At 36.0% G+C, this 243,793-nt stretch overlaps 1 protein-coding gene across 2 annotated transcripts; it reads right to left on the reverse strand.

Moving 5' to 3' along the window:
* Positions 1 to 63,194: 63,194 nt before the first annotated feature.
* On the reverse strand, positions 63,195 to 234,551 carry KCNJ3 (potassium inwardly rectifying channel subfamily J member 3). 2 transcript variants are annotated; one of them, XM_068543983.1, is made up of 4 exons: positions 233,850 to 234,551; positions 223,200 to 223,416; positions 66,059 to 66,111; positions 63,721 to 63,882 (listed from the first exon to the last, which is right to left on the reverse strand). In XM_068543983.1, the coding sequence occupies exons 1-3, from the start codon at positions 234,549 to 234,551 to the stop codon at positions 66,083 to 66,085; spliced, it is 948 nt and encodes a 315-aa protein (XP_068400084.1). In that variant the 3' UTR covers positions 63,721 to 63,882; positions 66,059 to 66,082. The 2 variants fall into 2 exon arrangements, with proteins under 2 accessions (XP_068400083.1, XP_068400084.1); XM_068543982.1 differs by lacking the exon at positions 66,059 to 66,111 and having other exon boundaries at positions 63,195 to 63,882.
* Between the last annotated feature and the right edge of the window lie 9,242 nt (positions 234,552 to 243,793).

A 243,793-nucleotide genomic window follows, 5' to 3' on the forward strand; every position in this document is an offset into this window, starting at 1 on the left:
TGGAGTAAGAAAATCCTAGGCTTGCCTCCTCCCACAGACACACCAAAATTACAACTACATGTAAAGCAACTATTTGTGAGAATAAGCTGAAGACTAGCAGCAAAGATATTCTGAAACCGAGGGTAAAAAGAAAAAGCCACATTGAGATGTTTAGGAGCAGTGGAAACATGGTCTCACTGGGACCCACACCGCTGGCGCTATGAACCACAGGCAGGAAGGATGCATAGCCTCAAAGGTCCTCCCTGAACAGTGAGGGCTCTGAATCCGACATCAGGCTCCCCAGTTTGGGGACCTGCACTGGGAAGGTGAACCCCCACGTGTCTGACTTTGAAAACCAGCAGGGCTTACATCTGGGAGACCTGGAGGGCTGTAGGAAATGATGAATTTGCTCTTGAAGTTCGCATGCAAAAACTTACTTGCTCCAAGCCCCAGTACAGAAGCAGCAGGTAACAAGGTACCTGGGTCATACGTGAAGGTGCACACATATAATGGAAAATTTTCAGCCTGAAAATGGAAGGAAATTCTGATACATGCTACAACATGAATGAATCCTGTTGACATTAAATACTAAGACACTATACTAAGTGATATAAGTCATTCAGAAAAGGACAAATATCATATGATTCCACTTTATAAGGTGCTTAGAATAGCCAAATTCACATAGATGATTCAAGTAGAACAATGGTGGCTGGGGACTGGGGAAAGGAGAGTGACACTTTATTGTTTAATGATTATGAAGTTTCAGTTTGGGAAGATGAAACGTTCTGAAGATGGATGGTGGTGATAGTTGCAAAACAATGTGAATGTGCTTAATGTCACTGAATTATACTCTTAGATTTTTAAAATGGTATATTGTACGTTATGTATAGTTATGCATAATTAATTTACCATAATTTTAAAACTTAAATGAAAAATTGAAAAACCTGTTTAGAGGGTATCTAAACATGTATCAAATCAAAGGAATTTTTCTGAGAGGATTATTTCTTAAAATATGACATTTTAATTATGGAGAGGGATTTGCTATTGGTCAAAACAATCATCAATATTGTAGTTAACACAAAATGGAAAATATGTTGCAGGACATACAAAAAGGAGTTGAAATTGACTTTCTCAGAAGCTATTCTTATTTTAAAATGTTTTGCATTTATTGGCATATAAGTCATTAAAGCTGTGGAAGAAACACTCCAAATGCAGAGTCCAAAAAATAAATTTTAGACAGAAAGACATAGCAAATGCATAATCTAGTACAGACATTTATAACTCTCAGAACTCCAAATTTCTAGAATGAATGTTTGTATCTTTTCTCTCTGCTGGGATTCAGCCTGAGGCCCTGAAGGACATTAAAACTTGTTTTCTTTTCTGAACGCTCCTCTGTTTCATAATCAAAAAATATTTATTCTGCTATATAGCATTTATTTTAAAACTTTTCTAACATATATCTGGATAAAACAAAGCTACCTTTCTTTTCTAGTACATTATGACATCTCCTAAAACAAATGATCAAACTTATAAACTTGCTCATCTAAACAACAGTGAACCATGTTTTTGTGAGGCGAACGTGATAACCACTACACTACGGAAACACCCCATGTTTTTGTGAAATCGACTTTATTGAGGTATAAATTGCATTATACAAATTGAATCCATTTTGAGTTGACAGTTCAAGAGTTTTGTCAAATGCATACACCTTTTAATCACTAACATAAGCAAGATATAGGAGATTTCTATCCCGCAAAATCTTTCCCCAACCCTGTCCAATTAATTCTAACCCCCTCCTGTGGCCCTGGCAACCACTGATCTTTTTATAACCATATATGAAATTGTACATGTTTTGTTTGGTGTTGAGCTCCTAAAAGTACAGAACTTTCTGGAAGAAGAAGAGGATGTGGCAGAAGGGGAAGTCAGGGATATTTGAAGCACCAGAAGGACTTGACTTGCTGTTCTGAGGTTGGAGGGACTCAACATGACATCAGTGCAGATGGCTTTAAAGAGTTGAGAGAGGCCCCTAGCTGTCAGAGGGCAAGGGAACGAGTACGTCAGCCCTACAGCCACAAGAAACTGAACTGTGCCCATGACATGAATGAGCTTAGAAGAAGATTCTCCCTCAGACAAGAAGAGCCCAGGGAGCCAACACTTTGATTTTCGCCTTGTGTGGCCAAGAGAGGAGGAATCAGGAACGCTCACCTGGGCTTCTAACCTACATATCTATAAGCTAACATGAGTGTTTAAGCCACAGAGTTTGCAGTAATTTGTTACAGCAACAGTAGAAAACAAGTACAACATGTAAAGCAAAAAGAAGAGAAATAATGATAATTGTAGGAATAATTAAAATAGGAAAGGACAAAAAAAAGAAATAACGAAAAACAGAAAAACAAGCTTCTTTGAAAACACTCATGAAAGAGAAAAAATTAAAGTGAGACTGACTTAGAAAACAAGAAACCTACATAATTTTAGAAACCTGAAAATAAAATGCTAAAAACTTAGACTAATAGATATCTAGATTTATTCAAAATTATTTTATTTAAGAAGGTGGTTTGGGCATAAGTTTAGAAAAACAAATAATTAGAACACACTAGAGTCAAAAATAGACACAAACATATACAGTGGCATGTTTTATGACCAAAGAAATACAACAATTTAGTGGAGAAACAATAGTCTCTATCAAAAAATGGTGCTCAGTCAATTATATATCTATTAAAAAAAAGAAAACAGAGCAAAACTTTGACCATTATCTCAAACCATGCATAAAAGTTAATTAGAGATGGATCTTAGGCCTAAATGTTGATAATAAAACAGTAGCTTGCTAGAAGAAAACCTAGGGCAATAAATTCATAACCTTGGGATAGTAATGATTTTTTAAACAAGACACAGGAAGTAGTAACCATAAAAGAAAAAAATTTTAAATAGCCTCTGTTCATCAAATGATAATAATAAGAGAATAAGAAGGAAAATCAGACTTGCAATAATATATTTGAATAAAATATATCCATAAAATTATGCAGCATGCATGGAAAAATATGTGCAACATCATTAGTCATCAAGGAAGTTCAAAGTAAAACCAGGAGATCATTATACCCCATCACAAAAGCTATAATTAAAAGGGCTAATGATACCAGGTGTATGCCAAGGAAGAACATCTAGAACTCTTGTACATTTCTGGCAGGAGTTTAAATTGATATAAACACTTAGAAAATTGGGTGCATATATATATATAAAAATTTATCATCATACACTTATGACTAGTGTATATGTCATTCTTCAATAAAAAGTTAAAAAGTAATGCTAGAGATAGACATAGTTATACGTAGTTATAAGAAAGTATTATAAACTACATTACAAAAACAAATTTGCAAAATAAAGAATTACTTCCTTAATCTAAATTGTGCATTTTAAAAACTGAACCAAGAGGATATTTTTGTCAATGCAATTAATTAGCAAAAGAAATGAGGTTTAAGGATTGAAAGAAAAAAAACTGTAATTATTCATAGATGTTAGATTTTTAAACACAGAAGAATTCAAAAACAAAAAAAATCATGAAAATTCATGAGAAATTCAGCAGTATCATCAGTTATAAAATTTATATAAAATTAATATATTTCATATACCAGGAACAAGTTAACATAATTTTTAAAATCCTACTCTAAATACCTAAATTACTATAACGTATCTATAAATAAGGAAATCAAATGTCCAACATCTAAATGTATAAATTAATAAAGCTTTATTTAAAGGCATGAAAGACAGTAAAGAATGAGAAATACAACATTTTATGGAAAAATTCAACAGTTTGGAGGTAATAATTCTCCCCAAATTACTCATAAATTTAACATAGCTCCAAAAAAAATATCAGCAGGGTTTTTCATAAAACTTACCAAGCTATCTAAAAGGCATATAAAGAAATGCAAGAGTGGCCAAGACAATTTTAAAAAGTAATAAGTAACAGGAACTTGTCCATCATATTTCAAAATTTATCAACTAATTAAAACAATGTGGTTTCAGAGTAGTGTTAGCCAAGTATATAGTTGTTCTACAAAATAGAGAGACTAGTAAAAGACACACAAAAAATACATGACAATGCGGCATAAACACACCTCTGAATATTTTGGAAGGTGATTTTGGCATAAGTGCTATGCATCAGCAAGGAAAGGACACACTCTTCCTATAAATGATGCTAGGACAACTGGTTCTCCATATGGAGAATGATAAATTAGATACCTACCTCATACCATACTCAAAAATAAGTTCCAGATGGGTTAAATACCTATACATAAAAAGCAAAACATTGCAACATTTACAAGAAAATAAGTGAAAGCATCTTTGTGACATCAATGCAGAAAGATTTTTTTTTTTAAAAAAGGACAGAAAAAAAAAAAAAAAGGACAAAATTATCCCTATAAAGTTAAAGGAAATCTACAGACTGAGAAAAATATTTGCAATGCATATAACTAATGTAAGTTTGGTAGTCATTCTACTTTTGGAAACACAACATGTACACAAGGAGAGCTGTAAAGAACGTTAGGTGCAGCATTGTTTGAAATAGTGAAAAGAAGTGAAACTTGGAAATAATATAAACACATATATTGATACATATATGTGTATATACACGTATGTACACATATGTATATACATCTTCATGGTGCCAAGTTTAAATACAGTTTTATTTAAGACATTGCATTTTCCACTTAGAATAGAATGCTTAAGATGCAATGTTATTTGTTACAAATTTGGGTCCTTCAGTGTTTTATTGTGTGGAACAGTGTTAAATCTATGCTAAGGTTGACTTAACTCTTCAGTGGTGGGCCCAGAGGAGGCCACACCAGATGGAAGAACTCCACCACCGGGGAAGTCCGCTGGCCTGCCTCCTGTCCTATGGAGTTTGGTAATGATGGAATTGCAGACTTTCCAGCTCTTTCTGCAACTGTTCAGATTCTTCCTTCTCTGGAGTCTGATTCTTTTCAAGCCAGTTGATGATTTCATTACACTTATCAAGAATTTTTGTTTGTCCTCATTGTTGATCTTGTCTTGAAGTTTTTCATCTTCAACAGCTGCTTTCATGCATAAGATTCAAGCAAATTCTTGGAAAACAATTTTTCCTGCTGCTTTTAATCTTTAGCTTTGTACTTCTCAGCTTCCTGGACCATATCCTTGGTATCTTTCTTGCTCTTATATGTATACATGTATATATATATGTATATGTATTCTACTTGTTGAAGTACATATAGGATAAACACATACACACATATATATGCATATATATATATTAATTGATATATATATATTTATGATAAAGCCATAAACTGTAAGACTATATGAATTAACTAATCTGATTTTTATAATACTCATGATCTAAAAGAATACTTACAAAATACATAGCAAAAGGGCAACAGAACTGTGGAGAAAAAAATAGATTTAAAATTTATGCATAATGTTCTACTTTCATGAAAAAATTGAAGCAAAATTATATATTAACATTTGACAAATATTAGTGGGGCATACATGGATTCAGTTATATTTTATTACTATTGTTATATTAATTTTCAAAGTATCAAAATACGAATACTTTGTGTCAGGCTGCATCTCATAATTGATGTCCCTTTACCTATTTAATTTGATAGTTTCTATTTGAATCAACAACTACATATAAAGGGTCTATTCTGTGCAACTTTATTTGCAAAGAGTAAGCATTACATATAAAATATTATCTTCATTCTCAAGCAATACTACATCATTATAAGTGATAAATGTCATGAACTATGAAATATAAATGTATGACATGAAATGCAATGATATATGAATATGAAATATGAAATATAGATGTAATAGGGCAGAAGAAGCTGACACAAGTGAAGGCAATATAAATGTGCACAAATTTGTAATCTCAAATAAGCCTCAAAAATCAAAGAATTTGAAAAGAGCAAGCAAGTGCATTACAAGAAAAGGAAACTAGGTAAGTCAGCAAAGTGAACATTATTAGGGTCTATTTAACGAGCAGCTTCATTTAAAAGGAACAGATTTTGTATTCTGGAGCAAAGTGACAGGTTACCAGGGATTTAAAAGATGGTATTAGACGTTCATGGGCCTTGAAACTTGTCAGAGAGATTAGTAGTTGATGTGTATATACTTCCTAGTTTCAACAAATTTAATCTCTCTTTATAATTAGACTTTATTTGATTGGTCCCACAATGGGGGTGGCTCCAGAGAGGTTGAATTCTGGTATCAACTTACTGTTGTCCAGCAGCTTCATCATCAGATACAGGCTAGTTCAGAATGAGAACAAGGATGATGCTTTTACCCTTTTAATAATATAAATCCTGCCTAACTTTCTACTCCCCAAATCTGTTTCCCATTAGAAATACAGATCTGTATCCCAGTGGAAGTTTAATAATTTCCTGATTAAAGGAGCCAGAGATTATTCCAAAACAGTACTGCGTGGTTGAGTTGGTCAGAGTGTGTTTTATCTCCTGATCTTTCCTTTTTCCTGGACATTTATGAGTTTATATCTGATTTGGACCTTCCCCAGGCCTTCAGAAGTTCTCCCACATAGTCTTCCCTAATGCCCTCACTCCCCACCCTCTTGCTGGTTTATACTAGGAATGATTTTTTTTTTCTTTTCATATAACTATGACTCTATATCTTCCAAGGACAGTTATAGATGCTTTTACTCTGAAACCAGACTGCTTGGGTTGGAATATGAGTTCTGTTATTATCCAGACAACCTCTGGCAATTTATTACATTCTTAGATTCTCGGTTTCCTCGTTATAATAAAAGATCTATCTCATAGGGTTTTTTTCTGAATATTAAGTAAATTAATACCTGTTAAGCACTTATAATAGACCCTGGCACATGGTAAGTGCTCAGAATAATTAACTGTTTACTGTTTTTCTATCTGATATTTCTTTTACATTTCTTCCGGTAACCTCCTCTTATTTGTTTGCTCAACCTGATCTGAATATTCATGTATAGTATGCCTGCAGATTAATGCAAAATGGAAAGGTAATTTTAAATTAAATTTGGTTTCTGAATATCCATTTCTTAAATAAGCATTTTGTTACTTAAATTTTAGAGTAAGAGTTGTTAGAAAGCTCTCTACTTCTTCTGCTGCACTAACTGAAAAGGGATCCTAAAATTAGAAAGCACTGCATAATTAACTGTAAGAATTCTAATAATGAAATAATGCAAATATTGACTTACAAATTTAAATAACAAAAATATAGAGCATTGGACTTTCCTGGTGGCGCAGTGGTTGAGAGTCTGCCTGCCGATGCAGGGGACACGGGTTCGAGCCCTGGTCTGGGAAGATCCCACATGCCGCGGAGCAACTAGGCCCGTGAGCCACAACTACTGAGCCTGCACGTCTGGAGCCTGTGCTCCGCAACGAGAGGCCGCGACAGTGAGAGGCCCGTACACCGCGATGAAGAGTGGCCCCCGCTCGCCGCAACTGGAGAAAGCCCTCGCACAGAAATGAAGACCCAACACAGCCAAAAATAAATAAATTAATTAATTAATTTAAAAAACTAGAGAAAGAGCATTACCACCCCCAAAGCATTTATTATACCACTGATTTTTCATGATAGTATTTTAAGCCTTGACAATAATCAAATGTCTCAGTTACAATGATATCTGTCATATTGCAAGTTCCCAAAGGATGGAAAGTACACTATCTCATTTTAGAATTCTCTGCCCTCTGAAATGCTATTGGGGATTGGCCATAATCATAAGAAACAAAGAAGGCTATACGAAATGTAGTAATCAGAAACACCTATCCAAATTTTATAAGAACTACGGTTATTTTAATTTAATGCATCTTAAGTCATGTTTCTTGGAGTATAATTTACATAAAGTAAATATCACCTTTTTTTAAGCATGTGGTTCAATGAGTTTTGCCAAATGAATATAGTATTGAAACCACATCATAGTCAAGATACATTTTCATCACCTCAAACTTCCATCATGAACTTTGTACTCATTCCCTCCACCTATCCCAAATCCCTGGAAATCACTGATCTAATTTCTGTCTTTATAGTTCTGTCTTTTCCACAATGTCTTATAAATGCCATCATAAAGTATGTAGCCTTATAAATGATTTCTTTCACTTAGCCTAATGCTTTAGTGATTCATCCATATTGTTGCATATATCAGTAATTCATTCCTTTTGATTACTGAGAAGTATTCCATTGTATAGAAAAACCACATTTGTTTATCCATTGCATGTTGGTAGTCATTTGGATTGTTGCCAGTTTTGGCAATTATGAATGAAACTGCTATAGCTATTTGTGTACAGGTCTTAATGTAGATATATGTTTTCATTTCTCTTGGGTAAATACCTAGAAGTGGCATTGTTGGTGCATATGTTCAGTGTATAGTTAAATTTATAAGAAACTGCCAAACTGTTTTTCAAAGTGCTGTACCATACTGTTTTCCCAAAACAATGTAGGAGAGTTCCAGTTGCTCTGCATCTTCACCGGGATTTGGAATTATCAGTTTTTCTAAATTTAAACATTACAGCAGATGTGTAGAAGTATCTCATCATGAATTTAATTTGCATTTCCTTCATGACTAATTATGCTGATCATCTTTTCATGAGTTTATTTCCTATTCATATATGCTCTTTTGTTCACATCTTTAGCCCTGTAATTTGTTGGGGTGTTTTCATTTTTATTATTGAGTTGTAAGAGCTCTTCATATAGTTTGGATAAAAGTCCTTTATCAGATATGTGTTTTGCAAGTATTTTCTGCCATTCCACTGGCAGAAAATATTTTAATTTTTTACAGTGTTTTCTGAAGAGCAGACTTTTTAAATTTTGGTAAAGTTTAATTTATTAGCTTTTTCTTTATGGTTCATGTTCTTTTTGTTCTAAGAAATATTTTCCTAACCTAAGGTACAAAAACTGTTACAGTTTTATGTTTTACCTTTAGATCTATGTCTTCAAGTTAATTTTGTATATAATGTGATGTAAAAGTAAAAATTTACTTCTTTTTGCATATGGAAGTTCATTTATTATAGCAACCTTTGTTCAAAAGACTATTCTTTTTCCCTTTGAGTTAATTTGACCTCATTGTCAAAAATCAATAAACTTATATATGTGGGTATATTTCTGGACTCCATTATGTTTCACTGATATATATGTCTTTCCTTTTCTAAAACAACACTGCCTTGAATTCTCTTAGCTTTTGTTTTTCTGAAATGTTTTCATTTACAGCAAGTCTTGGGATTTAATATTCTGTGTTCTCCAATTTATTTGTTAGTTTTTAAATTTGCTATGGCCGTTCTGGTGTTTTCCATATAAATTTTATAATTGAGTGGTCAATTTCTACAAAAAAACTTCAGGAAATTGGTTGAGATTGCACTGATTCATTTTGGAAAGAATTCGATATCTAAACACTATTTTCTTCCAGTCCCCAATCATGGTACATATTTGCATTTACTTAGGTCTTCTTTAATTTATCTCCACAATGTTTTGTAGCTTTTAGTGTAGAAATCTCTAAATCTTCCACCTTCTCTATATTATTATAAGAGGTATTGTTTAATTTCAATTCCAATGTCTCATTGTAGTCTTCAAATAAAAAATCTTATATCTTCCTGTACAAGTGTGATGTCCCTGAGTAGGTGGGGGATGGAGGTTAATGCACAATAGGAGGGACTATAGCTAACTTCATAGAAAAGTTATTTATAAAGGTAAAATTAAAAAATAATAATATATGAAGCCCATTATAATTTTCTATGATCTTTTATAAGTCTACTTTAACAATGAACTCAAGATGGAAACTATAACAGTTTATATACTGGTCTTAGTTATCCTTCTGTGACAAAAGGTCATAAATGGTCAGCAGTGGTAGGTTATTATATCAAAATTTTTTTAAACGTCTACATTATCTCTCATTCAAATAAAAGGCTTTAACATGTGAATAATATCACATTTGTATTCTGGCATTTTAACAAGTAATAACATGTTTTTGAAGAATCCTCTTCCATATTTAGAAATTGATAATGAAACACCCTAAAAAATAAAAGTAATGCAAAAATTATGCAATAATCTGCCAGTACTTTGAGATAAAATTCTCAACAATCTAGGTGTGAAATAAAGTTAACTGAATAAACATCATTTAAGAGTTATAAAAATAGCTGTCCAATATTCCCAGCACCACTTATTGAAGAGGCTGTTTTTTCTCCATTGCATATTCTTGCCTCTTTTATCAAAACTAAGGTGACCATATGTGAGTGGGTTTATCCCTGGGCTTTCTATCCTGTTCCATTGATCTATATTTCTGTTTTTGTGCCAGTACCATACTATCTTGATTACTGTAGCTTTGTATTATAGTCTGAAGTCAGGGAGCCTGATTCCTCCAGCTCCGTTTTTCTTTCTCAAGATTGCTTTGGCTATTTGGGGTCTTTTGTGTTTCCATACAAATTGTGAAATTTTTTGTTCTAGTTCTGTGAAAAATGCCATTGGTAGTTTGATAGGGATTGTACTGAATCTGTAGATTGCTTTGGGTAGTATAGTCATTTTCACAATGTTGATTCTTCCAATCCAAGAACATGGTATATCTTTCCATCTGTTTGTATCATCTTTAATTTCTTTCATCAGTGTCTTATACTTTTCTGCAACCAGACACTATAAAACTCTTAGAGGATAATATAGGCAGAACACTCTGTGACATAAATCACAGCAAGATCCTTTTTGACCCACCTCCTAGAGAAATGGAAATAAAAACAAAAATAAACAAATGGGACCTAATGAAACTTAAAAGCTTTTGCACAGCCAAGGAAACCATAAATAAGACGAAAAGACAACCGTCAGAATGGGAGAAAATATTTGCAAATGAAGCAACTGACAAAGGATTAATCTCCAAAATTTACAAGCGGCTCATGCAGCTCAACATCAAAAAAACAAACAACCCCATACAAAAATGGGCAGAAGATCTAAATAGACATTTCTCCAAAGAAGATATACAGATTGCCAACAAACAAATGAAAGAATGCTGAACATCACTAATCATTAGAGAAATGCAAATCAAAACTACAATGAGGTATCACCTCACACCGGTCAGAATGACCATCATCAAAAAATCTACAAACTATAAATGCTGGAGAGGGTGTGGATAAAAGGGAAGCCTCTTGCACTGTTGGTGGGAATGTAAATTGATACAGGCACTATGGAGAACAGTATGGAGGTTCCTTAAAAAACTGAATTAGAACTACCATATGACTCAGCAATCCCACTACTGGGCATATATCCTGAGAAAACCATAATTCCAAAAGAGTAATGTACCACAATGTTCATTGTAGCTCTATTTACAATAGCCAGGACATGGAAGCAACCTAAGTGTCCATCGACAGATGAATGGTTAAAGAAGATGTGGCACATATATATAATGGAATATTACTCAGCCATAAAAAGAAATGAAATTGAGTTATTTGCAGTGAGGTGGATGGACCTAGAGTCTGTCATACAGAGTGAAGTAAGTCAGAAAGAGAAAAACAAATAGCATAAGCTAACACATATATATGGAATCTAAAAAAAAAAAAAATGTTTCTGAAGAAACTAGGGGCAGGACAGGAATAAAGATGCTGACGTAAAGAAAGGACTTGATGACATGGGGAGGGGGAAGGGTTAGCTGAGACGAAGTGAGAGCATGACATGGACATATATACATTACCAAATGTAAAATAGATAGTTAGTGGGTAGCAGCCACATAGCACAGGGAGATCAGCTTGGTGCTTTGTGACCACCTAGCGGGGTGGGATAGGGAGGGTGGGAGGGAGGGAGACGCAAGAGGGAAGAGATATGAGGATATATGTATATGTATAGCTGACTGATTTTGTTATAAAGCAGAAACTAACACACCATTGTATAGCAATTATACTCCAATAAAGATTAAAAAAAAAAAAGAGATAAAAATAATGCCTCATAAAATAAAGATTGAGTTCAGTGGAAATATCCTACTATATATTAGTGTCAATAATTACATATTTGATCCTTCACAATATACATTTTTTGTCCATCTAAATATAAACATTTGGCTAATCTATATTTCTGAGGTCTGGGGGTATTATAATTTTATTTTCTGGCCCATATGACTCTACACTATTTTCAACTAAATGAGAAAATTACCTAAACTGTTCTGAAAACTAAGATATGATTATGTTTTTATTAATACTTTTGTCTTGATTGAGGATGCTAGAGTTGTAAATCTAAATGTCATAAAGAAAATAGGACAAAATTATGAAAGAAATATGAACAGATATTTCACTGAAGGGACTATAAGTTGGCAAAAAGAACATAAAAACGTTTGACATCATTAGCCATTAGGGAATGAAACCCTCAATGAGATATCACTACACACCTATCAGGATGACTAAAATTTTAAAAATAATGAGAAAAACAAATGTTGGCAAGGATAAATAGTGACAAAAACAAATGCTGGCGGGAAATTCTAGATAACTCATACACTACTGGTAGAAATGTAAAAGAATACAGATAGTCTGGAACACAGTTTAGCAGTTTCTTAAAAACTAAACATGCAACTACTGTAACTGTGTCACATTCACACATGGAATATCATTTAACAATAAAAAATAACAAACTTTTGATACATGCAGTGAGTTGAATAAATTTCCAAACAACTCTGGATGAGAAACCCAATCCCCAAAGGTTACATATTCTATATTTCTATTGCTATAACATTTTTGTGATAACAAAATTATAGAACTGGAGAACAGATTAGTAGTCACCAAGAGTCAGGGACAGAGTGGACAAATAAGTATGTGGTGTAGCTCTAGAAGGTCAGCATGAGGGATCCTTGTGGTGATGGAAATGTTCTGCATCTCATCTATGCCAATGAAATCTATCTTATGCACTTGAAAATACAGTAGTAACATCCATTTATTGAAAAAATATATGTATATTTCAAGTATAAATTGAACAAGTGTAAATCTTATTGATCTGCAAAGACATTTGACACGTGGATTCTTTACAATGTTTTTATAAAGAGAGATGTTACTATTATATCATGCTTAAAGTGTTAATTTGTATGTGGCATTATTAATGTTATTAATAGTATCATTTATATTAACAATAACCATTCAGTTTTTGCATTTATTTTTCCCAACTACTGTTACTAATATCAATGTTTCTTTGATGAATATTCCTATCCATATTTATTCATGCTTTCTTCCATATTTTTTGTGAGATATATTCCCACAGGAAAATTGCTTAGGGGCTAAGTATGTTCTAATTTTTGAAATATATTGCAAAATTGCCATCCAGTAAAGTTTGTCATAGAACCTTCCCATCAAAAGTATGTGAATGTTTCCATGTATCCAGTATTAGTAGACCTTGAGGAATGGCCACTAGCCAGGAAACTCACTTTGGCAAACCCAGTGCAAAATTGCTAGCCATTATTGTGATAGAGACTAAGGGTATTCAAGTGGTGAGAACTTTTTCAAGTTCGAATAACACAGAGAGAAGCAGAAAGATGGAAAGAGGGAATTTGCACTGCTTAAACACCTAAGAAATAATTCAAGCCAAAATGGTGTAAAGTTAATGTAGTTTATGGATGGGTTGTTTTCTGCAAACAACAAATGATTACATTGCTTCAGATAAGTTAACATAACAAAAAAATCTTCTGTGTGTTATTGTCTCAAATTAGCAATGTGTTACATGTTTTCAGCCTATAGTTTTGGGGAACATAATTCTGATGAGTTTAATTTTAGTGCCAAATGATTCAGCCACCAGGTTACATTGACCATGTCCCAATTCGTTCCTCCTAGAGCTGTCTACATGTAGCCGTGGGGCTTATGTCCTGCTTTGCTCCACATTAGATCGGAGGTATTTTCTGAAAGCAAAGAGATTTTGAAAGGGACAGACTTGCTGTAGCTCAGCAATTCCCGGTGAAGACAGAAAGACACCAAAAGAAGCTCACTAGCTTCAAAAAATATCATCAAGAAAAAGGCTTTAATTCTTCAAATGTAGTAGACAACTTATTGATAAACAATCTAGAGTTTGTTATTCTTTATTTTGGATGGATATAGCAGTTTTAGTGGATCAATCACATACAAATTATTTAGGTAATCCTAGAAAATAAATTTTAAATATAGAAGTTGCCTTTATATCATTATGCTTCAAAAAATAGTTTCATGGAATAGAGGGTGACATGTAGCCCACAAAGTTGTAAACACAGTCAGGTAGCCCTGGAATGTGATCCTGACTGAAACCATCCTTTTGCAGCTATGACATTAACAATCTATCACCTCTTTAATCTTTCTTTTCCTTATCTATAAAAGTCAAAAGAAAACCTGCCCTGCAGGGTTTTTGTGATAATTATAGATAATGTTATATATAGTGCCTGACACAAAAAAGCTAATCAATAACGATTATTTACAGTGTCTATCATAAAGTTGGCCCTTACAGGTGATATCACCTAACAAGCTGAATTATTATTATGTACTGCATTATCTATGTCTGCCCCCTAAATTGTAAGTTCCCTGAGTACAGAAACCATGTCTTATCTCTGTGCCCTATTATCTAACACATGCTTGTTACTCCGTAAATGTTTCCTGGGATCAAGGGGAAAATGCCTCAAATTCCTAAAACCACCTTATGTCAGGTGCAGGGATTACCATAATCAATTTAAGGATATGAATAAAATGTTTCTATGAGTAAGGTAGCCCATGTAGATTTTATGTAATTTGATTTACTACTAGTATAATATTTTTATAAAGCAATGTATCAAAAAAAAAAACCAAAGTTCAATTTTTATCACCCATTCTTATGTGTAATTATTAATATCTTGGAGCCTTACAGCCAGGGCTTGATAAATGTTTCCGAATTTAATTGCATATGTGTAGCCAAATCTACCCCAACACTTTAATAATTTCCTGAACTACTTTTAATTTATCACGAAGAAGCTAAACTGTATATTAAAAATCATAAAAGGAGCGTATTTTAAAACTCTATATATTACAAGATAATGGAGAAAAATGATTGAGTATTGAGATGCACAGGTGAGAAATCAACCTTGACCTCCTTATATTTCTCTCTGATGATGACCTAATGTAGATGCAATACTGTTGGCTAGCGAGCTGATGCCAATTGTAGTTAGTTCATATGAACATGCCTAAATGCTATGAGTCTCTTTGCTTACTATTTTTTATTATGTATTTATTATATTATATATGGTATATGTTATAACATAATACACTATTTGTTGCATTAATATTATATAATATTAAACTATTTTATATAATGCCAATTAAGTATACATTTTTCTCATTACTATTGTATACTGTCTACTATTCACTTGCCTAAATAATCAGCACAGATCCACAAAGTATGAAAGTTTTGAGAATTTTCTGACCCTCATTTACTTTTTTATGAGTTTTAATTTACTCATCGCTTCTTCTATCACTTTATTCCTAACTTTTCACAGTATATGTGTGTGTCTATTTGTATAGTCTCTAGCCTATCTGACCCCGCTCCCCACCTCCAGTAAAGTCGCTGCTCGTCATGAAGCAGGGCTCTCACAGTACTGTCTTCCAGACCTAAATCCTAAATGTGCCATATGGTTTATACTTCCAAGGTTCTGCTATAAAGATATATTTCAATGCGATGATTAATGTGATCAACTGTATTAATACGTTCTTAGGTAGAAATGGCAGGTGACAGTCCTCCTTGTATAGGTCATTCCTATGCAGTTTTAAAGTGACCTCGTAGAGTAAAGGTCATCCACATTGCCAAGCGTTTCAGGCTAGAAGGCAAGTGAAGTTAGAACCTCATGTCAGTTTCACCATCTATTCAGCAGCATTTAGCTAGAAACACAGAAGCGGTTCTTGCCTCATATTTCCACATTCACAGCATTCAGGCAATCATGAAGTTGAGACCATTCTCCCACTTACGTATTTCTTAAATCCCTTGTCTTCTATCCCACTAGCTTCCCTCTAACCAAGGAACTCATCATCATACTTTGCCTGAACACCCAATAGCTGCCTCACTTGTTCCTGGTACCTGAGTCCTTCTGTCATCACGTCTGCCAGGGAGACATCATGTAAATCACATCATTTTCAATAGCTGCCTCACTGGTTCCTGGTACCTGAGTCCTTCTGTCATCACGTCTGTCAGGGAGACATCATGTGAATCACATCATTTTCACGCCCTTGTTCAAAACTCTTCAATGGTTCTCTTCACCTGAAAGAAATTTTCATGTTTACTACATGGCATGCAGGGCCTTTGTCATTTGGCCCCCTTGCCCACCACTACCACCCCCAAGCTTTATGCTACAGGAATTCATAATTATTTGCAGTCTCCAAAGCACAATTCCCATTTGCAGCACCATCTTTGCATTTGCTGTTCTTTTCTCAGAAATCCTCAACCTGACTTATTTATGGAAAAAAATCTTACTCTTCTTTCAAGTCTTAGGTTACTGTTGCCTGTTCTGTGACACTCTATGTTGCTCTTACAAATCAACCTAATATCTTCTTTGATTATTTTCCCACCTCTTCTCATACATTATTCTCATTATTATTAGTGTCTTTATAATTTTTAATTTTCATACCTATCTAATAAACTGCATACTTTTTTGAGGACGGGGATTAATTATCGTCATCACTGTGTTCCTAGACACTAGCATAGTCATAGTACATATTAAGAGCTCAATAAATATTTGTTGAGTATATGAGTGCATGAAGGCCCTGAACTACCACTCACATCCTAATTGCATGTACTAATGGCTAGCTCATTGCCTAATCAACCCATATGTTATTTTTCAAGACCCAGGGATCCGAGGGAAAAGTTAAAGTAGAAAAAGAGAAACATGGTCACTGTTAGTGACTAAATCATATTGCTGTGCTATAGAAACAATATTATCTAATATTTATCATTCAACATTTTCTAATATATAATATTTCTAATATTTAATATTGTCTAATGCTTTCTAATCTGGGAAAGTTTCTAAAATATTTACATTCACATAGGTTAACTCAATTAATCTATAAGTGCTATAATTAGCTCCATTTTATAGATGAGGACTTGAGGGAATATTTTGTAGATTGCCCGAGATCTTCCAGAAGGTAAATGAAGAAGCAAGGATTCAAATCCAGGCAATGTAGCTTTAGAGATCTATCCCAACCACGTCACTGTATCACTTTATAATTGGATGTAGTGTCACAAGATTTTGAGTCAGCTTGTTTCTAGGCCTGTCTGATGAACATTTGGTGAGTCCACTAGGAGTTATTTGCAAGACAGATTTTTTTTTTTTAACCTAAAAAAAGAATTAGAGAAAAGATTTCTGTGCTGAACATAGCATGGTGCTGTCTTGGATAATAATTCCCTGGCGGGGGCAATGAACCTGTGCCTGAGGGCTTAAGGAGAGACAAACTCTAGGCTGAAAATAAAAAAGACTGTTTTTACACCAGGCACAAGGCATAAAGAGCTCTCAGATCTCCAGATGAGAAATCATGTGGGATTAACATTTATCTCACTTCTGCATAGAGCACAGCATGGATTTGGCCTGTAGTGCTATAGGACTGGGCTTCTAAAACTTTAATGCACTTGGATACACCTGTGGCATTGTTAACATACAGGGAAGGTTATTCACAAAATAACATGCAAAACAACATACAAACCCCTAATTATCTGCTTGAGTCTTTGAGTTGATTTTGACTTCTAGTGTTATTCAGAAACAACTGTGGGAAGTGGAAAGTTTTCCTTAAATCGTAAGTAAAATTTTGACAGTTTATATTTTCATGGCAATTTTGAACTACCAGTAGTGACCTCTGATAAACGAATTCTGACTTGAACCCCTCTCTCCATGAGCACTTGCTTTCTGCTTTACAACACTAACCTAGACAGGCAGCTAAATCACTTTTGCTCATTTTTTCCCCAACTGTTGCATCCAAAGTTTTTAATGCATGGGAAATTTTAGTGAAGATTTTGAGTGGTGAAAAACTTTTATAGGTCAGAAAAGCTTGCATGTCCTGTTACCCTTAAAAGTTCTTTGGCCTCATCATAAGTGGGCATTTTTCTCTGGCCACCCTTCCCCAGAAACCCAGCCTTATGTGTCTTGTTGCCTGACTACTTCCCTTCCCACACTCCAATTTCTCCCTGCTTACAGCAAATTCCAAATTCCTTATTTGTGTTTTATGAATAACAGTATGGTTATTACTTTGTTTTGTACAGAACAAGGCATCAAAGGCCTAGACTTCCCCTCCCAGGGCAGTCAATCAAAGTACCCTTCCCAAATTAGAAACAGTAAGTAAATTTTTTAAAATTCCTTCTTCATGGATTCTCTTGCGGCAATAGTTAAAATAAATTTTTTACCCAAATAATAAAGAATATGCATTCTTTATTAATTGTCAAATGTATGAATAGTACAAATCCATGTGTGTCACTAAGGTTTGCAAAGAAGAATTCCGCTGGCTCTCATTATTTACAAAGAAATTGTCTCTCACCAAGGGTTTAAAATCAGTTTGATTAATTTGCTTTTTAACTGATTGATCTTAGCATTTTAAATAAAAAATATAATTATGATATTTTTATATATATTATCAAGTATATTTAATTTACTTGAATAAAAAACTGTAACCACATACCAAATTGTCTTTATTTTCAGACAATATTTTTCTTTTCTTCTTCAGTTTTGTTTTATTCCTCTTTATTCTTCTTCTTCACCCTATATTTGTGCCCTTATTTCCACCCTACTTGTTAATGAATGTCTTCCGGTACTATTCGTTGGAATGGAATGGAAACATAACTATAATAGAACCATATACTCGTATACATATGCAGAAGAAGGGAGACCAGTCATCTTCTCATTCAGATACATCCAGGGAATGCCTCTGTATAATCTCATATAGCTATAATTAAATCTTTTTAGTGACTTTTATATTCGACATTAAAGTTTATAAATGAGCAGAAAAGTGAAAATCTATCAAATGATCCTTTTCCAAAAGCAATGAATTCATTCCCAAGTAATCAACAAGAGCAATCAGTAAAACCATACCTTTTAAAAACTTAAAACTATTTCATAAAAGCCAACATGCAAATCATTAAGGTAACTACAGAATTGTGTCTTAAAGGATCTCACCATACTTTGTGGTCTAACAACCAAAAATTAAAATTGTTGGCAACTGCTAAATTTACTAGTAGAAGGCAATTATGTTTTCTCTTGGACAGAAGCATTGATTTAGAGATCAAAGTGTTTACAACTATGTTGTGAACTATATATTTGGAAGACTCATTATGCTTTTGTCTTCTTTTTTATTGACATTACAAGGTGAAGCTAATCTTTCTTTTGCCAATCAAAAATCATAAATACTCTTCTTACAGTTACAAAGTCATCATGAGTCACAAGCATCATAAATTGAATGCAGAATGGTTTAATAAAAAAAGTTCTCTGCATGCTAGCCATTATTAATAAGTCAGTAGGCACAGTGCCAATTAACCTCCATGACCTAAATGGAAAAAGAATACAGGTTACTTTTGGCTGTTAGAACAATGGAAAAGACTATGCTAACATGTCAGTCCATAGGATGATTATAGGAGGGAAAAAGGAAGATTTTTTAAAAAAGCACATCAAATTTGCCAGAGTCAAATCACAATTAATACAAAATGTGTTTGTATGAAACTGTTTAAATAATGGCCATCTCATGAGCAGGAAAAAATGTTTCTGTTCCCTCTTTCACAGCAGTAATTCAATATTAGGAGAATAATACAGAAATTCACCATGGTTAGGAAAAAACTGTCTGATTTTATATCTCAGTGCCTATTTCTGAAATCTCCTGATATCAAATTTTTGCACAGAGCATGTCAGTGTTCTGTGTATTGGGACGCTGGAAAGTAAACTGCACTGCAACAGAGGTCTTTACCAGAATCGCTTGTTCTAAATCTCAGCTTGGTCCTTGCCCTTTCTTTTCACGGTAGGAAAAAACACTAATAGCGCTATCTTTGCCTCAGAGGACAGATGAGACACACTAATCATTTGCTATTTATCCCTTGGGTTTCTTGCTAATAGATGCTCTGTAGTGCTGAGACCCTAACCTATGGTAACATCTTTCATTTCAAAGATGGAGTCTACAATAATAGTCTGGAGTTAATAAGAGATATGAGGACAGGAGAAATGTAGAATAGGTGTAGTGAATGTGAGGTATAAGTGAGAGTAAATTGAATGGCAAGAAATGAAGTGACACAAAGTGCAAGGAATGGAAGATTAATAAATAATGAAACCATTAAAAATGTAAGGACTACTGCTGAGAAAAAATTCTCTAGGACCCTGTGGCTGTTGATTTGTCTTCCTGACTCAACAAATCTGATCTTTCACCTGAAATCCATCCTCCTTTCCCAAAACTCTTGCTCCACAAATGCTGAAGTCTGTTAAGTCTGTTCTCCAATAAGATTACGAAATATTCTCTTTGTTGTTTCCATTGCTCACACATTCCTTTTAGTTGCCTCACACACACACACACACGTGCACACGTGCACACATACATACACACATAGAGAAAAGGAGGAGAATTTTTTTATGAAGTTATGTTACTATTTTACAATATGTATTTGTATGTAATAATTATGACCCTGGGCAATTATACAGAAGAAGTACATCCGATGAAAGTTAGGTAAATTTACAAGGCAAACAAACATGATGTTAATAAAGCTATTTAATCACACCAAATTTAGGTGTGATTAAAGGTCATCTGACCTTTGTCATTTATCCAAAGCAATATAGTAAAATGCTCTAATCACTATTTCTGTTTTATTTTCAGTTCTGGTTATGCAATTTAATATATTTCTTATACTGTATTTTCATGTCTGACAGAGTGCACATTTTTCTCAGTTTATTGACACTGTGGTATTCCATATGGTTTATCCTCATTTTTTTTGGTTGCTTGGGACAGCCTTTTTGTTTGTTTGTTTTTTTACTTTCATGCAGTACACTGTATTGTGTTCCTTGCTAAAAGACTTTTTAGAAAGCTTTTTTTTCTTCATATATATTTCCAGGGTGTAGACTCAAACGTAAAAATGCACAGTCTAAGTTGATTTTTGGTTTTATAAGTCATTAATTCGTTGTTATAGTTTAATAAGAATTTATTTGAATTTTAAAATTGTTTTAATTTGCATTTCTTCCAATAGTAGAAAGATTATCTGTGTTCATGTGATGATTTAGTTAGTAAATTCATCACATGAACATAGATACATAACACTGTATGCCTGTGTTAAATTATTCATCTACTTTGAAAACTTGCTAATTTTAAGTTACAATAATCTAGACAGTCTGGTCATACCATAAGAATAGAGAAGTAGATCAATAGAACAGGTTTGATAATACAAAAGTAAACCCTTACATTTGTGGTACATTGATTTTTCACAAAGGTGTCAAAGCATTTTGGAAGGGAAAAGATGAACTTTTCAAAAAAACATCCTGGGACAATAAGATATACACATGGAGATATTTATATGTATCTCACACCATACACAAACATTAGCTTAAAATGCGTGACAGATTTAATTGCAAGAGCTAAAACTATAAATATTTCATAAGAAAACAGAAGAAACTGTTCATGACTTTGATTAGTCAAAGATTTCTAAGATGTGATGCTAAAAGCATGATCCATAAAAAAAAAATACGATAAATTGGACTTCATAAAAATTAAAAACTTTATTTCTAAGGACACCATTAAGAAAATGAAAAACAAGAGGGAAAATAATTATAATTCAGATATGGTAAAAGTATTTGTATGTTACATATACAATTATAATTTTGGCCCAATAAAAATTAATAAAATCTTGAAATTGATATTTCATCTAAGAAAATATATACTTAGCCACTAAGCACTATGACAAAATGCTCAATGTCATTAGTTATTAGGGAAATGTAAGTTAAACCACAATAAAATATCACTTTACGCCCTCTAGGATAATATACTCAAACAGACAGTAGTAAGTGTGGTAAGGATATGGAGAAATGGGAACCCTCATACCTTGCAGTGGAACTGTCAAATGGTGGACCCAATTTGAAAAACTGGTAATTCTCAAAATATTGAGCATAAATTTACACAAACCGGCAAATTCACTTCTGGGATTCTGCCCAAAAGAAATGAAAACACAGGACCAAAAAAGATTTGTATGAGAATGTTTATTGCAGTATTATTCATAATACAGTAGCCAAAAACTGGAAGCAGCCTAAATGTTCATCAACAGAGTAATGGATAAACGCAAGGTGATATAGCTGTACAATGGAATATTATTAATCAGCAATAGAAAAGAAGAAACTACTGATGTACCATGCAACAACATGGATGACCCTCTAAAATATTATGCTAAGTGGGTGAATTCAGACACAAAAGACCATATTTTTTATGATTCTATATATATGAAATCTTCAGAAAAAGACAAATCTGTAAGAGACAGAAAGGAGATTAGTGACCTCCTGCAGGTGAGGTTTGGAAAAAATAGTGACTGCAAAGGGGAGATCTTTGAGGATAATGGAAAGATTCTAAAATTGGATTAAGTGACTCTTGCACAGCTTTGTGGATTTACTAAAAGTCATTGTTTAGAATGAGTGAATTTCATGTGTGTAAAATGCACTTAAACCAAAAGGGTTAAAAACCAAATTTCATGTGAACCCCAAAGCATTATCATTGAATTCAGTGCAGAAACACAAAGTGTTTTGTGTGATATCATGAGTTAGTGATTGTAGCATAATCATGACTATGCATGACTTAAATGAATCATGCATGTCTCTGTACTTTTTAGAGCTTAATACCTGTATATGACTTTGCTTTCCAAAAATTCTGTACCTATTAAAACTTTGTTTTCTATCTATGTTTACTAATACTCGTTTGAGGCTTATTTCAAGAAATATATTTTGGTGGCCTGCCAAGTTGGATTCAGAAGTGGGAGAAGAAACTGAAAATTTGGAGATCGGCCAGAGTCAGTTCACTGAGGACTGTGTTACCATGGAAAGGAATTTGAATTAATATATTAATTTGTCTATAAAGAATTTTAACTGCTAGAGCTACTCTTTCATTGAACATCAGTTTTATATATCCTTTTCTTCCTATCATATATCTCTAAGGTAATAATTTAAAAGGACATAGAAAAAGAAATTACAATTATTGGAATTTACCAAGAAAGATCTGCTTATACTATGTATATCTGGGAAATACCACATAAAATACATTTGTATTTCTGTACGACATTGGACAGACTTCTTTAGAATACCCATTAGTGCATTCAGAGTGATGCATCTTCTCAAGAGATGTATTGTTATCTATTTGGTGATTTAGACTTTGGCTTTGAAAAATCAGATAAAGGTCTAATGAAATATACTGGAAAAAATTGATGCAAATTAAACTGAGTTATCAAAATATAGAGAGAATTGTCCATTATGGGTAGTATTATTTATAGCCCCCTTTCTTTTATCTTCTGTGTATTTTTTTAAGGGGGCAGTTCTTAGATGTCTTATCTTCCAGGTATCATCTTTCCAACTTGGTATATTACATATAAATGGTAGTTATCTATAAACCCTATCTATCTATCTATCTATCTATCTATCTATCTATCTATCTACCTACCTATCTACCTATATACTGTGCTTTTAGGAACAACAAGAGGCCTACCCACATATACTTGTGTGTGTTTTTTTTAAATTATTGTGATTGCTTTGGCTTAAGATCTTGGTGTTGACAGAAAATGTCCTACTAAAAATGAAATGTGTTAGGTAAAGTATTTGGTCTCTGGCAACCAATAACTCTTTACCACTGAGTAGTGTATTTGTTTATCAGGAGGCCATAGTTAAAGATACAGAGAGACAGTAAACTTAAAGGACAGCATCAGCTCGAAGAGACCACAATTTGATAGCCCCCACCTTCCTTTTATGATGTCCAAAGTTGAAATACACTTATAAACCCAATCTGTTTCTAAGTTGCAACAAAGACCATAAAGATTGTAGCTTGGATCAATGGAAGGGTCAATTAAAACAAAATGCAAGATTTTTGCCTGTCCCCTCCTAATCACAAGGACATCACTTCTGGGGAAAGACAGGGAAAATTTCTTTTATTAAAATAGTGGCAGAGTTAAAAATGTTGTTTTAGATGTAGTATTAAGATTATGCTGATCAATTAAAACAATCTGGAGCGTCTCATTCTCTATTCTCTGAAATTGTTTAACATTTAAATAAATTATTTCTAGACTGTTTGATAGAGTTTATTAGAGAAACCATCCATCCATGGAGTTTTCTTTGTCTTAAGACTTTAATTTACTGGGACTTCCCTGGTGGTCCAGTTGGTAAGACTCTGCACTCCCAATGCAGGGGGCCTGGGAACTAGATCTCACATGCATGCTGCAACTATGAGTTCACACACCACAGTTAGGAGTCCACATGCCACAACGAAGAGTCCACATGCTGAAACTAAGAAGTCCACATGCTGCAACTAAGAGTCTGCAGGCCACAACTAAAGATTCCACTTGCTGCAAAGAAGATCCCTCATGCCACAACTAAGACCCAGTACAGCCAAAACAAATAAATATTTAAAAGACTTTAATTTACTGATTCATTTTCTATACTGATTATAGATTTATAATTTCTCTACATTCCTATGTCAATTTTGGCAACTGAAATATTTTCTAGAAAAAAATTTCCATTTCATCTAAATCTTCAAAGGCATCAAAATAATGGTTCATAATTTCCTTTTCTTATCCTTTTATTAACTGCAGCATCTGTAGTGATACTCACCTCTTTATTCCTGATATTGTTTTGGTACCTACTTTTTCTTCTTGGTCAATTTTGTGAGAGGTTGTCAAATTTTTAAGTTTGCTAATAATCACTAATTTTTATTTGCTTTATGATTCATTAATTCTTGTTATTGTCTCAATTATTTTATTCATCTTATTTTCTTTGCTTTTATTTTGCTCTTTTTAAATAGCTAACTTCTTGAGAGATATTCTTAGATCATTAATTTTAATTACTTTCCTCTTCTAATATTTGCATGCACTTAAGGTATTAAATTCTCTTTGCTTTAACGGCATTCTTAAATATAATCTAATCCCCATTACAATTTCTTCTTTGAACCATGGACAATTTGAAGTGCTTTCTTATTTTTTAAACATATAAAACTTCTGGTTTACATATGATAATCTCAATATGCAGAAAAAGCCTTCAACAAAATTCAACACCCATTTATGATAAAAACTCTCCAGAAAGTAGGCAGAGGGAACTTACCTCAACATAATAAAGGCCAGATATGACAAACCCACAGCCAACATCGTTCTCAATGGTGAAAAACTGAAAGCATTTCCACTAAGATCAGGAACAAGACAAGTTTGCCCACTCTCACCACTATTATTCAACATAGTTTTGGAAGTTTTAGCCACAGCAATCAGAGATGAAAAAAAATAAAAGCATTCCAAATAGGAAAAGAAGAAGTAATACTGTCGTTGTTTGCAGATGACATGATACTACTATACATAGAGAATCCTAAGATGCCACCAGAAAACTACTAGAGGTAATCAATGAATTTGGTAAAGTAGCAGGATACAAAATTGATGCACAGAAATCTCTTGCATTCCTATACACTAATGATGACAAATCTGAAAGAGAAGTTAAGGAAACATTCCCATTTACCATTGTAACATAAAGAATAAAATACCTAGGAATAAATCTACTTAAGGAGACAAAAAACCGTATGCAGAAAACTATAAGACACTGATGAAAGAAATTAAAGATGATACAAACAGATGGAGAAATATACCATGTTCTTGGATTGGAAGAATCAACAATGTGAAAATGACTATACTACACAAAGCAATCTACAGATTCAATGCACTCCCTATCCAACTACCAACGACATATTTCACAGAACTAGAACAAAAAATTACAAAATTTGTATGGAAACAAAAAAGACCCCAAATAGCCAAAGCAATCTAGAGAAAGAAAAATGGAGCTGGAGGAATCAGGCTCCTTAACTTCAGACTATACTACAAAACTACGGTCATCAAGACAGTATGGTACTGGCACAAAAACAGAAATACAGATGAATGGAACAGGACAGAAAATCCAGAGATAAACTCATGCACATATGGTCACCTTATCTTTGATAAAGGAGGCAAGAATATACCATGGAGAAAAGACAGCATCTTCAATAAGTGGTGCTGGGAAAACTGGACAGCTACATGTAAAAGAATGAAATTAGAACACTCCCAAACACCATACAAAAAAATAAACTCAAAATGGATTAAAGACCTAAATGTAAAGTCAGACACTGTAAAACTCTTAAAGGAAAACATAGGCAGAACACTCTATGACATAAATCACAGCAAGATCCTTTTTGACCCACCTCCTAGAGAAATGGAAATAAAAACAAAAATAAACAAATGGGACCCAATGAAACTTCAAAGCTTTTACACAGCAAAGGAAACAATAAGCAAGATGAAAAGACAACCCTCAGAATGGGAGAAAATATTTGCAAACAAAGCAACTGACAAAGGATTAATCTCTAAAATATACAAGCAGCTCATGAAGCTCAATATCAAAAAAACAAACAACCCAATCCAAAAATGGGCAGAAGACCTAAATAGATATTTCTCCAAAGAAGATATACAGATTGGCAGCAAACACATGAAAGGATGCTCAACATCACTAATCATTAGAGAAATGCAAATCAAAACTACAATGAGACATCACCTCATACCAGTCAGAATGGCTGTCATCAAAAAATCTACAAACAATAAATGCTGGAGAGGGTGTAGAGAAAAGGGGACCCTCTTGCACTGTTGGTGGGAACATAAATTCATACAACCACTATGGAGAACAAAATGGAGGTTCCTTAAAAAACTGAAAATAGAATTACCATATGACCCAGCAATCCCACTACTGGGCATATACCCTGAGGAAATCATAATTCAAAGAGAGTCATGTACCACAATATTCATTGCAGCTCTATTTACAATAGACAGGACATGGAAGAAACCTAAGTGTCCATTGACAGATGAATGGATAAAGACGATGTGGCACATATATACAATGGAATATTACTCAGCCATAAAAGGAAGCGAAATTATTTGTAGTGAGGTGGATGCACCTAGAGACTGTCATACAGAGTGAAGTAAGTCAGAAAGAGAAAAACAAATACCGTATGCTAACACATATATATGCAATCTAAAAAAAAAAAAAGGTTCTGAAGAACCTAGGGGCAGGACAGGAATAGAGATGCAGACTTGAGGACACGGGGAAGGGAAGGGTAAGCTGGGATGAAGTGAGAGAGTGGCAGTGACATATACACACTACCAAATGTAAAATAGCTAGCTAGTGGGAAGCAGCTGCATAGCACAGGGCGATCAGCTCGGTGCTTTGTGACCACCTGGAGGGGTGGGATAGGGAGGGTGGGAGGGAGATGCAAGAGGGAGGGGATATGGGGATATATGTATATGTATAGCTGATTCACTTTGTTATACAGCAGAAACTGACACAACAATGTAAAGCAATTATACTCCAATAAAGATGTTAAAAAAACCCCAAAAAACTGCTGGTTTTGTCTTACTGATTAACAGCTAAATTGTCCTATGATCAGAGAGCAGATTCTTTGATCTCAATAATCTGAAATTTGTTGACTTGTGTCATGACTCAGTATCCAATCAGTTTTTGTGAATAATGAAGGTGTACTTAAACAGCATGAATATCATACTATCTTTTCTTTCTTTCTTTTTATTTTTTCTTCAGTGCAAGGTCCCATATAAAGTCATTACATTTGTTACAAATCTTACTTTTCAATATCCTTAATAATTTTTGTCTATTTTTTCAATTGATTACTGAAAGAGGTGTGTCAGACTATCCCATTATAATTGTGAATTTGTCAATATATTCTTTTAATTTATTAATTTTTGTTTATATAACTTAGTTTATGGTTTTTGGTCATTGTGGCTGAAAAGTGTTATATCTTCTCATAATTGTTGCCTTTCATCATCTTTGGAAAAGCGACTTTCCTTAAAGTCTGTTTTGCCTGTTATGAATACAGCTACCCCAGGTTTACCTGGGGCAGCATTTTTATTGGTATATCTACTTGCATCCTTGACTTGCATTTCTTAGAAAAAGCATAGAGTTAAATTTTGTCCACTATCCAATCACGTAATGGAATTGATTGACATATTCCATTACTTTAAGGTTTGCAGTTTTAACCACAATGAAGTTAGGAGACCTGCCAAGCAATTCCTGAGCTATGGAGGTATTAATTATGTCAAAATGTGTTTAAATTGCCCTTGGTAACAAAATGTAATACATTATTTACCAAAGCTATTTTTAAGGCCTAACTTCAGAATTTAATTAATCGATCTTACAATCTTGTTCCGTCTTAGCTATGATATTCCATTGCATTTTTTATTTGCAGTGTATGAAATATTGATGGGTGAGAATAATCAAATTTTGATTTAATTAATTGAAGGGAAAAAATGACAGTCCAAAACGGATGCATATAGAAATACTTTTGAAACCAAGTTTCACTTTTTTGTACTTTCTAACCAATCATATATCTTTTTAGAATAAAATTATTCTTGTTTTCACTCTGTATCCTAAACACTAATCCTTTTCACTGACTACATATTGTGCTAATTCTAGAAATTGCTAACTCCTTCCTATTAGTTAGTTGGTTCAGACTCCCATCCATTTTACGGGCAATTTTTGCTAAACTACATTCAAATATATTTTATTGCAATACATATACAAATAAGTGTATCTAAAATACAGTCAGGTGTCTAATCATCCTGTGCAAAAGTGGATTACACATTCTTTTTCTAAATCTATTGGCAATATTGTTCAGAAACTGGAAGCCTACATTGCCCTCACAAGACTAGGAAGTCATCATGTTTAGCTTGGATATAATACAGGTACAAGTGGCTTCTGAATTCAGCTCCTTATAGTATTTAACATCATTAGCAAGTCTGAGACATTTTGCTAGTAAAAGTTGTCATTTAAATAATCTAAATTATATCATTTTAAAATAATGATACAATCAATATGATATACTATCTTGGTAAACTTTAAAAATGGTGAACTATTTAAAACTAAAATACTTTAAAAACAAAATTATATATTCCTGTATACACTAAAGTAAAATAAAAATGTTTTTATTTTGATTAGCTTATAATTTTAAAATAATATAAGTAGAATTCTTAGTATATAGTCACATATTTTAATCAGTTTCTCAGCCATATCTGTTTCTAGGACTGTGTCTTTGGTTTTCTTCTCAAGTCCTTATTGTTAACTTTTTTTAAAATTTATGCACTCATTCAAACTTGTGGAATAACTTTAATATTTTGACACATTCAAATATTTTTCAGTGGGGAAAAATCCCTACCCACTGGTCTGAGACAACTGGTAAATACTGATAAATATCTGCTAAATGAAGCCTATCTTCAATGCAAATGTACAAACTAAACAGAACAACTTCTTAATCTTGTGATAACAATGAAGAATTCTGGCTTCTTAACAATATCGCTAATATATTTAGAAAAAAGAATTAAGGACTCCCTTAAAGAATCAAATTAAGCCCCATTGAAATGCCTAAAAACAATGTATACATGTGATTCAAATGTTATTCAATGCCAAGCACCAAATACATGCACTTCAAAAGAGAATTAGTGAGAGAGACAATCCCATATTCAGGTTTTCATCAAGGCTCTGTCCCGATTAGTTGTGGATTCTGTGATGTGCATGCATCCAATCCCCCTTCAGTGAAGGACTTGTGACCCTTGTTATGGGGACACTATGGGCAGCAGCCTTCAGTTCTCAGTCTATACAAGGGTCGCCTCAGTTCCTAAGCGTCAAAATAATTTTCTTTTTCAGGTGACTACAACCAGTGTTTGATCAATGAAGATACAACAGACCTGGCATCTCGGGCCATTTTAGTCTCAGAGCTCTTTATACAGTCAGCGGAACTGTCACAGAACCTACATCATAGTTTGGGTTTTCCTCCTGCTGCTTCCATAAATTCTGATGCTTGATGTGCTTCTTAATAAACATCTCATACGAAATGAGAATCTAATCTGTGACACCAGACAAAGTTGTGTGTTTGTGTAAAACAGGGTAAGCTCAAATTGAACTTTTACAGAACTCAAAGAAAAGTGGGAGAATTTACCATCCACACAATCAGACCTGTTTTCACAGGAGGATGTAAAACTGAGAGATATGAAAAAAACAACTCAGCAGAACAATGCCAGAGGTATAAACTGTACATTCACAGAAAAAGCAAAATGGACCTTAAAGTGTGAAAATATACCTAATTTCTCTCAAAATGAAAGAAATGCAACCTAAAACTGCACTGCACTTTTATTTCATCTGACAGACTGAAAAATGTAAACTGAAATTAATAACCAATTGTGTAGGTGGGTGAGGGTGGGCAGACAATAGGCTGGTTGATAACAGTGAAGGTGAGAGTGTAAATGGTGCCAACTCTATGCAGTCCAATATGGCAACGCCTATAAAATATAAAATTCACATACTATTTTTAACCCAGCAAATCCAGTTCCAGGCCTTTATCTATCAGTTATATTCCAAGACACATTAAGTGAAAAAAAAAAAAAAAGGTTTAGATGACTGAATGTACGTTTGTAGTATGTTACCATGTTAGGAGAAAACACAATTTTAAAATATAATTATATACATATATAGTTATAAACAATTATGTAAAAACAAATATGAGTACACATAATTTTCTATGATTTCTAGGTTTAGAACTGCATAAAATGTCTGGAATACACTGTGGTTATTATACATATAATTACATAGAATATTTCTGGATACCTACAAAATGAACTGGCAATAGTCTTTGCCTCTGGGGATGGGAACAAAGCAGGTTAGTGAGAAAAGTATAGGAGTCACACTTTTCACTACACAGCCTATTGTAAATTCTGAATTTTATACCATGTGGCTATATTAATTATTTGAAAAATAACATTAAGAACCAAAAATATTGAGACTCAAAGTCATATCTATCATGTTGTATTGGACAACCCTTTAGGTTGTCACTGGAGATGGACATTTCATTTCCCTTTAAATCCAAAATGAAATTTTTGAGTGCTCAGACCTTCTGGAGTTTTTTGAACAGTTTTAGCTATCCTGGCAATAATCATAAGCTAATAACAATGGTCTCTGCTAACAGCTAAGACATCATTTTTCAGTTTCTTTATTCTGTTCATCACTTTATCTCTACTGAACAGCAGTTCATTAATAAAAATTGACATTTATTTTATTGAAAAAAATCACATTTCTCTCTATTTCAGAAGACTTTAGCCATCATTTCCTAAACTTTTTCTCCAACCACAAGTCTCTATCTACCTGTGATTAATCAATAGGAACTGGGACTTCCCTGGCGGTCCAGTGGCTAAGACTCCACACTCCCAGTGCAGGGTCCCCAGGTCCGATCCCTGGTCAGGGAACTAGATCCCATATGCTACAACTAAGAGTTTGCATGCCACAAGTAAAGATCCCGCGTGCCACAACTAAAAGATCCTGTGTGTCACAATTAAGACCTGGCACAGCCAAATAAATAAATAAATATTTTTAAAAATAATGAATAGGAATCTTTTGAGGAGGAGATAACGTTGTTAGTATCTGAGTTTGTCATCTGGGAGTCCTCTGATTATCCATTACTTACCTGTTTTTAGTTAAATTCATAAACTATATAATTGTGTTAACATGAACTAATATGTATTAGGAAAGCTTATATTTCTGCCTCTCTTAATTATTTTTTAGAGTATCACAAGTATAGCACTTGAACCTGACAACAAGAGTATTGTTCTCTTATCTAGGATTGGTCATACTGATATGATACTACTTTAAAAAACTCAGCAAATCAGCACTTTTGTGAAAATTAGAAAAAGGAACTCTGTACAAAGACACATTAGAGAAAAATTTCCTCTCTGGACTGAGCAATTAGGTAAAAAGGATCCCCATCTGGTGAGGAGCTCAGGGTACAGCTTGGTGAGTGTCCAGAGGCTGGATGTCAGCCCCTCGGCCAAAGCCCAAGCCAGCTAGCTCAGTGCAGCTGGGCTGCCTCGGCCAGCCTGGGGATGGAGGCAAAGCTCAGGTACAGTCCACTTAACATCACTAACGTAGGTTATGTCAGAGAAAACTGACAACCTGCCCCACCTTTATTTACAGTGAGCAGAGCAACAGAACCCATGGCAGAGAAAAAGAAAAAAAGGAATTTTGGTTTCTCAGATAAATCAATATAAATAAATAATCTTCCTCCTAAAACAGAGTAACCCTATCTCCACTTCGTTCCTGTCTGCTAAATAGTGTCTTGAGCTATTCCTGAAACTTCCTTCAAGAAAAACCATTTTCCCGTCGATTTTAGAGGGCTGATCTCTGAAAATCTCTGACAAGCCTTGCAAATACGATAATTATGTGGGGAAATAGCAGCTTCCCTCAACAACTGGTTTCCATCAATAATCTTGCTATTCTAGTGGATTATTTTTTCCTTTAAACACCTGAGGTATTTTTATTTGGTGAACCGGTACCTGTTTTGTAGACTTCTTTGCAAGCAAATTTTTTCTTTTATATCTGAGTATTATTTGACAGTTATCATTTAGACGATGCTTTGGTGGAAGAGCAAGGGTTCCAAAATAGGTACGGACAGTTTGATTTGCCATGTGTTATGTTACAAGGGCAGTTACATTCTACCATGTCAGCAAATCCTGTCAGCTAGCTTCAAAAACACAGAATACAACCACTTCTCACTAAATCCACAGCTGCTTCCCGGCTTGTCTGGTCAACATCTCCTGTCTGGATTATTGCAAACACCTCTTCAATGGTCTCCCTGGGTTGTCCGTGCCCCTTATCAATCTATTTTCAACACAGCAGCTGGTGTGATCATATAAAATGTAAATGACATCAATGTCACTCCTTTGCTCAATATTGTCTCAATAACTTCTCATTCATGTCAGTAAAATTCAAAATCATTAAAATATTACACACAACTTTATGTCTTCACCCTTCACCACCTCCCATTACCTCACTGTCTTTACTTCACCCTTTGCAGTCATCCCTAGCTAAATTGTCCTTGCTATTTCTTTTTTTAAATTTTTTAATTGAGGTGTAGTGAATGTACAATATTATATGTTTCAAGTGTGCAACATACTGATTCACAATTTTTAAAGGTTATACTCCATTTGTAGTTATTATAAAACATGGGCTATATTCCCTGTGCTGTACAATGTACCCTTCGGTCTTATTTATTTTACACATAATAGTTTGTATCTCTTAATCCCCTACTTCTGTCTTGCCTCTCCCCCCTTTCTTCTCCCACTGGTAACCACTGGTTTGTTCTCTCTAATAAGTCTGTTTCTTTTTTATTATATTCACTAGTTTTAATGTTTAGATTCCACACATAAGTGATATACAGCATTTGTCTATCTCTGTCTGACTTATTTCATTTAGCATAATGCCTTCCAAATCCATCCATGTTGTTGCAAATGGCAAAATTTCATTCTTTTTTATGGCTCAGTAGTATTCCATACCTTCTTTATCCATTCATCTGTTGATGGACACTTAGGTTACTTCCATATCTTGGCAACTGTAAATAATGTGCTATGAACATTGGGGCATAATATCTTTTGAATTCGTGTTTTTCTTTTTGTTTTTATATTTTTGGATATACACCCAGGAGTGAAATTGCTGGCTCATATGGTAGTTCTGTTTTTAGCTTTTTGAGAAACCTTCATACTGTTTTCCACAGTGGCTGCACCAATTTACATCCCCACCAAAAGTGTACCAGGGTTCCCTTTTCTCCACATCCTCACCAACATTTCTTGTTTGTGTTCTTTTTGATGCTAGCCATTCTGACAAGAGTGAGGTGATATCTCATTTTGGTTTCAATTTGCATTTCTCTGATGATTAATAATGTTGAGCATCTTTTCACATGCCTGCTGATCATCTGTACGCCTTCTTTGGAAAAATGTCTCTTTAGGTCCTCTGCCCATTTTTTAATTGGGTTTTTTTTTTTTATATTGAGTTGTATGAGCTGTTTATACATTTTGGATATTAACCTCTTATCAGTCATATCATTTGCAAATATTTTCTCCCATTCAGTAGGTGTTTTCATTTTGTCAGTGGTTTTCTTTGCTGTGCAAAAGCCTTTGAGTTTAATTAGGTCCCATCTGTTTATTTTTGCTTTTGTTTACTAGCTAAATTGTCCTTGCTATTTCTTAAAATTAAATCACTAACCATGTTCCTGCCTTGAGAATATGCCCACTTTCTGGATGCTTTCTTTTCACAGAGCTTCTGAGACCTCCTTCAGGTCTTTATTCAAATGTCACTATCTTAGTAAGTGCTTTTTGTGTCCCCCTCTCTAGCACTTCCTACCATCCCTCCTACATTTTTCTGTCTAGCAATTATCACTATCTACAGATCTTGTATTTTACCTATTTTTAAAAATTATGCTTATATATACAACAATACAATATAGACTCCATAAAAATATTTTTGTTTTGGTTGTTCTGTCTTCCAAAATATGTATTTGTTTAAGAAATATAGTTATTTCATTCATTGAACATGTACTTTCCTGCATTAGAAGAACTACTTAATGCTTCTGTGTGTCAATATTATCATTTTTAATATGAGGGTAATGATTACTTTTATCCCATTGAATGCTTGTGAAGGTTAAAAAGAATAAAATCCCCATTAAAGAGTTGTCACTATGCCAAGCACATAGTAAGGACTCCATAAATACGACTCCAGAATTACTGTAATGATGGCGAATGATAAGGATTTGTTACATGATTCAAGGAATACTTGGCTGGATTTGGTTTCTTGAAACACAAAAACCAAAATAAAAAGCTTACTGCCTACTCCTTAAAGAGCTTGGACAACTAGAAGCTGAGGGGCTAAAGACTAACAATCAGGAGTTTATTAGCATTTGCCGGCCATCCTACATTCACCAGTGCAGTACATTTCAAATGTATAATTTGTCTCCTTCTCTATCTTGTTGCTTCATTTTATTATAATTCTCCTTCCTACATAATACTGTCAAATTAAACAAATCATCTTTTGAAACAAACAATTCTCCTTTCACCTGTTTCATTAGTCAAGCTGTGCAATCCAAATCATACAGGCAAACATTTGATCTTCCCAAGGCTTTAATTCTCAGAGACAATTGCAGCCTGTGGCCCCTGTTAGAAATCACCTCACTTCTTAATATAACTTCTTTTCACAAATTTTCCATTTCAGCTGAATAAAAAACCACTTCCCCTTCCACATTATTGGAATGTTACTTATATATACTCATATATACGCACTCATTCTTGCTGCCATCTTCAATTGTATGCATTTACTCTGCTGCATTGCTTAAAACTTCATTCTCTATAGAACTGGATACAATTGTTTTTGCAATTTAGTGATACTATTATTACTTCATCAAATGGGTTTACAGATGCAAACGTCAACATTTTTAAGTATTATCACCATTCTGCAATCAACTTTATCTAAAGATCTTACTGATTTTGAGGTGCACTATAAAAGATGCTGTCTTAAATATACTCCATATGAATTTTTTAAATTGAAATTTGCAAATTAACTTTTCAATATTTGATTTAAAAAACTGATCTCAGAAGCTGAAATGTGTATATGGCCTATCTTTTCAAAAATTTTAATCAACAAAGTTTTAATATGCACAACAAAAAAATAAGTTACCATGTTTTTAACCCAGAGAAATGAAGATTTTTAAAGTTATAATCAAAGATTGTTTTGCTTTTTTAAAAAATTCCAGTGAAATAATCTTTGCTCTTATTTGTACTTTTAAAATTTAGTTGTACTTTGACCTTACCACAAAGAAATATATTTGTAGTTAAGTCAGTTTTAAAAGTGCTTGCTCTTTGAAAATAGATGGTGAATTCAATGATTGAGTGCATTTGTATGCTTTTGCTTATACTCGTACTGAAGTTACTTTTGTAGGAAAAGATTTTAAGGGGAAAAAGAAAGCCCAAGTTATCAAAGAACTAACTCTTTGATAAATTGCTCCCTTTTAACAAAGGCATTATTATAGTCTAAATACTCACATAGAAAAATACCAAAAAACTTCAAAACATAGGAGCTAAGTGACATTTTGTTTTTTGGAAACAGAATAATATTTAGACTATGAATGTGTACAAAAATGGCCATTTTCTTATTGACCATTTTCATGAGAAATGCAATATCACATTTCTTGCTGAGTTTTATAAGTGGTTACCCAAATAAGTGTGTTCAAACTTTCAAATTTTAGCTTGTGTGGTTTTGTTGTAATGATGGTGGTGGTTGTTATGTTTTATTACTTACACAGGGAGGCTACAGGATAAAGCTACACAAGCCTGGTTATTACAGAACCTGGTTGCAGATGCAATTTGATTGATGACATCATTTAAGATATCTGTTAAGTTTTCCTTTGCAAAAAAATGCATATGAGAAGTTAATTTTTTAATTTTTCCTTTTTTATATATTATCCTTGCAAGATTAATCCACACTGTTATCTGTAGTCTAGTTCCTTTATTTTCATTGTTTTGTAGGATTTGATTGTATAGATTTACAACAATTTATTTTTCCTTTCTACTGTTGAAGGATATTTGGCTCTTTTTATTTTTCAACATCATGGACAATGCGATTGTAAGTATCCTTTTGCATGTATCCTGGTATAAATGTGCCTGAGTTTCTCTAGTGCATGTACAAAGGAGTGGAAATACTGACTCTAGACATAGATAACTTCAACTTTAATACAGACAGCCATATTTTCCAATGAGTTTTTCTGTATAAAAATGAAATAAATGTTCTTCATATTACTTTGCCTGCAAACTCAACCCAAATTCTCAGCCCAATTAAAATCCAATGTGACCTTTTAAGTCACATATTTCTGTTTAATTTTTTTGTCCCTTTTGTTTGGGCATACTTTTATGTTTGAATTTTTAAAAAATAATTTTACAGTTTTATTGTATTTTAAAAGTTAGATTCTTAGATCCTTTGTGGATAAGGATTCTAAAAACAGAAAAAAAGAGTAAAATAAAAAATGATTAAATAAGCAAGTAAACAGAAGAGTTACCTATTTATAATTAATATTAGGAAGAAAAATATTAATATAAAGATAAATAGAAAATTACCTCTTCTAGATACTGCTACACAGATTTTTTTTTTTTTCCTATAGAAGTCTCACTTAACATCATGGGTAAGATCTGATGCAGAGATAGACATCTTTTCTTCAGGTCATTTTAGAAATCTTGAAACTTTTGTAGGACTATATAAAAGTGAGCTACTAAAGAAAAAAAAAGTGAGCTACTTAGAGTTTTGTGTGGAGTCCTACATATTTGATCATTTTTTTTAGGATGGAAAGAGCAGCAGAGGACATATTCTAACAATTTCCTGCTGACCTGTAATTTTGGAAATGTATCTATCATTTCAGATTGTTAAATTCTAATCAAAATTGTCATAGTCTTCAAGGCAGACAGAAAAGAAATCCCTTATATGAACCCCATCTCCTGGTATTAATGCTTTTATGTAATCCCTACCCTTGAGTGTGGGCAGGACCTGTGGCTTGCTTACATAGAAGAATGTGGGAAAGATGATGTGATTTGGATAGTTACATATACGTGATACATAAAAGTGTAGCACCTGGCTCTCTTTCCATTGTTGGCTTTGAAGAAGCAAGCTTCCATGAATCCTACAGACACAGGAAAGGAATATTTCTTACTTATCTTCTTCACATTACTTCTGAGTAGTAGGGTTATTATAATGCATAACTTAATTATTATTCAAAGATAGGCAGGCCCATATATGTCTCACTCAAGGGTGGGAGATCAAAAGAGTTGGTTTAATTAGACTTTATCAGGAAAATAGCACTTAGCAACTATATCATATATTTTATGTTAGAAGCTACCTTTGTGCTGGACGTGAAAAGAACACAGATTAAGTAAGAGTTCAGTGGGCGTGCACTGCCATGGTCCCGTGATGCAGGGACAACTTTCCCGGGAGAACACACTGTGTGCCTCAGGCTGTTGCAATGTCATGCCGGCCTCTGCCACCGCAGGCTCGCCCCACATTCCAGTAATAACTACCGTACCCCTCCCTCCCCCTGGCATGAGTGAGCCAGAGCCCCCTAATCGGCCACTGCTTTAACCCCCTCCTGTCTGGGCGAGAACAGAAGCCTGAGGGCAAACTACGCGCAGAGGCGGGGCCAAAACCAAAGCTGAACCCCAAGAGCTGTGCGAACAAACAAGAGAAAGGGAAATTTCTCCATGCAACCTCAGAAGCAGCAGATAAAATCCCCACAATCAACTTGATGTACCCTGCATCTGTGGAATACCTGAATAGACAATGAATCAACCCAGAATTGGGGTGGTGGACTTTGGGAGCAACTGTAGACTTGGGGTTTGCTGCCTGCGACTGACTTGTTTCTGATTTTTATGTTTATCTTAGTATAATTTTTAGCACTTGTTATCATTGGTGGATTTGTTTATTAGTTTGGCTGCTCTCTCCTTTCTTTTTTATTATAACTTTAAAATTTTTTTTATTTTAATAATTTTTTTATTTTAATAATTTATTTTATTTATTTATTTATTTATTTATTTTTTCTCCCTTTTCTTCTGAGCCATGTGGCTGACAGAGTGATGGAGCTCCAGCCTGGTGTCAGGCCTGAGCCTCTCAGGTGTGAAGGCTGAACTCAGGACATTGGACCACCAGAGACCTCCCGGCCCCACGTAATATCAATCAGTGAGAGCTCTCCTAGAGATCTCCATCTCAACAGTAAGACCCAGCTCCACCCAACAGCCAGCAAGCTCCAGTGCTAGACACCCCATGCCAAACAACTGGCAAGAGAGTAACACAAGCCCACCCATTAGCAGAGAGGATGCCTAAAATCACAGTAAGGTCACAGACACCTCAAAAAACACCACCGGATGCAGCCCTGCCCACCAGAAAGACAAGATCCAGCCCCACCCACCAGAACACAGGCACAAGTCCCCTCCACAAGGAAGCTTACACAACTCACTGAACCAACCTTACCCACTGGGAGCAGACAGCAAAAACAACAGGAACTACGAACCTGAAGCCTGAGAAAATGAGACCCCAAACACAGAAAGTTAAGAAAAATGAGAAGAAAGAGATATATGCAGCAGGTGAGGAAGCAAGGTAAAAACCCACCAGACCAAACAAATGAAGAAGAAATAGGTAGTCTACCTGAAGGAGAATTCAGAGTAATGATAGTAAAGATATCCAAAATCTTGGAAATAGAATGGAGAAAATACAAGAAACGTTTAACAAGGACCTAGAAGAACTAAAGAGCAAACAAACAGTGATGAACAACACAATAAATGAAATTAAAAATTCTCTAGAAGGAATCAATAGCAGAATACCTGAGGCAGAAGAATGGATAAGTGACCTGGAAGATAAAATAGAGGAAATAACTACCGCAGAGCAGAAAAAAGAAAAAAGAATGAAAAAAATTGAGGACAGTCTCAGAGACCTCTGGGACAACATTAAATGCACCAACATTAGAATTATATGGGTCCCAGAAGAAGAAGAGAAAAAGAAAGGGTCTGAGAAATTATTTCAGGAGGTTATAGTTGAAAATATCCCTAACATGGGAAAGGAAATAGTCAGTCAAGCCCAGGAAGCGCAGAGAGTCCAATACAGGATAAATCCAAGGAGAAACATGTCAAGACACATATTAATCAAATTACCAAACATTAAATAAAAAGAAAAAATATTAAAAGCAGCAAGGGAAAAGCAACAAATAACATACAAGGGAATCCCCATAAGGTTAACAGCTGATCTTTCAGCAGAAACTCTGCAAGCCAGAAGGGAGTAACAGAACATATTAAAAGTGATGAAAGGGAAAAAACTACAATCAAGATTACTCTACCCAGCAATGATCTCATTCAGATTTGACAGAAAATTAAAACGTTTACAGACAAGCAAAAGCTAAGAGAATTCAGAACCACCAAACCAGCTTTACAACAAATGCTAAAGGAACTTCTCTAGGCAGGAAACACAAGAGAAAGAAAAGACCTACAAAAGCAAACCCAAAACAATTTAGAAAATGGTAACAGGAACATACATATTGATAATCACGTTAAATGTAAATGGATTAAATGCTCCAACCAAAAGACATAGACTCGCTGAATGGATACAAAAACAAGACCCATATATATGCTGTCTACAAGAGACCCACTTCAGACCTAGGGACACATACAGACTGAAAGTGAGGGGATGGAAAAAGATATTCCATGCAAATGGAAATCAAAAGAAAGCTGAAGTAGCAATTATCAGAGCAGACAAAATAGACTTTAAAATAAAGACTATTACAAGATACAGAGAAGGACACTACGTAATGATCTAGGGATTAATCCAAGAAGAAGATATAACAATTTTAAATATTTATGCACCCAACATAGGAGCACCTCAATAAAGAAGGCAAATGCAAACAGCCATAAAAGGGGAAATCACCAATAACATAATAATAGTAGGGGACTTTAACACCCCACTTTCACCAGTGGAGAGATCATCCAAAATGAAAATGAATAAGGAAACGAGCTTTAAATGAGACATTAAACAAGATGGACTTAACTGATATTTATAGGACATTCCACCTAAAAACAGAAGAATACACTTTCTTCTCAAGTGCTCATGGAACATTCTCCAGGATAGATCATGTCTTGGGTTATAAATCAAGCCTTGGTAAATTTAAGAAAATTAAAATCATAAAAGGCATATTTTCCGACCACAATGCTATGAGTTTAGATATCAATTTCAGGAAAAAACTGTAAAAAATACAAACACATGGAGGCTAAACAAAACACTACTAAATAACCAAGAGATCACTGAAGAAATCAAAGAGAAAACCAAAAAATACCTAGAAACAAATGACAACGAAAACACGATGACCCAAAACCTATGGGATGCAGCAAAAGCAGTTCTAAGAGGGAAGTTTATAGCAATACAATCCTACCTCAAGAAACAAGAAACATCTCAAATAAACAACCTAATCTTACACCTAAAGCAATTAGAGAAAGAAGAACAAAAAAACCCTAAAGTAAGCAGAAGGAAAGAAATCATGAAGATCAGATCACAAATAAATGAAACAGAAATAAAAGAAACAATAGCAAAGATGAATAAAACTAAAAGGTGGTCCTTTGAGAAGATAAAATTGATAAACCAACATCCAGACTCATCAAGAGAAAAAGGGAGAAGACTCAAATGAGCAGAATTATAAAGGAAAAAGGAGAAGTAACAACTAGCACTGCAGAAATACAAAGGATCATGAGAGATTACTACAAGCAACAATATGCTAATAAAATGGGCAACCTGGAAGAAGTGTACAAATTCTTAGAAAAGCACAACCCCCTGAGACTGAACCAGGAAGAAATAGAAAATATAAACAGACCAATAACAAACCCTGAAATTGACACTGTGATTAAAGTCTTCCAACAAACAAAAGCCCAGGACCAGATGGCTTCACAGGTGAATTCTATCAAACATTTAGAAAAGAGCTAACACCTCTCCGTCTCAAACTCTTCCAAAACATAGCAGAGGGAGCAACACTCCCAAACTCTTTCTATGAGGCCACCATCACCTGATACCAAAACCAGACAAAGATGTCACAAAGAAAGAAAACTACAGTCCAATATCACTGATGAACATAGATGCAAAAATCCTCAACAAAATACTAGCACACAGAATCCAACAGCACATTAAAAGGATCATGCACCATGATCAAGAGGGGTTTATCCCAGGAATGCAAGGATTCTTCGACCTATGCAAAACAATCAATGTGATAAACCGTATTAAAAAATTAAAAGAGAAAAACCATATGATCATCTCAATAGATGCAGAAAAAGCTTACGACAAAATTCAACACCCATTTATGATAAAAACCCTCCAGAAAGTAGGCATAGAGGGAACTTACCTCCACATAATAAAGGCCATATATGGCAAACCCGCAGCCAACATTGTCCTCAATGGTGAAAAACTGAAACCTTTTCCTCTAAGATCAGGAATGAGACAAGGATGCGCACTCTCACCACTATTATTCAACATAGTTTTGGACGTTTTAGCCAAGCAATCAAAGAAGAAAAAGAAATAAAAGGAATCCAAATCAGAAAAGAATTAAAACTGTCATTGTTTGCAGATGACATGATACTATACATAGAGAATCCTAAAGATGCTACCAGAAAACTCCTAGAGCTAATCAATGAATTTGGTAAAGTAGCAGGAAACAAAATTAATGCACAGAAATCTCTTGCATTCCTATACACTAATGATGAAAAATCTGAAAGTGAAATTAAGAAAACACTCCCATTTACCACTGCAACAAAAAGAATAAAATATCTAGGAATAAACCTACCTAAGGAGACAGAAGACCTGTATGCAGAAAACTATAAGACACTGATGAAAGAAATTAAAAATGACACAAACAGATGGAGAGATATACCATGTTCTTGCATTGGAAGAATCAACATTGTGAAAATGACTACACTACCCAAAGCAATCTACAGATTCAATGCAATCCTTATCACACTACCAATGGCATTTTCACAGAACTAGAACAAAAATTTCACAATTTGTATGGAAACACAAAAGACCCCAAATAGCCAAAGCAATCTTGAGAAAGAAAAACAGAGCTGGAGGAATCAGGCTCCCTGACTTCAGACTATACTACAAAACTACAGTAATCAAGACAGTATGGTACTGGAACAAAAATAGAAATGTAGATCAATGGAACAGGATAGAAAGCCCAGAGATAAAGCCACGCACACATGGTCACCTTATCTTTGATAAAGGAGGCAAGAATATACAATGGAGAAAAGACAGCCTCTTCAATAAATGGTGCTGGGAAAACTGGACAGCTACTGTAAAAGAATGAAATTTGAACACTCCCTAACTCCATGCACAAAAATAAACTCAAAATGTATTAAAGACCTAAATGTAAGGTCAGACACTATAAAACTCTTAGAGGAAAACGTAGGCAGAACACTCTATGACATAAATCACAGCAAGATCCTTTTTGACCCACCTCCCAGAGAAATGGAAATAAAAACAAAAATAAACACATGGGACCTAATGAAACTTAAAAGCTTTTGCACACCAAAAGAAACCATAAACAAGACGAAAAGACAACCCTCAGAATGGGAGAAAATATTTGCAAATGAAGCAACTGACAAAGGATTAATCTCCATGTTATACAAGCAGCTCAAACAGCTCAATATCAAAAAAACAAACAACCCAATGCAAAAATGCGTGGAATACCTAAATAAACATGTCTCCAAGGAAGATATACAGATTGACAACAAACACATGAAAGGATGCTCAATGTCACTAATCATTGGAGAAATGCAAATCAAAACTATAAAGAGGTATCACCTCTCACTGGTCAGCATGACCATCATCAAAAAATCTACAAACAACAAATGCTGGAGAAGTTGTGGAGAAAAAGGGAATCCTCCTACTCTGTTAGTGGGAATGTTAATTGATACAGCCACTATGGAGAACAGTATGGAGGTTCCTTAAAAATCTAAAAATAGAACTACCATACAACACAGCAATCCCACTACTGGGCATATACCCTGAGAAAACCATAACTCAAAAAGAGTCATGTACCACAGTGTTCATTGCAGTACTATCTACAATAGCCAGGACATGGAAGCAACCTAAGTGTCCATTGACAGATGAATGGATAAAGAAGATGTGGCACATATATACAATGTAACGTTACTCAGCCATAAAAAGTAACAAAGTTGAGTTATTTGTAGTGAGGTGGATGGACCTAGAATCTGTCATACAGAGTGAAGTAAGTCAGAAAGAGAAAAACAAATACCGTATGCTAATGCATATATATGGAATCTAAAAAAAAAAAGTTCTGATGAACCTAGGGGCAGGACAGGAATAAAGGCACAGACGTAGAGAATGGAGTTGAGGATATGGGGAGGGGGAAGGGTAAGCTGGGACGAAGTGAGAGAGTGGCATGGACATATACACTACCAAATGTAAAATAGATAGCTAGTAGGAAGCAGCTGCATAGCATAAGGAGATCAGCTCTGTGCTTTGTGACTACCTAGAAGGAGGGTGGGAGGGAGACACAAGTAGGAGAAGATATGGGGATATAAGTATACATATAGCTGATTCACTTTGTTATACAGCAGAAACTAACACAACAATGTAAAGCAATTATATTCCAATAAAGATGTTAAAAAAAAATATTCAGTGGGCATGTATCTAAAACTTTCTGAGGATGGTTGGAACAGTAATTGCACACCCAGTACCATAGTTCTGGAAGAGAATGTGTTGTAATTCAATACCAATATGTCCTCACTGGCATAGAAGTAACTTCTATCTGGAAGATGAATATGGAAAGAAAAATGGTTCTACACTTTGGCAAATAAGGGGTCACCTGTTTCCTGAAAAGAATTAATGACAATCAAGTCACAATATGGAGCAATCTATTCAAACCTTTCAGTTTGTTTACATGGAGGCCTGTTGCAGACTAGAGCCACTGAATTTTCTGCATTAGAACTAGTTTCCTCTTCTAGACTCAACTAAAATTATTCTATGATCTGAGTGTCTCATTCACAGATAAATACAAAAATAGTTCACCTAATGTCTTAAAAAATTATGAGTATTTTATAATTCTCCTACAACTTGCGTATTTATTTTGAAATCATTCATATATGTGAATGCAAACAGCTAAAATAATTATTGTAGTCTCTTTCCTCTCTCCCAAACAAAGAGTATTATTTCTACATTTCAAACTTTCTGAGAATGTGTATAAATATATGTACACCAAAATATATCAGGTCATTTATTATTTTGAAACTACGATCTAGTTATTTTTAATGCACTGAATAGGTATGAATTCTAACACTAATTAAAGCAAGTACTTGGAATAGTGATCAGAGATTCAGATTTTTTTAAACTACTTTGAGATGGAGTTTGGCTGACCTGCTTTCTTATCTTCAGGCTTCTCAGTATTGTTTCGCTTTTGGTTTATGCCAAGTCAGCTGCCAGTAAACATACTGCATACTCAGATAGTTCAGGAATGAATTTCTTCCAAGAAAGCACACTAAGTTGAGGAATTATTCTGAAAGAAAATTAAAGTTAAACCTTTAATTAAAATTAAATCTATCTTAGAATGGCAAAAAAATGTCTGCCATGCTTATTTCACTTTTCACAAGATATAAATTAAACCAGGGTTATATGGTGAAACCAAGTGGAGGTTTGCATTTGTCTAACCCAACCAAGATACTTAGAGAATACACTGTATCTGTGCCCATCATTCCAGATATTGATTAGGGTGGTCAATTCAATTCAATTTTATTGAAATTTCAAATGATCTATATGACTTGGGGGACACCAAGATATGTACCATCGATTGGCTTTGTTTTTATTTCTCTTTACCTAGATGTGGTGAAAGCTATAAATTAAAATTGTAAAGCAGCAACTGTGTTTTGTATCTCATCAAAGCTCACACCATTCCAGGGATGTGGTCTACATTGGTGGGTCACTATGCTGAATCCCAAAGTTGAATGAAAGGGTCAATGCACGAACATTTATCTCTTTGAGTGATGTCTAATAACAATCACGATTTTATTTCTCTGCAAATAATTATCGGAAAAAGACATTTTGTTGCATAAATTTTAAATTCTAGTGATTTAACCAGTGAATCTTTAATTATTAAATTTTAAATAATAGAAAGTCTATAATATTATTCCAGATGACTCAAACTTATGTGCCAACACTAGATATTGCTTTTTTTTTAATTCCATCATGGATTAGAGATGAAAGGAGTTCTTCCTCTAAAACACATATCTGATACCAAAATGACCTCTTGATTAGCAAGCTGCCAATATTAAAACTGTTATATTGTTTTATATTTGCTTCTTCAGAGTTTGCATTTTACCATCTTTCTTTAAATCAAGTTAATGCTCTTAAATGTATCAAGTGAAGGAAAGAGAGGAAATAAACTTTCAGACAACACTTTCCTTTGGGGACCAGTTCAGGTAATTTGGAGTGCTTGATTGCAATGGTTGAGGAAAGAGACAATGTTGTGAAAGTATAATGAGAGCTAAAAAGATCTGAAATTGTTGGTTGTTCTTTGGGGAATTTTTAACGTTTTCCTTTTCAGATAAGGGGAACCACATAAAATGATTTTCTTTCTCTCCCCCTACTTGCCAGGAGTGAAATATTACATTCAGTTATAGTATTTAAATTAACTTTACAGTAAGAATATGTTTTTTGTTTTTTCTCATCTCTCTGTGTATTCAGTCTTACTTATATTGTCCTATAACATTTTGTAAGCCTCATAAATTCTGAGGGATGCAAGCTGTAAATAAAGTATAATGAAAAATATATTGGTTCCAATGAAATAAAAATTGTGGAGTTTATTTATCCCTTGTGTATACTGGAAGAATGAACTTTCTAAAATACATATCTGATTCCACAGTCCTTTTAACATCTTTAAAAGTTGTCTTCCACATAAAAACCCAACTATTTTTTGAGGGCTATAATATCCTTTATGAATGGGTCCCTACTTACTTTCTGATTATCACCTATATTAATGTACCCCATGATCATACCCCATGATCTAGTCTTTCTGATCTACTTATATTTGCAATACATGTTTTCCAAACTCTATGAATCTGTAACACTGCTTCCTTTACTTCTCCTTGTCATTATCTACGTAATTTCTCCAAATCTCTGAAAACACAATCCCAGTAACCCTTACTGCAAAATGCTTTTCAAGATCCTTCCACCCTCTTTAACCCCACCCCAATCCCACACCTGATATGATTTGGATCACTTTCTTCCTCAGTGTGCCCATAGTATCCTTTGCAGTTATGCTTCAAAACATTCAGAACACTGTATTTTCATTAACAGTCATTTCTAACAAGTTTGAAAAGCTTTTATTACCTTCTATAACTCTAGTGTATATCATAACACCTACAACATAGTAGGCACACAAAATTGACCAAACAAGTGTTTATTGATTTGACGCTTTTAAGATGATGGGTCTCCGTGGACGTGACAACCCTGCAGTTAATTTCAAACTGGATGAGTGCCCAGAAAGTTCATGTCAATGGACAACAGGTGGTACAGATTCTGCATATGGTAAAATTGATTCCAGCATCCTCAAGTAAGAGCTCCCTTACATAAAAGGCAGGCTTGACAATTTGGAAAATATTAATATAGGGTACTGGGAAAAGAAACAAAATAAAATATATAACCAGTGACTGAAAAATAACTTATGGATTCAGAATACGTTATTGGTATAAATACTGGTCATTCGCAGTTAGTGCTCCATTCCAACTGTACCAACATTTGATTCTCATCCAAGAGGGAGACTAACTGTAATGTATACTTCTCCATGCAGTTTTTTTTGTCCTCCAACTTAATCATCAATAATTATTTTATCCACTAACTAGCCTAAGATTTATCATTAATCTTACTTTCTTTAAGAAACTGTATATTTGATCACAGAATAGATCTCAATTTACCAAATATCTGCCACTTAATGTTTTCTTTACTGTTAAATATCAGCTCTGTAAGTCATCAAGAATGGAAAGTGTCTGACATTAAACGTGAGTCAACTTAGTCAAAAAACCACAGGTGGATGAGAGAGTTCATTCACATGTCCAAATCTAGATATTTTAAGTAAAATTCTGAATAATGTGAAATACAAATCTCAGAATGTAATGTAATATAGTTTCATACTATACATTTTATATACAGGGAAAGTGAGAGCCAGTGAAGTCAAACCTATACAAAAATACAAGTCTATAATATAATTAATTGTCTTATTCTGTTAGGGGAAACACTGACTGAAACTGCCTGCCCTGGCCAGGCAAAGACAGTAACAATTTGCATGAGTTATCTTACGAAAGAGATCAGACTAACAAGGACTGACAAGCCACCACCAACCAGAGGAATACGGGAAAGGTCAAAAGGAGAAAGGAGACGCTAGTCTACATGTCCTACCAACATCCCAGAATCCTCCTCGCTGGACTCCATCTTGGCTGAGTGATTGCATGCACCACCAGAAGGTACCCTGAGTCAGAATGATTGGCCAGAGACAACCCAGAAACTAATCCCATCACCATTAAACCCGAGACTGCAAGCCACACAGCAGAGCAGTTCTCCTGAGTTCCCTTACCCTGCTGCTCTCCGCCTGGGTGCTCCTTCCCAATAACGTCTCTTGCTTTGTCAGCACGTGTGTCTCCTTGGACAATTCATTTCTGAGTGTTAGACAAGAGCTCACTCTCGGGCCCTGGAAGGGGTCCCCCTTCCTGCAACAATTCTGTGCACAATTTTCCTTTTAATACAAATAGCTTATGAAACCAAAAAGTCACTTCATCAGTGTAAGAGGGAGAAGAGATAAAAGTTGATTATAAAAACCAATCATTTATTTAGGAAGCTTTAATAAAAAAGGAAGCCATATATCTCATAGACTTTACAAGTCTTTATCACTGTAAGTCCATATCATTATAATAATGGAATACTGGGTAGAAGACATGTTATCAACTTTGATTTACAAAAATAAAACTTCATCTAAGTGACATTTTCTGATTTCCCCTTTTCATTCAGTCAGCCACTGAAACGTAAACCTTGATCAAAATACCAACTCCCTTGGGCCCATGCAATGTCTCTGCATACAGTTCATTGTTCTTTTGGTTAAAATACAATGGAATTTATTTTCTAAAATTAATTTCTAGGTCACAAGCTTTCGTACATTTTAAGTGTCTATGTGGCACATATTTTTCTGCCAACAAATACTGACACTAGCTTTTAGGTTATGTATTGAAATTTAAATCCACCTTTGATATTTTTTAAGACCAAAGTATAGGACACTAACCAAGAAAAGTAGACTTGATGTACAAGGTTAGATTCAGGACATCAAAATTATGGACGTTATTTTCAATCTATTTAATGAAACATTGTTTTGTTTTGTTTTGTTTTGTTTGTTTTTTCCTCCTCTGTGAAGAACTGGAAAATAAAGCCTGGTCAGACATTTGCTCACAACTAGGACAAAAATAGATTCCTAAGAGAATAATTAAATAATGTCTTGTTAAATACGTTTCTTCACAAGGAAGGATGTCATTAATGAAAATAAACGCTGCCCCTCTTTTTAAATATACTTAGATATGGGGAAAAAATATTTTGTTGAAACTACATTCTTTTTATATAAAAGGGGGTAAGTAAGAAAGATTAGTGAGATAGAATAACAGTCCCCAATGAAATCCACATCATAATCTCCAGAACCTGTGAATATGTTACCTTGCTTGGCAAAAGGGACTGGCATATGTGATTACGTTAAGGACAGATATGGGAAGATTATTTTAGATTATTTACATGAGCCCAGTGTAATCACAATCGTTCTTAAAAGTGGAGGCAGAAGGTAGAAGAGTCAGAAGAAGATATGACTATGAAAGAAAGGCACAGAGAGATGCAACTTTCTCAGCTTTGATGATGCAAGGAGAGGGCAATGAGGCAAAGAATATGGATGACCTCTAGAAACTGAAAATATCAAGAAAATGAATTCTCTTCTAGATCCTCCAGATAGAATTGCAGCCCTGGTAACGTACTGATTTTTAGCCCAGTGAGACCCATGTCAAACTTCTAGCTACAGGCTGTGGGATTATACATTCGTGTTATTTATGCTGCAAATTTGTGGTAATTGATTATAACAGTGATAGAAAACTAATACACTTAAGCTGGCCTGTCTTCTCAAAATGGTAGATTAAATATAAGTATTTACTACTGCTACTTCCTGAAACTATTGAAACAATAGTAGAGGAATTTTAAAGGCATAGCAGAGCAAAAAGGTCAGGAAAGGAGACAGTAGCAAGAAGAACTCTTGAAAGTCTGTTTAAAAAGCACTTTCTTTTGTTTTAATCAACTCAACTGGTTCTCAGAACAATGGCGGCCAGGTACCTCCTCTGTAGGAAGGTGATTAAAAGAGTCTTATCTGGGCAATGTCATTGACCTTAAAGAAGAAGCCTAAAGATACTATCAATAACTTCCATAAATAGTCCAACCATGTCACTGAAAAGTGAAGACTACGTATGCTTGGACATACTGCATACAATTGCACAGAGCCTCAATAATCTTTTTAGTTGCCTCCGTAGAAAATAAATTCAAAATCATATGTATTAAAAGATATTAGAAACAGAATGAAGGTAGAAGAAACGTTTAAAACACACTATCAAAAATTTGAGAGAGCTAAATTCCTTCACTTATGATACAAGAAAAAGAACCTTTAAAAAAGGAAACATTTAGAGAACAACAACAACAAAAAGTTCTTGAAAATTAAGACTACTTTATAAGAAATGAACATCTTGGAACATAAATGAAATCAAATAGATGGATATAAGTGAAAGTCATAGGTGATAAAATTAAGAAAATCTCCAAGAAAATAGAGAAAAAATACAAAGAGATAAATAAAAGAGGAAATATGAGAATATTAGAAAATCATCCCAAGAGTTCTGACATCCAAATAATGAAAATTCCAGAAAGAAGCACAGAGGAAGATGGAAGGGAGTAAATAAAGGAAAAAAACTTAAGAAAAATTTCCTGATGGGCATGAGTTTCCAGATTGAAAGCACATGACAAAAGATTAAAATGGTTGCACACTTACGCAGAAATTTTGAAATTTTAGAACACCAGGGAAGATTAGAATATCCTATAAGCTTTAAGGGGAGAAATCAGTTTTATACAAGGGATTAAAACTTAATGGCGAGAGAAGATGGTGGAAGAGTAAGACGCGGAGATCACCTTCCTTCCCACAGATACATTAGAAATACATCTACACGTGGAACTTCTCCTACAGAACACCCACTGAACGCTGGCAGAAAACGTCAGACCTCCCAAAAGGCAAGAAACTCCCCCCGTACTTGGGTAGGGCAAAAGAAAAAAGAAATAACAGAGACAAAAGAATAGGGATGGGACCTGCACCAGTGGGAGGGAGCCGTGAAGGAGGAAAGGTTTCCACGCACTAGGAAGCCCCTTCGTGGGCGGAGACTGCGGGTAGCAGAGGGGGGAAGCTTCGGAGACACGGAGAAGAGCACAGCCACAGGGGTGCGGAGGTCAAAGCAGAGAGATTCCCGCACGGAGGCTCGGCGCCGAGCAGCACTCACCAGCCCGAGAGGCTTGTCTGCTCACCTGCCGGGGCGGGCGGGGCTGGGAACTGAGGCTCGGGCTTCAGTCGGATCGCAGGGAGAGGACTGGGGTTGGCGGCGTGAACACAGCCTGAAGGGGTTGGCGCACCACAGCTAGCCGGGAGGGAGTCCGGGAAAAAGTCTGCAGCTGCCGAAGAGGCAAGAGACTTTTTCTTGCCTCTTTGTTTCACGGCGCGCAAGGAGAGGGGATTCAGAGCGCCGCCTAAACGAGCTCCAGAGACGGGTGCGAGCCACGGCGATCAGCGCGGACCCCAGAGACGGGCGTGAGACGCTAAGGCTGCTGCTGCCACCACCAAAAAGCCTGTGTGCGAGCACAGGTCACTTCCCACACCGCCTCTCCCAGGAGCCGGTGCAGCCGGCCACTGCCAGGGTCCCGTGATCCGGGGACAACTTTCTCAGGAGAACGCACTGCGCGCCTCAGGCTGGTGCAACGTCACGCCCGCCTCTGCCGCCGCAGGCTCGCCCCGCCTCCTCCATACCCCTCCCTCCCCCCGGCCTGAGTGAGCCAGAGCCCGCAAAGCTGCTGCTCCTTTAATCCCGTTCTGTCTGGGCTGGGAACAGACGCCCTCAGGCGACCTACACGCAGAGGCGGGTCCAAATCCAAAGCTGAACCCCGGGAGCTGTGCGAACAAAGAAGAGAAAGGGAAATCTCTCCCAGCAGCCTCAGAAGCAGCAGATTAAAACTCCACAAACAACTTGATGTGCCTGCATCTGTTGAATACCTGAATAGACAAAGAATCACCCCAAATTCAGGAGGGGGACTTTGGGAGCAGGATATATTAATTTTTCCCCTTTTCCTTTTTTTGTGAGTGTATATGTATATGCTTCTGGGTGAGATTTTGTCTGTATAGCTTTGCTTTATAATAGCTTTATTTTACTTCACTATATTATAGCCTCTTTCTTTCTTTCTTTCTTTCTATTTTTTCTCCCTTTTACTCTGAGCCGTGTGGACGAAAGGCTCTTGGTGCTCCAGCCAGGCATCAGGGCCGTGCCTCTGAGGTGGGAGAGCCAAATTCAGGACACTGGTCCACAAGAGACCTCCCAGCTCCACGTAATACCAAACGGCGAAAATCTCTCAGAGATCTCCATCTCAATATCAAGACCCAGCTTCACTCAACGACCAGCAAGCTACAGTGCTGGACACCCTATGCCAAGCAACTAGCAAGACAGGAACACAGCCCCATCCATTAGCAGAGAGGCTGCCTAAAATCATAATAAGGCCACAGACACCCCAAAACACACCACCAGACGTGGACGTGCCCACCAGAAAGACAAGATCCAGCCTCATCCACCACAACACAGGCACTAGTTCCCTCTACCAGGAAGCCTACACAACCCACTGAACCAACCTTAGCCACTGGGGACAGATACCAAAAACAACGGGAACTACGAACCTGCAGCCTGTGAAAAGGAGACCCCAAACACAGTAAGATAAGCAAAATGAGATGACAGAAAAACACCCAGCAGATGAAGGAGCAGGGTCAAAACACACCAGACCTAACAAATGAAGAGGAAATAGGTAGTCTACCTGAAAAAGAATTCAGAATAATGATAGTAAGGATGATCCAAAATCTTGGAAATAGAATAGACAAAATGCAAGAAACATTTAACAAGGACGTAGAAGAACTAAAGAGGAACCAAGCAACGATGAAAAACACAATAAATGAAATTAAAAATACTCTAGATGGGATCAATAGCAGAATAACTGAGGCAGAAGAAAGGATAAGTGACCTGGAAGATAAAATGGTGGAAATAACTACCGCAGAGCAGGATAAAGAAAAAAGAATGAAAAGAACTGAGGACAGTCTCAGAGACCTCTGGGACAACATTAAACGTGCCAACATTCGAATTATAGGGATCCCAGAAGAAGAAGAGAAAAAGAAAGGGACTGAGAAAATATTTGAAGAGTTTATAGTTGAAAACTTCCCTAATATGGGAAAGGAAATAGTTAATCAAGTCCTGGAAGCACAGAGAGTCCCATACAGGATAAATCCAAGGAGAAACACGCCAAGACACATATTAATAAAACTGTCAAAAATTAAATATAAAGAAAACATATTAAAAGCAGCAAGGGAAAAACAACATATAACACATAAGGGAATCCCCATAAGGTTAACAGCTGATCTTTCAGCAGAAACTCTGCAAGCCAGAAGGGAGTGGCAGGATATACTTAAAATGATGAAGGAGAAAAACCTACAACCAAGACTAATCTACCCAGCAAGGATCTCATTCAGATTTGATGGAGAAATTAAAACCTTTACAGACAAGCAAAAGCTGAGAGAGTTCAGCACCACCAAACCAGCTTTACAACAAATGCTAAAGGAACTTCTCTAGGCAAGAAACACAAGAGAAGGAAAACACCTACAATAACAAACCCAAAACATTTAAGAAAATGGGAATAGGAACATACATATCAATAATTACCTTAAATATAAATGGATTAAATGCTCCCACCAAAAGACACAGGCTGGCTGAATGGATACAAAAACAAGACCCATATATATGCTGTCTACAAGAGACCCACTTCAGACCTAGAGACACATACAGACTGAAAGTGAGGGGATGGAAAAAGGTATTCCATGCAAATGGAAATCAAAAGAAAGCTGGAGTAGCAATTCTCATATCAGACAAAATAGACTTTAAAATAAAGACTATTACAAGAGACAAAGAAGGACACTATATAATGATCAAGGGATCGATCCAAGAGGAAGCTATAACAATTGTAAATATTTATGCACCCAACATAGGAGCACCTCAATACATAAGGCAAATACTAACAGCCATTAAAGGGGAAATCGACAGCAACACAATCAGAGTAGGGGACTTTATAACACCCCACCTTCACCAATGGACAGATCATCCAAAATGAAAATAAATAAGGAAACACAAGCTTTAAATGATACATTAAACAAGATGGACTTAATTGATATTTATAGGACATTCCACCCAAAAACAAGAGAATACACATTTTTCTCAAGTGCTCATGGAACATTCTCCAGGATAGATCATATCTTGGGTCACAAATCAAGCCTTGGTAAATGTAAGAAAATTGAAACCATATCAAGTATCTTTTCCGACCACAACGCTATGAGACTAGATATCAATTACAGGAAAAGATCTGTAAAAAATACAAACACATGGAGGCTACACAATACACTACTTAATAACGAAGTGATTACTGAAGAAATCAAAGGGGAAATCAAAAAATACCTAGAAACAAATGACAATGGAGACACGACGACCCAAAACCTATGGGACGCAGCAAAAGCAGTGCTAAGAGGGAAGTTTATAGCAATACAAGCCTACCTCAAGAAACAGGAAACATCTCGAATAAACAACCTAACCTTGCACCTGAAGCAATTAGAGAAAGAAGAACCAAAAAACCCCAAAGCCAGCAGAAGGAAAGAAATCATAAAGATCAGGTCAGAAATAAATGAAAAAGAAATGAAGGAAACAATAGCAAAAATCAATGAAACTAAAAGCTGGTTCTTTGAGAAGATAAACAAAATTGATAAACCATTAGCCAGACTCATCAAGAGAAAAAGGGAGAAGACTCAGATCAATAGAATTAGAAATGAAAAAGGAGAAGTAACCACTGACACTGCAGAAATACAAAAGATCATGAGAGATTACTACAAGCAACTCTATGCCAATAAAATGGACAACCTGGAAGAAATGGACAGATTCTTAGAAATGCACAACCTGCCGAGACTGAACCAGGAAGAAATAGAAAGTATGAAGAGACCAATCACAAGCACTGAAATTGAAACTGTGATTAAAAACCTTCCAACAAACAAAAGCCCAGGACCAGATGGCTTCACAGGTGAATTCTATCAAACATTTAGAGAAGAGCTAACACCTATCCTTCTCAAACTCTTCCAAAATATTGCAGAGGGAGGAACACTCCCAAACTCATTCTACGAGGCCACCATCACCCTGATACCAAAACCAGACAAAGATGTCACAAAGAAACAAAACTAGAGGCCAATATCACTGACGAACATAAATGCAAAAATCCTCAACAAAATACTAGCACACAGAATCCAACAGCACATTAGAAGGATCATACACCATGATCAAGTGGGGTTTATCCCAGGAATGCAAGGATTCTTCAATATACGCAAATCAATCAACGTGATACAGCATATTAACAAATTGAAGGAGAAAAACCATATGATCATCTCAATAGATGCAGAGAAAGCTTTCGACAAAATTCAACACCCATTTATGATAAAAACCCTGCAGAAAGTAGGCATAGAGGGAACTTTCCTCAACATAATAAAGGCCATATATGACAAACCCACAGCCAACATTGTCCTCAATGGTGAAAAACTGAAACCATTTCCACTAAGATCAGGAACAAGACAAGGTTGCCCACTCTCACCACTATTATTCAACATAGTTTTGGAAGTGTTAGCCACAGCAATCAGAGAAGAAAAAGAAATAAAAGGAATCCAAATTGGAAAAGAAGAAGTAAAGCTGTCACTGTTTGCAGATGACATGATACTATACATAGAGAATCCTAAAGATGCTACCAGAAAACTACTAGGGCTAATCAATGAATCTGGTAAAGTAGCAGGATACAAAATAAATGCACAGAAATCTCTTGCATTTCTATACACTAATGACGAAAAATCTGAAAGTGAAATTAAGAAAACACTCCCGTTTACCATTGCAACAAAAAGAATAAAATATCTAGGAATAAACCTACCTAAGGAGACAAAAGACCTGTATGCAGAAAATTATAAGACACTGATGAAAGAAATTAAAGAAGATACAAATAGATGGAGAGATATACCATGTTCCTGGATTGGAAGAATCAACATTGTGAAAATGACTACACTACCCAAAGCAATCTACAGATTCAATGCAATCCCTATCAAACTAGCACTGGCATTTTTCACAGAACTAGAACAAAAAATTTCACAATTTGTATGGAGACACAAAAGACCCCGAATAGCCAAAGCAATCTTGAGAACGAAAAATGGAGCTGGAGGAATCAGGCTCCCTGACTTCAGACTATATTACAAAGCTACAGTAATCAAGACAGTTTGGTACTGGCACAAAAACAGAAATATAGATCAATGGAACAGGATAGAAAGCCCAGAGATAAACCCACGCACATATGGTCACCTTATCTTCGATAAAGGAGGCAAGCATATACAGTGGAGAAAAGACAGCCTCTTCAATAAGTGGTGCTGGGAAAATTGGACAGGTACATGTAAAAGTATGAAATTAGAACACTCCTTGTCACCATACACAAAAATAAACTCAAAATGGATTAAAGACCTAAGTGTAAGGGCAGACACTATCAAACTCTTAGAGGAAAACATAGGCAGAACACTCTATGACATAAATCACAGCAAGATCCTTTTTGACCCACCTCCTAGAGAAATGGAAATAAAAACACAAATAAACAAATGGGACCTAATGAAACGTAAAAGCTTTTGCACAGCAAAGGAAACCATCAACAAGACCAAAAGACAACCCACAGAATGGGAGAAAATATTTGCAAATGAAGCAACTGACAAAGGATTAATCTCCAAGATTTACAAGCAGCTCATGCAGCTCAATAACAAAAAAACAAACAACCCAATCCAAAAATGGGCAGAAGACCTAAATAGACATTTCTCCAAAAAAGATATACAGATGGCCAACAGACACATGAAAGAATGCTCAACATCATTAATCATTAGAGAAATGCAAATCAAAACTACAATGAGATATCATCTCACACCGGTCAGAATGGCCATCATCAAAAAATCTAGAAACAATAAATGCTGGAGAGGGTGTGGAGGAAAGGGAACACACTTGCACCGTTGGTGGGAATGTAAATTGATGCAGCCACTATGGAGAACAGTATGGAGGTTCCTTAAAAAACTAAAAGTAGAACTACCATACGATCCAGCAATCCCACTACTGGGCATATACCCTGGGAAAACCATAACTCAAAAAGAGTCATGTACCACAGTGTTCATTGCAGTACTATCTACAATAGCCAGGACATGGAAGCAACCTAAGTGTCCATCGACAGATGAATGGATTAAGAAGATATGGCACATATATACAATGGAATATTACTCAGCCATAAAAAGAAATGAAATGGAGGTATTTGTAATGAGGTGGATGGAGTTAGAGTCTGTCATACAGAGTGAAGTAAGTCAGAAAGAGAAAAACAAATACAGTATGCTAACACATATATATGGAATCTAAGGAAAAAAAAAAAAAAAGCCATGAAGAACCTAGTGGCAAGACGGGAATAAAGACACAGACCTACTAGAGAATGGACTTGAGGATATGGGGAGGGGGAGAGGTGAGATGTGACAGGGTGAGAGAGTGTCATGGACATATATACACTACCAAATGTAAAATAGATAACTAGTGGGAAGCAGCCGCATAGCACAGGGAGATCAGCTCGGTGCTTTGTGACCACCTAGAGGGGTGGGATGGGAAGGGTGGGAGGGAGGGAGATGCAAGAGGGAAGAGATAAGGGAACATATGTATATGTATAACTGATTCACTTTGTTATAAAGCAGAAACTAACACACCATTGTAAAGCAATTATACTTCAATAAAGACGTTTAAAAAAAAAAAAACTTAATGGCATCAGGCATCTCAATAGCAACACTGGAAACTAGGAGAAAAAGGAACAATGTTGCTGAAATTCAGAAGGAATGCCATTTCTACACTAGACAAGACTCTTAAAATCAATTATTAGGGAATAATTAATTTACTTAAAGAAATCAAGATTTCAAAAAGTTTACTACCAGGTTTTTTTTTTTTCCCCTGAGAAACTCCTGGAAAATGTGCTTTATCAAAACCAAGGATTAGGGACTTCCCTGGTGGTCCAGTGGTTAAGACTCTGCGCTACCACTGCAGAGGGCACGGGTTCGATCCCTGGTAGTGAACTAAGATCCCACATGCCGTGCAGCATGGCCAAAAAAAAAGAAAAAGAAAAACCAAGAAAACTGCGTATTTTCCATGAAACATGTTTTTATACCACGAAAGAGGTGAATGGAATCCCCATGATGATGATAAAGGGAGATCCCAAGACAACAGCTATAAATTGAGAGAAATTTACAAAATTGAGCAGATCAGGATGCTTTGGTAGGGATTTCGTCAAGAACAGAAAGCTGTTCCAATATTTTATGTGTTTGAAGAATTAACAGGAAAGTATTTATAATTGGAAAGGACACTGTGGCTAAATTAGTGATAAGTACATGTATAAATAAGCAAAGAAAAAATGACTCTATCACCTCTAGGGAGGAAAAGGCTGTGAGGGTGAGTAAAATGATCAAAACATATGGGCTCAAATGCAGCAGAACTTAAAACACTGATAATTAATCTAATTAAAAATATGAAAACAATATAACAATATTGGGAATTTAGGGTAGGGTGTATGTAGTAGAGGTGTGGTGGACAGCAAGTTTTAGAAATAGAACTAGACCTTCATCTACCACCGTGTAAAGTAAACAGAAAATGCCCCCAAACGGAAAATCCAGAAGAAGCAATTGCATATCAATAGAACCACCAAAGAGGGCAGAGACTACTCAGGTTTGTGGATTCTCTAAACAGCCTGTCTGAGAATCAGTTTCTTCAAGTGTAAAATGGAGATACTCTCTACCATGTAGAGCTGTTGTGAAGATCCAAATACTATGTGCAAATCAGCACACAAGTGATTGACTCGTGGAGCTGGGAAAGGATAAGCAAGAGTTAAATTGGATGCCGATCTTAGTAAGCAATGAGAAGAGATAATGGGCCCTACCATATCTTTTGTTCATTGATCCTACACAGCCTGAATATTCAGAAACAGCCATGATTTCAAGAAAATTTTTCAGGTAAAAAAAATCATGATTTGGAAAAAAATTCTACTGGATGAGGAGGATCACCCTTTCTGAACTCCTCTAGGTCAGAAGCTACAGGAACTTGGCTTTGCAGATTAATTCTGTGAGGTGTCAGAGTTGGACATATGACATATCGAACTCATCTGATCTAAAATTAGGAAAACACTTTTTCTTTGAAACACTGTCAGAAAAAGTAACTGAGCGCTTTTCTAAAAGGTGATTTGATATTTAAACAAAATCAGGAAAACTGTGTATTTGTCTGCTTTACTTACTGTGGCTTTTGAGACTCAGGTTCAGCAAAGGGTAAGATGGTCATGAAGCTTCCTCCAAGAAATGCAGGTCTCAAATAATCTGTATTATTAAATTCAGGTTCCATATTGCTGAAGCATCTCACCAGTAAGGAGCCAAAATAAAAGTAACCCTCAAGGAATGACTTATAATGATTGAATTATAAGTTTTCAATCATTGAATCATTGATTTTTAGGAGTTAAAAGTCTTATGATAAACCAAATCAAGTAATGTGAGTAATTAACTCTTGGGAAGTAGAAAAATGATGAGCACGCTATAGAAATTTAACCCAATCATATTTTGAAAGTTTAATACAGTTTTTATAAAACTGAACTTGCAGTATTGATTACATAAGTTTCTGTTTTTGTAACCTAAATGACCTTGTACATTTAAATAATAATAAACTGCATACTAGACAATGCAATTAGTTTGATGCTAATCTGAATGTGTACAACATAACTCAAGCACATGCTCGGAACAGAGCTCACAGATGTGCTGTGCAGTCACGCTGAACTCTCTTCATGGTATGAAATGGTAGAAACTTGCATTCAGATAGAACGTAAGCCACCTTCCTCAGAATCTCACTTTTCCTCCCAGAGAAATCATCCATTATGGTTCCATTCTATTTCCACAAAGTGGCTCTTGAGTACTGAGACAACTAAATACTTTTCAGAATATTTAATGCCACATATGGATGAATTTAAAACAGCATAAGAATTTTTTCAGAAATAATTAATGATAAAATATCCTTATTTTTAGTTTAATATATATTTACAAAAGCATATTCACATATTGGTGAGAAGGATATTTAAATTGAAAATAGGCATTATCAAAATAATTGTGTTTTTTTAAATTTACATCATTTTGATAAATAGAATGAAATATTTTACCATGACAGGAGCTATATCATGAAAATCCCATTAAAAGGGACTAGTTTCTAGTTAAGTTGAATTATTCAGTTCAATGAACACATTAGATTTTGCTCCTATTTTTTTTTTTCAGTCACCATACTGGTGGGCTGAAAATTATCTTGACTTAAGTTGACTTTTACTCCCTTTGATTTGAGCTCTTACAAATTCCTGAAATGGAAATACCAGAGGTTTATTTTTTATTCAGTCAATAATATGCATAACTTTTCACTGCTAGGAAAACATGTCATGTACAGATTGAACAAGCGTTACAGGAAATCACTTTGATGAGAAGTCCTACAGGCTAAAATATATGAAACTGAGATGACTTTGCTTGCAGTGACCAGTGTCAAAAAAATCAGCAAAATGAGAAGAAAAAGCAATTCTTTATTTTTATCCAAATATATCAGACTTCATAATTTAGTTTCAACAAAAACGTAGAGTCACCATATATCATCCAAACCAGGACATTATAAGAGTGAAAGGGAGTATTAGTAATAATTACACAGGTACAACAGGTATAAACTGGAACTCTCCTGGGTAAACCGGGACCTATGATCAACTTAGCAATAGGGGTTAAACTGCAATTACATGCAGAAATCATACCTTTCCCATACATATGTGGGAAAGATAAAGGAATAGCATTCACTAAGAAAAATTAATTTGACAACAGTGGTTCTTTCTCATCATTCAGGTCTTTGTTCAAATATCACCCCCTCCCTAAGCCAGTCACCTCTTCTAAAATAATCACTTCTTATTTCACCCATTTTCCATCATGTTACCCTGTTTTCTTTCCCTTAACTGATATTTTGACTGTGAAATTGTGTCATTTGTTTTTTGTCTCCTCCTCCCCCGCTCCTACTGATATGCAGTGTTTGAATGGGCAGTGACCTCCTCTGACTTAGTCATATCCAAATCTACAGGAGCTAAAAATGCCTAGAACATTAAAGACATGCAAAAATTTTGTTGAATGAATGAATGAATATATTTGGAGAGTTTATTTTTGGTCTCATATTCCTCTTGGTGCCAAAAACAAATTAAAATGACTCTCCAAATTAAATTATGGCTCTGTTTAGTTTTAAGTAGTTGGACTAAATGATCTGTGCAGTCTTTTCCACTGATAATAAATATACTGTGGCCCCTGGGTCCCCTTCTCTCTCTGCTACTATTTCATTTCCTATATCCAGCAAATAAGAAAGTTTGGGGGTAAGGGTTAGGGCAACCAGATCTATTCACAGTGGTTGGATGCTCAAGGTTGATCATTTTGCCAGTAACAATTCCCTGGTATATGTTTGCATCTGCAGAATTTGATTGATACAGAGGTAGCCAGAAGGTATTATTGTAGTCAATGATAGAATTGTTGATGTAATAATTTTCCAATACAAAAATCATCACAGGATTGCTGAAAACAATGGTAAATGGTGGGAGCCCAAACCAGCTATTAAGGATTTACAATTTATAAGGAGAAATAGATTAATTCTGGACAGACTTAGATTGCAATGCCCCAAAAAGTTTTATAGGAAAATCCATGATATTCTGATAAGGAGCACTTGTAAATTTTCATTAAAATCTCTGCATTCCAAATCTTTATTTTTCATGTGTTCTTCTGAGGAATAGTTTTGATTCCTACTAATGAGTCATAAATATCAAACCTTTGGGTTCAAAAAATAGTACTGCTAAAATTATTTTGGTGGGCCAGAGACCCAAGACACCAATAAATTGAGTGTTTACCGAAACAAAACAAAACAAAAAACTCACATGGGTAAAATATCTTCAGGTTATCTGATTTTAAATTCTCTCAGGTATATACAAAACATTCCTTCTGAATTGAGTGACAGGCAAGGGATGAAATAGGTTTCCCAGGTGAGGAAAAGAGTCTGTCCTGCTATAACAAATGCCACAAACAGGAGAATGGCATAAAAAGAGACTCAATGAGACATACATATTTTACACATAAATACGTATCATCTGTTTCATTGTATTGTTTTATCTCCTCAAAGATAAATTACTGGTTTTTAAAATGACAAAAGTTTGAGAAAAAGAGTGAAAATGTTACCAATTGACTCAGTTTGAAACAGGGACCATTAATTATGTAATTTCACACAGATTCCAATATATTCAATATAACTTCGCTACTGACTATTACAGTGATTCAACATTTGTTCAGAGCTCATATTTGTATTAGATCGTATATAAAAGAGATTTCCAGACTTTAATCAGTCCAGGAAAGGACCAGCTCTCAAAATGGCAATATTTATTTTTCCCTAGTACTAGCAACTTTTAAAAATCATAACAAATTGTCAGCGTATTAGTATGCTTCAAAATTTACAAGTTAAATATATAATGGTTATATTTTTGCAGGGCCATAAGTAGCACAGACTTGTGTGACTCCCTCGTATAAAGAACAATTGAAAACCTTCCAGGACCTTAAACAGCAGAAAACATTAAATCAGATTTTAAAATGACAAATAATTTAAGGCTAAAATATTTGGTATTAATAATTAATGCCAGAAGCCTTCCTAGCCTAATAAAGTAAACATGCACAAGAACTACAACTTTGAACAAAACATCACAATTTTATCAGATATATGTATGTACGTGTGTGTGTATGTGTATGTATATATATGTACATATGTGTGTGTATATATAAAACTATGTGTACACACACACACATATATATATATAGTTTTATCACCCTGAAAGCTATCAATTCATGTTTGGCTTAATACGTATGTTAGAAATGTTGTGCAGGGTACCACCCCTTTAAATATATATATATACATTTTCCAGAATATACAATATAAATATACCATATATAAATCATGCCATAAAACTAAATGTAAAATTTGCACATTATTGCATGCTTGATGTGATAATACATGCCCGTTAATAAGAACTTCCTTCTGATGTCCTCCCTTTACAACTTTTTCTTTTGCACATTAGCAATACTTGAAAAGGAAGGGTTCTCAAATATGTATATATGACTGGGGGAAAAAATGTACCTTTCAGATCCCTTAGAGAGGATTACCTCATCAGCCAAATATTGGACTATTACCAAATCAAACAGTAAATAATGCCTGAAGGGGTGTTTTGTTATGTGAATCTATCAGAGTTCATTTTTCTTAGTTTTGCCGGAAGATTCCCTTCCATCCTGGCTGCTCCTCCGGCCATCTTTTGAAGCTTTGGTGGCAAATCAGCCACCGACTGGCTCATGGGATCAGACAACATTTTGGTGGTTTTAGATACCAGTTTTTCTTCTGAGTTGCCAGGTACTGAACTTATTCGTTGAAGTTTCATGGGCAAATCGCCCAAGCTGTAGGCTTTTTCAGAAGTTGTAGAACTCATTCTCAAGAGTTTTTTGGGAAAGTCTTCTCTTCCAGTGATTTTCTGCAGCTTAGATGGAAGTTTGGTACTAATGTCATCTAGTCCATCTAAGCATTCCACAGAATTATGTCTTTCTTTGCTGTTAGTTATGGCTGGTGCTATTAAAGGGGATGACATAAGAAGCATTTCCTCCTGTTCTTTCACACTGTAAGGTGGCGTGGGGACTTCAAATGTTGCATGGAACTGGGAGTAATCAACTTTAAAGAATCCTTCTTCTAAGGAAATTACAGGGAAAAAACGGTGGCCCCAAAGAACTTCATCTTCAGTGTATGATGTTCGAGCTTGACAAGTCATCCCTGAAAGCAAAAAGGAAGTCCTTGATAAATTACGCATAGTAGAAGCACATGTTAAGGCATTTTGAACTAAGGGATTCATTTTGCTTGTTAACTTAAGAAGGATACTTAACTGCGTATCACTTTCCTCTTCTGTAGAGTAAAATATAAAAAGCAACACCTGTCTTACAGGACTGCTGTGAGCATGAAATAAAATTACACGTACAGAAATGTAAAACGAGCCATATAATGTCTAAAAATAGTTGGCTTTTATAAATGAAAGCAAAGATAACCATCCCAAGTATTTGTTAAATGAATAAAAGTTGAAAATATTTCTATGTTGTATAATGTGAAGTCAAAGTAGACATTCCCTTCTTCTGGACCTTTAGGGCCAGAATGAACTTTTGTTCAAGTTTCAGAAATCCTTATGCTAAAATCAGTAATCTGGGCCACTGTGATGTTACAAGTTCTATTCCCGCTACACAAATTTCTGAAACTGGATGCTGGATATAAGATGTGAAATGCTGCTATTTATATATTATGTTGCTTGGATATCATTTACCTTACGCTACTCTGATTAACTCAATTCTGTTCTTATTAATCATATGTTACGACTGAGTTACTGTTAAATAAGTCAACCTCTGAATATTCCTTTGTGAAAACTGGAAATATATGAATAAATTAAAGCCGTATATTACATTTCAGTTTTATATTAGTCAAAAGGTACAATTTTCTATAAGTTGCAAAAGTCATTACTGTCCTCTACCTTTACTATCAGACCTCTATTAAAGGCTATTAAAGTGTAAAATAATAGATGAATTTTAAAAATGCATCTTTCCAATAGTTAAGTATAATTTAAACAAGTAATGACAGTCTTTCTACTTTCATTTCTATTCTCCCTTTGTCACTTTATAAATAATTTCTACTGTGTTTAAGCCTGGTATAGTTTGGATAAAGAGATATTCTGTATTTTTTCCTCTGACTAGCAATCACACATGCAATACTTAGAATTAGAAATAAACTGCATAATTCAAAAACCATATTGAAGATAAATTAAATCCTTCACTGAATCCTTCCAAAATCTTACCTTATAATTATTATCAGTTCTATATTACCAGGGAATCAGCTGTTATGACATATATATTGTCTTTTTCCAGACAGCTTTTAAAGAAATTTATGTAGAAAATAAATGCCCATCTCAGGCACTATGTTAGGTGCTCTCTCTCCATATTATTTCTAATCATCAATATCATCTTGATAAGAAAATATTTTTATGTCTATTTTAAAGATGAAGAATATAATGCTCAGAGAGTTTAAATCTCTTGCCCTTCCTGGCACACAGATCTAGGAAGTTGTAGAGAAAAGTTGGTATTATTCTAACTTCTGTTTTTGTTGTTGTTTTTACTTTGCCATGATGTCTCTATTATTTTAGTTGGGAACCTGATTCTAAACAACTTATCAATCTCACTGTCATGGTGGAAATCTGACAGCGACCCAATTCTAGTCTTCATAATCATTATCATATCAGGAGTAGCACCCAGAAATACTTATATGTGAAGATAACAAAATTAAACTAAAAAGTGATTTGTACATTTTATAGACATGCACACAGTAAGTATCATTCTGTATTTTCAAACAGATTTCTAGTTTCTGACTAAATATTTCATGAGAAAAAATTATAGAACATCACTTATTTAGAGAAGATAAAAAGTATATTTCCCAATATATTTACTTGGTTTTATTTCGAGATGTTTAAATATTAAGCAAACTACCTGGAATAAAGAACACATATTGATGTTTTTATCCATTAGTATATGAAACAATAAAATGAGTAAGTACCCTTTATTGTTTAATTGAAGAAGTACCCTTTAATTTCTCTCCAAGAGCAATCACTCTCACAAATTCTTTGTGTATACTTGCCAGTTTGGGGTATTAATTTATATAAATTTATGAAAAAGGATCACTATAAATGCATGTATATATTAAGAGCTGAAGTAAATTAAGATCACGAACTTTGTTCAATTATTTCTAACAACAATAGATTACATATTGAAACAAAATTTGATTCCTATCACATTCTGAGCCCATATTTAGTAACTTTTTTCTTTACATTAGGAAAGGACTATGAAATTAAAAATAAAAATTCTGTCCCCATTATTTATCATTATAAAGTACTATGTTGCTGATCCCCGATGCCTACCCTGAGTTGCTTCCTATGTAGTTATCAGAAGTCATAGAGAAGAACTAGAGAACCTTAAATGGAAGAAAAAAAATAGGGGAAATAAAATCTTGTAAAATTTTCACATTGAGGAAACAGGATATTGATAATTAAGGTACTATGACATCTACAATGGAAACAGGTATTTCAAATGTTTGTTCATGTAAAAATACCTGTAAGTGTTATTACTAAAATGCCAGTGGATAATTCTGACTGAAAAGGAAGGTAAGGATTTTATTCTACTATATGAAATTGACTTTACTTCCTTTCATAGCAAACTAATACTGGTGAGGCAACATTTTTATATAATTGAAAAATATATAAATTAGGCTTCCTATTACACTACTAAACAGCTTGTAAAAATCACTTAAAGCTCTCTGAGCCTCAGTTTACTTTTCTACATAGTAGGGATAACAATATCCTCTTATAAAGCTGTTGAGAGTTTGAGATAAGTGAAGTGTACAGAACAGTGTTTGGTATCAGGCAAGGCTCCATCATAACTGCTTTTCTTTTTATCATTCTGTGGGTGAGCATTTGCATTTCCTGTTTTTCCTGGAAATTAGTGATAATGCATTCATATAAGTGGAGAATTTTGACATATTAGTAATTTGTCCCATATTAGTAATATAGAATATTAAACTTAAAAATTGCTAGGTATCACATAGAAATTTTCTTTTGAAATGGTCAATTAAACATTTAAAATATTTCAGAACTACAGAAGAAGATACATTACTCATCTTCTCAATTTTTTAGGGTTTCTCAACATTTTCCACCTAATTATCTAGAATAGCTGGGAAGACTAAGTATGGAAACTTGGGGTATATTAAAAAGGTCTTGGCAAGGTGAGTGGCTACAGTCTACTATAATACTTTGGAAATGAAGAACATTTGCCAGCACTTTAACCTTTGTTTGTTCTTCTGCTGTTCCTTTTACACTTTCATTAAAAGTAGGTACACAAATATGAGACATTTCCAATTCAACAACATCATCGTTTTAAAATCTGGTTTCACCTCAAAATGTTAATGTGCAATCAACATATGGATAATGATTTGGAAGCATTATTAATTGGATAACAGGAAAATCTCTATGATGGTCAATCTGCAGTTTAGACAATGTGCTAAAATAAGATGTAATTGAGAAACTACTTCTTTTTACAAGTTATCCCAAAAAAGTAACACCCAAAATGGTGTTGAAAATATAGAATACGGATTTCAATTGAGAAGATTTAAAGTAAATATAATTGTTTTCTAAGGACATGAATATATCACAGTATTCTTCCTTCTAGAATGCTTTATCTTATGATATTACTTACTCTAAGCCAAATTAGTTTAAAATAATCCATGCTTAGATTCATAATTACAAAAGCCATTTGAATCAAAATAAATTCAGGTAAAAAGATACTATATGATTGCATCTCTTAACTGGCAATGAGACTGTTTGCATGTTTTAGCCAGACTCCAGGCTTGAACAAATGTGATGAAAATCAACAGGAGCTCATCTCTGTGGAAACTGGCAAAGCAACAGATGCTGCTTTAACTGGAAATAGCTGGGACTTTTGAATCCTTAGATAAAAAACATTTTGTGAAAAAATGACTTATCCTGTGCCTTGATTCGTGGACAAAGAAACTATATGTTGTTGTTTAATTTATTCCAAAGTAGTGTTTCAATTTAAAATGATAGAGGCAATGGAGTCTAATCTCTTTATTTTTGACTTTTCTCTTTACTGATTCTGCCTTTACATCGTTAAGTTCATCTCCCTAACTAAATTGAACGTTCATTCAAATGAGAAGTCTGAAAGCTTTTTGAGTGAAAATGGCAAACTGAGTTGTTATTTTGACAGGTCCTTAATTAAACTTTCAGAATACCTCTAACTCAGTTGTTTTCTATTGTTTCTTCTGATCAGAGATGGTGCATATGTCACCTACATGAGATGAATACAAGATGGTTAAATGCAGTATAACCACAGACCAAGGGGAATGTCTGGATGCTGTGACATAGAAAATACCAAGCAATCGATAACTTCTGCACAGCAGAGGCTTTATCTAGACCTTACTCAGTATGGAAGTTGCTGAGGGGGTGGGGGGGGGTGAGGGGAAGTTCTCCAATAACATGGTGGCTGTGGCTGCACTTTATCATGTGTGCACTAAACAAAAAGGAAAATAAAAGCAAATCTCCTTCAAACGAGCCGTGTCGTAATAATAATAATAGGTAACATCGCTATAGGGCTTACTATGTGCCCACTATCTTTCTAAGCACTTTTTGGAATCTTCACAACCGTTTGAGGAAGGCATGTGAACCCCAGCTCCACCACTAATTAATACATGATCTTTAAAAAAACTGCCAAATCTCTTAATCCTCAATTTCATCATCTGTAAAATTAAGCCCCCCCCCTACTGATTTCACCTGAATATTCTGAGAATTAAGTGAAATTATTTAATAGATATATATATAATTAAGTTATATATGTAACTTACATATGTAATTTATATATATATACATATATATATATATATACATTGCTTGTACAATAAAAATTGGTCATTTTCATCCATAAGTCCCTAAATACAGGCTACATAACTCTACAAATTTCATTTATACACATACGTACACACAACTGAAATATTTAGCCAAGTAATAATATCTTAAATCTGTCCCCTTTGTCTATTTTTTTCTTTACATTGGCAGTGGTTTTTATAACTGAATTGACTAGTAGCTTAACATGCATAGCATGTGCTATATCACAAAGGAATTTCCTAGTTCACCCTATGCACTGCTCTGAGGATTATTGAATAAGGTCTGTAGCTGTGTCTTCCCTAAAGCACTTCCAAAATTTCACCCATCCCCCTAGATGTAATGGCTGTAAGGCTCACTTGGCATTCTCTGCATGGTCTCTATTGTGTTGCACTGAGCTGAACCCAAATTTAAACTATAAACTTTCTGAGGAAGCACATGATGTTTGGGACTTTTTTATCTTGTTTACAAAATACAAAGACCCCATGTACACTGTTGTTCAATAATACTAAGGTCATGGCATCAGGCTCTTCTGGGATATTGGTTGCAAAGCTAACTAAGAATACATAAATGGCTACCAGAAACTGCAGTTTTCAAAGAAATGGAATCTCTTTACTTTTAAAGTTCAACATATTTTGCTCAGACAGACTTTTAGTGAGGAGTAGAAGTTTCTGGCATACATTCAACCCAATATTATCCTCTATTATTTACAAGCATTTGGTCTTACAATGTGTTCTCAGACATCAGTTTGCTATTATTCCCTAGGCTAGGTCAAAGAAATCTAAAAAAATAAAAATAAAAATAAAAACAAGAAGAAAAAGCCAATTATATTTGTTAGAAAATAAAGTGTCAATAAGAAATTTAGCAATAAATGTTTCAAATGTACTACTTTAGGTTTCTAAGTTCCCAGAAGAGCAAAAGAAAAGAAAATAGACTTTTAACCATGACCAACAGAACAAAATGTTAGATTCCCAGAAAGGAATATAAGTGCAGGTGCTAAGGGTCAATGGCAGATGGACAGTATGACAGGGAATTCATTATCATACTGCTGAAAATATATTTAAGAGAATCAAGGTAATATTAAGCAAAAGAACATGGGTTTTGAATATAAATGAGATTGTTGCTGTTTTAACCATACATTATTAGTAAGACCTTAGTATTTCAATGATCTGAACTTTGTTTACTAAAAAATATCAATAGTAATAAGGGATAATAACATATTTATAAGGCTATCATGATTATAAATAATACCTACTTAATGGGTCTACCATATATCTGAAAATAATAAAGGTTCAATAATTGGTAGCTATTATCAATTATTATTATTATTGGGGTTCCAACTAGTTAAAAGGTCATTTTAGATATATTTCAATTCTTTAGTGATCACTTTCTTTCTTAGAATCAACTCAAGGCAAATGAAATAATTTTCATCTTGTTAGTTTCTATTAACTTGATATAGACCATGTTGTCTATATTTACCTGGAGTATGAGGAAAGGCCTATATTACACACATAATGAACTGAGTCAAGTCTAGCACTGTCAACCTGGCCTGCCCTGCACAAGTGTGACTAACTTTACAGTAGCAACTATTTCCCTCAAAATACAATTAACTTCTCTACTTTGTTGACAAGGCACTATCTTCAGCTCTCCACTCTCACTTCATACAGAAGCATTGCAGAATTTACCCAGTACACTTTCAAATGATTATAACTCCCTTACCCTAACTGTAGAAGTGTTCCATTCTTGCTTATCTTTTCCTCTCTTCCTTCATGGTACCTATTAAAACATACTCTCTTGCATTGACAATTACAGAAACAAAACAAAGCTACTGAAATCCATTCATGCTATTGTTTTCTCCTGTTAAGATATGATTTTTAGCTTCCAAAGCATCTTAATGATATAGGTATAATGTAACCTAATTACTGTTGGGAAATACCCTATATTATGAGACTGACATCATAAAAGATATTTTTCAAAGGGAAAATGTAATAAATTTCTAGCTTAAAAGAAAACAGAACATCTTTCAGATAATGCTGGAATTTAATCATTTTGGTGAACATTATCCCTAGTCATTGGGAAGAAAAACTTTTAATATATTATCTGAAGCAATACCACTTGTCAACTTTTAAAAGATATTGCACACAAATTACAGCAATTAAATGCTTAGATTAATCCATTTTAAAAGATATTCCTAAAACTTTGCTTTAAAATGTCACTCAGAACCACTTTGTATAATGTATGGGACTGAATTGTTTGTGTTCCCTTAAAATTCATAGGTTGAATTTTCACCCTAAACCCTAATGTGATGATATTAGGCGCTGGGGCTTAGTAACTTTTGAATATGTGATATTTAAACTAACTAAATAAAATTTAATCAAGAAATAAAAAACAAACCCCATAGTTACTAGCATGTCTTCCTAGTTCCTTCAAAATCTAGCTCTAAGTTACCACTATAGTTTTAGCTCTTTAAAAACCTTAACAACAGTAACTACAACACATAGTAAAATATATATGCCAGATCCTAAGTGTTTTCTATATGTATTATCGTATAATTCTCCCCACCACTCTATGAAGTGTGTACTATTCTTTTTTCATATGACAGACAACGATACTGAGGTATCAGGAGGGGGAAGTAGCTTCTCCAATGTCACATGACAAAGGATGGTAAATCCAGAGCCAGTTTTTTTAACCTCTATGCTATTCTGCTCCAATTTTCTTAAATGGATGACTTTCCTATTAGTAAGTACTGTTTTCCATACATATTACTTGGTTTATGCTATTTCAACTGCTTAAAATGTCCTCTTCCATCTCTCTACCTGTTGACATAATTCCTCATATTCAAAGCTCAGATCAAGTGTCATTAATTCTATGAAGTCTTTCCCGATTTTTCTATTTTAATTTATTGTCTTTTAATTGTGTCTTATTGTCATGCACGTATGCACAGGCACACACAACAATATTCCCTGACCACTAGGTGTTGTAAATATCTCAATGACATACATAATTGACTTCAATCAGTGATAATACTTAACATTAATTAACATGTTAAACATATCCTTTCTGCCAGGCACTCTTCTAGGTGCTGAATTACCAGGTGCTACGGCAATGGACTGAAGGATCAACCAAACCTCTCGACCTCCATGTTTAAACCTAGTCTTGAAAAATGAGTAGTAGTTTACCACATAGGCCACATCCACCATGTGAGAAAAACACATTCTGGGGTGGGGGAAAAAACTTGTGCACACATCCGGTTGTGTAAGGGCACAACCAGTTGTACTTGAATTTAGGATACAGTTCCTGTTTGTTCATTCATTATGGTTACAGACAAATATCACATTAGAATAAGCTTCTTAGGAGAACTCTTATCCACCTTGGCATCACTAGTATCCAACATTGTGCCAGGTATTAGATGCTCAATGCTTTCTTGGGGAGAGATAGTAGAAGGAATGGAGGAAGAGGAAAAATGGGAAGGTTAAAATGGCAGTGCAGGAAAAGTCAACTTTTTGAATGAATCAGAGCTTCCATACCCATTAGCAATTTATTCACCACCAGTAGAGATTGTCACCAACAAAAAAAGAAGGGATATAATTATTAATGAAATAGATATATGTAATATGTCAATCTTGATTATTTTCTTTGCTTTTCAGGTGATAATCTATTAATTAGTTCAAAACATGAACTCAAAAATTGACTTTGAAACATCTATACTAAGAGCTTCTTATTTTGATTAGTAAAGTAGGGAGGGAAGAATATTAAAATATATATAATCACTATATAGAATATGAATGATTCTTGCACAAAGAAGCAAGACACGCTTGCTAATAATAAATCACACTCAGTGATAATCAGTCTGTTATCCACTGAAACCACTGTTTTCCCCTTACACTTTTGTGAAATTATACACTGGCAGATGTACAACCAGATATATTTACTAGAAGTTACATTTATCCTCATTTAACCGTTAAACCATACGATAATTAAATTACTTGAATATTTTGACACACTTGAATACCTGACCTCTAGTTAAATCTAAAGTTTTGAGGAAACTATCCCTTATGCAACTATAACTGATCACCTTAGAAAATGGAGTAAATCCATTTTTACCTGACAATTGAAAACTTATTTTCCCCTTAATTGATGAGACTGACTTTTTATATAGGTTGCTATAGCTTTCTCAATCACAAACTATAGCTATTTTTTTAACATCTTCTTTGGCAGAAATTCAAATACATTTTGTCTGCTTGCAGGCTTAGAACAGAGCCTGAATAAATATTTGCAATTCAGCAGTTGTTCTGGTTCTATGCTTTGCAGTAAAAGGTCAGAGAATTTTGCCTGTAATTTTGCTGTTACGTTATTTACAAAGACTAAATGAAAAATAAAGTCCTTATAATTTTATGGGAACTATTACTGAGTGGCTTTTATTTTAGGTATGAAAAATGCCACATCACAGTAATAATCACAAAATATATGATATTTTAACACATGTATTTTAAAGGAAAATGATTGGTTTGAACACGTATGTACAAGTATTCTGAAAGAATTAATTTTTCTGCCATGACATAAACAGGTATTTCAAAGTCAAAACATTAAAAGTTTCAAAACAATGAGCTATCACCTCACACAGGTCAGAATGGTCATCATCACAAAATCTACAAACAATAAATGCTGGAGAGGGTGTGGAGAAAAGGGGACCCTCTTGCACGGTTGTTGGGAATGTAAATTGGTACAGCCACTATGGAGAAGAGTATGGAGGTTCCTTAAAAAACTAAAAATAGAGCTATCATATGACCCAGCAATCCCACTCCTAGGCATATATCTGGAGAAAACCATAATTCAAAAAGATTCATGGACCCCGATGTTCGCTGCAGCACTGTTTACAACAGCTAGAACATGGAAGCAACTTAAATGTCCATCAACAGAGGAATGGATAAAGAAGATGTAGTACATATATACAATGGCATATTACTCAGCCATAGAAAGGAACAAAATAGTTTCGCATTTGCGAGACATGGATGGACCTAGAGACTGTCATACGGCATGAAGTAAGTCAGAAAGAGGAAAACAAATATCATATAACATCGCTTATAAGTGGAATCTAGAAAAATGGTATAGATGAACTTACTGGCAAAGCAGAAATAGAGTCACAGATGTAGAGAACAAACATATGGATACTAGTGGGGGAAGTAGCAGGGGAGGATGAATTGGGAGATTAGGATTGACATATATACACTACTATGTATAAAATAGATAACTAATGAGAACCTACTGTTTAGCACAGGGAAGCCTATTCAGTGCTCTGTTGTGACCTAAATGGGAAGGAAATCTAAAAAAGAGTGGATATATGTATACATATAACTGATTCACTTTACTGTATGGTAGAAACTAACACAACATTGTAAAGCAACTATACTCCAATAAAAATGAAAACAAACAAAAAAAGTTTCCCTAAACTACATAGTTTCTCATCTCCTTGGATAGTACTTTAAATTATTTGAATTAAACAAAATAAAATCACTTAAAGTAAAAAGTCAAAGATATAAAAATGCAGAGGAAAATAGCATATGAGATGCAAATCGTAACTTCCTTAAAATTGACATTTCAGAAAGGAAGTGATAACAAAACTCTGTAAGTTTATGCTAACATATAGTTCAACTCCTAAGACAGCCTAGATTTTTTTCCCCAGGTTTTAAGTAAAAAATGATCTGTCTACAGCATTCTGTTAAGGTATCCAAGATCTGGAGGCAAAATTCTCAACTGGCCTGGTGACCTTGTGGGGAAATTTTATCGTATATATGTTTGCAGAAAGTTTTGACATTTATGAACGGAATTATTTATATCATATAAAAGATGCTAAGATATATAATACATAAAACTGTCTAATATTCAAAGGCTTGTTAATGTTACAACGGTCTAAATTAGGATGTAATAACCAAGGTCTAAATAAGGAAGGGAAAGAGAAAGGAGAGAAGGCAAGTGAATTAATCCGCTTGGAATATTAAGACTCAAGCTCTCTGGCCAGAGGCCCACTTAGGAATCATAAGATAGAATTAATAATTGGTAAAGAAGAGGTTCATTTTGTGACCGTATGTACCCACAGGTATCAATTTTTGTATCAGTCATAATTAGAAACTACTGTCTTATATGTTCTACCTATTTTAATAGACTTGCTGCTACTGATGTTCATCCTTAGATACATCACTTTTTGAACAGCAAAAACAAGGATTAGAAAATAACGTCATGCAGTTATTTTATTTCAAGTAATATTTTATTCTTCCTGATAAACATTCTAGAAGTTAAACAAGGTTATATTTCATTCGATTGACCTGAAAAATACATGAAATGTGTATGATATTGACATAAAGGTACCCAAAATTATTCTAAGACTTTTATTCACTAATTTATGTCTTTATTTAACAAAACTTCCATAGGAAAAATGATATAAATTTGTCTGCATTTAGAGGATGAGTCAAGAATAATAGAAATCTTTTAAACAAAATCAAAAGGAAGAATATTGGAGCTATTGATTTTAAAAAATGGGAAAGGAAGCTGATTGGTGGGATGAGGTGTGGGCAGTAAGTTTTGTTTCAGACATGTTATTATGATGTAATGTAGATGGTCTATAACAATATCCTCTAAAATTTATGTACATATATTCTAGAGTCTATACTAAAATATTTAAATGAATTATTTTATTTTCAAAATCCCTGTGAAGTAGTTACTATCTCATTTTCAGCTAATAAACCTGCACCTAAAAAAAGGGGGTTGGCAAAAGATCTGAATAAACACTTCATCAAAGAAAATATACAGATGGCAATTAATCATATGAAAAGATACTCCACATTGTATGCTGTTAGGGAACTGAAAAGTAAAATAACAAAGAGATACCACTACACACCTATTAGAATGGCCAAAATCTGGAACACTGACAACAGCAAATGCTGGTGAGGATGTGGAACAACCGGAAGTCTCAGTCACTGCTGGTGGCAATGCAAAATGGTACAGCCACTTTGGAAGTCAGTTTGGTAGCTTCTTACAAAACTAAACACACTCTTACCATATGATCCAGCAATCAGGTTCTTTGGTATTTACCCAAATGAGTTGAAAATTTATGTCCACAAAAAATCTGCACAAAAATGTTTATAGCAACTTTATTCATAATTGCCAAGGCTTGGAAGCAACCTAAATGTCCTTCAGTAGGTAAATGGATAAACAAACTGGTGCGTACCTACACAAAGGAATACTATTCAGTGATAAAAAATAAATGAGCTATCAAGCCACAAAAAGACATGGAGTAACCTTAAATGCATATTACTAAGTGAAAATAAGCAAATCTGAAAAGGCTACATACTGTATGATTCCAACTATATGACATTATGGAAAAGGCAATGATGGAGAGAGTGAAAAGATTAATCAATACAGCGTTTTGGGATGAACAGCTGATACACCAGGGATTTTTAGGGCAATAGTAAAACTATTTTAGTAAAACTATTCTGTATGATGTCTTTATATATTTGTCAAAACTTAGAATGCACAACACAAAAGGTGAACCCTAATGTAAACTATGGACGTAGGCTGACAAGGATGTGTCAATGTCGGTACATTGATTGTAAGTGATGAAGCCAGATTACTTCTGTTTTTGGAATTAACTTTTTCACACCTCAGGAGCCCTTATCTATTCTTATATGCTGCATTTCAACCATTTCAGTATGCCTTAAAGATGAACCTAGGTACCATGATGTATATGGTGGGAAAAAAAAAAACTATTGACAGAGATGTACTACCAAATCTGTTTTCTTTAACAATTTCTAAATTTTGATTATTAGAATCCATAAAGGGGTCTTAAACACTTAAAAAATGTTTAAAACATTACTTTTAAGGGTGGAATGAAAAATCACATAATTAAACACTCTATTTTGTTGTTCTTAAGTTTGTATATTCTAAACACCCTGCTCACCACATTAGGCAATACCTAGCCTATTCACATAAGTGTAAGTGGGCACATCTCTCTTACTGTGCCTGTATTTTATCTCCACAAAATGAATGGATGTAAGAAATAGGTATGTCTTCTATGTAGCCTAAGCTAATTTTCAAAACCTAAGTTTAATGTCAAAGTTTCCTCAAACAAAGATATAGTTATGTAATCATTCTTTTAAAAATATAAACAAAATTTCTCCTCTGTAATTTTAAACCATCATTATTGCTTATACCATCTACAGGGGCTCCATTCCCTCTGATACTGACAGCTCCTAGTTATTTTAGGCTGTTCTCATGCTCTTTTTAATCTACTTCTTCCCTTAATCAATACATACTCTTTTCTTAATCCTCCTTCAGACATGAATTCTTTAAGTGCATATAATATATAATAAACAGTGGAAGAAGTAGAGCTTATTATAAAGTATTTATCATATACATTCTAAGTCTAGGACTGTTATGAAAATACTCTAGGATCTTAATGAAGAAATGTTCCTATCACCATAAGAGAGAGGAAAATGTACATAGACTATTTTTCAAGAGAAACAGAAAGTAAACATTCAAAACCTCAATCTGCCAGAGGTGGATTTAAGATGATACTTATGAAGCTTAGGCATCAAGGACTTTCACTAGCACATGTCCTTTTCACTTTCATATACTTGGTTTCATAACTTTGTATTCTTTTTTCTTTAAAAAGACCCCCCCCCAAATTATGCAAGCATCCATCCCTGCCTAGATTTGCACCCACAAAGCGCTATAACATGCAATCAAAGCAAGGCTTGGTGACATAGACTGCATGCACAATTAAAAAGATTTGCCATTACTTTGGTGCAATTGTTTTATAATTTATCTGTTCTTAATATTTATTAACTTTGGAAGGAAATTACACATGCATACCTTTTATAGGCATTCCCTATTTCACCTCAAGTACACATCTTATCCGTACAAATTGCCCACTGAACACTGTTCTTCATCTGACATCATGTTTCCCCAGCCCAAAGCTAGTGCAGAAAACAACCTTCCACAGCACCTGGCAATTAGCCTGAGGTCTCTTCCTCACAATTTCCATTCTTCGATTTCATGGAGAACTCAATAAATGTTTGTTATTAGTACTACTATTATTATCAAGATTTTAATATTAATTTTCAAGAACCAAGATCTTATTATACAAAACTATTTTTATAGTGAAAGGTTAAACTCTTTCATTTCCTTGGAATGCTGAAAAACCTCTATCTGATAAGAAGTATCTGGTGTTTTATATTGAGGGAAATTTGTACATATCACCTGAAAAAAATGCGTTGCTCCACTCAGTGGGGGGTAATTGATGTGTTTTATCAGAGGTTGTGACATTGTCTGACAGCGTTTTGTAGAAATCACCTTGACTGCTCCATGGAGAAAATATCTGATCAGGGCAAGACTAAAACAAGTAGACCAGTTGGGAAGCTGTGTTAAAAGACAATGGCCGTGGAGATAGACTGAAAAGATATTTAGGAGGCAAATTTAACAAGACTTGAAAACTGATTGGATTTAGAAGGTGAGAAAGACTAGAGACCAACAATTTCATATTGTTAGAATGACGAAGATGGATGGACATACCATGAAATTTTACTTGTACTTCTCATAGGAAAGCGAAGATAAAAATAGTAAATTAAATCATACCCTTTTATTTTCTGAACTTTCTGATTAAATTTGTCTGACAGTTTTGTACCATCATGCCTGCCAACTTAGAGTCCTAGCAGCCAGTAGCACGAGAAAAATAATCATCTTCATCTAACCATGTGCCATTAAACTAAGAACAATTACTTCCAACTAAACTGTCTCTCCATTCTGCTAAGCTCAAAGGAAATGTTATGACCGAAATGTCTCCTCAAATCTCAAGTTTCTATATCTAGCATTAATTTCATTAATCATAGCTTCTTTGTTTTACTCCTGATCTGCTGACAAAGCACCAGCTGGGTCTCAGCCAACTAATCAGATTAAATACATTGAGTTTAAAATACATGAAGTGCATCTTAATGCAATTGTTTTTCCAAGGTTCCTTTCTGAACAAACAGGTATCAATAATCTTACAGTGATTTGGTGATGTTAAAGTATAGTTTTGATGGAAGCCATTAACTTTCCTGTAATCAATAGAAATTTGTTGGAACACAGCCATGATTCACTGTTTCTCTTCCAGGAATACGAGAGCAAAATAGGCAAAGAAAAAATGTACTCTATTAAGAACTCTGACAAAGAATTATGTCTACAGTAAGCTGAACAATCTTATTAGCCTGAATAGCACAATTAAAGAAACTCAGAATAATTTAAGTTAGACAGGCCTTAGGAAACATAATCTAAAACACTAACTTATGTCAAAGAGGAAAACTGAGGTACAGGAGCAACTTCCTATACAGGTGCCAGCCTCACCTATTTTCATTTATAACATGATTCAATTTATAGATGATTTCAACACTGGAAAAGTGAAATGGGAATGTGAGTTCAATGACCAACTAATTTGAATACAGTCTAAAGCCTTGCTTTAAAATGAAGAGAGCTGTGATCTTGTCTGCATCATCCAGATTAATTTCATTCTCAGTATAGGTTTAATTACATTCTGAGTTACCTCTTATTTTAATTAACAGTTCTGGTTGTTATTAGAATATGTGAAGGGAACAGCCATCTGTCTCTCTCTTTACTGCCATCTTAAAATAATGTTTGTGTTTTAAACCTTGGTATACCTCTTCCGAGGTCCTGTCAGCTACTTTCAACTAGGGCAAGGAGGCAAATAACAGAACCAGGATGGTATGGTGGGTGGTATAGAGGGTTTTTAAAAGTTTGTTACTTTAGACCTAAATATTACATAAAATCTATTATATCTAAGACAGCATATTTGGCATAACACATTTTTTAATACCGTGAATTGGCTAAGTAAATTCTACTTTCCACTGTCTTTTGTTTGAAAAATTCAAACTAAATATTTTATCCCTAAATCTATCTATCTAGCAATATAGAGCAAAAGTTCTTGATCTTGAAAGGATATAAGATTTTACATATCCAAAGACATGGACAGAAAGAGAGAGTAATAAGAGATTTCCCACCTCTGCTAGAGGCAGCACCATTCAAGGGAACAGCTTGGGAGTGAAGCCTATGTCCTAACCTTGTGCTTCAAGCCAGAATAGAATAGCTCTGTTTTAACTGAACCAAGAGTCCATCTGAACTGCTGTTCTCATTGTCATTCCATGTTGACATTACTCAACCCTGATAGCACTAAAACTACCGATTACTTCAAATTCTCCAATCTGTCTTCCCAAATCAATACCCAGAAATGCCAGCACTCCTCCCTCATCCAGCAAACGGATGATCTTAAACATACTGGAAACTTTTAACTCAACCTTTCTTTCTTTCAGCATTTGAGAATCTACCCTACTCTACCTTGGTTGTTCTTGCATGTGGGAAGTGGGCAGGGCTGAAGTCACTGGGAGTTCTACTAGGCTACCTAAAGATTTTGATATCTATTAAAACATTTGGGTAGGTTTTCCAAGGTTCAGGTGCATGAGGTTTTCAGAGGGTGGCTCTTGTCAGTGAAACCTACACACCCAGTGATCATGTGAAAAGCATGCTTTCAAATTTTTAAATGTATATGCTAACAGATAAGTAGTAGAAATTTTGAAAATGGAGTCATTCTGTTCTGGCCATTTATTTAATCTTCTAGGACTTAATTTCAACACAACTAGAATGCAAATGTCAAACTCATGTCATCTATTTCATATGAAGGTTAACAGAGTATAGAAATGCACTCAAAACTGTGTTCTTGAATCTAACATATTGTTAGACTGTACTAACATATTACATGTTAGTGTGTGTGTGTGTATATATATATACACATATGTTTTGTTATATAAACAACAGAATATTATATATATAATATGGATATGGTATATATAACATACTAACATACTATTAGTCTTCCGACAGTCTGCTTATATTTTCTAAAATCTGAATTACAGAAAAAATATTGTCCTCTCCAGAATCTGATTATTAGAATCATTAATAGTGACATCAGAGAACAAAACTGCTTATTATGTTTATCATGATATGTATGCCTTATAAAATGCATTTATATTTATAAATGTCTATTAACATCTACTAGATTGGAATATATTACACTGGATATAGCATCTATCTTAAAAACCTAATTACGCATGAAATCTTTTAAATGTACCTGTTTAAATAAAATTGTAATTTTCTGAACATATGAAAGCAGCTATACATTTCCGTCTTCAATTTGTTTACTCCTCCGTGTTGATCCTCTGTCCTCCAAATACCATTATCTTGTGAGACTCCTAGAGGTTTAGCGCCTGCTATAAATTGTATTTCAAGTAGGGGTCATCACTGGAAAGAGGCAATGGTCTCTTCATACTTGACAAGCAGAGAGAGTCATCAACATGAGCAACCTATTTAGTAGAATATCTGTTAAGCTGACTTAGGAAAAATATCACCTTTCAAAAGTCTTAAGGGAAATTTCTCAGTTAGAGCACTGAGCCACAGAAAAGTGATAGATTTTATCAACACACAAGTCAACAGGAATGAGGGGCTCTTTTGAGAACTTCTTTAATTGAAGTATAAAAGAAATGTACATTGTTAGCCAAAAAAACTAAGCCAAAAAGCAGCTCATGTCTAGAACACTTTGCTTGGAGGAGTTAGGTTTTCTCAGTAAATCAAGGAGGATATAAATTAGTTAAAAGATATGCTTACATTACACGATCAGAATGTGGAATAAAGGCAGATTTATTAAGTTGGAAGGAGTGAAGGATTTGATTTGGCAAAAGGTTGTCATCTTAGAGAACAGAACGTACCAGTAATAAAGGGAAATGGGGATCTTGGAGGCTCAGATACACACACATAAAAGGAATGGAGATTTACACATTCTTGAAAATGAAACTGTACAAGATGACCAGGGGACCCTAAACCATGTATGCTGTTTTTGAGCAGTAATTACAAATGTACACAAATTTAGTAAGTTATTCTGTTGCATGAAGTGTATGTACTTTACATTAAAATGAAATTGCAGAAAATATCCCCCTAAACAAACACCCACTTACACATATACAAATACATGTACAGGTAGGATTATCTGCAAAATAAAATGTCCAGTCAAAATATGCATAACAGGGGCTTCCCTGGTGGCGCAGTGGTTGAGAATCTGCCTGCCAATGCAGGGGACACGGGTTTGAGCCCTGGTCTGGGAAGATCCCACATGCCGCGGAGCAGCTGGGCCCGTGAGCCACAACTACTGAGCCTGTGCGTCTGGAGCCTGTGCTCTGCAACAAGAGAGGCCGCGATAGTGAGAGGCCCGCGCACCGCGATGAAGAGTGGCCCCCACTTGCCGCAACTAGAGAAAGCCCTCACACAGAAACGAAGACCCAACACAGCCATAAATAAATAAATAAATAAATAAATAAATAAATAAATAAGTTTATTTTTAAAAAAATATATGCATAACAGAATTGGTACTCTCTGGACTCATTGTGTAGCATTTTCAGAGCAAGTCATGTTGCCGGAACCCATAATATCTAATCTAAATACCTTGATTATTGAAGTGCTCTTGCCAAAGAGAAAAAACTGTTCAAAATTATCTACATGTATCTATTTCTAGTTCAATACAAAATTAACTTTAACACCTCTTGTCTCTGAAAAACAAAGGTTAGTGACAATCCTTAAATTATATGTGTGGAAACAGTTTTTTATCTGTGTGGGAAAGTTGTATCCACATTAAGTTAAATTAGCAAAACTCCATGAACTGACATTGTAAATGAATATCTTCATCAAATTCCCTTTTATATAAATAAAAAGAAAATAACATAGGGTTAAAAACTCTATAAATATTTTATAAGTATCAGAAAATTTTCAGATGTTAATAACACTTTAGGAAAAAAATCTGTTGTTCAAATGCTATGTCCTTTGAACTACTCTTTAGGGACATTTTCACATACCTCATTGGGCAAAGACTATTCCTTATTCGTCTGTGCCCTTTCTAAAGATCAGGTGAGTCTAGTTGCATTTTTGGCCCTCAAAAAACAATTCATGGATCTTGAGTACCCAAGTGACCGAGGATGATATGGGGAAGTGAGTCAGACCCTCAATCAGTCTCTCTTTCTCTCTTACTCTCCCCTCTAATTTAAATATGTACCATGCCTCCCCTATAAGGCCAAAAAATAAGAGAGAAGTATTACTGAGAACATTTTCAACAAAACAAATGGTGAGTGAGTTCATGTTAGGTAATTTTACCACTGATCTTTAACTATTAAAATTTCTGTCCCAGCCCTGTATTCTTGGTTGAGTGTGAATGTACAATTATGCTCGTTTGTAATAGATGATGGCTAATGAAAAATCTTGCAGGGTCCTTGGGGCCCCGAGTCTTCGTTCCCATGGCTAACTCCTCAAAATTGCAACTTGCTACTTAACATTTCTCTAGATATTTTAGTTATGTCATTAATACACTCATTCAAGAATTTAGCTATTGACCATTGTACTAGGCACTGAATACAAATAGATCAATAAAAGAGGTTTGATTCCCCACTCTAGTTGACATAAGGGTATAGCAAAGAATATATTTCTAAATACAACATTTCAATAAAATGTGATAATTTCCCTCTAGGAAATTCTGGAACACAAAGCTGAGGCACCCACCCAGGTCAGGGAAAGTAAGAAGGTCTCCAATGGTAGAGAGTACACAGAGGGATGATAATGAAAGGGTAAATTGGGAGGAAGATTATTCCAAGCCAAGTGATAGGAAAACTAGAATGCCCAAAGGGGAAGCCAGAAAACACATCGAATATATTGAAGAAAACCAGTTACGGACAAACACAGACTATTAAAAATAAGGAAGCGATGATGACATACCAAATAAGTAGGTAGTAACCAGGTCATAGCCATGAAGCCATACTAAGCAGATTGAACTTTAAGGGAAACACATAAGCACTGAAGAATTTTACATGTGTCACATACCTAGCAGGTGATCACTTCCCTTTCAGAATTGTTTGATTTCCCTTTCAAAAGTCTCCCTTAAGTAGATTGCACAGGACTGCTAGCACCAAATAATCCACATGACTATTTTCCCTTAAAGGGGTTTCACATGTGGTTTACTACAGCCCTTTCAAGACGACTCTATTACAGTCATTAGTTTACAGTAGTTGTTTTGGCCTGCATCCCCTGGAAGGTTAACTATAAACATGTTTTTGATATAAGCCATTTTCTAGTTCACAATTCCTCATCTGGTTTTCTTGTGGCTGGATTCTGCTTTCTGATTTCTATACATGAAAATGCATATTTATGATCTGTGTCATAAAATTTAAAAATATACAGTTTCCCTGTATTTTAAAATGCATTTAAATATTTCTAAATAGAAGGAATACCACTGCAAGCAAGAGGTATATCTTAAGTTCCTTATAGATTGTTCACTGGTTTTATTTCAGTGATAGACCCACAATGAACCTTGACTTTTAAATAGTTTTGAAAGGACTAAAATCTGGTGCAGTGTGACTTTGATATCTATTACATTAGGCATTCAAATCTTTGTTAAAAATGAAGGGCTGATAGTTAATATTTTAGGAGACTGGCATGAGTATTTCAAGGAATAAATATTAATTTTATTAATTAATATATTCAACCTTTATATTTAATTAATTAATATATTAATAATTAATATAAGATAACTTAAGGCCAAATAAACTTTTCTCAAATTCACATTCCTTTAAAACCAAAGCAAAGAGGCCAAATACTGCACACCAAAAATCCACTCATTCATTCTACAATTATGTGAGTGCTTTCTTTGTGCCAAATACTAAAAGGTCATCAGACCAGAGATAAATAAATAACACAAAACCCCTAATTCAATGGACATCACAGCCTTATATAGAAGCAAAATTATAAACAAATAGCTCACAAAAAAGCAATATGAATAAAGTAAGAAATATATGTACATATATTGAGATAACAAAAAAGAAAGTAATTAATATTGGTCTCTGTGGGTGAGATCAGAAACACCATTCAAGAAGAGAGACATATAGGAATTCCCTGGTGGTCCAGTGGTTAGGACTCCATGCTTTCACTGATGAGGGGGTGGGCTTGATCCCTGGTCAAGGAACTAAGATCCCTCATGCCATGCAACGTGGCCAAAAAAAAAAAAAAAAAAAAAGGAGAGCGAGAGACATATGAACTGAGCTTAAAATATATGGAAAACTTACATGATTGAGAGGGGCAATATAAGACAAGGAAGGAATATGATATATTCAAAGTTTAATGAAGGCAGTAAAATTAGAGACAGGCGATTACATGCGAGAGACAGAGGCATTAGGATCTATGAGATTACCATACCTTAGGTCCTTGAAAAATATTTGTTGATTGAGGGAAAAAAGAAAAGATTGAATAAATATAATCATGAATTATCACTGGACTTCATTCACTGACTAGATATGGGAAGTCTCTATGGTATCTCCATCCTCTTTACTTCACCCTGGCCTTTGTTTTTTATTCCCCTTCAATGTTCTAATTCTATATCAACATTAACTGTTCCTCGTTGTATCACTGTCTTTTTATCTTTCAATCATTATTCTTAAAATTACATTAGTGTACAGTAGTAAATGGATAAAAGAAAACTTAATGTTGCATATGCATGATTTATATGGCATACTTTCTATTAGTGCTGTATCAATATTATTTTGCAATATGAATTGTGAAGAATCATCTGTTAAAGTTCCAAGCTATCCAAAAAATGGATATAAGTGTATCATGTACTTCATTAAAATAATATCCTTCATGTTAGAAAAAATCCCAAACTTCAATATTTTCACAAAATATTCAATGCTAAATTTAACTTGTAGACTCAGCTACTGCTTAGTCAAGCTAAAAGCATTGATAATAAAGTACTATGAACTGTTTTTCTACTACACCAGATTTTTTTATCCTACTCTTTATTGGTATGCTGCACACTCAAATGCTGATGTTTTTAGCAAAGATATTTTTGCTATACTAATTTGAGCAATTAAAATATAGTTTTAACAATATCTTATGAGCACATTAATTAAAATAATGATTCATTTACTTGTGGCAATTAGAACCTTACTTTTGTAATCTAATAGGTATATTCTGTTCCCATGGAAACATAGTATCCATCATTACAATACAATGTTCAGAAACTGTGCTACATGGAGTTTCAACTACAGTGGCTAAACTGGTTACAGTTCATCTTGTCAATGAAGCAAAGGCAAATGGAAAGAGACTGGTTTTCTGGATAACAATAAATGGACAGATTGTCTTGGGTCCAATTCTTCTAGTATATGTCACACTCACTATTTCATTTTGTCAATGACAGAAATTGAATAAAACATATTTAAATGTTGTCCTAGGTCACTTATAGCTGCTGAAATGTCCCAGTGGTTCAAGATAATTATAAGGCATAGAGATTGGAGATGAAAGTAGTATGGATACCTTCTTTAGTATTGTAGTGTTAATTTCACATAGTAAAAAACAGTAACAGATTTACTCCACCTCAGATATTTAGAAACCTGCTCAACTTCATTTGTAAACATCTGCAGAGCTCATGCTCCAAACCTAAATACTGGAGTCAGAAAAATATTACACTGCACCTGCTTTTTAATGTTCTTGTGGAGAACAACATCATTAACTTTGACAACTGGACTGTAGGTAGTGAGCAGTAACAGTGGCATGCTGAGGTGTTCTAAGTCCATAAACTAAAAAGTAGCATGACGGCAGTCTTTGGTGTAGTTCTGCCAGACAGATGCACATTTATTTGGAAAAATTAGTGCATTCTTGTTTTCTTTCTTGGAAAGGTTTTGGTGCAAGCATTTGCATCCAGTGACTGTAACATTCTCAGGCTGGTTTTCCTTTCTTGAAATCAGAAAGCCATCCCTAGAAAGGAGGAATATGAAACTAATGGAATTTTGTTTAAAGTACTCTGAAGACAATGATTTGTAGATAACTTGATTTTGAAAGGATACAGGAAAATATTTCTTGTAAATAAGTTCAACATTTAAACCATTACAGTAGATTACTTTCTATTAGTCAATTGCCCAGTAATTGTACAATAGTCAACTGCCCATGAAAATAATGCACTTCAAGGAGATAGTGTCTATGTTTTTGACTCATGTATCCAGCCTATGATTCTCAATATTATTTTAATACACAAAAATATTGGGTATTTTGAAGAATTTTCACATTCTAGGTTTTGGAAAAGAAATGCACAAGATGAGACCCTGACTTCTTGTGCTGAAAAACAAGAAAACTGTCAAACTCTAATGGAAGGAGGACCATCAAGATGGCAGAGGAGTAAGACATGGAGATCACCTTCCTACCAACAAATACATCAAAAATACATCTAAATGTAGAACAACTCCTACAGAACACCTACTGAACGCTGGAAGAAGACCTCAGACTTCCCAAAAGGCAAGAAACTCCCCATGTACTTGGAGTCCTAGTGCTCCGGCCAGGTGTCAGGCCTAAGACTCTGAGGTGGGAGAGCAGAGTTCAGGACACTGGACCACCAGAGACCTTCCAGCCCCACATAATATCAATCAGCGAGAGCTCTCCCAGAGATCTCCGTCTCAACACTAAGACCTAGCTCCATTCAATGACCAGCAAGCTCCAGTGCTGTACACCCCATGCCAAGCAACTAGCAAGACAGGAACACAACCCCACCCATCAGCAGAGAGGCTGCCTAAAATCATAGTAAGTTCACAGACACCCCAAAACACAACACTGGACGTGGTCCTGCCCCCCAGAAAGAAAATATCCAGCCTCATCCACCAGAACACAGGCACCAGTCCCCTCCACCAGGAAGCCTACACAACCCACTGAACCAACTTTACCCACTGGAGGCAGACACCAAAAACAATGGGAACTACAAACTTGCAGCCTGTGAAAAGGAGACCCCAAACACAGTAAGTTAAGCAAAATGAGAAGAGAGAGAAATACCCAGTACATGAAGGATCAAAGAAAAACCCACCAGACCAAACAAATGAAGAAGAAATAGTCAGTCTACTTGAAAAAGAATTCAGAGTAATGATAGTAAAGATGATCCAAAATCTTCGAAATAGAACGGAGAAAATACAAGAAATATTTAATAAGGACCTAGAAGAACTAAAGAGAAAACAAACAATGATGAACAACACAATACATGAAATTAAAAATCCTCTAGAAGCAATCAAAAGCAGAATAATTGAGTCAGAAGACCAGATAAGTGACCTGGAAAATAAAATAGTGGAAATAACTACCAGAGCAGAATAACGAAAAAAAGAGTGAAAAGAATTGAGGACAGTCTCCGAGACCACTGGGCCAGTATAAAATTCACCAACATTCGAATTACAGGGGTCCCAGAAGAAGAGGAGAAAAAGAAAGGTACTGAGGAAATATTTGAAGAGATTATAGTTGAAAACTTCCGTATTATGGGAAAGGAAATAGTCAATCAAGTCCAGGAAGTGCAGAGAGTCACATACAGAATAAATCCAAGGAGAAACATGCCAAGACATATATTAATCAAACTAACAAAAATTAAATACAAAGAAAAAATACTGATAGAAGAAAGGGAAAAGCAAAAAATAACATACAAGGGAATCCCCATAAGGTTAACAGCTGATTGTTCAGCAGAAACTCTGCAAGCCAGAAAGGAGTGGCAGGACATATTTAACATGATGAAAGGGAAAAACCTGCAACCAAGATTGCTCTACCCAACAAGGATCTCATTCAGATTCAACAGAGAAATTAAAAACTTTACAGACAAGCAACAGCTAACAGAATTCAACACCACCAAAACAGCTTTACAACAAATGCTAAAGGAACTTCTCTAGGCAAGAAACACAAGAGAAGGAAAACACCTACAATAACAAACCGAAAACAATTAAGAAAATGGTAATAGGAACATACATATCGATAATTATCTTAAAAGTAAATGGATTAAATGCTCCAACCAAAAGACATAGATTGGCTGAATGGATACAAAAACAAGACCCATATATATGCTGTCTACAAGAGACACACTTCAGACCTAGGAAAACATACAGACTGAAAGTGAGGGGATGGAAAAAGATATTCCACGTAAATGGAAATCAAAAGAAAGCTGGAGTAGCAATCCTCATATCAGACAAAATAGACATTAAAACAAAAACTACTACTACAGACAAATAAGGACACTACATAATGATCAAGGGATCAACCCAAGAAGGTATAACAATTGTAAATATTTCTGCACCCAACATAGGAGCACCTCAATACATAAGGCAAATGCTAACAGCCAAAAAGGGGAAATCGACAGTAACACAATAATAGTAGGGGACTTCAACACCCCACTTTCACCAATGGACAGATCAACCAAAATAAAAATAAATAAGGAAACAAAAGCTCTAAATGATACATTAAACAAGATGGATTTAATTGATATTTATAGGACATTCCATCCAAAAACAATAGAATACACTTTCTTCTCAAGTGCTCATGGAACATTCTCCAGGATAGATCATATCTTGGGTCAAAATAAAGCCTTGGTAAATTTAAGAAAATTGAAATTGCATCAAGTATCTTTTCCAACCACAACGTTATGAGACTAGATATCAATTACAGGAAAAGAATCTGTAAAAAATACAAACACATGGAGGCTAAACAATACACTACTAAATAACCAAGAGATCACTGAAGAAATCAAAGGGGAAATCAAAAAATACCTAGAAACAAATGACAATGAAAACACGACAACCCAGAACCTATGGGATGCAGCAAAGGCAGTTCTAAGAGGGAAGTTTATACCAATACAATCCTACCTCAAGAAACAAGAAACATCTCAAGTAAACAACCTAACCTTACACCTAAAGAAATTAGAGAAAGAAGAACAAAAAAACCCCAAAGTTAGCAGAAGGAAAGAAATCATAAAGATCAGATTAGAAATAATGAAAAAGAAATGAAGGAAACAATAGCAAAGATCAATAAAACTAAAAGCTGGTTCTTTGAGAAGATAAACAAAATTGATAAACCATTAGCAAGACTCATCACGAAAAAAAGGGAGAAGACTCAAATCAACAGAAATAGAAATGAAAAAGGAGAAGTAACAACTGACACTGCAGAAATACAAAGGATCATGAGGGATTACTACAAGCAACTATATGCCAATAAAATGGACAACCTGGAAGAAATGGACAGATTCTTAGAAAAGTACAACCTTACAAGACTGAACCAGGAAGAAATAGAAAATAAAAACACACAAATTTCAGACAAGCACTGAAATTGAAACTGTGATTAAAAATATTCCAACAAACAAAAGCCCAGGACCAGATGGCTTCACAAGTGAATTATATCCAACATATAGAGAAGAGCTAACACCTATCCTTCTCAAACTCTTGCAAGATATAGCACAGGGAGGAACACTCCCAAAGTCACTCTACGAGGCCACCATCACCCTGATACCAAAACCAGACAGAGATGTCACAAAAAAAGAAAACTACAGTCCAATGTCACTGATGAACATAGATGCAAAAATCCTCAACAAAATACTAGCAAGCAGAATCCAACAGCACATTAAAAGGATCATACACCATGATCAAGTGGGGTTTATCCCCAGAATGAAAGGATTCTTCAATCTATGCAAATAAACCAATGTGATACACCATATTAACAAATTGAAGGAGAAAAATCATACGATCATCTCAATAGATGCAGAAAAAGCTTTTGACAAAATTCAACACCGATTTATGATAAAAACTCTCCAGAAAGTAGGCATAGAGGGAACCTACCTCAACATAATAAAGGCCATATATGACAAACCCACAGCCAACATCACTCTCAATGGTGAAAAACTGAAACCATTTCCACTAAGATCAGAAACAAGACAAGTTTGCCCACTCTCACCACTAATATTCAACATAGTTTTGGAAGCTTTAGCCATAGCAATCAGAGAAGAAAAAGAAATAAAAGGAATCCAAATCGGAAAAGAAGAAGTAAAACTGTCACTGTTTGTAGATGTCATGATACTATACAGAGAGAATCCTAAAGATGCTCCCAGAAAACTACTAGAGCTAATCAATGAATTTGGTAAAGTAGCAGGATACAAAATTAATGCCCAGAAATCTCTTGCATTCCTATACACTAATGATGAAAAATCTGAAAGAAAAATTAAGGAAGCACTCCGATTTACCTCTGCAACAAAAAGAACAAAATACCTAGGAATAAGCCTACCTAAGGAGACAAAAGACCTGTATGCAGAAAACTATAAGACACTGATGAAAGAAATTAAACATGATACAAACAGATGGAGAGATATACCATGTTCTTGGATTGGAAGAATCAACATTGTGAAAATGACTATACTACCCAAAGCAATCTACAGATTCAGTGCAATCCCTAACAAACTACCAATGGCATTTTTTACGGAACTAGAACAAAAAAATTTCACAATTTGTATGGAAACACAAAAGGCCCCGAATAGCCAAAGCAATCTTGAGAAAGGAAAACGGAGCTGGAGGAATCATGCTTCCTGACTTCAGACTATACTACAAAGTTACAGTAATCAAGACAGTATGGTACTGGCACAAAAACAGAAATATAGATCAATGGAACAGCATAGAAAGCCCAGAGATAAAGCTACGCACATATGGTCACCTTATCTTTGATAAAGGAGGCAAGAATATACAATGGAGAAATGACAGCCTCTTCAATAAGCGGTGCTGGGATAACTGGACAGCTACATGTAAAAGAATGAAATTAGAACACTCCCTAATACCATACACAAAAATATACTCAAGATGGATTAAAGACCTAAATGTAAGGCCAGACACTATAAAACTCTTAGAGGAAAACATAGGCAGAACACTCTATGACATAAATCACAGCAAGATCCTTTTTGGCCCACCTTCTAGAGAAATGGAAATAAAAACAAAAATAAACAAATGGGACCTAATGAAACTTAAAAGCTTTTGCACAGCAAGGGAAACCATAAACAAGATGAAAAGACAACCCTCAGAATGGGAGAAAATATTTGCAAATGAAGCAACTGACAAAGGATTAATCTTCAAATTATACAAGCAGCTCATGCAGCTCAATATCAAAAAAACAAACAACCTAATCCAAAAATGGGCTGAATTCTAAATAGACATTTCTCCAAAGAAGATATACAGATTGCCAACAAACACATGAAAGAATGCTCAACATCACTAATCATTAGAGAATTGCAAATCAAAACTACAATGAGGTATCACCTCACACCAGTCAGAATGGCCATCATCAGAAAACCTACAAACACTAAATGCTGGAGAGGGTATGGTGAAAAGGGAACCCTCCTACACTGTTGGTGGGAATGTAAATTGATACAGCCACTATGGAGAACAGTATGGACGTTCCTTAAAAAACTAAAAATAGAACTACCATATTATCTAGCAATCCCACTACTGGGCCTATACCCTAAGAAAACCATAACTCAAAAAGAGTCATGCACCACAATGTTCATTGCAGCACTATTTACAATAGCCAGGACATGGAAGCAACCTAAGTGTCCATCGACAGATGAATGGATAAAGAAGATGTGGCACATATATACAATGGGATATTACTCAGCCATAAAAAGAAACAAAATTGAGTTATTTGTAGTGAGGTGGATGGACCTACAATCTGTCATACACAGTGAAGTAAGTCAGAATGAGAAAAACAAATACTGTATGCTAACACATATATGTGGAATCTAAAAAAAAACTGGTTCTGAAGAACACTGGGGCAGGACAGGAATAAAGATGCAGACGTAGAGAATGGACTTGAGGACACAGGGAGGAGGAAGGGTAAGCTGGGACAAAGTGAGAGAGTGGCATTGACATACACACACTACAAATGTAAAATAGATAGCTAGTGGGAAGCACCCGCATAGCACAGGGAGATCAGCTCGGTGATTTGTGATCACCAAGAGGGAGGGTGGAAGGGAGATACAAGAGGGAGGCGATATGAGGATATAAGTATATGTATAGCTGATTCACTTTGTTCTACAGCAGAAACTAACAGAACAATGTAAAGCAATTATACTTCAATAAAGATATTTTTTTAAAAAATCTAATGGAAGTGTGTAAAAAGACCACTGGAACCAGGTTGATAGGGTTAGTACTGATAAGAGATGGGTAATTTCAGCATGAAAAAGAATAATTAGTACAATTAATAGAAACACTGAATGTACAAAAATCCATGAGCTCATAATAATACTTAAAAACATATCTACCTATATAAATAGATATAGACAGACACAGATATAAAGAGAGACAAAGTGTTCAAACAAACAAAATAAAAGAGAAAAAATAAAATTTCTCATTTTCATTGGAGGTAGCTGAAGCACCAACCCTTTACTATAAAACATTGGTAATTAAATGGAAAAATTAAAATTCAGGGTGTTTTGGAATGAATTGTGTCCCCTCAAAATTGATAAATTGAAGGCCTTAGCCCCCATACCTTAGAATGTGACTGTATTACAAGACAGGACTTTTAAAGAGGTAAAAAAGGTTAAATGAGGTCATCAGCGTGGGGCTCTAAGCCAATAGGACTAGTGTTCTTATAAGAAGAGAAAGAGAAACCAGATGTGCAAGGGCACAAAGAAAAGGCCATGTGAGGACATGGTGAGAAGACTGCCATTTGCAAGCCAGGGAGACAGTGCTCAGGAGAAATCAAACCTGCTGACATCCAGGTCTTGGACTTGCAGCCTCCAGAGCTGCGACAAAAAAAAAATTTAAGAGTGTTTTTAAGCCACTGAGTGCGTGGTAATAATTTGTTACGGCAGCTCTGGCCAACTAATACACAAGGTAACTAAAAAACTCTAGTCATTAAGGGCAAATTTGTCTTTACAGTATCATTCCAGATAGCAAATTATTAAAGAAACTACAAAATTAGAAAATTACCATGATTTTGCAACCCCAGATGAAATAATGATTCAGGAAATGATCATCAGTGGATACTAAAATCATGAGAAAAGTTGATGGGGAAATTTACAGTAGAATAACCTGGTTGGGACCACCTGCATCCCTCAACATATCTCCATCACTAAAGTGGAACAAGCAGACATTATGTGTGCCCTGATGTGATACAACATTAAGTACACAGCAGTAGCTTTGAAATATTTTTGTCAAAAAGATAAACCTAAATTGAATTATGTTTTTGGCTTTCATTTCCAGTTCTCAGAAAATACACTAGATGCAGGTCTATATTCAGTAAGACCATGAGGGAGCATTCAGACAAGCTCAGAATGTAGGACATTCTGCCCATCAATTGTTTTGGTTTTTTTACTTAGTTGACTGGGGGTAAGGGAGTGGGAGATTGGGCTGTATATATAAGGGACCCTTTGGATTCTGGGGTGGGGGGGAAAGACATCAGTGAAAAACTGGTAAAATTCAAATGAAGTGTATAGTTTGTTCCAATACTAACTTCTTCCCTTGGATCATTAAACTATGGTTATGTAAGATGGTAACATTAGAGGAAGGTGAGTGAAGGCTATTCTGTAACTTGCTGTAATATTTTGCAATGTTTCAATAACTAAAATTATTTCAAATTTGAAAGTGAAAAAAAAAAAAGAGAGAGACACAATAAATGCAAAGTGCACAGTGTATTTGGCTCCTGATTTGAACATATCACCTGCAAAGGGACATTTTTAAAGACAATCTGGGAAATTCAAATATGAATTCAGTATTAGATATACTTAATTTTTTAGGTATGATAATGGTATTATGAATGTAGAAGAACAAATTATTTTGGGGAAAAAAAACAAATACAAGGGACTTCCCTGGTGGTCCAGTGGTTAAGACTCCACGCTTCCACTGCAGGGTGCACGGGTCTGATCCCTAGTCGGGGAAGTTCCACATGCCACATGGTGTGCCCAAAAAACAAATAAATAAATAAAATAAATAAAATAAAAATAATATAAAGGGGACTTCCCTGGTGGCTCAGTGGTTAAGAATCCGCCTGCCAATGCAGGGGACATGGGTTTGATCCCTGGTTCAGGAAGATCCCACATGCCACAGAGCAACTAAGCCCATGTGCCACAACTACTGAAACCTGAGCGCTCTAGGGCCTGTGTGCTGCAATTACTGAAGCTCGTGCACCTAGAGCCCGTGTTCTGCAACAAGAGAAGCCACCACAATGAGAAGTCCTCGCACCGCAACGAAGAGTAGCCCCTGCTCGCCACAACTAGAGAAAGCCTGCGCTCAGTAAAGAACACCCAACGCAGCTAAAAATAAATTAAAAAACAAACAAACAAAAAATACAGAAGTATTTAGAGATAAATGTTATGATGTCAAGGATTTGACTTTAAAATTCTACAGGAAGGAAAATTAAGCACTGATTATGTTTCTCTGATATTGGTTGAATCTGGGGATGGGTATATGGGAGTTCATTATAACATCCTTTCTACATCTGTGTTTGTTTTTAAAAAGTTTATATTCTTTAACTTTTGCTTGGTCATACAACCAGAACAGATTTCTGGGCTCATTCTCAGCCCCGTTCCACATCGTTCCCTGGTTGTATGTTGTTGACTGCCCCAACTGCTTCATGACCAGTGAGGGCTGCCTGGCAGTCTCTGTGCCCACTATGAGGACTGCAGGAGAATCTCACAAGGTAATAAAGAAAAGCTTTTGCAACTAAAATGCAAGTGCTATGGGATTTTTATTATCTTAGCACACTACTGACAAACAAAATGTCAGATGCATCCATCATGTCGGTTGGGCTGACACAACAAAATACCTCATACTGGGTGACTTAAACAACAGACATTTATTTTCTCAAAATTCTGGAGACTGGAAGTCCTAGATCAAGGCACCAGGCAATTCAGTTCCTGGGGAGAGCTCTCTTCCTGGCTTGCAAACAGCCACCTTCTCAATAAGGGCTCTTGTGGCCTTTCCTCTGAGTGTACGTGGGGGGGTGGTGGAGAGAGAGAGAGAGAGATGGGGGGAGGGAGGGAGAAAGGTGTCTCTCTTCCTCTTCTTATGAAGCCACCAGTCCTACTGGATTAGGGTCCATCCCTCATGACTTCATTTAAACTTAATTACCTCTTAAAGGTCCTATCTCCAAATATAGTCACCTTGGGGTTTAGGGCTTCAACAAATGAATTTAGTGGTCACAATTCAGTCCACAGCACATGTCAATGGAATATTTGTTCTAACTCTCCCTCCACCACCAAGGGTAAGGGGACGAACATCTCTGAATGACCAAGCATGGCTCAGTATTTTAATATACGAACATGGAGGAAGAGACAATTACATAAAAATGATTATTTCAGTATCTAACAGACATATTAATTAATAGAACTGCTTAGTTGATGAATAAGTATGACTTTGGTTGACCGACTTTTACCTTTCATAAGTTTTCTTGTTGCCCCTGTTCTGAATCCCAATTGGATAAATGTAACACTTATTTGAGATGTGGTCTGTATATATAGAAACAACCAGACAATAAAACAAAGGTTAAAATAAGACAATAGCATGAAATTAAAGGGGAAAGATTTAGCAATTAAGAAACACTTCTAACAATGAAATCTATTAGAGCAGGGAAAGTTCTCCTGGGGGAAGTATAGAAGTCTTATGGACCAAGTCATTTCAAATAGACTAGACAAAATAATCAAAAATGGCATTAAGAGAACAGTCCCTCAATAGAAAGATAGGGGTGGGAGGTTGATTAGATAATGTAATAGAGCTGTCACATCTTTAAATGTCCATGATTCTAAAATTCTATACAATTTTTAGACAGTTTGATCACCCAGTAGAGACTTTAATTTCATTTTTTATGGCATATTTAATAGGTGAACTACAGTGATCACACAAGCTTGGCCTGGCTTGCTCTCTGGGGCTTGGACTTCTGGCACTGCACTAACTACAGCTCTAACATAAACCTCAATGAAGCCAATAATTACTAAGTAATCCCTGTGCAGAATTTCCATCAGCCATCTAAGGCTCATATCAGCACTGTTAATGTAGAATGATTGAAATTTAAATCAGAAGTGTTTATCCAACACTGTGATGAGATAAAGTGACTTGAGACTGCTTATCATGATTAAGGCTGCAGATTGCAGGTTATTATTAGGATGAAAAAGGAATATGAAATCAATGGGAAGAAAAAAACAAACGTGGGTTCTCATTATCTGGGGGAAGAAAAAGATTGTATGTTGAATGCAATTAATGCACTAAAATGATTGTGGCATCCTCTTGTTTTCTCACATTAGTCACTTTTATAACTGAGGACCTGCATGGATATGACATAATGCCTCAGGGCCAAATGACTTTGACCAGGAGAACAAAAACAAAGTCCTGAGCTGTTTAAAACCTCTCGCAAGGCTTTGTCTTTTAGATATGAAACTATTATTAGTGACGAAAGTAAAAGTCAATGAGAAATTGCAATAAGGATAAAGGACTAACTCTGAACTACACTTTAAATCCGTATTTCAGAATGTATCTACAGAATAATTATCCACACTTATATGAAAACGTCATCCCATGGAAATTTGTTTTTCCAAGACTTCCATAAACTGAAAGTTTAATGGTAAGTTATTTACTATAACATTTGCTGATGTATTCATAATTTTCTATTACTTTATAACCCAAAGTTATAAAGAATACTGCTGATGGTCAATCAATACGTACCTATTTACATTTATTAAATAGCACACATATAACTTATTACAGTCAATTTTTAGTTCTTTTATATTCTCAACAGTTCACATATCTTTAATAATATTTGTGGATGTGCTTTTTTTCCCCAACTCGAATATGACTTCCTTTGGCTTAGGAATCTCATTTATCCAAACACCACCTTGTGTGATTAGATAGATAGATAGATAGATAGGTAGACAGACAGATGGATATAGAGGTATAGAGGCATAGATATATGTATATGTAAGTATGTATCTATAGTTGTATCTATATAGATACATACACATATAGATAGCAGGCTCCAAAATGTAACACACATGAAAAGTTAAAAACGAGTCAAAACCAAAAACAATTACGATTTCTTTTCTTTTGAGTCAGTGATAATCATACTGTAGTGTGAAAATTTTTTTAAATGTACAACTTTTTAAAACCTTTGATTAAGTCCCACAATCAAGCGTCCCTTTTGCATTGCATTATGTACAGCAATTTTTTCTCACTTACTGTAGCTTTTATATCTTTTTGTTTGATTATGTTAACTAATTTACTCCCTTACATTAAAAATATTCTGAATTTCTCCTAAAGGATTCCTTAATTATTTCAATTATAAACAATTTCGAAAATCTACTATGTGCCAGGCAAAGGAAGACCCTCATGAAATACATATTCTAATGGGAGGAGAGACAAAAGATAAATAATTGAATAACATCATACTAGGCAATGATAAGCTCTTTGAGGAATAATAAAGCAGTGTGACAGAGTATGCATCCATATGTCGGGTGTCAAGAAACACCTCCCTGACGGGCAGATGTATAAATAAAGTGAGCAAAGGAAACCAGGAAAATATCTGGCAGAACAGGGGTTCAACAAAAGGACAGTAAATGCAAAGGCCCTGGGTGGGTGTAAAGTTGGCAAGTATAAACAACAGTAAGGGGTCCCGTATGACTGAAGGGCAGAGTGTGAGGCTGTGAATGTGAAGACTGAAGTCAGGAAGTCTGCTCATGTGGACCTTGTAGAATGAAGGGAGGAGACCAGGATATGAGGAAGACAGGAAGGGGATCTGTCCCCAGTCAAATCACATGAGTGCTTCAAATATGTCTATGCATAAGTACACATAAGGTCAAAACTGGGTTGACTCATACATTTTCCACCTATTCAGCATTGACTCTTTCTGGTGAACAAGGGCATGTGTAATAAACCTATAAATCAATTACAAAGAAGGACACTGTTGAAAGCTGACTCTACAATCAATATTAATGAATAATGCAGTTTTAGAAAGCAAAAAGAGGAGGTAAAGAACTGAATAAAATGCAGGAGAACCTATTTGCTATTACTAATTATTAATACAGATCTTTGGAACAGAATTAGCTGTTGATATTTTTTAAATTCCTGAGTACTCTCTATAGCAGAATTAATAACCATATATGTTTACCTTTTTAGGACTGAGTTTAATTCAAAACATATATTGAAGTAGCTAAGAAGAACTTCTTCCTTAAGGAGAAAAAAAAAGGATACAGAAAACTAATTATATTGAAATATAGCTTTAAAGGAAATGTTTATATTGAATACAAGTCAAACAAATTAGGCAACTCTACTCTCCTATCTGCCTAACTCCTGGGGGCCACAGCAGCTATTCCTGAACTTTCAACATGCCATAAATACACCAGCCTTGCTTCTGTGGAAGTCATGGTGCCTACTTTAACTGTCTTACCTATTTATGGCTGTGATCTTTTCCAGAATTGCTTTCTGGCTCTAAAAGTCTTTTGTTAAATTGCCAGCTTACAATAAATCCTTTTGTTACCACTGTATTCCTAGGATTTACAAAGATCTTAAAATGGTCCTGGGTGGTCACCTTTCACAATAATGCACCTAACATCACTGATTGTATATTTTCACCCGAAGGCCCTGCAAGGCATTTCTACTGAGATAATTATAAAAGAGAAAGACCGAAAAGTGAGCAAAAATAATTTTATCAGCTTACTATATTGATTTCCTCCTTTAACATACTTTATTTTTATATTCTACAAATCACCATGACTTATACTATTATTACCCCTGTACATTATATTAAGCATGATATATTCGAAAGCTTTGTGAGTAATTCATAAAATGACATTTGTCCCCTAGGAATGGAGCTATGTCATCTATGTTAAAAGTCACACAATTAAGTAAAAACCAAGAGAAATCACTCAATTTAGTTAATAAAGAAAAGCTACCTCTTTAAAAAATGTGTGCATCAGGTCATAATCTTGGCAGATGTTTCGATGAAGTAATGACAGGATAGAAGAGAGTGTGTGAAGACTGGAATTGGTGACACCATTTAGTTAAAGAGAAATGTAGTAACCGCACAGTGAGTGGCAACTGTGTAGACAGCACAACCAGTTGATCAGTATACACATTTTTAAAGCTACAGGTTGTGACTATTTATCTGGGGCATGTAAACCCAATTTTGAAACACACTATTATAAGGATAATGCATTTATCTCTGACGCAGTCGGGATATAATGCGTAGTTCTTTATATGTGAGGAAGATGCCAGTTGACACCATCAGAGTTTGTAACTCAAAATCTCCTCCACTCTTAACATTTTGTCCTTAGGGCAAAAAGGTTGCATTTATAAGATCAATCACAAGAGTTACGCATTTCAGTTTCTATAGTGAAATTTGTTTCAACTTAGTGGATGATGTCAACATCTAATACATGTTATTTCACATTTTTCTGAGAAAATTATAAAACTGACCCCAAACAATAACAAATGTATCTTGAACAGTGGCATATTACCATATCTATCTAAAGTTATGCTTTATCAGAATTCACCGAAGTAAGCAAAAACACGTAAGAGAAAGGGAAAAAAATGACTTAAATTCAGATCCTAATAGAAGTAAATTCTGCCAAATAGAATGTGGAAAGAATCAGACAATGGAAAGTTGACTCTGATTCATAATTCCAGAAACAGGTGGAGCAGCTCTTTGAGGACCATGAATATCATGCTCTCCAAGAAGAGACTTCATGGGCAGTGGGTTCCTGTCAGTTACTCTTCAAGTAAGGCTTGTGGTTTGCACTTGGAAAAGACCACTGTGCCAGGCAGAGAGAAACTGGGACATGGCTGAAAGCTGGTTACTAATGAGGGCACATAGGCTAGGGAAAAAACAAAACAAAAAACATGGGACAGCAGGCCCTGCTGATGACTAAGTATATGAAAGAAACTCCAGCCATCTGAAACGATGCTTAGGGGTGTGAAATCCAGCTACGTACTCTCTGTGTAACCTGGGTTAATAAGTTAACTTCAGTTCCTTACTAACATCAATTCCTGCATCTGAAAAACAGGAATGACAATAATAATACTTAGCTTGTGGATACTGCCTGGATTAACGGAGACGTTGAGTGAAAAGCAGTAACATATATGAGATACACAGGAAGTGCTCAATAAATGTTAGTTTTGATCATTATTATTGATAATATCCATAATATGTGTAATGAAGCTTTTATTGCCCCTTTTCCAGCTTCATTCACTGACTATGTCATATGTTAGGCAATCTGACATATGACATAGCAAAATAAAGTGTAGACAAACTAATGTCTCTTCACCTGGGTTTGGGAGAACCAAATTAATCAAAACAAACTTTTGTAGAGCCCACATCAACTCCCAGAATTGTACTGTGCCTTTAAGAACGAGAAAAGAGAAAGATCTGTCAATGTTTAAAAAGATTCTTGAGTTTGAAAAAACGGGGTTACCCTGGAGACTCAGAATCACTGTCTTACCATGAAACCAATATCCTACAAGAAATATGAAACAACTTTAGAAAGTTTCTAATTTGCCTTAACAGAACTCAAAATATTCTGCAGCTTTCACAATAGAATGGTCATAATACACTAGGAAAGCTTGGATCAAGATTTTTTTTTAAGATTTCTTTAAAATTAAAAAAAAATACATATGCATATATATATGCATATATATATTAATTTTTATATATATACATATATAATATATATAATATATATAACATATAATGTATATAATATTAATATATGTATATATATATTAATTTTTGTCCTTATGCTTCTTTTTCAACTAACAAATAGGATACTTTCATTATCCTCCACACTGTGACAAGGCAGTCTGTCAAAATTTCCTTGATTATATAAGTGCCTGTTTGGTTCTACTGAGCTTTTGATTACAATTGCACTCATTTTAGAGATCAATTTAAGTAAAGTTTTACTTAAATTCTAATATTGATTCTTCTCATCGAGGGTGATGACATTCAAATTTTCTTTCGTATAATAATCAGTCTAAGGAATAAATAAGTGCCACTCAATTATTTTTGTAATGCTCTTAGAATAGGTCCTAAAATTTCTTTTCAAGTTGTTTCAAGGTATTTTGTATTTTCCGTAAAGTAAATCGTTTTCCTCTTACAGAATTTTCTATCTAGTTGTCACCTCCAGGAAATGCTGCTAAGTGAGACTTTTTCCTTTGCCCATCAATTGACACCTAGGGAACAATCTAAAACCCAAGGAGGTTTTTAGTATTTTTTTAATTTTTATTTTAAAGAGAACTTCAAGCAACAGGGACCAAACCCTTCCTCCAGGCTTATTAGGTGTGGCAGAATTGGATGAAATACCACCAGTTTCTGTTGCACACCTGCAATTCTCCTTCTCCTATCCTTTTTCACTGACAGCTCAAAGCACTCTGAAAATTGCTTCTTTCCTGGACATTTCTGAAACCTGAAGGCTTGCTGGAGCAACTCATGGTGATGGGACAAGAAGGGACAAAATGTGTGTGGGGGGGGTGCCATGGTTAGCTGATAGGGGCCAAAGGGACACCAAGTTACTGCTCTCCAAGGAAGTGATGCTGGGGCTTGAAACAAAGTTGAAAACTATTCCCAAACACTCCTCTCTTTCCTGAGGAACTACTTCATTAGCAGAGGCTCCCAAAGCATAAAAGCATAAGGAACCACTTTAGAGGCATCACTTTCTCATTCCTATCACATTTCATACAACCTGTCTTTTTTTTTTTTTTTCAGATTCAGTTGATATTTTCTTGTTTTAATTTAATTTATTTTTAATAGAAGTATAGTTGATTTACAATGTTGTATTAGGGACCTAATTAAATTTAAAAGCTTTTGCACAGTAAAGGAAGCTGTAAACAAAACAAAAAGACAACCTACAGAATGGGAGAAAATATTTGCAAACAATGCGACTGACAAGGGATTAATCTCCAAAATATATGTACAAATATATACAAATAGCTCATACAGCTCAATATCAAGCAAACAAACAAAAAAAAAAAGAAAAAAGCCAGCCCAATCAAAAAACTGGGCAGAAGATCTAAATAGACATTTCTCCAAAGACATACAGATGGCCAAAAGGCACATGAAAAGATGCTCAACATCGCTAATTATAAGAGAAATTCAAATCAAAACTACAACGAGGTATCACCTCACACCGGTCAGAATGGCCATCATCAAAAAGTCCACAACCTATCATTTAACACTTGCCATGTCTCCTATCTTTCTTTTGACCATGCGTTTCAGATTTAGGTGTCCCCAAAAGACTCTTAATGGCCTTTCCCCACTCAGGTCCCTCACCTGAATCCAGGTGTCAATCAGAGTATACCTGGGTTTAAGTGAGTCTTTTACACTGTGCTTAGAGTACTGCTTGGAACATAGTAAATATACAGTTAAATTAATAAATACATAAAGGTTGAAAGATAGTTATCCAGGCTTTATCCCACACAGGAAAAAACCTAGTCATCCTATTTCTGCTCTGGACAAGAGAATGCAAGAGACATCATAATAATAAGCTCTAAAATAAGCTTTAACGTGGAATAGCGGAAGGACCACACATGACGACTGGCAAATAAAATGCCTTTATTCTGATAAAACTTTATAAGAGAGTGAGAACCAGAGCACTTGCCAGGAAAGTAAGTTTTATGTATTTATCTATTATAGTTTCTTTTTACAGATCTAATTAATAGCTTACTCACAACTGAGCTCAAATTAATATTTAAATTACATTTCCATCTAGTTAATTTTGGTTTGATTTTTATTTTTTTCTTCACGTGAACTATATATTTTTGAACATTTTTCAAATAGTAAACCAACTGTTACAGTACCATTTAATGATTTTTTAAAAATAAATATTGATTTGAAATGCCAAATTTAAGATATGCTGAATCTATTTCTGGGTCTTCTGCTCTGATTAACTTTTCTTTCTGTTCCTATGATAGTATTATTTTAAGAACATAATCTCTTAATTTCATAAATTGCATTAATAATTAGCCCTTAATTTAGCCTATCCAGTAGGACATGTTTTTAAATGTGCCCTTGTCTTGCCAGTTTTTCTTACTCTTTAACCTTAATGTAGAGAACAAGTCTTAATCACCTTTAACCATATTTAGTGCCCTGCACATATATATGTGGTACGGAACTAAATTTTGGAAAAATGTAAGTAAATAACATAAAAATGTAAGTTAAATAAATATGTATCTATATAATACACATTTTTTCAATGATGTGAAATTTCATATTCATTATGTGAAATAGGTAATGTTATTTCTTTATGAAGATTCATACAAAGGTATAAAAACTTGTATAAACTAGGTATGTAATACTAGTTCTTTGAATATCAGGTAAAGATAAAATATTTTATTCTAGGAAGTATGTTTATTATTGATGTATATTAGCACACAGTCAAGAAGGCTTTGGGTTTCAGTTTAAAGTTAATTTTAAAAAAAGACACAGTGTGGGACGTTCAAGATGGCAGAGGAGTAAGACGTGGAGATCACCTTCCTCCCAACAAATACATCAAAACTACATCTACATGTGGAACACTCCTACAGTACACCTACTGAACGCTGGCAGAAGACCTCAGACTTCCCCAAGGGCAAGAAACTCCCCACGTACCTGGGTAGGGCAAAAGAAAAAAGAAAAAACAGAGACAAAAGAATAGGGACGGGGGCTTCCCTGGTGGTGCAGTGGTTGAGAATCTGCCTGCTAATGCAGGGGACACGGGTTCGAGCCCTGGTCTGGGAAGATCCCACATGCCACGGAGCAATTGGGCCCGTGAGCCACAACTACTGAGCCTGCGCATCTGGAGCCTGTGCTCCGCAACAAGGGAGGCCACGATAGTGAGAGGCCCGTGCACCACGATGAAGAGTGGCCCCCGCTTGCCACAACTAGAGAAAGCCCTCACACAGAAACGAAGACCCAACACAACCAAAAAAAAAAAAAAAATTAATTAATTAAAAAAAAAAAAAAAGAATAGGGACAGGACCTGCACCGGTGGGAGGGTGCTGTGAAGGAGGAAAGGTTTCCACACACTAAGAAGCACCTTCACTGGCGGAGACGGGGGTTGTGCAGGGGTGAAGCTTCAGAGCCACAGAGGAGAGCGCAGCCACAGGGGTGCGGAGGGCAAAGCGGAGAGACTCCCGCACAGAGGATCAGTGCCAACCAGCAATCACCAGCCCAAGAGGCTTGTCTGCTCACCTGCCAGGGCGGGTGGGGCTGGGAGCTGAGGCTTGGGCTTCGGTCGGATCCCAGGGAGAGGACTGGGGTTGGCTGTGTGAACACAGCCTGAAGGGGGGTAGTGCACCACAGCTAGCCGGGAGGGAGCCCGGGAAATAGTCTCGAACTGCCTAAGAGGCAAGAGACCATTGTTTCACGAGGAGAGGGGATTCAGAGCACCACCTAAATGAGCTCCAGAGACGTGCAGAGCCACGGCTATCAGTGCAGGACCCCAGAGACGGGCATGAAACACTAAGGCTGCTGCTGCAGCCACCAAGAGGCCTGTGTGCAAGTACAGGTCACTATCCACACCTCCCCACCCAGGAGTCTGTGCAGCCCGCCACTGCCAGGGTCCCATGATCCAGGGACAACTTCCCTGGAAGAACACATGGCACACCTCAGGCTGTTGCAACGTCACGCCGGCTTCTGCCTCCGCAGGCTTGCCCCGCATTCTGTACCCATCACTCCCCCCCCACCTGGGTGAGCCAGAGCCCCCTAATCAGCCGCTTTTTAAACTCCTCCTGTCTGGGCAAACTACAGATGCCAGAGGGCGATCTACGTGCAGAGGCAGGGCCAACACCAAAGCGGAACCCCAGGAGCTGTGCAAACAAAGAAAGGGAAATTTCTCCCAGCAGCCTCAGGAGCCACAGATTAAATCTCCACGATCAACTTGATGTACTCTGCATCTGTGGAATACCTGAATATACAACAAATCATCCCAAAAATGAGGTGGCGGACTTTGGGAGCAACTGTAGAATTGAGGTTTTCTTTCTGCATCTAATTTGTTTCTGTATCATGTTTATCATAGTTTAGTATTTAGAGCTTATTGTCATTGGTTGATTTGTTTATTGATTTCGTTGCTCTCTTCCTTTATTTTTAATATATATATATATAATTTTTTCCCTTTTTCTCTTTTTGTGAGTGTGTATGTGTATGCTTCTTTGTGTGATTTTGTCTGTATAGGTTTGCTTTTACCACTTGTCCTAGGTTTCTGTCTGTCCGTTTTTATTTTATTTTATTTTATTTATTTTCTTAGTATAGTTTTTAGCACTTGATATTATTGCTGGATTTGTTTATTGGTTTCCTTGCTCTCTTATTTCCTTTCTTTTTTTATTACTTTTTTAAATTTTAATAAATTTTTTAATTTTTCATTTAAAAACTTTATTTATTTTATTTTATTTTTTCTTCCTTTCTTTTTCTCCCTTTTCTTCTGAGCCATGTGGCTGACAGGGTCTTGGTGCTCCGGCCGGGTGTGAGGCCTGAGCCTCTGAGGTGGGAGAGCTGAGTTCAGGACACTGGACCACCAGAGACCTCCCGACCCCACATAATATCAATCGGTGAGAGTTCTCCCAGAGATCTCTGTCTCAACACTAAGACCCAGCTCCATTCAATGACCAGTGGGCTCAAGTGCTGGACAACCCATGCCAAACAACTAGCAAGACAGGAACACAACCACACCAATTAGCAGAGGGGCTGCCTAAAATCATAATAAGTTCACAGACACCACAAAACACACCACCAGACATGGTCCTGCAACCAGAAAGACAAGATCCAGCCTCATCCACCGGAACACAGGCACCAATCCCCTCCACCAGGAAGCCTACGCAACCCACTGAACCAACCTTACCCACTGGGAGCAGACAGCAAAAACAATGGGAATACGAACCTGCAGCCTGCGAAAAGGAAATTCCAAACACAGTTAAGTTAAGCAAAATGAGAAGACAGAGAAATACCCTGCAAATGAAGGAGCAAGGTAAAAACCCACCAGACCAAACAAATGAAGAGGAAACAGGCAGTCTACCTGAAAAAGAATTCAGAGTAAGGATAGAAAAGATGATCCAAAATCTTGTAAATAGAATGGAGAAAATACAAGAAACGTTTAATAAGGACCTGGAAGAACTAGAGAGCAAACAAACAATGATGAAACACAAAATAAATGAAATTTAAATTTCTCTACAAGGAATCAATAGCAGAATAACTGAGTCAGAAGCACAGATAAGTGACCTGGAAGATAAAGTAGTGGAAATAACTACCACAGAGCAGAATAAAGAAAAAAGAATGAAAAGACTTGAGGACAGTCTCAGAGAGCTCTGGGAAAACATTAAACACACCAACATTCGAATTATAGGGGTCCTAGAAGAAGAAGAGAAAAAGAAAGGGTCTGAGAAGATATTTGAAGAGATTATAGTTGAAAACATCCTTATTATGGGAAAGGAAATAGTCAAGTCCAGGAAGCGCAGAGAGTCCAATACAGGATAAATCCAAAGAGAAACATGCCAAGACATATATTAATCAAACTATCAAAAAATAAATACAAAGAAACATATTAAAAGCAGCAAGGGAAAAGCAACAAATAACACGCAGGGGAATCCCCATAAGGATAAGAGCTGATCTTTCAGCAGAAACTCTGCAAGCCAGAAGGGAGTGGCAGGACATATTTAGAGTGATGAAAGGGAAAAAATTATAACCAAGATTACTCTACCCAACAAGGATCTCATTCAGACTCGATGGAGAAATTAAAACCTTTACAGACAAGCAAAAGCTAAGAGAATTCAGCACCACCAAACCAGCTTTACAACCAATGCTAAAGGAAGTTCTCTAGGTAGCAAACATAAGAGAAGGAAAACACCTATAATAACAAATCCAAAACAATTAAGAAAATGATAATAGGAACATACATATCAATAATTACCTTAAATGTAAATGGATTAAATGCTCCAAACAAAAGACATAGACTGGCTGAATGGATACAAAAACAAGACCCATATATATGCTGTCTACAAGAGACACACTTCAGACTTAGGGACACATACAGACTGAAAGTGAGGGGATGGAAAAAGATATTCCATGCAAATGGAAATCAAAAGAAGGCTGGAGTAGCAATTCTCATATCAGACAAAATAGACTTTAAAATACACTATTACAAGAGACAAAGAAGGACACTACATAATGATCAACGGATCAATTCAAGAAGAAGATATAACAACTGTAAATATTTATGCACCCAACACAGGAGCACCTCAGTACATAAGGCAAATGCTAACAGCCATAAAAGGGGAAATTGACAGTAACACAATAATAGTAGGGGACTTTAACACCCCACTTTCACCAATGGATAGATCATCCAAAATGAAAATAAATAAGGAAACACGAGCTTTAAATCACATATTAAACAAGATAAACTTAATTGATTTTTATAGGACATTCCATCCAAAAACAACAGAATACACTTTCTTCTCAAGTGCTCGTGGAACATTCTCCAGGATAGAACATATCTTGGGTCATGAATCAAGCCTTGGTAAATTTAAGAAAATTGAAATCATATCAAGTGTCTTTTCCAACCACAACATTATGAGACTAGATATCAATTTCTGGAGGAAAAAAATCTGTAAAAAACACAAACACATGGAGGCTAAACAATATGTTACTAAATAACCAAGAGATGACTGAAGAAATCAAAAAGAAAATCAAAAAATACCTAGAAGCAAATGACAATGAAAACACGATCACCCAAAACATATGGGATGCAGCAAAAGCTGGTCTAAGAGGGAAGTTTATAGAAATACAATCCTACCCCAAGAAACAAGAAACACCTCAAATAAGCAACCTAATCTTACACCTAAAGCAATTAGAGAAAGAAGAAAAAAAAAAAAACAAACCCAAGTTAACAGAAGGAAAGAAATCATAAAGATCAGATCAGGAATAAATGACAAAGACATGAAGAAAATCATAGGAAATATTAATAAAACTAAAAGCTGGTTCTTTGAGAAGGTAAACAAAATTGATAAACCATAATCCAGACTCATCATGAAAAAAAGGGAGAAGACTCAAATCGATAGAATTAGAAATGAAAAAGAAGTAACAACTGACACTGCAGAAATACAAAGGATCATGAGAGATTAGCACAAGCAACTATATGCCAATAATATGGAAAAGCTGGAAGAAATGGAGAAGTTCTTAGAAAAGCATAAACTTCCAAGACTGAACCAGGAAGAAATAGAAAATTTGAAAAGACCAATCACAAGCACTGAAATTGAAACTGTGATTAAAAATCTTCCAACAAACAAAAGTCTAGGACCAGATGGTTTCACAGGCAAATTCTATCAAACATTTAGAGAAGAGCTAACACCTATCCTTCTCAAACTCTTCAAAATATAGCAGAGGGAGGAACACTCCCAAACTCATTCTACGAGGCCACCATCACCCTGATACCAAAACCAGACAGAGATGTCACAAAGAAAGAAAACTACAGGCCAATGTCACTGATGAACATAGATGCAAAAATCCTCAACAAAATACTAGCAAGCAGAATCCAACAGCACATTAAAAGGATCATACACCATGATGAAGTGGGGTTTATCCCTGGAATGCAAGGATTCTTCAATCTATCCAAATTAATCAATGTGATACACCATATTAACAAAATGGAGAAAAACCACATGATCATCTCAATAGATGCAGAAAAAGCTTTCGACAAAATTCAACCCCCATTTATGATAAAAACTCTCCAGGAAGTAGGCATAGAGGGAACCTACCTCAACATAATAAAGGCCATATATGACAAACACACAGCCAACGTCGTTCTCAATGGTGAAAAACTGAAACCATTTCCACTAAGATCAAAAACAAGACAAGGTTGCCCACTCTCACCACTATTATTCAACATAGTTTTGGAAGTTTTAGCCATAGCAATCAGAGAAGAAAAAGAAATAAAAGGAATCCAAATCGGAAAAGAAGAAGTAAAACTGTCAGTGTCTGTAGATGACATGATACTATACATAGAGAATCCTAAAGATACTACCAGAAAACTACTAGGACTAATCGATGAATTTGATAAAGTAGCAGGATACAAAGTTAATACACAGAAATCTCTTGCATTCCTATACACTTATTGTGAAAAATCTGTAAGAGAAATTAAGGAAGCACTCCCATTTACCATTGCAACAAAAATAATAAAATGCCTAGGAATAAACCTACCTAAGGAGACAAAAGACCTGTATGCAGAAAACTATAAGACACTGATGAAAGAAATTAAAGATGACACAAACAGATGGAGAGATATACCATGTTCTTGGATTGGAAGAATCAACATTGTGAAAATGACTATACTACCCAAAGCAATCTACAGATTCAATTCAATCCCTATCAAACTACCACAGGCATTTTTCACAGAACTAGAACAAAAAAATTTCACAATTTGTATGGAAACACAAAAGACCCCAAATAGCCAAAACCATCATGAGAAAGAAAAACAGAGCTGGAGGAATCAGGCTCCGTGATTTCAGACTATACTACAAAGCTACAGTAATCAAGTCAGTATGGTACTGGCACAAAAACAGAAATGTAGATCAATGGAACAGGATAGAAAGCCCACAGATAAACCCACACACATCTGGTCACCTTATCTTTGATAAAGGAGGCAAGAATATACAATGGAGTAAAGACAGCCTCTTCAATAAGTGGTCCTGGGAAAACTGGACAGCTACTGTAAAAGAATGAAATTTGAACACTCCCTAACAGCATGCAAAAAAATAAACTCAAAATGGATTAAAGACCTAAATGTAAGGCCAGGCACTATATTACTCTTAGAGGAAAACATAGGTGGAACACTCTATGACATAAATCACAACAAGATCCTTTTTGACCCAACTCCTAGAGAAATGGAAATAAAAACAAAAATAAACAAATGGAACCTAACGAAACTTAAAAGTTTTGCACAGCAAAAGAAACCATAAACAAGACGAAAAGCCAACCCTCAGAATGGGAGAAAATATTTGCAAACGAAGCAACTGACAAAGAATTAATCTACAAAATATACAAGCAGCTCATGCAGCTCAATATCAAAAAAACAAACAACCCAAACCAAAAATGGGCAGAAGACCTAAATAGACATTTCTCCAAAGAAGATATACAGATTGCCAACAAACACATGAAAGGATGCTCAACATCACTAATATTAGGGAAATGCAAATCAAAACTGCAATGAGGTATCACCTCACACAGGTCAGAATGGCCATCATCAAACAATCTACAAACAGTAAATGCTGGAGAGGGTGTGGAGTAAAGGGAACCTTCTTGCACTGTTGGTGGGAATATAAATTGATACAGACACTATGGAGAACAGTACGGAGGTTCCTTAAAAAACTAAAAATAGAACTACCATATGACCCAGCAATTCCACTACTGGGCATATACCCTGAGAAAACCATAACTCAAAAAGAGTCATGTACCACAATATTCATTGCAGCTCTATTTACAATAGCCAGGACATGGAAGCAACCTAAGTGTCCATCGACAGATGAATGGATAAAGAAGATGTGGCACATATATACAATGGAATATTACTCAGCCATAAAAGGAAACAATATTGAGTTATTTGTAGTGAGGTGGATGGACCTAGAATCTGTCATACAGAGTGAAGTAAGTCAGACAGGGAAAAACAAATACTGTATGCTAACACATATATATGGAATCTAAAAAAAAAAAAAAATGGTTCTGAAGAACCTGGGGGCAGGACAGGAATAAAGACACAGAGGTAGTGAGTGGATTTGAAGACACGGGAGGGGGAAGGTTAAGCTGGGACAAAGTGAGAGAGTGGCATGGACATATATACACTACCAAATGTAAAACAGATAGCTAGTGGGAAGCAGCCGCATAGCACAGGGAGACCAGCTCGGTGCTCTGTGTCCACGTAGAGGGTTGGGATAGGGAGGGTGGGAGGGAGACGCAAGAGGGAGGAGATATGGAGATGGTGTATACACAACGTTGATTCACTTTGTTATACAGCAGAAATTAACACACTATTGTAAAGCAATTATACTCCAATAAAGATGTTTAAAAAAAAAAAGAAAGACACCATTGACCTTCTGCTTCTGATAGAAAAGTGGTGAATAAAAGAAAAACCCCAAGCCAAAGCTTTCTATTGTAGATGTTGCTGAAACAAAAACCTGACTACTCTGTCGATCCAATGTTACTTATTCTCAGCCTTGTATGCGTGTTTCTGATAATTGCTTTTGTAAAGAATTCACTTTGCCTCTCAATTTGGCAATTAACCTGATTATCTTATGTAATTAGCTTACTGTGTAGTCTAGCACTCTTTAGGCGATATCATTCCCTCCTCTTCCCAGTTTTCTGCCTATTGAAATGAAGTTCTAATCGAGCTGAGATATTGGGGAAATCCCTCTCACCCGGTCTTACTTATCTGACTGGGGAGATCAGTAGAAAGAACCGGATGACTTATCAGGAGTTGAAGGTTTTCGTCCTGCTGCCCTTCCTCTGCTATGTGGTAAGATGCCCACTCTGGGCAGGGTTGCCTGCAGTGCCTAGAGCTGGTGAAATAAGCTGATGGGGCAGCATGAAGCAGCTGCTATTCCAATCTGCTTAGCCAACCCCAGCTACACCACTGTGACCTATGAAACTAAATTGTGTCATGTTTTTAGCTTTCCAGACCACTTATCTACCTACTTCTGACAATGATACAACATTTGCCACAAAAACTGCCCAGCATTAAGCCAGCAGTCCAGGTATTTGGTGGACATTTCATGCTTCTCCTCATCCTTAAATGCTAGTGTCATTAAGAAGTGGCATGGATTTTGAAAAACTACTCTGAAAAGGATTTTTGATTGCACCTCCCTCACCTTCTTCTGATTCACACACCTTAGTAAAAGCAGTTTACTAAATATGGCAGTTTTCCCAAATAGTTCATCTTTTCTTGGTCATCTCTTGGGTAATGATCAGGACCACAGGGTTGAGGAGTTATATAGACCTCTTTTTGAAACTTTCAGATCCCGTCGTACCATTCCTGCCCACAGTGCTTCTTTTTCTCCTCTAATAACAGCCTCAGGCCAGCTTGGCAGGTAATTTCTGAATGGCAGCCTGGCCAAAATGTGGCCTATGGAATTCAAACTTAATTCTGGTTCAGCCACCTGAATTCTATTGTTGGGTTGCTATGGTCCTCAAGTCATAAAGATAATAATCACTAGGTTGAATACACTGATGTCTGAGTCCATGACAGAGACCCGTGTGAGGCAAGGGGGGTGGTTTATTAATGCATCTGAAAAAATGTTATCAAAGTGCCCTCATCCCTCTTCCATCTGACACTCTGGATGAAAGGTCTGGATGCATGGAGAGGATGGCTGGAGGAAAGGTGAATTTATAGTTACTGGAACAGGATATGCTGATTTTATGGGAGTACAGGGAGAGTAACAATGCCAACACCTGGGGAGGGATCACCTTAGAACTCAGGAGGTTCAGAGCAGGGAGGGACATTAATGATCTTTCACCTTTACAAGCCATTCTGGAGCCTTCTTCACAAAAAAGGAAAAACAGCCAAGTACACTCTCCCAAAGGGTAGTAAACTGCTTACATTTAAATGACTCCTAGATCTGCCATTCCCCATGAAATGGTGGTGACCCTGACTTGATCTCCAGGTTCTATAACTTTATAGAGAAGTCAATCAGAAGCATGAAAGGGTGGTCCCAGCTCCTGCAGCTCCCATGCAAAATGCCTTTCGACACCTCTAAGTGTCTCCCCACCTCCATTCCCATCTCTCTCACTAGGTTATTCCACAGGATGGATGAGTGCCACCTGGCAGGTGGTTTAGAAAAATAATATAGGTCAGACTGACTGCCCTCAGACAATCCTTCTGAAGACACAGGCCGAACTAGAATTGGGGAACTTAAGATTTACCAGCTGGCCAGGAGGCCACGTTGGAAATACTGTTACCCTGTGTCCCCTGACTGACGTAGATCATACTTGGGGTGAACAAGCATTGCAATTAACACCTTCCTTCCAGGGGCACCATGTTTGCCTCTGGGACTGTACTAGTTGTGTGGAAGCCAGACATTAACTTGTGTGTAAATTGCTTTGACTTGTACCTTAGGAGTGGTCATAAGAGCCCTTCAAGTGTTTAAGGAAACACTACCAGTGGATCATGTAGTTTTCAGATGACTGTGGAGATTTCTTGGGAATGGGACACCCTTAGTTACATGGGAAGCTCCCAGGAGAGATGAATGACTGACTTCTGGTATATTTACTCATTGGGTAGTTATCCCTACAATAGGAGCCATCCAATTAGGAAAAGTGGTAAGAAATGTGTCCCTAACTTTAGATGAAGTCATCAATGATACTACTTTGAACATAGAAGGTATTTAGGTCAGCTTCAACTCACTGGCCAAGACTGTTATGGAAGATTGTCCTACACATCCTTCTTTCAGACCAAGGTGGAACGGGTGAAATCCTTAATACATCTCTGTACCTGGAGTAATTCCTCTGAAAAAAAGAAAGGTTAATGTAGAGACTTAAAGAGAAAGCCGTGTGCCTTTCTAAAGTATATACCCTGGTTTTTATGGAATTTGTTCAGCTGGCTGAGTCTGGGACCCTGGGGGTCATGTTTGAGGTCGATGCTGCAGGTTGGCTCCATGCCGCTGCTTGGAGTCCTGGCTTTAATTAAATGTTCTATGAGACAAATTGAACTAATATAGGTCTAGTCTCTTGATCAGATTAACCAGAGTGGCCCACAGGGTGGAATATTCATGTAAAAATTTGAATACAGATAAGAAAGTGTAGGGTTAAAGGGTATTTTGAGGTGAGAGGCAGTCTGCCTGGACTCTGCACATCCCTGCGTGTTCTTGCTGAGTGTGCCAAATGCAGAGTTCATCCATCTCCTGATACTGAGCAGTTTTTCTAGTTAGTCACAGAAGCAACTAAGTAGGCCAAGTCCATCAGAGTGTGACAATCACGTAGCTACTTGCTCTCCAGTGGAAGAGGGATCTGCTTTTCTGCCATGTGCTGTGGTATTTGCTGTTTGCTCAAAAAGTACATGTCCCTGGGTTCCTCAGCTGTGAAACAAACCCACTGCATGTACAGCATCTCTCTGGGCCCATTGCATGGCCCTAGTGGGACATGGGAGGCATGGGGGGCAGACAAATATGCTGGTGCTCATGCTGCTTTCTGTGCCATGTGTCATAAGGTTCACTGTCTGCAATTGAGGAGTCTTGTGCCCTCTGCCAGCATGCATGTAATGGTGGTCAGCTGACTTGTTAGCTTGCAAATAGGGTAAAATCAAGTTTCAGAACCTTCACAGTTCTTGAGAGAAACAACCTTATTTTGAATGGGATATAACTGTATTCTATTTAAACATCTCTTCATCGTCTTCCAAAAAAAATAACCTGAATATGTCCTTATAATTCATAAAAGGCACACTAGCTATAAAGTGGCTGGACTAGAATTTGACCCACAAATATGGACACAGAACATATTTTTAACTACTTTCCTGTATTTCCTTGTATGTTAATGTAGTTTAAAAACATTGGAACATTTTGCATTTTATTTAGTAAATTTCCCATGTCTGTATTATGTAATCCTGTTTATAACTCATTAAACATCAACTTTTTCAAAGTCCTATTTTCTAAACTGGTAATCACTTTATTTAAAGTTGACAAATATTATCATCATTCTTTTTAATTTGTATATGATACATAAACTTTTTTAAAACAATGTAACTGCAACATGCCCATGTTTCATATCACATTCTGTCATTTAAATAAAGCAAATAGTTAAAAGGAGTTTGATTCACTACTAAAAATAATTTAAATCGAGTTATATTACAGTCCTTTCATTGCAAAGCTCCAGAAAACTAGATACCAAGAGTTTACAAAGTAAAACTACATTCTTTTAGTTACTTTGTTACAATTTGTAATCCATAGGATGCGGCCACTTTGAAATTATCCCTGTACTACCATTGACTAATTAATCAAGAAGAGAAAAAGACAAATTTAAAATCATTTCAAAGTGTTGTTGATATGTCTTCTGAAGCAGAAAAAGAAAAAAATACAGATACTTTCAGATACCCTATTTTGAGTACAAAATAAGTCATCTTCACAAGACTTCTACTTCATCTTAGCCCAGGGTTCTTCTAATACTTCCAGGTTTTTGCTCCTGTCCAGCCACTTATACCATTTCAACAACAGAGCCACCACAGACTGATGGCACCACCTCATGAACACTGGAAGTAATTATTTTGCCCCAAATGTCCATCACTTCCTTTCAGTCCTCTCTTTAGTCTGTTACATCAGGGTTTGTACAAAATACTGCACATTCAACAATATTTTTAAAAGTCTTTTTCCAGTTATTAAATCCACCTCTTTCGTACACATACCTATAGATTATGACTTTTCACATGCATGCATATTCCAATTGCTGAAGGAACTTCCTAGGAAAATTGTTCGTTCTTCTCAGGATTCCTTTCATTGGTACTTCAAAAAAGGTCCCTCTTTGGAGTTTTATAGAGCTCCATCTACCTCTTTATTTCCTCTGTCGATAGTTGCTTTTTGTCAAATTTAAATAAAAGTTATTTCTTATCCTCATGTTTTGAAATCTGATTTGGAAATGAACTTTTGGAAGAGAATCCATTTGCAACTTGGGAACTGCCTAAAATATTATATTAAAATATAGAAAAACTCAAATGATGTAATAATGGAAAACTGATAATGTGTGATTATTTTTTATTATAGCCTATTTATGTTTAATGTTAAAACGGGTTAGGCCAGGACCAGATGGCTTCACAGGCAAACTCGATCAAACATTTAAAGAAGAGCTAACACCTATCCTTCTCAAACTCTTCCAAAAAAATTGTAGAGGAAGGAACACTCCCAATTTCATTCTACAAGGCCACCATCACCCTGACACCAAAACCAGACAAAGATATCACAAAAAATTACAGGCCAATATCACTGATGAACATAGATGCAAAAATCCTAAACAAAATACTAGCAAATAGGATCCAAGAACACATTAAAAGGATCATACACCATGATCAAGTGGGGTTTATCCCAGGAATGCAAGGATTCTTCAATATATGCAAATCAATCAATGTGATACACCATATTAGCAAATTGAAGAATAAAAATCATATGACCATCTCAATAGATGCAAAAAAAGCTTTTGAAGAAATTCAACACCAACTTATGATAAAAAACTCTCCAGAAAGTGGGCATAGAGGGAACCTACCTCAACATGATAAAGACCATATATGACAAACCCACAGCAAACATCATTCTCAATGGTGAAAAACTGAAAGCATTTCCTCTAAGATCAGGAAGAAGACAAGGATGTCCCCTCCTGCCATTATTATTCAACATAGTTTTGGAGGTCCTAGCCAAGGCAATTGGAGAAGAAAAAGAAATAAAAGGAATCCAAACTGGAAAAGAAGTAAAACGTCACTGTTTGCAGATGACATGATACTATACATAGAAAATCCTAAAGATGTTACCAGAAAACTCTAGAGCTCATCAAAGAATTTGGTAAAGTTGAAGGATACAAAATTAATGCACAGAAATCTCTTGCATTCTTATACACTAGCAACGAAAGATCCATAAGAGAAATTAAGGAAATAATCCCATTTACCATTGCAACAAAAAGAATAAAATACCTAGGAATAAACCTACCTAAGGAGGCAAAAGACCTGTACTCAGAAAACTATGATACTGATGAAAGAACTCAAAGATGACACAAACATGGAGAGATATATCATGTTCTTGGATTGGAAGAATCAATATTGTGAAAATGACTATACTACCCAGAGCAATCTACAGATTCAATGCAATCCCTATCAAATTACCAATGGCATTTTTCACAGAACTAGAACAAAAAATTTTACAATTTGTACGGAAACACAAAAGACTCTGAATAGCCAAAGCAATCTTGAGAAAGAAAAACAGAGCTGGAGGAGTCAGGCTCCCTGACTTCAGACTATACTACAAAGCTACAGTCATCAAAACACTATGGGGGCTTCCCGGGTGGCACAGTGGTTGAGAATCTGCCTGCCAATGCAGGGGAAACGGGTTCGAGCCCTGGTCTGGGAAGATCCCACATGCCGCAGAGCAACTAGGCCCATGAGCCACAATTACTGAGCCTGCGTGTCTGGAGCCTGTGCTCCACAACAAGAGAGGCCGCAATAGTGAGAGGCCTGTGCACTGCGATGAAGAGTGGCCCCCACTTGCCGCAACTAGAGAAAGCCCTCGCACAGAAACGAAGACCCAACACAGCCATAAATAAATAAATAAATAATTCCAATTAAAAAAAAAACAGTATGGTACTGGCACAAAAACAGAAATATAGATCAGTGGAACAGGATAGAAAGTCCAGAGATAAACCCATGCACCTATGGTCACTTAATCTATGACGAAGGAGGCAAGAATATACAATGGAGAAAAGACAGTCTCTTCAATACGTGGTGCTAGGGAAACTGGACAGCTACATGTAAAAGAATGAAATTAGAACACTCTCTAACACCATACACAAAAACAAACTCAAAATGGATTAAAGACCTAAATGTAAGGCTGGAAACTATAAAACTTTTAGAGGAAAACATAGGCAGAACACTCTATAACATTAATCACAGCAGGATCTTTTTTGATCCACCTCCTAGAGTAATGAAAATAAAAACAGAAATAAACAAATGGGATTAACTAAACTTAAAAGCTTTTGCATGGCAAAGGAGACCATAAACAAAACAAAAAGACAACCCTCAGAATGGGAGAAAATATTTGCAAATGAAGCAACTGACAAGGGATTAATCTCCAAAATATACAAGCAGCTCATGCAGCTCAATACCAAAAAAACAAACAACCCAATCAAAAAATGGGCAGAAGACCTAAATAGACATTTATCCAAAGAAGACATACAGATGGCCAACAAACACATGAAAAGATGCTCAACATCACTAATTATTAGAGAAATGTAAATCAAAACTACAATAAGGTATCACCTCACACCGGTCAAAATGGCCATCATCAAAAAATCTAGAAACAATAAATGCTGGAGAGGGAGTCAAGAAAAGGGAACCTCAAACATGTAAATTGGTACCGCCACTATGGAGAACAGTATGGAACATTCTTGAAAAAGTTAAAAATAGAGTTACCATATGACCTAGCAATCCCACTCCTAGGCATATACCTGGAGAAAACCAAAATTTGAAAAGATACATGCACCCCAATATTCATTTCAGCACTATTTAAAATACCCAGGGCATGGAAGCAACCTAAATATCCATCAACAGAGGAATGGATAAAGAAGATGTGGTACATATATAAAACGGAATATTATTCAGCCATAAAAAAGAACAAAATAATGCCATTTATAGCAACATGGATGGACCTAGAGATTGTCATACTGAGTGAAGTATGTCAGACACAGAAAGGCAAATATCATGATATCGCTTATATGTGGAATCTACAAAAAGGGTACAAATGAACTTGTTTACAAAACAGAAATAGAGTCACAGATGTAGAAAACAAACTTATGGTTACCAGGGAATAAGGGGAGGGAAGGATAAATTGGGAGATTGGGATTGACATATATACACTACTATATATAAAGTATATAACTAATAAGAACCTACTGTATAGCACAGGGAACTCTACTCAATACTCTGTAATGGCCTATATGGGAAAATAATCTACAAAAAGAGTGGATATATGTATATGTATAACTGATTCACCTTGCTGTACACCTGAAACTAACATACCATTATAAATCAACTATACTCCAATAAAAATTAAAAAAAAAAAAAACACGTTAAGAACATGTCAAATGTTGGCAAGCATTCCTCCAATTGGGAACATGGTTTTGAGTGTAACTAATCCAGATTTCAACCTCAACACCATTGTTGTTTAGTATGTGCACATGGATAAACTCTTCCATTCCTTCCCTCTGGAATTATTCATCAGTAAAATGTGGATAGCATCTACTTTACAGGGTTGGATGCTACATAAATAGCACCTTGCATGGTACCTGGCACTTACTCGCCACAGCGGAGTATATTTTTTTTTAAATTTTATTTATTTATTTTTGGCTGTGTTGGGTTTTTTTCGTTTCTGTGTGAGGGCTTTCTCCAGTTGCGGCGAGCGGGGGCCACTCTTCATCGCGGTGCGCGGGCCTCTCATTGTCGCGGCCTCTCCCATTGCGGAGCATGGGCTCCAGACGCGCAGGCTCAGTAGTTGTGGCGCACGGGCTTAGTTGCTCCGCGGCATGTGGGATCCTCCCAGACCAGGGCTCGAACCCGTGTCCCTTGCATTGACAGGCAGACTCTCAACCACTGCGCCACCAGGGAAGCCCAGCGGAGTATATTTGAGCTATTATTATCTCATGAGAAATTCAGCAGAAAATTTATCATGAGAATATGGTGGGATATGATTTCTCCTTCATCCTCAGTTACTTGACCACTTCTCTATGTTACAATAATGTGAAATATCTGCTAGACAATCTGGAAATACAGAATTTTTGCAAATAAGGGCAATGGAGGAAATAAAGAAAAGTGTGTGACTGACGAGCAAAGCACTTGACATCATATCATAAATAGCTCTGCAGTTAATTTACTGATTAGATTTTTAGCTAAAACTTGCACTTGTCTGTTAAGTTGAAACCCTTATAACTATTTTCTTAAAGGTATCCCACAAACCTGTACCCCTAAATTTAATGTTCACTATCTTTAGTGCCACATTATGTGTTGTGCTATTTTTCATGTATCATCGTTCACTGCATCTGAAAAGCTACTCTTTGGAGTAGGTATTCTTTTCATTATTTTATAAATAAAACCAATGCTCAAAAAGTAAAATGTTTTGAGAAAAATCCTAGCTAATAAAATTCTAGCCCTCTAAATTTTTAAATAGCCCTAATAATCCTGAAATAAATCTTTCTTAGAAATATAAAAGCTTTAAAAATTACTTTAATATAGAATGCATTGAAATACTAAGATACTATCACAACTCTTAGATTTTGTAATCTTTCTTGTGTTCTTTTTAATTTTTCCTGCAATTCAAAAATAATATTTAAAATAGAACAATTTTCATAGTAAGAACAGCATTATTATTCATCTACAAGGTAATCAGCATTATTTACTCATTTTGTATTATACTTCAGCTCAAATGTCACTATTAATTTGACTACATTTCCTTTTCATGCCACAATACATCAATTTCTATAGGCATCTTGTTAACGAGATGCTCTAATTAACTATTTTCACTCTGATTTCAAATACATGACAGAGGATAAAAAAAGTCAGCACACCCCCATGTGAAAGTACACATTTTAGTAGCCAGAATTTAAATCCTAGGTTTTTGAAGTTATGATTAAGGAGATACAATAATTTAGTTCCAGAATGAAGGATAAAATCATGATTAAGAACCTGTGATCCAGATTTTCTAAGTTTTTCTCTGAAGCTCTCTGCTCAAAAACACTTTGGAGATACACAGCTGCAAAACTGGCAATAGTAACTGAAAGTATGGATGAGGTAACAGAACCAAGTCACAGCAGGAACCAGAACACCAGGCAGCACAACTCTGCTCCCTCCCCCCAGCCATACTGAATCATGCCTCCCCACATGGCCACTCTTCTTCTGTCCCCACCAGCACTTTCTATAGACAAAAAGACTACAGGCACAGTACAGCTGAAGAGTTGTTGTCAAAAACAAAAAACAAAACCCCTTTTAAAACCCTGATAACATCACATAATGGGTAGCAGGTTCTTTCATCAAAGACACATATAGGGGCTTCCCTGGTGGCGCAGTGGTTGAGAATCTGCCTGCCAATGCAGGGGACACGGGTTCAAGCCCTGGTCTGGGAAGATCCCACATGCCACGGAGCAACTAGGCCCGTGAGCCACAACTACTGAGCCTGCGCGTCTGGAGCCTGTGCTCCGCAACAAGAGAGGCCGCGATAGTGAGAGGCCCGCTCACTGTGATGAAGAGTGGCCCCCACTTGCCGCAGCTAGAGAAAGCCCTCGAACAGAAACGAAGACCCAACACAGCCATAAATAAATAAATAAATAAATAAATAAATAAATAAATAAATAAAATTAAAAAAAAAAAAAAGACACATATAAACAGTTATACATTGGCCCTGACTGAACTACAGTCAGAATCAAATAGCCAGAGCAGGATAAAATTCCAAAGCAGCAGCATACAGATCCAAAGTACATTCATACATACTAAGAAGATGGGGCTAAGTTTAATTTTCGAGGTTCTGCTTTGTTTTAATTCTAGGTATAATACGAAAGGGGGAATATTGCAGGAGCCTGGGAAAACTGAGATAGGTAAACACAAAAGCTAACAACTGATATATGTGTTGTTCTCTTTTAAAGTTGAGTAAACAGAAACAAATAAATAAAAACTCTGTTATCTATATATAATCGTTAAAATTAAATTTGCTAACACAGAGTTAGTGTTCTTCTTACTAAATTCTCACTATTTGCTAATTATTCTTTAAAATATTTAACATATATCCACTCATTTAATCCTGACGACAACCCTCTATAGTCAGTGGCATTTTATTTCTATCTTATAGATCAGGATAATGAAGCCAGGTAAGTTACCAAGTTAAGGTAAGTGACTTGTCCTTGGTCATGCAGTGAACACAAGTGGACAAAAGTGGGATTTAAACTCAGGCATGTGGCTCCAGAGTACACAGGCTTAACATTCACTTTCTCTTCTACATCTGAGGCTTTAAAGAAAGTGAGAATGTCTACAACAGATTCTAAAAACACTACTGGCTGCCTCCTCCAAGTCATGTGGGATACAGATAGGCAGGAGGCTCTTGGGGACAGGAAGGTCATGGGAGCTTGCTCCTCTGACGGGGTTGATACCAAGTGCCCTGCTTTGCACAGCCATCTTTCAATTAGGCTTTTATATTTTTTTTAACTTAAAACATAATCTATACAACAAGCCAAAACTTCCTCTAAAGGCACTATGGAAAAGCACTACAGTAAAAAAAAAAAAAAAACAGTTTTTAAATAGGATTCAAATATACTTTTGAAAATAATTGTTTCGTATTATCAAAGAGCATCAAGCTCTATGAAACAAGAAAATGGGCCACAAGGAGAAGACAGGCTAAGTTGAGCAAGATATTATAAAAGAAGTTGGCAGAAATAAGGGGAAAATGCAAAATATCCTAAATACTAAAGCTCAATTAAAATCCATATCGAAGGCAATAAAAAGCAGAATTAGGAGAACCTACTGTATAGCACAGGGAACTCTACTCGTTGCTCTGCGGTGACCTAAATGGGAAGGAAATCCAAAAAAGAGGGGATATATGTATACGTATAGCTGAGTCACTTTGATATACAGCAGAAACTAACACAACATTATAAAGCAATTATACTCCAATAAAGATGTTAAAAAAATTAATTTAAAAAATAAAAACAAATTTAAAAAATAAAACTAAATTTTAAAAACGAGCAGAATTTAAAACTGAAAATTAGTGATGTAGAGGAAAAACATAAGTATGCTGAACATAAAGGAGAAAGTCACTGAAAGAAAAGCTACAGTAAATATAATAGATATGAGGGAAATAGAATGGTGGGGGGAGGGATGGGCAAACCTATACATCCATTCCCATTCCTTCATTCAACAAACATTTATTCTTTTTCCTAGGACTGCACAAAACCTAAAACCTCTTGCCTCTAAAATTGTGTCCATATTTTTGTAGAATTCATAAGTTGAAAGAAGTTGACCTCTTACCCTCATTTTGTTTGAATTTTAGTGGAATTCCAAGGATTCTTGTAGAAAAAGCTAGAACAAACTAAGCTGTATTCAAAGTTATGGACAATAACATTTCCAGAGCTGGGGATGGGAAGCACCTGAACCTATAGATCAAAATAAGTCACTGAAGACTAGACAAACATAACACAAATGAAGGAATATGTACATATTTTCTTGACCTGTTTTTGAGTTTCAAGGGCAATGAAAGCAAGCTTTTTACTGTAGAGCCCAGATATTTGCACTGCTAATCCCCCTGCCACTTTCAAGACTTGGTACAAATGTCACCTTTTTGTTGACTCTGTCTTGACTATCTTATTGAAAATTACAACCTACTTCCTACATGATCCCACTCTGCTCTGTTTTTATTTATGCTTAGTGCTTAGCACATACTAATGTACAATATAATTTCTTATATATTATGACTAGAATATAGGCTTCATGAGGGATTGGAATTTTTTGTGCTATTCTGCGGTAAGTCCCAAGAACAGAGAACAGTGCCTGACGCATATTATGTACCAATTAAGTGTTAGCTTTATTAAGGAGTAAAGTGCCCAGGAAGGGGACAGAGGGCAGGATACATACACAGAAATATCAGGTCCCAAGAACCTACACTTGGAGAAGAACCAGAAAAGTGGCTGGCATGGTAGATGGGAGTGAAATAATGAGGAAGAGGATTTTATTCTAAGAATTCTGGAGACAGCTCTAGAGACAATAGGATTTACATGTTGAGTTATCCAAGGTAAAAGAAGAGTGGGTGTTTGAATCCAACAAGTAGAGCCTGGGAAATATCTAGGACCTGACTACATTATTGGCTTCTCTATCCATCCCCTTCTTCTATGCCACCCTCCCACAAATTTGTAAAATCATACATAGAATCCTCAAAGACGCCAATCTTATGTATTCAGCCCTCTTTTTTTCCCAGCCCAGCGTACACGTATGCGTGCACACATGCATCCAACACACACACAGTCTGTTTCTCAGCCACAGCAATCCTGCTCACCACACACCAAATGTAAGACACATGGTTAAACTTTGAAGGTTCCTAGACAAAAGTCCCAACACTTTAATTATGTGAACTCTTCCCAAATACCTCTAAAATTCAGGGCAATCTCAATCAAAATCTCAACAAGGTTTTTTTTTGTTTTTGTGGGTTTTTTTTTTTTTTTTTGTAGAACTTTTCAAGTTGATTCTAAAGTCCATCTGGAAGAAAAAACTGTGTAAGAACAGCCAAGATATTTCTGGAAAAAGTAGAGTAATAAGGAAGGCTAGCCTTTCTTGATATCAAAACATACAAAAGGTTGCAGTGACTAATATAGTGTGGTTTCAGTGCAGAAATAAGTCAATGAAAAAGAATAAAGCCCATGAATACTGGAAGCTGAGCATTAAGATAAATGAACTATGACATTTGTTGCAACTTCATTTAATGTTAAAACAAAGTAGAGACAACTTAAATGTTCAGCCTAAGGGAGATGGTTAAATAAATCGTCATACATACCATAAAATATGGTATATAGGGAAGAATGCCCACAATATATCTTTCAGGAAAAAAAGCAAGTTATAGTATGATATTAATGGACATGTATATATGTATGCATATGCATGTATATATACATAGATACATACATATAAAATATGCCCCCATTTTTATAAAATAGTAATACTAAAACAGGAACAATAACAAAAATAAATGTATTTGCATTGTATGCATGGACATGGCTAAAAACATCAGAGAACCCACCAAACTGTGAACAGTGAGGTTTGGGAAAGAGGGACTTCACTTTTTATTTTACAGAGTGCTGTGTTATTGGAAATTTTAAACAAAGGACATATTTCATGTTTTACTTTTGTAATTAAATGCATATCTTTACATGTATCATGGTATCAAATTTCAGGCTTTTTGAAGAATATCCATTATCTAATTTAAGTCTCACATCAACTTTGTGAAACACAATCACACATGTTAATATTCAGTTTTACAAAATGAGTGAAGAAGTCAAAAGATGTTCCATAGAATGTAATGGGAATGCTTAGGCACCGGAAAGGTGACAGCTGCCTTTATATGCCAAGCAGCTAGAACACTAGGTGATGCATAGTATGTCTCAGTAGGTGCTCAGTGACACAAATAAGAGACAGATTATATCTATAGGCCAGTAGTCTAAACATCTAGTTTGAGGCTTTTCCTTCTCCTACACCCTGAGCAGGTGAGCCCTTTCTAGACACTCCAGAACAGGCTATGTGCCTTTTGGTCATCAGTGTAAATCGGGTTCGAGAATGGGTCTAGAATAGAATAGACTCAGCCAGCTATAGCCACAGATCCTGAAGCAAGTATTCTGGAAAGACTTTTCTATCTTTAAAGGAATAGTTTACACAATTGAATTTATTGCTCCTCCTAATAAATATATTTGATGACTCTTAAGTACCCTTCCAAATTTTAAGTGGTAAGAACAAAAAAACTAACAAAGTATTCAGTTGATAACCCAGGTAACCTACTTTAAATGGTGTCTGCATAGAGCCATTCAACTCTGCTATATAGTTTCTTTTTTCATAATTACTATCACAAATTATTTCATAATTATTATTATAATCTTTTAACACATGATTTGAATTCAGTGACTCAAAAATGAGTGAGCAACACAGACTTCCATATTAGCTTTTCAAACATTAAATACTTTGCCTGCATTTGATGGAAAAACACGACCCAGGAACAGCAACTGAGTACGGACCAAAAGGTGTCACTTCATTGAACAAGGTGGCTACTGTTTAAAAGACACAAAACAAATAATTATGTCAACGTATCCGTGAATCACTGGGAGAAAATAATAAAGACAGCTAACTGGGATACTTAAACATTGCCTAGACAACATAATTGGAAAAACTGCATTTTTTCCCTTTTGCATGAAGATACTCTGCAGGATATTTTATGTCCACAGAAATCCACAGAAGTTCTGTTGAGTATCTACCTGGTTTGGCATCTTTTCTTTTCTTACTGTATATCCTGAGTGCCATTCCTAAAATGAGTCTCTTTTTTGTAAATCTTCTACCTTGAAGATAGACTTCAATTACTTCAGATAACCTCACATGATTATGTAATTCAGCACTATGTCACAAACCTTGTTCAGACACTCAGCATAGTTTGCTGTTTAATCCATAACCCATGTTATGCAAGTGATAGTAGGAGAAATGCCAATGAAAAATTCTGCAGTTTAGTAGAAAATAACAATGGTCCAGGGTTTTGTGAATTAGTCTGCAAGGATATTCCAAAGGATGCCCTTCCCCTAGAATTAGAGTAACTGACATTCACACTCCAATGGGGAAATTCAATTCCTCAAAATCCAATTTCCCAGGTAGAGATCCAATTATTTAAATCTTTCCTTACTCTGTAATGATGCTTTGGGCTCCACACTGACTTAACAGGGAGGATAAAAAGAAAATCACCTCACAAAGAAATGCAAAAATAAAACACCAGGGTTTCTTTTATTACTCCAAAAAAGGTCTGCTTTTCAAGAGTCTGAAGAACAAAAATACCAATCATAATCTATTTCATCTAGACAGGTAGCAAATCAATATTATAAAGCACTTAAAAGAAAGACTTTTAGCCTACTAGATTGGCTCTGGAATACTAAATAAAAATGCCCTTAAGAAGCTAAAAGACTTGAAAATTTTTAAATAGGAAAAAAGTTATACATGAAGTTAATAAAAAAAGGAAACAAACTGAGTTTTGGCATTTAAAGTTTCTGAAACATTTATAAAAAGAAGTATAATAAAGAATATTATTATATTAGAATAGTGAAATAGCCATAGGGAATTAATTTTAAGTGTTGATTGCCCACTAAATGAGAAGCAATACATATATATATATATATATATATATATATATATACACACACACACACACACACACACACACTCACTGTACACACACTATACACATACATGTATATATGAACACATAGTATATAATATTCATACATACAATAGGCAGTAAAATATAATTTCAGCTTCAAAGAGACAGTTTGACTTGATTTTTATTTTCCTAGTTTGAGATTATAGATTTATGATCTCCAATTTTATAAAACACTCATTTTCCTCTAAAACTGTAGAAAATATATAATTGTACACCAAGCCAGTTAAAGGAGGAATGAGAAAGTCAACATAATAGGCTTCCTTAGGCATAGAACATATGAAGAAAAAAATTAACGAAATTGAAACAGGTTCTGCATAGATGAAATCAGCATATATTTTTCAATATTATAAATCTGAATATAATTTAGTAAAGTTACATGATGTCAACCAAAGTTACTTACTGTAGAGCATTGATTTGTGACAAGGGACATGCATGTTTCTGTTCAACAATGAATACTCATTTGCTAAAGTTAAAATACAGGCTTCATAGAGAAAAGAAAATTATGGTTGTTCGAAAAGTAGATTCTTCAAAATGGTAGTTTCAATCATATTATTCCCAAATACTTGTAAATGTAACTAAAATGATAGCCTTCCTTGATGAAGTGTCCTGAGTAACATTTCTCCCTTAGTATTACAGACCTGTATCCCTGGCTTACTGTGAGTTTCCTGATGGCTGCAACATTGTTTTACACTCATTTTTATATCCCATTACACAGTGGCTGGCATACAGTTTGGGAATTAGGAAAGAAAACAATACATTGCAATCATTCTTTGATAGGGAAAGTACTAGGCTTTTTTTAATGGATATCAACACTTCATCATGTATATTTACTGACAGGTTGAGTATTGTGTACATATTTATGTGAATAGAACTAGGCACAAATTACCTTTGACTGAAAAGAATGAGAATTCAGAAGATTTATTTGTTATTCAACAATATTTAGTGCTTCACATAAGTGGAAATGTTCATCAAAAGTAATGATTACACTTGTTCATAAATGAGATCCAGTATGACTTTGAGGGCAAGATGCCACTTGGCAGGTTAATCCCCTTTGCTGGGGAAACGAAAAAAGAGAATGTAGCTGTGAGTGCTCTTCTAGATATATTTATTCCTGGATCACTTTTTCTCCTCCACTCAGTCGTACTGCAACATATTGCACACTGCTTTAACTTGGAACAAGCACCAACTTCAAAATTCAATTTGGAGAACCTTAAAAATAGACTGAACATATCATGACAAATCAAACGTTTTGAAATAACACTGTTGGCAAGGTGGCTTTTACTTAAAATTGAAAATGTTAACATTTTGCAAGAAGGTGAATTATTTTTCTTGGCAGATATGTTTTAAAGAACATTGAAAGGAAATACTGAATAAGAACAAAAGTTTCTAAAGTAAAATCAGTTATCTTAAAGGAAATAAAAACATCAAAGAGAAATGACAACAAAATATATATTCTCTCCTACCTGACAAAAACAACTCAATCTGAACAATAGCTTCCTATCAATAAAGCAACAGAAGTTCTTACTTAGTGGCCCAAGATATAAATTTATATATTAATCTGATTCTCCCAGTTAGATTTGAACTGTCAGCTCCCAGTTCAGCAAAACCAAACTTTCTTCATAGATAAGCTTGTAGGCATTTCCAGACACCTCCACCTTACACTGCTGGAAGAGAACACACAACAGTCCCTGAAAATAGCAAGTCATTTGCTTCATGGAAAAAAAAAAAAAAAGAATTACCATAATGTCTAGGCTCAGAATCTGCAGTATGAGTGCCTACAGGCATTAAATCCAATTACCTATGTTCAAATCATGACCATTTCTTGTGGTACTATTCACTCTTTTATTCATTCAACCAACAAATATTTGTTAAATGCCAGGCTCCTTGTACTAGCTGCTGAGCTTACAGACATATGTACTAAAGGTTAGTGACCAGTTTCTGGAAACTTAAATCCCAGCCCAGCTTCTGCGTGTGTGTGTGTGTGTGTATTTAAAAGAACTATCCAATAGCCAATACTTGGCAAACCTAAAATTTGAGAAGCTTAAGATGATGAATATTGTATGATGCAATGCTCTCATTCAGATTTCTGTTTATAGGTTTTAAATGACAGATATTGCTTTTTGAAATAACTTTAGAAAACTTTATGCGTGTAAGGAATATAATAAAGATTGAGGATCATGTAGTCATGGTAAAGTCACGCAATCACATTTTTCTGAATTTTTGTGGTATAGTATAGTCCTAGAAATCATGATTTCAAAAAGATGTGAAAAGGCAGAGCACTCAAGCACCACTGTGTTCCTCTTTTTCATCTGCTCAGATATATGCGTACAGTTTCCAGCTTTCACCATAAATTGATGCGCGTGTGCCTGGAAGGCACAATCCTGATGGATTTTACGCAGTTGCCTTTGATTACTCAAAACGATTCAATGTCATCAGTGGATGTTTTCCACGGAGCAAAAAGAAGTGGTGAAAAGCAGACTGCAGGTATTGAACTGCCTCAACGAGAGGGGAAAACACAACGCAAATTCACCAATATAATTCTTATGGGACTTGCATTTATCATTAGCTCACTTATTTCCCCAAGAACTTGCAGTCTTTTACTTTCAACAGCCATGATATGAATCCTTAGAAACTATACTATATTCTGAGGAAAGAAAAAATTGAGTCAGCCTGGTGCCTAAGTTTAAACTGACCATTTTAAGAAGCACTTTCCAATGCTCTATTTAGTACAACGCTGGGTTTTCATTTCCAATAAAATTTCATTTTATTTTTAATTCCCTTCTGAAAATTTATGCTAGGAGTTTGTGATAGAGTTCCTTTATCTTTTTCCTATTCCGTGATTTTGTTTAAAATCATAAATGGCAACTTTGTTCAGAAGACCTTTCTCTATTCAAGTGGGTTGAAGCATGGTTGACAGCATGATAAACTAAGTTAATATTTTAAGATAGAACAGTCATGTCTAAACACACACAAATAACTAAAAGAGGAATAAATAAACAAGGTCAATCATTCTGTGAGGCCACAAGACCTCTATCTTTGCCCTCGGCTATGATCAAAATACATAATGGTTCTCCAGGCCAATACAATCACTAATCTGTGATAGACTGATTTAAACAAAATCTGCATTGCTCCAAATAGAATTTTTTTAGAATTGTACACTACTTAAATAAGTGTGATTCAGTGCTAGAAGCAGGAGAATTAACACTGAAATAACTATATGAGCTCATAAGTTAGCCTGTCACAGCTCCATGGTTTCTCACAGAAGACACAGGACTCCTGGATCGAGGACAATTAACTTTATCACTCACAGCAAAATCAGCAGCAAAAGTTTGAGCATCGGTGCTCTAGTTCCCTGAGCCCTAAATTCCACAGGATAACCGAAAGGTCTACGTGGAGTTGTAAGTGCAGTGGGACATGCCACCAGAGAGGAACCCTGAACTCAGGGAATCCTCTGCTCTTACAGGCAAGCAGGAGGTGAGCTTCTGTTCTGCCCAGAGGGAGACCAAGTCTAGTTCAGGACTAAGGGATGCACTCCTAGGATGCATTTCCCTACTTTTCAGAATCAGCAGCTGCATAAACAATCCTGAGAAGGGGCATAGGTAAAGGATGGTTTAGCACATTCTGCAAGACATGTAAGACGTCAAGTGGACCACGGTGGACTGTTGTGCAACAGATCTGAAAATTGATTTGTATGCACCTACAGTTGGGAAGCCCTATAAACTAAAAATGAAAAACCAACAAACAAAAACTCATAGAAAAAGAGGTTACGAAAGGTGGGGGGTGAAGGGAGTGGAAGTGGAGAAAGGTAATCAAAAGGTACAAACTTCTAGCTATAAGATAAATAAGTACTAGGGATGTAATGTGTAACATGGTAAATATTATTAACACTGCTGTATGTTATATATGAAAGTTGTGAAGAGAGGAAGGCCTAAGAGTTCTCATCACAAGGAAAAAAGGGTTTTCTATTTTTTTATTTTGTATCTATACAAGATGATGTTCTCTAAACTCACTGTAAAAAACCATTTCATGAAGTTTTGTAAGTCAAATCATTATGCTGCACACCTTAAACTTATAGAGTTCCATATGTCAATTACATCTCAATAAAATAGAAGAAAAAAAAAAGAAAATATTTTAGATTGAGAAATCTAAGCCAATACCAAATCTAAGCCAATACCAAAAAAATAGTTCAAGAAACTGTCCACTTCTACTTCCACTTTGCCTTCTGAAGAAGCTGCATGAGGACTGGAGCTTTTTTGCTTTTTAGATTAATTTAATCTCAGGGAGTAACACAGAACCTGGTCCCTAATTGAGGGTTTAGATATTTTTAATGTATTTTTCTTGAATGAATAAATAAATTCTGTTTGCCAGTGCATTTGCCCCATTCTATTAGGCATCTTGCTGATTAACCATTTGGATCTGGTGTACTTTCTGCTTGAATCACCATCCTTGGCTGTGAAAAACTGTGACTTGTTCTTGTCAAATAATACTAAAGGCTTTCTGGTCTCTGCTTGGATGCCCTGGTTCCCAGACCCCTGCTTTAACTCTCCTGCCTTTATCTCCCTCAGAGCTTTTAGATCACTAGTTTATTTCTGTTCTCTACAGTTGTACTTCCTTACTTCCTATTCTACCAGCTCTGACACCTGTCCATATTGGTTAAAAGAGCAGATTTCTTGGTCAGAGTCTAGTTTCAAAATCTGATTTAGTTAATCACTAGCTGTATGAACTCAGACAGGTCTTGTAATCTCTCTTCGACTCACGTTATTTAAAATGACAATAAGAATATAATCCACCTCATGAAAATTGAATGAGGTAAAGTATGTGTAAAGAGTTCGCTGAACAACATGGACTCAGAAAGTTCAACGGGCAATAAGAAACTTTATTTTTTTAACATTATAGTATTCCAAAATTAACTTTGTGTGCCCCCTTCCTCCTCTTCCCTGGACAGAATTTGGGGCACATACTTTTGATTTTTAACCACTTTCAGAAGTTAATTAACAAGCAGTTCTTATTTTATGTATTTTAAGCTACTAAAACTTTAATCTTAACCAATTAAAACTGCAATACTGCCCTAGATCAGGCACAACTAATAATTTCCAAAGGCCGACAGTGGAGGCGGGACTTCCCTTTCTTTTTGGTATTCTTCCCTGTGTTTCCCCCTCCCCCTTTAAGTTCCACCTCCTCCTCCTAGCCTCTTATCACTAGACATCTTCTGACTCCCCAGACTGAAGAAGGTGAGGAGAAACATGAGGATAAGTTCAAAGTCTTATTTAACTAAGGCTGTCGAAATCCAAATACTAGTCATCTCTATTGGGGTACTTTTCTGATTTATTCAAAGATCACCCTCTTACCTTGCTGGGGTCCTCCCACTACCCCATTCCGAGGCAGAAGGAGCAAAAACTCCCTAGAAGAACCCTCCGGACTCTTACTCAACTCCTGCTGTACATTCCAGAGAGCTTTTCTCTGCTTTTCTCTGCTAGGACCACCACATTTGGAGGGATATAGATTTGAAAACATATGCCTTCTAATTGGAAACTCATCCCCTCAAACCCCAGAATCTTAGTCATCAAAAATAAGGAAACACTCTTACATTTTATGATTACCCTTATAAAGCTGTTTGAGTTTTTTGAAGGGGGGGGCAACTTTCTGCAAAGCACATAACCTCACAACAAAATTACAGTGAGAAATGAAATACAAACGAAATAGTTAAATGTTAGTGTATCTATCATCCTGCCTCACTAATCATTCATTTGGGAAGCCTCAGAGTAATTTAAGAGTGTCCATTTCGGGACAAGTATTAAGACGAATAAGGAAAGCAAGTGGAGGAGATAATTGAAGTTCATGCAACAAGATAATTAGGAAAGCATCAAAAGTGTCAGAAGAAGGTACAGGTTATGTTTGGTGTCTGTTGCTCTACTTCCCTAGTAATTTGGTTGTCAAAGTAAGATTCACTAAAGTTCAGGTTTGTTCCATACATGACTGTATTACCTGTGAAGGCAAAATAGGATATCTCTTTAGTTCTTTGTATTACTTTGTGTAATTTGGTCAACCTGTCTTGAAAGTTGTGCTATTTTTGGACTTTTGTCAGAATACTATCTGGTATCTATCTGTTCATGAAAGGGAGCCAAGATCATGCCCCATGATTACAGTGGTATTTATGAAACAGATCAGTTGCCTTCCCCTTTTCCTACACGTAGTAAAACAGCGGCTTGTTATTGAACAGACTGGATGGAACTTGATTTCTGTGAATTTCTAAAATATTAGGATGTATTATTAATAATATTCTTACTAGAGAACTCTGATCACATTAGTATTCATTTTGTTTACTTAAATTTTGCTTCCAATGCTCTCTGTCACAAATCTTTATTCTCTCCATCACACTGCCTTTAAATTTTTTTCTTCTATCTACCTATTTATTTTTGAATATCCAAAGCCTTTCCTGTTTGGGCTCTTCAGTGTCAAAATTACACATTTCTCCACAGAATGTCAACAAAGATTTTAGATTCTAGAGGACAATGTGGGATACCTGGGTAAATATACATATCCATAATGCTGAAAACAGAGGATAAAGAAAATTATTTTCTCTATGTATCTTTCATGGCTACTTCTTCGTTTTGTCAGGAAGAGTTTATGATTTAATAAAATCATGATATCTAACATTTGAATGGTGTTTTGTATATTTCAAGGCAGTTTTGAATGCATTATCTCAACAATCAGAGCAGACTTCTATCCCTATTCTTTAAGTCTATTAAGATCATAACATGTAGAGTTAGTATTTTCCAAAGAAAGTAATTCTAGTTTCCAAGATCCCTTTGCTCCTCTAGTTTCCAATAAAGCCTTTCATAAAGCAAACTCACACAATTCAGATTCCTAGACAAAGTAAATATGTATCCTTAGTGTTTTCCTCATATAAAAGCCCCATGATATTCCAACAAACAAAGTAAATTCAAAGAAATAGTGGGTTTAATTTCCCCTGGGGCCAATGACTTCTTCACTTTAGCCTGATTACTATTAGGCCCTAGGTAAACGGTAACTTCTGGGCTTGCTGGTTAGAAAGAAATCTAATACTCAGAAATCCATGTGCTTTTTCTTATTGCAATATTATACAACTAAGAAAAAGTCTCAAGCTCTTTATGTCAAAGCTAAAGCTAGAAGTCCCAGCAGTGAGATTTTAACAATTTTGTTTTCATTTTTTTTATTATTCTATTTTACTTTTTAAGTAAATTTTAAAAATCATGCTTGAAAATGGAATTGGTGTTTGAGGAGGTAAGCAACAGTTGTCTGGAAAATTTATGTATGCACAAATCCTTATTCTCTAACAATGTTGAAATGAATAATGATGTGCTTAAAGTATAAAGATTTCAAGACTATAGCAGGTTATCTTCTCCAAAATTATTTATCACATTCACACTTGAGAGAATCACTTCAACTGAAGAATGCTCCTCGCATGTCTTAACTTGCTGTTTTTACTCATATAGAGTACACTTCCCAGTCTGATTTTATCAGAGTTAAGGGTATTTCAGTGTTTCTGCTCCATGAGATAGTCTGAAATTGTATCTTTGCGTTTCCTGGAGCTGCAAACACAGTACTTTTCACATAATGGGTACTTAATAAACATTTTAAAGATTGAATTGAAACCAAAGACAAAAATGTACCATTTTCCACATAAGTAATATATTTTACAAAATGTAAAATAATCTCTGAGCCTTCAGCTAATTAAGGGTTATGAAAACAATATACCACAGGACAACCAATAATAGCAAAAGTTAACATTCACATCAACAAATATTTGACCACGTGGCAAAGGTTTCTCAAACGCTAAAACTGAATTTCAGAGTGAGAATCACGAATCACTCTAAATCAAGAGAAGGTAACATAGTTTTGTTTAAAACCCTCATATTCACACCAAGGCAAATTTTGGATAACATTTTTTCTCCAGGATTTCCCCATTTTTCATGGAGTATGCCACCTCACTTTTTGAAAATTATCCTTTCAAATATGTTTGACTAGTTGTTCTCCTACTTGAGTTGAAACATATCTCAAACTCACCTAGAGATATCTTTTACTCAATCTTAAAAACTATAGCAATACTAATATCAGAAAACATAAATATATTTTAAATTACTATTTTAAAAATAAGAAGAACATGTAGCCGTACAAAACACTTGTCTATTATAAATGTCACCAGCCTTCTCAAATTTTCCCATCCATATTTATATAAAAGACTACGTTTGCTAGCAGACAAGCTGTGGTATCAAAAGAATAAGAGAAAATGGCAAAACATCCATTTAGATGCAAGAAAAATTTATACAGTAAATTGCTTCTTCTGTAAAATGAGAAAAGGCTGCCATTTTTCTCAATTGTAGCAGTGCAGCACCACAATTCAAATTCTAGAATACCAGCAGCTTGTGGTGTACACAGACCACTCATGAGTTCACTCATGAGTTCATATTTAAGTAACCCCTATCCACCCAAAAGCAACTGAATACAATAATTTGCAATAATTTGTAGTTTCTTTATTATATCTTCTCAATATTTCTGTTCTGCCTGGTGCACATTTTGTATGAACTATATTCATGTAGATTGTATTTACCTTATTTATCAGTAAAGAATATAGATATGTGATATGTGTGTGTTTCTTCTTACTTTCTCTGATTGGCCTCCTTTACTGTATCTTAAATATTGGTTATCTTCAAGGCTCTTCTCATCTCACTTTTCATGCATTTCATGGCAATATCAGCCACTCTATTTCTTAAATTTCTTAACTTTCCAAACTGAAGAAATGGTGTGGACAAATGCCTAAGTCTTTTCCTGAACATTCTTCCCTCCACTCAAGGAGTTTTTTGACGAATTAACACAAGTATATTTTGGGTTATATTACAAGGAAGGGTAAGATTACAGTCACAAACATCTTTGAATCTCATTTAGTTGGAAAGCACCATGGAATGACAGTTGGAATACTTGAGATGACCACCAAAGGATATATGGCTTCTCAAAAGGTAGATAGAAGAAGTTGTTTTCCACTTAGAGGGAAAATCATGGGGAAAAAAATACATGAATGCAGAAGGACACAGTGTAAGTTCAAGGAACCTGAGAAATACAGGTTGAATAGTGGGGAAAGTATGCCACACTTACCTACATCTAAATCCACCCGGATATGGCTTTTGTATTTATTAAATTGCTCGTGATGAGAATTGGACTTGGGGAAGTTTGAGAAAACTGAAAGAATAAGAATAAGTAAATAGGGACTTCCCTGGTGGCACAGTGGTTAAGAATCAGCCTGCCAATGCAGGGGACACGGGTTCGATCCCTGGTCCGGGAAGATCCCACGTGCCGCGGAGCAACTAAGCTCATGTGCTGCAACTACTGAGCTGGTGCTCTAGAGCCCCTGAGCCACAACTACTGAGCCCGCATGCCACAACTACTGAAGCCTGCGCGCCTAGAGCTCGTGCTACGCAACTAGAGAAGCCACTGCAATGAGAAGCCCGCACACCTCAAGGGAGAGTAACCCCTGTTCACCACAACTAGAGAAAGCCTGCGCACAGAAATGAAGACCCAACGCAGCCAAAAATAAAATAAAACAAATAAATTTATGTAAAAAAAAAAGAAGAGGTAAATAAACACTTCTGTAATGCTTGGAGCAGTCACATTCATACCTTGCTCCTAGTTCCCTAGGGTTTCTAAGCAGCATCCAATGGTTGCTGTGGTGGGGAAAGGGGAAAGACAAAAGGAGGGAAGAACAAACAAGGTTGACTCAATCCCTGGTGCAGAGCAGTTCCACATAGATATGTTGAAATTCTACTGAAGTTTTCTTCAAAAAGCCAGTGAAAAGGGCATATAAGAGAAAAAAATATTCTGAAAATCAATTTTTTTTCAGAAAGAATGCTAGGAGAAAGAGCCATTAGTGAATGGAGGAGCTGGAAAAACAACAAGAGGAAGACAATGCAATGTCAGTAATATTTCATGTTACAGAAAATGCAAGGAGAATGAAATGGAACCTTAATTCCAAAACAGAATACAAAAAATGTTTCCTTCGTGTTCCAAGTATGGAAATCTTTTTCATCTCAATATATTTTTTTAACTGTTTTTAAATTGACATACATTCTCTAGAGTGGCAGAAAAAACATTTATTTGAAGACTCAAAAAAAAAAAAAAAAACCCAAGCAATATCACCAGTTGTTCCCACTTGATATCTCGAGTCCTCCAAGTTGTATAGTAAACTAAATTTAAAATAACAAATGAATATTCTCTGGTTTATATTTGCAAACATAACTATTAAATCTTCTGCTTCCCTCGTAACATGTGCATTATACTGATATACCATGGCTAATTCATCCTTGGTTTGCTCTTCATTAAAAATAATACATTTTATAATTCAGCTTTTAGAAAATACTGTGCTAAACAAAGGAGTATATATATTTTCCTGTTTTATTCACTTGACTAAAATGAAACTCTTTTTATGATAATACCTTTATTGATGATGCACAGCAATCTTGATGCCATCAGAAGAGGTTTTGATTTGTTTTGTTTGGGCCGGTGTAATAAATAACAGAGGAATCTTGAAAATAGATCTGCACCTCAATGATACAAAATACAATAGCATTGAGAACTAAGAAACAATTTGACTGACTGGGAGTAACATGGGGAATGACATTTCATTCCTCATATAAATGGTGTCCAATAACCAATTGTTAGTTTTGTAGCTTTGGTGGATAACATCATTGATCCAAAAGACATTCCTCATGTCTATTGTCTAATACTCCAAAAATGAGTAAACTATCTATAACTTTGAGTAATTTTTTTTCAGAAAGGGCCTTTAGTGTCCCTAAGTTCCCAAGGGTCTATAGAAGGAAAATTTTATAACTTTCTCACATCAGTTCTTAAAGTGAGGGGATAGAAAGTAAACACAATTTTTTAACTAGTGGTCATTTCAGTTCTAAATATATGGAGTCAAAACTCTATTTCAAAAGTTTCCATCAGATTTTTAAAATAGGTTCATTCTGAGTGAGCACAGCGATTATACTAGAGTCAATCCATTTCCTTAGAAGATGACATTCATATCACAACAGGTAATCCTAAAAGACAGATACCCATCAATTTCAAGATTGAAACTTTGAAAGGAGATGGTGACATTTCAAAGTTGGTCCAGACATTTGGTCATTAGTCTTAAATTCATTTGCCCTAAATATGACTCTTACAGGCTGAATTGCATTCTTTTATATAAATAGTTCATGTGCTGAAGCCCTAACTCCCAGTACCTCAGAATGTGACTACATATGGAGATAGGCACTTTAAATACGTAATTAAGTAAAATGAGGCCATTAGGGTGGGCCTTACTCCAATCCGACTGAAGAGGAAATTCGGACACAGAGACCAAGGATGAGCACAGACAGATGAAATACTAAGTGAGGACACAGTGAGAAAGTGGTCATCTGCAAACCAAGGAGAAAGACCTCAGAAGAAACTAAACCTGCCAACAGCTGGATCTTGGATGTCTAGTCTACAGAACGGTTAGAAAATAAATCCCTTTTGTTTAAGCTACCCAGTCTGTGGTATTTTGTTATGGCAGCCGTAGTAAACTAATACAATGATGTTACCACACATCTTTACCATTTACATGAAATTGCACATTTTATTTAATCATCAAATATTCTCTATGAGAGAACAGTTGATAGCAACGCTTGGAGTAAGGTTTCACTTACATAACGTTGACTTGTATTATCTGCTATTAGCACACTTGGATCACAGTTCAGGAAAGCTCTCCCCCTCCTAATCCTCCTCTTCTCCCTCCTCCCCACCACCATCAGTTATTCCAACAGCAACAAAATCTCACTAGTATGTCGTAGGCACTATTCTAAATGCTTTACATACTGAATCACTTCATTCTTGTGATTCCACAGTTACTGTGATCATTTTATTAACTGGGAAATAGACACAGGGAGGTAGGTAACTTGGCCAAAGGCACAAATCCAGGCAGCCCAACTGGGACTATTTTTGACACCATAGGGTTTAAAAATAGCACTCTGCCTTTTAGAAAGTGAAGTTGTCCTCCATTTTGGCTTTATTATAAAAGCCAAATCTTTTATAAAAGTCATATCTGTTTTCCACTCAAAAGTTTTTTTTTTCTTTTATATAATGTCAATAGCTTTTTGGTTCAGATAGATAAGCTAAATATAAATTTTGTCCAGTTTAGAAATGGTCATAAATAATATTTCTGTGATAAGTGAGAACTTGTAAATATTAAACATTGTTTGAAAATCCTTGGTAACATTACCAATTGGAAAACCAAATTACCCTTGCCACAGTTATTGCTATATCATTAAAGTAATACCGTAAAATTTAATGAGGTATATTACGAACTTCCAACTTTATCTCCCATCAAGAAAACATTTTTAAAAATGGATTTTAATTTAAAGTTTATAAAATGGAAAGAGTACCAAACTCTTCCATCATTTGTTCATAAATCCAAGTTGAATTTCGTTATGATATGTGTTTGAGAAATAGTTTACTGCACCAAATCCAACAAAAGAGTAGTAATCCAAATACATTCTAATGCTGTAGCATACATAGAATTTAAACTAGGCATTTAAAAAATAGAATAATGGAAATAGTTACTAATGAGTTTCTTGTATGGAAAAAAAACACTGTGTCTTATAGTTCAGAAACCTAGAGTATAAGGTTACCTGAGTTCAAATACGACTCCACCACTTTGTAGCTGTGAGATCTTGGGCATGTTATTTAACCTCTTTGTGCCTCATTTTCCTCTGCTCTATAGGGATAATCTAGAGTCTATAGAGTTTTTATGAGGATTTAACAAGTTAACATTTATAAGTCACTTAAAACTGTGATTTAGTCATGGTATCTTCTATATGTTTTTTAAAGACGTGGAAATATTATAATTTTGTGGTTAATCCAGGAAGTTAGTGGTGGCAGAAACACATGTACTAAGGAGCCCTTCTCTTACTGTGTCATGAAAAACCATATTCCCATGTTTCCTTGTCTCTGTCTGATTCCAAGTGAAACAAAAAGTACAAAAAACAAGGAATAGATCTGTGAACATTACTTAAGCTCATTTTTTAAAAATCCTGGAATCATGCAAAATGCACTGAGGGATGCAGATAAAAATCTTTTAACGTCCGTGCCTATTCCAACGCTCTTGAACTCCAAGTCATTTTTGTTGCTCCAAAGTCGCCTCCGAGTGTTTCTTCACCAAAACATGCTAAAAGTACTCTTTTTTTTTTTTTTTAATTAATTTATTTATTTGTTTATTTATGGCTGTGTTGGGTCTTCGTTTCTGTGCGAGGGCTTTCTCTAGTTGTGGCAAGTGGGGGCCACTCTTCATCGCGGCGCGCGGGCCTCTCACTATCGTGGCCTCCCTTGTTGCGGAGCACAGGCTCCAGACGCGCAGGCTCAGTAAAAAGTACTCTTTCATGATTTAAATGTGGAGCTCTTCATTCAAAAGGCATATGAAATTTTGGCTGAAGTAATGTAATTTTAACCCTTATTCTCATTTTGTATCTTCACACACCCTGGTCAACTGAGAAAGTAAACAAAATAAATGGGAATACCTTGTAGATGACTGATCTGAGTAGAAGACTGTAAGAAACTATCTCTCTTCCAAATCTTTCACTGAGGCAGATTGCAAGGGAACATTTTATTAGTTCCCATGCATGGCACCAGACAGGCAGTTGGGGATATAGTTTTATTAGCAGATAGTTTATCATGTCATTTTGCCTCCATATTCAGATCTGTAAAATGCATGCTGGAGGTGAAAGTGTGTGTGTGTGTGTGTGTGTGTGTGCACGGGCTTTGTAGACATATGAATACTTATGCTATGTTTCACAACAGTTTAAAATGGATGTTTCACCCATTTTCAATCTCATGTAGAGTAAATAAGTATGGCTAACATTTGTCTAGCACTTACCATGAGCCAATCACTGTCCTGAGTATCTTAAATATATTAATTCATTTAATCCTTTCTACATCCTTCTCAGATAGGCACTGTTATTATCGCTATTTTACACATAAGGAAACTGAGGCATAGAAAGGATAAGGAACTTGCCCAGAATTACATGATAAGCAGATAGCAGAACCACATTTAACCAGGTATTCTGGCCCCATAGTTCTTCTTCTCAAGCACTATGGTGCTTCTTTAAACTACTTCATCAGATAACACTAACCAATAATCACTCTGCACATGAGCAAGAAGAAGCTCCTAAAATATCACAAATTAAACAATAATTTGCTTAATTCAATTTCACTGACAGGTCAAAAAATCACAAGAACAGCTTAAAAGGCACAAAGAATTATGTACCCATTTGAGAACATTTCACAGAACTCAAAACCACTGAACGTTCTGCCCAGCAGTACACACCAGTTCACCATTGTGAGCCTGACCCAATAAAACACTGAATAAAAGCAATTGAATTCATTACGTCTCTACTGAGCTCCCACTAAGTATAAGGTAGGCAAAGTGGGAGAAATAAAAAGTCACAGATGAGTTGCACACTTAGATCATTAATCTCTATATGTAGATATAGCTACAGTAAATAAATTATGATACAGTTCAGACAAGTAAGAAGTATCCAAATATTTTTTCCCTTTAAGATCTATTTTTATCTTACTATATCATCAGCAGCCAAGAAGCAAGCCAATCAGAAGCCAAGACCTTGAATGCTATTGAATTCTACTATCATTTCAGTAATTAAAATGCATATTACTTAAGTACAAATTTCTAAACAGAGTCTTTATAGCTAATTCTTGCATCTATATTTTTGTTTTATTATTGTGTTGCTTCTTTTTTTCTCTCTAAACTGTTTTTACTGTCAACAAAAGACTAAAATTCAAAGGTTTTTGATGTTTTACTACTAATGTAACACTTGTAATCTTCATGTAAATAATTAAGCACAAGATTATAGGGAAAAAGTTACAGTCATAAGGCTCATTGATTTTCCAGGGTGAATTAATTTCTTAGTGCTGTTATAACAATTTACCACAAACTTAGTAGTCTAAAACAAATTTATTACCTTACAGTTATATAAACCAGAAATCTGAAATGGGTCTCTCTGGGATAAAATCAAGGTATCGTCTGGGCTGCGTTCCTTTCTGGAAGCCGTAGAGGAAATTAATTTCCTTGATTTTTTCCATCTTCTAAAAACTACCTTAATTCCTGGGCTCATGGCCCAGTTCCATCTTCAAAGCCAGCAGTGGTTATTTGAGTCTTTCTCACATTTCATCACCCTGACACTGACTCTTATGATTTTCTTCTCCACATTTAAGGACCTCTGTGAATACACTGGACCGCCCCAGATAACTCAAGATACTCTCCCTAATTTATTTATTTATTTGGGGGGAGGGTAAAAGGAAGGATAGCTTTATTGAGGAAGCCGGCAATCCTGGGGACTCTTCCTAATTTAAGTCAGCTTATTAACAAACTGAATCCCACCTCCCACTTTAATTCCCCTTTGCCTTGTAGTGTAACATAATTAGAGGTCCTGGGAGTCATGTGAACATCTTTGTGGGGGGCGGGCTATGATTCTGCCTACCAAAAGAGACCATTCTTTTTTGGATATTTATAAATTATTCATACTAATCTTTCTGTTCAAGGAAAGAGGAAATCCTGAGGGATAGCTTCTAAATAGATGTGCATAACATATATGAACAATACACATGGATAAAACAAGAACATCATAAACACAAACCTCCTGTAGCCCACACCTGAGAGACTGTGCCAGCTGGAACTCAGGTGTCTCTCACTGGACCCGTCCCCTCTCCCTCCAGCTAACCCACTTCAGCAATAATCAGGTTCTTCTACTCCGTCCCCACTTCTGTTGCCTTAATCTGAAGCCCATCTGCTTTTTGCTCTTCCTGTTCACTATTACGAGTCTTTTCCTCTTCTAACATCCGTCCCACTGATGACAGTCAGTTTCTATGACGTTAATCGTATTACGTCCCCTCTGACTAAAATAGTCCTCCATCACCTACGGGATAAAACTAAGTCATTTGAGAAAGTAATCTGTCTCAGTATCCAGCAGTCAAATCACTTGACACACAACCTTCTCTCTCACAACATATACACATATACATGTGCACATGCGCACACACACACACACGTGCGCGTGCACACACCTCCCCATATTGAAATACTTATTTGCACATTTGCCAGACCGTCTCCTACCTTTGTACCTTTTTTCCCTTTCATAAAAATCCCTTCTTTGTGTGCCTCAAAAACTCCTTTTAGTAATTCGGTTCAAATATTTCCTCGTGAGTAAATTCCTCCCTGGCCTTTCCAAGGTAGGATTTTCCTTTTCTGTATCCCTTTATATAACAGCATATATTACTCTATTAGTGAGATTATCACACTACTCTGGAATATGTGTTCCCACATTTCTCTCTCTCCTTTTCTCTCTCTCTCTCTCTCTCACACACACACACACACACACACACATGCACACACACGCACTCCTCTCCCCTCTTCTCCTCTCTTCCCCTCTCTCTCATTTCTCTTCCTCTCTGGAATTTGATCCCTTCAAGAGCAAGAATAGTACAACTATCATTTTTCAATCTATTCAACATGTAACTGGAGCTTTTGGTGGCACTTAATAAATATTGATGAAATAAAAGTAATATTATAATAATAACTATCACTTTCCAACATCCTTCACCATGCAGAGCTATAAAAAGTATCAGGTCACTGGCAGTGAATGGGAAAGGGGGGCATAGTGAAATAGAAACAAAAGATAAAGAGAATTTGTCAAAGTGACAGAAAAGAAGAAGATAACTTATGACTTTCACAGGATTGTTGATAGTTGTCTGGCTTGCACTGGGTCAGTAATTTTTGACGGCAGACAAAGTCAACTCATGCCCCAACTGCATCTTTCCAATTTGATGATGATGATGGTGTGTGTGTGTGAAAACTGGTTGAAAAGACTTCTGAAAAAATTTCTTTGGAACATTTAGAAACTGAGTGATTGGTATGTGTGATGTCATTTTAAAATAAAACATCAGAACATAATTCCACTCTTCCGAAAATCTAATTTTTTTAATGTGGAAGGCTTTTTTCCTATTTATTGCCAATGGATTACTACAAAACAAAAATATACAAGACAAAAAATAATAAAAGTTTAATAATCTTGTGGAACATTGCTAAACATTTAGTACTGTCATCTCTTTCCAGTATTATCAGCATTGAACTATATCTTCAGTGAGACTAGGATATTAATTCAATATAATCAAGAATAATTTTGTAAAGTACTTATCTGCCCTTACTGAATCATATTGTAGAGATATGATCACATAATTGAAAGAATGTTTCTTGTATTAGGTATGGAAAAAACATGTTTTACTAAATATTATGGTTGAAAATTACCATGAAATGTCTGAAATCTTCAGCTTCAAATACACTAAATTTAATTAAATAGTTTATAAATTAATTCATTAATTATATGTATGTCAATATATTCTGTGCACTTCTTTATCATGACCAATAGTGAGCAACTGCTTTTATTCAAGTTCCTTCCCCATCTATTCTCTAAACTTCCAGGCAGAGAGGGAGGATGAGAAAGAAAAACATGAGAGAGTTGAAGGGCAGAAGCCCTAAGAATTCCTTTCTCCTGAATTCCTTTCAAAAATGCTCATAAAATTTTTTTTCAGTTTGCAGTTTGCTATGAACTGCAAAACAAAATAAGAAAAAAGCATGCTCAGCATTTTGAAGGGAATTTTTGTCTGTCTCATAGACAAGTCAAGTGTACCTAAACTCCATTGTCTCCCTCCCTCCTGGTACTTTTCCCATCTCCCCAGGTTGCCCTGGTTTAAAGTCTTGTCCTTTCAATGTTCTGTTCAATTACTTATGCCCAGTCATTTAGCAGAAAAGTTCTATACAATTCCAAAGGGACACATACTGATTCCCTTGATTCTAAAATGAATGTTGTGTTACATAATGACATGAATAAAATGTATTTTAATTCAATTAATATATTTAATAAAATCTTATTATTTGATTATTTTTAATGTTTACTTATAAAATATGCTATAAATTCAATCTTGTATTTTTTAGCAGTAGTGACTTTTAGGAAAGAAAAAAAAAATGAAGAATTTATGTATTTAGGAAACATTCAACATAGAAAAAGATAGACACCCAATTCTGTGAAGCAAACAGCCCTGTAATACAGGAATATGATACCAATAACATAGATGAGTGGTTTAGCAAAAACTCTTGTACAAAATACTGGTTCCTGAATAACGAAATAAACTGACCAAGCTTTTTTGAAATTATTTTTTAAAATTTTACCCAACAGGAAAGACACTGTTCTGTGATACTCAATAAGTATTATAAAGAAGGCAATTCTTTTATCTTAGAAGAAATAAAATTTAGCAAAAATAAAATTCAATGAGAGAGGTTAAAAAAGAGTAATAGCTGCATGGGATGTTCATTTGAATTTAATAACAAAAAAGTGCCCAATTATTATATTGTCATTATAAATGCTAAAAATAAGTGACATCCTTAAAAGCTAATCATGGTTTAGAAAAATTACTTTGCATTTGCTTTTGCTAACATGTTTAGAATTCTAAGTTCTTTCCATGTATTACAGAATTGCTTCAACACATTACTTATAAAATTGGTAATTTTAAGCAGGGTACTTGGTTTCCATCACCTGTTAATTATAGTGTTCCCACCTGATTTCACCATTTCATCAAAATATTTGCCCCTTTATTACTACAGTTAGTTTTTTAAAATAATGGAAGCACATAATGCTTTAAAAAATAAATATTTCTCCATGAATGATTAATTTAAATAATTAAATCCTAAAATAAGTCAAAGATGTTGCAGGGAATTATAATATTAGTCATGTGTGAATATAAAACTCTAAACCAATCAATTCTCTTACTTTGAATGTTTGTATTATTGGGGTATAATAAAGATTGTACTGTATATAAATATTTGATACAAAATATTAAATTTACTCATCTGACCATAAACTACTTCAAGTTAAAACACTGAAGAAATGCAAGTGGATAAGAATAGCCTTCTTTATCCAAGTGCTGTTAAGTCAGTGTTGGAGATGAAATGAAGCAGAGTTTACAGACATGGATATTAGTTTCCATCTGAGGGAACTAGTTCTACTCTAAAACATTTCCTTTAAAGCATTTGTCCTGGACCAGTGAGATTTTTGGGGGGTTTTTTTGAGGATATGTGTCATTCCAGGAATTATGTGATTGAAAGCAAATTATGATTGGCAAATGATAGAAGGTATACTTGGAAATAATTAAAATATTAAAGTTTACTGTTCAAAATTTTTTAATTTAATAAAATCAGAGACCAATATCCATCCTTGGCCAACTTAATGTGACAAAACTACATTTGATGACGCTTTTTGCAGCTCACTGGGATGCCATAATTGGAAATATGAACTCTTAGGAAAGGACAGAGTTAAAGAAAACCCTCTAGCAATTATGCATTGGTGGTATTAACAGTTGTATAGTAAGTATAAAAATAGCTGAAGACGAATGAATTTGTATCTAAAAAATTATTCTCTGACAAAGTATTAAAGAAATAATGTAACATCTCATAATGACTACACAAACTTTTTATCAGGTATAATTTACATATTAAGATATGCTCTCAAGTATGACTATTAGACATTCAGTCACTTTAATAACGCTTTAAAACGTTTAAAAGTGCATAAAAGAAAAATATGCAACCCCAAAAGGGCAGAGTCTGAATTATTAAAATAACATGAAAATACTAGTGATACCACATCAGAAACAAAAGGTGTTAATTGAAACACGACTTCACATAACTCTTAGCTCAACCGTTCTTGACATGTGGGAGAGAAATGAATTTGGCAGCACCACGGATCTGCTCAAAACCAAAAAGTATTCCAAAGAAACTCTGGATCACAAAATCTCTCCCCAAACTCTAGGTACCTAATATCCTAATGCTTCCATTAGACTACTTCCGAATTCCTATTTTCAGAATCACACTTAAGCTAACTACCCAGTACAATGGCCCATAGTCCAAAAATATGCCAGATTTAACAACCATCCCTCAGACACACTCTTAAAATTCATCTTTTGGTGCTAATCTCAGCAGTTATCAAAACAGAAAGCAATCCCATGGTGTCATGCTTAGAAGAAATTCAGTAAATTATTCAAGGAGGTGTTTACGTATTGAAAGCAAAGACTACATTAAAATAAGTATAAATCAATTAATATAAATTAAAAGTTAATTTCAATTGTTAAACTATGTCATTTACCCCATATTGAATATGATAACTTTTAACCCAGAGTCTCTTAGTGCCCATGTTTACTTCACTTTACTGCTTTGTCCCAATCTGTTCACTGGAATTTGCCACCGGACTTCCTAAAGGCCGATGATCTGTGCATCAAAAAGCACTAACTATCCAATGATTTTCACAGGAATGATAATAAAGTAAATTTAAACTTGGAAATATTATTTTAACACAATACTGAGCTAGTATAAGTGTTTTCGAAAAAGAAATTTCAACACATTTGGTTAACTGCACAGTCGAATAATTATAACTTTCTGAGCTTTTTTAGACACCGAGATTGGTAAAGGCAAGAAGGCTTGAAAAGACTGCCACAGCCATTTCTGATCCGAACTACAAGAAATGGCCTCTGAAAACAGAAATTTAAGGATAATAATTCAGAATGATTCTCAGCTTTCGCATTGCTCTGATTTTCTGAGGTAAAGTTTAAAATCAATCAAATATTTTAGACGTGTTTTTACTTGCCAAAGTACATTTTCTTTTCCACCAATTAAGGGAAAGTAACAAGGAAAGTAAAAGGTTAAGATTACCATTCATCATCATACCGTCAAAAACCATATTTCAAGAACAAAAGCAACTGTTAACGTAGATTTTATATTCCGTGTTTCAACCATTCCAAATTCCACGATGCGTTTTTAATACCCATGAATTGTACATTAGAGTTTTCTTTATTCCAGGAGTATGCAACAAATTAAAAAACAACTGAGATAAGAAAGAAATTGTTACCATAGTCATTCTCAGCTTTTATCTCTGTTCTCTCTCTTTTTTCAATGTACTATCCCAGGGAGAAAATAAATGTAAGGAGATGGGGATAGGGGAATGAGACTGATCCACTGAGTATATTATTTGGTATATAAAATACGAAAACATTCCTGCATCTTTGCAAACAATTTTGAAATCCTTTCTCTCTGTTTAGATTTCTCCCTAAATTCAAGTTTTCATTACAGATGATTGGTTAATGTCAATGCTGGCTTATGACCTCACTCAAAACCAGTCATCTTTCTCAGTGTCAGTTTATGTATTTCCAGAATCCTGACACACATTTTCTTTCATTTCCATCTTGGCATCTGTTTCCCAGCACACGTGGGCTAAATGTCCACGACCCTATGTGGTTTCTCTTATTAATCCCAAACATAAACAAGAGTCATTCAAACTAGTATATTATTCCTGATACTTTGTAACAAGTCACCCTTTGTGTGAAGCCACCACTAATTTTGTGCTCCAAGTTCTTTATTTCATAACTTGTATAACCCACCTTGCTAGTATCAATTTACCCCGTAATGATTAGAGGAATCCACCACCTGACCTCAGTGTAAGGCTATGGTCTTGCCATCAATCGACGAATCGTCTAGTACCTAGAGTCTACTTTCCTCTTGAAAAGTGTTTGTTTCTTTTCCACTTGACTCTCAGAACACTGTGACCATGTTGGATACAGCTGACACCAACTGTAATGGAGAACAACGGCTTGATAAATGGCCCAAGGTATAATGGGTTCTACCTTTTGGAATACACTGCCTTTCAATTCCCAGAGTTGGGTCTGTCCTATTCTGCCTCCTTACCTTTATCTTTTCAGCTATCGGACCCCAGTAACTTTAAACTTTCGTATAGATTCCTTCTTACTGCTATCAAGTTAGCTTCCCACAGCATCACTCCACGTTCATCAAGCAATCTCCCAATATTTTTATCTAGTACTTTCATAACTTCATTTCTTATATTTGATATGTTTGCAATTTACCTCATGTATGTGAGCTATAGATTAAAATTTATTTTTTTTCCAGATGACCGTTTACTTGTCCCAGCATCATTTATCAAAAGCCCTGTATCCTTTATTAAAAAGCCCTGTTTGTGTGTGTGTGTGCATGTGTGTGTGTAATAGACTAAACGTTTTTTTTTTCTTTTTTCATCTTCTGAACAAATTACTTTTAACAAATAACCTTTAAAATTTATCTTCTTGAGGCTTATTGTTTATGAAAGGAAATTTAACATTTATTTTATCACAAATTTATCACATCAATCAAATTCTGCTGGCACCTTCAAAAGTATGGTTTCAGTATTTTGCTCTAAGGGAACTGTCATCCAGAGACTAGAGTAGGGAAAAGCAAAACTCTTTCTAATAAACTAGTTAATGAAAATTACAGGATCTTTATGGATCCTTATGATTCCTAACCTAACCCTAATTAACTACCTCCACAATATTGTGAAACAATAACAAGAACAATATTTTAAAATTAATCAGTCATGAAATGAATAAAGTAAAAACACAGCCCCCTTAAATCAGAAAATCGTCTAATTAGAAATGGTACAAAATAATCACTATACAATAATTCATCCTTAAAACACTGCAGGCAAGAAAGAGATAAAGAAAAAAAAAAAAAAAAAACAGAGGCAAAAAAATCCTATTTCTCAGTTCCTTCAATCTGCCAAATATGCTGCTTCCAGTTTCCAAGAGCTGTGCTTGAGCAGAATTTAGGACTAGGAAAATTTCACCAACATGAATTCTACTCGTCTTTCCAAGAAGTCTCAGTGACACAAATTCTTAACTAATTTGTTTGGTGCACAATATCTAGAATTTCAAAGAAGACTGTTGAGACAGCTGTGAAATGCAAAGATATGAACTAATGGAGAGGGCACGAGAAAGCGTAAAAATATTATATTTTTGTAAATATGTTTAATACTGAGAATTGTAAATGATTGAATTTCCTCGAAGTATGGAACTCAATTCAAAATTTCATCTCTCATTGTAGTACTTTTCCAGAGCTAGTGATAATACAAGTCTGTAGACATAATCACAGTTAAAAATTTCTTTTAAAAGACTTCAATTTATTACTGAAAATTTATATATTATTATTTCATATTATTCCTCTATTGGCATTAAAACTACCAATAGAGGAATAATATGACTAAGCAAAGTTTATTAATAGTTTCAGGATTCATAAAGCTTCCCTTCCATCCATATCTGCAGTAATTCATATAACCACAGAATGTTGGGATTGGTATATAGAGTCTATTACAAATGGAAAGAATGTCCAAGCAATTAAATAGGATTTGGATTTTCAGCTAAAATAAATTTGCTTTAATTATAATGGCATTTATGCAATCTATGGCACAATTTAGTAAAAGTTATTGAAAAAGCAAAAGCAAGGAGATTTGGAGTTTAATTAAAAGTGACAGTTAAGGCCCATTCCAAATAACTTCTTACAAGAACCTTACCTAGTACAGCCAAGATATTAATAACCTATGAGTAGTTTAGTAACCCTCTGGTAGATACAGTGATAAGGTCTAACATATACTTAAGATAATAGCTCAGCTTCAGCATTAACAGACAGTCCCTATGAAAATGAAAACTATAAATAAGAATGCATTATTTTCACTAAAATTTCTTCTTTCTACTTTGAGTAACTTAGAAAATCCTCTAAAACCAATCTCATTTTCTTTGAGGACTGAGCTTCAGCATAATGGCAGAAGAAAATTTGCAGCTCATATCCATCTTAAGTTTCTTACCACGTATTCCTTTACAAGTCATAATGATGTATCATGTCAGAAATATATTATAGTCAGACCCTTTAAAATACGTTACTGTTTATATAAGGAACTAGAAACTGGTGTCAATTTTTTTAAAAAGTGTTTAGAATGAAAATGGTTAAATTGGCAAATGCAGGGATTTCCACACTTTCTCTCTTCATTACTCCCTTCCTGCTTCAGTAATTTTTTCATTACCCTTTCATCCAAAAGAAATATCTACTTATTCTGTTCATTAAATAGTTAAATTCAAACAACTTACTCATTATTTATGTCCTTAATAACTTGGTAGGCACTTTAAAAACTAGTAACATAAATCAAAAGAAAAATAGCATTTTATTTCATTCCTAAATAACCACAGGTACTTACTCTTGGCGTATGCACACCTGTTTGGCACCTGCACACCTGTTTGGCACCATATCTCAAATCCTGTAATCACTTTGAACATCACCACCCCCATTTTCTGTTCCACACTAACCTTCCTTCTGGTAATAGCTTTATATCACAGCACTGTCGAAAACCTACCCTTCACAAAGATATGACATCATCAAAAGTAATGTAATGCAGTCTAACGTTGAAACTGAACTAAGCTGAGCTAGTGGTTTGCAGGGTGTATGGGAAATGTTACTGTATTTTCCTTGAAAATGTAAAATATTCCACAGCCCCTGTGAGTTCAGTGGGGTACCTTGGCACATGGTTTGGGAACCACAGGGCTAAGGATGAGTATAATCACAATAACAAAACTCAGTGTTGGGACTCTAGGGATCACAAAGAATCACTCATTTCAGGGGATTTCCTGGCGGTCCAGTGGTTAAGATTTGGCACTTTCACTGTCATGGGCCCGGGGTTTGATCCCCGGTCGGGGAACTAAGATCCTATAAGACATGAGGCCAAAAAAAAAAAAAAACAAAACAAAAAAAAAAGAATCATTCATTTAAAAACTATTAATTTTATGCAGTAGGAAACGAACAGAACCCAAATCAAAGATCATTAAGGTGACATATGCATATTGAGTGCCTGCCATATGTGGGCGGCAGCACGAGGCACTAGGAATATGGCGCAGAACCAGGCAGAAAAAGTCACTTCCTTCCTGGAGTTTACATTCTAGCAAAAACAACTAATGCAAAATATCTAAATAAATATTCATGACGTCATTTTATTTGTGGTAAGTGCTACAAAGGAAACTGACAAATAGCATAGGCTGATTTGAGAATAGATAAGGGTGGCGGGAGTCAAGTTACTTTAAGGGATCCAAGAAGTCCTCCTTAAAAGAAGTAACAGTTGCAGTAAGCACTAAAGCAGTGAGTCTCAACGGAAGGTGAGTTTGCTCCCCATGGGACATCTGGCAAAGCTTGAAAATATTTTGGTTGTCATGACTGGGAGGGACGCTGCAGGCGCTCTAGTGGGTAGATGCCAGAGATGCCGCAAACATCCTACAATGCATAGCACAGCCTGCATGTACCACCACCCTGACAAAGAATTATCTGACCCAAAATGTTCACGGTGCTGAGAAGCTTTTAAATAGGTATGTATGTGGGTGTGTGTTTGGGGTCGGTGGGGATCAGTGGGCATCCCAGGAAAAGGGAACAGCATGTGCAGACTCCTAAATAGTAAGACTACAGTGCATCCACTGAACCAAGAGAGGGCTCGTATAGATGGAGGCCAGTGTAGACAATTGCAAATTCTCAAAATTCACTCAAGAAAGGTAGGGGAAAATGTAATCAAAAAGGCTATTCTGTCTGAATAATCCTTAGGGTAAAAGGAAGAAGAGATTAGTGGCTGTAATTTTAATTATTCAAGGAAATGCCAGGCTGTATGTAGTATTCAACTATTCCTTCTGCTGTAAAATGTGACACAGCGAGGAAAATAAGTTATCTACACAAAGGCCTACACAGTGATTAAATGGCCGTATCACGGCTTGTGTTGGTCTCTGAGCAGCTGTGAGATTCTACAGTTGATCAAGCATAACTTGGTCAAACCAAAAAACCTAAAGGGACAAAGAAAGGAGGGCATTTTATGATCAGAAATGCTTTCACCCTTTAGCTTCCATTTTAAATGATTACTTTCATTACTTTTAACATTGATATTTCTTTTATCCCAGAATATAATTGATATAGTTACAGTATTTTCATACTTAATTTGGTGATGTAGTAAGCTGACAACAGAAACTGACGCCACAACTGAGTATAGGGAGACTCGTTGTTTAAACGACAGCTTTGGATAATCCAGGTGGGATTCCCATACACCAGCTATAAACCGTCAGACAGAGGCTATGATAAGCAGAATACACTCTTTAAAAAGTCCTCCTAATATGAGCGGCTGCACAACAGCGAAGAGAAAGAGAAGGGATGTGGTTTTTTATTAAACATCTAGTTTGTATGTGATAGGTTTAGAGTTAAATCTTCTCACTTGTTTATATTCAGCCTCTCAAATATCCTCATGCTAAGGCAGAGAAAACTGAGGCCATACAAGAAGTCACCTGTCCAAATCAGACTAGATTCATTCTGGTCATGGCATAAAAAAGAAATTAGAAAGGCACTGTATAACATATTTAACCTTTTAATAACCAGGTGAAAATCTCACAAAATTGATTGCCAGAAGTGTGGATCCCGAAGTTACTAATATAAATGTACTGGACTAGGTAGTTTCATTACTTTATTTTATCATCACAACAGTTCTGGAAAGCTTTGGAATTGTCCTCGTGTTACAGATGAAGAAACTGAGGCTTGGAGAATTAAATAACCTGCCTGAGCAGATAATTCAAGGTAGGATGGGGAATTCTCTGCACTTTCAGCAGACCACCTGCAGGGAACCCTTTCCCACCCCTCCCCAACCCCTTTCCTCCAAAGCTTCCCAGCCCTCTCAATAATCAGTGGAGGTTACCTACAATATTTTTCAAGTCAATATGCAGTTTAATATGACAGCCACAGTTAGAAAGGATCTCATCCATTTTGATTTTCAATTTGTTTTCTCTTTTTGATACTATTTCCCAATGCGCAGGCCTCCAGGATTAGAGACCCTCTTACCATATCCCTCTGTGTTATCTCTTGACTGTTTATATACAAAATCCTGTTCTTTTCTGCCAACAACCCTTGGAGATAGGAAATATTATCAATCCTGCTGCACAAAATATGGAAACCAAGTTCCCAGGAGGTGAACTGGTTTTGCTGGGGACACTTTTGTAAATAAGTAACTGTCAGGTCTTCAAACACCTAGTCCGGATCTCACTTACAACAAGTAACTGCTTCCCTCATCTTCAACCAGACTTAAAATTCTGGCCCACGCTCTGGGGTGCATGGGGATACATCACCTATATACACTAGGTAAGACTGAATGAAGCTCTAGATCAATCTCACAAAAATAAAAAAAGTTTTAAAAGTAAAGGGCTTCCCTGGTGGCGCAGTGGTTGAGAATCTGCCTGCCAATGCAGGAGACACGGCTTCGAGCCCTGGTCTGGGAAGATCCCACATGCCGCGGAGCAAATGGGCCCGTGAGCCACAATTACTGAGCCTGCGCGTCTGGAGCCTGTGCTCCGCAACAAGAGAGGCCGCGACAGTGAGAGGCCCATGCACCGCGATGAAGAGTGGCCCCCGCTTGCCACAACTAGAGAAAGTCCTCGCACAGAAACGAAGATCCAACACAGCCATAAATTAATTAATTAATTAATTAATTTTAAAAAAAAAACTTAAAAAAAAAAAAAGTAGATACAGCATTTGTTACTTGATACATAATATTAAAGGTATTTTCTTCCTCACACTGAATGAGATCAGAGCCTTGCAAAGCAATTTCTTCAGAAGGCGTATTTGTTTCCTATTTCTGCTGTAACAAATTACCACTAACTTAGTGGTTTAAACACAAATTTATTATGTTACATGTCTGGAGGTCAGAAATATAAAACCAAGGAATTGGTAGGACTGAGTTCCTTCTAGAGGCTCTAGGAGAGAATCCATTCTTTGCCTTTTCCAGCCTCCAGAAGCTGCCCACATGCCTTGGTTTGTGGCCACATCAACCTAGTCTCCTTCCATCAGTTACAACTCTTTCTCTACCTCCTACCTTCCTCTTTAAACTATAAGAACCCTTGAAGTGACATTGGGTCCATCTGGCTAATCCACGATCATCTCCCAATCTCAAAATCCTTAATTTACATAACTGCAAAGCCCCTTTTGATGTGTAAGGTAATATATTCACATGTTTGGGGGATTATGACATGGACATCTTTGAGGGGCCACTTTTCTGCCTACCACAAAAGGTAAATTTTAAAAAGCAAGTATAATAAATAACCACATTTTACATAATTCTCACAAGCTCTGAGGCAGTGATCTTAAGAAGTTTAAAAAAACCTAATCTGATTCATATTTAATGGTAAAATCTAGAAGCACTCCTTTCAAAGTACAGAATAGTAATAAAGTAAAAGAATATCATCTATTTTATTCAGTATACATGAGTGTCCTAAAAAGCATAATAAAACAAGAAAAAATATTGAAAACATATAAGGATGGGAATATTATGAAGATTATGAGTCTCTCCAAATAAATATTATGAAAATTTCAAATCTCCCCAAATAAATCTAAAAGTTCAATGAAATTCCAATCAGCATTCCAGAGAGTCTTTTTCCAGAAACTGATAAGCTGATGTAAGTTTTCAACACACACAGTGAAGTTAAAAAAAAAAAGCAAGCAGCACATTATGTAATTTACTTGCATTTTAAATATCGACAGAATAATCAAAATTTGTCTTTATGGATGCATACCGGTATGATGAAAATAAAAAACTGTGCATGGTATTGATATATGTCATTTCAGAATAGTAATTTCCTTGGGGAAAGGAGAATGTGGAAAGAAAAAAAATGTAGTTAGGTCTTAGCGATTTGTGTTTTTAAAACACAAAATTTCAAACAAACATTTCAAAATGTAAACAATGGTTAAGATTGGATAGTGGACCCACAAATGTTTCCTCTTACCCATATGTTTGAAATATTTTATAAATAAAATTAAACTGAAATAGAACCAATATGAAGAAGGCCCTTAAAGTATATCACAAAAGGAACCAGCTCAAATGGCAAATCAATGGACTTCTAGAACCACATTGATATCGAAAGTGCAACATCCTTCTGGTATATCTGAAACTCAGTCATCTTAGTCCAAACACTAGACTGGGGTGCAGTTCAACTGTACAAAGGACTAAGAATTGACATTAGTGTCCCAGCACTGTGAATTTGTTCCAAAATTCAGCCCAATTCCACACAAACCTGGGCTTTACAGCCATGAGACTCACTCTGGGTTGGCTACAGACAAGAATGTTATAAAAGAGCATTTAATGGAAGGATGAGGAGCACCATCTGTTCGTGAGTCAGCAAAACCAGGGAATTTCCATCATCTATTTTAATTCTTTGCTTCTGAGCCTTGTTTTACTGCTGTCAGAGGCCTCTAGACAAACTCGAGTCCAATCAACTGTGTAAGCTGCAAACTTAAAATCACTTAGCATGTTGCCCTGAAGAAAAGGCTAAAAAAAGAGCTGTCAAGACAATCTACAAGTACCCTTTCCTTTAAAACTGGATTTTTGAGTAGTTAAACTGTCCTCTTATATATTCAGCTTATTATTTAATCCAATTAAGAGAATCAGCCTTTGTTTCATGGTAAAAAAAAAGAAGCTTTTCCCTTTGTCACATCTAACCTGTTGTCCAAGATTGCAATCCCTCCAGGGACACCCAAGAGTACTAAGCAAATGTACTTGGTTAGAAATAGCTTGGACATCACTACCTTGTGTGCTTTATGTCTTTAATTTGTATTCAATTGTATTTCAAATACTACCACTTCTCTGGAAGTCAAACTTGACATAAATTCTGGACAATGTTGCTGACCAAGTGCCATCCTCCCCACACTAAAATAATTCTTGTTCTGAAATTCTGAAGGATTCCCCACCAACATCCCTGCAAAAGCACTCAACTTAGATGTAGGGAATAATTGTCAAAAGATTCTCTATTGTCAAGAGATTTACAAAAATGCCTCAAATTAAAGAAACTTACTTAGTCAAGATTATATTCAATAAGATTGAAATGTTGAGCATTTCTCCAACTTTAAGGGGAGAATTTCTAAGGATACCATCAAAATTGGAGATTAAAACTAAGCTTGCAAAATAGAGTTTAGTATCCAAATCTTTCTTCTATTTCATACTACTTAATAAGATCTCATGTGAAGGGGGAAAAAAAGCCAAAATGTGCACATTTGTAAGTTGGGAGATACAGAGACGAATATAAGAAGAGAAAAAGGGCAGAGTTTACTTGGTTGAGTGAAAATTGTATTTTAAGCTCCTATTCCTACTTTTGATAGTCTAGAGGCACTATTTCTGATAAAGGAACAGCCTGAACCAGCTGTCGCAATACTAAACCTTCTTCCCTCAAAATATTCACTTCACTTATTATACCGCTCTGCTGCTCACAAATACAAAATCAGCAGCTTTCCTTAGTTGCTCATCCAGAAAGAAAGAGCCAAAAAGAAAAAAAAAAAATGAGGAATGGAAAGAACATTCTGTTGCATTCAAATATGTTGACTTATATTCTTCATTTGTAATATTTTATCTATTAATATGTTGTATTTCACTCTAAAAAGCTCATACTTGCTGTGAAAGTATTTATATAATGCCTTGTCATTTAAAAGTACCTTTTAAATTCATTATTAATGTGTTTCTAATGGCCTATGAAGTCATCATCATTTTTCTTTATACCTATTTAATTTTCCAGGATAGAGAAGCCTAGAATTGTTAAGTATTATAACTTTTCCAAGATCATATAGTTCCCCAGTGAATCTCAGACAAAATCCTCTCACATATATCTTGGGCTCTTTCTACTATAAATTTCTTAGAATTTACAAATTTTAACAAATTCTTTTGTCCTAAATGTTAAATTAAACTGAAAATAAAGGTACTTGCTCTCTTATACCACATAGCATATTTAATAAAAAATGGCACTATGAACATAGAACCTTCTATAGAAGCAGTTTTATAGAAATCTAATGCATGGATTTCTAATACATAAAAATATGAATTTATTTAATATTCACTGAATTATCAAACATGAGTCACAACCACACTAGAGGATATCAGCTCTTGAGTACACAATACAGTGTTGTTTTGACAAATAAAATAACATGAATATAAAATGCATAAGATAGAACTTTAAATATAGGAGGTAATTAATATATATGATAATTGCTACAATCACCATCATTATTATTTATATTCATAGATAATAGCTAACTCCCTTTGGTACTGGTATCAAGTCCCATTGTATGTACACAAAATGAAGAATATAAGAAACTTGTAGAACAGAGGCACCATCTATATCTTAACATGACATTCTTATTGACCTGAAGTGAGGAAGACAGAGATTAGATTCTAGGATTGATCAAATACTGATAATAAGGAGGCATGTACCATGTATGCTATTTATATAAAGATATAAACTGGCTGGAAATCCAGGAACCATAATGTAAAAATGCTGAAGACCATCAGAATAAAAGTAAAAAGTGAAGGTCCTCAAAGTGACATCTTTAGAGGCAGATGGTGTAGAAGAACAATAGCACACTTAAAACATAACAGAATTGGTGACAGAATCTTCCAGATAGCCATAGCTATATTAATTATCCCCAATTCACAGATGAAGAAACTCTAGGAAAGTTTAATTAACTTATCTGATATCAAAAAGCTAGTAGAAGCCAGAGGCAAACTCCAAACCCAAACTGTCCAATCTATCTCACTAACCTTTAGATGAAATTATGTTATATTTTTTACATTTATTTTGTGTAACTTAATTTCTATGTAAACTTAAAAGCAGTAAAGAACATGTTAGTCTGGATTCAGTACCAAACTATAAGGAAAAGCAGTTTTCTGTGGAAAGAAACACGAGTGAGAACATTAGGATGAAAGGTCTATCTTTGCCCTCAGGTTTTATGACCGTAAAATGTTGACTACGGAGAGAAACAATCTAATATACTCTACCAAAAATCAAAATTATTTGAATTTGAGTAATTTTTGTGGCCACAAATATTCACAGGGAGTCTTAATCTTTTTTGGTATGAATTGCTTAGGCAGAATAATGTTTGTAAATGCATAAAATATCAGATTAAACAAAATATTCAAATAATATTTAGCATCAAAACTCTAAAAAGAAAACCTATGTGACAAAATTTGTCATATGAAAACTAGGTAACATTTTGAATTAAATGAAAAATCCAGAATCAATAATCTAAGCTTTCATCTCAGAAAGCTAGGAAAATATGGCAACCCAACTCAACAAGAAATAGAAAAAAGGAAAAAAGAATGTTAATAAGAAGTCAATGACAAAAGTGGCAGACATACAACAGGGAACCTGAATAAAGTCAAAAGTTTATCTTTCGAAAAACTTTTAAAGTGTTGATAAATCTCATGCAAGACTGATGAATTAAAAATGGAGAAAATACATATTACCAGTTATAGGAATGAAAAGAGAGGCATCATTATAGACCTTGCAGATATTACAAAGATAATACTTGTAATACTTGCATCAATAAATTTGACAACTTAGAATAAATAAACAAATAATTGACAAAATTGATACAAGAAAAAGTAGAAAGTCTGAATAGTGCTATACCTGATAAAGAAATTACACTTGCAACCTAAGTTTCCTTCAACGGATAAAGGGATTAAGAAAATGTGGTAGATAGATAGAGAGAGAGAGAGAGAGAGAGATAGGAAGAAAGAAATGATGCAACCAACAAGGGCTTAATTTCCAAAATATACAAACAGCTCATACAACTCAACAACAAAAAAACAAGCAACCCAATCGAAAAATGGGCAGAAGATCTAAATAGAACTTTTTCCAAAGAAGACATACAGATGGCCAAAAAGCACATGAAAAGATGCTCAACATCGCTAACTATTAGAGAAACGCAAATCAAAACTACAATGAGGTACCACCTCACACCAGTCAGAATGGCCATCATTAAAAAGTCTACAAATAACAAATGCTGGAGAGGGTGTGGAGAAAAGGGAACCCTCCTACACTGTTGGTGGAAATGTAAGTTGGTGCAGCCACTATGGAAAACAGTATGGAGGTTCCTCAGAAAACTAAAAATAGAATTACCATATGATCCAGCAATCCCACTCCTAGACATATATCCAGACAAAACTATAATTCAAAAAGATACATGCATCACTATATTCATAGCAGCACTATTCACAATAGCCAAGACATGGAAACAACCTAAATGTCCATTGACAGATGAATGGATAAAGAAGATGTGGTACATATATACAATGGAATACTACTCAGTGATAAAAAAGAATGAAATAATGCCATTTACAGCAACATAGATACAACTAGAGATTATCATACTAAGTGAAGTTAGTCAGAAAGAGAAAGACAAATACCGTATGATATCACTTATATGTGGAATCTAAAATATGGCACAAATGAACCTATCTACAAAGCAGAAACAGACTCACAGACATAGAGGACAAGATTTATGGTTGCCAAGAGGGAGGAGAGGTGGGGAAGGACGGACTGGGAGTTTGGGGTTAGTAGATGCAAACTATTACATATAGAATGGATAAACAACAAAGTCCTACTGCATAGCACAGGGAACTATTGAATATATTCAATATCCTGGGATAAATCATAATGGAAAGGAATATTTAGAAAATGTATATATGTGTATAACTGAGTCACTTTACTGTACAGAAAAAATTAACACAATATTTTAAATCAATTATACTTCAATAAAAAATAAATTAAAAACGAAAAGGAAAAAAAAAGATATAATGGAATACTAGTCAGCTTTAAAAAAGAAGAAAACCCTGCCATTTGCAACAACATGAATGAACCTGGAGGGCATTATGCTGAATGAAATAAGCTGATTTCACAGAAACAGAGAATAGAACAGTGGTTGCCAGGGGCTGGAGAAGGAGGAAATAGGGTGAGATAGGTCAAAGGGTATACATTTTTAATTACAAGAAGAATAAATCCTGAGGATCTAATGTACAGCATGGTGACCATAGTTAATAATATGGTATTGTACACCTGAGAGTTTCTGAGAGTAGATCTTAAGCATTCCAACCATGAAAAAAAGGTTAATAACTATGTTAACTGTGTGAGGTGATGGGTGTGTTAATTATCTTGGTCTTGGTAAACATTCTACAATGTATACATATATCAAATCAACACAGTGTACAATTTAAATACATCCAATTATATTTGTGAATTATTCCTCAAAAAATTAAGATAGCAACACTGCTTCAATAAAAACTCCAGACCCAGATAACTTCACTAGTGAATTATATTGAACATTTAAGGCATAAATAATATCAATGTTAAACAAATTCTTTCAGATAGAGAAAAGGTCTTCCCAACTGGTTTCATAAGGCTGGTATAACCTCATAACCAACTTGCCAAGAGATGGATGGATATTAAATACATATATATATATATATAATATATATATATATTATATATATATATATACTATATATATACATGAAAATTCCTAAGTAAGTTCTAAATCAAATTCGTCATTATATAAAAAGGATAGTATATCACATATTGAAGTATTTATTGAAGGAAAGTATTATTCAAGGTTTACTGAAGGAATGCTAGGTTGATTAAACACCCAATAATCAATGTGACTTAGACATCAGTGGAATAAATGAAAACAATGACTATTCAGTAGATGCATAAATAGTACTCGATAGAAGTCAACACTTATTCTTGACACAAACTAGAAATAGAAGGAAACTGCAATTTTTCTATTAATCTAACACTATTCTAAAATAAAAAGTTTGTTTTAAAAATATATTAGTGGAAAGACTGGTAAAATTCAAATTAGGTATGTAGTAAAGAATTACTGAGTTAATGTTTTTTCTGGCTCTCACAATTAATTATACTATAGTTATAAAAGATATTAACATAAAAAGAAGCTAGATGATGTGTAAGTGGGAATTCCCTATATTATTTACGTAACTTTTCTGTAAATATAAAATTATCTCAAAATAATGTTTCTTAAAAGAAAGGATAAAACAAATTTCATGGATAAGTGAGCATCTATTATCATAGTATTGACATAAATATATTAAAAATTTTTTTGAAATATCATCTGAACGATGTTTAAAATCTGTCAATATATTAATGCCAAAATTTTTCCTCTCCCCCCGCCACCCTTTCAGTAGCCTCTGGAAGCCTTTTCCACCTCCATTTTTTCAAAGTTTGCAGACACACTATGTTTTCAAAATGCCATTTTAAAATTGTGAGTAAAAGGCATTCACATGGTTAAAACAAACCAAAGAGAAAAAAAATGTCTCCCTGGAAATTAAAATTTGGGTGGAGGACAAGGTATTTATGCTCCAGTGCTGAGATCCAGAACTAATACTACAATGAAGATGATATCTTACCATCCTAAATCCAAGTAAAGGCAACAATAAATAACAAATGAAATAAAGGAGACATTTTCACTAATGTTAGTGTCAACAAAATTTTAATAAGCCAGCATGCTATTTCTAAGTGGCTTCAAGTCAATCAGAAATTCTGCTATTAATAAACATTACATAAATAAACATTTATGGGGCAGTATAACTGGTATAACCTGTATTGAAAGCATGGGGAGCTGCCATATTATTGGCCTTTGACCTCATAAATATAGTTTTAGCAGACCATTACAAAGAATATTTCAATAGCTCAAAAAGGCTTGCTACAAAAACAATGGTCATTATATTATAATTCACTAGACAAAATTTGTGTGCAATAAGATAGGATTAAGGACTTCATCTGAGGTCAATAATAATACTAATCAAATAGGATTGCTGTTTTAGGACAATAACTGGTACATAAGAACTGTTCAATATTACTCCTATTAAACTGTCTCATATACTGATTGGTTACATCTATTAAATGTTTTAGACATTATAATTTGTCATATTTCATGTATGTTTTCTTTAAGACTGCCATTCATCTTTTAACTCTATTCATGATGTTTTTTGTTACAAAAGTTTTAATATGCATCTAGTCACATTTACAACAGCTTCCTTTACTTATTACAGTTCTATATCCTTACATCCAATAGTTTCAATAGAATCCCAAACTTCCTAACACTTCATGTCTTACTAGAACAATTATTATCCCAATTTTACAGTTGAGGAGACCAAGAGATTTAGAGGTACAAAGATTTATACAGGATCTTACAAAGAGTAACTATTTGAGAAATGTTTGGACCTAACACGCAATACGTGTTTGAAGAACTTTAGGAACTTACAAATAGTAAGTATTCAGGAAAGGCTACTGGGTAGCCATTACCATGATCACCATTATTATTATCAAATGAAGTTTCATAATATTTCCTATTCCTGCAGTTAAGGATGCACCAAATAGATAATTTTTAGTAAACCAATATTTTACATCATAGAGTTTAGTTTTAACTAGAAACATCTCTCTCCATTTCTTTAAGTTTTTTATATCTTTCTATAAAGCTTCATACTTTTTGGGTATCTTCCACCTTTCTTAAATTTATTCATATGTATTTTGTAGTGTGTGTGGTAGTTTATGTTGTTATTATGAATGGATTTGATTTTCCATCACATTTCTTAATTGGTCATTGGTGTTGTAAAGGAAAACTACTGTTTTTTGTTGTATTAATTTTTTAATGATAATAGTATATTTTAAAAGAAAAGTAATCTCAATTTGAGTACACCAATATGTTGTTTCTGTATTCAAGATTGTATTTTATTCTGCACTCAAGGTAACACCAGGCAATTTCGTTTGCATGGATAGTTATAAGAAGGAATTAATTGAAATGAAAGAAACTATATTTCTTTAAATGTATTAAAAGCAATTTTAATAGATGTTACAGGCTGAACTGTGTCCCCAAAAATTCATACGTTGAAGCCCTAGTTAATTCCCAACACTTCAGAATGTGACTATATTTGCAGATACGGCTTTTAAATGAGTAATTACATTGAAAAGAGATCACATATGGGCCCTGTTCCAATATGACTTATGTCATAGAAAGAAGAGTTACTAGAGGCAGACACGGAAGGAAACCATGTAAAGACACAGGGAGAAGATGCCCATCTACAAGCCAAGGTCTAACCCAGCTGAGACCTTGATCTTGGTCTTCTAGCCACTAGAACTGTGAGAAAATAAATTTCTGTTGTTTCAGCCACCCAGTCTGTGGTACTTTCTGAGGCAGCTCTAGCAAACTAATGAAATAGAAGCAAACAATTAAGTCTTTTTTTTTTTCTGGAAAATATAATTCTATGATTTTATTACATATTATGAGAACTCATTTTAGTGTTTCATCCTTTTACAGTGAAATGTAACAAATACATAGAAAGGAGTACACAATAAAGATGTACAGTAAGTACCCTACATACGAACGAGTTCCATTCTGAGAGCACACTCGTAAGTCCAATTTGTTCGTAAGTCCAACAAAGTTAGCCTAGGTACCCAACTAACACAATCGATTATGTAGTACTGTAATAGGTTTATAATACTTTTCACACAAATAATACGTAAAAAACAAACACAAAAATAAAGAAAACCTTTTTAATCTTACTGTAGAGTACCTTGAAAAGTACAGTAGGACAGTACAACAGCTGGCATATAGGGGCTGGCATCGAATGAAGAGGCAAGAAGAATTACTGACTGGAGGAGGGAAAGGAGGTGGGAGACAGTAGAGCTGAAGGATCGTCAGCAATAGGAGACCGGAGGGCAAGCTGCACGTAACAATGTACGCCAGACACCTGAACTAACTTACATGATTGGACATGTGAATGCACATTCACATCTTTGAAAGTTAGCAACTTGAAGGTTCGTATGTAGGGGACTTACTGTACACTGTAGCTCAATGGATACAAATCACATAAGGTATGTTCTTTGTATGGAAAGCAATTAAGATAGATATTAATAACAAAGTTTAAATTGAAATGCCACATATTTGGGAAAATTATGAAATAAATTCTAAATACCCTAGCTTAAAAATGGTTAGAGGGCTTCCCTGGTGGCGCAGTGGTTGAGAGTCTGCCTGCTAATGCGGGGAACACGGGTTCGAGCCCTGGTCTGGGAGGATCCCACGTGCCGTGGAGCAGCTGGGCCCGTGAGCCACAGCTGCTGAGCCTGCGCGTCTGGAGCCTGTGCCCCGCAGCGGGAGGGGCCGCGATAGTGAAAGGCCCGCGCACCGCGATGAAGAGCGGTCGCCGCACCGCGATGAAGAGCGGTCGCCGCACCGCGATGAAGAGTGGCCCCCACTTGCCGTAACTGGAGAGGGCCCTCGCGCGAACCGAAGACCCAACACAGCCAATAAATAAATAAATAAATAAATAAATAAATAAATAAATAAATAAATAAATAAATAAATAAATAAATAAATAAATAAATAAATAAATAAATAAATAAATAAATAAATAAATAAATAAATAAATAAATAAAGTAGCTATAGAAAGCAGAGACCTTAGATGATATTGAGGGGTGTTATTTGAAAAAAAAAAATGGTTAGAAAATAGAAAATATTTTTATACTTAATGAAAAACTACATTATCCAAATTTGTGAGATAAAGCTAAAGCTTTCCTTAGAGAGGAATTTGTATCTTAGAGGGAAACGTGTAACATATATCTGAAAAGAAAAATGACTGGAAGTCAGCAGGCTAAACTTCTATCTCAAAAAAATAGAAAAATAAAAATTCATCAGAGCCTTATAATTTTAAAGCAATATGGATAGTAATGAGTTTTTGCCATTATAATGATCGCATATGAAGCTCAATTTGCCAAGTCCCAAATACAAATTTTCAGTTTATTTGAAGAAAAATAATTCCTTATCACTGAAGGCAAAAGTGAAGAATACTCATCTCTCTCTAGAAAATATAGGCAATTATGAAGATATTTTTGTCATTCTACCTACACAGCTTATATATCTTAGCATTCTACTCATGACCTATGAAGAGTTGCAATGAAGAGGAAACTAGCAAAGGCCTATGACTAATAACAAATCCACAAAGGTAAATCAAAGCCATGTCTTTAATTAGTTCTATCTTGTGATAAAGTTGTATAAGAGGCAGAAGCATCCACGGGATTGAGGATAAATTGATAACGTAGTGTTTTCACCATTGTTGCTTATGTGTTTTTCTATTTATTTATGCCAGGCTGACATGAAACAATGGAATTAGACCACAGTTCAGAACCTATTCCAATAAATGGTATAATTTCAAGGTAAGAATTCACAGAAAGTCACATATAAGGAATTCTAATCAGTTTTAGAATATGTCACCATTGTATTAAGGAAAGACAAAAGGTTAAGTTTTTTAAAGTTCCATAATTTACACATTTGTTTTATTGGAAAGTTTGTTCAGTATAGATATTTTAATTATATTAGCAATAATTAGTATTACAATACTATTATGAATTAGCAAAGCTTATAACCAAACCCTATAGATATTGAAGCTAAGAGGCTTTGTTAATCAAGTGATTAATTATAGCAGCATAATATAATTGTGCTCAAATAAAATATAAAGAAGGGGGCTTCCCTGGTGGAGCAGTGGTTGAGAATCTGCCTGCCAATGCAGGGGACACGGGTTCGAGCCCTGGTCTGGGAAGATACCACATGCCGCGGAGCAACTAGGCCCGCCCGTGAGCCACAACTACTGAGCCTGCGCGTCTGGAGCCTGTGCTCCGCAACAAGAGAGGCCGTGATAGTGAGAGGTCCGCGCACCGCGATGAAGAGTGGCCCCCGCTCGCCGCAACTAGAGGAAGCTCTCGTACAGAAACGAAGACCCAACACAGCCAAAAATAAATAAATAAATAAATTTATTTAAAAAAAAAAAAAATATATATATATATATATAAAGAAGGTCTTTACATGGCTCTTTTCCATTTATATGCACACATAATATTTATATAGGTCTACTGTTAAACATTGTTCAAAGGGAGAAATATGAGAAAAAGATAACTTCTGAAAATGTAGCATCTTAATTGGATGTTAAGAGTTTTGAGTCTATAAAAAGGTAGTTGAGTGAATATGTATTTAGTGGCTAACATATACTCATCACCGTACTCTCAGAAATAATCTGTTCCCATTTTAGATGAGAGAAATAAGTATTAGAGAAGTCATGTTTCTTTACCACGATCATAACAGTAAGCAAAAAAAAACCAAAACCAAAAACAAACAAACAAAAACAGTATCCAACGACAGTTTAAAATACAGAAAAGCAAATGATAAAATATCTTGGGTTACAACCCTCTGAGATGAGTTACATTCTTGTAGAGTTCAACAGTTTGGGGTTATGTCTATGCAACATTATGACAATCAGATGCAACCAAAGATTATTTTACTTGTTTGTCCACAGCATACTCACAGAACATTGAGATTGACAGAAAACTGGGGTACCATCCTAAGGGTTGGCAAGCTAACTACCTTTATGAACCATGATACAGCAGATCTCCTGAAACTTTTGAGCAAATCCAGCTTTTCCATGGACATACAGATGAGCTTGCTACAAATGTAGATATCTGAGAAAACTTTAGTTTCAGGGGGGTCATTTGGTATCAACTAAACACATTTGAAAGGTCTTTTACTTGTCGGTGAATCTGTTATTTAGTGGTGAGTGGCTAAATTCCTAAATGATAATTTATACAAAATTAATAGCTTCTATAAGAACAGATTGACTTGTATGTTGACACAAATTCATCCCACCATTGCCCATTCCAACCAAAAATAAAAGCAATGATTCCCATTATGTAGTGCATCTGGTAACTTTTAAAAATGAAATGAAAATGATTCCTGCTAATGTTGAATAATGAAAATATTAATAGTTCTCTTTGCAATGAGTCTGGTCAGCTGAAACCTGTACAGTGCTTTGCAAGCTACTTCATTTTTCAACACTGAGCTAGGGAAAAGTCAAGCAGATAACAGAGAACTGTTAATACGTCCATATCTGTAGTATACTTACCAAATGTCTAATCTCCTAAAATCATATGAAACAATTTGTGTTTCCCAGTATATCAGTCTTCTCACTGAAAGTTATAGTTAAAAGAAAAATTTTAATTTTATCACTGCTTCCTGAGCACGTAAATCATTACTTATTCTATTTTCATCTGAATAAAGAAAAGTATAGGTTTCTAAGAAATTTGTTAATCAATGTAGTTTTCAATTTACTCATATTTCTTCTAAACTAGATCTTACCACTGAATGAGTTTGGTTCCAAGATATAAGACAAAGGGCACCAGTCATCCTAGAAATGTCACATAGAATTGCTTCCTCACTTGCTCTCACTGGATAATATCATACACCTCAACAATTGGAAAGGAAAAACCAGCCTCCACCAGAGAACCCACGTATAACTTTCAACTTTTCAGTTCTTAACGGGGACAATCAAGGTGAGCTATCGCACCTCTAAGATGCCAACACATTTTTATTTTTTACAGAAGTTTTATTTGAAAGGCTACTGTATCTCTAGCACATGAAAGAGAAAAAAGAAAAAGAAAACAGGCAATCAATCAATTTTAATTTGATTTTAAAATAGGAGTCACTTTTTAAAAAATATTGTTTAAATAGGCATATGTGCAATAGGTGTGAATTTGGTTCATGAACTCAAGTGGAAGAAAAGTCAAGATATTTTTTAAAATCAAAACAATCTTATATGGTTTATTTCTTCTTGTCACAAAAGGTTGACAGAAAATTCTAACTTACTTATGGATTATATTTTGGGGTGGGACATGGTAGAGGCAAGGACCCTTAATGATCTCTAGGGATTTACTAGAGTCCCAGGGAGGCATATTTTATTCAGAAAACTTGAAGAAGAACTTTAAGTTTAGTGAGAACTGGTCACTGTGGGGATGTTCCCTGATCAAGCCCGTGTGTTCATTGAAGATGAGCTGCTTTCCTGCCTTGGCACTGGAATCTTTCACCTTATTTCCCAAAGTCACAGTCCTTGGTATTTGGCTCCCAGTAGCCAAATATCACTCCATCAAACATCTGGCCTTCCTCTGGGGTTCCATAGGGTTCTGGGCTCAATCAAAGTTTTACCATTTCTAAGACCTATAGCTCTAAGCCCATTTCTCTTGAGAAATTACCTTCATGTTGGGTTATTTGTCCTTTTCAAATTCAAGCAACAATCTCTTCTATCTTTTATCTGGACCAGGCATGAGATTACAAGACTGTTTATTTGTAGTGAGGGTAGATGGGGGGTAGTGTAAGGAGAGCTCAGACTTTTAAGAACATTAATGTGGTGACGTACTACCCCACTTTACCCCCCTACTTCACCCCCCACTTTCCCACAATAGGGGTAGAAAACAGATTAGATTCATTCTTCCATAATGGGACCACAGCAACAACAATAAAAAAATCCTGGACACTAGTTTTCTTCTTAGGAATATACCTTGTTGCATAAATTTTATTTAAAAAATATCAAAAAGATAAAAAGTGAAGTAGAACACTAATTGAATTTTCTCAATTTCCCCCTCAATAATTCCTTAGCCTTATGTCTTACAACTCTTCTATTTTGCAAATCGTTCTAAAAGAACTAGAGAATATAGCCCTAATCACACTGATAAATGAGTAAAAGGAATAATTGTTAACAGCTCAAAAGGTATACATTTTATGACAAGTGTAATACTGACTTCTCAAGAGAGGCATTATTTTTTTTAATTTATTTATTTAATTTATTTATTTTTGGCTGCATTGGGTCTCCGTTGCTGTGTGCGGGCTTTCTCTAGTTGCAGTGAGCGGAGGCTACTCTTCGTTGCAGTGTGTGGGCTTTCTCTAGTTGCAGTGAGCGGAGGCTACTCTTCGTTGCAGTGTGTGGGCTTCTCACTGCGGTGGCTTCTCCTGTTGCAGAGCACGGGCTCTAGGCACATGGACTCAGTAGCTGTGGCTCGCGGGCTCTAGAGCACAGGCTCAGTAGTTGTGGCGCACAGGCTTAGTTGCTCTGCAGCATGTGGGATCTTCCTGGATCAGGGCTCAAACCCATGTCCCCTGCATTGGCAGGCAGATTCTTAACCACTGTGCCACCAGGGAAGCCCAAGAGAGGCATTATTTTCAATTCACTTCTTACTTAATAGACTATAAAGTACAACTCTAAAGTGGTTTATGCAATGAAAAAGTACTGCAAGTTTGGTATGTACCGCCTGCTGCACAAGAGTAATGTTCTGGGGCTTCCCTGATCTTTCAATAGCAACAACCGGAAGTAGTTTGCTTGCTAGAAGCTCTTACTGTCATTTTACAACAGGCAGACTAGATTTTATTTCTATTATCTGAGTAGTGTGCTGTTATTGCCCATTTAGATAAAAACACTGCCCATACAATTACGATATAATAAGTTAGGAAATACATTTCACAAATGATTTTCCAGGAAGTTCTAACAAGAAATATCTGAGAGAAGAGTTTGGTGCTTATTAATTTCCTATGTCACTTCAGCCATCTTTATGAACTTTTTGTGCTATCATTCCTTTTCAAAATAAATAAATTTCAAATAAATATATATTATATGTGTGTATGTATATCCTTACCACCAGTAGTGATAATGAGGATAATATCATTACATGTCTTTATAATTGTAGTATATGTTTGTCTAAGAATCAAAAATTTCATAAATTTCTCTAGGAGGGAACCAGCTAATAGATTATATGATATACATTTTATAAATAAAGTAATTAAAGTTCACAGGGACTTCCACTTCTGGGAAGATATAGTGAATATACTTATCCCTGTTTCTCCAGTTAAGTACAACTAAACTCCATGGACATTATATATAAAGCAAACACAAGACAACTGAAAGAGAAAAACGCAAAATGGCAGTGGATCTCAGGGCCCAAGGAAAGACAAGGTAATTAATTCACTGGGTTTCCTTTTTACTTCATATATATCCCAGACTTGGAACAAAAGAACTCACAACCAAGAAACACCAATGGGCACAGATATGAAAAGCCCCAACAAAAGCTTGCTCCCTCTAGCCAAAGGAAAAGAAAAAGAACAGCCCAGCAAGATGGAAAGCTGTTAGGCAATAATCTTACTCCAGTCAAACACCACAGAAAAAACTTTAGCACTACCCCACACACACCAGCAAGTGTCAAGTGGGAAACCTAGACTTCTACCCTCACTTGACTGTAACAAGGTAGCCCATTTCTCCTACTGGAGAGGTCTCAGAGAAGACTGAGTAGGGGCCTCCTACCTTCACCCCTGTTCTGTCAGTGGAGACTACATGGGAGCCTGGACTTCTACACCCAGCTGGCAGTAACAAAGTATCCCCCTCACCCCCATGCTGTTATGGTAGTGTAAGAGGAGGCCTACTAGAGAGACAGAACTTTCACCAGTAACCATGTCACACCCCTCCACCTATACAGTCAGTGGAGAGTGGAGGCCACCTGGGGAGAAGTAAGGTGGCTTTGCTGCACCTCCCAGCCTGCGAGGTATCAGTGGAGGCCTAGTAGGGGGCCAGAATTCCCACCCCTGCCCAGCAGTAAGGAGGAGACTCCAATGTCAATGGAGGCTTAGTGAGAACCTAGATTTCTACTCGTACTTTACCTTCCCCCATCCAAGCAGTGTCAGAGGAAGCCACCTAAACTAGAAGGGTTAAATAAGGTTCAGAGACCTGTAAAATGTCTACTAGTCATTCCAAGAAACAGAAAGGTCTCAAGCTGAATGACAAAAGGTAACCAATAGATATCAAACCAAGATGACAAAGATGTTGGAATTATCTGAGAAAACATTGAGAGCAGACATCCTAAAAATGCTTTAGTGAGCAGGTGTAAAGACACTTGAAACAAATTGAAAAGACAGTCTCAGCAAACAAGTAGAAGACATAAAGATGAACAAAATGGAAATTTTAGAAGTATAAAACACAATAATTGAAATGAAAATTAGGGACAGAGAAGGACATTAAATAATGATAAAAGAACCAATCCACCAAGAAGTTATAACAACCCTAAATGTGTATGTACCCAAACAGCATAGATGATAAATATGTGAAACAAAATTTGATAGAAATGAAAGGAGAAGTACACAAATTGACAACTATAGTTGGAAACTCAAAAGTCCCTTTTTGTACCATTGATAGAACAATTACACAGAAAACTAGAAAGGATATAGAATAAGTTGAGACATCAGCCACCAACAGGAGCTAATCAACATTTATAAAATATCCCACTAATGAACAACAGAATATTCATTCATTTCCAGTACCCACTGAACCTGTAACAAGATATATCCAAACACTTGAGAACCAAACAACACACTTCTAAATAATTCATGGGTCAAGAAGAAATCTCAGGGGAAATCAAAAAAGCACACTGAACTGCATGAAAACGAAAATACAACATATCCAAATTAGCTCAATACAGACGAAGCAACACTAGAGGGAAATGTATAGCACTAAATGCATACATTAGCATAGAGGAAAGGACTCAAATGAATACTCTAAAACCTTACCTCAAGAACCTAGAAAAAGAAAAGGAAAATCAGCCCAAAGAAGCCAAAAGGAAGGAAATAATAAAGATAAGAGCATAAACAATGAAATTAAAAACAGAAAAACAGCTAAAAAAATCAATGTTGCAAACAGCTGGTTTTTTGAAACAATCAACAAAATCAACAAACCTTTATCAAAGGTGTAACAAAAAAAGAAGGAAGGTAAACATAACAAACATCAGTAATGAAACAAGAGTTATCACTACAGACCCTGTAGACATTAGAAGTTTAATAAGAAAATATTATGAACAATTCTACACACAAACGTTTGACAACTTGGATAAAATGAACTAATTCCTTAAAAAAACACAAACTAGCAAAATACAGTATAAAATGGAAAATATGAACAGCCTTGTAACTATGAAGAATTTAATTCCTAATTAAAAATTCTCAAAATAGAAATCTTCAGGTTGGTTTCACTGGAGAATTCTACCAAACATTTAAAGAGGAATTAACACCAATTCTACATAATCCCTTCCAAAGAAATAGAAGAGGAAGGAAGGACTCTCAAATTCATTTTATGAAGCAAGTATTACTCTAATACCAAAACAAAAACAGTACAAAAAATAAAAGCCACAGATCAATATCCCTCATGAACATAGATGCCAAAATCTCTAACAAACATAAGCAAATAGAGTTCAGCAACATATAAAAATAATTATAAACCATGACCAAGTGAGGTTTATTCCAGTGATGCATAGCTGGTTCAATATTTAAAAATCAGTTAATATAATATGCCACATTAGCCCATTAAAAGAGAAAAATCACTGCATCATATCAATTGATGCCGAAAAATACTTGACAAAATTTAACACTCATTCATAATAAAAACACTCAGAAAATAGGAATAAAGGGGGAAATTCTTCAACTTTATAAAGAATATCTGCAAAAATTATAGATAATACTATATTTAATGTTAAATAACTGAATGCTGCTCTTTAAAATAGAGAATATGGCAAGAATGTCCATACTAATAACTCATAATCAACATAGCACTGGAAGTTCAAGCCTGTGCAATTATGCAAGAAAATAAAATAAACGGCATTCACATCAGAAAGAAATTTATAAATAAAATTGTGCTTTTTCATAGATGACATGATTTTCTATGTAGAAAATTTCAGCAACTCTACAAAAAACATATCAATAAAAATCCTCCTAGAATTAATAAGTGAGTTCAGCAAGGTTACAGGTATGTCTTAGTCCATTCAGGCTGCTATAACAGAATTATCTTAGAATGGGTGGTTTATAAACAAACAGTTCTAGAAGCTGGGAAGTCCAAGATTAAGGCACCAGCAAATTTGTTGTCTGGTGAGTGTCTTCTTTCTGGCTCAAAGATGGCCATTTTACCTGTGTCCTCACAAGGTAAAAGGAGCAAGGGAGCTCTCTAGGGTCTCTTTTATATGAACACGATTTCTGTTCATGAAGGTTTCACATTCATGACTGAATCAAATCAAAGGCTCTCCCTCCAAATACCATCACACTGGGGATTAGATTTCGATATATGAGTTGAGGGGGAGGGGGAGGACATCAAATATTCAGTCTATATCAAGGTAGAATATAAATATTTCAAAAATCTATTTTATTTCTATATACTAGAAATGAACACATAGACACAATTTAAAAAGTATAATGCCATTCACAATCAATAAAAAAGGAAATACTTAGGAGTAAATCTAACAAAACACATACAGGATTTGTGTCCTGAAAAGCTATAAAAGGCTGAGTGTATAAATCAAAGAATATCTACATAGATGGGGAGACATATATTGTTCCTGAGTTGGCAGATAGTAAAGATGCCAATTCTCCCCAAATTGATCTATAGGTTTAAAGCAATTTGTATCAAAATCTCAGCAAGATGTTTTATAGACATAAGATTACTCTAAAATTTATATGAAAAGGCGAAGGAACTAGAATAGCTAAGCAACTTTGAAAAAGAATAGGGTGGGAAGAATCTATCTACCTGATTTTACGACTTATTATATAGCTATAGAAATAAGACTATTTGGTTTTGTCAAAGGAATAGACACATATATCAATGGAACTGATTAGAGAATCCAAAATTAGATCCACACAAGTATGCCTAACTGATTTTTTTTTAACATCTTTATTGGAGTATAATTGCTTTACAGTGTTGTGTTAGTTTCTGCTGTACAACAAAGTGAATCAACTATATGTATACATATATCCCCATATCCCCTCCCTCTTGCGCCTCCCTCCCAACCTCCCTATCCTACCCCTCTAGGTTTTTGATAAAGGTACAAAAGCAATTCAATGGAGGAAAGATGGCACTTTCAACAAATAGTGCTAGAGCAATTCAACATTCATTGGCATACATGGAAAAATGAACCCTGATCTTACACCTTATACAAAAATTAACTCAAAATTGATCACAGACTTACATGTAAAATTTAAAAACTATTAGAAAAAAATAGGAGACATTCTTTGGGACCTAGGGCCAGGGAAAGAGTTCTTATACTTCACTCCAAAAGCACAGTTCATAAAGGGGAAAGTTGATATATTGGACCTCATTCAAATTAAAAATTTTTGCCCTCTGAAAGATCCTGTGAAGATGATAAAAAGAAAGCCTACAGACTGGGTGAGAATTTTTGCGAACCACATAATCAACAAAAGACTAGCATCTAGAATATATAAAGAACTTTCAAAATTCAACATGAGCAATCCATGTAGTAGTGATGGAAATATTCTGTATCTTCACTGTTCCAATGTCACTATCTTGGTTGTGATACTGTACTGTAGTTTTACAAGAGGTTACCATTAGGGGAAATGAGGTAAAAGGGTACATGGGATCTGTGTTACTTCTTAACAAGTACATGTGAATCTACAGTTATCTCAAAATAAAAAGTTTAATTTAAAAAATTAAGGCTCAAAAATGTTAACTGGTTTTGAAATTGGCAAGAAAGATGCCCTAGCTGCTGCTTCTGAGTCACTCTGTCTGAGTTAATCAGACTTAGAATATAGTCGTTCTCAAGTTCCTTTTATAAAATGGGTAGTATTTGCATATAACTTACCTACATCCTCTCATATACTTTAAATCATCTCTAGAGTACCTATAATACCTGATACAGTGTAAATGTTATGTAAATAGTTATAAATACAATGTAAATGCTATGGAAATAGTTGCCAGTGAGTGGAAACATTTTGCTTTTTGGAACTTTCTGGAATTTTTTTAAAATATCTTCAATCCCTGGTTGGTTGAATCTGTAGATGTGGAACCTGTGGATATGTGGGCCAACTGTATAACACAGAACCTAAACAAAATCTTGAAATGAGAGAAATAATCAGGCGGAAGGGCTGATGGTTCTAAAACCGGCAGATCAATCAAGAGAAAAAGTCAAGTCAGAAGCAAGATCAAGAATAGGAGATCTCAGTCAAAAAGTAAAAGCAAAATGTTGTTTTCTGCCTAGACTATGGGAAAGCCAGAAAGCAGAACATTTGGAAACAGAAAATTGCCTGAGAGTTTCAAATACTTGGCTACCTTGCTCTTGATGGTACATAACTTACTTTACTTTTCACTGGTTCAAAGGTTAATTCCTACATAACAACTACCTCTCTCCCTCCAGGAACCAGTCTGGTTCAGAAATCAATTAATGAGGGACTTCCCTGGTGGCGCAGTGGTTAAGAATCTGCCTGCCAATGCAGGGGACACGGGTTTGAGCCCTGATCCAGGAAGATCCCACATGCCGCAGAGCAACTAAGCCCATGCGCCACAACCACTGAGCCTGTGCTCTAGAGCCTGCAAGCCACAACTACAGAAGCCTTCATGCCCAGAGCCCATGCTCCGCAGCAAAGAGAAGCCACCATAATGAGAAGCCCGCACACTGCAACAAAGAGTAGCTCCTACTCACCACAACTAGAGAAAGGCTGCAGGCAGCAGCGAAGACCCAGTGTAGCCAAAAATAAATAAATAAAGTAGAAAATGATAATTCTAAAAAAAAAAAAAAATCAATTAATGAACATTTACGCAGAGCCTACCAGAAATATTTAGTACTTGGGAAAGTCATTGCATAAAATCTGTCCTGAAGGATTTAAAAATGTAATAACAATACAAGTGCAAAATAGTTTATTATGAGTAATACCGCTAATGAACATTAAGTTCAAGAGTAAATAGGTTTGCAGGATAGCACATTGAGTTGTTCCACCACTTATGAGCTATGTACCTTTGCACAAACTTTTGAACTTCTTTGAGGTTCTCAGCTTCTCCATTAATAAAATTAGAATATTTTAAATATACAGTGGTTTTATAAGGATCAAATGAGGTGACAGACATTGATTACTTGTACAAAAGTAAATAAAAATCAAGTCTACTTGTAAATCTCATGTCCCAAGTCTACGTTATAGAAGGAAAAGATCATCACGTTAGAAGATATTTAAATAAAGCTTATCTTCTTGTATTCTGCAATGTAAATTGCCTTACAATCTTAAAAAATAAACAACTACATTCATCACATTTCCATCTTAAAATATAATGGTGTGCTTTTTGAAAACAGTAAATGTGCTTTCTTTTTTTTCTGTACCTATGAAAGGCAGGAGTTTGCACAGATCCACATCTTTTAGACTCAGCCTTATTGAACCTGAAATATATATTAGACTTCCTAATGGATATATCAAATAGAGCTCCATTACAAATTTAAATAAGAAATTTATGGAGAAAATGGTCCTTATGAGGCATAGTCATAATTGTAGGGCAACTGACTGAGTCCTTGATTTTTCCTAACTCTAAGCTCAATACTATAAAGAAACAAAGAGGTATCCATGTTAATTTCTAAGCCCTTTTATTGGCATACTTACTCTATTATATATTTATTTATGGTATTTAGATTCATTGTTAAAAAGTCAAGACGCTTTTATTGTCATATACATAAGCCTATATTTGTAGATATATACATTTTATAGATCACTTTAGCAAAAGTGAAACTATTCTAGAAAAATATATGTAAATAACTGTTAAGTGGCAGCCTGGATGGGAGGGGAGTCTGGGGCAGAATGGATACATGTATATGTATGGCTGAATCGCTTTGCTGCGCACCTGAAACTATAACATTGTTAATCGGCTATACTCCAATATAAAATAAAAAGTTAAAAAAAACCTGTAAGGTATAATTATAAATATTTAGTGCACACAGAAAGTTTGTTTCATGACAAAACAATACAAATAAAATATTCCAATCTGTAATGTGAATATAATCAGATACTTTTCATCAAAGCAAGGTTATTTTAGAAAACATAAGGCATCTAACTACACTATCTTGCAATATATACGTAGATGTCTTTATTTTTTCCTTAGAAACCTGCATAATCTGAAATCAGTAATTCAAAGCCAGCCTTTGTGATTTTAATTTTAAAAGACTTTAAAGTAAGTTAAATAGAACCCACAGGTGACATATATGCAACATGTCTTATGAGTAGCAAATCTCAATTCCACAATTGTATTATGTATTCATCTTTATTATATTTGTTGTTGATATCAAGATTGCTATTCACCTTTATTCTCAAAGAGTCATTTGCATAGCATGTTCTCTCCCTCCCATCCCTCACTCTGTCTCTGTCTGTTTCTGTCTCTGTCTCCCTCTCTCTCTCTCTAATGTGCCAATTATTTGTCAATTTTCTTGCCCATTTAAACAATCAGGTTGGGGGTTCAGTGTTCTCTTCTACTTTGGGACTGGAGAGGTTTAATTAACAAATTTCTGTTTTACTCTCTAACCATTTCATTTACCTCTGTAGCTTTATTTTATTGTTCTTTTCTATTTTAAGTTGAGTTCATTATGCCTTTTTTATTTGCTAACAGGTACCATTAAGACTATAAATTTGCACGCCACACAGGATTTAATTTGTGGAATTCTTGGTCATTTTGAATCAAATAGTCTGTAAATTTAGTTTGAATTATTTGAACTCAAATTTCATAAAGTAAATTGTTGCTTGTTTGATTTTTACATTTTCTAAACTTTTGAAATTTCCTGAGCTATAGATTGGGGTTAGTCAGGTAAAGAATATATCTTTTGCTATGAATTTCTATTTTTATTTCATGGTAGCAAGACATGTGGCCAAATGAGCATCAATTTTGGAAATATTTTGCAACTTTCTCCATAGCCTAATGTATGTTTAATGTTTGCAAATATTCTATAAATCTATAAAAGTTATTCTCAGTAGGGTACCGTGGTCACTTTACAATACATATAATAAACTGAATTTGCTAATCTTCTTGAATAATATCCTCTATATCTTACTTAGTTTTGCTGTTGTTTGATGTATTACTTTTGACAGAAATATGGTATCGTAGATTTGTCAAATTGCCCTTGTATTTTGTAATTCATTTTTATTATTTTGTATTTGTTTTTGAGTCTCTTATATTTATTACCCAAAAGGTTTAAGCCCTATCTTCTGATAGACTACAACGTTTAACAATTGTTTTTCTATTTGGTGCATTAGTCTCTAAATAATATATTACTTGATTTTTTAAAAATCATTGAGTTCATTTTGCCTGGTACATCTTTGTCTATTCATTTGCTATAATAGCTTCATCTCCCTAACTGACTTCTCTTTGTCATTTTAAGCATCACAGAGCTGGGTCATCTAAATTAATTTAAGAGCCCCTTTCAAACAGGAAAAGCACCTCTGGTTTAGCAGTGTGGAGTCCTGAGGCTTCGATGGGCTTTGTCTGGCTCTTCTCTCAGTCCATACCCATATCATCTTTCCCTCAGCCCCACAGGAGAAAATTCTCACTTAACCTAAACAACTGTTCTCCCAGATTTATCCAGGTTACAAACACTGAAGCCTAGCAGAGGGACAGAGGGGCCCACATGGACCACCTCTTCAGCAGACTGTCTTCAAGTATCCCTGTCTATCAGCCTCCCTAAGGGGAAGATTTTCGTGAGGTCCATAAGCAGCAATGTCTCTTTGCTCTGAACAGATTTCAGTTTCGATATTTCTGTTTTGAATTTCTCTCCTCTGATTTCTCCCTTACTCCATTTCATTTGTTTTACGCACTTTAGAAATTCATCAAAATGGCCTATTTACTGATTGTTTCCTTTCCTGCTTCCCAGGATTCTTATATGGACTCACTTTTTTGCACATACATTTTTCTGTCATTTCCACGAAATTTCGGCTAAACTCATGTTAAACCTGCCATCTGAAACCTCAAGTCAATACTCTAAGTTCTGTTTCCAGCTATGATTTTCCACATAGATATTGGGAATATTTTTTGCTCAAATTTTCATCCAGTTCTGCCTGCTTCCACAGATTTGAATGAAGAAATGACCATGTCCCAATATCAATAAAACAATTCTTATAATTTTTAACACAATCAATTCCTTGTCACCCATTTAAAGAAGACCAAAAAAAAAAAAAAAAAGAAAAAAGCCTAAGGTTGGGGGTGAGCAAAACTTTCTGTTAAAATACAATACTGAAAAATGTTATAGCAAAGCTAAACAGAATATATTTTTATTTCTATACAGGATAGTTTGAATTAAACTTATCAAACAAATGTGGCACAAAAGGGGTTTATAGAGTAACCTGGAGATAATTAAGCAGTGCAGCATACTGGTCACCAGCACATGGTCTAGAGGCAGACCGCAAGGGCTCCTATCTCAAAGGCACCATTGGTTAGCTGTGTGGCTTTAGGGTTAACCTCTCTGACAATTAGTTTCATCATCTGTAAAATGTGATAACAGTGTCTACCTAATAAGATAAGAGATTTAAATAATACATGAAAACACTTAAAATAAGAACTAGCCTATAATAAGTGCTCAATAAATATTTCTTAAGATTATTAAAATACGTTTCTCAGAAAGTATAGAGGTAGCACTGACCAGAAATACAGACCATATATCCTCTCAACTTTAATTATTCCAGTCACAAGATTCTCCGGAAAGCTATGTCATAGTGAGTAAAATATTCAGTTATTAGGTACTCAGTACAAAAGCTCAAGAAAAATGACTGAACACTTTGTCTTGGTCTTATTTGCAATTTGTCTTACTTTCTGTCTGGTAGAAAGCAGAGCCAGAACTGGTAGATTTGGCCAGTTCAAAATTTGTTGTTGATTTCATATCCTATGCCACAGTAAAATGATTTTATACGAGAAACTTCTCAGTTTTTGATTACATAAAACTTTCACCAAAAAAAAAAAAAAAAAACTATGAAGGAGATTAAAGAGTCAGTGCTAAAGCAGACTCAAGCAAAAACTCACCATCTGTAGCAGGAGGACTTCTTAAAACCCAGGGGTGTCTTCTTACCCAACTGTCAACACCAGGAATTACGCCAAGGGGACAGATGCTAAAATTGGAAAGTCTCATCTAGGGCATGACATCAGAGCTCTACAATTTCTCTCTAAAAAAGCATCAGTAACCACAACGGCAACAAACTATTAAGGAGAAAACAAAAGCACCCTCCCTAATGAAGAATGGCTTCCATTAAATAGTTATACTACTAAAATTCTATTAAGAAAAATGAACATATTGGTTTGTGGGATGGAAAGTAAAATCTGTATTGAACTAGTTTCCAAGAGACCAGGAGGTATTTTTTTAATCATTGGCAACAACAGGGAACATATGATCAATCAGGAAAATAATAATAACAGAAGCCGTTACTAAAAATAGTTTCCAGTGACAGTGCAGAGTTGAAGAAAAACAATAAAGAAATCTCTCCTGCTGTTTTAACAATACAGAGACAGAGACCTGATAATGAGAACTGATAACTCAAAGATAGCAGTCAGCATTAAAAATGAAAACAGTCTATAATTAATACCATTACATGGGGAATTTATGATCCAGAAACACAGAAAGCCTTCAGTAAAACCTATTTCATGCTTATTCAAGTATTGTTGAACTTGGATTTTTACTCCCTTTAGATTTTCACTTCTATCAGAGGAGGAATTTGGCTTTTAAGATTTCATAATCTTCAGCTGTTTGACAACAAGGCTGAATCTGAAACTATACTTGCTGACTGGGGCTTTAGTGTCAAAAGCAGAGCTCGCAAACTCAAAGAGTGTCAAGCAAGTAACATGAATGAGTGAGGCCAACAGTGGGAGGACTGTGGGAAACTGGAGAGAGAGTGGCCCAGGGACAGAGAACGGCTGCTATTCAGCTTGGCGCAATCAAGCAAGCCTGGTATTGTTGAATCTCATTTTTCAAGAAAAATTTTGAAAATCCATACTTCTATTTGAATCTCCAAGTTATATGTGTTGGTTTAAAAAAAATAAATAAATATCAAGCATTATTTTAAAACTATGGGCATCATATACATCAATAAACTAAATCCAGCACACAGGTTGCCAGATGGTAATCTCTAGAAAGGTCTCCATTTTAAGTAAACCTCATAAATGTAAAGAAAGCTGTTTTGTTTGTTTTGCTTTGTTTGGGAAGTATGACGATATAGCCATGCAAGCTGAAAATCATATGACTTTTTACATGAAGATAAAGCCCTGTGATTTGCAAATTCTGTTCAGTTTTTGTAAGTAAAAGATCTAAACTGGGTAAGAAAAACTGGATTATAAAGCTTTATTCAGCACCCCAATATCAGAAGTAATTCTAGATTCTCAAGAAATGAAAGGAAAAATGAGAAAAATCTAGCTCTTATTTTCTTTATTTCTAAAAGGTAAAAGAACAATATAAATTTCTATTTGTGTTTTAGGTGACAAGAAGCACTAAAGTAACCCAGACTGGTTATTAGCTTATTCAGTGTTTCAGAAGAAAATAAAATCATTAATAAGGATTGCGTTTTAAGGAGATAGGAGCTACTAAAGACAGTTCTATAAAAGACTCAAATAAATAAATCCTCTTTTCTCTTTAAATATATGAGTAAAAACAAACACCACCAATAAAAAATAATCCAAAGAAAAAAGTTAATAAAAGAAGTACCATAGGTGAACATTTTGTCAACTTCAAATTTTACTTCACTCCAGGAAACCCTTATTATCCACTTTTATTTCATTTCATTCTAAGGCAAATTGATAAGGAGATTTTCTTCCCATCAGCCAGTCTTTCCATTTCTACACTTCACTGCTTCTCATTTCTATTTACAGAGAAGAAAACTCACATAACATGCCTATAAGACACAATACCATATTAGTCAGTTGCCAAACGCAAATGAAAATACTGAATTATTTCCCCAGTGTCAAAATAAAGACAGAAAGAACTTATTTGTCAAAGCATACATTGAAGATTATATCTTGAAGTATTAGCCTGAGTACTCTTCAGTACATTTTTATGCGCATTCTCCCCTAAGACTGGAATACGAGGTCCCGTGAATTAAGAGGTTTTCCACACTGGCCGGTGAGAACAAGAACTCTCCCTGGCCGTGTGTGATTTCTGGTTACGGGTCCCTCTAATCTTTTTCAGTGGTTCTTTCTCTCGCCTGGGGTAGTTTCCCCATGCACATGAGCCTGAAGGCTGTAGACCTCAGCAGATCTCCAAAGGTCTGTCTCTGTGCAGCTCTCGCCTCTGGAATATTCTACCACTTTCATCTGTCTGGGCTCCCAGCTCTTCCCCTTCCCTCAGGGAAACCCCCAGGCTCCACCTGGTGCCCTCTCCCTGCACTGCAGTCTGGAAGCTGTGCAGGCGGTCAGCGGGGGCAGTCGTGGGCTCAGCTCATTTGTTTCTTGTCTCTCAGGGATCACTGCCTTTCCTTGTCTGATATCCAATGTCCTGAAAACTGTTGTCTAATATAGTGCATTCCGTTTTTAGATGTCTCAAGCAGGATAGTATACTTTGTCTCTGTCACTCTGTTTGCACAGAAATTTGGTTTCTTTTTTCTTTCATATGTATAATTTTAAGAGTAAGAGTCTGATCTTTCCTCCCCACATTCATTACTCTTTACAGTTTCTATTGCCTTGTTAAATACACACATTGTAAACCCTCAGAATTAGTAAGTGGTACTAGAATAAGTTAAACAAGCATGGCTACAAGCAGAATCCAATGTTAGGTCTTTCTGTTTTGTTTTGTTGCTTTTTACTTAGACCAGTGACTCCCTGCCACTTTCTCCCACTAAAAAGGCAAGATACGCTGGCAGGAAGGTAAGATATTTCTTATGGCTTTGAGTGTCTCTTAGTTTTGAAACAGGCTCTGGTTCTAGACATTAAAATGACCTGCATCAAGAGCTGCAATAATTAACTTTATGAGTTATTATACCAACCAATGAATGACAAGTTCAGGAAAACTGTATATAGTTTACAGCAACAAGAGAGAAAGAGGAAGGCACATAGGAAAGAGAAACTGCAAGAATGATTCAGAAGACACTGCAAATTTCCAAAAAGTAATGCCACATACATTGTACACACTGCCCTAGGACATTTATGGGGACACAGTAACCTTCTCCTAACAGTCAAGAAATATAACTTAAAATTCAAAATTGAGCTTATTATATATTTTATTGTATCAAATTAAAAGGATAGAGCTAAAATTCTAACCAGAATACCTTTCTATGAAACTGTCCAGGAACTGTCACTCAAAATCAAAATTTCTCAGTTTTCTTTTGCTTCTCTGAAAAGATATTATGGAGGAAAATGTGAAAGATACACAAACAGTGACTTTTTTCAGAAAGTTTGACTATTCTGAAGGAAATAAATATTAAAATGATAAATAAATGAAGCCATCTATGATAATATATAAAGAAAAACTAAATTCTCAGAGCAATTGGCAATGTGTCTATATATGCCAAGTCCCGCTTTTAAAATGGATTTCTTAATATTCAAAGATATTTTGTACTTACATCAATAATTCAAGCAAATTTAATTAACTACATCCCCGATGAAAACAAAATAATGTAGGATTTTACTAAGCATATTTCCAGGGTTTCCCTTCATGCTTGGAGAAAAGCTGCCACATAATTATGTCTCTTCTTACCCTGTAAGGCTGATTGCCTTACAGTCTCTGGTGGTTTGTGTCAATAGGAACACAGATTAAGATATTCATTCCCGTGACCTGGAGACAGGCCCACAATGGGGTGCAAAGTCCGGCGAGCTAAAGCCAATGCTATTACTTGACTGAACATAAACGGAACCTGCTTATTGAACAACCTGAATTTGATGTGAACAGGAGAAAAAAGCTTCCTTTTTCTCTATTTTCTGCCTTTTAGTTCACTTTGTTGGATCCTGATTCTTCAAAGAATGACAACATCTCAACTTTCAGGGATAGAACAGTCCCTTTACTGATCATTACAATTCACTTTTACTACTAAATGGCTCAGTCTTGTCTAAAATCAAACTTCAATGTCAAATTTAATTTTTGTTCCTCCAAATCAGCAGGGGCATGTGGTCTGGTCCTTCACTCTCTCCATCGCCTCCCTCACCCTCTTTCCATCCGCTGGTTCTGCAAAATTGGAAAGGCCAGTGGGAGTGGTGATTAGAAGCAGAGGACTGAAACACTGACACCTCTCTAGCTCCATCTCTTTTAATACAAGCTGGTTGTCCTGTTCTCCATTCTAGCAATCATTAGTTGCTGGATTTTTCATAGGAGGTGTGTGTGTGCGTGTGTGTAGGCACTTCACAATTTCTTATAATTGGTGTTTCACTAATTCACTCCCTTTGTGTGGGGTGGGGGGCGGTGAAGGGGACTGTAATTCCAGACCATGGGGAATCAACCATCCCAGATTTTCTTAACTCCCTCCAGCAAAAAGCCCTCTTGGGCAGGATTCCCTCAGGGGAAATGAAGCCCAGCCACTTCCTTTGATATGCAGTGAGATTTTGGCAAACTAAGGCATGCTTGCCAGGCAAAATTCAAGATACATTAGCCTTTTTCAGTCATGCAGAACTCTGTCATCTCAAGCATCGCCAGTAAATTTTCATCAGTTTCCATGAATTTAGAAAATGGGAAGCAAATATTAGTTTATATAAGAGGTGGATTTATCATAAACATAAGGTAGTCTAAGCTCAGGGCCCTTTGGATGAGATCCTTCCAAATCTCTGAAAAGGGCTTTAGCAATATAGTCATGTAGTCAAATAGTTTGTAAAATTTGCGAAAGTAAATTTGCACAAAATTTCGATCTTCTCCAAGCACTCTCTGTGTTCACTTATGCTCACCAAACTTGAAGACAAACTCATGTCAGCTTCTAATAGGAACTCTCACTAGGCTCTCTCCTCTAATCTTCTATAGGGATGAAGACGTGCCCTAGGACAAAAAATTCCCCAGTAGACTGACATACTCTACATTAATACATTTCAACAATAGCCTTCCAAATGAAAGTTGGCAATAAGGGTTAATAGTCACCAATTTTGCTATCTTTTTAAAAGTCCTACATAAGCATATCTAGCACCACCTTATGATGTAAGGCACTTATCACTTAGGAATTTCAGCTTTGGAACTTTGGGCTTAAAATGCAAGGCAATAAGGAAATTTGCAGGTAATTCTCTATTATTGTAAGCATGTACCTGAGACAATGCAGGCTGGCATTGCATCCCTTACTCAGGCTGTTTCTGTCATCCAAAAGACAGCCTCAACTTAAAACTGATGAAAATATTCAGGAGGACACATTTAGTTTCTATTTTATTTTATTTTCCTGGGGGGGAATGGCATTTTTTCTCTGTAAGGGAAAATGGAAAGAAAGCTGACCCTTCACTGAAATGTTTATCATATCTCAATGAAAAGCAGAATACTGAAGATTAATTTTACAGAAGGTAAGAATCTATGCTTTTTAACTTTAAATGTATAATTAATATGGAGTAAGAAAAAATCATTTGAGAATTAGGTTTAAGCATAGATAGCCAATTCAGTGACAGTTATACTACAGTAACTTTTAAAAAGGTAAAAAAATGGAATCTGCTAGGGTCAGAATCTGTTTCAATGCTCCGTGGGTTCTTACCATAGGTTAACTGGCTGGTTAGTCTCTAAGTCTGTATAAGGAAAGTAGATTTTGAGAAACAAAATGTCTACATATCAATAGGTTCAACCAAAAATCAATACTAAAGCTTTTATTTGTTTGCTTTTTCTAATGTTGTGGCGGGCAGACTTAGCGTCTGTTTCCTAGAAATGCACTAAACATCTGATTTATTTTCCACTTTTAAAATAAATCACTGATAAAAGCTAAATGTGATTTTGTACTTTCCATCCTTGATTAATCCCTGGTACTTTCAAGAGATCTGTAAATAATACATGCTTTTGAATGATATCTGGCCAGATTGTTCTTAGCAGGCTCAGAGCTACACACTGAATTTTGATGGGAGTTAGTGAAATAATGCAAAGGAGGCAGAAATGAACAGCTAATGAGCTACTTGAGTCGCCAGACTGGCACTGCATCCAGAAAAACTTCACACCAAGTGGTGATACAAAAAGGGGAAAAAAATGATTAAAGCCACAAATCTTTTTGAATCCTGTTCCAAAATATGACCTTGTAAGATGTTTTTATGTTTCTAAAGAGTCCACTGAAGTCTGCAATTGTCTTTCATTTATCTAAACACCAGTGGATAAGAAACGTATGGCCTGTCATGAAGAAAAGGAAGTAAGGGTTAAGAAAGAGAAAGTCCATAAATACTATGTTAATTAGGAAACAATGACAAATTCCATAGCAACAAAATTGTCCTGGGATATCTAGGACATTTCAAAATTTCAAAAACAAACATATGCAGAATCAGACATGGCGGAAAAATTCACTTTCTACCAAGCTTTATCTCTACAAGCAGTCTCATAATGGTAGGAAAAAAAATAAAGACAAAGTGTAGTACTAGCAACTTTTAACCTATTAAGTAGCTTTCCTGGCTTACCTCACAGGGTTTAAGTGGAGACTTTGACATATAAAAGGCAAGATTTTCATTCTAACCTTTAAAAATGTATTTCATCTAAGAAATTATGCACTGCTCAAAATATTCAATTTCTAAAACTCTTCCAGTTGGAACAAGACAGTTGGAGGAGGTTTTGAACAATGCAATGGAGAGAGAATCTCCTAGGAAATGTCTTTTCCTAAATACAATGTAAAAGTCTCTCTAGGAGAAAGCTCTGTTAGCCTTTCCTCTTCCCTCCTCTTTCTGCTTTTAACTCTGACCAGAGAAAATATTTGAAGAGATTACAGTAGAAAACTTTCCTAACATAGGAAAGGAAATAGCCACCCAAGTCCAGGAAGCGCAGAGAGTCCCATACAAGGATAAACCTAAGGAGAAACACACCGAGACACATATTAATCAAACTGGCAAAAATTAAAGACAAAGAAAAATTATTGAAAGCAGCAAGGGGAAAATGACAAATAACATATAAGGGAACTCCCATAAGTTTAACAGCTGATTTCTAATCAGAAACTCTACAAGTCAGAAGGGAGTGGCATGATATACTTAAAGTGATGAAAAGGAAGAATGTACAACCAAGATTACTCTAGCCGGCAGGGATCTCATTCAGATTTGATGGAGAAATCAAAAGCTTTACAGACAAGCAAAAGCTAAGAGAATTCAACACCACCAAACCAGCTCTACAACAAATGCTAAAGGAACTTCTCTAAGTGGGAAACACAAGAGAAGAAAAGGACCTACAAAAGAAAACCCAAAACAATTAAGAAAATGGTCATTGGAACATACATATTGATAATTACCTTAAACGTGAATGGATTAAATGCTCCAACCAAAAGGCACAGGTTCGCTGAATGGATACAAAAACAAGACCCATATATATGCTGTCTACAAGAGACCCACTTCAGACCTAGAGACACATACAGACTGAAAGTGAGGGGATGGAAAAAGATATTCCATGCAAATGGAAATCAAAAGAAAGCTGGAGTAGCTACACTCATATCAGATAAAATAGACTTTAAAATAAAGAATGTTACAAGAGACAAGGAAGGACACTACATAATGATCAAGGGATCAATCCAAGAAGAAGATATAACAATTATAAATATATATGCACCCAACATAGGAGCACCACAATACATAAGGCAAATGCTAACAACTATAAAAGAGGAAATCGACATAACACAATAATAGTGAGGGACTTTAACATCTCACTTACACCAATGGACAGATCATCCAGACATAAAATTAATAAGGAAACACAGCTTTAAACGACTCAATAGACCAGAAAGATTTAATTGATATTTATAGGACATTCCACCTGAAAATAGCAGATTACACTTTCTTCTCAAGTGCACACAGAACATTCTCCAGGATAGAACACATCCTGGGTCACAAATCAAGCCTCAGAAAATTTAAGAAAATTGAAATCATATCCAGTATCTTTTCCAAACACAACATTATGAGATTAAAAATCAATTACAGGGAAAAGAACGTAAAAAATACAAACACGTGGAGACTAAACAATACGTTATTAAATAACCAAGAGATCACTGAAGAAATCAAAGAGGAAATCAAAAAATACCTAGAGACAAATGACAATGAAAACATGACAATCCAAAACCTATGGGATGCCCTTCTAAGAGGGAAGTTTATAGCAATACAATCCTACCTCAAGAAACAAGAAAAATCTCAAATATATAATCTAACCTTACACCTAAAGGAACTAGAGAAAGAAGAGCAAACAAAACCCGAAGTTAGTGGAAGGAATGAAATCATAAAGATCAGAGCAGAAATAAATGAAATACAAACAAAGAAAACAATAGCAAAGATCAATAAAACTAAAAGCTGGTTCTTTGAGAATACAAACAAAATTGATAAACCTTTAGCCAGGCTCATCAAGAAAAAGAGGGAGAGGACTCAAATCAGTAAAATTAGAAATGAAAAAAGAGAATGGACACCTCAGAAATACAAAGCATCCTAAGAGACTACTACAAGCAACTCCATGCCGATAAAATGGACAACCTGGAAGAAATGGACAAATTCTTAGAAAAATATAACCTTCCTAGACTGAACCAGGAAGAAATAGAAAATGTGAACAGACCAATCACAAGTAATGAAATTGAAACTGTGATTACAAATCTTCCAACAAACAAAAGTGCAGGACCAGATGGCTTCACAGGTGAATTTTATCACACATTTAGAGAAGCGCTAACACCCACCCTTCTCAAACTCTTCTAAAAAACTGCGGAGGAAGGAACACTCCCAACTTCATTCTACAAGGCCACCATCACCTTGATACCAAAACCAAAGATACTACAAATAAGAAAATTACAGACCAATATCACTGATGAATATCAATGCAAAAATCCTCAACAAAATACTAGCAAACAGAATCCAACAGCACATTAGAAGGACCATACACCATGATCAAGTGGGATTTATCCCAGAGATGCAAGGATTCTTCAATATATGCAAATCAATGAATGTGATACACCATATTAACCAATTGAAGAATAAAAACTATATGAGCATCTCAATAGATACAGAAAAAGCTTCTGACAAAATTCAACACCCATTTATGATAAAAACTCTCTGGAAAGTGGGCATAGAGGGAACCTACCTCAACATAATAAAGGCCATATATGACAAACCCTCAGCAAACATCATTCTCAATGGTGAAAAACTGAAAGCATTTCCTCTAAGATCAGGAACAAGACAAGGATGTCCACTCTCACCACCATTATTCAACATAGTTTTGGAAGTCCTAGCCATGGCAATCACAGCAGAAAAAGAAATAAAAGGAATACAAATTGGAAAAGAAGAAGTAAAACTGCCATTGTTTGCAGATGACATGATACTATATGTAGATAATCCTAAAGATGTCACCAGAAAATTACTAGAGCTCATCAGTGAATGTGGCAAAGTCACAGGATACAAAGTTAATGCACAGAAATCTCTTGCATTCCTATATAATAATTATGAAAAATCTGTAAGAGAAATTAAGGAAACAATCCCATTCACCATTGCAACAAAAAGAATAAAATACCTAGGGATAAACCTACCTAACAAAGTAAAAGACGTGTATGCAGAAAACTATAAGACACTGATGAAAGAACTCAAAGATGACACAAACAGATGAAGAGATATACCATGTTCTTGGATTGGAAGAATCAATATTCTGAAAATGACTATACTACCCAAAGCGATCTACAGATTCAATGCAATCCCTATCAAATTACCAATGGCATTTTTCACAGAACTAGAACAAAAAATCTTAAAATTTGTATGGAGACACAGAAGACCCCGAATAGCCAAAGCAGTCTTGAGGGAAAAAAATGGAGCTGGAGGAATCAGGCTCCCTAACTTCAGACTATACTACAAAGCTACAGTAATCAAGACAGTATGGTACTGGTACAAAAACAGAAACATAAATCAATGGAATAGGATAGAAAGCCCAGAGATAAACCTACACACCTATGGTCAACTAATCTATGACAAAGGAGGCAAGGATATATAATGGAGAAAAGACAGTCTCTTCAAAAAGTGGTGCTGGGAAAACTGGACAGCTACACATAAAAGAATGAAATTAGAACATTTTCTCACACCATATACAAAAATAACTTCAAAATTGATTAAAGACCTAAATGTAAGACTTGACACTATAAAACTCTTAGAGGAAAACATAGGAAGAATACTCTATGACATAAATCACAGCAAGATCTTTTTTGACCCACCTCCTACAGAAATGGAAATAAAAAGAAAAGTAAACAAATGGGACCTAATGAAACAAAAGCTTTTGCAAAGGAAACTATAAACAAGATGAAAAGACAACCTTCATTATGGGAGAAAATATTTGCAAACAAATCAACAGACAAAGGATTAACTCCAAAATATATAAACAGCTCATGCAGCTCAATATTACAAAAGCAAACAACCCAATCAAAAAATGGGCAGAAGACCTAAATAGACATTTCTCCAAAGAAGACATACAGATGGACAAGAGGCACATGAAAAGCTGCTCAACGTCACTAATTATTAGAGAAATGCAAATCAAAACTACAATGAGGTATCACGTCACACCAGTTAGAATGGGCATCATCAGAAAATCTGCAAACAACAAATGCTGGAGAAGGTGTTGAGAAAAGGGAACCCTCCTGCACTGTTGGTGGGAATGTAAATTGATACAGCCACTATGGAGAACAGTCTGGAGGTTCCTTAAAAAACTAAAACTAGAATTACCATATGACCCAGCAATCCCACTACTGGGCATATACCCAGAGAAAACCATAATTCAAAAAGATACATAAACCGCAATGTTCATTGCAGCACTGTTTACACTAGCCAGGTCATGGAAGCAACCTAAATGCCTGTCAACAGATGAATGGATAAAGAAGATGTGGTACATATATACAATGGAATATTACTCAACCATAAAAAGGAACAAACTTGGGTCATTTGTAGAGACGTGGATGGACCTAGAGACTGCCATACAGAGTGAAGTAAGTCAGAAAGAGAAAAACAAATATCGTATATTAAGGCATACATGTGGAATCTAGAGAAATGGTACAGATGAACCAGTCTGCAAGGCAGAAATAGAGACACAGATGTAGAGAACAAACGCATGGACACCAAGGGGGGAAAAGTGCAGGGGGTGAGGGGAATGAATTAGGAGATTGGGTTTGACATACATATACTAATATGTATAAAATATATAACTAATAAGAACCTGTGTTTAAAAAAATAAAATAAAGCTGCATTATAAATGGAAAAAATAAAATGAGGCAGCCATCATGGCCACTGTTAGAAAAGACAAATGTTAAAGATGGCATAGCAAGAAGACAGGAGGAGTGTAAGTCTTTAATGACATCCTTGAGCAGCTGGACCAGCCTGTCTGCCAGCTTCCGAACATCTTGTTAGAGATAAAAAATAAAGCTCTAGGTGTTGAAACCACTGTTGGCTGGATTTTCTACTATTTGCCATCAAATGCATGCCTAATTCATACAGTATTATTTAGGAGAAAATATACTGCAAATATAAATCAAGCTTTCTGATTTAAAATTATTTCATTATAGTTTGCTTTATAATAAAACGTTAATTATTCTTATTCATTTGTTTTTAAAAACTGATATATATAGTCTCTATTGCTCTAGATATATAGTGTTTTAGTCCGTAGTCCTTGATTCTTATTGATGACGAGAGGTCAGAATAATTAACTTTTTTTTGTCCATCATTATATGCCAATATAATGCTTTACCGGTGGTGGTTTATAAAATGATTAAGCTATTGAAACACACATTAAAAATATAGTGCCACAGAATGAAAAAAAAAGGTCAATTAGGAGTTAAACATAAAAGATCTAAGAGGAATGTTCTGAACATCGAATACTATATTCAGGTTCATGGACCAGTTCAAGAGGAACTTAATTAAATGACCATGGTTGACTCAGTTAAAGGAAAGCTCCTTACTCTTGTTAGAACTTTATGACATTTTATAGCACTTACAAATAAAGGAGAGATGAAATTCCTCCACGTCTAGTTGGCAAAGGTAACTGTAAAAACTATAAATTTTGGATGTAATCCTTCCAAACTGGCATAAATAAATACAACTTTCAATTCATTTTAGTCATGCTAAACCCGGACTTTTCAATTAAAAACTTGCGGAAACTGAGGAAGGCTTCATTTCTGGTACTCATTAACAAAATTTCATTGTAATTTCACAAAAGGGCTCATCATTAGTCAATAGTGTTAGAGAATTAGTCTAAGGAAATTGGTATTATATTACATATATTAATACAGTGTTAGTGTTCAAAAATGAGTTCAACTAAGAACTAAAGATTTTGATGATAGCAATAGCAATTAGTCATTTTACTGGGTGGCCCTTAAATACTAGATAATATACTAAGCACACTCACTACATTATCTTGTTTTAATATTGTTAGTTTAATCCCCCCCCTACATACACAAAGAAAAAGAGATAGGAAAAATATTTACCTTCATTTTACCTATGAAGATATCAAGGCAGAGGAAAATTAATCAACTTTCCCAGAATCAAGATGAGTAATACATAGCATATAGTCTTTAAAGCCAGGCAATCTAACTCTGAAGTCTATACCTATAATCAGTCACAGGTGAGTTAACTCTCTTAAATTAAACAAACAGCCCACTCTCCTCTACCAACTGACATATTTTAAAATCAGCAAGTTGAAATATCATGCAACACATTCTTCTATAGTGAGTCAACTGTGCAAATACTGAAATCTCTTTACTAAGGATGACAGATTTGTTCCAGTGATTCTAGGAACCCACCACATAAATTTCCAGAAAATGAAATCAAATCTTTGGTAGATTAATAAAGAAGAGGTTTACTGCAACATGACAAAAGCTTTAAGAATATATGATCTTTTAGATATTCCCCTTCCAAACTGACATCAGTATAAAGTAGTTCTTACATTTATATGGCTACCCAGCATCAGAGAAAAGTATTTTAAAATACATAGAGACAAGCACATAACATCGTGGATAAAAGTAAGCCACAAGGCTTTTTATAAAGAATAAACAAGGTCAAGTGTATCAGTGGTTTCACTGGCTATAACTACACTGTCAAAAAATGACGATATATCTTTACTAAACTTATATGCAAAATGACACAAAATACTCTTTTTTTTTCTTTAACACCTTTATTGGAGTATAATTGCTTTACAGTGTTGTATTAGTGTCTGCTGTTTAACAAAGTGAATCAGCTATACATAAACATATATCCCCATATCTCCTCCCTCTTGAGTTTCCCTCCCACCCTCCATATCCCACCCCTCTAGGTGGACAGAAAGCACCAGGCTGATCTCCCTGTGCTATGTGGCTGCTTCCCACTGGCTATCTACTTTACATTTGGTAGTGAAATTTTGATACAACCAGAAGAAGAAGAGTTAAAGAAATATAATTGAGAAATCATGACATAAATAAAACACTAATAAGATGAAAATGACATAACAAATGATATTGTCATTTCCATTCATCAAAGTCATTATATTCTATATATTATGGCAGTTAATAATTTCATAAAATAGCAATTTCCCTTTGTCTTAGCAAAAGCCAAGACAAGGAATATTATTCATATATTGTAAATAAAGAAACTTTTACTCAGGAATATTATTTGACTTGGCAAAGATAACATGGCCATTTAGGGGCAAAACTGGATTCTGACTCAGCAGTCTTTCTACCACAGTAATTGGCCATGCAGGTAGAAGACTATTCTAAATGCCATTTGAAAAAGTTAATAACATGTATAATGTCTGCACTCTAGTTTTCAATACAATCGAACTGCTAATGTGGGAAACCATATAAAAGAACCCACAATATTCTGTAAACACAGAAAGGTGCAGCTTTTGAAGAAATTTGGTTTATACTCTTTCCATAAATTAAAATAATCTTCAGCTTATTGGCAGATCTGTGTAGATCACACCAAATAGTTAAAAATAGAAAGTTAAGAGCATTGTCAAGAGTTAGTGAAATAAAGTTTGACACAATAAATTAATCAAAGAAATTCCTAGGGAAAAATACAGGAAATAAAACCATATAAGTTTATGTTTTTAAACAGGTGGCACAGGGGTCGGGGGAGAGTGAAAAATGGAAGACACAGTGAGTTTGAGGATGTTTTCCTGTATAGGACTTCAATTTTGCAATGCATCATCTGTACATCATCTCTTTGAATTCTCAGAATAACTTTGAGAGGTACGTGGAGAAGGTATTATTACCATTTTCCAAAAAAGGAAATGTTCAAAGAAAAGATATCTTCCCAAAACACCCAGGTAGTTGGTGGAGGTGGTAAGATATAAAATGGAGAAAGTAGTAGAAGACAAGTTTCCAAAAGAGAATTTTGGAAAGAAAAAAATAAATAAATAAACAGAAAATAAACATTTGCAGTCTGGCTAGTGAATGACAGCAGGAATATGATCAAAACCAGTAAAAGGGAGTTTGGAGGTGGCGGAGTAGAAGGACGTGCTCTCACTCCCTCTTGCAAGAACATCAGAATCACAACTAACTGCTGAACAATCATCAACAGGAAGACACTGGAACTCACCAAAAAAGATACCCCACATCCAAAGACAAAGGAGAAGCCACAATGAGACAGTAGGAGGGGCGCTATCACAATAAAATCAAATCCCATAACTGCTAGTTGGGTGACTCACAAACTGGAGAATAATTATACCACCCACTGGAGTGAAGGTTCTGAGCCCCATGTCAGACTTCCCAACCTGAGGGTCTGGCAACAGGAGGAGGAATTCCTAAAGAATCAGACTTTGAAGACTAGCAGTATTTGATTGCAGGACTTCGACAGGACTGGGGAAAACAGAGACTCCACTCTTGGAGGGCACACACAAAGTAGTGTGCGCATCGGGACCCAGGGGAAGGAGCAGTAACCCCAGGGGAGACTGAACCAAACCTACCTGCTAGTGTTGGAGGGTCTCCTGCAGAGGCGGAGGGTGGCTGTGGCTCACCGTGGGGACAAGGACACTGGCAACAAAAGTTCTGGGAAGTACTCCTTGATGTGAGCCCTCCCAGAGTCCACCATTAGCCCCACCAAAGACCCTGCAGGCTCCAGTGCTGGGTCTCCTCAGGCCAAACAACCAACAGGGAGGGAACCCAACCCCGCTCATCAGCAGTCAAGTGGATTAAAGTTTTACTGAGCTCTGCCCACCAGAGCAATAGCCAGCTCTACCCACCACCAGTCCCTCCCATCAGGAAACTTGCACAAGCCTCTTATATAGCCTCATCCACCAGAGGGCAGACAGCAGAAGCAAGAAGAACTACAATCCTGCAGCATGTGGAACAAAAACCACATTCACAGAAAGACAGACAACATGAGAAGACAGAGGACTATGTACCAGATGAAGGAACAAGATAAAACCCCAGAAAAACAACTAAATGAAGTGGAGATAGGCAACCTTCCAGAAAAAGAATTCAGAATAATGATAGTGAAGATGATCCAGGACCTCAGAAAAAGAATGGAGGCAAAGATTGAGAAGATGCAAGAAATGTTTAACAAAGACCTAGAAGAATTAAAGAACAAAACCTAGAAGAATTAAAGGACAAACAAACAGAGATGAACAATACAATAACTGAAATGGAAAATACACTACAAGGAAGCAATAGCAGAATAACTGAGGCAGAAGAACGTATAAGTGACCTGGAAGATAAAATAGTGGAATTCACTGCCGCAGAACAGAATAAAGAAAAAAGAATGAAAAGAAATTAAGACAGACTAAGAAACCTCTGGGACAACATAAATGCACCAACACTCACGTTATAGGAGTCCCAGAAGGAGAAGAGAGAGAAAAAGGACCTGAGAAAATATCTTAAGAGATTATAGTCAAGAACTTCCCTAACATGGGAAAGGAAATCGTTACCTAAGTCCAGGAAATCAGAGAGTCCCAGGCAGGATAAACCCAAGGAGAAACAGGTCAAGACACATAGTAATCAAACTGACAAAATTAAAGACAAAGAAAAATTACTGAAAGCAGCAAAGGAAAAACGACAAATAACATACAAGAGAACTCCCATAAGGTTAAGAGCTGATTTCTCAGCAGAAACTCTACAAGCCAGAAGGGAGTGGCATGATATACTTAAAGTGATGAAAAGGAAGAACCTACAACCAAGATTACTCTACCCGGCAGGGATCTCATTCAGATTTGATGGAGAAATCAAAAGCTTTACAGACAAGCAAAAGCTAAGAGAATTCAACACCACCAAACCAGCTCTACAACAAATGCTAAAGGAACTTCTCTAAGTAGGAAACACAAGAGAAGAAAAGGACCTACAAAAACAAACCCATAACAATTAAGAAAATGGTCATAGGAACATACATATCGATAATTACCTTAAACGTGAATGGATTAAATGCTCCAACCAAAAGACATAGACTGGCTGAATGGATACAAAAACAAGACCCATATATATGCTGTCTACAAGAGACCCACTTCAGACCTAGAGACACATACAGACTGAAAGTGAGGGGATGGAAAAAGATATTCCATGCAAATGGAAATCAAAAGAAAGCTGGAGCAGCAATACTTATATCAGATAAAATAGACTTTAAAATAAAGAATGTTACAAGAGACAAGGAAGGACATTATATAATGATCAAGGGATCAATCCACAAAGAAGTTATAACAATTATAAATATATATGCACCCAACATTGGAGCACCACAATACATAAGGCAACTGCTAACAGCTATAAAAGAGGAAATCGACAGTAACACAATAATAGTGGGGGACGTTAACACCTCACTTACACCAATGGACAGATCATGCAAAATGAAAATAAATAAGGAAACACAAGATCTCCTTATTTCCTATTAATGACACAATAGACCAGATATATTTAATTGATATTTATAGGACATTCCATCCAAAAACAGCAGATTACACTTTCTTCTCAAGTGCACACAGAACATTCTTCAGGATAGATCAAATCTTGGGTCACAAGTCAAGCCTCAGTAAATTTAAGAAAATTAAAATAATATCAAGCACCTTTTTTGACCACAACACTAGGAGATTAGAAATCAATTACAGGGAAAAAATAACGTAAAAAACACGAACACATGGAGGCTAAACAATATGTTACTAAATAACGAAAAGATCACTAAAGAAATCAAAGAGGAAATCAAAAAATACCTAGAGACAAATGACAATGAAAACACGACGATCCAAAACCTATGGGATGCAGCAAAAGCAGTTCCAAGAGGGAAGTTTATAGCTCTACAAGCCTACCTCAAGAAACAAGAAAAATCTCTAATAAACAACCTAACCTTACACCTAAAGGAACTAGAGGAAGAAGAACAAACAAAACCCAAAGTTAGCAGAAGGAAAGAAATCATAAAGATCAGAGCAGAAATAAATGAAATAGAAACAAAGAGAGCAATAGCAAAGATCAATAAAACTAAAAGCTGGTTCTTTGAGAATACAAACAAAATTGATAAACCATAAGCCAGACTCATCAAGAAAAAGAGGGAGAGGACTCAAATCAATAAAATTAGAAATGAAAAAGGAGAATGGACACCTCAGAAATACAAAGCATCCTAAGAGACTACAAAAAGCAACTCTATGCCAATAAAATGGACAATGTGGAAGAAATGGACAAATTCTTAGAAAGGTATAACCTTCCAAGACTGAACCAGGAAGAAACAGAAAATATGAACAGACCATTTACAAGTAATGAAATTGAAACTGTGATTAAAAATCTTCCAACAAACAAAAGTCCAGGGCCAGATGGCTTCACAGGTGAATTCTATCAAACATTTAGAGAAGAGCTAACACCCATCCTTCTCAAACTCTTCCAAAAAATTGAGGAGGAAGGAACACCCCCAAACTCAATCTATGAGGCCACCATCACCCTGATACCAAAACCAGACAAAGATACTACAAAAAAAGACAATTACAGAACAATATCACTGATGAATATAGATGCAAAAATCCTCAACAGCATATTAAAAGGACCATACACCATGATCAAGTGGGATTTATCCCAGTGATGCAAGGATTCTTCAATATATGCAAATCAATCAATGTGATACACCATATTAACAAATTGAAGAAGAAAAACCATATGATCATCTCAATAGATGCAGAAAAAGCTTTTGACAAAATTCAACACCCATTTATGATAAAAACTCTCTGGAAAGTGGGCATAGAGGGAACCTACCTCAATATAATAAAGGCCATATATGACAAACCCTCAGCAAACATCATTCTCAATGGTGAAAAACTGAAAGCATTTCCTCTAAGATCAGGAACAAGACAAGGATGTCCACTCTCACCACTATTATTCAACATAGTTTTGGAAGTCCTAGCCACAGCAATCAGAGAAGAAAAAGAAACAAAAGGAATACAAATTGGAAAAGAAGAAGTAAAACTGTCACTGTTTGCAGATGACATGATACTATACATAGAGAATCCTAAAGATGTCACCAGAAAACTACTAGAGCTAATCAATGAATTTGGTAAAGTTGCAGGATACAAAACTAATGCACAGAAATCTCTTGCATTCCTATACACTAATGATGAAAAATCTGAAAGAGAAATTATGGAAACACTCCCATTTACCATTGCAACATAAAGAATAAATTACCTAGGAATAAAACTACCTAGGGAGAAAAAAAGACCTGTATGCAGAAAACTATAAGACACTGGTGAAAGAAATTAAAGATGATACTAACAGATGTAGAGATATACCATGTTCTTGGATTGGAAGAATCAATATTGTGAAAATGACTATACTCCCCAAAGCAATCTACAGCTTCAATGCAATCCCTATCAAATTACCAATGGCATTTTTTACAGAACTAGAACAAAAAATCTTAAAATTTGTATGGAGACACAAAAGATCCTGAATAGCTAAAGCAGTCTCGAGGGAAAAAAGCAGAGCTGGAGGAATCAGGCTCCCTGACTTCAGACTATACTACAAAGTTACAATAATCAAGACAATATGGTACTGGCACAAGAACAGAAATATAGATCAATGGAACAAGATAGAAAGCCCAGAGATAAACCCACTCACCTATGGTCAGCTAATCTATGACAAAGGATGCAAGGATATACAATGGAGAAAAGACAGTCTCTTCAATAAGTGGTGCTGGGAAAACTGGACAGCTACATGTGAAAGAATGAAATTAGAACACTCCCTAACACCATACACAAAAATAAACTCAAAATGGATTAGAGACCTAAATGTAAGACCGAACACTATAAAACTCTAGAGGAAAACGCAGGAAGAACATTCTTTGACATAAATCACAGCAAGGTATTTTTTGATCTACCTCCTAGATTAATGGAAATAAAAACAAAAATAAACAAATGGGACCTAATGAAACTTCAAAGCTTTTTCACAGCAAAGGAAACCATCAACAAGATGAAAAGACAACCCTCAGAATGGGGGGAAATATTTGCAAACTAATCAGTGGACAAAGGATTAATCTCCAAAATATATAAAGAGCTCATGCAGCTCAATATTAAAAAAGCAAACAACCCAATCAAAAAATGGGCAGAAGAGCTAAATAGACATTTCTCCAAGGAAGACATACAGATGGCCAAGAAGCACATGAAAAGCTGCTCAATATCACTAATTATTAGAGAAATGCAAATCAAAAGTACAAAATGAGGTATCACCTCACACCAGTTAGAATGGGCATCATCAGAAAATCTACAAACAACAAATGCTGGAGAGGGTGTGGAGAAAAGGGAACCCCCTTGCACTGTTGGTGGGAATGTAAATTGATACAGCCACTATGGAGAACAGTATGGAGGTTCCTTAAAAAGCTAAAACTAGAATTACCATATGCCCCAGCAATCCCAATACTGGGCATATATCCAGAATAAAACATAATTCAAAAAGACACATGTGGAGAGAAGAGAAGATGGCGGAAGAGTAAGACGCGGAGATCACCTTCCTTCCCACAGAAACAGTAGAAATACATCTACACGTGGAACTGCTCCTACAGAACACCCACTGAACGCTGGCAGAAAACGTCAGACCTCCCAAAAGGCAAGAAACTCCCCCCGTACCTGGGTAGGGCAAAAGAAAAAAAGAAATAACAGAGACAAAAGAATAGGGACGGCACCTGCACCAGTGGGAGGGAGCTGTGAAGGAGGAAAGATTTCCACACACTAGGAAGCCCCTTTGCGGGCAGAGACTGCGGGTGGCAGAGGGGGGAAGCTTCGGAGCCACGGAGGAGAGCGCAGCCACAGGGGTGCGGAGGGCAAAGCGGAGAGTTTCCCGCATGGAGGATCAGTGCCGACCAGCACTCACCAGCCCGAGAGGCTTGTCTGCTCACCCGCCGGGGCGGGCGGGGCTGGGAGCTGAGGCTCAGCTTCGGTCGGGAGAGGACTGGGGTTGGCGGCGTGAACACAGCCTGAAGCGGTTAGCGCACCACAGCTGGCTGGGAGGGAGACCGGGAAAAAGTCTGCAGCTGCCGAAGAGGCAAGAGACTTTTTCTTGCCTCTGTTTCACGGCGCACAAGGAGAGGGGATTCAGAGCGCCGCCTAAACGAACTCCAGAGACTGGCGCGAGCCGCGGCTATCAGCGCGGACCCCAGAGACGGGCGTGAGACGCTGGGGCTGCTGCTGCCGCCTCCAAAAATCCTGTGTGCGAGCACAGGTCACTTCCCACACCGCCCCTCCCGGAAGCCTGTGCAGCCCGCCACTGCCAGGGTCCCGTGATCCAGGGACAACTTCCCCGGGAGAACGCACTGTGCGCCTCAGGCTGGTGCAACGTCACGCCGGCCTCTGACGCTGCAGGCTCGCCCCGCCTCCTCTGTACCCCTCCCTCCCCGTGGCCTGGGTGAGCCAGAGCCCCCGAAGCAGCTGCTCCTTTAACCCCGTCATGTCTGGGCGGGGAACAGACGCCCTCAGGCAACCTACACGCAGAGGCGGGTCCAAATACAAAGCTGATCCCCAGGAGCTGTGTGAACAGGGAAGAGAAGGGGAAATCTCTCCCAGCAACCTCAGAAGCAGCAGATTAAAACTCCACAAACAACTTGATGTGCCTGCATCTGTTGAATACCTGAATAGACAACGAATCATCCCAAATTCAGGAGGTGGACTTTGGGAGCAGGATATATTAATTTTTCCCCTTTTCCTTTTTTTGTGAGTGTATATGTATATGCTTCTGGGTGAGATTTTTGTCTGTATAGCTTTGCTTTATAATAGCTTTATTTTACTTCACTATATTATAGCCTCTTTCTTTCTTTCTTTCTATTTTTTCTCCCTTTTACTCTGAGCCCTGTGGACAAAAGGCTCTTGGTGCTCCAGCCAGGCATCAGGGCCGTACCTCTGAGGTGGGAGAGCCAACTTCAGGACACTGGTCCACAAGAGACCTCCCAGCTCCACGTAATACCAAACGGCAAAAATCTCTCAGAGATCTCCATCTCAACATCAAGACCCAGCATCACTCAATGACCGGCAAGCTACAGTGCTGAACACCCTATGCCAAACAACTAGCAAGACAGGAACACAGCCCCATCCATTAGCAGAGAGGCTGCCTAAAATCATAATAAGGCCACAGACACCCCAAAATACACCACCAGACGTGGACGTGCCCACCAGAAAGACAAGATCCAGCCTCATCCACCAGAACTCAGGCACTAGTTCCCTCCACCAGGAAGCCTACACAACCCACTGAACCAACCTTAGCCACTGGGGACAGATACCAAAAACAACGGGAACTACGAACCTGCAGCCTGTGAAAAGGAGACCCCAAACACAGTAAGATAAGCAAAATGAGACGACAGAAAAACACACAGCAGATGAAGGAGCAGGGTCAAAACACACCAGACTTAACAAATGAAGAGGAAATAGGTAGTCTACCTGAAAAAGAATTCAGAATAATGATAGTAAGGATGATCCAGAATCTTGGAAATAGAATAGACAAAATGCAAGAAACATTTAACAAGGACGTAGAAGAACTAAAGAGGAACCAAGCAACGATGAAAAACACAATAAATGAAATTAAAAATACTCTAGATGGGATCAATAGCAGAATAACTGAGGCAGAAGAAAGGATAAGTGACCTGGAAGATAAAATGGTGGAAATAACTACCGCAGAGCAGGATAAAGAAAAAAGAATGACAAGAACTGAGGACAGTCTCAGAGACCTCTGGGACAACATTAAACACACCAACATTCGAATTATAGGGGTCCCAGAAGAAGAAGAAAAAAAGAAAGGGACTGAGAAAATATTTGAAGAGATTACAGTTGAAACCTTCCCTAATATGGGAAAGGAAATAGTTAATCAAGTCCTGGAAGCACAGAGAGTCCCATACAGGATAAACCCAAGGAGAAACATGCCAAGACACATATTAATCAAACTGTCAAAAATTAAATATAAGGAAAACATATTAAAGGCAGCAAGGGGAAAAACAACAAATAACACACAAGGGAATCCCCATAAGGTTAACATCTGATCTTTCAGCAGAAACTCTGCAAGCCAGAAGGGAGTGGCAGGATATACTTAAAGTGATGAAGGAGAAAAACCTACAACCAAGATTACTCTACCCAGCAAGGATCTCATTCAGATGTGATGGAGAAATTAAAACATTTACAGACAAGCAAAAGCTGAGAGAGTTCAGCACCACCAAACCAGCTTTACAACAAATGCTAAAGGAACTTCTCTAGGCAAGAAACACAAGAGAAGGAAAACACCTACAATAACAAACCCAAAACATTTAAGAAAATGGGAATAGAAACATACATATCGATAATTACCTTGAATGTAAATGGATTAAATGCTCCCACCAAAAGACACAGGCTGGCTGAATGGATACAAAAACAAGACCCATATATATGCTGTCTACAAGAGACCCACTTCAGACCTAGAGACACATACAGACTGAAAGTGAGGGGATGGAAAAAGATATTCCATGCAAATGGAAATCAAAAGAAAGCTGGAGTAGCAATTCTCATATCAGACAAAATATACTTTAAAATAAAGACTATTACAAGAGACAAAGAAGGACACTATATAATGATCAAGGGATCGATCCAAGAGGAAGCTATAACAATTGTAAATATTTATGCACCCAACATAGGAGCACCTCAATACATAAGGCAAATACTAACAGCCATAAAAGGGGAAATCGACAGCAACACAATCAGAGTAGGGGACTTTAACACCCCACTGTCACCAATGGACAGATCATCCAAAATGAAAATAAATAAGGAAACACAAGCTTTAAATGATACATTAAACAAGATGGACTTAATTGATATTTATAGGACATTCCACCCAAAAACAAGAGAATACACATTTTTCTCAAGTGCTCATGGAACATTCTCCAGGATAGATCATATATTGGGCCACAAATCAAGCCTTGGTAAATTTAAGAAAATTGAAATCGTATCAAGTACCTTTTCCGACCACAACGCTATGAGACTAGATATCAATTACAGGAAAAGATCTGTAAAAAATACAAACACATGGAGGCTACACAATACACTACTTAATAACGAAGTGATCACTGAAGAAATCAAAGGGGAAATCAAAAAATACCTAGAAACAAATGACAATGGAGACACGACGACCCAAAACCTATGGGACGCAGCAAAAGCAGTGCTAAGAGGGAAGTTTATAGCAATACAAGCCTACCTCAAGAAACAAGAAACATCTCGAATAAACAACCTAACCTTGCACCTAAAGCAATTAGAGAAAGAAGAACAAAAAATCCCCAAAGCCAGCAGAAGGAAAGAAATCATAAAGATTAGATCAGAAAAAAATGAAAAAGAAAGGAAGGAAACAATAGCAAAAATCAATGAAACTAAAAGCTGGTTCTTTGAGAAGATAAACAAAATTGATAAACCATTAGCCAGACTCATCAAGAGAAAAAGGGAGAAGACTCAAATCAATAGAATTAGAAATGAAAAAGGAGAAGTAACCACTGACACTGCAGAAATACAAAAGATCATGAGAGATTACTACAAGCAACTCTATGCCAATAAAATGGACAACCTGGAAGAAATGGACAGATTCTTAGAAATGCACAAACTGCCGAGACTGAACCAGGAAGAAATAGAAAATATGAACAGACCAATCACAAGCACTGAAATTGAAACTGTGATTAAAAACCTTCCAACAAACAAAAGCCCAGGACCAGATGGCTTCACAGGCGAATTCTATCAAACATTTAGAGAAGAGCTAACACCTATCCTTCTCAAACTCTTCCAAAATATTGCAGAGGGAGGAACACTCCCAAACTCATTCTACGAGGCCACCATCACCCTGATACCAAAACCAGACAAAGATGTCACAAAGAAAGAAAACTACAGGCCAATATCACTGATGAACATAGATGCAAAAATCCTCAACAAAATACTAGCAAACAGAATCCAACAGCACATTAAAAGAATCATACACCATGATCAAGTGGGGTTTATCCCAGGAATGCAAGGATTCTTCAACATACGTAAATCAATCAATGTGATACACCATATTAACAAATTGAAGGAGAAAAACCATATGATCATCTCAATAGATGCAGAGAAAGCTTTCGACAAAATTCAACACCCATTTATGATAAAAGCCCTGCAGAAAGTAGGCATAGAGGGAACTTTCCTCAACATAATGAAGGCCATATATGACAAACCCACAGCCAACATTGTCCTCAATGGTGAAAAACTGAAACCATTTCCACTAAGATCAGGAACAAGACAAGGTTGCCCACTCTCACCACTATTATTCAACATAGTTTTGGAAGTGTTAGCCACAGCAATCAGAGAAGACAAAGAAATAAGAGGAATCCAAATCGGAAAAGAAGAAGTAAAGCTGTCACTATTTGCAGATGACATGATACTATACATAGAGAATCCTAAAGATGCTACCAGAAAACTCCTACAGCTAATCAATGAATTTGGTAAAGTAGCAGGATACAAAATTAATGCACAGAAATCACTTGCATTTCTATACACTAATGATGAAAAATCTGAAATTGAAATTAAGAAAACACTCCCGTTTACCATTGCAACAAAAAGAATAAAATATCTAGGAATAAACCTACCTAAGGAGACAAAAGACCTGTATGCAGAAAATTATAAGACACTGATGAAAGAAATTAAAGATGATACAAATAGATGGAGAGATATACCATGTTCCTGGATTGGAAGAATCAACATTGTGAAAATGACTCTACTACCCAAAGCAATCTACAGATTCAATGCAATCCCTATCAAACTACCACTGGCATTTTTCACAGAACTAGAACAAAAAATTTCACAATTTGTATGGAAACACAAAAGACCCCGAATAGCCAAAGCAATCTTGAGAACGAAAAATGGAGCTGGGGGAATCAGGCTCCCGGACTTCAGACTATATTACAAAGCTTCAGTAATCAAGACAGTTTGGTACTGGCACAAAAACAGAAATATAGATCAATGGAACAGGATAGAAAGCCCAGAGATAAACCCACACACATATGGTCACCTTATCTTTGATAAAGGAGGCAAGCATATACAGTGGAGAAAAGACAGCCTCTTCAATAAGTGGTGCTGGGAAAATTGGACAGGTACATGTAAAAGTATGAAATTAGAACACTCCCTGACACCATGCACAAAAATAAACTCAAAATGGATTAAAGACCTAAGTGTAAGGGCAGACACTATCAAACTCTTAGAGGAAAACATAGGCAGAACACTCTATGACATACATCACAGCTCCCAGAGAAATGGAAATAAGAACACAAATAAACAAATGGGACCTAATGAAACTTAAAAGCTTTTGCACAGCAAAGGAAACCATAAACAAGACCAAAAGACAACCCTCAGAATGGGAGAAAATATTTGCAAATGAAGCAACTGACAAAGGATTAATCTCCAAGATTTACAAGCAGCTCATGCAGCTCAATAACAAAAAAACCAACAACCCAATCCAAAAATGGGCAGAAGACCTAAATAGACATTTCTCCAAAGAAGATATACAGATGGCCTACAGACACATGAAAGAATGCTCAACATCATTAATCATTAGAGAAATGCAAATCAAAACAACAATGAGATATCATCTCACACCGGTCAGAATGGCCATCATCAAAAAATCTAGAAACAATAAATGCTGGAGAGGGTGTGGAGGAAAGGGAACACTCTTGCACTGTTGGTGGGAATGTAAATTGATACAGCCACTATGGAGAACAGTATGGAGGTTCCTTAAAAAACTACAAATAGAACTACCATACAACCCAGCAATCCCACTACTGGGCATATACTCTGAGAAAACCATAGTTGAAAAAGAGTCATGTACGAAAATGTTCATTGCAGCTCTATTTACAATAGCCAGGACATGGAAGCAACCTAAATGTCCATCGACAGATGAATGGATAAAGAAGGTGTGGCACATATATACAATGGAATATTACTCAGCCATAAAAAGAAATGAAATGGAGGTATTTGTAATGAGGTGGATGGAGTTAGAGTCTGTCATACAGAGTGAAGTAAGTCAGAAAGAGAAAAACAAATACAGTATGCTAACACATATATACGGAATCTAAGGGAAAAAAAAACAAAAAAGGCCATCAAGAACCTAGTGGCAAGACGGGAATAAAGACACAGACCTACTAGAGAATGGACTTGAGGATATGGGGAGGGGGTGGGGTGAGATGTGACAGGGTAAGAGAGTGTCATGGACATATATACACTACCAAATGTAAAATAGATAACTAGTGGGAAGCAGCCGCATAGCACAGGGAGATCAGCTCGGTGCTTTGTGACCACCTAGAGGGGTGGGATGGGGAGGGTGGGAGGGAGGGAGATGCAAGAGGGAAGAGAAATGGGAACATATTGTATATGTATAACTGATTCACTTTGTTATAAAGCAGAAGCTTACACACCATTGTAAGGCAATTATACTTCAATAAAGATGTTTTTAAAAACAACAACAACAACAAAAAAAAAACACATGTACCCCAATGTTCATTGCAGCACTATTTACAACAGCCAGGTCATGGTAGCAACCTAAATGCCCATTGACAGATGAATGGATAAAGAAGATGTGGTACATATATACAATGGAATATTACTCAGCCATAAAAAGGAACGAAATTGGGTCATTTGTTGAGACATGGATGGATCTAGAGACTGTCATACAGAGTGAAGTAAGTCAGAAAGAGGAAAAACAAATATCGTATATTAACGCATATACGTGGAACCTAGAAAAATGGTACAGACGAACTGGTTTGGAGGGCAGAAGTTGAGACACAGATGTAGAGAACAAACGTATGGACACCAAGGGGGGAAAGCGGTGGGGGGTGGGGGTGGGGGTGTAATGAATTGGGCGATTGAGATTGACATGTATACACTGATGTGTATAAAATGGATGACTAATAAGAACCTGCTGTATAAAAAAATAAATAAAATAAAATTCAAGAAAGAAAAACAGTAAAAATCTTAAAGATTTCATTTTTAAAAAAATCAAAAGGCTCTAGTTGATATTATCAGTGAAGTTTTATTTCTTGAAGGAGATATTTTGAATGTCTACGAAAATTATTTTTGAAATATGAACAATTAAGTTGCAGGAGAATTTCCCAAGGGAAACACTAAAAGTCCAGATGAGTCATAAAAACTTTTTCAGAGTTAAGTAATACTTCTTTACATCTGAGCTCTGCATTAAAGGTAGATATGTAGGATAAATATAAAATGTAACATTTTACTTTATAAATAATGTAAAGTGAAACATTACATTTATAACAGTAGAATAGAATTTACTTTCACCCATTACATCAGACTTTATTTGCCCAGCCAGTTAAGATCATTTTCCAATTTGAAACTACACTATATTGAGGCATGGCAAAGTTACCACGTAAAGGCAATAACCCACTCCTAGGGCACATGACTGCTGGTACAATTCCAAGAAATGAAAGGTGTCAGGGAAGGCATTTTTCAACAGGTTATTTTCTACTCTCACTTTTGCTTGCAGAGTAAAAACCACTGCATGAGCAGGAAATGTATAACAACTTGAAGTTCAGTGTGGCAACACAGTGAAAGAAAATCCTTGACCCCAAGGAAAAATGGACTTATCTATACCTTTTTTCCCTTAGATCAATTTAAACTGTATTTTACTCAAAAAATAGGGCAGAATTTATCTATATTTAGTACTCACTGAACTAAGTTATCCTTATAATAGCAAAGATCAAAATATTATAATAATAATAATAATAGCAGCTTTTGGTTAATCTTAAGTGTTCTCATCAGAAAGCACATTTATACAAACACACACATCAACATTTTGTAAGTTCAGATACTCATAGTATCTTCTTAGTTAGATATTGTCACTAATAGACTAATCTCCATAACTATAAAAATTGTCATTTTTATCTTCACACAAAGCATTCATCTAATTTTAACATATATCAAATTTCTGAGATTTTATTTTTCTTCACAGAGTCATAATTTTATTTCTTAAAGAATTCTGAAAGACAGTTGGGGTGTTATTCAAAAGTGCGCTCTAGAACTTAATTTTAAATTATAGAGTACAAATATATAACTGAATGAATTCAATATCTTCACAGATTTCTTCTAAAAAAGGTTTTTAAATTCCAATTCTAATTTGACACTTTATTATTTATACCACTGTAGTGGATCTTTAAAAGATCATGTTGAAGACAAACTCATTCTATGTATCTAAATTTTTTTAAAGAATAAATTTTTGCAACAAGTTTTGATTGAAAATAATAATTTAGGACCATGTATTTTAACTAAAGTATTGAGGATATCTCATTTGCTTTACAAAATTTGCATATCATATTGATGTAAAGCATTTTTCAAAAGCTAAAGAAATCCAAACCATATCCATTTTACTTATCTTTCCTCTCCCAGGATGTAAAAAATGAACATAGAAAACAATGAAATGAGAAAGACAATGTTATATACACTACTGTTATTTATTTTACACACTATTATCCAGAGACCTTAGGTACAAATCTGATCATAGCACTCTCCTGCTCTAAAACCTGTTATACCTTCTTTTTTGCCCAATAAATTGAAGCTCTGGCCCTCAGGCCTATCCACAACCTCCCAATACATTTTTAGCCTTACCTTTTGGGCTTATTCCACTTCATACATCTCACTCTTTAGTCCAAATCTGAATTTAGAAACTCTTCTGCTATATAGTCCCTGCATTCTGCACCCCCAGGTCTGCAGCTGCTTCATCTTGTGTCTTCTCCTTCATCTTCAGGCATCAAATTTCATCAAGGGCAACGTGAAATTTTACATACTTCAAGTTTTCAACAAATCTTTTCCAATATCCTAGCCAAAGGTGGATGCTTCTTCAAACTTCCCCTAGCAACAGATTATCACTTTTCATCTGAATTACTGCTCTAACACCCTAATTGATCAACCCATCTCTAGTTTTTCCTGTTTAATACTTTTTATAAGGTCAGCCAGAGTGATTTTTTTTTCCTTAAAATGCAGTTATGATCATGTCATCCTTCTGCTTAAAAGCCATCTGTGGCTCCTCATTACTCGTAACAATTAAATGCAAAAACATAAGTGACTACAAGTGCTACATTTTCCAGCCTTTATTCTTCCACTACTATCTCCTGAAACTCCTTTATTTCTCCATTATCCTACATATATTCTATCTCTAACCATGTGAATATCATTCAGTACCTTAAACAAAGCAAGTTTTCTGTTTCTGTTACACTTGAGGTCTCTTCCAACTTTGTTCACTCTTCCAATAATACTCTTTCCACCCCTCTTGGCCTAGCTAACTCCCTTATCCTTTCTAAGCATAGGTTGTGGCCTTTACACATCTCCCACTAACATGGTATATTTCCCAGTTTACACTACTCTCACTGCCTGGGTAAGTGTTATCTCTCACTGGGTCATGAGTTTTGCTGGCTGGGGCCCTCAGACTTTCTTATTCATCACTGTGTACCCAGTGCCTGGAACTTTGCTTGAAATACAGAGGTTGCTTAATACATAGTTATTGAAAAATATGATGATCTCAATAACTACCAGTTGTATTGTATTTACCCAAGAAAAGGACTTTGCAATGATGTTCAAGACCAGGCCTATTTATAAGGCATATATCTCTTGACTGGCCTTCCCCTCTACTCAGCTAGGCAACTAGCTGATCTGATCTAAAATTTAAACTCTAGTAATAGGGAGAAAATCCTTGACATGTCTCAAAAAATTATAATCTCCATCATTATAAATTATTTTGAAGAAGGTAAGCAAGAATTGCATTTAGATAAGTGAATCATTGTTGGTGATGAGAAGAATGCCACAATAAGAGTCAAAGTGCAAAAATATATTCCAGACTCTTCCACCAACTGGTTCTGAAAAGATGGGCAAGTTGTTTTACCTCACTGAATCAGAGTTTCCATTTCCAAATTAACTAGATTATTACTAAGGCGCACTTTATCTTTATAAAACTATCATTCCAATTCTATTATTCAATTAGGTGACAGCTAAGTTTTAAAAATCATAAATGTGCCTTTTTTTCTTCCTCTCAACTTTCTCTGGTTCCGATAATATTATGGCTTCTAGTGTAAAGAAAAGGAAGAAATATGTTTCTTTGAAGCTGAAAATAGCATATTAGACTTAACCAAGCATATTCAAGCCAGGGAAGACATCATATTGGGCAGATATGATTAAATGATCGGTTCAAATAAGGTACAATATTTTAACTGATATCTGTAGTACTGGTCTAGTAGAACCTGGAGTATAGGAGGGCACTCTGTAAAGGTTAGGTCCCTTCTTTAGTAAGGTTTTAGACACATTTAAAAGATAAGCAAAATTCAGCTTGTTAGACTGAATTTAAACAATAGTAAATAACTGAATAAAAAACAATAGACCATCAGTGTATTGCATAAGAGAGACATTGAAAGTTCAAGACCAAAGTCTGTCCTCGATTTTAGCAAATTGGCCTTAAAAACTTAAGACTCCGAAACGTTTTGATAAGGGATTATGGTGAGTCGCTACCATTTTGTAATTTACAGGCTATAAAATGTTAAAACCTTAACTAAATGAAGAGAATAATCCAAATAAGCTTAACAAACCTTTGCATTTAATGTATACAAATTAAAATGGAGGGTAATGAAGCATATTTGAAAAAAGCCACTGGGAGAAATGTAGTGCAAAGCAAAACCAGAAAGAAACAGATAACACATGTTAAAACATTTTTGGAACCGATAATGCTAATCTGAATAAATACACACATACAAAGAGGCTACATCATTTTCTCTCTGTATTCTCTAAGTAGTGCTGCCAAATACGGAAGGATTGGAGCCATTTCTGGGGAACTGCTGAATCAGGAGCATGAGTCAGAAAGTAAACCCTTAGCACCGAAAAAGTACTAAAAAAAAAGTGCTGGGAGCTTATACACAGACATACACTCAGTTCCTAAGGTCGAAACATTCTATAATCATCAAAGCACCCTGCGCTCTTCACTTCCCAAAGTTATCCCCTCATATTATGTGTATCTTGAAGAACGTTTTCCTCTCATGGACTCAGATTTGAGATATGCGACAGAGTTGGTACTACATGTGCCTAAATAAGGCTTTGAAAACTAACGTCAGGACATTTTCCAACTTAAATGACAAGAAATCTAAAATAAAAATAAAATTAAACAAAATAAAATTAAAGGCCTAAGTTAAATTAAAAATTATTTACAGGTGTACGAAAAGTTTGCTTGACAGTAATTTAGGAAGACTAAGATGCTCTTTCATCAAAAGCCTTTAAGATCTAATCATCCCTCTGAATAGTCTAGACATAACTCTTCTTTGAACTAGGCAGCAGGAATAATCATAACTAGAGCTACTTTCAGGCTCATGAGTATACATTTGGCACAAGACATTCAGCAAATACACCCCACCTATAACCAGCACAATGTAGGTTACAAAGGTAAGTCATCCTTGGACAACAAAGAATTAATCGTCTTCCTTCCTCCCCTGCCCCATGCTGAGAGCTTCTCAATGTTGTAATGGCACTTTGTTACCATCATTAATAAATATTAAAATGCCACAGTTTATAAAATAACTTCATATATTTTTATTTTATTCAACATTCATTTTCAACTGCAACAATAACAACGGCAGCCATGACTTCCCACTTGAATTGCGGTTCTGAGCTCTCCTCTATGAGCTGAATGGGTCACTGATTTTAGCTCTTTTTCAAATAGCGCCTAGAACAAAGTAGTAACTAATCAAAGTGAAGCAATGCAAAGTGGGTCTAGAATCCTTATTTGTCAAGGTAAACTCACTCTATCTGTATCTCAAATCTTACTCACTCATTATCCATTTCCTATTAAAAGCATATTTCTCTTTAATCTCTGCAATCTCCACAATATTTACCCCAGAAAACAAAGCCCCCAAATAGTTTAGCTTTAATGACTAATAGCCAGCATTAGTCTTAGTGTAAAATTATGAAAAAAATTGTCCTTTTGAACTTTGCAGTAAGCATAATGATAATCCCTCTATGAAACGGTAAATACTTGCATGCAGTGTTCTGGTCAAATCCATGTGTAGTGATTTCAATGATCAGAATTCTCTCCAGCAGTGAGTGGCACTAACATCCTTGTTTGGTATTTATAATACATCTTCACACAATGTTCCACAATAGCTATCACATCTTGTTCTTCCTTATGATGATGAATAGCAATGCATTTTAATTCATACTCCTGATTTTCACCGTTTTCCACCCACATTAATTTGCATTTGGCTACATTGATCAGCACAGTCTGAATCGACACAAAGCTTCATCTCTTTAACAGTTAAATCAGTGAATTTGGGGTAAAGCAGATTGCTCTCCATAACGTGGGTGGGCTTCATCCACTCATTTGAAGCCTCAATAGAACAAAAAGAGTGTCCTTGCTGAACAACAGATAATTCTCCAGAAGAATGCTTTCGGACTTCATCTGCACTATCAGCTCTCCTGTGTATCAAGCCTGCTGGCCCACACTACAGATTTTGGACTCACCAGCCTCCATAATTGTATAAGCCAATTATTTATAATAAATATATACACATTCTAAAAAAAAAAAAAAGATTCATCTCTGAAGACTTCAGAAATTTAAAGAGCTATGTTCTCTTTCATTTTTACCACATGCCAATATGCTAAATTAGTCCAAAATATTTTAGCTGAGTAGTTAATTCAATAAATATTAGTGGCTTTACTAGCTGAAATTGAGTAGTTCTCAAACTTTAATGTTCTTAATAAGAATCACCTGGGTGCCTATCACAAATGCAAATTTCCTGGTTCACAAACATCAGATATTTGAATACTGTAAGTCTAGGCAAAGGCTCCAAAGTCAGCATTTTCATAAGCTTCCCATGGGATTCCAATGCAGGTAGTACCAGGACTTTACCTTGAAAATCTCTGAAAATTACTTAGTTAATGTCTAAACTATGAAGTTCCTTGTCACTGGACTACGCCACATCTTAACCAAAACTGCTTTCCCCAGTTACAATCCCCCTTGCTTACATTTAACAATTAGCTTGATTATCTACAAGGTTTGCTGACTTCTTTTATCATATCTGCCATAGGCAAGATTGTGACAAATATAGTGTCAACCCTCCCCAACTCACCTCATCCCCAGTAATTTACCCATACCACCCTCCAGCACAACAAATGAGAAACTTCATTCTAAAATGCTAAGGATTGTATTAATTAAATATTCTATACAAGATAGCAGTGAAAATAATAGAGAAAATAACATGTGAAAATATTCTTTTTATGTATTTTTGAGGCTTCAATATTGAATGTGGAATGTGGAAAACAGTAGAGTAACTCCAATCATAAGTTTGAAAAGACTTAATCCATTACCAATGAAGCAAACTTCTCCAATACATTGAAGCAGACATCTAAGAAGGCTTAACTAACATTCCTGACTGATAAATTGGGTGACTAACCAACATTTCTGACTGCTAAGTTGGTTGACTAACCGTCCCAGTTTGCTCAGAGTTCCTGGTTAAACAATGAAAGCCTCATGCCCCGGAAAACCTTTCAGTTTCAGGCCAATGGAGATAGTTGGTCATCCTACTTCATGCCTCAATATTTAGGCATTAATTTTTTAAAGTCCCTGGAAAAACGTCTATAACAGCCTATCAAAAGAAAATGATAAACTAGGATTTTATTTAGGAATTGTTCATAAAAAATTGCCTTATATTAAAAAAGACTCTATGGTTCTCAAAAATTTGAGTTTTATTTTGACTCAAATTATTGAAAAGGTATCTCTAGAAGAGAAAACAACCACAATTAAGAAATAATAAATATTAAAATATATATATAATCATAGATGTTACTTGGAGGAGGGTAGTTTGAGATTTCCAATATATAGCGATCCAAGGGTCATGGACTTTTACTTGATAAGGTAAGTCTTCTGAAACACCAGCAATTACTTTAAAAGGTAATAGCAATCTGGGCAGGAGTAGGGAAACCAGAGAGGTAAACAAGACATACCTGATTTAGGTCCTGACTACAACAGATACAAGGAGCTCACAGGCTAATGATTCAGAACCTGCAATAAGGAAGGATGAAGAAAATTTCCAACGGTCAGGAGAGAGCTAGCTCATTTGCAGTAACACTAGGGGTTTGCCGATCACTATCTTCCGGAGGATCATTAAAGTGTAACGACTAATTACAACTCATAAAGCTAAATATTGTAGGATCATTCATAGAGGAAAATTGTAGGCACATCTCAATTATTCACAAGCTGAGCTTCTGCTCTGTGATTTACTCATTAGGAAATTTCCAACTGTTTTTTCACTAGTCAGGAGAAGAGTCAGCGGCTTGTTCGTGCTGTTTTATTTATTTTTCTCAATTTATCTTTTTGTTTCTCTGGGTGTCTCAGCTTCTTCTAAGTAGCCTGCGGAATTTCAATGGGAAGGATCCTGGAGCACTTTTTCCCATTCTTGTTTAATTATAAGTAACTGTTTTGGAACCAGAGGCCTTTTTCATTACTTTCAACAGTCACATAGTTGCCTGAGTCAGACAATTTCATGCAGGACCCAATTATCTCTGGTCTGGCCTACTCTAACAGCTAACACCTGGTCTGTCTCTGGTCTCAGCCCCACTCAATCCGTCCTCCACCTGCAGCCAGAGGGATCTTTGAATCTTACAAATACGATCATGGCATTCTCCTGCTTCAAGTCCTTCAAGGGCTTTATCGCTTGTAGGATTAGGTTCAAACCATGCCTCATGGATAGGCTCATCTCCAGCCAATTCCCCTCCGCCTGTCCTCTACTCAGACCATACCAAATGATTTGACTCCTCTAACAAAGTGAATTCTCATTTGCTGTCCCTTGGGCCAGAACACCCAGCTCTCCTTACCCTCTGTATGACCTTCTCCTTCACCTTCCTGTCTCACCTCATGCTGTGTCCTCTGCCGGGGGGGGCGGGGGGCTTTTTCAGACTCCTTAAGAACAAATCCATCCGGGACCACTACTCTAGGCCTATACTGTAGTGTGACATAACATCTGTTTGAGCACATATTGCTAACACTCAGTTTAGCTCAACTTCTTTCTCCCTTTGGACTGTGGGTTTCCTCCTTAATCATCTTTGTACCATCTTACACCTACTATAATACGGATAATCAACAAGCATTTGTTGATCAATTTCCTATAAGAAAACAATTTATGACTCAGAAAGCAAGCTTATAAAAAGAGAGCAACTCTATTAAAATCAGTTTAAAATAACAACAAACAGATCAGAAGTGTTTACTGATATCTACTACTTTCTGCAACCTATGATATACATTTAGAAAAAAATACAGCCTCAAAACAAAGTCCTCAGTCAATCTTGGCAGTTTACAGTTTATCTGGAGATGTAATAAAGCACATAAGAAATGAATGTGAAAAAATTATACATGTATATATAAAGAAATTATTTTAATAATAGTAGACAGACTACTAGGGACAGGGTTTTTCAAAGTAATGTGTTAATTTTACAAGCAATTTATGCAAGTAATAAATTGGAAGCAAAATGAGCAATAGTGACTGAGAATTCATGAAATAAAATTCATAGCCAATAGATACCATAATTTCAACCTTGCTAGTAATCAAAAAGAATAAAATAATGTCAAATAGACAAAAATGAAACCAATTATAATATCCATTGTTGGCAAGGGTATGAGGAAATAGGCACCTTCATAGCCAGTTGTAAATTGGTACCAACTTTCTCTATAGCAACCCTGAAATAGATATTAAAAACCAACAGATGTATACGTCCCTTTACCTAGGAATTCTATCTTTAAGAATTTATATAAAATAGTAAAGTTGGTGGTAAATAAATTTAAACTATGGACTATAGAGTATCTCATTAAAAAGGAAATGCCTAAAAATTCCAGACAAGAGATAGGTAATAAAAATTAAGATAGATACATAATTGGCCTACAATAAAGCCATTAAGGTGAATGGTGTAGAACTGTAATTTGACATGAAAGAGGTTAAAAACATATTATACAATAAAGCAAGTTATAAAACAGTACATGTAGCATAATAGAACAATATATCTGAATACAGACACCTGAAAGGTTCATGACCAATACATTAATGGTATAGTAGCTGAAAATAAGAGTAAGGTTTTTATTTTACATATTTGTATTTTTAAAATTTTTTCTATAATCAGCATGTATTTAATAGCCCCTTCATAGTAAAAAACAGTATTTTAAATAAGTGATTAAAGGAAAGCACATGGACTAAAGTGCCCAGGGAAGACTGAACAAATATGGCAGTTCTTATGCCATGTAAGAGAAGACAGAAATGCTATCCTAGGTGGTGAAAATGGTATTATCGCAGACATGGGAATCAACAGTGAGCCCCAGTGTATGGACATTACAGTAAGCAGGGCAGCCTAACTGTCTCAGGAAGGAACACATGCATTTTGACTGGCAGTCATCAGGGATTTTTGAGCACAGGTATATCATGATAGTAGTGTTGTAAGCATATTCACCAGGCGAACATTCAGTAGTGCACAATCTGCATGTAAGCAGGTACTAAATCCATTCCCGAGACAACTACTGTGATTTAGAAGTACTATCATGTGAACTTTCAGAGGAAGAGTTGAATTACAGAGACACCACTAACAGAGAGCAGAAGCCAGGTACCTGCTCCCTTGGAGCATTTACAACTGCTGAACCTCTACCTGAAATCCCCTTCAAAGCAAAGGGATTCGTTTTACTCAGGATACTTTGCTTGGGCTTAAATGTCACCTTCTCATTGCAGCCTACCCTGACTTCCCTACACTCCCAAACCCTCTTGCCTTGCTTTACTTTTTTTTCCATAGCACTTATTTTCTAACACTCTAAATGAGGCACTTCCTCATTTTGCTGTCTGATTTCCATATATGATTATAAATACCCACAAGAACAGGAATTGTGTCTTGTTAACTAATGTGTCCCCAGGGTCTAGAACACTGTTTAGCCTGTAATAGGTGCTCAACAGATATTGTGGAATGAACAACTTAATTGGATGTAAAAAAGAAAGAAAAGGGGAGGAGGTCTTCGACAAAAGAGCCATGATTAATAGGGACAAACTTTCCAGACGAGGATGTAATTTGAGGGTAAGATGATTACTTGGTATTTAGACAAGTTGACTCTGAATTAAAATAGTGACATCCGAGTGGACAAATGTCCTGGAAATTGATGGCATATATAAAGCCACAGCAGGTGAGAGATTTCATAGCTGGAGATAAAAGAAATAATGGACTTGTGCATACTTTGTGGGTTCATTTTTAAAAATCAAGTGTCTAGATTCAAGAGGAAAGAAGTCAAGGGCAGAGATCCAGGAAAAATTTATAAGAAGAGGGAGCCATGCAGGGTATAAGGAACACCTGGAAAATAAAAATTAGAAGAAACAGAAAAAGAGGGAGAGGGAGAAGGTGGTGTCTCTGAATCCCAGAAAGAACCTTGAGTATAAAGGAATAAATAACCGGATTACGTTTTTCGTGAAGAAAGACCTGGACATGTTTGAGAACAAAGAGAGTCAAAGGGATTTTAGGTATTAGGTATAGTAAGTCTTGGCGCTTGAGTCACAGGTAATAAACATGATGATAAAGCAGGTGCTTTTGGAGAAGAATAAAGACATTTTCCTCACAGACACCAGCAAAGAAAAAGGGGAGACAACCATGAGAAAAGGATAAAGAGAGTAAAAAAAAATGTATACAAATCGAAGTGTCGCATTCTTTTAGATAAACTAGGTGGAGAGTAGTAGGCCTAGGAAGGGATAGGACAGCTGGGACTGGGGGCATGGAAGGAGAGAAAAGGTCTAAAATAGATCCCATGGGGAGAGAGCCTGGGAGTGCAGAAAAGACAATTAAGAAGACTGCCAAATAGCAGCAGAGAGCAGATTGAAGTTTGAAAGCATCGAGTTCTAATGAGCCAAATCTGCAATGCTGTTTGCCTCTAGCAGTGCTCTCCCCCCTGGGAGAATCAGCAAAGAGAGCAACAGTTAGAGGTAACCTATGTTTAGAAATTTGCTACGTGAGCCAAGAAGCAAAGGTTATTCATGAAGAGGCAAATGCTGTGTTCCTTGTTGGAAGTGAAAGTCCAACTCATTTGAAGCAAAGAAGGCAACAATCCCTGAACCTGATCACTGAGGAGTATTGCCAAGGAAGTGGGGCAAGTAATTATTGCGAGTCCTGAGCTGGAAGCTGAAACTTTCAAGGAAATGAGAAAGCTTCTAATTTTTCATCCCCCTCCTCAACACCACTATCACTCCCGCTGAGACTACAGGAAGGGAAGAAGCAAAAACTAAATGAGATCAGAAGATTCTCATCAGAGGACCGCAGCAAAGTGAGCAATTATGTGCCTGTCTTGGGGGCTGGGGACCGTGTGGGTAGTACTGTTAATACGAAAAAGTGGTAACGGTCTAAAGTTTTACGCATTCCCTAGGCATTGGGGTCACTGGGTTTTAAATAAACTACATGCAATCCACTAGGGGAAAAAAATGTGTGTTTTATTTTGTTATATAGAGTTTGAGATTACTAAATTATTACTCTAGCACGTAAATGCAGGCTTTGCTTTTGAATCGAATCCCAGCCCTCGCTGTTGATGCGATGCAATCATCTGTAGTGCAGAGGTGCACCCACACCCCACACCCGACCTCTCGAACTTCTCCTCACCCCACTCTCCACATTGTTCACTATGCTCCAACCACCACCGCCTTCTTTTAGTTCCTGGAATCAATCAGGCTGGTTCCCGACTCAGGACCCTTGTACCAGCTGTTTCTCAGCCTCTGCTGTGTTCTCCCTCCAGACAGGCCCAGGAGGTCCTTCTCGACAGGCAGGTCTCCGCTTAGGTGTCACCTTCTCAGAGAGACCTTTCCTAACCGTCAACCTAAGCCTGGGATGCACTCTTTGTTCCATAACCTTGTTTTGTTTTGGTTTTTATTCCTGACACATTATTATGTGATAATACCTTGCTTATTTATTTTTTTGTTTTGTTTCGCAGTTTTCCTCCTCCAGTTAGAATATAACTTTCATAAGGAAAGGGATTCTGCCTGTCTTGGTCACCACTATATTGCCAGTATTTCAAATATTTCCAGGCACACAGCATACATTCAGTTACTTGTCTAGTGAATGAATGAATGATTAAAAAAAACTTGGTGTTTTAATGTTAAATATGATGATGGAAAGTTACATTGTTGAGTAAACATTTAGTCACAAGCCTGTATAACAAAAAACACTGGAGCTAAAATGGTATTATTGATGTCTCAAAACATCACAAAAGATCATATTTGTCTTATTCCAAGCAATAAATATTATGAGAAAGTATTGTGAATGGGAAGATAAAGGAGGAAACATCCTGAAAAATGAATCTAAATAAATCTCAGTATAACTTTAAATGATCATATGGACATAAGAATGTTTATGTTATTTTTACCAGACTCAGGGAGGTCAGAAAATATAGACAGATTTTTCAGAGTTTGAAAAATGTGTGATTTAATCAGTTAGGGCATATACACAAACAAAATGTCAGATAAATTTTCCACAAAATAAATTCTAAAAATTATGAGTAATGTTTTTGCTGTTATTCTTGCTATATTAAATCTAGAAAACAGGCTTAGTTAAGAGGTTAAGAGGAGGCAGGCTTTAATCTTTTCTCCATAAAAGGCAATCTCTAAATAAGAAATTCAGGCTCCAGTCAAGTTTTCACATTTTCTGTGGAAACTAGTCTCTGCCAGTTCATAATTTAAAAAAAAAAAGGGGGGGGGGAGAGGGCAGAAAATGGTAAAATGAAATCTACAGTCCTAATGAATAATTTAATGTTATGAACTCCAAATGACTTTATGTAGAATATCATTTACTAACCATGATCCTCTGAAATCTGATGAAGACACATCAGTTAAGTCAAGAATACATAGGTGTATTTTAAAAACAACCTGATTCAATATTCCCTTAAGATGCCTATGTAGAAGTCAAAAATCAAAAAAATAAATAATGAATAAGGAAGCCTCAGACAAATCCAAATTGAGAGACATTCTACAAAATACCTGGCCTGTACTGTTCAAGTACATCAAGGTCAAGAACACAAAGTAAGGCTGAGGAACTATTTCATCATGAGACTGAGAAGACAAGTAAACAAATGAGGCCATAATCCTTAAATTGATGTTGAACCAGGAAAAAAGGGCTAAGATGGAAATTACTGAGAAGACAAGTAAACAAATGAGGGCATAATCCTTAAATTGACGTTGAACCAGGAAGAAAGGGCTGTGATGGAAACTACTAGGACAACTGATAAAATGTGAAGGTAGACTATGAGCTAAATAATAGCACTGTATCATTGTTTAATATCCTGGTTTTTTCTTAATTGCACTGTGATTTTATAGAAAAATTTTCTCATTCTTAAGAAATACACACTAACCAGGGATAAGTAGGAAAAATGGTTGGATGGATGGATAGATAGATAGATAGATTGATAGATAGAACTAGTGAAAGATTTCTAAGACTGTCAAGTGAAACAGAAACTTCACTCGTGGCAGTGATTAGAATAATAATAAGCAATTAATAAACTATAACCAGCTGTGTCAAAGATAGAACCATATGCTATAAAAATAAATCAATAAAAACATCTGCTGTTTAAGCTCTAACAATATATTATTACTTCAATAAACGAGACAAATAAAAACTAAAATTTAAATGTAAAGATTTCTTGAACTAGAAGCCTTTATAAATTGGCTTCATTATTTATCAATATATGATATTTTAGAAATATACTATGACATCAATTCAATTTTAAGTTAAAAAACTGGAGAATTTAAACCATGAAATTGTCCACAGAAATCAAATCCCAGATATAGATTGATGAATTAAGTCTTTACTCACTGTCTTCAAAATCCTTAAATTTTAAAATGAAGCACTAATGATAATAAAATAATAGTAATACAACAGGTAGCTTCAAGGTGGTTAGTATATCATTCTCCTTTTAGAGAGATGGGAAAAAAAGTTTACGGAGATTAAGTATCTTGCCAAAATTTCAAATCGGTGTTACGTAACAGATGTATAAGATTACAATGGCTTGCCTCCCCCTGCTCCTTGGACAAAGCTTTATATCAAGGTGGGAGATTCTTTCATTATGTAACGTCTCCCACCTTGATATAAGGCTTGAATGTATCTATGCTATTGCCGATGTTACTTTCAATGCCATAGTTTTTACATAATAACTAGCACTTTAAGATTATTAGAATGATATTGGTAGAAAAAAATTAAAAGCTAAAGTATTTCTTGCTTTCTCACTACTTGTAGCAAGGGTAAAACTCAAGATAGATAGATATAATTATGTAAATATTCCATTATTAGTCTCAAGCATCCAGCAGGTTCCAAACCAACTGGCAATGCTTAGGCCCCAAATAATATACTCTGATTTATTGTTTCTTTCCTTTGCCAACCTTATTCTCCTCAGAGAGTAGCCAACTGTGGGTATTGCAGCATAGCAACGCTATATCACATCTTAAGAAGTAACATACTGCACATAGCTATACCAAAGCCGAAAAAGAAGAAAATTTCTTTTCAAAAAATTTTTGGTCAAGGTTCAGCTGGGGAAATCTACTGACCCACTTTGAAATTAAAATGCTACTTTAGTGTGGCTCGCACCCGCGTGCGCGCGCGCACACACACACACACACACAGGGAATTTTCCACTGAGGTTGCATATAGTAGCATATCAAAGCTCTATCAATGGCACCCGAATCACCATCCCTAAGGCAAGAATATGCATGCTGAGTTCAGGCTGCTCACTAATTACCCTGAATTTATTTTAACCTTAAATCTTTTAAAAAATATATGATTATAGGAAATCCAAGTCTGCAGTTAAACTAGAACATCATAATCATTTCTAGGAGTCATCTCAGTTTCCTTTTCTTTTTTTTTTCTTTGCAGTAAGTATTTCTGAGTTAACATTACAAATGCAATCATCACAACAGTAAATCTTCATTTTCAAAGCAGTATCAACTTAATGTTACAAAGAAATAACAGACAAGTCATTACTTTCATTATTGCGAGCTGAGACATTTAGCCCAAACCATGATAGGTATTGTTCATATAATATAATGTTATTACGGAATAAAGAAACTTCATGACATATCTATGTTTTTACTCACCAGTTGTTTCCACAATGCCTTCTAGGATGACGACAATCTCGAACTGTTCACTTTGCATGCTTCGCTGGGATAGGTCATAAAAGGGGCTTTTGGCATCAATCACGTGGCAAATCGTGAGGGGGGAAACAAGAAAAAGTTGATCTGCCCCTGTACTAAAACCTACATCCAGTTCAAGTTGATCAAGGGGAAGGAACTCACCCTCAGGTGTCTGCCGAGACTAGACAAGCACACAGAAAAAGAGAAGAAATCACCACTTGTACTGAAATTTGCAAGGCAGCCCAACAGTAATTTACATCATTGCCAACATTCTGCACTATCAATCATCTGCAACAAAATCCAAACAAATCATTATGCAGCTATGTTCTAGCAAATGGGCCGAAATCCCACATAGCTCATGTGGAACATACATGCATTATTTATAATACACGACTTACTATAATTACCAGTCCCTAACTCATGAGCTTTGGAGAAATGCCTGGTCCAACAATGGCTGTTAACACAAACTGTGGAACTAAGTGTATATGTGCTACTGCTTGACATAAATCACTAAATGATAACGCACTATATGCCAGATGTTTTTTCCTCCCAAAGCAAATAAGTAGGCAATTCTTACAGAGTTTGTTAAAGCTAAAAAAGGTTGATCATAATTTTAAAACAGATTTATTGCATTATTACAAAGCAAACATAATAATTTATTTTTCCAGGACCTTTGAAAAGTAACAAATAGATAGAAACTACAATAGAATAGTGAAGATGTTATCATATTGAATAATGTTATGTACACAACAGCTCACATAATAAAAATAAAGGCAGATGCTGTTAACTGGTGTCTTTCGCACTATTAGTAATAAACTGCATTAAAGTTATTTCTCTATTTATTTTATGAATTGTAAAATTAGTGAAAATTTGTGCTCAACTGAATTTCTTTAAATCAAAATGCAGTTTAAAAAATCTGTATTAGACAAACTTGTAGTTTACTAAAACTTTCATATGGCAGTGGCACTCAGTATCAGTATAAATCACTGTAAAGCTTAATTCAACAAACTGCTTGCATGCTAAAAAAAATTAAATGTGATTATTAACAATTAGCAAACCATGAAAATAAACTTATCTTTCTTTTCTATTCATTTTTCATATATGTTACTTATAAGGATCACGATAAGCAAATATTCAAGTTTATATGATGATGCTGGTAAAATAAAAGCTGGGTTAAAAAAATCAGGGTGGAGGGAGGCTTGCTGCTGGTTGAATGGGGTTTGGAAGAATCCAATATATTTTAAGAGACTCTTTGCAAAGCAAATTTAATAAACAAAACAGACTCTGCAACACTGGTCTGTCCAATGAATCGGTAGATTGAAGACAAAATCCTTACTTTCAGAGTTCCCGGAAAGACACTGGCTTTGTAAAACGAGCCTGAAAACACTGAAAAGTATGGTTTAGTAAGCTGTCCTCCACAGCAAAACAAAACCAAGAGTTCCAAGTTGGTGGCAAATTGTTACCGCAGCAATTGCAGAGTCTCAAAAGCAGAACTAGTCAATTAGAGAGGCTACTTTGTAATTAGTGATACACAGGAGTTTTATTTGTGTAGAAAAAAAGTCCAATGAAAATACTGAGACTATTTTTCTTCTCTGCCTTATTACTAGTTGATTAAAAATTTAAAAAGAAGAAGAAAATGATTACTGACAAGAAAAAAAAAAAGACATGGAAAAACCTGATGGTGCAAAAATAAAAACAGCAGCTCTAACAACCAATGTTGGAGAAAACTAGTCATTTCTAAGCCAGTAGAATTCATTTATCTTTCTATATATATTCTCAAATTGGTAAAATACAGATGAGACCAGCATCTTTGCAAATACACAGTTGTATAACATGTATTGATTAATGTAACAAAATAAAAGTCAAACACAAAACAAAAATAAATAAAAACAAAAATCCTGGGTCATTGTTCTCTCACCTACTAAGAAACAGGTGCTATATAAACACAAGGTGGTATTCTGACATTTATAATTAATGATCAGAATTTGGGTCATTTTACCAACTATTCTAAGCTCTGCTTTTTCTGCATGAAATAAAAATATTCAAAAACATAATTTTTAAACTCAGTTCCCCATTCATTTTAAAATAATTTCCCCCAAAGAAGATATATTTTTCTAATTTTTATATACGTACACCAAGGCTAAAATTCATCTCCCTTACTTATATATTTGTTATTTATACTTGCACCTCATTCTTAGAGTAGCCTTTAGCGTCTATATCCTCTGCTCGTTCAATAACCCATGAAAAGAAGTGGCCTAGAAACAGATAGGCTATCAGGAGAATGCCAACCTAGAATAAGAAATATTTTATTTTTAGCAAAGCAGTTAATTCATATGTAGGTAATTTAGACTTAAATATGCATGAATCTGTTCCATTAACGTCCATAACGTTCCAGACTCCACGTTATCTTCCGATTTTAAAAATGTGTTCCATATACTCAAAATTATGCCTATACCCCTTCCCAAATGCTTTATATCCTATCCAAGTCTTGGCAGAAACAAAGTTGACAACTGCACCTATTTTGTGATACTATGGGGAAAGCAATACTTCATTTCTTTGAAAGATGTTTTCCACACTTACATCTTTTTCCGATAAGTGAAATTCCCTACGTATTCCCTGATAATTATTTTCCAGTGGATAAATTTAATCTTACTTTAAATGACTCTGAGGTACTACATATATCCACAATCTTATCTTTCACTTCTTCTTCCTTTTTGTTAGCCCAACAGATATTTCAACTATCAATATGCTTACCTACCTGATTTTTGCTTGCTTCTCTGACTCTGTAATAGACTGGGAAGCCTATTACTCACTGTGAGTTAAAGAGAAAGCTTTTCTGTTTAGAGGAGTGAAGGGTGTTTGGCAGGTGCCTGGAGCACTGGAATTGTTTGAAGTCTGAGCTCCTGGGCAGAGCAAGGTTATCTTATCAATACTCAGCCAAATACGATATTCCAGAACCTGACATATATCTACCAAATACACTTGCAGAAGCATGCACATTCTACTCTAGGTTTACAAGGAATTCCAATCTAGGCTTTTCTAATTCTGGGGCAATTCCAGAGATTTTTCTGGAACAAGGGGGGAAAAGAAGCCTATGTTAGTTATAGTCTCTCAACTTGTGTAAGTGGAGTGTAAGTGGAGTTTGTTCAAGGAACTGTAACACATACATAAAAGATACAAAGGAAAAAGAGGAGTTATGGATGTGCCTTTATAAAATTAAACTGTGATCTGTACCTTGAGTATGTAATAAATCAGTAGCAATGATATTTCATCCATTTCTAGTTCTCTTATTTAGATACCAATTACCATATTTCACCCAGAAATTTTGATAATAGGCAGAAAAAAATGTAGTTAAAAACCAATTTAACCTTTATTTATTATGTCATCTTAAGAATTATGATAAAAGAAGAAATCTTTCATTAGTAGAGCAGTTTGCCCCTGGTCTACATTATCTCCTCTGGTTCTATAAGCCTCCTAATTCCAAAAGGGAACACAGAGCCATGATCTTTTCCTGGATAATACGTAAATAGATACGGTCGAGATCAACAACAATTCTAAACAATTGTTTAAGGTGAAGAGTGATGCAATAAATTATTAAAATTTCTAAGGTTGACTTTACTTGATGAAATAATCATTTAGAATCTTGAAACTATTGAATAAATAAGTGGGGAAAAGGCGGAAGGGAAAACAGTTCATGGAAAATTGGTAATTCTTAAAAATTTAGAACATAATTTGAAAACACTGGCACTTGAGAATAACTTAACATACAACTTTTATTATCAATTGTATGAAATATTTTGGGGAAGGAAATAAAGATTTTTCTGCCATTTTAAAGACTTTCTGGTCGGTTGCATTATAGTAAATTCTGAGAGTTAAGACAAAAATCAAGGAACTCTAAGGCATAAAGTTTGTTTAAATTTATTGTCCAAAAACATTATAAGTAGAACCTCCTGGATTTTTTGAAATGATTGTGTGCAATTTAGATTTTGGCAATAATTTCTAAGTTATTCTTTGTAATAAAAATATTGCTATTGAAATGTAGTATTTCTATTACACACACTTTAATTATATGCCACATGGATATATGTCTAGAACTTAAGGTTTGTGCCTCATTTTATAGTCACATGTACTAATTTCAAAGAAGCAGCTAATGTCAAATGACTTTGAACTCCCTTAGAGTCCAAAAAGGCCTGCAAGATAATAAATTACAACTTCTGACTACAGGTGGAAAAGGAATCAAAAGTCACAGATGCCTGGAAGGGATTATTATCATCATGTACTTTACAGACAAATAGCTTTCTTATTACAGATAAAGGACTGTAGCGTATGTATCCAAAGACAAAGACACACACACACACACACACACACACACACACCGCTCTGGGATACACATTTAGAACTGCCCTTGGCATAAGTAGATCCACATTTCGCTATCCTCCTTCTGGGAGATTTGTGATCAGTTGCCCACATTCATTCAGCAGGGACACACTTCACCAATACAATCAATCTCTTTGCTGCCTTTCTCCCATCTCTCCAACCCATTACTGTGTTCTAATTATAGCCATTGTGCTCTTTCCTAGCTCGGAGGGAAGCTAGGGGAATTTTGAAAAAAAAAAGAAATTAATCTCTAACATCTGACTTGAGATGTACTTCCATAATATTCTAAGGCGTGATCCACTCCCCACCACTTTTCACACGTATCTACTGGAAAACGTAATGAGGGCCAGTGGTTCAGAAAGGAAAAGAAGGAAAATGTAGTTGAAGACAGAGAGGGCAGCCCTTCTTGCCTACCACTTCCCCACCATTTTATCTGTAATGTCACTTCTCCTCTTTAAATGTGCAATGTGTGTGTGTGTGTGTGTGTGTGTGTGTGTGTGGAATATATGCTGAAGTCAGAAAGAAAATTACATGCAATGAGGTCAGAGTACTATGTGGAATCTAAAATTTGGAAATGAGCCAAAAGCAGGTACCAGGATAAAGAACAACAATGCCTTGTGACTCAAAGCATTTCTGGCAATGATTTTGGGACTCAGACCAAAATTAAAGTCAGGCAGAAGAAAGTGTGGACCTAGAATTTCATCTGGACTTTCTACAGTTGTACATTTCTTTTGACTTCTTATAAATTTATTTATTTATTTTTGGCTGCTTTGGGTCTTTGTTGCTGTGCGTGGGCTTTCTCTAGTTGCGGCGAGCGAGGGCTACTCCTCGGTGCGGTGCGCGGGCTTCTCGTTGCGGTGGCTTGTCTTGTTGCGGAGCACGGGCTCTAGACACGCAGGCTTCAGTAGTTGAGGCACGCGGGCTCAGTAATTGTGGCTCGTGGGCTCTAGAGTGCAGGCTCAGTAGTTGTGGCACATGGGCTTAGTTGCTCTGCGGCATGTGGGATCTTCCTGGACCAGGGCTCGAACCTGTGTCCCCTGCATTGGCAGGAGGATTCTTAACCACTGTGCCACCAGGGAACTCCCCTCTTTTGACTCCTTAAGTTTGAAATTCCATCAATCCTCAGGTGGAAAAAAATATGACCAACGTCAAGCCTAAAATAAAGATTTTTAATGCTAAGCCAATTATCCCATAAAAATATGTTCACTTTTATGAAAAGAAAGTAACCTATAGATGGAATGTAATTTATCTTGTAATAAATTTTGTGAGGCTTCTGTACCATTTAAATGAAAGAACAGCTTTATAATTCCTTGAGGACTTTTTATGGAATTTATAATAACTGTGGACAGGATTTGCAACCCTACTTGCACATTCCCCTCCTACTCACCAAACACCCTCAAATCCACTGTGTGCTTTTTCCTGCTTCTCTTCATCATTTGTTCTTACCTACTACTGTTTATTTTTGGGTCTTTATGTCCTTATTTCTGTTCACACTGTATTCCCCTGAGCACAAGCCACCCTGTCTTTTTCAGGAACCATATGAAAAATAAAAAACAAAAGAAACAAAACAAACATATTACTACTATTTAAAAGAAGAATAGTAATCACAGTCTTTAAAAAGAACCCAAGTTCTATACCTATTACAGAATTATTGTACTTGTGTCAGAGAAAGCAAAGCTAGACTACATAGAAACTGTACTTTTTTTTTTTTTAAGACATAATAAACCCACCTAAAAAAACTCACTGACCATTATAAGATCTAAGCCCCAAGAGTTCTGGGGTACTCAGTCTTAGACTCCTTGAATCTTTTTACTAACCACTTGTATGATGTTCAGAAGAAGAGTTTTTTAATAGATATTCACTTGTGAATTAATTTTTTCAAGGAGATAACTAATGATCTCAAGATTAAAACGAAGTGCAAATTGACCACGACCAATTGGAGAGAAGAGCCAGTCATACAAAATAGGGTCATATAGAGTCAAAACCATAATTGCATTAAAGTGCAAGGTATGGAATGAAGACAAACTAATAAATATATGAAAAAAATCAGGAATCAAGTGGTCCAGGAATCACTGTGGTGAAAAGATTAACAAAATATTAAGGTATATGAAGGGAATAACGAGCTTGTTAGTCTTGCAGATGAAATTTTGGTTTTTATTGCATCTGCACTGGATCACATTCATATGAGGAAACTAGATAGCATCCAATTTTGAGTATCCATATAAATGGAGAATAGAAAAGATGAGTATAAAAATAATGTATGTGATATATTAGAAGATAACTGGGCATCATTACTTTTCATTAGGTAAAAGTTAAGGGTTGCATAGCTGACATCCTAGGAAAGGAAGACGATGACTATATGCCATGAATAAAAATATGAAGATATAAAATTATACTTCTATGAGAAAAATTTATCCTTACCTCTTAATTTCAAAATATGGATCTAACAATAATTGATTTTATGTTTACTTTATGTAAATAAGGCTTGACTGAGTGTCTACATATATATATACACACACATATGTATACATGTAACTGTGATGGCTTCTGGATAATAAGTGTGCAAATTCTTGAATAATGTATCAAAAAGTTTAAATCTTTCCCTAATAAGATGGAAATGTAGGCCAGTCAACCATTAGTATTAGATTTGTAGGAAGGAGTGAGATTTCCAAATCCTTTAAACCCAACACTGAATTACAGGGTCCAATGTATCAACCATTAGTCTCAACTCCTTAATCCAGGCATTTTTATTAAAATTTTAAACTGGATGTTATATTAACTTAACATGACCATGCTATTCATTAGTTCCTATATTTTAGGTTAAAAAAAAGACAACTAAAATAAATTGAAAATTCAAATAAAACATCAACATGGGGATGAAAAGAGGAAAAGAGAAAGAACATTCATCTTAAAAGAGCTTTCTATAGTTGTATTCATAATAACGTTATAAATTTTAAAGAATAACTTCCAATTATATTCTTAAATTTTTATGTAATCTGCTTTCTTTTTTTTCTAAGTAGAAAAAGGACTGATTGCTCCAGGCGTTAAGTTGGAAAATCTATAATTAAATATTGAAATAAATTTCAGTATTTGCAAGCTTGGAAGACAGGAATAGAGTTGAAATAAAATTTGCTTTCATATAAGTTAACAACAATTAAAAATTAGAGAAGTTATAAGAGAAAAACTTCCATCAAGACACAGAATTCAAAAAAAAAAAGAAAATGCACAGAAAACTTCACAGTAGCAAGGATTAGAAAGCCATATGCATGTTCTTACTTTCTATTCTTTACAAGAATAGAAGTGCTTTAAATCATCAAATATAATTCTTATATTAATACTGATAAATAAGCTTTTATTCAGCAAATAAGAAAACAGCAATAGAAAAATATAAATGAAATTAAATTAGGTAATAGGAAGAACTCATATAGACTCTAATTACTATTATTAAATATTATGGTTTTGTTGCCTTAAAATTCTATGTATTTCTCTGTATTAAAGATACATAAATTTTACATTTAAAATGTCAAACATGGGTTAAGAGAAGAAGCTGAATATGTGTAATAATATTTAGTAAGGATGTATAAGACCAATATCAAAATATTACTGCTTTAAGATCTTGGTATAGCTTCTCTTTAAAAATCTAGTTGGCTGTTTTGGGTCACTTCATCTCAGTCCCTAAAAGAAAATGAGAGTCACTTATTAAAGGCAAATCCTCCCTCTAATTCTGCTGAATGTTATTAGTTTCTTAATAAAACATGGCTCCTTTTAAATGAAGTCTAAGGAAATGACAAGAGCTATGAGAATTCATTTTAATCACCATGGCTACAGGACAAATCAACTTCAAGCAAACTCCAGTAACTGGTTGGATGAAGAGCTGCCACTGATCAACCCTCTCCCCTCACAAAAAAAGCAGGACAGAATTTCACCATACTTTTGTTTAAATATAAATTGACTCCACATGCCAATTATTTTTACTTTTAGCACTGACATCTTCCCAACAAATCAAAAGTAAAGAATTTTATAAGAACATTATACATATTGTTTTAATTAGATGTTTTTATCACCTTGTGTTAATATAGCACCTTGCTCCAAGTTTGCCAACAATGGAAATCTTTTTTTTGTTTGATCAGGACACTCCTTGTGGTATATGTGGTACTTGCATAAAAATCACTATCACTGTCCTGAACCAGTGTAGACACTGGGTGCTTCAGATTCACTACAACTTTGTAAAAAAACAAAAACAAAAAACAAAACCTACTATGTAGATTAATTCTAATTATTTCTGACTATTAAAATAAAATTTGATAGTCTAAAAACATCTAAATATGTTTCCTCAAAAAGATATTTGTTTTAATAAATGTATTTATATGTTTGAAAAACTAGAGAACAGCAATAACTGACCTTTAAAGTCTAATTTTAAGTTTCCAATACACCAATCAAGATGATAAACTACTCCTCAGTAAAAATCTCCAAGTGACACATGAACATGGATTCCAAGCCAGAGACTTTTGCACTACATTTACAAAGTGTTGCTGGTAGGCCTAACCTAAAAAGAGAGGTTATATATCTTGTTCTATTCATAGAAATAGGCACATACAACAAACACCCCTGCAACAAACATGTCTACAACACGTTTAGCCTGATCCAAACAACTCCGTTCAAATGTGGTCCATAGCATGATATACTAAGTTAAATTAAAAAAAAAAAAAAAATTACATGCAGCCCATTGGAGTTAATTATAAAGAATATGATCTACTCAAATTATTTATTCACAATTATCTTAATTAACATATACAGCAGAACCAGGTTGAAAATTTTCCAGTAAGCTATACACAATTAGTTTGTTTCCTGTCTGTAGCATAGTAAATATGCATATGATGTGGAGTGACAGGACAACTGAGCTGCTTTAAGTCCAACACTATACTGAGCAAGATGGTCAAGAAAAATTAGGGTAAGACCTTGTAAATGAGTAATGAAAATGACACAAGAGCCAATTTTTTTTTAAAGCACATTGGACCACTTTTAACTACCATATAAACTGAGGCTGTGTAAAACGATAAAGACCTGTAGAGTAAAATTGAAATCTCAAAGGCAAAATCTCAACTTAAATATTTCAGATTTTCATTTTATTAATGCTGAGTTCTGAATGGGGCTATGGTTTTTCCATGCAGTCTCAGATAAATTTTTAAGACTGTATTGAGGTCATCTTTTCAATTTATGAACATTTGAAAACTATCTAAGGCAAATCCCTCAAAAAGATGGATTGTAAATAACACGTAGAGAACTGGGCTTGTATCCCTCATTCCCAGACTCTAATTGGGTGAGTGATTAGAGTGGGCTTCTCTTCTTGTTTGTAGTGGTGCCCTCTAACGACTAGATGGGCCTTGCTTTAATAATCACTCCATGAGCAATTTCTTTTAGCATTTACACTGCTGATGGTAGGAAGCAATCTTTAATGGATGCTGAAAAGCTTCAAGTGAAATCTGTAATTGACAAAGGCTTCATAGAAACAGGCAATTAAGAATAAAATTAATAAGAGACTCTACAGGAAAAGCACTCACGCTTTCACAGAATATTTCTCTAGGAAAATATTTGGTAAAAATAAAACTTGAAAACAACCAGGTGTTGTTTTTCCACTTTATAAACTGCTTCTCTGGTTTGGGTACTTGTTAAAAAAAAGATGACCACAGATAGAGTTAGAATCAATGTTCTTGGGTCTGAAGGAATAATCCACCTGCTAAATACTACTAGGGGGAAAAAAAAGAAATTAAGAAAAAGAAAGAAAGAAAAGCCCTAAGTGAAAATGAAAGCAATCTCAGCACCTTTTTCTTCAAACTAAAAGCTGTTCAGTTTTAATACTTCAAGTTTACTGGAGTAGCCTATTGACAACAACTCAAAAGCTCTCTAAAGAGCAAAGCAGCAAGGGGAGGAAGGAGAACAGGGCACTCGTGTACCTCAGAGGTCCAGGAGCCTCCAGAAAGTGACACAAATACATCCGATGAATATAAATAAGAATAAAATAAAATAAATAACAGCACGAGAGTGGGTGGGAAAAGAACAGAACCGTCGGTTGTACTCTCTTCGCCCAGTCCCCCACCCCCTCCCCAGCTCCCAAACAAGGAAGTTTACCTGGGGCGTTAGGCAAGACTAGGAGCCTGAGGGTGGCTCTCAGGTGAGTTAATTCCCGGGTTTGCGGGCTGGCGGTCGCCAGGTGGGGAGGGGGCGGGTAGCACTTACTTTGAGCAGCTTACAGCGGATCTGCGCGGAGACCATATGGCTGTTGCGCAGGTTGCCCACTCGGAACATGAGCGTGAGTTTTCCGTCCCTCATAGAGATCACCGCGTGCTCGCTAAACATCAGGGTCTCCGCGCGCTTCTTGGGCTGGGACATCTTGATGAACATGCAGCCTATGAGGAAGGCGTCCACGATGGAGCCGAGAATAGACTGAAAGAGGAAGAGGATGATGCCCTCGGGGCACTTGTCGGTGATGTAGCGGTAGCCATAGCCGATGGTGGCCTCGGTCTCGATGAAGAAGAGGAAGGCCGAAGGGAAGTTATAGACATTGGCCACGCAGGGCGTGTAGTTGCCGACGTGGGCTTTGTTCAGGTCGCCCCGAGTGTAGGCAATCACCCACCACATGGACGCCATGAAGAGCCAGGCCACGGTGTAGGTGAGAATGAAGATGAAGAGGTTCCAGCGCCACTTGAGGTCCACCAGGGTGGTGAAGAGGTCCGAGAGGTAGCGGCTCGTCTCACTGCCCAGGTTGCCGTGCTGGACATTGCACCGGCCGTTCTTGTCCACAAACCGCTGTCGCTTCTTCTTGGGCACAAGCTGCTGCTGCGGGCCCTGGCCCGGCCCCTGGGGCTGCAAGCCCGAGCCGCTGGACGAGGTCGTCACTACCTGGTAATCGTCCCCAAATTTCCTTCGGAGTGCAGACATAATACGGAGGGGCGAGCCAGATTCAAACGCGAAGCGAAGGCGCAGGAGCCGAGCGCTGCAAACCAGCACCAATGAGGAGGTGGGAGCGGGAGAGAAAGGGGGGACGAACGCCGGCGTGCCTGAGGCGGGGGGCGCACCCGGCAGGTAGCTGCGGTCTCTGCCCCCCGCAGACGCCTCTCCTCCACTGGGACGGAGGCTTTCTCTCCACTCTGAGTCTTAAAACAAAAAAAGTGTGCTCCCACACTCAAGGCAGGAGGGCTGCAAGGACCAGGAACCCGAGCGCAAATGTGCCCCCAAGCTTTTCGAGGCCTCCCTTTTCTTCCCTCACCACCGGCATCCCGCGGGCCCCCTCTTGCTTTCCCGCAGCCCTCCTGACTATCCTGCAGCGCTCCCAAACTGACTGTTTTAAGATTGATGAGTTGACAAGCGAGTTCCACCCCACCTGCCAACTCGCCGGGCTGCCGAAGCGGCGCTACCTGCTCGGACCAGACCCTCCCCCCTCCCCGCCGCTCCCCGGTCTCCCGCCCCGCGGGACGGCTCCCGGCTCCCTCCGGCGCTCCCGCCTCCTATCTCTTGGCCCAAATCCCGCCCAAAGGCATGTCTGCCGGGCACGGGTACAGCAGCCCCTACCCGCGCCCTCCGGGCTCAGAGTCCCCGCTCCGGACTCCGGAGACGCGTCCGCCTGCCGTCCGCGGGCCGCTGAGTTTCCGCGGGCGCCACCGGGGCCCTCAGGCCGCCCCCGAGCGCTGCAGAGACGCGGCGGTGCGCTAAAGCCGAGCACTCACCCAAGGCGAGGGCGCAGGAGGCGGCGCGGCCGGCGGCAGCGGCAGCCTGGCCTCGCACTCTGCCCTGAAGGCGGTTTTCCTCGCCCCTACTTTTCCTGGGGCACCACGACGGGCGCCAACGCCGGTCCCCCAAGCTCCGCACCTTCCTGAGGGCACCGCGCTGCCCCTCACCGGAAGGATCCTGGCGCGCCGGGCACAGAACGACTTGGGAGCGGGACTCGAGGGTTCCTTGGCGCCGTGCTCTCCCAGCAGGCGACAGCGGTGCAGCTGTAGGGGGTTTGAGCCTCGGGATGCGGGGCAGACTTCTCAGGTGAAATACCAGCTCCGCTCCAGCTTTTCCTCTGCTTCACGGTTCCTGCCTTGTCCTCGCCCCCTCCTCGGTCCCCCCACTCCCTGTCCGCGTCTCTGTGGCCCCGGTTAGCTGAAGCGAGGCTCGAGCAGGGGGCGGCGGGAGAGCGCTGTGTGTGTTGGTGCCTGTGAGCCGCTGCAGAGCCGCGCTAGCCCCGCCTGTCCCTGCCTTCCTCCACTGTTTCACCAGCCTGAATTGCACCTCCGCGCCTCAGTTGAGCCTGCAGCGTCTGGCAGCTCAGGAAAAAGCGAGCCCCTCCAATGAGAAGCGACTCTAAATCTGCTCCCAAAGGAACTCTCCTTCCTCGCCCCCCTGCATCAGGCAGAAAGCCCCCAGCAAGCAGCAAATGTGCTCTTTGAAAGGAGAGAAGTACAATATGCCTCTCTAACTAGGGCTCTCGTGTAAACGGATGCCTGGGTTTGAGGATGCATCATAAATAGGCATCCCGACTGGCTTCGAGATAAGCCTGTTCAGAACTCAGAGTTGCAAGTAGCAGAGGGGGCTCAAGATGGGAACAGAAAGGAGGGGAGGCACTCCTAGGAAAGCTCACGGTCCTCCCTGAAAATGGCTATTAGAAAGACTTGGAATGTCCGGAGTTAATATGTGGCTGTAATTGAGGGAACAAGGCTGGATTGTAATGGCCCAGGCCTGGCAGTTAACTTAATGGAGGGGCAAAGTGCAGAAACAGCTAATATAGTGCCCATGCGTAAACATCAGCTTATTTACCACATTTCATGTTTGTTCTAAGATGCTATGGTCTCCTATGGCATATTCCATTCAGTCCAAACACATAAAATTGAATTTGTTGGAAAATTATCAAATCACGGGGTTATGAAAGCAAGGGGCTGCTGTAAGACTCCCAGGCAAAGGAAAATAAGTACATAATCATTCTGCCAATTCTCTGCCAATAGGTGCTCCCTTCTAATTCTCTATCTCTAAACCTTAGTGCAGGTAAGCCCTGCACCTTGTCAGCCATAAATAGAGGACTCTTTCACTGTCCTTTGGTTAAAACGCCTATCCCAGGTTACAGACATCTCCTGCGGGCTCTGTGATAAGAGGTCAGTGACTGTGATTCTTTAGGATTACATAAGAAGGGAAAGTGACACTGTGGGAAGCAGAAACTGCTCTGGGCCTGGATCATAAGACCTGGTTGAGTTCTGGCCCTGCCATTTACAAACTGTGTGACCCTGAGCAAGTTGCTAAACATCTTTGACCCCCAGCTTTCTACTCTGAAAAATTGGGAGTTTGAATATTTTCCCAAAGTTGGTACCTGAAAAAAAGAGAATGAATGTGGTTTTATTAACTCCTTTTGCTGCGAAGGATGTCATAGACTGGGCTGTAAAATTGCAACAAGGCCAAGAGATGAGGAATGAGTGTTTGGAGTTGGCCCCAAGTTGGGAACTAACACATATTCTCCTCTTATCTCTGACTACTCTCCCCCTAATCATGATGCCTTTGTCAGGCTGGCTTCTTTTAATTCCTGAAACCCACTGAGGCATAATCGCCATCCTTGGACCTTTGCCTATCTGTGTTCTCTTTCTGGAACGTTCTTGCCCTGGCACTCCACGTTGCTGGCTTCTTCAGTCATTCAGCTCAGCCTGAATGCGTCCTCCTAAAGGAGCCCCTTCACTAGCTTTCCAGGTACCCCCTACCATATCATCTTAGTTCATCTTCATGACACTTCTTTTTCTAGCCACTATTTTCTTCATTTGTTTGTTGTTTCTCTCCCCCTCCAACAGAGTCTTGGAATAGAAGAGCAAGGACCTTGTCTCCAACACCTAGAACACTATCTGTCACATACCAGGTCCACAATAAGTATTTGCTGGATCAATAACATATACCCATATAGATATGTCACTAGAAACCCCGCATGCATTGAGTAATGCAGAATTAAAAGTCATCACTAGGGCTTCCCTGGTGGCGCAGTGGTTGAGAATCTGCCTGCCAATGCAGGGGACACGGGTTCGAGCCCTGGTCTGGGAAGATCCCACATGCCGCCGAGCGACTAGGCCCGTGAGCCACAATTGCTGAGCCTGCGCGTCTGGAGCCTGTGCTCCACAACAAGAGAGGCCACGATAGTGAGAGGCCCACGCACTGCGATGAAGAGTGGCCCCCACTTGCCGCAACTAGAGAAAGCCCTCGCACAGAAACGAAGACCCAATACAGCCATAAATAAATAAATAATTTTTTTTAAAAAAAAGTCATCACTAAATCAGGTCGCTTAAATAAGTTAATATAAAAGAGCATGTAAATTAAAACAAAGTAATCCTCCCTGTGCTTGTTAGCTTTAGAACTGATATTCTATCAGTTGCCAAATCCTTTTGATTGCCCCACTGCAATATCTCTCTTTTAAAAATGGCACTAACTTTCTTCAAATCCCCATTTCATTTTAGACCCAAAGTCAGATGATGTTGTTGCCTTTAGTCTTTTACTCCTTCAAACTGTCCTAGGTAGTATTACTAGATCTGTCTCCTTAAAATCGTATATGTTAAGCAGTGGCATGGAAACTAAAGAGCTCTCTGATAGTTTCATTTAATTATTTCATTTCCAAGCTTTTAAACATTCCCACTTTTTAAAAAACACTTTTCTATGAAAAACCTTTGCCATTTCCCAACAACTAAATTTATAAACAAATAATTTTATACTTCAAGAGACATTGTCTCGTCTAGAGGCTAGAAGGGGGAAATAACTTGCTGACTGTCACAGACTTAATAAGTGGAAACTTTGAGATTTGAACCCAAAACAATGAATCTCCAGAACCTAGTTGTTCTGCTATCTCTTCCCAGGTGCCTAGAAAGGAGTCTAGGATTCTTGCTCCATAGCCAGGGTCTCCCTCCACTCCACCACGTTTCTCATACAGGTTGAGATCTAAGGTCCACCAGAATATAGCCTAACCTATCTTTCCAAAATTATCTCCTACCTTCCCTTTAATGTGGGCTCTGATCCAGCCAACTTTGATTGTTAGCAATTCCCCAAACATTAACTGCATTTGCTCAACTGCAGTCCTGTCACTTAAGTATTCTTTCTCTATCCCTGCAAAGTCCAAATTACCATCTCTAAGGTACACACAAGAGAAGGGAAAAATTCCTTCAGCTTTTACTTCAAGTGCTATCTCCCCCACATTTACCTTATCCTCCCACTAGCCGTAATCCATCCCTTCTCTGAATTCTCATTCCCCTAGATTTGCAATGTGGTTTTTACTTTCTAGCCTGTATTTGAGCTCAGAATTTACCAAGATTTCCCCTGTAAAATAGTAAGCACCCTGAGCATCCACCTATTACTATTTTGATACCATCTAGCACTACAGCTACCCAACCTGGCCTTGCATATGATAAATATTTAATACGTTTTTAGAGAGAACTAAAATTTACTGAGCCTACTTTAACGTGCCAGGCAACTTACTTGGAGCTTTACAGTTAGTATTCCCATGACATAGCTAGCAAGATGGTAGAGCAGGGATTCCAAAACATGTCTGCCCATTTTCAAGGTCTCTCTTCTTTGAGAGAAAGAGTATTGCCTGATAAGTTAAAGATTTTTCAGGATGCCATCATGTCACACCTGAAACGTGACTGAGCCTTTGGCCTATTTGTGACCTTGAGTCCAACTCCTTGAAAATGTTTAAAGATGAACCAAACGCATCTTCCTCTGTCAGGACAGCTGCTTCCATAATGAGGTTCTGGGTGGCAGCCAGCCCCACGGTGCTGAGGCCAGGCGGGATGTGTAGGGAATGGATGACAGAAGGCCACCTAATCAGGTGCTGTCTGATGAACTGAAGTGAAACACTGTGAAGAGAATGGGTCAAAGGAAGGAGAGGCACACAATTTCAGCCAAGACCACAAAGCCAGAACAACCTGGAAAATAGAACTACAGAATACACGATACACATTTGGAGTCTAACATTTAAAGATAGGGTGGTAGATTGTAAACAAACTACCGTGTAGTTCTTGGCCGGGGCGGTGGCGGGGTGGAGGGGAGATCAAAGCTATATTTAACAACAAACTCAGTTCTAAACAAGCTGCATATTTATTCTTCCCAGAAATGTTTCTGGCAATGTCTTATTTGCTGTGTCCAAAATTAGTAATAACACAAATAACTGTAACTTTAAAAATGAAGGATATGATTCTGTGTTTTAATACTGAAAAAGCATGACTTTGCACATACACTCACCCTATTATATAACAGAACAGTGTGGAGAAAAGAGTAGATTTAATGTAAAAGAAAAAAAACCTCTGCCCCTGAGAAGTCCAAATTCTAAAAATGACTTAATCTGCCAACAGTGAAAAAAGCAAAGCTTTGAACATCTCAGGATACCTGGAGTCCATCTCCTCGTCATTCACTTATTGCCACTGTGACTCCCACCACGAAATAGTTCACGTGGCCAGAAATATTAATTACTCCCGGGTGAAAAGGGTATTATATTTAATACTCCTTTACTCCTAATCCTACCATTCTCCAAAGTCCGGTGAAGAGATGGGCAGACTTGGGATCTGAAGGTCTTACGCTCCAAAAGGTGACACATTCCCATTACCACCATAAGCTCTGCTATATCTGGGAAGAGGTCACTCTTTGAAATTCTGTATGCAATTTTGGGCAATAGAATGGTGTTCCTTTTTTTTTCAACCCTCCTAAAAAAAGATACCGAAGTTATTTTCTCTCTTGCCAAAAAAAGAAGGAAAAGAAATGAAAGGGAGAAATCAGTTTGAGATTTGATTGCGCAGATTTGAGAACAGAGGCATTGCCATACCATAGCAGATGACTCACCCAGCCCTTCATCTTGGCTCCAAACTCTGGCCTCCGCCCGAGGATTCAGAGAAAGGCAAAATGCCATTGTCACTTGGAGACCATTTATTTAGCAAGGTTTTCCTGACATAAACCCTCTCTTTACTCCAAAGCTATACATGGGAATACTCTGGTTTATGAAAGAATAAGGACTTTAAAAAAGTCTTCCAGAACTCGAGGTCTGCTAGAAAAGAAATAATTGTTTTATCAGGCTCAAAGTTTTGTTGGAAGGGTGTGAAGGAAAAAATAATTTCCTTTCTTTATTGTGTCAGTTGAAGTTATATCAATACTTCTGAGGATTTCTCCCCTGAGAATAAGGATGAAGTCCCAGATGTCAAAATATGTACAAGAATGCTACTTAGTTCAATACAATACACACTTAATGTGCATAAACCATGTGCCTAGTGCCACGCCAAGGGTTGTGCAGGTCAGAAATGATGACAACGTAATGCCAACAAAATATGTTAACAGCAACAACAATAATAATAAGTAATACAATGTGGTAAGCATCTAAAGGAAGAAGATTGTTTTATTAACGTTCAGAAGAACAAGTCTCTTTAAGAAATACTGTTCCAGCAAAGGTGAATTTTCCAAACCTATCAAACTGGAATCACTTACATTTTTTAAGCATTAAATTACCTCTGTCCAAATGACTCTATTTTAGAAATCTGAAGATAGAATTTTAATAACAAGATTTCTAGGAGGTAACATTTCTACATAATTGGAATAAGATAAGAAATAAATTATATTCATAGAAAGTTACAAACATTAAAATATTGGAAGAAAAAATACACACAGTAGCATTTTGATGGTGATAGAGTAAATTTTTCACGCGAATCTTCTGTGCTAGTGTATACAAAAAAGATTGTAATTATTTTTCACTAGTGGAAAATAAAAATGCAACTTTTGTAATTTTCATTAAAATGTTAGAATGACAGATTGTGCCAGTACAGTTTATCTGGGACGCAGATACCGAGACAAAGCTAGGAAGGTAGAAGGTTTCTTAGGGGTAACACCTAAGATAAAAGGGGAAGGGGCAGGATGAAGCAGAAAGAGCCTTTAGGCTGTGATGCTGATCTGACATTAATGAAAAGAAAGGAGAGAAAACAGAATTGAATAGAGAGACGCTCAGACTATTATGCAAATTTGCCAATGGGGAGCAAAAGTTGGCCATGGGAACAGTACAATGTTGAGCATAGATGGCTGGGTCCTCCTGGGCTTGCTGAGCTGTCATTGGCTGGGGGCTGCCCTCAGGAGAACACGACTTTGGCTGAAATCTGCTTCACACTGGGAAAGGTGCTGTAGCTGGAGGCCAACCCATCCCATGCACTCCTTCCAGCTGACGGCAGGTTTTTCTTGAAGGGAGATCAAGTGGCAAACATCCAAGGCTGCCAGTCAGAGAAGTGGAATTTATCAGGGTCTTTTCAGAAGTTTTGTTACAAATATCCAGAAATACTAGTATAATCTAACCAACTGTTTATGACTGTGTGCGTAAATCTTCAGTTTTGTCCTGGTACAATGACATGAATCTCTTTTTTTTGCAGGGGCGGGGGGTGAGTAGTAATAGCCCATGGCCATGTTGATCTTGGCTTCATTTATAGTCTTCTAGAGGGTAGAAATATATATATGTGTATATATATTTATATATATATATGTATATATATAGATAGATAGATAGATATAGATATATAACTTCTTTTAGCATCTTCCAAGACTGAGGCGGCTTGACAGAGAGAGAGAGACAGGAGTCATGGAACAGTTGGGCATAGGACAGGAGAAGAGAGTAAAAGAGAAGTTATGAAAGATCCTAGATGATAAAGAGATTGAGAACAGAAATCAAGCAACTTTTCACAGCAGGAATCCCAGGTTAGAAAGAAGAGTAGAACAGCATACAGAATTTTCTGAACTCTGATTGTCCTGTTTATAGTTTTTAGTTGTACATTAGAATCACCTTGGGACTCCACCCCAGTAATTGTATCAGATTCTCTGGGCATAGGCCCCAGGCATCAGTATTTTTCAGAAACTCCCTTGGTGGTTCTGACAACACAGCTAGGATTGGGAAACACTAATTTTGGGAACTGCATACCTATTAGTGCAGGAGCGTCCCTGGGAAATATCACGCATGTAAGTATCATCAATCTTTCTCCCCCCACTCAGAGGCCCCATTCTTTGGCACCAAAGAGAGACAGTTGGAATTAGGACCCCCTTGTCCCCTGTACTCTCACAAATCGCCAGAGCCCAACACGTGTGGATCTGAATGCAAGCAGACAGGAGGATCTTCCCTCCTTGGAAAAGCACCTGGGCAAAACAGGACGCAGTGTGGGTTGACTGCGGTTTCATCCAATCCTACCACCCACAGTCATAAATAATGAACATGGATGGAAGGATCTGGGGCCACTGAATTCTTAAGCCCATTAATGTTTTAAGTTTTTTCATTAATAATGTTTCTACAGCTTTCTGCGAATGTGGATGTGAATGTAAAAATTCTGTCTTTAAAAATCTTTCTTCGCCACTATTTATCATACTTTCATGAATTAAAAACGAAACTCAGAAAGGGAGGGAGGGAGGGAGGGAGGAAGAAAGAAAAGGAGGGAAGAAGAAAGGAAAGAAGAAAGAGCACAAAAATTAAAACTCTCACAAAGATTACTGATTAACCAGTGGCAGAGCACATCACCCATGAACCTGTGTGGCCACGTCGGCTGACAGCCAAGCTGGGCTCGGCAGAGCTGGACATCTGCTTTATGTTATGTGATTATTTGGAGAGGAGCGAGTGAAGAAGAATTACAGAAATAAAGACGATAACCACTAGAAACTAGGATGTCCTTTTTATACACACTTATTTCTAGAATCCCTTCCAGTTTTTACTCAGGGAAAACTCTCAATACTTTTCATTTAGCTTTGCGTTCACTCAGTAAAATGACAGCGTAAACTCACCCATGTTAGTGATGACCCAGTCTTGAAGAGATCATCTTCATATTCCCCATGAGATAACAGAAGAGGCCCTGGGGATTAGTAAAGTCCAGGGGTAGATTGGGGTTGCATTAAAACTCTCCATTTCCCTGTTATGTGGTTCCTCCTTCAACTTACAAAGTGGTTGCTTCAGCAATTCAAATTTCCGGTTAAGTCAGCAATTATTGTTCAAAACTGATCTGAAAGTAAAAATTGTATCTAATTTGCTCATAGCGAGCTACTACCTATTTATTGTGAACCCACAGATTATACTGTGGCTCTAGAAACATCTTGGCATTGAAGTAATAATTAAATGTAATGATTCACCAAAGCTACTCTTTTTCCCCTCTCTCATCTCTAGCCGCTAATTGGAAAGTCTC

The sequence above is a fragment of the Eschrichtius robustus genome, chromosome 5 (assembly GCF_028021215.1).
Source record: "Eschrichtius robustus isolate mEscRob2 chromosome 5, mEscRob2.pri, whole genome shotgun sequence".
NCBI classification, from domain to species: Eukaryota; Metazoa; Chordata; class Mammalia; order Artiodactyla; family Eschrichtiidae; genus Eschrichtius; species Eschrichtius robustus.

Coding starts and splice junctions, on each gene's coding strand:
- KCNJ3 (XM_068543982.1), bottom strand. CDS start 234,551: ATGTCTGCACTCCGAAGGAAATTTGGGGACGATTACCAGGTAGTGACG. Junction 223,417..233,849: donor TCCGCTGTAAGCTGCTCAAA/GTAAGTGCTACC, acceptor GTGCTTGTCTAG/TCTCGGCAGACACCTGAGGG. Junction 63,883..223,199: donor AGGCATTGTGGAAACAACTG/GTGAGTAAAAAC, acceptor TTTTGCTTTCAG/GGATGACTTGTCAAGCTCGA.